Source organism: Diabrotica undecimpunctata, chromosome 4 (genome assembly GCF_040954645.1).
Source record: "Diabrotica undecimpunctata isolate CICGRU chromosome 4, icDiaUnde3, whole genome shotgun sequence".
NCBI lineage: Eukaryota > Metazoa > Arthropoda > Insecta > Coleoptera > Chrysomelidae > Diabrotica > Diabrotica undecimpunctata.
The window spans coordinates 114,094,116-114,382,473 of NC_092806.1; the positions used below are offsets into that span (position 1 = coordinate 114,094,116).

At 32.5% G+C, this 288,358-nt stretch overlaps 6 protein-coding genes and 2 long non-coding RNA genes across 14 annotated transcripts; 1 reads left to right on the forward strand and 7 right to left on the reverse strand.

Moving 5' to 3' along the window:
- Nucleotides 1–23,880: 23,880 nt before the first annotated feature.
- Nucleotides 23,881–99,383, forward strand: LOC140439867 (uncharacterized). Of its 3 annotated transcripts, none has more exons than XM_072530031.1 (2): nt 23,881–24,331; nt 97,536–99,383. In XM_072530031.1, exons 1-2 carry the CDS (start codon nt 24,004–24,006, stop codon nt 97,997–97,999), a joined length of 792 nt encoding a protein of 263 aa, XP_072386132.1. In that variant the 5' UTR covers nt 23,881–24,003; the 3' UTR covers nt 98,000–99,383. The 3 variants fall into 3 exon arrangements, with proteins under 3 accessions (XP_072386132.1, XP_072386133.1, XP_072386131.1); XM_072530032.1 differs by lacking the exon at nt 97,536–99,383 and adding an exon at nt 92,296–94,114; XM_072530030.1 differs by lacking the exon at nt 97,536–99,383 and adding an exon at nt 66,927–70,743.
- On the reverse strand, nt 30,829–33,700 carry LOC140439866 (uncharacterized). 2 transcript variants are annotated; one of them, XR_011950738.1, is made up of 3 exons: nt 33,150–33,524; nt 32,705–32,770; nt 30,829–30,987 (listed from the first exon to the last, which is right to left on the reverse strand). It is a non-coding gene; the product is annotated as an uncharacterized lncRNA (long non-coding RNA). The 2 variants fall into 2 exon arrangements; XR_011950737.1 differs by having other exon boundaries at nt 30,829–32,770; nt 33,150–33,700.
- Nucleotides 99,384–114,084: 14,701 nt separating the features above from the next.
- On the reverse strand, nt 114,085–169,199 carry Cpsf6 (cleavage and polyadenylation specificity factor subunit 6). 4 transcript variants are annotated; one of them, XM_072530034.1, is made up of 8 exons: nt 168,862–169,199; nt 163,009–163,215; nt 155,744–156,310; nt 145,775–146,045; nt 126,345–127,014; nt 122,070–122,090; nt 118,638–118,658; nt 114,085–115,181 (listed from the first exon to the last, which is right to left on the reverse strand). In XM_072530034.1, exons 1-8 carry the CDS (start codon nt 168,946–168,948, stop codon nt 114,998–115,000), a joined length of 2,028 nt encoding a protein of 675 aa, XP_072386135.1. In that variant the 5' UTR covers nt 168,949–169,199; the 3' UTR covers nt 114,085–114,997. The 4 variants fall into 4 exon arrangements, with proteins under 4 accessions (XP_072386135.1, XP_072386134.1, XP_072386136.1 ...); XM_072530033.1 differs by having other exon boundaries at nt 145,775–146,048; nt 168,862–169,198; XM_072530035.1 differs by lacking the exon at nt 122,070–122,090 and having other exon boundaries at nt 145,775–146,048; nt 168,862–169,197.
- Nucleotides 169,200–179,037: 9,838 nt separating this feature from the next.
- LOC140439869 (uncharacterized) lies at nt 179,038–193,988 on the reverse strand. Its single transcript, XM_072530037.1, has 3 exons — nt 193,943–193,988; nt 192,777–193,366; nt 179,038–181,079 (listed from the first exon to the last, which is right to left on the reverse strand). Exons 2-3 carry the CDS (start codon nt 193,138–193,140, stop codon nt 179,509–179,511), a joined length of 1,935 nt encoding a protein of 644 aa, XP_072386138.1. The 5' UTR covers nt 193,141–193,366; nt 193,943–193,988; the 3' UTR covers nt 179,038–179,508.
- A 16,704-nt stretch (nt 193,989–210,692) lies between these two features.
- LOC140438906 (uncharacterized) lies at nt 210,693–211,298 on the reverse strand. Its single transcript, XM_072528540.1, has one exon. It carries the CDS (start codon nt 211,296–211,298, stop codon nt 210,693–210,695), a length of 606 nt encoding a protein of 201 aa, XP_072384641.1.
- Nucleotides 211,299–211,763: 465 nt separating this feature from the next.
- Nucleotides 211,764–218,087, reverse strand: LOC140439872 (uncharacterized). The gene is made up of 4 exons (XR_011950739.1): nt 218,017–218,087; nt 217,764–217,960; nt 215,209–215,353; nt 211,764–211,942 (listed from the first exon to the last, which is right to left on the reverse strand). It is a non-coding gene; the product is annotated as an uncharacterized lncRNA (long non-coding RNA).
- A 6,789-nt stretch (nt 218,088–224,876) lies between these two features.
- LOC140439871 (uncharacterized) lies at nt 224,877–244,931 on the reverse strand. The gene is made up of 2 exons (XM_072530038.1): nt 244,094–244,931; nt 224,877–227,597 (listed from the first exon to the last, which is right to left on the reverse strand). The coding sequence occupies exons 1-2, from the start codon at nt 244,488–244,490 to the stop codon at nt 226,093–226,095; spliced, it is 1,902 nt and encodes a 633-aa protein (XP_072386139.1). The 5' UTR covers nt 244,491–244,931; the 3' UTR covers nt 224,877–226,092.
- Nucleotides 244,932–258,089: 13,158 nt separating this feature from the next.
- On the reverse strand, nt 258,090–277,595 carry LOC140439873 (toll-interacting protein-like). Its single transcript, XM_072530039.1, has 5 exons — nt 277,439–277,595; nt 276,927–277,231; nt 272,028–272,229; nt 271,810–271,971; nt 258,090–258,420 (listed from the first exon to the last, which is right to left on the reverse strand). The coding sequence occupies exons 1-5, from the start codon at nt 277,511–277,513 to the stop codon at nt 258,310–258,312; spliced, it is 855 nt and encodes a 284-aa protein (XP_072386140.1). The 5' UTR covers nt 277,514–277,595; the 3' UTR covers nt 258,090–258,309.
- Nucleotides 277,596–288,358: the final 10,763 nt, after the last annotated feature.

The window sequence follows — 288,358 nt, forward strand, 5'->3', positions numbered from 1 at the left end:
ACTGCCAAAGCCCTGATCCTATCGAGAATGCGGTTTTTTCACGATCAGCTGGCTCCATGTCTACTTGCCAATATCCACTTTTCAGATCGAGTGTGAAGAACCAACGAGAACCAGAAAGTGTATCCAAAGTATCGTCTATTCTGGGCAAAGGATAACTATCTTTTTTAGTTACTGCATTGAGCTGTCGGTAGTCACTTTAGCTTTACTATGCTTGTTTTGCCATTATCCTTCTTATCCATGGCAAAAACATCTTGAAATTCTATCAGCATAGACTTCACTTTTTTTTGTTCGTTCATCATCAAGATCTTGGCACGTTTTAATCATCGTCTCAACAAGCTCCTTTGGATACTTAGATTTCGACGGTTTCTCATTAGTATTCATGGAACAAATCGAAGCCACGGGAACACACTGTCCGATCAAAGTTCTTTTACTTAACTTAATAGCATTTCCCTTTAAATTCATAACTCTTACAGGGACGACATCTCGAATTCTCACCAAAGCTTTTGCCGTTAGGAACTCGGCATTATTCACATCTTCGACCATCCTTAAACTTCCCTCTCGGCAGTTACCATCAGGTCTGGTCATCAAAATTTTCTCACTATTACCGGGTATTGTTACGTCACAAGTAGTTATTAAGCTGATAACGTCTTCTTTGTCTTCATGAAACGGCAACTCTTCACCACTGATCTCGAGAACTCCATCTTTGACATTCAATACAGCCCCAACTTTCCTTAGTAAATCCATCCCCAATATGAACTCATCGGAGATCTCTGCAATTAATACTGTATGTTTCACTGTGGTCTGGCCAATGGATACTGGCATATTAGCCTCGCCATATGTTTTAATTATCTCACCAGTTGCTGTTCTAAGCTTTACTGTTGCAGGCAATAATTTAAGATGGCCTCGTACTACTTCTGGCCGTGCAATAGTTCTCGTTGCACCTGTATCTACCAAAAACGATCTACATTTATTATTGATACGACCCTCTATGTACAAGCTATGAATTCCACCTGAGGACGTAATGTTCACAGTTACTATGGGGGCTGTGTTTCTCGAGGTCGGCAGTTGCCCCTTGTTGTCGACCCGTTCTAGTTTTCCGACTGTTGTATCATTTTCTTGCAATTACGGCGAATATGACCTACGTCACCGCAATTCCAACATCTGGGCTCGCGTCTCTTCGGCATCGTGTTACGAACTACTTTTCGTACCATTTCTTCCAGACGTTCATCGTTTGGTTCGTCGCCTTCTTCAATGGTTCTTACTCGATGACTCCGTGAAGTTTGACTGGCTGTTTCGTGTTCCAAGGCAATAGCGAGCGCTTCATCTAGAACTTTTGGTCTTGCTAGTCGTAAAGCTTTCTGTAATTCACTTTCTTTTAACCCATTGACGAAGGTATCTACAGCAATTTCTTCTAAAATGTTGTCTGGTACCTCCGGATAAGCCAACCGCACTATACGAGCAACATCTGCTTCAAAATCTTGCAGATTTTCACTTGCTCGTTGAATTCTACTTCTTAGTTGCGCCTTGTAGACTTGTTGTAGATGGGCATCTCCATAACGTTTGTCTAGTCGGGTAAACAAGGTCTGGTAACATTTTTCTTGACCCTTAGGAATCGATCTTAGGATATCTGCAGCATCACCTCGTAAAGCAGCAGTCAAGGAAACAGCTTTTTCTTGTTCTGTCCAATGATTGGCTGTCGCAATAGCTTCAAATTGTCTAAGGTATATGGACCAAGAAGACTTTCCATCAAATGGTGGCAATTTGAATCTCATATTATGTGTCGTTTCGTCTCTAGGTGATTCTTCTTTCACTACCGGATCTAAGGCTATTGTATTAACTGGTGGTAGCACTTTTGTATTAGTTATCATGCTCTCTAACTGTTTGATCTTGTCTTCTACGTTGTTTACATTTTTCTGTATGTTATCGAATGTTCTTGAGACTTCTTCAAATTTGTCATTGTTTTGATTACATACTTCGTCGAATCTTCTAGACATATTTTCGAATTTCTCGTCGTTTTGTCTAGCTACTTCTTTAATAATTTGAGACGTTTCATCAAATCTTTTGGAAACGGTCTCGAATTTATCATCAGTTTTTTTAGAAGTTTCTTCTATCATTTGAGACGTTTCATCGAATCTTTTGGAAACAGTCTCGAATTTATCATCAGTTTTTTTAGAAGTTTCTTCTATCTTCATTAAAACTGCTTCTTCTGCTGACTGAAAATGGAATGTCTCTGGATCATCTCCATTATTGTTAAGAACAGTCTTTAGTCGTTCTTGGAGTATCTTCTTGGACCCGCTGCAGTCTTCATCGCGTTCTTCCAGTTGCTCACGCAACTGTTTTACTGAAAGTTGTACTAGCAGCATCTTTGGTCAGGCACACACGTACTTTTTAAATATTCTTTCGTACAAAGGACACTACCGAACTACGCGGATAATCCCGACGAACAATACTTTTCAAAAGTTCAAAAGTCTTTTTCAAAAGTCACTGCTGAATTTATTTCTTTTTTACTCACACCGTAACACCACTGTAGCGTGATTAAATAAAACGAGCGGTTCGAATTTATATAAATATATTTATTTATAAGTTTACAGTTCGGTACTCTCTTATCAACTAAACTCTACTTCTAACATTGTTACCTATATATACTACAGTTACTAGGTTCGAGAATATTCTGGCGTTGTCCCACCTCTAATTCGCCTACGTGACCGGTTATTCTCTCTCGCACTCGATACGCAGCGAAGTTTCGAGAGTATTAGAGATGCAATGCAACCGTTACCTGGGCCATGCCAAAAGTATGTTCGTAACAGTATATTAGAATAATAATTTATTAAAAAAACATAGAATGTTTCCAAACAATTTAAAGTTTTGAATAGAATTTAAACAAAATAATTAGTTAGAAAATAACATCGAAAGAATGTTTAAAACAATTTATTATGGCGCCCAAATACTAAGGTAGCGGGTAGAAAGTTCCGCTAGAAAATGAATCAATCTCTGCCCTCCGCAGATTTCAGGGGTTTCCTGACCCGGGAAACTAGTATCTGCTTAGGGTCACGGATGAAGTCCACAACGGCAGCCACGGTGGAGAAGAATACCTTCGGTACGGCGTGGATGGCGGAAGTGGCAATCCCTAAATATGGCGTTTTAAATATGCTAAAACCTCCCAAGTTGAAGATCTCGAGTATCAATACGAAATTACCCCAGGTGAGTGGAGTTATACACTTAGAATCTCACACTTAGCAATCAGTCAGCCTCATGGATTCTGGGTGAGGCAAATATTCGACTGAATCTAATAATACTTTCTAACACATATATTTTAGGTAAGATAAAAAGTAACATTACAACAATAAATCCAAAATATAGAAAACAGAATGTTTAAACAATTTAGGTTTTAAACATATTTTAAGCGAGTTAAAAATAATATCAAAACAAATACAAAATAAAAAAAATACTTACAGATTTTTTTTGTTGTTGGGTTTCCAGCGGTTTTAATTCCGGCACAGATTTATCCAATTTTGATTTTTTTAAAATAACATTTTGATGAATTTTTAAATTTTTAGACATTTTGTTGTGTGGTTTGTTTAAGTAAATTGTATTGAAAGACTGATAGTGTAAAGGCACCTCTCCTCCAATATATACAATCAACCAAAGAGAAAAAATTGCAAACAAGATCTGCTTATTTTTAAAAATAAAATGTACTGTAAAGGACGACAAGTACCAAGGTCTAGTAACTTTTAACAAGAATAAAAATTAAATTGCAGACAAGATCTGCTTATTTTTAAAAATAAAATGTACTATAAAAAACGAGAAGTACCAAGGTCTAGTACCTTTTAACAAGAATAAAAATTAAATTGAATACACTTTCAGAAAACATTGACTGCAAATAAGAATTCAGAAGACATGCGATCCAAAATTAATGCAACTGTTTTATTTTAAAGCAATATTTACACCCAAAAGTATATATATTTGACAAAAAATTGAATTTTTAAGTTTCTAGTCAATGACCGCTAGTCATCCTTTGTTAAAATCGCGTCGCGTAACTGGTCCTGATGAAAATAAATTTAGTTTAAAGCGTTATTTTTCAAAGCATAGAAGGGCATTCTAAATATATATATATATATATATATATATATATATATATATATATATATATATATATATATATATATATTTGTTCTTCTCGCTGTTCAAGATATTGGAAGCATTCTTCTTCAACACTACATCTCAAATGTATCGATTCTGTTACTATCTGCTATTCAAATGGTCCATATTTCGGAAACATATTGGAAAAACAAATGTTCGTACTGATTTAATATGGTACATATTTTGGTTAGATTGGAGTATTTTAAAAGCTTGTAGTTTGTTGTAAAAGATCACATATTATTGTGTATACTGTATCCTCTTGTTACCTTTTTATTTCATTAGAACTTTATGTCAATTATAAAATATGATTTTCCGGTATTTATTTCAGTTTGACTCACAGCTATTCCGGATGTAAAAATTGTATATATGGATTCTGTGTTACTTTCTTAGCAACTTAAAAATCACAAATTGTGGGGCACGGCTTTAATTTCTCTGTTTTTCTTATTTAAAAATGTAATATTTTCACGTAAATTTCAAAATATGGCCTCCATAACAGGATGCGCACTCGCACATAGATCACACATAGATTGAGTGTATTTCATTGAACAATGTTGCCTCATTTAAAAAATATAATTATTTTTTATGGAAATAGAGAATTTGTTAGTTCAGTTATGATTATTTGTTGTATTTACTTAATGTTTATTAAAATATTTATTTCAAATATATAATTAATGAAATATATTGCTTATTTTTGTCTGATTTCTTTCTTTTTTTTCATTCAATGTGCTTAGCATTGGCTGGCATGCCTTAGTTGTCTAAGTCTTATTTTACTCGGAAATAAAGAATTTGTTAATTAAATATAAATATTGTTTATTAAGTGGTTAGGTTGGGTTAGGTTTGTTGTTTTTTAAAGTTATTAAGTGGTTTGGTTGGGATAATTTATATTGGGCAATTTCAGAGAATTATAATATAATTATTATTCTGCAGCTAACTTCAATTTGCTCTTCTCGCTGTTGCCATATAAATCATGAAACAATCATAAATAAGGAAATACCGATATTTTTTTATTAATATGTATACAATATATTACCGAAAATTGATTTATGGTTAGATTTTGAACTTAAATTAATGTAAATATTTTGTTTTTAACATGTTTATAGATTTGTACGTAAATATATGTCTAAACAAATTATATGGTATGGAAATATTTCTGCGAACATCTAAACTTGGCAATCATGTTTCTACCCTTAACTAAGGGATGCGCAAAAGTAGCATTTCTTAAAAAATTGTCGTTGCGAAAACGTGAAAAGCTTTAAAAAAATGGCGTTTGTTGGTTGTAGCGTGGGTATCTTTGAAAGTGGTTTTGTGGCCAAAAATCAAGGCAAACTTATGGATTTTTATTTCTAACACGGTGTTTTGAAGGAGGTGATAGTTTTTAGTCCACTTTTAATTTTTTTTATCTTCTTTCATACTTTTATTAACTTTCTGGAACGGAAATTTCTTAACGGAAATAAATTTAACCCATTTGAAGATAACCAGAAAACTGAAAAAGGTTAGTAAGTAACAATATATAAATAGGAAGAACAATATTATTGATTTTTTGTTGTTGATATGCCTGTATTGAATGTGGTAATAAGCGTCTATATTCTTTGGTGGTAAGGTAGGCATTAAAAGAAAAGTTGTCAATGTGAAATTTGTTTTAAGCAATTTCCTGACAAGTATTATTTGAAAATACATATGAGAGTACACAATGGGGTAAAACCAATGACGTATAATCACAGAGATATTCTGTGGTATAAAATAATATCATAGAAAAACCGAACACATAGAAGCGACAGAACGGTCCAAAAGAGTGTACCATTTTTGTATACGCATGCCCGATTCTGGTTGTATAACTGTCAAAAACACGTGCTTATTCTTTAATTCTGGTTGTTTTCGATAGTCCGTAGGCGTCTATGGTAAATACTCGTCACAACAAGTGCATTTGACCATTTATATAATTTATTTATAGTTAAAAGGTTATAGTTATAGTTTATAGGTTAATATATAAGTTTATAGTTATAGTTTATAGTTAAAAGTTTAATTTATATTTAAAATGTCTGGATATATTTGTGCGATTCGCGGATGTTCATCTGTGACAGGAAAAGGAATAAGTTTATTTAGATTTCCTAAGAATAATAACAGGTAATTACTATTGCTTTGTAATTATTATTAGTTATTACATAATAGTATTGGTTTGACTTTCGAACAGTAAGCCGACGCCGACGTGTCTGTCCGAGCTATAAAAAATAAACTTTGGTCTGCCAAGGGATAGTTCAAAATGAAAACATTAAATTTGGTATCAGTGCTATTTCTTTTATTGACAAACGCAAGTCTCCGGAGGCTCAGGTCAAAAAATCAACAGATGGTTGCCGGGTGTCAGCGCGCTCGAAGGCAACAATACGAATATAGTATTTTTAGGAAATAAAAATATAAAGAGGGTTTTATCCACGAGAATATTTTTGATTTAAGAGCGTAGGCGCAAAATTTCGGGCAAATGTTTTTTAAATGTATTCATTTTTTTCGAATCCTGAAATAACTAATAAGTATTTTTGAAAAATTTAAACGCAGAATGAAAGACCACATTATTACTGAGGGCCAAAAGTCCTCGAAAACTTCTATAATGTTTATTTTAATAAGTTACAGGGGTGAAAATAAAAAGTGAAAATTTAGTGTGATTTTTAATTTCAAATATCTCGATTCAAAAAAACTTTTTGTTTATTCTAAGGGACTTTCGGCCCTCGGTAATAATGTAATCTATTATTCTGTGTTTAAATTTTTCAAAAATATTTGTTAGTTTTCACAGGATTCCAAAAAAATGTTAAAAAGCATTGGCCTGAAATTTTGCGCCTAAGCTCTTAAACGAAACAAAGAAATTACTAAAATGCTCAAACTAAAAATTGTTGGAAACATAATTAGACCGATAATTGGGAAAATCTTAAAATTACAACAGAACAAGACTTCAAAATTGCAAAAACATGGTTGCAAATAAACAAACTTACATTAAATTATGAAAAAACTAAATAGGTACTCATCTACTTTTTGCTATATACAAAAGTTTTCTGCCAATTTTTAATTCGTTAAATATAAATAGAAAAGATCAAATATATGGATCGAAGTACATAAAATATTTAGGAGTTTTAAATGGGAATTACAGATAAAAAATATTAAAACTTTATTTGTTGCATATCTCAATATTTAGTGACATTTTTGTGACTTAGTCAGGAGAAAACTGTAAATTTATTAAGATTAGATATTGACAAAAGTTAAATTTTTCATTACATACAATATACTTAGAATATACTAATACTCTTATAGTTGTAAGTAATAAAGTATTATTTATAAATACAGAAAAAGTTCTTTGTTTAAAATATGTTCTGTTAAAAATTTGTAGTGCCAAAGTGTGGATAGAAGCTTGCAGACGAGAAGATTTGTTATTCAAAATGGATTCACTTTATAATAATTATAGGATTTGTGAACTGCATTTTGAAGATAATGTTATTGTAAAAGGAAATAGAAGAAAAATATTGGCGCATGACGCAGTACCTTCAATGATCTTTGTTATTTATATTTAACGAATTAAAAATTGGCAGACAACTTTTGTATATAGCAAAAAGTAGATGAGTACCTATTTAGTTTTTTCAATTTAATGTAAGTTTGTTTATTTGCAACCATGTTTTTGCAATTTTGAAGTCTTGTTCTGTTGTAATTTTAAGATTTTTAGTAATTTCTTTGTTTCGCTTAAGAGCGTAGGCGCAAAATTTCCGGCCAATGCTTTTTAAATACAATCATTTTTTTCGAATCCTGAGAAAACTAACAAATATTTTTGAAAAATTTAAACACAGAATGAAAGATTACATTATTACCGAGGGCCGAAAGTCCCTTAGAATAAACAAAAAGTTTTTTTGAATGAGATATTTGAAATTAAAAATCACACTAAATTTTCTCTTTTTTTTTCACCCCTGTAACTTATTAAAATAAACATTATAGAAGTTTTCAGGGACTTTTGGCCCTCAGTAATAATGTAGTCTTTCATTCTGCGTTTAAATTTTTCAAAAATACTTATTAGTTTTTTCAGGATTCGAAAAAAATGAATGCATTTAAAAAACATTGGCCCGAAATTTTGCGCCTACGCTCTTAAGAATTTATATTGTGTGATATGCCCACTGACTATTAATTTTCTGGTTGTTAGCTGTCATTGGCGGTTTGGCCACGTAACTTCAAAGGACTGTCGCTTCTCTGTGTTCGGTTGTTCTCTGATAATATATAGACTAAGCGATCCCGTATTCTCGCTATCGGGTGTCCTAAAGATTTCCGCTCAAGGTTGAAGGTGTTTTTACCAGAACAGCGGCGTGCTCATTTACAATATTGTATATTTTAATGACAATAATTATTTTTTTAATTAAAATTAAATATTTATCATTTTTTTTTGTTCTAGTCTATAAGAGAAAAAAATATTTTTATAATGTTTGTAAAGTACATTACCTGAATTTTAATCATTTTACCAACAGGAAATATTGAAGATTTGCCTAAAGATTAAAAATTCTCATTTTTTAAATTGTATTAAGGACTATTGATTATTATTTAGTGTGAAGGAAATTTTGATAAATAAATCTAATCAGGTTTGCATTTCTAAGAGTTGCGAGTCTATTTAGAGAGTCGAAAGATTGCTAGAAGTCTATAAATAGTAAGAGAAAATTTATATCACATTCATATCACTTTTCAATCAGCTGTGTTGGCATCTATGGTTGATTTTCTTTTTCTGAAGCCTGGCTGATATTGCCCTAGTGTATTTTCGGTAATTTATCTATTTCCCAATATGCTTGACAATATTTTGTATGTGGTGTTCAGTAACATGATTACTCTGTAGTTACTGATATCCTTCGGTCTCCTTTCTTTAATATCGTTATTAGATGACCCTTTCTCCACTACATTAGTATACTTTCGAGTTCCCTGTATTTTTTATTAGTTTAAGAATCCCGTGCATCAAATTGTCTTCTTAATTTTTTATTAATTCATTTTTCATCAGTTCCTGGTGCTTTTCACTGTTGCAATAATTTCCTTGTATGTAGCAACTTTTGAAGTTTATGTTAAGGAATTAGGAAGGAAATTAATAGGTTACTTGGGTGCAAACAAACAACAAACTTTTGAATTCTAATTTCGTGTTTTGTTGTAATGAATTAAAAACAAACAAAAAAAACATCAAATCAATTATAAATTTTTAACAAAAAACATACAAAAGAAATAAATCATAAAACATTTTGCAATATAATTAGTATTTTAATTAACGCATTAATGCACACAACGTAATAAATACAGTTTCAATTATTTTCTAAGACATACAATATGTTATATATAAAGATACAATATGTTATAAATAAGTTGTATACCAAAGACTGCTATAATTGTAATGGTGGTGTGAATATACAAAATAGGACAAGATAATTCCCTGTCTAAATCGCACAGGCCGATCAGTCTTACATCATTTTTGTTGAAGGTAACAGAAAAAATTCTTGATAGACATATTAGGGAAAGACCTTTGAGGGACCATTCTCTCAATGGCAACCAGCATGCATATAAAGAAGGAAATCAACAGAAACAGCAGTGGACAAAGTAGTTCAGAATATCAGTCACATTTAATAATGCCCTATCAAATAGATCCACTATCAATGTGTGTTACTATGTGTAACTCGATCAAAGCAATGCTGGAAAATATATTGTTAAGTGAATAGAAGATTGTCACAGAGGAGCAAGGAGAGATTTTGGCCAAAACTGCTAAGAGTGTCCACAGGGGGGAGTGTTTTCTCCCCTCCTCTGGTCACTCTTGGTGGATCACTTGATCTCACTTCTTGACGCACACAGGGGAAAAAGTATATGCCTATAGGGATGATCTAGTAATTATGGTAAGAGGAAAATATGGTAATTTTCTTTCCAGCACACTCCAAAGAACATTAAATATCCGTAGTAGTACGACATGGAAAAATTCTCTATCAATCTTAGTAAAACACCTAGGAGTAATATTAGATGAGCAGCTTACATGTAACGCCCAGTTGGAAAGAATAACCAATAAAGCAAAGGTTTCCCTTTCTACATGTCGAAGAGTATGTGGGAAAATTTGGGATTTGAAACCCAAATTGATGTACTCGCTATATATGACTAGTCAGATCTATGATTACGTATGGCGCACTTATATGGTAGTTTCAATAACAACAAAAGACCACTTAATAGAAGCTGAATAAGCTTCAACAACAAGCATGCTAAATCATAACACGAGCAATGTTGACTACCCTAACCGCCTCATGGAGGTCATGCTTGATCTCTCTTCATTACATATTTGGATGGAGAAGGATGTGAATATAGGAGCATACAGAAGGTGGATAAGATGTCAGGAAGCAGGGCAAAAGGATACCTGGATCAAATCTGGAGAGATAATTAAAAATTACCTAGATTTGGAAATAGTACCAGATGCAATGCAACCTAAATATAATTTTGAAAAGTCGTTTACCATAAACGACTTCATTCACCTTACTAACATACACACCAGTGCCTCTTTTGCTTCTGGTATATTATCAGATTCTATATCTGTAACAAAATCTATAGAGCCAATAAATTTTTTTCCATCCCATTCCACTTGCTTACGAATAGGCATTTCATCGAGCACTAAATTACACACAAGTGTTTTATTTTGCTTCCCTGCTTCTTCAACTTTGTTTTTCAAAGCATTTAAAGCTTCTTTGGAAAATCCGGGTGCACCATCAACAATTTGGTACCATTTTGTTATGGTTGATGGGTGTGGTAATGAATTATTGAAAGCTCTTCTTACAAAATCATAGGCTTTTGCTGAATACAAATTTAAAGCCAGTGCAAATGACCTTGATTCTGGAGAATATTTGGCACCCTTTAAAAATCGTTGAAACAATGCTTTGGTTGAGTCTGGTAAAGAGGCCTAAAACGATAAAAAATACAAAAATAAAAGAATATAATAATAATTTAATTTCGTTCTTTATGGAATATGTGAAAGAAAACTTACCAACAACACAGATTCAGCATTTTCTGTAACATACAGTTTTTCTTTTAACTCGTTCACTGCTCATGACTCGAATCCGAGTCAGCTGTGTTTATCTCTGTATGCTCGTGACTCGGATCCGAGTCGTCGGGAGTCCCAAATTAAAACGCGTCAGTATTCTTTTAGCGCTTGAATAAGAACGTTGTATTCGGACGAGCGTGTTTGTATACCCTTTTATAATTGAAAAGTGCTTTTCGTTTTTGAATCGTAGTATAAAGTGTGCGAATATGAATGAACAACAACCGGGCCCTTCGGGAATTAAGAAACCTAAATTACAAAGTGCAAAATTCACACAAGACGAATTATTTAAAATTCTAAATTAATCATTTAGTTATCACGACATAGAGATTAGCGACAAAGAGTCTGAGCCTTCTTAAAATGACTATTCTGATAAGCTATGAGTGAGCGATTACACGAAATCAACTTTAACTTAAGAATATCCGTCAGAATTTAATTTCAAACCTAAATTGTAGCTTTATTCCAAAATAAAATAGTAAATCATTTTATTGTTGTACAGATGATGAAATATTTACTGAAATGTAGGATATCAAAGTATGGCTGATATAGGAGAAGAAAACACTGCTGAAGTTTGGACAGATGGGGTTTCGGAAATGCAAAGATTTCTTTTTATCAGAAATAACGGAATTTTGATAGATCCTCCAAAAAACTCTAAACCAAGACTATCTTCGAATGATATTCGATGATGAGTTTTTGAATATGGTGGAAGATGAAACCAATTATTATGCTGAACAAAGATTCTTGTCCTAAGTTGGTGCTCTGGAACATAGCCGGATTTCTAGATCTAAACCACTTTCCATACCAGAATTTTTGTTGTTTATTGGATTAATTTTCCATTCTGGTAATATACGCATGTCAAAATTGGAAGATTACTGGAAAACAGATCCAATATTTAACGTGAAATATGTTTTCAAAACATGAGCAGAGATCGTTTTCTGCTAATCTTGAGATGCTTACACTTCGCTCACAATCCGATTACACTAAGTGATGTGCCTGCAGATCGGCTGTATAAAATTAGACCAGTCATTAATTTTTTTAATAATATAATGGCTGCTCTATATTATCCAGCTAGGGACTTACCTCTAGACGAATCCATGGCACTATGGAAGGGCAGACTTAGTTTCAAGCAGTATATTAAGCAGAAAAAGAATAAATTCGGCATCAAACTGTATATTATAACAGAACCTTTTGGTATTATCCAAAACATCGTACTCTACATAGGCGCCTCGGACCCAGCGATAGGAGGAAAATGACATTCCACCAAGGTATTATTGGAAGTAGCGAAAAGATTTCTCGACTCGGGACATGCCATCTACATGGATAACTTTTATAATAGTTATTTATTGGCCAAACATTTATTGACACGGCACACTTATTGCACTGGTACATTGCAGGTCGAATTAGAAACCCCTCAGAAGTAACCAATGCTAAACTATCCAAAGAAGAAACCACAGTACAATATTGTAATGGAGTAATGATTGGTAAATGGCATGACAAAAGATGTGGTTATATATGTTACGAGCAAAGCCCGAAATTGGACAATCCTAACATTGTACACAAATTATTGTCCACCTCTAGCTTTGTACCCCCAAAATGTACAATGTCCGAAATAATCAAAATAATTGTCGAAACTCTCATCGGTTCGAATCGATTATTATTGACAAGCGACACACCAAATCAAAAATTGAAAAATCGAATCGAAGAAGAAATTGTTCTACAATAGAGATATTGTTAGTGAAATATTTCAAAGATTCAAGAGATAGATACATCACTATAAAGGCAGCTTTACATCTAGGCTATGCAAGTCTCATGCTATGCAAGTCCGTCTTGCATGGCACATCTCTTGCCTAGCTTGACCTTTTTACATCAGAGATATTTCTGTGCAATTTTAGATCCCACTTTCATTGTTGCCAACAGAGAAAATATTTATCAATTTGAGGTTATTTTATTTTAAATAAATATAATTAAGTACTAAAATAAATAATATAATAAATAAATAGACACTATTTATGGTTATTAAAAGGGTGAAGGATGTCAACCAAAGAAAAGAAAACATTGTTATTGTTGAATATTGCTGTTGTAGCAACAATCATGAAAAATAATAAAAAAAGAAAACCTAGAAAATGCTGGGTCAAACCTTGGTTGAATGCAGAACTGGGAAATTTGAAGTTACCCCAAGAGTTCTTGGATGCTAGAGACCTTCAAAGTTTTAAAAACTTTCTTCGAATGAACGAGTCCACTTTCCTTAAGCTCCTGGAAAAAATTAATCCCTTAATTCAGAAAAGAGATACCAATTTTCGCCAGTGCATTCCATCAAGGACAAAATTAATTATAACTTTAAGGTATCTGGCAACTGGTGAAACGTTTCGATCTCTAATGTACAATTTTAGAGTATCAGAATCAGATATATCTCAATTTATTCCCATTGTGTGTAGGGTAATTTATGATATACGCTAAAGATAGAGATAAGGTTATATTTTATTCTGTAATCTATTATAAATTTTTATGTTGGCAACATGAATTTTAACGATAAATTGCAAGAAAATAGCATGAAAAATAGAACATGTTCTAATTTTTCGTCTAGCACAGGAATTGCATGGAAATAGCCCGTGGGCATGCGCAGTTCCATGATCTGTCTTGCATGGCTCTTGCCTAGCATGAAAATAGCATAATGTAAAACTGTCTTAATATAGAGAAGATGTTTGTAAAACATCTTAGATTTTCAAGAGAGATGTATGATAATTTAAAATAATTTAATTCTACGAATCCAAAAGTCAAAAACGCTGGTTAATTATGGATTTATAACCTCAATTGATGTTTGTCGTTAATAACAAATGGGAAATAATCGTAAAAATCGATATGAATCGATATCTGATATATTATCGTAAACTTTGACGCATGGCTACTTATTGAAATTCGAACATTGTACAGCAATTCTTTTATACAAAGTCTGCCGATTATATATATATTTCGGAGATTGTACAGTAAAGGGGTACAATGCTAGAAGTGGACAAGATTTTTTGTACAATGCTAGGATTGTCCAATTTCGGACATTGCTCGTAACATATAAATCTTCTGAATTTCCCAATACTTTGACTGAACATACAACCAGGAGAGGATGTACTGTTGTCAGACTATTACCAATATTGAAATATAACCAGTACATGGCAGGTATAAATAAACAAGATCAAATGTTGTCGTACTACCCATGTTCCAGAAAAACGTTACAGTGGTACAAACAACTTGGGCTCCACTTTTTCCAGTTAATGTTGCTTGACGCCTTTTTTCTATATAACAGATATTCTGGAGAAAAGGGAGAAACAAAAATGAAATAAGGTAGAATATCTTCCATCGATAAAATTAGAAAAAACACAATTTACAAGTGTGCAGATTGTAACGAAAAACCTGGCTTATGCATAGATTGTTTTCGCAAATACCATTTAAACAACAGATAGATTGCTTTCAGTATATTAGTTTAGATAAAATTTTCTTTTTATAAAGACCTTTTAATTGTTACCTGATTTCTAGTCTGAAAATATAAATATCTAGAAAACTTTCACAAGTGTTATGGGTAATAAATTGAAATCCCTCAATAAAAGACTACAATAGAATGGTACCTTATACTTTGAATAAGTTTGTTTTGCCGATATTGACTTTCTAATTACTAATTTGCATAACAGTCAGATATTGTACCTGGTTACAATGTTGTTGAATATTAGAATTTTCATTTCGCTTGTTGAAACTCCATACAATATTTACAAAATTGCCTGTACTCTCGTTCCAGATCGTATTTTGTTTTCGAGATAAATTTAAATTTGGGAATTTTTTATTGTTTCCACTTTTTTTTTTATGTTTTTTTTTTTTTAATTTAATTTAAGTGTATAAAATCCATTACAATATGAGGAACGAAAAAGTACCAATATCACGAAAAAGTACCATTAAATTTTATTTGGAAGTTTTCATCTTGTGTTCATAAACAATTTGCTAGGCAATGAAAATTTGTTTTTTCCTTAGTTCTCGATGTGTTACATTTCTCATTTGATTTAATAAAAAATTATTGTAAATTAATTTTTTTGAATAATTATATCAACGACTCACATCCGAGTCGCTTAGCACAAATAAAGAAAATATAAGGAATATGCTCACAAGTCGCTTCTTCTTTTCGCATAAAATATTACAAATTTATTTAAAATACCCTTTATTTAATATTTACTTTATTTATTCATAAATATTTAAAAAAAAATACTAGTCAGCACGGCGGTTGATTTCCATGAAAATGCGCTGAGCAGTGATAGTGATTTCACCAATGCGTTTAATGTTGCTCGTCATTTCCATCTTTTAGTAGATTTTCTTAGGGTGTCAATTTGTTTCTTTTTTTTTGCTATACATGTCTACTGATTCCATATATCTTTTTCTTTTTCTTGGGCAGTCCGACATTGAAAAATCCCCCACATAATGCTTCCTAAAAATAAAAAGATTTAATGAAAGAAAAATTGCTTATTCAAGGATATAATAATGCAAATGAAAAATTAAATTAATATTGCCTCTTGTTAATTTTTTTAGCTATTAATTCTCTATCTGCAGCGTGCCGTTAATATCTTCCTTGCCTAAGAGTTCCTCAGTTTCTGAGGCAGACAAAGTTAGTTCACTGCTAGCAGTTTGTGTTGTTGAGCTGTTGGATATTTGTCTGAAAAAATAGTTATTACACTTTGAATGTAACACATTGCAAATATAAATTTGAATTTGAATCAGCTTAAAACATCATTAACCTGTATACAGTTGGTTTAGAATTATTACATACCTTTCAGTAAGAAATTCTCTAGTTTCGAATTGTTTTCGAATCGAAGTTTTAAATTGTGGATGTCTGATGGACTAGGGAGAGCTTTAGTTCCTACCACCTCTTTAACGTTTTTAGAAGACCTGTATGCAAAGAGAAAACAATATAGAAGAAACAATAAACACAAAATTTATATAATTATTAAATACCAATGTAAAAATTTAATAAAAACATTACCCACCTTGGGATAGCTAATCGTTTTACATTTTCTTTTAGACGAACAAAGCTAGATTTCATGACATCATTTGGATCAAAATGATCACAACAAATACGTGACCAGCTTGTTCTTAGTTAATTGTAAAATGTTTATCCAAATTTACTTTTTTTTCTTCGTCAAAAGGAAATCTATGAAAAAAAAATTAGTAAGAAAAATTATATTTAAATGATTTTAATAAAAAAAAACAAAAAATTTAATGGAAATTGTTATTATTCAGTATAATGCATAATAATTTATTTATTTATTAAATAAATAACAACTAAACACCTCCACTGGCTATCAACACATAACCTAATATTTATAAAACATAATTTAAGGGGATGGTTAGGTGGGGATGTGATTCTCGAGAAATAAGGGTTCATTTAGTAATAACTTCCATGATACTATGATTAAGAAGATAAGATATTGCGCATAAGTCGTGAAGTAATTGGAGAGTTGCACGTTCGTAATGTCAGTTTTTTGTATGTGTCAATAAATAATATTTAATAAATAGTTTGGAGATATCCTTTTGTGTACGATTATTGTAATTATTAAACCTTTATTTAATGTTATTATTTTGCTAATTGAATAATTTCATCACAGAATGCATAAAAATCCCATTTTACTTTAACAAGAATTCAAATTCTACTCTCCAATGACGGCATGCGCGAACACGACCGATTTTGTGCTACGGGAAGATTCTATTGCTGTCCCTGATTCTATTTCATTTCGATGTCGAAATTTAAAAGCGACTACGCCATGACAGTCGCAATCGCTAGCGATTCTCATTCATTTCGATTGTAGTTAAAACTGGGGATATTTACTTTATCATTTTGACACTGCTGAAAATTTGGGTTGGCCCTGTTGTTTATTGGCTGCACTGAATGTTTGTTTTGTTTACGTTACGTGAACGTCTTTTTTTTCTTGTTTGAGTTGTTAAATCATAAATATTGGCCATTCTCAATTATATTTTGAATTGAAAGAAAAGATGGCAAGAAAAAAAAAGGCGATGTGGGAGATCCTTAAGTTATAACCACTAAGATTTGACTTAGTGGTTATATTCTAATATATTTTTAAATTTACTGCAGCTTAGTAATACTAACCCTAAACATTTTGGGTATCCTAGAGGCATAAACACCTTCTTCCAAATATGGTTCTAATACCCTTATTAAATAATTTGCAGCTTGTTTATTAATCCGGAATTGCTGCCTAAATTGAGCATCACTTAGTGAAAAAGAATTTTGAGTATCCCGTAACATTCTTCTTATCCTCCGTTATGAACGTCGGATATCTAACCTCTCTAATTCCTCCAAAACTAGCAAATGTCCGTAAAACACAGCCATATTGATACTTTTTGCCTCAGTTTTCCTTGCAAGGATCAAAACACCGCCTACTTAAACTGAACCTAAGTTCACTTCTCCCAGTCCAGTCAGTCATGTCAGATTAATTTCGACTCGAAATGAAATTTCAACCACTTTCTTGAAGTTGAAATTAATTTCGATAAGTCGAAAACTAGTGACGTCGTTTGGTTAGTTCAGCTGAAATCCACAAGGTTCGCAAAGTCTCATTTCGACGTCGCCATATTAATTTCGACATGTTTTGAGTCGAAATCTCAATTAGAATCAGGACCCCTATCTTGTTAGTCCTAGCACAGTATATACAACCAAGCACACGTACTCATAGCCAATATTAATAGTAAACAAACTAAATAGTAAATAAAATAGAACTTTGAGAATTACCGACAACTAATATTTATTTATTTGCACCATATATAATAAATAGTTATGTTAAATTATAACAACTAAAATATATTTTTTAAATAAATACTACCCAAAATTTGATGGGTTTAGTATACACTTCCACTATTTAGACTAATTCTTCTTTTTTCAAAGAAAGAAGTCTGCTATAGTAGTATCAAAGAATATAGACGCTTATAGAAGAGCAGTTCAAATGGGCGATTTGGTTACGGTTTATACTTCAAAACACTCCTCCTGAGAGTGGCTGCATAAACTCAAAGCGTGGCGTCGTGGCGAAAATTTCATAATGAAATATGTAGTTAGGGGGAAGTGGGAAAGGAGTACGAACGGGTAACTGCATCTACGCCTAAACAAATTTCGATGCCATTGATTTGCAAACTGTCTTTTTTTTTGTTGTTTCACAATAAAATCTTTATTTTTAATATATTAAATTGTTAAATTTTTAATTTTAAAACTTAAAAATGTATGATATTTACAATATTCAAAGTATTAATTTTTTTAATTGTATAACTTTGAATTAAAAATAGGTTTGTTCCAACACAACGAAAAACCGTCACTTAAGTTTTTATTATACTGTTTTTCTGCCCAGAAATTAATGAAACATTTTTAAAAAATTTCAATTAAAAAAAAGTATTCAATGAAACTTTTTACTAAATTATGAAATTTTCCATTTCGCCGAAACTTCCAAACTTCCATTTCATCCATAATTTTTTAATAACAACAAAAAGCATTCCTGATTTATTTTTGAAATATGTAACAGTACCTTTTAATGAATAGTATATGTGAAAGTTTTTACGCTGTATGGGTACTATTTAATCTTGTTTTAAAATAACAACTGGTAGTATAATATGTTATATATATATATATATATATATATATATATATATATATATATATATATATATATATATATATATATATATATATATAAATAAATATATATATATATATATATATATATATAATATATATATATATATATATATATATATAATATATATATATATATATATATATATATATATATATATATATATATATATAATATATTATATATATTATATATATATATATATATATATATATATATATATATATATATATATATATATAATATAGTGTTATATATAAAACATCATTTTCACAATGAATGAATATTGGTGAAATTATTACAATATAGTCTTAAACTGATTTATACTTAAGATTTGTACATATTTCAATTAAAAATTAGAATCATAATAATTTTTCTAAAAAGATTCTAAAAGATTAAAAGTTAAAATAATATTATTTTCTCTAAAAAATTTTATAAAACGCAAACATTTAATCCTATTCTACGACCACGCAGCATCTACATATAAAAATATCTAAAGTTTCATTTATTGCCCCACTCTTTCATATTTTAGAAGCAATAATAGAGCTGACATGACCGCTCCTTAGTGGTACGTGGTACTGGTACCACGTGCGTTCCACCCGACTCTCGCTGACTTTCAAAAATAACTGAACAATTCTTCTATAAGCGTCTATATTCTTTGGTAGTATACTTGAGCTATTAATACTGAGAAGTAGGAATTGTTGTGTTGTAGGTTTCCGACAATGAATCTGTCAAAATATGCCCGAGCTAAGCGAATGGAGTATTATAATTTTCACTTTACGCAAAACATATCTCTGCGCAAAATAGAGACTTGTAGAGACCTTGATGAACATTTGGGGATTTCTGTTCAAAATCTGGCAACTTTTAAAACACAATTTGGGGAAATAATTTTTTTGAGCCTGGCAACGCTGGCTGTTCTTCTCTGTGTTGTGGTCATAGAATAACAGAGCATTGTGGTGGTGTTGTGTGTCTTGTCTTGTCTTGTCTTTTCTCACGATACACAGACTAAACGGTATGCCGATTGTCGTCACTAAATTTGGTTCGGTCGCGCACCTACGTCACGCGGGAACCTAAAATTTATTTGCTCCATCATTTGCTCCTTGTTTGTTTGGACTTTCGATACATTAAATTCGTACTTGGTGGCGTTGAAAGTGGTTAAATTAAAGTTTTAAAATATTAAGCTGTAAACGATTAAAGTAATTCTGGATTATTTTAGTTACAAATTGTTGTTTATTTTTTTAATACCTATTGCTTAATAAATTTAAACAGTTTCTTTTTATAATATTCAGAATTTTATATTTTTTTGAGTACAAAACATATGAACAAAGATTCCAATATTTAAAAATTTTCATAGGAAGTGAAATTATTTTACGAATATCCAAATTTCTTGTTTATGTTGTTTTATCAATGTTATAAAAAAACAAACCGATAAATATTTGGTATATTAAAATTGTTTTATGTGGTACAATTTTCATTGGGACAGTTAAGCCCATGGAATTTATTTGATAAGTCTTCATATTATTTCTTTTGATAATAAAAGATATTTGTATTTGTTTATTTATGTTATTTCTATTTATTTCCTTTTCCTATTCTATACCGACTAAGAACAACTAAGAGATACTGGAAGCCACGAGAAAAGATAAGAAGTATAACCTAAGCTGATTTATTCTTTTTTTTGTATAATAAAATGGCACCCTGAGATTATTTTTTTATGTATGATTTGCGTTGCGACACTTAGATAATTAATTAAATAATTAATTAAAGTAATTAGATAAATAAAAAGTTAATAAAAAAGTAAGGGAAATATATATATATATATTTATATATATACACTTCTCCAAGAAATTAACGCACCACTTTGAAATATTAACATATTTTATTAGCGTTAATAAAAATTTCCATTGTAATGTTATATTTTGCAAGCCCCTTGTATATGCTATTCGTATACTCTATATTTATTGACTGTGTTTTATCGCTATAGTTTTTTTTGCAACAAAACAAAAAGAAGCAAAAAATGTACTAATTCTATAAATATACTAATTTCCAAGTGTTCACGAATTTTATTCGGCTACTGTTTAATTGTTGATTATTGTTAATTGTGTTTATTATGGAGTGTCAATCACGTAATTTAACCCGAGATGAATGTGCCCAAGTAGTGATACTGTCGGAAGAAGGTTGGAGTTACCGAAGAATTGGTCGTTGGTTTAATGTGTCCCACTCATCCGTCTCACAGGTGTTAGAAAGATTTCTCGAAACAGGGGATCATACTCGCAGACCAGGGCAAGGACGAAACCGGGTAACTACCTCTATTCAAGATCGATTTTTAAGAATTTCTGCTCTTCGACAACGTTTTGTAACACATCGAAGTCTACAAGTTCAGCTTCGAGACGTGCATGCTATACAAATTAGTACTGAAACTGTTCGCCAGCGACTTAGGGAATACAACTTAACACCTAGGATTGCCGCCCGAGGTCCTCTATTAACTGCAGAGCATCGAAGGGGAGACTACATTTTGCCAGAGAATACGTTAATTGGTTAGAGGCTGACTGGGAACGAGTGCTATTTACTTATGAATCCCGATTTTGTTTGTACAATAACGATAGACGTGTTCGTGTGTTGCGACGACCCAACGAACGATATGCTCAGTGTAACTTCTTACACACCACATTTTTTTTGGAGGATACGTTATGGTGTGGGGTGGTATTTCTTTGACTGCACGTACGGACCTAGTGGTCATACAAAATGGAACTGTTACAGCTGAAAGGTACATATTGGAGATCCTGGAGCAACATGTAGTACCGTTTGCTCCTTATATCGGTGAAAATTTCTTACTAATGCAAGATAATTCCACACCTGACGCTGCACAGATCGTCAGAAATTATCTAGAAGAGGTAGAAATTAACACTATGGAATGGCCAGCACATAGTCCGGATTTAAATTCGATTGAAAATCTCTAGGATATCCTTGGTACGCGATTAAGAGCGACACCGATACAACCAAACAACTTACAGGAAGTGGGAGAGAGAGACTGATCCAGATTTGGAGAGAACTAGACCAAAATGAAATACGGCAATTAATTTTAAGTATGGGCCAACGATGTGAGGCTGTTATACGTAGTAGAGGTGGAAACACTCGTTATTAGGACTTTTTTCATATTTTAGTTTACTTTTCTTATTATTATTTTTTTAGAATTTTCCGTTTTATTTTTTTTTCTCCTGTACTTGATTATACCTTCTCAGATTTACAACATTAAAATAAAACCAAAAATTATTAAAAATAGAAACACTTTCTGGCAGAAAATTATATTCAAAAAGTTATAAAAGTGAAAAAAATAATTATTGTAGAATATTGAACATTCTCAGTGATTTAGGAAAGAATAAACATCCTATGCGTCTACTGTAGCTCCTAAAAGTCGGGCTTGGTAACTGTTTTAAAATTTGGTCACATGCGACTTCACCCATGTCTTCGTTTTCTGGCCACTTAAAGATTTTGTCACCTCTTTTTTGGTCAAATTTGATTTTAAAATTCTTGTTCTTTCTTCCTGTTATCTGTCCTACGTAACGATGGACTAAGTTTCTTTCGGAGATAAAGCTTACAATTACCCAATCTTGCACACTCAATTCAAACTCGTCACCTTCTGCTTCTGATTCACATTCAGTATCTCTCTCTACTTGCATTTCATCATTACGATCATATTCAGACTCTAACGATGATTGCAGAATGTCACTGCCCCCCGAACTTGAAGATTTCCTCTAATCCTTAAGTTCTTGTTTAGTCATTTTTTTAAGTGCTCTTAATTTGACCTTTTACTCTTAAATAAAACTTACTCTTAGATAAAATTAGAAGCGGCCATCCATCCACTTTCATAAACTACGTCTGTGGTCCCTGGTGGACTATTATCAATCATATCAATTCGATTGAAAATCTCTAGGATATCCTTGGTAGGCGATTAAGAGCGACACCGATACAACCAAACAACTTACAGGAAGTGGGAGAGAGAGACTGATCCAGATTTGGAGAGAACTAGACCAAAATGAAATACGGCAATTACTTTTAAGTATGGGCCAACGATGTGAGGCTGTTATACGTAGTAAAGGTGGAAACACTCGTTATTAGGACTTTTTTCATATTTTAGTTTACTTTTCTTATTATTATTTTTTTAGAATTTTCCGTTTTATTTTTTTTTTCTCCTGTACTTCAACATGTTCTGATGATTAGACAAATTGTTATAATTACTAAAAAATGTAGAATAAATCTGGTAAACTTTCATTTTTTATTCTTTGCCCTTTTACAAATAAAATTGATTTATTTGAAGTGGTGCGTTAATTTCTTGGAGAAGTGTATATATATATATATATATATATATATATATATATATATATATATATATATATATATATATATATATATATATATATGTATAGCAAAGTCTAATAAATTTTCTCACTTTAAATTTTTAGATTCCTGACCTGGTTTAACTTGAAATCAACCATTTTTTAAATCAACCTAAAATTTGAAAGTCATCAAGTAATTGGTTCTAAGTATTTTATCTAAAACTTAAAACTTCTTAAATGATTTGGGGTTAAGTTTTTATTTTTAGTCAAATTTTTTTCAACATTTAGAATAACAGTAAATAAACACAATTTTATGTGAAACATTTCTACAGACCCAAAAGTAAAGTGAATGTTTATATTAATTTTGTTTAATTTTTTTAATATATTATGGTAAATGTATATTGGACAAAAGATAAAATCTTTATTTTTCAATGAAAATTCATGTTTAAATAAAATGCATATTGGAAAATGGCAGTGAAAAGAATATAAAATACAATTTTTTATTTAAAAAGCGATGATAGGTAGATACTTTTAAAATTCGAACAATATTACCGCTTGATTTAGCATTGCCGAATGAAAATTAAGGTTCCCATATGACGTCACGCATTCGCCTTTCATGCGCAAGAACATACCGGTAGTCTGTGCTGTGTCTCAGTAATATATATTCTTTATCTATGGTCTGTGTATCGTGTCTTTTCTTTTTCTTTTGGATTTGTTATTTTGTTGTCCAATTTCCAATTTTTCACAAGTGAACATTAAGTGAATGAAACTTGAAAATTTATTTAAACTATTTTAAACATACAGTATGGAGACACAGGAAGACATTTACACAAAAAGTGAAGTATCTAATATAAAATGCGAAACCCAATTAGAGAACGATGATGTGAATAACACAGAATTTCCAGTTACTATAAAAAATGAATTTAAACAAGAATTACTTATACTCGAAGATAATACAGCTAATGAAGATTTTAAAGATTGGTTCAATCAAATGAATACGGAAATATTTATTGAAAATGTAAAACAGGAACAAATTGAAGGTAATAGTAATTTGTTAACCTGTAAAAATTTGAAGTGTGAACCAAATATTAAGGATAATAAAGACGTAATTGAAGAAAATCAGAGTCAATGTGGTATGTATAAATCAAAATAATTTTAAAAAAATGGAAAAGGAAAATTATAGATAATCCTAATCATTTGCAAACTGTAATTACAAAAATGGTTTTTTTATGTGGGTGCATCTCTAAAATATACCTTTATTTTTAAATATAAATGTAATCTCAATTCAACTATTTGACTATTGTCATATTATATATATATATATTAATATGGTATTAAACAGAGCCTTGGAGCCTTGATCTTAAATATGTATAGTTTTTGCTTACTATTAACATGCTAATATTTAAGGTTGATTTATTGTGAGTGTTGTTTTACATATGGGTGGCTTGTTTGTTCTTTATGTGATAAATAAATGTATTTAGTCAGAAAAAACTGCACACTTGAAAGTTTATTATTCTGACTATGTTCGGACCATAGACATATAATACAAGATAGACTTATGGCTGCAATATAATCCTGTTCTTCCAGTGTACCAGAGCAAACTGATGCAAAACAGTCCGTATATCTCTGTATAATGGGCCAGATTTATAAAACATGTGACCTCAGTTTTGCTTCATGCCAGTTGAGGCTTTGCCTCAGTTTTCTCTGTTACACTGGGGAAACGGACTGAACACAGGAAGAACACAGGAAGCAACTTAGGTTTTCATCATTATTAATATGATTTTTCTGTTTTAAAGTTTTCGTTTTTATAATATTATGTAAATATAGAAGAGTTTAAATATGACTCAGTAATGCTTCAGAAATATGTTCATAATAAATTTGATAATGAGTGTTTTTTATTGAAGAATCCATAGTAGAACACTACTAGTTAAAGCTGTAATTAATTTTAATAGCAGTAAATATATGCATAATAAAAATAATTTTTGTTTTGTAAAGGTTTATAGGACAGTTGAAAGGTAAAGGTTATAAGTTACCTTCATTCAACTTAACAGTTAAATGATTTCAAGATTAAAATTACTGAAAAATGTTTATAACTATTTATTAGTTAGTGTGTCTCTAAATAAGCAATACTTTCTGCATATTGGGGAATGTTTTTAGTATGGCTCTGCCATAAAGCTTTATTTGTAGCCACACATTTTTTGTATATACTGTGTTGTTTTACCTGGTTGCCAGACAATCACTTGGCAAGCTAAAATAGTTGCAATATTGTTTGCAGTTTTGGAAAATTTCATAGGAATAAAAATGCCAATACTTGGTCTGATCAGAGGATTATATATTATATTAAAGAAATACATTTGAGCTGTGAGTTGTGGAATTTGGAAGTCGGAATGTATATAGAATGATATGCAAAAAGACTGACAGGTTGTTACAGAAAAATTTGAGATTTTATTTTTTCTTGTCCAATTGTAGGAGAGAAGAGGGAGACTTGATCCCAACATTACATTTCTTCGGATAACTTTTTTTATAACCAATCTAGAACCTTGATAATTTAGTGGAACATTATAAATTTATCAAAGTTTTGGGTGTTATGCACCCGAAAAATATACTGCTAATAAATAACGAGTTTTTGTAGAATCTAGTAATAGAGAAAAACTAATCATGTCTCCCTGTACTTCGGGAGACTTGATCCTTGTGTATGGGTGACTTGATTATACCTTCTCAGATTTACAACATTAAAATAAAACCAAAAATTATTAAAAATAGAAACACTTTCTGGCAGAAAATTATATTCAAAAAGTTATAAAAGTGAAAAAAATAATTATTGTAGAATATTGAACATTCTCAGTGATTTAGGAAAGAATAAACATCCTATGCGTCTACTGTAGCTCCTAAAAGTCGGGCTTGGTAACTGTTTTAAAATTTGGTCACATGCGACTTCACCCATGTCTTCGTTTTCTGGCCACTTAAAGATTTTGTCACCTCTTTTTTGGTCAAATTTGATTTTAAAATCCTTGTTCTTTCTTCCTGTTATCTGTCCTACGTAACGATGGACTAAGTTTCTTTCGGAGATAAAGCTTACAATTACCCAATCTTGCACACTCAATTCAAACTCGTCACCTTCTGATTCACATTCAGTATCTCTCTCTACTTGCATTTCATCATTACGATCATATTCAGACTCTAACGATGATTGCAGAATGTCACTGCCCCCCGAACTTGAAGATTTCCTCTAATCCTTAAGTTCTTGTTTAGTCATTTTTTTAAGTGCTCTTAATTTGACCTTTTACTCTTAAATAAAACTTACTCTTAGATAAAATTAGAAGCGGCCATCCATCCACTTTCATAAACTACGTCTGTGGTCCCTGGTGGACTATTATCAATCATGCGAGCTTGCCAAAGAAAACCATAAAAAGCGGTATATGGTTTCCAATTGCATTGATTGCACAACAAACAGTCGCTGTTGCTCCATGTTCCCCTGACGTAATTTTACCAACGTGCTTATCACCTTTACATGCAATGATCTTCTTTGGCTTATAGATAGTGGAAAGTCCAGTTTCGTCCACGCTACAAATTGCTTCTGGTCCGATTCCATGGTTTTCAAGAACTTTACGAAAAATTTTGATACATTATTTCTGTTGAAACTAGTTGCTCTAGAAAGACTATTTGCTTCCGGAGAGCGTAATGATAAGGTCTTCATCCTCTTCAGAAATCCATATAACCAGTCGTAACTGGCTTGCTTATGTTTATTCCAAGAAGCAGATTTTTTTTACTATTTATAACGGCAAACTCGTACGCCAGTTCTTTTGCTTGTTTTCTTGTAAGGCGTAATTTGTTGGCAACATCTAAATAATTTTTAAACATATTTTCCTCTGCATTTGTAAATATTTGAGCCTTTTTGTAATCAGGAGAGAAGGATATTTCAATATTTTCGGATCGTTGTCTGCGAACGTATCTTTTTAATGTCATAATATTTATTTGAAAACGACTTGCCATTCCCTTGAGAGACGTACCGTTATTAATAACGTCTAAAACAGCTTCTTTTAACCTCTGGCTGTCGACTGGTGTTCTTTTCTTGGCTCCTTCCCTCCTATAATAATAATAATAATAAAGGTCTTTATTTTTCCTTCAAATTCATACAATACACAAAATATATAATTTATATATGCATAAAATACAATAAGAAAGAAAAAATGCCGAAGATCAGTTGGTGCTGATTTCAAGAAATCAGTACCTCTGCTTTTCATGTTAAGCAAGAGAGAAAAAAAAATATAATATATTTTTTTGCATCTTATGTAACAATCAATTAAAAACCATAACCAATAGAAACATTTAACATTTAAATATTGTCCAAAAACTATCACACAGTTTGTACATACTTCATAACAGGTCATCAAATAGTTGCACATGTGTTACTCACTTAGCAATTTAGATTTAAGAGATTTCTTGAAAGATATAATCGATTTTAATTTTAATTCTTTAGCTAATCCATTATATACTTTTGATATTTGATATGTAAATGAATTTTTGAATTGTTCTGTACGATGTGGCGGAGCTGTAATTGTATTTTTATATCTTGTATTAACAGTATGTATGTCAGTTCTGTATATAATTTTTTTAAAAAGATATGCTGGTAGAGAGTTTTTGATAATTTTGTGGAAAAGACAAGCAGCATGTAGAAATCTTCTCTTTTCCATGTTCAACCATTTAACATGTTTTAATTTGTGGGATCTATACCTGGGATATACCTGGGATATAAGTGTACCAGAATTTGTTGATACTCAAAAGTGCCGATTATGTTTAAACACAATTTAAGCCACTGAGATGAGTATGATTTTGTCAATCCTTTGTTACACGATTGTATTGTCTATTTAGGAAACATATTTAGGAAACAAATGTGCAAGCCATACTCTTGCCGACAATGTTTTTGAGATATACAGGATAATCAATTTTTATGATAAAATCAATTATATCTGTTATAGGAGATGTCGTGATGCTGAAGAAAGTTATTTACAAAAATAGGAGTTAACTGTAAGCTTCACATTTTAAAATTAGTTATAAATATACAGGGTCTTTCATAGCACTGTACCGCATCAAAAATATATTTTTTTAAACGAAGTACCCTGTATTTTATTTTAAATTTAAAATTTCATTATAAGGATAAAAAGTTGTAACCTGTTATACTGGACATTTAAATAATTTTAACCCATATTACATGAATAACCATAAAAGATGATTACCAACAATTATTTTGAGTTGGCCAAAAACTGAAAGTTTATCATTGTTATATGTCAGTTTGGTAACCATCATTTACGTTATATCAAAAAAAATGTGGAGGTTATATTTTATATTTGTTCGGGCTGTTAGGCCGTTGTCTTCGGAGATTAGTTCTCGACGTTTCGCCAACACTAGGAGTTGGCATCTTCTGGAGATGTTACTGCTTCGCTTGTAAGCTGAAACTGACGCCGCGTTGTAGTAATAGAGTTGTTCGTATAGTCTCTCTTTGAGTGTATTCTTGGAACTGGTGTTTGATGTCCTGTTTTAGGCCTTCTGCCTCTTCAGGACGTGGTTTATTTTTTGTTTTGTAGTTGGCTGGTTCTTTTTTGTTGTGGGTCCACTGGTGGTCATTGGAGTAGCGCCTGGACAATCAGAGGTGAAAGACAATGTGTAAAACGGTCCTTTTCAGAATTTATTGATAGTATATATAGAGAATATGAATTTGTTGATTTGATATTAATAACTGTCTGAAAACGCGGCGCGAGGGGGCAGCTGTGGCTGTAACCTCTGCAATAGACAGGTATCGTTGTGCAATGGGATCGGGAAGCCACAGAAAACCGATCCCCCTGTCTAGGCAAGCTCGAAGTGAGCATTTATATTTACTGGCGACGGTGATAAATGAGGGGAGTTGCCTCCTGAATGTCAATGTATTCATCAGGGAGTTCATTGCTGGCAAGGTCCAGTAAAATAGAGGGTAGGAAAGGGAGTTTGGATTTGGGATGTCTTTTGATTGCCGAGGGATGAGCTGGTAGTTTTAAGAATGCGTTGGGCTCTGAGGTTTTGGCCCCGGATGGTGCGTATTGCATAACTGCCGCGTTGTATCCATTGTAGTGTTGATCGTGTGGGTTTTTGGGTGTTTTTCTTGTGTTTGGATGGCTACGCTGTCCTGTTTTAGGCTTTTGTCTCTTCAGGACGTGTTTTCCTTAGTATTGGGTGTATGGCACTGGATTTTGGTATGTGTCCACTGGTGTGCTGCGTGGTGTTTGTTGGTGGTTGCTGCTCTCACTAGTCCTGGACAATCGGGTGCGAAAGGGATGCAAATGAACGGTTCCTTTAAGAATTTTTGGTCTAAAACAAAATTAGTAAGTATATGAAAATGTTTATAAGTTTATTAATTTACTAAATTTATTAAATTATTGTATGAATATCGCGACGCGTGAGGGCAGCTGTGGACTGGTACCTCAAAAAATCGACGGGGTATCGTTGTGCAATGGGATCGGAAAACCACAGAAAACCGATCCCCCCCGTCGGTGTCAGTTCGAAGTGAACATTTAGTATTATATAAGCGACGGTAAATGAGGGGAGTTGCCTCCTGTATGTCAATATATTCATCAGGGAGCTCGTTGCTGGCGAGTTCCAGCAGAATAGCTGGTAGGAATGGGAGTTTGGGTTTAGGTTTTCTTCTGAATACATTGCCGAGGGATGAGCAGGTAGTTTTGAGGATGCTTTGGGCTCTGAGGTTTTGGCCCCGGATGGTGCGAATTGTATAACCCCTGCTTAGAGAGGAAAGCCTCTCATTGATGGGCTGGATATTCGACAGGCGATGAATGAGTGCGGAAGGATAGTCGTATCGTTTGCTGTTTAGTTTACGTAAGATTCTCCTTTCCAGTGTAAGTAGTCTATTGCTGAGATGTTTGGGCATCACAGCACAAATGCAAGATCTGTACTCGATGACCGGTCTGATAAATGTTTTGTATGTATGGATAAGTGTACGTGAGTGTGTGCGGCCGAATTTGCCACTAAGAGCGTTGAGAAGTCCGAGTCGGCTCCTAACCTTATTACAGGTTCTGTCAGTATCGTCACTCCAGCGTAATATTTGCGTAAACAGCACGCCGAGATATTCGACCTGGTTTCGGAGACGGAGTCGTTCTCCCCACAAACTCAAATTGTGCCTTTCGGTGATGATAGGTGTGATGTATTGACTGCGATATGGGCATAGTATATACCCCCCCTAGTAAGGTAAGTGCCGGAGAAAAAGTGGGGAGAGAGTTTCTAGCGCCAAATAAGTTCGGAATCGGGAACTAAAAATTTAGCGGCAAATTCAAAATGTAGGTTCTGAATTTAAGGCGGGAAATTCAAAAAGGATATACTGAATTTTAGGCGGGAAATTCAAAAAATAAATTTCTGAATTTTAGGCGGGAAATTCAAAATGTTCCGAATATTATATAGAAAACAAATATAGTCATAAAATAATAAATAAAAACTTATTCTATGCCAAAATATATTCTCTGTCCAAAAATGTAGTATACACTTATGCAATTTTGTATACCATAAATGTATAACATATCAGATAGAGTGAGTATTTTGTGACTATATCTGTTTTCCATTACATTAAAACATCAACATAAAAAACAGATATTCTTAAAAATTTATTTATTTCTGTAATTTATAAAATTTGAGGAATCACAGAGATATAATAAATTATAAAGATCGTCATCACTGCCATTGTGGTGGTCTTCACCTGTATCCACGAAACTAGGCTCCATTCTGAACTTAACCATCTATTCACTGCAACCTGCAAAATGATATATGGAATTACACACAAGCAGCAACCGAAATAAGTAAGCCCTACCTGCGGAGACTTGCATACCCATATGGACATTCAGGCATACAATTCATTGAGGTGAGAAAGATTGGTCCTAGTAAATTAGGGACCACTCCTTCGAGCCCCAATGCTCCCCAGGCTTTCCTCACCCTCCCCCCCATACCACGCTGATGTGCTATGGGAGGCTAGTTTCATCTATATATTTACTGAATAGTGCAGAGCAGCATGAGGCTCTTTAGTCTTGCTATGCTATTTGTATGTTTGTATATATATATATATATATATATATATATATATATATATATGTGTGTGTGTGTGTGTGTGTGTGTGTGTATATGTTAGAGATTTATTATGTATCTAATGTATTTTACACACAAACATATATAAAAAATAAACTATGTTTATGAGTAAAATATGTGCCCATGTATAATTAAAGTAAAATATGTACCTATGTACTACAATGGCGAGTGAAATATCTTATTCATTTACAATTAAAATGTTTTGAAAACCTTTGTAAACAAAGAGTAAGTAACATTCTTTCCAGAACTTACATCAAAGGAGAATTTTTAAATACACAGTGTTCACAAATTATATGCAATTTCTTTGAAGTTCATGAATTTGTAACTAAGTATAATTAAAGTAAAATATGTAACTATGTATAATAAAAGGAAAATATGTGATTATGTATAATTAAAGTAAAATATGTAACTATGTACTACAATGGGGAGCGAGACAAGGACATAGCATTTCTCCCAAACTGTTCACCCTTGTTCTATAAGACAAGGTAGATACAGATGAAAGCAATTGTGAAAGACCTAGATTCAGGAGCGGATGGAAATTGTTTGATGATGAAGATATATGTAAAACAATAAAAAGAATTTTAAAGATTCCATATGAGTCCAGTAAATAGAAAACACAATTTTATTTGTTTACAACAAAATGGAAATATGAAACTGTAAACAAGAATGAATAACATACAAATTGTACAGTTTTATACTGGAAATAATTTAATTACACTTATGACCCGTACTTACAAAATTGTTTTCTCCTACTTTCATATTTTCTGTGAGCTACTAATTTCATAGGATCTATCATAGTGTAGTCTGGTTTATTTTTAAGTAAGTTAATAAACTTCTGGTCTCTGCCATTTACAATTGCATTTACACTTTTACACCACATATACAGAGAAAGTCTAACAATAAATTTACATATATTTATACCTGTATTTGAATGGATTTTACAGTTGAATGGTGAAAAATTTAAACAATTCAATTTCAATGAAATCTGTATCCTCTTTCTTTACTCTAAATAACATATTATATTTACATTGCTCACAGGAAACCTTCAATACTTTATTTGCTACATATCCTGCAACATAGGTTACAGTACACCTTCCCACCTGAGTTCTCATAACATTTGAAACTGAAAGAGGAAGTGAAACATTCACTTCAGGTGCCAAAGGTTTACAACCTGGTAATACCTCACCTGTTAAAAAAAACCTAATGCATCTAATGCTCCCTCACTAACATCATTTTCACAATTGCTTTCAGGTGAATGAAAAGATATAAAATTATTTATAAGCAAACCTTTGAAAGTGGTTATAGCATCTGGCACACTTACTGAATGAAAAATGTAAAGACATATTTTTATAATATATTACCAAAGAATATAGAATATTTGATATTACCATGTACGTCAATAAACCTTATAGTTTGAGTTTCTTCTTCTTCAATATCTGCTGCATTCTGAGAGCCTGAAATTTAAATACAATATTTTAACAGAACATAACCAATAAATAAATCTGTTGGACTAATAAATAAACAAGTACTAGATATTTTGATCTTTATCATCATCAGAAATGAACCCAAATAATATGTTGCCCAGAAGGCCCATCAAAATTTATAATAATTAACTACAATTAATATTCATAATACTTATATTAAAAATCAAAGTCATATTTGCGGAATACAATTAAGTACAATTAGATTTATAAGTTTTGATGATTTTAAAATATATAAGTAAGATTCATATGATAGGATTAACATTAATTTAAACAATAACAGTTTAAACATACAAAATATTATTTAATTTAAGTTTGCTAACAAACATTTGCTATGAGGTACAGTGCTTACCTATTGCTGGTAAAAATCCACTTTATCTTCGTCTGTAAAAAGTCTAGAGCAAACACGAAATTTATTGTAAACAGTAAGAGGTGTATAATTGTTTAATACTCCTCTCTTAATTACTTTCAACCATTCCAACGTGTCCATTTCATTTTTCGGATTTGGAAAACGAAATCTACTGCTTGTGTGGTCCTTACAACCAGGAACACAACATGGTTGGCTTTTTCTTTTCTTTTATTTTGTTCCATTTTAACGATCAACAATCATCAGCAATCAATAAGATGATTACAACAAAGACAAAACAAAACAAAATTCAACTTGCAATATTTCAATGGCGTACAATACAAATAATACAATACCAACACCAACAGACCAACACAACACCAACCTTCATTCTTCAACTTCAAACTTCAATTCTTCCTTCTTCCACGCACGGCACATGCGTCTCATACCCCCACCTAGAGTGACTGTAGCGCCGCCGCCATTACGTACGACTGGAATCGTCCAAACAAACTTCCCCGCTGCCCTATCTCTCTTGCACTACTATTTCTTTTTATGTACTATGGATATGGGTGCCTGAAAAGGATCATCTGTGTTTTGTTTGGGTTAGGTGTCACTCTCCATCTCTGACACCATTGTTCAACACGGAGCAGATGATTTTGAGCTGACCTAAGTGTAGAGTCGACGTGTGGTGTTGTTGTAAGGAGTGCTGTATCGTCTGCGTATAGTAGAGTAGTTGTATTGGTATATCTAGGGTTAGGGAAGTCGCTGTTGTAAATTGTGTAGAGTATTGGTGCCAACACGGAACCCTGAGGAACTCCCGCTGTGGGAGTGAAGGATGTAGAGAATCGATCACGCTCCTTGACTGTGATTTGCCGTTGAGAGACATATGAGTGGATGAGTCTGACGAATGGAGTTGGTAGCCCGATGCTCTCTAGTTTCTTGACCAGTCCCACATGCCAGACTTGGTCAAAGGCTTTTTGAACATCGAGGAAGATACCTAGTGACACTTTGCCGTCGTTCAGACTTTGTGTTAGGTGTGTGACGATTTCTGTCAATGCCGTTTTGGTTGAGTACCCTTCTCTAAAGCCGAATTGGTAAGATGGGATGATATTGTGTTCTGTGGTGAAGTCTACGAGTCTTTCTTTAAGGATTCTCTCGAAGACTTTCGCCAGGACGTTAAGGAGAGATATCGGCCTATAAGAGTGTGGATCGGTACGTGGCTTGCCTTTTTTCAGAAGCATAGTTGTATTGGCTACTTTCCAAGGTTTTGGGAAGTAGCAGAGTTTAAGAGTGGCATTGACTATGTTCATCAGGTACAGAGTGACGCTCAGCGGGAGGTGTTGCACACAGTTCCTGGCAATCTTGTCAGGCCCCGGTGCATTTGATTTGCCAATTTGGCAGAAATGTTTGAAGGTTTGGTGATCCACAGGCGCCATGATTGGATGTTCATGGGGTGCCTGAGGGTCGAAAGGGGTTCTGAGCAGTCGCGTTATGTCTTTCACTGCGTCGGCACAGAAGGCATGATCAGATCTCGGATCGTCTGGGGAGATTAAGGTATTTTGTAAGTGAGTTTTGAAAGCTTCTGCTTTCTGTTGGTTTGAGTTGATAATATGATTGTTCACCACAAGGTGAGAAGGATTATTGGTTTTTTGTTTGGTTAGGCATTTGAATTTATGCCAGAATCTACCGCTGTCACGGTAATCAAGACTGGAGGTCGCTGCAATCCATTGTCTGGACTGCAGATTGTTGACCTGCAGTTTGATCGCCGCAGACAGCCGGTTATACTCTGTTTTGACAAGGGAATTGCGGGTACGTTGGAACTGACGGAGGAGACGTCTCTTTTGCTTAATTTTATCGACGATAAACTGAGGTAGAGGAGGTTTATTAGGGTTGTTACCCCTATTTGGGACTGACAAATCAGCTGCTTGGTTTATCAGGTTAGAAATTACCGTGATACCTCGGTCGATATCATCTGGGTACGTTAAGTTGACTAACTCTGGAGTGTTATTTGATAGGTATGTTTGGAAGAGTTCCCAGTTGGCGTGTTTGTAGTCTCTTATTACTTTAGGAGGGTCTGGAGGTGGAGGGTTCAGTATCTGTTCCTTAACCAGCAGAGGTAGGTGACGTAATCGAGTCTCCCAGGAAGCATTCGTCACTCAATCGATCAATTAAGTCGTACGTGCATACGATATGATCGATGATTGACAAGCCCTGGGGACCCATAAACGTCGGCACACGGTTACGTATATGGTGTAGAGGGCGGTTAAGGAGCAAATCCGAGAGATCTTTGCCTGCACGGTTCGACACCGTGTCGCCATATCTGATGTGTCTGGCGTTAAAGTCTCCTAGAATGATAGCCTTGTTCAGGCTGGAGACGTAATCAAACAATGTCTCGGATAGCGGTTGAAGAGGATGCTTGTAATAAGAGACTAGGGTGATGGTCTCGTTGTTGTCGAGGTGGGTGTCAACTGCCAGGAAGTCTTCATCATTGAGGATGATGTGAGGAGGAATGGTATGTGGGGAAAAAGGGATGCCATACTTGATCAGGAAGCCAATGTCGTGTGAAATTTGGCTTTTGGGTCGGTGTAAAGTGCAATAGCCTGGGAAGATGGGATCTTGTTTGGCGAGGGTGTCGGAGAGGGCAAGGATTTGGATATTGTATTGTTGAAGGATATGCTTGATGAAGGGGCGTTTTCTCGCAACACCCTGGCAGTTCACAGCACCTATTGTACTGTCCATTAGAGGGGCAGGAAGGTGATGGAAGCTTTGTTGCTATGAGCGACAAGAGTACTCTTTATGCCCAAACATCAAAGTAGTGAAGTGGTTGGTGATGTCAAGGATTAGTTGACGTCGGTCAGGGAGAAGGTTAATTAGGATAAGTGAGGTGAACTCCATAACTGTCTTCATATCAGAAGTCAGCTCGTATGGAGGGTCTCGCTTTTCAGTAGAGATTGGCTGGGTTTCTTGTGGTGTCTTAGGAGCTTCCCTTCTGTGGGGACATTTGACCGAGTAGGCCGCATGGTCTCCTCCACAGTTGGGACATTTATGAGTTTGTGGGGTGGGGCAGGCCGTGGATTTGTGGTCCTGGCCACAGGTTGGGCAGCGGTACTGCTTTTGCGGGCACTCCATGATGGTATGCCCGTTCTGGCTGCACCTGCCGCAGTATTTTGGGATGGGAGGCACGGGATTTGAATTGAGTGGAAGTTCCACATGGAGTCGGAGGCCGTCCATGAAGATTCCTCTGGTCAGCATCTCCGTGTATTTCAATTCACTCGATGTGACCAGCTTCACAAACGTGGTGGGGAGATTGGATTTGGATATAATCCGCCATAGTCGAACTACGGGGATATCCATTTCCGTAAAGGCTTTGGTTAGATCGTCGTCTGAGTAGTCTCTTTCGACCCCCTTGACGACGACCATGTAGGTGGGTTTGGATGAGCGGGTGGGATTGCGTGGTGTTGGGATGTGCTTGGGTGTGACGAGGACTTTGGGATCGCCCAGCGCATCACGGAGTTTTCGTTGCAACTCGACGTGGTTAACGGGGTGGATGGTTGTTAGGTGGGCGATTTGGGTGTGTAGAACTTTAACCGTCGAGATTTGATTGAGTAAAATCTCTCTGGTGTTGATGATTCGAAAGAAATCTCTCTGGTTAGATTTCTCTCGAGGGATGTTGGATATGGTGTAATTGAATGATTTTGGCTGTGTGGAGGTGATGACCTGGGATGCAGGGATGGTAGGTTTGGGAGTGGTAGTGGCGTTAGCGTATGATAAGTGTGTGTTTTGTGTGGATGGTGGGTTGATGGGTGTGTGTATTAATTGTGAATTGTGTATATTTGTTGGTTGTGGATTGACTGTGTTTATTATTTGTGGAGTTTGGGTGATTGTCGGTTGAGCGGTATGGGTGGATATTGGTTAAGTGACATTAGTATGTGTGGTGAAATTGTGTTGTGGTTGAGTGGTGATAGGAGAAGTGGATGGGTTTAGGATAGCGGATGACCGGGTCAGCTGAAGTTGAGCGATCAGCCGGTCGATTTGCTCTATGGGCAGAGTGGATAATATGTCCGACATAAAAGTGTCAGACAAATTGTTGGTGATCGAGGATTGTGTAGTATCAGGGATATGTATTGTAGGTGGAAAAGAGGTAGACATAGGTGGGGTGGTAAGGTTGGTTGGTGGGATTACAGGCTGTGAGACAGTTGTTCTGTGTAGAGGTAGCGGCGGAAAGTCATAGTTGTCAGGAGTGTTATTAGTGTATTGACCAGGGTCGGGCGGTTCGGCAGGGATGACTTTATTAGACCTGTTTGAACGTGTCGACCTCGGCATTTTAGCAGTGGACGGCTAGGTATTATACCCAGATGACTCCTTGTTTTCTTGTACCTGGTGCAATGTACAAGATGGCAGGAATGCCGGACTATACTTATCTAAAATTATAGGCTAGCGGTCCCTCGTAGATACGTATTTTTTATATGATATTGGAAAAGTGCAGATTTCTGCCGGCGCGGCACGTTCACAAACTCCGACGGAAGCTGATAGCCCCAGCAACGGCCTACGTGGGTGGCTTCTTACGGACCACCCACTATACCTACACTGTGACCAGCAGAATCTCCGTGAGAGAGTGAAAAACGCCAAAAACCAACAGAAAACACAGCACTTACCTTCTTTGTCTCCAAATGCGGCCACGTGGTGACCAAGTGGTTGGTTTCACCAGGTTATATTCTCTTCGATACCGTTATCCAACGGTTTTTCTGCTTCTTGGCGGCTTCCAAGCGGCCAGAGCTATGGCTTTGTCTAAGACAGGCGTCTGACCCTTTGCTATCGGAAACCTAAAAGGTTTATATATTCATATTTATATTTTCCACTCGCCTCCCCTCCACTGGTTTCGCCGTGAGGGGGCGTGTCGTCGTTCGTAGCTTTTCTTTTTTTGTGTTTTGCGGGAAGGGTGTTTGTGGATTATAATATTGGTATTTTGTCAATTAGTCCTTCGTCTATCCGATTAAAATAATTTGGATACTTATATATTTCCACCGCTTCCTGATATAACCGTGGGTAGTACTGTTATGTTTTATCCAGCATCTGCGTTTCTTGCCTAAACTACAATGGCTTTTATGTTCGTTGATCCTTGTGTTTGTGTGTCTTTTCCTGGTTCCCACATATACCATTCCACATGTGCATTGTATTCGGTATACTCCGGCCGTTGGTAATGGGTCGCGTTTGTCCTTCACCGATCTTAAATAGTCCTTGATTTTCTTTGTAGGCTTGAAAATGTTCTTTATATTGGCTTTTTAAGTATTCCCACAATTCTGTTGTTATCCCCGATATATAGGGCAAAAACGCTTTGCCTATACATGCTGTTTCTTCGTCCTTTCTTCTAAAATCGTTGTTAATCGCTTTATGTATTTCTCTTCTGGTATAACCATTAGAGGTAAGCGCTTTGTCAATATGAAGAAGTTCACTTTGCAGATGCTGTGGTTCACATATTCTCTTTACCCTCTCCTCCAGAGTTTTGATGATACTTTGTTTTTGGCCTGGATGATGATTTGAGTTCCTGTTTAGGTATCGTCCGTGTGTGTAGGTTTTCGAAACACTTTATGTCCTAAGTAACCTTCCTTTCGATTTACTAATACTTTACTCTGGGAACGCTTGTTCTCTGTTTCCATCGTAAATTGAATATTTGGATGTAGTGTGTTTATATAAGACAGGAAATCGTTAAGTTTTTCTACTCCGTGACACCAAATCACAAAAGGGTCATCGACGTATTGTAATAAATAATGCTTCACTTTTGGTCTCGTGTGGTATATTTATTTAAAACACTAGATACTCATGATTTGGTTTATTGGTTATCAAGTACAATACTAGATGGTACTCAGTTGACGTTGACAATACTAACTTAGACCGTTCTCTCGATTCTTCATTCTTAACAATAATGATAATACCCATAATCCCGTGATTTCCAGCTATTTAACACACGTGAGTTTGTTATCATAATACGTTTGTTATTTGTTAATTGATACACGTTATTTAATAATCTTTCGACTACATTGCAAATTTCACTAGGTCAGAGTGTGTCCTCGTTACAACGATATTTTCAATGTCGTAAACAAATAATATATTTTCGCAAATGTGTGTCACGGTATTAAAAAGATTACTTGAATCTGGTGCTTAATTAAATCCCGTTATAGTATCTAAACCATACCCTTGGCTTAAATCCCGTTACATCCCTATCCCTCAGAAGAAAAATTTTCTGAGTGCTGTTCGTTTTCAATCAATTACATGAACTGTTTTTACTCTTCCCTTCCGAAAGAAGAAAATTTTTCGTGTCATCATCAACTGATTACTGTACATATACACATTTTTGGTACATATTTCCTTATATCTAATTTTTTTTTTATTTTTTAAATTTAGTAACCTCACCTAACCTAACATCAGCATATTATAAAGTTACCCTGATTGTTCCCTTGTAATATGCTATTTATTATCCTTTATTATGCCTTATATTAGCTTAATATTTTACCTACGTTATTTTACCTTACGTTAAATTATTTAGATTATATTACATATTACCCCCTATTATGTTATTATGTGGTTAATTACATATTATATCTTACCCCCTATTATGTGCACATAATATTTACAATAACCTTCACATATTTTAAATAATAAATAAAAATTTATAATAATAAAATCTTATATTAATTCTTGTATTAATTCTTGCATTAATTCTTGATACCAAGTAATAGTTCTATTTTCACTTTTCATATACACTATTAATAACTTTGACATCTCACAATAAGGGTTTGTCGTTTTATTCATTTATTCATTTATCCCTATTTCTTTTGTTTAACTACTGCTACTATACAGTCTAACATTTTTCTTTTTGTTATACACATTTTAAATATATATGTTGTACGAACTTAAAAACATTATATTCATTTAAATATATTTTTATATATTATTTGCATTCAAAAGTACTTGTATATATTACGAGTATATACATTGACTCTAATTGTAGCAAAGTGTTGTTTCCTTAATTATTCTAGCTATAAACTCTGTGCCTTGGTCTGCTATTATTTTTCTGGGTACTCCATACCTCAAGATAAATTTTTCTACCAATGATTTGGCTACTGTTTTGGCTTATTTTATTTTCTATTACATATTCTTCTACGTAGTTGCTTAATTCGCATTGTACGTCAATATATCTGTTTCCATTTTCATCCATGTACATTTTCATGGATTCCTTGTTTATGATTTAGTGCTTATGCCTTTTTAGTCGTCGCATCTCTTCACATTTCACGTGTTTCTCAACATTTCTTCGTAATTCGTTCCAGAAATAGTATTAACTTATATTTCTGTATTTAATATATCATATTTATTCTTACATATCCTTCCTGTAACATGTGGAAGTCGTTAATTATAACTCTTCTTGACCTGCTTATCTTGTACTATATTATGTATTGCTTGTATTATGTTTATCTTATACTATACAAATTTTTATACATTTTCCTTAAAAAAAATTATTTTTTATTTAAATCTTTTCGTATTTTATTAAGAATTCGCTGATTCTTATTTTCCACCTCTTCTTATTCTCATTTTTCATTATTATCATTTTCTTTATAATCTTCTGCACTCACATTTGTGAGCCAAAATCCCAACAAGTCTCCTAATGCTATTCCTGAAGCATAAATCTTTAAAATAAATTTATTTTTCATCGATAAATCGGGGAATTCCATAACCGGGGCTTATTAGATATATCTTGGGCTTATTAAATTTTTCTTGCATCGTAAATAAAATTTTAAACACGGATCATAATAATAAAATATTTAACCTGGTCAGTTACATTGTACTCATTTCAAAGTTTATGGAATTGCTTACTACGTACATTCCAACTGTATCAAATAACATATGTAATGTTTTTATAACGAATACTGAGTTTGCTATCGTAATAAAATATTATAGGTATGTTTTTTTTTGTTTATTGTTTGGTTTCTCGTCTTTTACAAACTAACTTTTGCTTGTACATCTGGGTCTTTTCCTAAATAAAAAACATCTGCATATTTTGCATTTTTTTCGATGGGCCGTTTTCTTCCAATATTGATAGTTTTTACTGTGCTTAATAGTTGTTCGACTCTTTTTTACTCTTTGCCGTGTTTCTTCCATATAAAATATATAAAAAAATTTTCCTGTTTTTGTATCTTCGGAATAAAACTTCTAATTTATATTTCTCGATTATTTACATTTATGATTCGTATAGGTAACATAATTTTAATCGGTTTATCTATTAATCCTACTGTAAATTCCTTCTCAACTTCTGGTTTATATATTACTGTAACTGTTTCTTCTGTTTTTCAGTTCGATCTCGAAAGTAATTTCGTCAAATATGTAATAATACTGACATAATTATACTTTTCAAAATAATCTGTTCATCATTTTTCGCCTTTGTGCGTTTAATTTACTTAACATGTTTTCTTCTCTTGCATATAAATAAAATAATTGTAGGGAATCGTCTTTCATTGTGACAAACTTCCTTTTCAATAATTTTCCATTTACTTTAATAAAAAAAATCATTATTCAAAATTCGTTCCGCAATTTTAATCCATTCTGTAGTTACTGTATTGTCGTGCTGGAGCCGCAGGACTCTCAGCGGGTTGGGATTCAAGTACCACCCTAGCTTATCCTCTTAGCAGCCTGCTGCTCGACGTAGGTTTCAACCATTAAGGTCGAACCATATGCAGTTTGCCTACATTTCTGTCAAAAATCTACTTCTGTCACTGTATTCGTATTCGCATGCGGTGCGTAATATGCTATTGCTGTGCCTCTATTTCTGTGGCATCTCACCTGTGTCCATTGATTATTCTTTGTTCTTCGTTGTGATTGCCAATCTCCTCTGTTTCTATTACGATATATCCTCGTATTATGTCTTCCATATTCACTTATATTTCTATAATTTTTGTTCCTATATTCTTTTCTTTCTTCGAATTTATTTTTATAATATCCATATATTGCATTCTTACCTTCTTTTCTCATATCAAAATCGTATTTGTTCCTGTAATTTAACACTTTTCCTTGTGTGCTATCTTGTCGATCAATAAAAATTTGTATATTACCTCTTGGGTGGTTGAAAAGTTACATGCTTCCAAAATGAATTTAGCTTTTTCTGTGTTGACGTTGCGTTTCATTGTAGCTACTACTGCCTCTGTTGTGTATTTTTTCGCTAGTTCCAATGACATTCCTTCCGCTACGTATGCAACTTTTAGTTGTTCCGCTAATTCTTCAACTTCAGATGCATAGACCTCTGCATCTTTATGTCCTTGTCTTTTCTTCGCCAATTTAGCTATTACCGTCTTTGGACTGTCGCCTCCCAGTTCTCTCTTCAGTACCTCTGCTATTCTTGCGATTGTATCTTCTGTAGTTATAACGTTTCTGGCCTTATTGGTTAATCTTGCCTTTATTAATGTTGTCGCTGTCTCCTCGTGTCCTATCGCTATTTTCTCAAGGAGTTCTAGTGCATCTAAAAATGACTGCAGTTTACCTGCTTTTCCATCAAACTCGCGGGGTAACACCTTGCTTGCGATATTTAAAAATTCGTTTGTTGTAAGAGCCATACTTATTTCTTGCTCTGTGTCGCTATGTTCTTCCTTCTTTATAGGTTGTTGTTTCTTTGTCACAGGTAGAGAAACCGGTTTAAAATCTCTTACATTTTGAGTATATTCTTTATCCGAAATTTCCATAATGTTATTATCATTTAAAACTTTTCTATCTCCAGTGAGTCCTTGTATTTGCAATGATTCGGCCGTTTCAATGAAGGTATTTAAATTTTCTTGTCTAATTTGTACTTCTCCATGGTATATAAATTGTAATAAGTCTCTTAGTGCTTCGTAAGTCACGTTTGTCAAAATTACTATAGGATGTTGACAGGGATTTGACATAAAAATTTCTTTAAAATATGGGCTACAAACCGAAAGAACCATTTTATGCGCTTTTATGCATTTTCCTTGTGCTGAAAGCGTTACGTCTACAAAATCTTGACTCTTCCATAATGAATTTATTCCTGAACTCATATTTTCGTGAAAATTGTTCCAACATAATGAAAATTTTTCTGATGCCATGGTCAATTATCTTTAAAAGTTCTTTTAAATTCGTTTTTCTTCCTTATAAATGTAACAATAATTCTAAATATCCTAATTTATTGTAGCTAAATAGTAAAATAAAAAGTCATATCCGATTTCTTCGTCTATATTAATTGAAGAATTTGTCATTTAAGCAAATTCATGTCGTAATTTAATATTTTCCGACTTAGTCACAGTATATTTTCATGGTCAAATATAAATATTTTTAAAACTATACCTTAAGCAAATAAAATTATATGTCACATTTGTTTCATTAAAAAATAGAATTTGATATATAAACAGTTATTAGCGATAATTTAAAAATAAATTATATTCTGTACTTTTAAAAGCAATAAAAGTTGTGTACTCAACATTCTGAACTTGAATTAGTTAAATTCTTATATTCAAATACTAAGTAATAATTTCTATCTGTTAGACTGTATAATTTAAATAAGGGATAAAAAATAAAATTTACTTACATAATATATTTCATATATGGTTTTTGTTAATTCACTTTTGTCCATTTATCCATTTTTTTATTTATTGTCCATTGTCATGAGCTGGGATGCTGTCGCGGTGCTCCTGGCGGGTTTGGTCCGGAATTTGGCGGGAATTTTCTTAACTGCTGATGCATTTTCTCTTTCGAACTGGTACACTGGGTTCCATATAACATCTATATAAATTTCCATTTAAATTTCCAGTATGTAGTTGCCATTTTTATTTATTTCTTTGGATCAGAAGACTCCTTATTCAAAAGGCAGGATCGCCATGTAATAAATAATGTTTCACTTTTGGTCTCGTGTGGTATATTTATTTAAAACACTAGATACTCATGATTTGGTTTATTGGTTATCAAGTACAATACTAGATGGTACTCAGTTGACGTTGACAATACTAACGACCGTTCTCTTGATTCTTCATTCTTAACAATAATGATAATACCCATAATCCCGTGATTTCCAGCTATTTAACACACGTGAGTTTGTTATCATAATACGTTTGTTATTTGTTAATTGATACACGTTATTTAATAATCTTCCGACTACATTGCAAATTTCACCAAGAAAACAATTACTAAATGAAGTAAAGAGATTATTAAGTAAAAAACAGAATAAACTATTAGGTATTATTGCTTTCCACATTTAAATAATGATTACAACAGTCGTTTAAGACTAAAATGCCACTCAACTTCTAACACCTTTTTTGGGACCTCAAAAAGATGCAAAAATATTTGCCGCTCCTTCCTCGGGCTTTTCTCTAAACCCCCCTCGTTGGCAGTGAAAAACGGAAAACATTGATTTACCAAGAATCTGTACGCCGTAGAAAAAAATGTTTCAAACTAGAAATGTAACAGGTTATTTTAAAGAAAAATGTGTGTTAACACTTCTGGTGTAGAATAAATAGTTCTCTCAGAAATAACGCTTGAAGCGACCGGCGATTTTGAATGTTACTTACACGAGCGAAATTAAAATTTTTAAGTAAAATTTCGACTGTAAAAACTCGATATCTTTAAATCCGAATGTCCCATCGACAAAAATCAAAGTGCATTTTAAAGGTGAAAAATGCAACTTTCGCATCCAATTTTTGCGTTTTGGCACTAATGAAGTCAGGCTCTATGAGGCTGTTAAATAAATAAAATAATCATTTTTAGTTTTCCTCCAATGTTTTAGTTAAAGGTCGGGTACCATGGGACGCTAGACACTATCTGCCTACTTCTTGCTAGAGGAGGTAACATGCTTGATAGTCATATGCTGTGAACATAACTGAGAAGTATACCCAGTCAAACACATAAAAAATTAGTATTTGGTAGACATGCGTTAATAGGGCTGAAGTACTGCATAAAAAAGCAGAAACAAGCTCAGAATCATCACAAAAAGTGTTGCAGTAAACCTGAATAGAATACGTCAATGTATAAAAAGATTTGGAAACTTGGGCGAAGCACCAACTAGGTTGGACGATAAATGACGTTGTCATAGTGTGTCTTTACTTTATTTATTCCAGCGTTGTAAGATGTTATTTATGATCTGCAGTTTCAGCATGCAAAGTTTTATAGTTTGATTTTTCTTTTAGGTTTACGTCAGAATGAGATTAAAGCGACATCCGAAAAAAAGTTGGTAACACACCAAAAAAAAGCCTTTCAAGTGTGAAATTCGTTCTAAGCAATTTAGTCGAGATGGAAATTTAAAAACGCATTTAAGGAGACACACTGGAGAAAAGCCTTACAAGTGTGAAATTTGTTCTAAGCAATTTCGTCATAATGAAACTTTAAAAAATCATTTAAGGATACACACTGGACAGAGGCCTTACCAGTGTGAAATTTGTTTTAAGCAATTTATTCAAAATGTAAATTTAAAAAGGCATTTAAGTATACACACTGGAGAAAAGCCTTACAAGTGTGAAATTTGTTCTAAGCAATTTAGTCAAGATCAAAGTTTAAAAATGCATTTAAAGATACATACTGGAGAAAAGTATTACAATTGTGAAGTTTGTTCTAAGCAATTTAGTGATGGTGGATTTTTAAAAAAGCATTTAGCAAGGATACACACTGGAGAAATGCCTTGCCAATTTTGTTTTAAGCAATTTAGTGATGCTGCAACTTTAAAAAAGCATTTAATAGTACACACCGGGGAAAGGCCTTACCAGTGTGAAATTTGTTTTATGCAATTTAGTCAAGATGTAAATTTAAAAAGGCATTTAAGGATACACACTGGAGAAAAGTCTTTTAAGTGTGAAATTTGTTCTAAGCAATTTAGTCAAGATGGAAATTTAAAAACGCATTTAAAGATACACACTAGAGAAAAGCCCTACAAGTGTGAAATTTGTTCTAAGCAATTTAGTGTCGACAGAAAGTTGAAAACGCATTTAAGGATACACACTGGAGAAAAACAAATGTCAAATTTGTTCGAAGCAATTTAGTCAATATGGACATTTAAAACCGCATTTAAAGATACACACTGGAGAAAAGCCTTACAAGTGTGAAATTTGTTCTAAGCAATTTAGTGATGCTGGAATTTAAAAAAAAACATTTAAGGATACACACTGGAGAGAAGCCTTACAAGTGTGAAATTTGTCCTAAGAAATTTAGTGATGCTGAAATTTTAAAAAACCATTTAAGGATACACACTGGAGAAAAGCCTTACAAGTGTGAAGTTTGTTTTAAGCAATTTAGTCAAGATGTAAATTTAAAAAGGCATTTAAGGATACACACTGGAGAAAAGCCTTACAAGTGTGAAATTTGTTCTAAGCAATTTAATCAAGATCAAAGTTTAAAAACGCATTTTAAGATACATACTGGAGAAAAGCCTTACAAGTGTGAAGTTTGTTCTAAGCAATTTAGTCAAGATGTAAATTTAAAAAAACATTTAAGGATACACACTGGAGAAATGCCTTGCCAATTTTGTTTTAAGCAATTTAGTGATGCTGGAACTTAAAAAAGCATTTAAGAGGACATACGGGGGAAAAGCCTTACCAGTGTGAAATTTGTTTTAAGCACTTCAGTTAATCTTCAACTTTAAAAAATCATGTATGAATACACACTGGAGACAAGCCTTGCAAGTGCTGGAAACACATTTGAGAGTACCGCATCAAAGATATATATTTTTAAATGAAACACTCTGTATTTTATTTTAAATTTCATTGCAAGGATACAAAGTAGTAACCTGTTATACTGGACATTTAAAAACGTTTAACCAATATTACATGAATAACCATAAAAACCGATTACCAATAATTATTTGTTTCATCAAAAATTGAACTTTTACCATTATTGTATGTTAACTTGGTAATCATCATTTAAGGTTGATCTGCACCCCCAAAAGACAATCTCCAAATTCAAAAAATTTGAGAAGGTATATGTGATGACTAGAAGTATTTTGACAACTCTTAAGCAGACTTCATGTTTTCGTTTTTGAAAAAAACAAAAAACTACTTTTTTCCAAGTATAAAGCGGGAAAACCAAACATAGGATTTTGTTAATTTTTTACAGCATTAAGATATATTTATAAGAAATACTTATGAATTTTTTGAAAATTTTTGAATTTACAGTTTTGTCCCAATAGGAAAAAATAATTTGTTTCGGCTTATACTAAAGCTACCGGTAAGAACCCGAAAAAAAAATTAATAACAACATATATAAAACTGTAAAAGTGGAAAATATTTGCAATAAAACGTTAAATATTTTTCCTAAACATATGAAAAATCGCGTCAAACAAGAATTATGTCTTGAACTGCCGCTTTCAAATTGTTCTCTCATCTGAAGCAATGGTAGTATTTATCATCGATAGATAGCATTACGTTCGGCTTCGAAACGCTTCAAACGAAACGTCATACTAACAGGGTTGCCGTATCAATTACTTTGTACAACACTTTGGCAGATTATCAAAGTTTAACCTTTGTGTCTATACCCAGGTACCTGGGTATCCTTGGTAATTGTTTTATCTGAATCATTGACGATAGTATAAATATTTTTATTCGAGCTTCTAGTTATTCCTAAAATTATTTAGAACGAAGAGATTTATAATAAAAACCAAAGAAAAAAATGCATATAATATATTAAAATTACCTGTCAAAGTTTTTGCACCATTACATCCACACCCATGGCACCCGGGTAACACTAATGTCACTCTCCATCTCTGACACCATTGTTCAACACGGAGCAGATGATTTTGAGCTGACCTAAGTGTAGAGTCGACGTGTGGTGTTGTTGTAAGGAGTGCTGTATCGTCTGCGTATAGTAGAGTAGTTGTATTGGTATATCTAGGGTTAGGGAAGTCGCTGTTGTAAATTGTGTAGAGTATTGGTGCCAACACGGAACCCTGAGGAACTCCCGCTGTGGGAGTGAAGGATGTAGAGAATCGATCACGCTCCTTGACTGTGATTTGCCGTTGAGAGACATATGAGTGGATGAGTCTGACGAATGGAGTTGGTAGCCCGATGCTCTCTAGTTTCTTGACCAGTCCCACATGCCAGACTTGGTCAAAGGCTTTTTGAACATCGAGGAAGATACCTAGTGACACTTTGCCGTCGTTCAGACTTTGTGTTAGGTGTGTGACGATTTCTGTCAATGCCGTTTTGGTTGAGTACCCTTCTCTAAAGCCGAATTGGTAAGATGGGATGATATTGTGTTCTGTGGTGAAGTCTACGAGTCTTTCTTTAAGGATTCTCTCGAAGACTTTCGCCAGGACGTTAAGGAGAGATATCGGCCTATAAGAGTGTGGATCGGTACGTAGCTTGCCTTTTTTCAGAAGCATAGTTGTATTGGCTACTTTCCAAGGTTTTGGGAAGTAGCAGAGTTTAAGAGTGGCATTGACTATGTTCATCAGGTACAGATTGACGCTCAGCGGGAGGTGTTGCACACAGTTCCTGGCAATCTTGTCAGGCCCCGGTGCATTTGATTTGCCAATTTGGCAGAAATGTTTGAAGGTTTGGTGATCCACAGGTGCCATGATTGGATGTTCATGGGGTGCCTGAGGGTCGAAAGGGGTTCTGAGCAGTCGCGTTATGTCTTTCACTGCGTCGGCACAGAAGGCATGATCAGATCTCGGATCGTCTGGGGAGATTAAGGTATTTTGTAAGTGAGTTTTGAAAGCTTCTGCTTTCTGTTGGTTTGAGTTGATAATATGATTGTTCACCACAAGGTGAGAAGGATTATTGGTTTTTTGTTTGGTTAGGCATTTGAATTTATGCCAGAATCTACCGCTGTCACGGTAATCAAGACTGGAGGTCGCTGCAATCCATTGTCTGGACTGCAGATTGTTGACCTGCAGTTTGATCGCCGCAGACAGCCGGTTATACTCTGTTTTGACAAGGGAATTGCGGGTACGTTGGAACTGACGGAGGAGACGTCTCTTTTGCTTAATTTTATCGACGATAAACTGAGGTAGAGGAGGTTTATTAGGGTTGTTACCCCTATTTGGGACTGACAAATCAGCTGCTTGGTTTATCAGGTTAGAAATTACCGTGATACCTCGGTCGATATCATCTGGGTACGTTAAGTTGACTAACTCTGGAGTGTTATTTGATAGGTATGTTTGGAAGAGTTCCCAGTTGGCGTGTTTGTAGTCTCTTATTACTTTAGGAGGGTCTGGAGGTGGAGGGTTCAGTATCTGTTCCTTAACCAGCAGAGGTAGGTGACGTAATCGAGTCTCCCAGGAAGCATTCGTCACTCAATCGATCAATTAAGTCGTACGTGCATACGATATGATCGATGATTGACAAGCCCTGGGGACCCATAAACGTCGGCACACGGTTACGTATATGGTGTAGAGGGCGGTTAAGGAGCAAATCCGAGAGATCTTTGCCTGCACGGTTCGACACCGTGTCGCCATATCTGATGTGTCTGGCGTTAAAGTCTCCTAGAATGATAGCCTTGTTCAGGCTGGAGACGTAATCAAACAATGTCTCGGATAGCGGTTGAAGAGGATGCTTGTAATAAGAGACTAGGGTGATGGTCTCGTTGTTGTCGAGGTGGGTGTCAACTGCCAGGAAGTCTTCATCATTGAGGATGATGTGAGGAGGAATGGTATGTGGGGAAAAAGGGATGCCATACTTGATCAGGAAGCCAATGTCGTGTGAAATTTGGCTTTTGGGTCGGTGTAAAGTGCAATAGCCTGGGAAGATGGGATCTTGTTTGGCGAGGGTGTCGGAGAGGGCAAGGATTTGGATATTGTATTGTTGAAGGATATGCTTGATGAAGGGGCGTTTTCTCGCAACACCCTGGCAGTTCACAGCACCTATTGTACTGTCCATTAGAGGGGCAGGAAGGTGATGGAAGCTTTGTTGCTATGAGCGACAAGAGTACTCTTTATGCCCAAACATCAAAGTAGTGAAGTGGTTGGTGATGTCAAGGATTAGTTGACGTCGGTCAGGGAGAAGGTTAATTAGGATAAGTGAGGTGAACTCCATAACTGTCTTCATATCAGAAGTCAGCTCGTATGGAGGGTCTCGCTTTTCAGTAGAGATTGGCTGGGTTTCTTGTGGTGTCTTAGGAGCTTCCCTTCTGTGGGGACATTTGACCGAGTAGGCCGCATGGTCTCCTCCACAGTTGGGACATTTATGAGTTTGTGGGGTGGGGCAGGCCGTGGATTTGTGGTCCTGGCCACAGGTTGGGCAGCGGTACTGCTTTTGCGGGCACTCCATGATGGTATGCCCGTTCTGGCTGCACCTGCCGCAGTATTTTGGGATGGGAGGCACGGGATTTGAATTGAGTGGAAGTTCCACATGGAGTCGGAGGCCGTCCATGAAGATTCCTCTGGTCAGCATCTCCGTGTATTTCAATTCACTCGATGTGACCAGCTTCACAAACGTGGTGGGGAGATTGGATTTGGATATAATCCGCCATAGTCGAACTACGGGGATATCCATTTCCGTAAAGGCTTTGGTTAGATCGTCGTCTGAGTAGTCTCTTTCGACCCCCTTGACGACGACCATGTAGGTGGGTTTGGATGAGCGGGTGGGATTGCGTGGTGTTGGGATGTGCTTGGGTGTGACGAGGACTTTGGGATCGCCCAGCGCATCACGGAGTTTTCGTTGCAACTCGACGTGGTTAACGGGGTGGATGGTTGTTAGGTGGGCGATTTGGGTGTGTAGAACTTTAACCGTCGAGATTTGATTGAGTAAAATCTCTCTGGTGTTGATGATTCGAAAGAAATCTCTCTGGTTAGATTTCTCTCGAGGGATGTTGGATATGGTGTAATTGAATGATTTTGGCTGTGTGGAGGTGATGACCTGGGATGCAGGGATGGTAGGTTTGGGAGTGGTAGTGGCGTTAGCGTATGATAAGTGTGTGTTTTGTGTGGATGGTGGGTTGATGGGTGTGTGTATTAATTGTGAATTGTGTATATTTGTTGGTTGTGGATTGACTGTGTTTATTATTTGTGGAGTTTGGGTGATTGTCGGTTGAGCGGTATGGGTGGATATTGGTTAAGTGACATTAGTATGTGTGGTGAAATTGTGTTGTGGTTGAGTGGTGATAGGAGAAGTGGATGGGTTTAGGATAGCGGATGACCGGGTCAGCTGAAGTTGAGCGATCAGCCGGTCGATTTGCTCTATGGGCAGAGTGGATAATATGTCCGACATAAAAGTGTCAGACAAATTGTTGGTGATCGAGGATTGTGTAGTATCAGGGATATGTATTGTAGGTGGAAAAGAGGTAGACATAGGTGGGGTGGTAAGGTTGGTTGGTGGGATTACAGGCTGTGAGACAGTTGTTCTGTGTAGAGGTAGCGGCGGAAAGTCATAGTTGTCAGGAGTGTTATTAGTGTATTGACCAGGGTCGGGCGGTTCGGCAGGGATGACTTTATTAGACCTGTTTGAACGTGTCGACCTCGGCATTTTAGCAGTGGACGGCTAGGTATTATACCCAGATGACTCCTTGTTTTCTTGTACCTGGTGCAATGTACAAGATGGCAGGAATGCCGGACTATACTTATCTAAAATTATAGGCTAGCGGTCCCTCGTAGATACGTATTTTTTATATGATATTGGAAAAGTGCAGATTTCTGCCGGCGCGGCACGTTCACAAACTCCGACGGAAGCTGATAGCCCCAGCAACGGCCTACGTGGGTGGCTTCTTACGGACCACCCACTATACCTACACTGTGACCAGCAGAATCTCCGTGAGAGAGTGAAAAACGCCAAAAACCAACAGAAAACACAGCACTTACCTTCTTTGTCTCCAAATGCGGCCACGTGGTGACCAAGTGGTTGGTTTCACCAGGTTATATTCTCTTCGATACCGTTATCCAACGGTTTTTCTGCTTCTTGGCGGCTTCCAAGCGGCCAGAGCTATGGCTTTGTCTAAGACAGGCGTCTGACCCTTTGCTATCGGAAACCTAAAAGGTTTATATATTCATATTTATATTTTCCACTCGCCTCCCCTCCACTGGTTTCGCCGTGAGGGGGCGTGTCGTCGTTCGTAGCTTTTCTTTTTTTTGTGTTTTGCGGGAAGGGTGTTTGTGGATTATAATATTGGTATTTTGTCAATTAGTCCTTCGTCTATCCGATTAAAATAATTTGGATACTTATATATTTCCACCGCTTCCTGATATAACCGTGGGTAGTACTGTTATGTTTTATCCAGCATCTGCGTTTCTTGCCTAAACTACAATGGCTTTTATGTTCGTTGATCCTTGTGTTTGTGTGTCTTTTCCTGGTTCCCACATATACCATTCCACATGTGCATTGTATTCGGTATACTCCGGCCGTTGGTAATGGGTCGCGTTTGTCCTTCACCGATCTTAAATAGTCCTTGATTTTCTTTGTAGGCTTGAAAATGTTCTTTATATTGGCTTTTTAAGTATTCCCACAATTCTGTTGTTATCCCCGATATATAGGGCAAAAACGCTTTGCCTATACATGCTGTTTCTTCGTCCTTTCTTCTAAAATCGTTGTTAATCGCTTTATGTATTTCTCTTCTGGTATAACCATTAGAGGTAAGCGCTTTGTCAATATGAAGAAGTTCACTTTGCAGATGCTGTGGTTCACATATTCTCTTTACCCTCTCCTCCAGAGTTTTGATGATACTTTGTTTTTGGCCTGGATGATGATTTGAGTTCCTGTTTAGGTATCGTCCGTGTGTGTAGGTTTTCGAAACACTTTATGTCCTAAGTAACCTTCCTTTCGATTTACTAATACTTTACTCTGGGAACGCTTGTTCTCTGTTTCCATCGTAAATTGAATATTTGGATGTAGTGTGTTTATATAAGACAGGAAATCGTTAAGTTTTTCTACTCCGTGACACCAAATCACAAAAGGGTCATCGACGTATTGTAATAAATAATGCTTCACTTTTGGTCTCGTGTGGTATATTTATTTAAAACACTAGATACTCATGATTTGGTTTATTGGTTATCAAGTACAATACTAGATGGTACTCAGTTGACGTTGACAATACTAACTTAGACCGTTCTCTCGATTCTTCATTCTTAACAATAATGATAATACCCATAATCCCGTGATTTCCAGCTATTTAACACACGTGAGTTTGTTATCATAATACGTTTGTTATTTGTTAATTGATACACGTTATTTAATAATCTTTCGACTACATTGCAAATTTCACTAGGTCAGAGTGTGTCCTCGTTACAACGATATTTTCAATGTCGTAAACAAATAATATATTTTCGCAAATGTGTGTCACGGTATTAAAAAGATTACTTGAATCTGGTGCTTAATTAAATCCCGTTATAGTATCTAAACCATACCCTTGGCTTAAATCCCGTTACATCCCTATCCCTCAGAAGAAAAATTTTCTGAGTGCTGTTCGTTTTCAATCAATTACATGAACTGTTTTTACTCTTCCCTTCCGAAAGAAGAAAATTTTTCGTGTCATCATCAACTGATTACTGTACATATACACATTTTTGGTACATATTTCCTTATATCTAATTTTTTTTTTATTTTTTAAATTTAGTAACCTCACCTAACCTAACATCAGCATATTATAAAGTTACCCTGATTGTTCCCTTGTAATATGCTATTTATTATCCTTTATTATGCCTTATATTAGCTTAATATTTTACCTACGTTATTTTACCTTACGTTAAATTATTTAGATTATATTACATATTACCCCCTATTATGTTATTATGTGGTTAATTACATATTATATCTTACCCCCTATTATGTGCACATAATATTTACAATAACCTTCACATATTTTAAATAATAAATAAAAATTTATAATAATAAAATCTTATATTAATTCTTGTATTAATTCTTGCATTAATTCTTGATACCAAGTAATAGTTCTATTTTCACTTTTCATATACACTATTAATAACTTTGACATCTCACAATAAGGGTTTGTCGTTTTATTCATTTATTCATTTATCCCTATTTCTTTTGTTTAACTACTGCTACTATACAGTCTAACATTTTTCTTTTTGTTATACACATTTTAAATATATATGTTGTACGAACTTAAAAACATTATATTCATTTAAATATATTTTTATATATTATTTGCATTCAAAAGTACTTGTATATATTACGAGTATATACATTGACTCTAATTGTAGCAAAGTGTTGTTTCCTTAATTATTCTAGCTATAAACTCTGTGCCTTGGTCTGCTATTATTTTTCTGGGTACTCCATACCTCAAGATAAATTTTTCTACCAATGATTTGGCTACTGTTTTGGCTTATTTTATTTTCTATTACATATTCTTCTACGTAGTTGCTTAATTCGCATTGTACGTCAATATATCTGTTTCCATTTTCATCCATGTACATTTTCATGGATTCCTTGTTTATGATTTAGTGCTTATGCCTTTTTAGTCGTCGCATCTCTTCACATTTCACGTGTTTCTCAACATTTCTTCGTAATTCGTTCCAGAAATAGTATTAACTTATATTTCTGTATTTAATATATCATATTTATTCTTACATATCCTTCCTGTAACATGTGGAAGTCGTTAATTATAACTCTTCTTGACCTGCTTATCTTGTACTATATTATGTATTGCTTGTATTATGTTTATCTTATACTATACAAATTTTTATACATTTTCCTTAAAAAAAATTATTTTTTATTTAAATCTTTTCGTATTTTATTAAGAATTCGCTGATTCTTATTTTCCACCTCTTCTTATTCTCATTTTTCATTATTATCATTTTCTTTATAATCTTCTGCACTCACATTTGTGAGCCAAAATCCCAACAAGTCTCCTAATGCTATTCCTGAAGCATAAATCTTTAAAATAAATTTATTTTTCATCGATAAATCGGGGAATTCCATAACCGGGGCTTATTAGATATATCTTGGGCTTATTAAATTTTTCTTGCATCGTAAATAAAATTTTAAACACGGATCATAATAATAAAATATTTAACCTGGTCAGTTACATTGTACTCATTTCAAAGTTTATGGAATTGCTTACTACGTACATTCCAACTGTATCAAATAACATATGTAATGTTTTTATAACGAATACTGAGTTTGCTATCGTAATAAAATATTATAGGTATGTTTTTTTTTGTTTATTGTTTGGTTTCTCGTCTTTTACAAACTAACTTTTGCTTGTACATCTGGGTCTTTTCCTAAATAAAAAACATCTGCATATTTTGCATTTTTTTCGATGGGCCGTTTTCTTCCAATATTGATAGTTTTTACTGTGCTTAATAGTTGTTCGACTCTTTTTTACTCTTTGCCGTGTTTCTTCCATATAAAATATATAAAAAAATTTTCCTGTTTTTGTATCTTCGGAATAAAACTTCTAATTTATATTTCTCGATTATTTACATTTATGATTCGTATAGGTAACATAATTTTAATCGGTTTATCTATTAATCCTACTGTAAATTCCTTCTCAACTTCTGGTTTATATATTACTGTAACTGTTTCTTCTGTTTTTCAGTTCGATCTCGAAAGTAATTTCGTCAAATATGTAATAATACTGACATAATTATACTTTTCAAAATAATCTGTTCATCATTTTTCGCCTTTGTGCGTTTAATTTACTTAACATGTTTTCTTCTCTTGCATATAAATAAAATAATTGTAGGGAATCGTCTTTCATTGTGACAAACTTCCTTTTCAATAATTTTCCATTTACTTTAATAAAAAAAATCATTATTCAAAATTCGTTCCGCAATTTTAATCCATTCTGTAGTTACTGTATTGTCGTGCTGGAGCCGCAGGACTCTCAGCGGGTTGGGATTCAAGTACCACCCTAGCTTATCCTCTTAGCAGCCTGCTGCTCGACGTAGGTTTCAACCATTAAGGTCGAACCATATGCAGTTTGCCTACATTTCTGTCAAAAATCTACTTCTGTCACTGTATTCGTATTCGCATGCGGTGCGTAATATGCTATTGCTGTGCCTCTATTTCTGTGGCATCTCACCTGTGTCCATTGATTATTCTTTGTTCTTCGTTGTGATTGCCAATCTCCTCTGTTTCTATTACGATATATCCTCGTATTATGTCTTCCATATTCACTTATATTTCTATAATTTTTGTTCCTATATTCTTTTCTTTCTTCGAATTTATTTTTATAATATCCATATATTGCATTCTTACCTTCTTTTCTCATATCAAAATCGTATTTGTTCCTGTAATTTAACACTTTTCCTTGTGTGCTATCTTGTCGATCAATAAAAATTTGTATATTACCTCTTGGGTGGTTGAAAAGTTACATGCTTCCAAAATGAATTTAGCTTTTTCTGTGTTGACGTTGCGTTTCATTGTAGCTACTACTGCCTCTGTTGTGTATTTTTTCGCTAGTTCCAATGACATTCCTTCCGCTACGTATGCAACTTTTAGTTGTTCCGCTAATTCTTCAACTTCAGATGCATAGACCTCTGCATCTTTATGTCCTTGTCTTTTCTTCGCCAATTTAGCTATTACCGTCTTTGGACTGTCGCCTCCCAGTTCTCTCTTCAGTACCTCTGCTATTCTTGCGATTGTATCTTCTGTAGTTATAACGTTTCTGGCCTTATTGGTTAATCTTGCCTTTATTAATGTTGTCGCTGTCTCCTCGTGTCCTATCGCTATTTTCTCAAGGAGTTCTAGTGCATCTAAAAATGACTGCAGTTTACCTGCTTTTCCATCAAACTCGCGGGGTAACACCTTGCTTGCGATATTTAAAAATTCGTTTGTTGTAAGAGCCATACTTATTTCTTGCTCTGTGTCGCTATGTTCTTCCTTCTTTATAGGTTGTTGTTTCTTTGTCACAGGTAGAGAAACCGGTTTAAAATCTTTTACATTTTGAGTATATTCTTTATCCGAAATTTCCATAATGTTATTATCATTTAAAACTTTTCTATCTCCAGTGAGTCCTTGTATTTGCAATGATTCGGCCGTTTCAATGAAGGTATTTAAATTTTCTTGTCTAATTTGTACTTCTCCATGGTATATAAATTGTAATAAGTCTCTTAGTGCTTCGTAAGTCACGTTTGTCAAAATTACTATAGGATGTTGACAGGGATTTGACATAAAAATTTCTTTAAAATATGGGCTACAAACCGAAAGAACCATTTTATGCGCTTTTATGCATTTTCCTTGTGCTGAAAGCGTTACGTCTACAAAATCTTGACTCTTCCATAATGAATTTATTCCTGAACTCATATTTTCGTGAAAATTGTTCCAACATAATGAAAATTTTTCTGATGCCATGGTCAATTATCTTTAAAAGTTCTTTTAAATTCGTTTTTCTTCCTTATAAATGTAACAATAATTCTAAATATCCTAATTTATTGTAGCTAAATAGTAAAATAAAAAGTCATATCCGATTTCTTCGTCTATATTAATTGAAGAATTTGTCATTTAAGCAAATTCATGTCGTAATTTAATATTTTCCGACTTAGTCACAGTATATTTTCATGGTCAAATATAAATATTTTTAAAACTATACCTTAAGCAAATAAAATTATATGTCACATTTGTTTCATTAAAAAATAGAATTTGATATATAAACAGTTATTAGCGATAATTTAAAAATAAATTATATTCTGTACTTTTAAAAGCAATAAAAGTTGTGTACTCAACATTCTGAACTTGAATTAGTTAAATTCTTATATTCAAATACTAAGTAATAATTTCTATCTGTTAGACTGTATAATTTAAATAAGGGATAAAAAATAAAATTTACTTACATAATATATTTCATATATGGTTTTTGTTAATTCACTTTTGTCCATTTATCCATTTTTTTATTTATTGTCCATTGTCATGAGCTGGGATGCTGTCGCGGTGCTCCTGGCGGGTTTGGTCCGGAATTTGGCGGGAATTTTCTTAACTGCTGATGCATTTTCTCTTTCGAACTGGTACACTGGGTTCCATATAACATCTATATAAATTTCCATTTAAATTTCCAGTATGTAGTTGCCATTTTTATTTATTTCTTTGGATCAGAAGACTCCTTATTCAAAAGGCAGGATCGCCATGTAATAAATAATGTTTCACTTTTGGTCTCGTGTGGTATATTTATTTAAAACACTAGATACTCATGATTTGGTTTATTGGTTATCAAGTACAATACTATACCCTGGCCGCTTAAAACATGGAATCCAAGGTCGCATGATCACTCAATGCAAGCATCGACAGGCGCTCGAAACTAGACCTTATGGGAAACTGTTTACACCGTCATTATTTGTGTCATGATACTATATATTAAATGTTTTATGTATCATGATTTGTGTTTCACTTTCGCTGGCTGGTGAATTTTGTGAAAATGTTTAAAATTAATGTAAATCAATAACCTCTAAAAAACGGTATAAATATATTATAGCAACATTGTTAGTTCGTTTTTGTTGAGCGGTGTAAACGTGGGAAAAGTGGTAACATAGGAAGAGGACTATTTAAGAGTGCGTGCCATTCACATGATCATTCCATCTTTTCAGCGGCTCAACTATAGATGGTACTCAGTTGACGTTGACAATACTAACGACCGTTCTCTTGATTCTTCATTCTTAACAATAATGATAATACCCATAATCCCGTGATTTCCAGCTATTTAACACACGTGAGTTTGTTATCATAATACGTTTGTTATTTGTTAATTGATACACGTTATTTAATAATCTTCCGACTACATTGCAAATTTCACCAAGAAAACAATTACTAAATGAAGTAAAGAGATTATTAAGTAAAAAACAGAATAAACTATTAGGTATTATTGCTTTCCACATTTAAATAATGATTACAACAGTCGTTTAAGACTAAAATGCCACTCAACTTCTAACACCTTTTTTGGGACCTCAAAAAGATGCAAAAATATTTGCCGCTCCTTCCTCGGGCTTTTCTCTAAACCCCCCTCGTTGGCAGTGAAAAACGGAAAACATTGATTTACCAAGAATCTGTACGCCGTAGAAAAAAATGTTTCAAACTAGAAATGTAACAGGTTATTTTAAAGAAAAATGTGTGTTAACACTTCTGGTGTAGAATAAATAGTTCTCTCAGAAATAACGCTTGAAGCGACCGGCGATTTTGAATGTTACTTACACGAGCGAAATTAAAATTTTTAAGTAAAATTTCGACTGTAAAAACTCGATATCTTTAAATCCGAATGTCCCATCGACAAAAATCAAAGTGCATTTTAAAGGTGAAAAATGCAACTTTCGCATCCAATTTTTGCGTTTTGGCACTAATGAAGTCAGGCTCTATGAGGCTGTTAAATAAATAAAATAATCATTTTTAGTTTTCCTCCAATGTTTTAGTTAAAGGTCGGGTACCATGGACGCTAGACACTATCTGCCTACTTCTTGCTAGAGGAGGTAACATGCTTGATAGTCATATGCTGTGAACATAACTGAGAAGTATACCCAGTCAAACACATAAAAAATTAGTATTTGGTAGACATGCGTTAATAGGGCTGAAGTACTGCATAAAAAAGCAGAAACAAGCTCAGAATCATCACAAAAAGTGTTGCAGTAAACCTGAATAGAATACGTCAATGTATAAAAAGATTTGGAAACTTGGGCGAAGCACCAACTAGGTTGGACGATAAATGACGTTGTCATAGTGTGTCTTTACTTTATTTATTCCAGCGTTGTAAGATGTTATTTATGATCTGCAGTTTCAGCATGCAAAGTTTTATAGTTTGATTTTTCTTTTAGGTTTACGTCAGAATGAGATTAAAGCGAAATCCGAAAAAAAGTTGGTAACACACCAAAAAAAAGCCTTTCAAGTGTGAAATTCGTTCTAAGCAATTTAGTCGAGATGGAAATTTAAAAACGCATTTAAGGAGACACACTGGAGAAAAGCCTTACAAGTGTGAAATTTGTTCTAAGCAATTTCGTCATAATGAAACTTTAAAAAATCATTTAAGGATACACACTGGACAGAGGCCTTACCAGTGTGAAATTTGTTTTAAGCAATTTATTCAAAATGTAAATTTAAAAAGGCATTAAGTATACACACTGGAGAAAAGCCTTACAAGTGTGAAATTTGTTCTAAGCAATTTAGTCAAGATCAAAGTTTAAAAATGCATTTAAAGATACATACTGGAGAAAAGTATTACAATTGTGAAGTTTGTTCTAAGCAATTTAGTGATGGTGGATTTTTAAAAAAGCATTTAGCAAGGATACACACTGGAGAAATGCCTTGCCAATTTTGTTTTAAGCAATTTAGTGATGCTGCAACTTTAAAAAAGCATTTAATAGTACACACCGGGGAAAGGCCTTACCAGTGTGAAATTTGTTTTATGCAATTTAGTCAAGATGTAAATTTAAAAAGGCATTTAAGGATACACACTGGAGAAAAGTCTTTTAAGTGTGAAATTTGTTCTAAGCAATTTAGTCAAGATGGAAATTTAAAAACGCATTTAAAGATACACACTAGAGAAAAGCCCTACAAGTGTGAAATTTGTTCTAAGCAATTTAGTGTCGACAGAAAGTTGAAAACGCATTTAAGGATACACACTGGAGAAAAACAAATGTCAAATTTGTTCGAAGCAATTTAGTCAATATGGACATTTAAAACCGCATTTAAAGATACACACTGGAGAAAAGCCTTACAAGTGTGAAATTTGTTCTAAGCAATTTAGTGATGCTGGAATTTAAAAAAAAACATTTAAGGATACACACTGGAGAGAAGCCTTACAAGTGTGAAATTTGTCCTAAGAAATTTAGTGATGCTGAAATTTTAAAAAACCATTTAAGGATACACACTGGAGAAAAGCCTTACAAGTGTGAAGTTTGTTTTAAGCAATTTAGTCAAGATGTAAATTTAAAAAGGCATTTAAGGATACACACTGGAGAAAAGCCTTACAAGTGTGAAATTTGTTCTAAGCAATTTAATCAAGATCAAAGTTTAAAAACGCATTTTAAGATACATACTGGAGAAAAGCCTTACAAGTGTGAAGTTTGTTCTAAGCAATTTAGTCAAGATGTAAATTTAAAAAAACATTTAAGGATACACACTGGAGAAATGCCTTGCCAATTTTGTTTTAAGCAAATGCTGGAACTTAAAAAAGCATTTAAGAGGACATACGGGGGAAAAGCCTTACCAGTGTGAAATTTGTTTTAAGCACTTCAGTTAATCTTCAACTTTAAAAAATCATGTATGAATACACACTGGAGACAAGCCTTGCAAGTGCTGGAAACACATTTGAGAGTACCGCATCAAAGATATATATTTTTAAATGAAACACTCTGTATTTTATTTTAAATTTCATTGCAAGGATACAAAGTAGTAACCTGTTATACTGGACATTTAAAAACGTTTAACCAATATTACATGAATAACCATAAAAACCGATTACCAATAATTATTTGTTTCATCAAAAATTGAACTTTTACCATTATTGTATGTTAACTTGGTAATCATCATTTAAGGTTGATCTGCACCCCCAAAAGACAATCTCCAAATTCAAAAAATTTGAGAAGGTATATGTGATGACTAGAAGTATTTTGACAACTCTTAAGCAGACTTCATGTTTTCGTTTTTGAAAAAAACAAAAAACTACTTTTTTCCAAGTATAAAGCGGGAAAACCAAACATAGGATTTTGTTAATTTTTTACAGCATTAAGATATATTTATAAGAAATACTTATGAATTTTTTGAAAATTTTTGAATTTACAGTTTTGTCCCAATAGGAAAAAATAATTTGTTTCGGCTTATAATAAAGCTACCGGTAAGAACCCGAAAAAAAAATTAATAACAACATATATAAAACTGTAAAAGTGGAAAATATTTGCAATAAAACGTTAAATATTTTTCCTAAACATATGAAAAATCGCGTCAAACAAGAATTATGTCTTGAACTGCCGCTTTCAAATTGTTCTCTCATCTGAAGCAATGGTAGTATTTATCATCGATAGATAGCATTACGTTCGGCTTCGAAACGCTTCAAACGAAACGTCATACTAACAGGGTTGCCGTATCAATTACTTTGTACAACACTTTGGCAGATTATCAAAGTTTAACCTTTGTGTCTATACCCAGGTACCTGGGTATCCTTGGTAATTGTTTTATCTGAATCATTGACGATAGTATAAATATTTTTATTCGAGCTTCTAGTTATTCCTAAAATTATTTAGAACGAAGAGATTTATAATAAAAACCAAAGAAAAAAATGCATATAATATATTAAAATTACCTGTCAAAGTTTTTGCACCATTACATCCACACCCGTGGCACCCGGGTAACACTAATGTTTAGTAAATTATGAAGCTCTGTCTAGTTTTTTTTTATAATAAAAGTGATATGGAAACGTAAATAAAAGTTACATTTTAAACACATTGTCCACACTTACTTATATTTACTGAGTGTTCGTTACATAGTGGACGATAACAAATATTACATGATTTTCGTGTCTTTCTTAGCCGCTTTTTCGCTAAAGACATACAAATGTAGCAGTTTCCAAGGATTTTGAGGCGTCCAGTGGAATCTCGAAGTGGTAATGACTCTGCAGTATTACTTGAATCTGTATGTAGATGTTTTCCTAACATACACTCAATTCCTGACCTTGATGAAAAATTTCGGTATACATTTGCTACTTTAGATCTAGCAGAAATTGCAGGCATCACTAGTTTTTTCTCTAAGTCTTGTAGAAAAATTCTACGCTGACTGGTTTCAGTAGAACTCTGTGGATTATTCTCTGTATAATTATATAGGTTGCTAGGCAAGCTACGTCTAGGATATTGTAAAAGAAGGCTACTGGCCAACGCAAAGTTCTGCGTTTAGTGGAATAATGAGAAACCATTTTGTCCATATTGTCTACGCCTCCTTTAGTTGTATTATAGAACTGAATTATTTCAGGTCTATTTTTTGGGCCACTTTACATTATCGTTGTCATGCATTGTTGACAGCAAGATAACGCTTTTTTTCTTTTTGGTACATATGAACAAATAGTAACACGATCTGCACTGAATCCGTGTAATGACGATCCAGGCTCACGCTCTGGCGAAGGCAGCAATTTCTTGTGGAATATATGGTTTATTTCTTTTTCAAAGTACCAACTAATTGATACATTCCAAGACAACAGGAGACGGGCTAGTGGAAGAGTTGTGATAAATTATCCATTGTTATGTTTCGTCCCAGAATTTTTGTATCGGTAACACAAATCTTTTACCTACGCGTTCACTCTTGATTAGTTTCACGTCTAGTCGAACTTTTTTCCAGTATAAATTTGTCCAGTAAATGGATACGAATTATTGGCGTCACAAACTCACCAACCCTTGATGCCATACTTGGCAGGTTTTGCTGGCATATATTGCGTGGAAACGTGTCCTACCTCTAAAAGGAAATAACTGTTCATCCACAGTAAGAGAATCTGACGGTACATAGTTACGACGTAAATTATCATTGAGAAGATGGAATATATCTGTAATAGCTGCAGCTTTATCATTTTGCAAACGTTCTGCACGTATTTTGTCATTGTCAAACCGTAAGAATCTGCTGATGCTCAAAAGCGATTTATGCCCATACTTGCTCGGTATAAAGGATGAGGTCTGTTTGCCATAAATCTTTCGAGTGCTCTGAATTTGAATGCCGTACTCCTGCTGTAATAAGAATACATAAGTATGCATCAAATTCTTCTGTTGTGAGTGACTTCCAAACATTTCGAGGTTTGTCGGGGTTTTCAACATTAGACTTTTCACAAACGCTATTAGCTTTTCGATTGGTTTCGCGTATAATTATGTCACACATTACGTCACTGAAAACACATTTTGAATGTATCTCTAATCGAAAGAGTTTTAGTAGAACGTACTGGGCTCGTTTTTTTTACGCAAAAGGTTACGTTTCAGTGTTCGACTTGCAGTAAACGGTTTTCGTTGCCAAATCGTTTTTTATCTTTTGCAACCAGAACATCACTTTGGGAAGAACTTCTTGAAATCGTCAAAATCTTCATCACTACTATCGTCGCCGTCGGTATAGATTTCAATCTTATTGTGATATCAGTAAAAACGTCCTCTACGTCAGAAGCTTCATCTCCATCCGGTTTGCTTTGCGAAACATAGTCCTCATCTGATTCCTGGTTTTCGATATTTTTGTCTACTTCATCATCTATATCGTCTATAAATTGTTGCATGTACTTCTGTTGCTTTTAATACGTCATTCTAAAATTGATATGATCTATGTATAAAACATTGTAAAAATAAACAGTAATAACTTACCTTCTAAATTGGCTAGCACCCACTTCTCTTCTTGCCATATATTACAAGTAATTACAACATAAAACACGCATATAGTCACAAAAATATTATCAACTTAAGCACAGTTAAATAAACACTGATAGCAAACAAAAGAAAAATCCCAATTGTCTGTTATTTTCGGATGTACAAGCGAAGTTTACGAAACAATGTCGGGGGTACCTGGGTAGCACGGGTATAGACTCCCGTATCAGGTACTTGGGTATTGACATAACGGTAATAGGAATGTTATCGGTTTGAATTTTGAACTGGTCATGCTGAAACTTACAGAGTTACAGAATAGTAGATACTGCAACTTTTATTTTGAAAGTACGATATCATAAAATTTACACTCTATAAGTAATATATCTATAAAAGACCTATTTAGTTTGAAAAATCTATTTAGGCGTTTTAGTTAATTATTTTAGTATTTATAAACAATAGAGTAGTATACCTTTATATGCTGTAGTCTAATTAATTTTTAATATCTCACTATGAAGTACAAAGTGTTTATTTTGAAATTTTCATTCTTCGTTGTTCCAAAAACACCATTTTTTTAGAACTATGACAGCATACAAATTTTGATGAAATGGTTTCAGCATAACTTGCAGAACAATAATTAGTAAGTGACCCTCCTTATTCTCAAATAGTACTCCTTATTGGTATGCAAGTTATTCTGATCTATTTCGTCAAAAAATTGTGTGTCGTCTCAGAACAATCAACCGAAACCATTTTTTTTTATAGATCCACCCTATTAAAAAATGTCTGTCCGTCAAAAGTCGTGTATGTCGTTCTGCACAACAACTCATTTTTACCAAACTTTGCACAAAATTCTATAATAAAAGTTCATAGTTTTAATACAGAGCTGTATATGTATATAGAATGATTTAGAGAATACTTATTTTTGGTCATAGTTTTGCAATTTTTATATTATATACTTAATAAATATTATAATACCAAGACCTTTAGAATGGATTTTGTCCAGGGCGTCTAACAATATGGCGATCGCTATTAACATCACAAAATTCAAACCGATATTTTTAAATTACTATTGTTAATTAAAAACTTACAAATGTCTTGGAATGAGCTTGAAAGTTTTTTCTATTTCATAAAGTTCTTTGGGAAAGTTAGATATTTTAGTTTCTGTTAGATAACTAAATTTATGAAAAAAAGAAACACCTATATTGGTTGTTATTAAATTGGTCCCCCGCTCTATAAACCCAGATTATGAAAGTTTATCTTTTAATTTTCTTCAACTTTTGGAAAGAAATAATATAGGCACAATAGCCAATTAGTAATACAACTGTCTAAATATTAATTTGTCACTTCTAGAGAAATCTGTATTATTATACTCATTTTACCATTTCATAATGGTAAAATGGTAAGAAGACATAATGGAATTTGTCACAAAAGTTGATCATCCTAGCTGGTACATTGTTGCCAGTATTAGAGTCTTATACATATGGCAGTAAAATATTGCTGATTTAGGCGCACCTAGAGACAATCAAAAAGTGGTATACAACCAATTTTTGTTTGTATATATGTGGGGCTTAAAAGACTAATTTGGCACATTTCTATTAGTCGCAAAATAAAACAAACTAGCAATTTTGTAATAATACAAGTAGGTACATTAAAATTAAGTAAATAATAATGCAGTAGAATTTAACACATAGTAAAACAAAATATCCATCCATATCCAAGAAAACAATTACTAAATGAAGTAAAGAGATTATTAAATAAAAAAAGGAATAAAGTATTAGGTGTTATTACTTTCCACATTTAAATGATTACAACAGTCGTTTAAGACTAAAATATTTCCCCGGGCTTTCCTCTAAAACCCCCTCGTTGGCAGTGAAAAACGGAAAACATTGATTTACCAAGAATCTGTACACCGTAAAACAAATGTTTTAAACTAGAAATAAAACTAAGACAATTTTGAAGGAAAATGTTTGTTAGCACTTTTGGTGTAGAATAAATAGTTATCTCACAAATCACGTTTGAAGCGAACGGCGATTGTATTACACGAGCGAAATCAAATTTTTAAGTAAAATTTTGACGGTAAAAATTCGTTATCTTTTAATCTGAGTGTCCCATCGATAAAAATCAAAGTGCATTTTAAAGGTGAAAAATGCAACTTTTGCATCCAATTTTTGTATTTTACCACTAATGAAGTCAGTTTCTATAAGGCTGTGAAATAAATAAAATAATTCGAATAATATAATCGTTTTTAGTTTTCCTCCAAATGTTTTAGTTAAAGGCCGGGTCACGTGAGACGCTAGAAACTATCTGCCTTCTTCTTGCTAGAGAAGGTAACATGCTTGAGAGTTATATGCTGTGAACATAACTGGGAAATATACCCAGCCAAACACATAAAAAAATTAGTATTGGGTAGACATGTGTTAATAGGGATGAAACTATTAGGGATAAGCCCAAATAGTATAGGTCAATGTATAGAAATATGTGGAAACTTGGGCGTAGTACCAACTAGGTTGGACGATAAATGACGTTGTCATAGTGTGTGTTTACTTTATTTATTCCAGCGTTGTTAGATTTTGTTTCTGATCTACAGTTTCAGTATGCAAAGTTTTATAGTTTGATTTTTCTTTTAGGTTTACGTCAGAATGAGAAACCGAAATCAGAAAAAACGTTGGTAACACACACCGGAAAAAAGTCTTTCAAGTGTGAAATTTGTTCTAAGCAATTTAGTCAAGATGGTAATTTAAAAACGCATTTAAGGATACACACTGGAGAAAAGCCTTACAAGTGTGAAATTTGTTCTAAACAATTTAGTCGTAGTGAAACTTTGAAAAATCATTTAAGGATACACACTGGAGAAAAGCCCTACAAGTGTGAAATTTGTTCTAAGCAATTTAGTGATGCTGGAAATTTAAAAAAACATTTAAGGATACACACTGGAGAAAAGCCTTACAAGTGTGAAATTTGTTCTAAGCAATTTAGTTATGCTGTAATTTTAAAAAAACATTTAAGGATACACACTGGAGAAAAGCCTTACAAGTGTGAAATTTGTTCTAAGCAATTTCGTCATAATGAAAATTTCAAAAATCATTTAAGGATACACACTGGACAGAGGCCTTACCAGTGTGAAATTTGTTTTAAGCGATTTATTCGAAATGTAAATTTAAAAAGGCATTTAAGGATACACACTGGAGAAAAGCCTTACAAGTGTGAAATTTGTTCTAAGCAATTTAGTCAAGATCAAACTTTAAAAATACATTTAAAGATACATACTGGAGAAAAGCCTTACAATTGTGAAGTCTGTTCTAAGCAATTTAGTGATGGTGGATTTTTAAAAAAGCATTTAAGGATACACACTGGAGAAATGCCTTGCCAATTTTGTTTTAAGCAATTTAGTAATGCTTCAACTTTAAAAAAGCATTTAAGAGTACACACCGGGGAAAAGCCTTACAAGTGTGAAATTTGTTCTAAGCAATTTAGTCAAGATCAAACTTTAAAAAGGCATTTAAGGATACACACTGGAGAAAAGCCTTACAAATGTGAAATTTGTTCGAAGCAATTTAGTCAATATGGACATTTAAAAATGCATTTAAAGATACACCCCAAAAAAAATTCCTTATTAGTGTGAAATTTGTTCTAAGCAATTTAGTGATGCTGGAATTTTAAAAAACCATTTAAAAGCCTTACAAGTGTGAAGTTTGTTCGAAGCAATTTAGTCAATATGGACATTTAAAAACGCATTTAAAGATACACACTGGAGAAAAGCCTTATTAGTGTGAAATTTGTTCTAAGCAATTTAATAAAGATCAAAGTTTAAAAACGCATTTTAAGATACATACTGGAAAAAAGCCTTACAAGTGTGAAGTTTGTTCTAAGCAATTTAGTCAAGATGTAAATTTAAAAAAACATTTAAGGATACACACTGGAGAAATGCCTTGCCAATTTTGTTTTAAGCAATTTAGTGATGCTGGAACTTTAAAAAAGCATTTAAGAGGACATACGGGGAAAAGCCTTACCAGTGTGAAATTTGTTTTAAGCAATTTAGAGGCGCTGGAACTTTAAGAAAGCATTTAAGAGTACACACCGGGGAAAAGCCTTACAAGTGTGAAATTTGTTTTAAGTAATTTAGTTACCCTGGAGCTTTGAAAGGTCATGTACACACTAGAGACAAACCTTAGAACCTAGAGTTCTAAGCAATTTAGTGATGCTGTAATTTTAAAAAACATTTAAGGATACACACTGGAGAAAAGCCTTACCAGTGCGAAATTTGTTCTAAGCAATTCAGTTAATCTGGAACTTTAAAAAATCATGTATGAATACACACTGGAGACAAGCCTTGCAAGTGCTGGAAACACATTTGAGAGTACCGCATCAAAGATATATATTTTTAAATGAAACACTCTGTATTTTATTTTAAATTTCATTGCAAGGATACAAAGTAGTAACCTGTTATACTGGACATTTAAAAACGTTTAACCAATATTACATGAATAACCATAAAAACCGATTACCGATAATTATTTTGATTTGGCCATGATTGTTTCATCAAAAATTGAACTTTTACCATTATTGTATGTTAACTTGGTAATCACCATTTAAGGTTGATCTGCACCCCCCAAAAGACAATCTCCAAATTCAAAAAATTTGAGAAGTTATATGTGATGACTAGAAGTATTTTGACAACTTTTAAGCAAACTTCATGTTTTCGTTTTTGAAAAAACAAAAAAACTACTTTTTTCCAAGTATAAAGCGGGAAAACCAAACATAGGATTTTGTTAATTTTTTACAGCATTAAGATATACTTATAAGAAATACTTATGAATTTTTTGAAAATTTTTGAATTTACAGTTTTGTCCCAATAAAAAAAAATAATTTGTTTCGGCTTATAATAAAGCTACCGGTAAGAACCCGAAAAAAAATTTAATAACAACATATATAAAAGTGGAAAATATTTGCAATAAAACGTTAAATATTTTTTCCTAGACATATGAAAAATCTCTTTAGACAAGAATTATGCCTTGAACTGCCGCTTTCAAATTGTTCTCTCATCTGAAGCAATGGTAGTATTTATCATCGATAGATAGCATTACGTTCGGCTTCGAAACGCTTCAAACGAAACGTCATACTAACAGGGTTGAGTATCAATTACTTTGTACAACACTTTGGCAGATTATCAAAATTTAATAGGAATGTTATCGGTTTGAATTTTGAACTGGTCACGCTGAAACTTACAGAGTTACAGAATAGTAGATACTGCAACTTTTATTTTGAAAGTACGATATCATAAAATTTACACTCTATAAGTAATATATCTATAAAAGACCTATTTAGTTTGAAAAATCTATTTAGGCGTTTTTAGTTAATTATTTTAGTATTTATAAACAATAGAGTAGTATACCTTTATATGCTGTAGTCTAATTAATTTTTAATATCTCACTATGAAGTACAAAGTGTTATTTTGAAATTTTCATTCTTCGTTGTTCCAAAAACACCATTTTTTAGAACTAGACAGCATACAAATTTTTGATGAAATGGTTTCAGCATGACTTGCAGAACAATAATTAGTAAGTGATCCTCCTTATTCTCAAATAGTACTCCTTATTGGTATGCAAGTTATTCTGAATCTATTTCAGCAAAAAATTGTGTGTCGTCTCAGAACAATCAACTGGAATCGTTTTTTTTTTATAGATCCACCCTATTAAAAAATGTCTGTCCGTCAAAAGTCGTGTATGTCGTTCTGTACAACAACTCATTTTTACCAAACTTTGCACAAAATTCTATAATAATAGTTCATAGTTTAATACAGAGCTGTATATGTATACAGGATGATTTGGAGAATACTTTATTTTTGGTCATAGTTTTGCAATTTTTATATTACATACTTAATAAATATAATACCAAGACCTTTAGAATGGATTTTGTCCAGGGCGTCTAACAATATGGCGATCGCTATAACATCACAAAATTCAAACCGATATTTTTAAATTACTATTGTTAATTAAAAACTTACAAATGTTATATTTATTACGTTTTTGTAGTGTAACTGATGTCACTAATATTTACAATAAATTTTCTTGGAATGAGCTTGAAAGTTTTTTTTATTTCATAAAGTTCTTTGGGAAAGTTATATATTTTAGTTTCTGGTAGATAACTAATGTTCTTAGAGATAGGAATTTTTTTTGGACTGCCCTGTTTAATGTCTTAGTACTTAATTGTTATAACGGTTAACTAGAACTAATAAAATTTAAAAAGTGATTCTCACTTGCTATGGTTTTTTAAATTTATGAAAAAAAGAAACACCTATATTGATTGTTATTAAATTGGTCCCCGCTCTATAAAACCCAGATTATGAAAGTTTATCTTTTAATTTTCTTCAACTTTCGGAAAGAAATAATATAGGCACAATAGCCAATTATAGTGTATTTTTATGTATGAGAGAGTAATAAAACAATAAATTATGTATGCAAATCCCTAAACTGTTGATACGGGTGACTCAATATAAAACAGATATTTGTCAACAAGTTTACAGAAGTATATAGGAAAACAATTTTAAATTGAGTATGACCACCAGGTATAAAGGTTGGAGCAGAATAGAATACAATAGTTGTGAGGTTTACTAATCCCTAAATAAGGTTGCCAGTGTCGGAGTGATGGAGGTTAACAGGTACTAATGAATTTGCAAGAAATGTAAGATGTTTATTTTATTGGTTATATATAACCAATAAAAGTTTAATAAGTACCTACCTATTTGCAAAATAAAGTTTAATTCTTTAGATAAAATAAAACGTTTTATTTTATCTGAAATGAGTGCATTCCACGAAGTAAGGGTTTCAACAATCAAACATTTAATTCTTTAATTCCAGGAATCTACGACAGTAATTGACTAGATAATTACCTTCTAAACTTATTCCACAGAAAATGTGATAGTGGGTTTTTCCATTTTGTATATAGGAAGGTCCAAGTGGCGTATTCAAAATTTTTAACAGTTCACTAAAAGTAGGTACTTCAGTTGCAAGGTGCAGTTTATTGTGTATACTAGTGTTATGGAAAATTTGGAAGTGCCGTGTAAACGCCGAAAAATTGGTCCTCTAACAGTTAATGAAAAAACATTAATATTTATTTGTTTTAAATCATTTACAGACAAACGTTTATGTGAAAGTGTTGATGAGACCGTTGAGTTAGTTAGCAGTACACTTGGTGTTGGGAAATCTACGATTTACAGAGTTATTAAAGAAGAGAAATGTATTAGTTTTCAAATGCCACGTAATGCTCCAGGGAAACCAAAATTTCAAATAGAATATCATTTTAAAGAAGGACTTCGACGGAAAGTGCATGAATTCTTCTTTAGACAAGAATTTCCAACGTCATATGGAGAAGACATTTTCTAAGAACCATAAAGGAAATGAGAAACCAAAAAAGAAAAATATTTTATCTTGATGAAACATGGATCAACGAGGGTCATACACCAAATAAATTTTGGCAGGATGAAACTGTTACAAGTCAAAGGCACGCTTTTGTAAATAACTTATCTACTGGTTTAAACCCACCATCAGGAAAGGGACGCAGGCTGATAATAGTACACATTGGCAGTTCAGACGGTTTTGTTGAAGGTGGTTTATTAACTTTTGAATCAACTCGTACCGGTGACTACCATGAAGACATGAACGCTGATGTCTTTCAAGAATGGTTCGAACAAATGATAGATCTTCTTCCTAAGAACTGTGTAATAGTAATGGATAATGCAAGTTATCACTCCAGACTTATAGAAGGACTGCCCACAACCAAGTGGTTAAAAAAAGACTTGCAGAATTGGCTGAGTTCAAAAAATATTACGTACCATCCCGGATCTATAAGAAAGGAACTTTATTCGTTGCGTGCCCTTCATAAAGAAAAATTTAAAAAATACGAAATTGATGAAATTGCCAAAAATCGTGGAATGACAGTACTTAGATCCCCACCATATCATTGTGAATTAAACCCGATTGAACTGGTATGGGCACAGATAAAGAGTGAAGTTTCAAGAAAAAATACCACTTTCAAAATTCATGATGTTAAACAGTTGTTTTTGGAGGCCGTAAATAATGTAAAACCGGAAAACTGGGAAAAGGCAGTAAATCACACTATTAAAGAAGAGGAAAAAATGTGGAAGCTGGACAATATTACTGATAAAATGATCGAGCCAGTTATTATAAATCTTGGTTCTGAAAGTTCATCTTCTGAATCTGATTTGGATTTGTAACAAGTAGCTGTAAGTTTTATATTAATATTTTTATTCATCTATTTAACATACCTTAGACGGTTTTAAAAACTCTTTTTCTCTTTTGTAATTTTTAAAAATTAAAAAAAATGTGAATTTTTTAAAACCCTTTTTAATGTAGGCCAGTCAGTTCTAATGTAGTGTGTGATAAAAGAGGTCACTTTTGTTTACATACACATAACACTGAAATAATTCATTTATTTTTTACAATTATTCAAAGTAATTTTTCAATTAATCTTGAGCACGCCCATGGAGTGGTCGGAGCTACCAGTTAAAATTATGCTAATTACTCTCTCGTTCATAAAAATAAACTATAGTAATACAACTGTCTAAATATTAATTTGTCACTTCTAGAGAAATCTGTATTATTATACTCATTTTACCATTTCATAATGGTAAAATGGTAAGAAGACATAATGGAATTTGTCACAAAAGTTGATCATCCTAGCTGGTACATTGTTGCCAGTATTAGAGTCTTATACATATGGCAGTAAAATATTGCTGATTTAGGCGCACCTAGAGACAATCAAAAAGTGGTATACAACCAATTTTTGTTTGTATATATGTGGGGCTTAAAAGACTAATTTGGCACATTTCTATTAGTCGCAAAATAAAACAAACTAGCAATTTTGTAATAATACAAGTAGGTACATTAAAATTAAGTAAATAATAATGCAGTAGAATTTAACACATAGTAAAACAAAATATCCATCCATATCCAAGAAAACAATTACTAAATGAAGTAAAGAGATTATTAAATAAAAAAAGGAATAAAGTATTAGGTGTTATTACTTTCCACATTTAAATGATTACAACAGTCGTTTAAGACTAAAATATTTCCCCGGGCTTTCCTCTAAAACCCCCTCGTTGGCAGTGAAAAACGGAAAACATTGATTTACCAAGAATCTGTACACCGTAAAACAAATGTTTTAAACTAGAAATAAAACTAAGACAATTTTGAAGGAAAATGTTTGTTAGCACTTTTGGTGTAGAATAAATAGTTATCTCACAAATCACGTTTGAAGCGAACGGCGATTTTGAATGTTAGTTACACGAGCGAAATCAAATTTTTAAGTAAAATTTTGACGGTAAAAATTCGTTATCTTTTAATCTGAGTGTCCCATCGACAAAAATCAAAGTGCATTTTAAAGGTGAAAAATGCAACTTTTGCATCCAATTTTTGTATTTTACCACTAATGAAGTCAGTTTCTATAAGGCTGTGAAATAAATAAAATAATTCGAATAATATAATCGTTTTTAGTTTTCCTCCAAATGTTTTAGTTAAAGGCCGGGTCACGTGAGACGCTAGAAACTATCTGCCTTCTTCTTGCTAGAGAAGGTAACATGCTTGAGAGTTATATGCTGTGAACATAACTGGGAAATATACCCAGTCAAACACATAAAAAAATTAGTATTGGGTAGACATGTGTTAATAGGGATGAAACTATTAGGGATAAGCCCAAATAGTATAGGTCAATGTATAGAAATATGTGGAAACTTGGGCGTAGTACCAACTAGGTTGGACGATAAATGACGTTGTCATAGTGTGTGTTTACTTTATTTATTCCAGCGTTGTTAGATTTTGTTTCTGATCTACAGTTTCAGTATGCAAAGTTTTATAGTTTGATTTTTCTTTTAGGTTTACGTCAGAATGAGAAACCGAAATCAGAAAAAACGTTGGTAACACACACCGGAAAAAAGTCTTTCAAGTGTGAAATTTGTTCTAAGCAATTTAGTCAAGATGGTAATTTAAAAACGCATTTAAGGATACACACTGGAGAAAAGCCTTACAAGTGTGAAATTTGTTCTAAACAATTTAGTCGTAGTGAAATTTTGAAAAATCATTTAAGGATACACACTGGAGAAAAGCCCTACAAGTGTGAAATTTGTTCTAAGCAATTTAGTCGAGATGTAAATTTAAAAAGGCATTTAAGGATACACACTGGAGAAAAGCCCTACAAGTGTGAAATTTGTTTTAAGCAATTTATTCGAAATGTAAATTTAAAAACGCATTTAAGGATACACACTGGAGAAAAGCCTTACAAGTGTGAAATTTGTTCTAAACAATTTAGTCATAGTGAAACTTTGAAAAATCATTTAAGGATACACACTGGAGAAAAGCGCTACAAGTGTGAAATTTGTTTTAAGCAATTTATTCGAAATGTAAATTTAAAAACGCATTTAAGGATACACACTGGAGAAAAGCCCTACAAGTGTGAAATTTGTTTTAAGCAATTTATTCGAAATGTAAATTTAAAAACGCATTTAAGGATACACACTGGAGAAAAGCCTTACAAGTGTGAAATTTGTTCTAAGCAATTTAGTTATGCTGTAATTTTAAAAAAACATTTAAGGATACACACTGCAGAAAAGCCTTACAAGTGTGAAATTTGTTTTAAGCAATTTAGTCAAGATGTACATTTAAAAAATCATTTATGGATACACACTGGAGAAAAGCGGTATAAGTGCAAAATTTGTTCTAAGCAATTTAGTTACTCTGGAGCTTTGAAAAGTCATATAAGCATACACACAAGAGAAAAACCTTAGAACCTAGAGTTCTAAGGTTTCACTGAAGATAAGCTTTACAAGTGCGAAATTTGCTTTAATATTTAAACTTTACTAATATTTAAAAAAACCGACTCAGATTGTTTTGAAGAAAATAATCTTCTTGAGTGTCATTCATGGTTCAGGGAATCAAGAGGTTGCATTGATAAGTATTCACCTTCACTTTTGTTGTACCACTGCGACTAAAAAAGCGCAAAGTACTGTGACCAAAACCAGCTAACTGTGTAGGTTTAATGGCTAACATGAAAATGCATTCTTGGACATCTCGTGTAAAACTTCGTTTGTTCAAAGCCTTGTTATGAGCTGTGTCCTTTTCAAAAATAATATATACTGACTAGTTGGAAAGAATACAAATAGTGTTTTTTTAAAACATATCTTAGTATCAATACACCTGATTATGCTTTTAGATTTGAAACAGGAAGAATCAAAATTTCTTTTACTGTTTTCAAGTTTGCTTTAAATTGCCTCAAGCTATCGCAAATGCACGATTCAGGACTTCCGCCTATTTGTTTTCTGCGCTAGCTTCAACTTACTTCAGTAAATAAGAACAGATGCAACTGGGTCTCACAGTTTAAGCAACATTTTCAAATATTAAACTAGAATTCTCTTGGGAAAGAAACATTTCTAATTCGCTGTTAAAATACAAGAAAAGGGTGTTACAAAAATTAATGGATCTGCTTCATCAAAAAGACGTGCACAGTTTACCTATCAACATTCTCAACTATTTACAAAGAATTTATTCGTAGATACTACAGTACAGCAAAACTTCGATTTAACGGACTATTTGGGGAACGGGGTGTCCGTTAAAGTCCGTTATATAAGAATATATTTAAAATAAATCAAAAAACTTTTTTTGAAAATATGTACACTGTATTTAGATATATGTAAAAAGTACAAAATACAAACAAAATTCTATTTAATTTTCTTCGAACATTCGTCATGAAGTGACGTTGCTGTTAATATCGACGCACTTGCTGTCGGTAATCCTGTTTTGAAAAAGTAATTATGTTTCATTTGTACTTTCGATGTTTGCTGTTTTTTTATAATCAACTCTCTAAAATTACGAAAATGTGTAGGATGCGATTGAACTGAGATGCGATTTTAACCTCTGATAACTTCATTTTTGTCAGTGTTGTTTGGTCGTCGTCTTCGCTTTCTTCACTTCCATCCTCATTTTTTAGGTTCATACCTTCATCTGCTATTTCACTTTCAGTCATGATGTTATACCCAGGGTCACCTTCGTCTACTTCTAGCTATTGTAAAACATCTTCCTCAGCTACATGTTCTCCGGCTTTATTATGTATTGTCCTACAGCAATCAGGAACTTCCGACCTTTCCAAATCTATGTATGTGTGCATCTTGACCATCAAACAAATTCTTCCAACAATTTTTTAATGTTTGCTCCTTCACCTCCTCCCATGCTTCAGCAAAATTAAATATTGTTGATTTTAAATTGTAAGACCTGTATATTCTGCATTATCTCCATCATGCAATACAACCATATATACACATAGATCGGTTTAAAACGTTCTCCTACGTCTTCCGATACTCAGTTGCCACTCCTCTCGATTCATCCATAAGTCTTCTTCTATGTCTCTGTCTGTCATGTCTCTATTGATGCTTTCTCTCCAACTTAGGCGGGGTCTTCCTCTTTTTTTCTACCGTAGGGGTCCACATTAAGACTTGTTTTGGGAGACGTTCTTCAGACAGTTTCTGTACATGACCGTACCATCTGAGTTGTTGGGTATCAACATCGTCTCGTATCGAAGCAATACAACCATTACTTCGTCTAAAAACTTTCTGCGATATATTTGTTTGGTTTCCAAAATTATTCCCTGATCCATGGGTTGAATAAGCTATGTTTTATTTTTTGGAATTTAGAATATTTAGAATGAAATTAGAATATATGCAGAGGAATGAACAGAAGCCTCGTTTAAAAGCAAAAAACATTTCACCTCTTCTGGCGGTATTTCTAATTTCTTCTCTTCCTAGATACCTTCATGCCTTCGTAGAGCTATAATATGAAACTGGCAGATGATGCATTATATCTTTTAAAACTCTAGGTTTACGAGATTTGCCAATCATTACAGGAGTCGATCTATGCGATCCATCGGCGTTAGCACAAAACAGCGCCGAGATCCTGTCCTTGCTGATTTTTCTTCCAGAATTCGATTTTTCATGTTTGGAGGCTTGTGTGCTTTTCTGCAAAGTGCGCCATAACAAACCAGTTTCGTCAGCATTGTAAATCTGAGATTCTAATAGCATTTCATTACTTATATGTTCTACTAATTTTTGACTAACGGGTTCTGTTTCTTCTTTTGGTGCACTTTAAGCTTCCCCGTAAATTATTTGATTTACGATTCCGTGTCTTTTGCGAAAGCTCCAGAGCCATCCATCACTTGCTCTGAATGGTATGTCCATATGATTTCAATTCGACTGTCCGGACCGGGCATCTTTCAGTGAAGTTTCACGAGCCAATTTCATTCGTGTTTTGAGACTGCTGTTCCCTCCTACATCACACATTAATGCAAATTTATTTTGCTTTTGTTATTTTTTAGAGCCGAAACAGTTTGTTTTTTTATGCCATATTGATCACATGTATGAGACGCAGTCGTTTCAAACTCCAGCTTTTGTATAAGTTCTAGTTTTTGATTAATCGTTAGATTGATTCTTTTCCGTTTATCCATATTTAAAGGGTAGGACTGCGAAAATTTTAATTTATTTACTGGCGTACACTAAATATATTCATTGAAAACGAATAAACAAGTCAAACTGCTATAGAGTTGCTTGAATCCCCGGCCAGCGTGGTAAACACACAATATAAGCATACAAACCTACGCGTTATTATATTAGGGAATCCCCCCTTTCTCTCCTTTCTTTCTTTCTCTCTTCCCTACAAATGTGTAAATTTATATCTCATAGATATATTATCTTACTCTTACAAATATTACTATTAGAAATGTGCTTATGCTAAATTTTATTGAAATTCTTTGTAAAATACAGTGTTATGGGACGGGTTAGGCATATATATATATATATAAACATTACGTTTTTATTTTTTTTACATTTTACCGGATTTTTTGTCCGTTATAGCGAGGTTTTACTGCACAGAAATATCTAGAATTTCAAATTCCTATAAAATACATTCGTACCAAAGTGCGCCTTCGAACATATAATTGCTATGCGTTAAAATTCACCTGTAAGAGTATAACATATTTTATCGTATTGGACCATGCGAAATTTGTCTATTTGCAACACAAACAAGTCGGAAACTCTTTACTATTTACTATTTGAATGTCCCGTTTACTGTTTAATGAAACCGGTATTGCTCCTCCTAACAATTGTACCGACCTTATGGGTTGTATTAATTTATAATATTCTTAAACTTCATTTTTTTATTGATTACGTTTCAGTTGCTCATTTATTTAGTTGATGTTCACTAAATCTGTTCTCCAAATCAGTTAGTGATAGCGCTTATCTTTTTATTACAGTTGTTAATAATTACATACTAGAGTAGTTATAATTTGTACACGTTCTTAACTTATTTTTATAAAACTGTAGTTTTTTAAAAACAATAAATATATATCTAAAAAATACTTCAGTTTATTAATTTCCACAGAATACGGCCAACTTGACATATCTGCTGTAGAAAAAGTTTCCTTAAGGCGGCTAAAGACACAACTACACGTTTGGCCAGCATGCTTGTTCAATCTTTTTGTACAAGTATGCACCATTTGCCTTTGGCACCACACGTACAAGCATTCTTAATAAAAATAGAGGTAGTTTAATAAAATATGTGTAGCTCGGATGACGATATGCTCGCTGTTGCCGCTTTTGTTCTCGTGAAAAAGAAAATCCCAAATAAAAAAGCGTGTGGTGTAAACAATGGTTGATGAAAAGGAAAACCTATTCTCACATTAGCTTACTAAGTGAGCTGAAAATATATCCGAGTGACTGGCACAATTATCTTAGAATGGATGAACAGACGTATTTAAACCTTTTGTCTCGTGTATCACCTTTGATTCAAAAGCAGGATACGATCATGAGAGAAGCCATAACACCACATGAAAGATTAACGGCAACATTGCGATTTCTTGTGACTGGAAGGAGTTATGAAGACCTAAAGTATTCAACTATTATTTCACCACGAGCATTAAGTTATATGGTTTTTGAAACCTGCCACGTCATTTACAAGGTGCTAAGAAGCAAGTATTTGCACGCTATATACATTAGATGTATAACTATATATGTATTATACAATACGTCTCACGTCGTTTGATTTGATGTGTCATGTGCTAATAGTAGTTGTTTTGTTTGTTTTTTTTGTCATGTTATGACTTGATTAGTTGTTTATTTTGTATACAGCCAGAGGTCTTCTTTAAGTCAATAAATCAAAATTTGTTTTATAGTAAATCTTTTTTTATCTATAGTACCCTATGATATCTCGTATGTTGCTATACGTTCATTAATAATGAAGATAATGTGAATTGCCTTTTTGGTAGTCGCCTTGTTTATTTTTTCTATTTGAATATTTTTGTTATATCTTTCCCTATTTTGTATTAGGCCAATCTTCTAGAGGTTAATAAATCAAAATTTGTCTTTTGGTTAAACTATTTTTATGCATAGTGCCCTATGACATCTCGTAGGTAACTATACGTTCATTATTAACGAAGACAATGTGTAGTGTAATTTAACATATTACACTCCCCAATCGGACCAAACACAACATATTCGCTACCGCCTCTCCTTTCCAATGATATATCATACGTCACTATCCGACGAACTATTCTATCCCTACCACAAAAGCCCAAAAAATTTAATTCTAAATAATTCTGTTTAACTTGATTTAATTTTATTTAATTCTATTTACCTTTATTTAATCTTATTTAGTTGTTATTTTATTTTATTTTGGTAAAGCGTTGTTGACGTTTATTAAATGTCATTTTATTTTTATTGTGTGTTTATCTTACCCAGTGACATATAATAATAAATATATATTATACGTCATTGATCTTACCTTACAATTACAGTAACCTATATTTTTAGCAAATTTCTAAAAAATTAATTAATTCAGATCTCTCTAAATTATTTTGTATTAAATTCTACCTTAAAAATATTATTAAAATTATTAATTATATTATATTAATATGTAATTAATACAGTATTATTAATTAAACGTATCGTTTCAAGTACAAAATATATTAATTACTATTTAAATGGGAATAAGCCACAATTAAAGGTTAATATACGTTTATTGACGTTTCAATTTCCACTTCGGAAATCGTTCTCAAAATACAAACGGCATTTTGTATTTTATTCCCCCCGTTTTTTAAGTGTTTTCTGTGTGTCTTAAAGTGTCTCAATTTTAAATTTTAACTTTATAATTTGGACTTTACAACAATTTGCCACATATTGTAACATAACTTTATCAAAGAAATTTGATAATTACAAGCTGATCTAATTGCACACCCACACAATTTGTACATCTATTCTTATTCATTGTCTCACAACTGTCACCTTCCAAAACAAAAATAAAAATCTCAACAAATAACACACATTTCATAAATATATCTCCAGAATAAATATAAATAACTTTAAAGAACTTAATGGTATAGAACATTACTTTCATCAAACAAACAATTACATTTACCTATCTACTTCATTGGATAAAATCTGTCTCCTCAAGAACTTCCCCGTTTACTGTTAAACAATTACAATAGTTGACTTGAGTTCTCCAATCAACAATACAAGATAGTTTGAACCATGTTCTTTCAACCATCAATTAATAGAGTACCGGCATGTAAGTAATGTTTTATTTATTTGTTTATTTATTAATTCATTACAGTTTAATAGACTATTTCACCAATTTGTGGGTCTTACCTTGTCTGCTTAAACATTTTATTCATTTTTAAAAACCACAGACATGTAATATTGGCATAATTACTGTAATTTATATAATTTATATCACCTATCTTTGTTTTACCTTTATTAGACAACACCCTAATATGGGTTTATTATTTTCAGCATTTAATTAACTTTATATCGTGACCTGAAGATTCTTTGCATATTGTAGAAAGCGAAACCGGTCGTCTGATAGTTAAATTAAATTGATTGTGAGTAAGTCTAATTTATTATTTCTTTTACCTTTTATATAATTTTGTATTAAAATGTTTTCTTATGTATTTTAGTGTGTTGCAGTAATCTTAAAACTATGTGCATTTACTGTTAATATAATAGTTGACATTTTAAAAATTTCTCACTTACTAACTATTCTGATGTTTTGCATAGAACCAAGCACACGTGCTCATAGCTTATTTCATTGGAGTATTTCGTCGACCTTTTCTGCAAACTTATACTAATATTCTATTATTCCTATCAGAAACTAGTTCTGGACAACCCGGGATTTTACCTTTTTTATCTATAATTTTATTATACGATTATATAACACAATATTGACTACGTCTTGTGATTATATATGGTTTAAAATATTGCTTATTCAGCGTTATTATCATCACTTAAAAAAAAACAATAAATTAGCCGGTCAATATTAAAATTTATTCGTTTATTGAAACTATTCTAAAGGTAAATGCTACCAAATATTTTAAGTTGGTTGCCTACATTTGGCGCAACTTAACGATATAAACTAAATTAGCCCAACTTTGTTATAAAATATATTTTTTTATATATATAATAGAAACTTACTTTCTTTATACATGCGATAAATTTCTAAGCGAATTTAATTTTTGACGCTCTTATCATTGAAGTCAGTCGTTAATTTCCTTTTGCGACTTTTCTTCTTTAAAGTGAGGGTTTTATTAGGCCCAAATTTATATTTACCCACACTTTTTTCTGAGACTTTCAGACATTTGGATGTTAACTGAAATGTTTTTGTTATTAAGCACATATGTAACATTTACCTAATTCGATGAATACATTTTAATGATCAACTTAACTCAACAGAGTTTTCATTCGGCAAATAATTAAAAAAAAAATGGTAGGCATTTTGAATAAACCTTTGTGCAGTTTCATTACCTTGTAATTTGACAGCATCCTTTCTCATCTAAAAATATTAACTTTTAATAAACATTTTATTATACTTATTTGTTAAAGAAAAACTTAACAACGCATTAGCTGATGGAACAAATGGAAAACCTTGAATATCCATAATAATAAAATTCAAAATAGAACTAACTAATTAGCTAAATAAAACTAACAAATAATAAACCAATAAAACTATATTAAATAAAATAAACAATGCGAATAATACAAATATTTCCTACAATAAGTTAAACTGTAACAACTCAAATATTATATTTTAAATATACAGGGAGAATTTTTTGGGTTTAGTATACACTTCCATTATTTAGAATAATTCTTCTTTTTTTCAAGGGAATAAGTCTGCAATAGTAGTATCAAAGAATATAGACGCTTAAGCATCTATATTCTAGACTGTTCTAGACTAGATCTATAATTAGACTAAGCGTGTATATTCTTTGGTAGTATATTTGTCTATTAATAATACTGAGAAGTAGGAATTTTTGTGTTATAGGTTTCCTATTCCTACCATGAATCTGTCAAAATATGCCCGAGGCACAGTATATTACATATTATTCTTTTTAAGCAATATACTGTGCCCGAGGCCCGAGCTAAGCGAATAGACCTTATACTCGGTTCGTTATTCCAGTCTTAACTGTCTAGTGAATTTAGTAACTATTTTTTTGCGAAGTTAGTTACCTACTTTCTGACAGACTAAAAGTGTCTGGAAATTACTATACAACCAAAGAATATAGACGCTTAATTCTTTGATACAACTAAGCACACGTACTCATAGTCAATATTAATAGTAAACAAACTAAATAGTAAATAAAATAGAACTTGCGAATTACCGACAATCAATATTTATTTATCTGCACCTGCACCATATAAGAAATAGTTATGTTAAATTATAACAACTAAAATATATTTTTTAAATATATACTACCCAAAATATGATGGGTTTATTATACACTTCCACTATTTAGAATAATTCTTCTTTTTTTAAACAAAGTAGTATGCAATAGTAGGATACTTGAGCTATTAATACTGAGAAGTAGGAATTGTTGTGTTGTAGGTTTCCGACAATGAATTTGTCAAAATATGCCCGAGCTAAGCGAATGGAGTTTATATATACAATACATCGAGTTAGAATCTACTAACTAACTCGATGATACAATATGACAATGCCGATGCCGATGAATGTGACCGACAACCGTTGACAGCATCCTACGTCAAAATGGTTGACAGGGTTGCCAAGTATAATCTTGTTACAATAAGACATATAAAAAATAACTTACTTGAAAAGTGATAACGTTTCACAAAAAATATGTAAACACACAACTTCGTATCAAAACAATAAACAATAACAAAGGTATTCATGTTGTGGACACTTTTTAAAGCGTTCACCGAGTCTATATATTATACGTCATTGGGTAAAACCATACAAATGTGAAATTTGTTTTAAACAGTTTAATTATGTAAACTTATGACATTCATTATACATATTCCCAATTGTCAACAGAAGCACGTGAAAGCCAAACAGGATCGTACTGATGTGTATCATATGATTTTTAAAAATATTTACTTTTGAAACTATTAGTGTAAGAATTTCTTGAAATTTAATCATTAAATCACAATTAAACTAAACTCTAAAAAATAACACGACTAGTAAATAACTTAGCAATAACTATAACATAAATATAACACAATATATTAACTTAAAAATCAACACGATACAATTTGAATTTAAACATGCTAGCAAGTTGGGATCTGTAACATGAGAATCTGTCTGGCTTAAGGCAATAAATTATATTTAATAGCCTCTTGACGAATGAGACGGCGAATATCAACAGGTGCTCATGTTTACAGATGGGAATTTGCTAAACTTGTTTTAAGTAGTTTATTACAGTTAGTAATTTGAAAATACATTTACGTGCATACTGGGGAAAAACCTCATAAGTGTGAAATTTGTTTTAAGCAGTTTAGTTATGCAAGGTATTTGAAAAATCATGTTAGAGTGCACACTGAAGAAAAACCTTAAAGTGTGAAACTTGTTTAAAATGGTTTATTACCTCAAATTATTTGAAAATACATTTGAGAATGCACACCTCACAAAAACCCTACAAGTGTGAAATTTGTTTTAAGCAGTTTCTTAATATTGTTCTGAAGCTATTTTCTTGTGGCATTTTAAATTAATTACTATTTAACTGGGAATAAGCCACAATTAAAGGTTAAAATACGTTTATTGACGTTTCAATTTCCACTTCGGAAATCGTTCCGAAGTGGAAATTGAAACGTCAATAAACGTATTTTAACCTTTAATTGTGGTTTATTCCCAGTTAAATAGTAATTTGTTTTAAGCAGTGTAGTCAAGCTGGTGCTTTTAAAAAGCATTTGAGAGTGTACACTGTGGAAAAACCTTATAAGTGTGATATTTGTTTTAAGCAGCTATGAAAAATAACTTGAAATCACATTTGAGTTTTCACACATTTAAAATTTCTTGTAAATAATTTGATGCAACCTATGAGTTAAAGCAACATCCAAGAATGCAAAACTGGATTAAAACAGAGATAGCACCCAAAGAAGAAGAAATATGGATGTTTGTGTAGTGTTATCAGTGTTGTTAGCTCTACATATTTATCTGTAGATCTACATATTTATTTGTAGATCTATCCACGGATTTTCGAAATTATTTAGGATTTTTGGGTATCAACCACATTTCTACGGATTTTTCAGCTACAGCCATCAAGAAGAAAATATGGATCTTTTACTCTTAGCTTTTTATAGAAATATTTATCAATTAATTAATTGGCATCTCTACTTAAGTTGTCTAGCACTTCACATTATTATGTGCTTATTTCCTTTTGCAGTAGATGGCAGGAGATATCTATATATGGTAAGGTATCTATAAAATAGTATGGATGAACTTCAACTTTCGTAACAGGTGAATCCTCAGCGCTTAGTTCAATAACTGATCTCTACTTAGGATAAATACTAGCTCTACTTTAAATTTTCACAGAGTTCATTGTGATTTCATTTTGAAAAATAGTTTATATTTTTAAATAACGTAGTGTGTGTTTTTCATACCAAATTCAAAATTGTTTTTTGCTAAATCATGGATGCTAAGGCAGGTCTGTTCTCACGAAGAGGAGAGTTGATTAATTCAAATTTAAAAGGCATATTCTCAGTGGTTGTTTGTATACCATAGTTAAAAAAAACTTACAATGAAGTAAAAACTTCTTTTTGTATAAAGGTATAAAATTTTATTATTAAACTTTTTTTAAAAATTGAGGAGCATACATGCAAAAACCACTTTTTCCAATTTTCAGATAAAAGCCAAAAACTTGTACAGAAAAATCCCATAACAATTTAAAGAAACATTATATTGGAAATAAATAGTAGTTATAAGTTATAAGTCATGTAATAAAATTCTAGAATTTTAATATATTATATATTTCATATATTATAATATCTTTTTTTATTGTTTTTATTTTTGTTTTTTTTTAATTTATCGGGTTTTGCTTGAAAACAGAAATTTATTGGTTTTTGCCTGAAAGATCTTTACAAGAGCACCATATTTTTGTTGTTAATAAAAGAAAATAAACGAACAAGAATGTAGAAAATTATTTTTATTATAAGTATTTTTTTTTTTTTTTTATTTCAAATTACATGTCTCGGCTGCTGTGGCCATTGACACGAGGAACTGTATTACAGAAAACAATAAATTAAGTTACATTGATATCTAAAAAAAAAGAAAATAAAAAACTAGTGGATGATTACAAAAATTGAAATATAGGTAGGTGATACAATTACAACAGGTGATATAATTTACAGTTTTTAAGGAACTCTATGACATTAGACATATTGTTTTTGGATTTTAAGATATCACATAAACTTCCGTGGATACCATGTTTGATCCGTGCTGCTGCGTACTGGTTACATTCCACAAGTATATGGTGTACACTTAGATGGGAGTTGCAATATTGGCAGTTTGGAGGTTCTTCGGGAACCATCAGATATCCGTGGGTTAGCCGGGTGTGCCCAATTCTAAGCCTTCTAATGATGGTCTTCGATTTTCTTTCCGTAGTAAAAATTCTAGGTCCTAAAATGTTTGGTTGGATGGACTTTAATTGGGTAGTGCACCTGTTCCATTGATTTTGCCACATTGAGGTAGATAACTTTTTAATTTCAATGATTATATCTTGAAACATTTGGACTTTTTCATCTGTAAGGTCGGAGCGACGTGCTTCATTTGCTGCGTGGTCAGCATTCTCATTTCCTTTAATACCAACATGTGAAGGATTCCATATCATCGAAACCGAAGTGTTTGACTTAGCAAGTGCTGTACATCTTTCGTGGATCTCATTAACTAAATGATTTGATGTGTAGATTTTTCTAATCGAATTTATGGATGATAATGAATCTGTGCAGATTGCTAAGTTTTTGGTACCCTGGATTGGAACCTCTAGAGCTTTAAGTATAGCGTAGAGTTCTACTTTGAATATACTAGTCATCTTGGGTAGTCTATACATTGCTAATCTGTTATTTGTGTAAGTAACAGCACATCCGACACTTTCTTCGTCTTTAGATGCATCTGTGAATATTATGTTATCAAACTTGCCTCTATTAATTATGTCGTTAAAAGTTTGTTTCATGAGTATCGTGGAGGTTTCCATTTTCTTATATCTGCACAAATTTACGTTAAAGTCAGATAATATTTTTAGCCAAGGTGGAGTATTGGGTATTGGGTAAAGTGAATAATGGGGGTGGTAAGATTTAGGTCAAAATTTTCTAAGAGTGGCAATAGAAACTGTAGTGATGAATTGGCAGTAGCTCTACTGTGTGCTCCTGTTGATTGAAAATTTTTAATAAGTTGGAAAGATATATTATTCGGGTTTGCAGAGACCTTGGCAAAATAGGAGTTTAGTAGACGTTGTTTTCTAATATTTAGAGGAGGTTCACACGATTCGACATATATGCTTTCTGTAGGGCTAGATCTGAAGGCTCCAAGGCATATTCTTAATGAAGTGTTTTGAATTGTATCTAGTGATTTTAAATAAGTTTTAGGGGCAGACATATATAATATCGATCCATAGTCTAACTTAGATCTTATTAGGGCTCTGTATAGACTTAATAGAACTTCTTCTTCGGCTCCCCATTGTCGATTGGCTAGTGATTTTAAGAGATTTATATTTTTTGAGGCACTGGCTTTAGTTTTTTTTATATGTCTCTTCCATGTTAATTTTTTGTCGAAAATTACCCCTAAAAATTTGTGATTTTCAACTACTTGTAGTGGATGCACTTTTAATTTTATGAGTGGAAGAGTTTGTTTATATTTTTTGCTAAAGTTAATCACTTTAGACTTTGTAGGCAAGAAGCTGAAACCAATTTTTTTAGACCAGTGAGAAATGTTATCAATAGTATTTTGCAAAAGAGTGCTAGTGGAGCTTGTTACTTTACCCGAGCAGTAAATAACTAGATCCTTCGCATAGATATTATGTTTGACAGGGGGTTGTACTAAGCAACTAAGGTCGTTAACAAGCAGTAAAAATAAGGTTGTGCTGAGGACTGATCCTTGAGGTACTCCTGTCTCCAGGATATATGAGGGAGACATTTTACCATTTGCAGAGACTTTGAAACTTCTGTTAGCTAAAAAATTCTCAACAAATAGATATATGTTTCCAGATAAATTAGACTCTTTAAGTTTTTCTAGAATTGCCGGCCTTGATGCTGTGTCAAAAGCACTTTCTATATCGAGTTGACAGTTATAAGGTCGTTTCTATTAGAGAATGCTTCTATGATATCGGATTGAAGAGTGATAAGATTATCCATCGTGCAACGATTTGGACGAAATCCTGATTGAGCGGTATTGATAATATTATGTTTTTCAAGATACCAAAGTAAGCGTTTGTTGACAATTTTTTCCAGGAGTTTGCAAAATGTGCACGTTAATGAGATGGGTCTAAATGACATACTTGTGTTGGCAGAAGTATCATTTTTCTTGAGTGGAATTGTTATAGCTTGTCGCCAAAGTGTTGGAAATTGATTACATAGCCATATGTTGTTGTAGAATTCTAGTAACTTTATTAGGGTATCTTCATGTAGATGTTTTAGGAATATCGATGGAATGTCATCCAGCCCTGCAGCACTGTTCTTTAGGGAGTTAACAGCTTCGACTAATTCGTCGATTGTTAGTGGGAGATTGACAGGATGATCATTGGAATTTGGATTCATATGTACAACACATTTATTTGTTATGTTTGTTGGTCCAGTATAGTTGTTATCAAGTTTAGATTTATTTAAATAGTATTTGGCAAGTGTGTTTACAATCTGCTGGTCATTAGTTATGAAATTGATATTTTCTATAATGGCTGGAATTTTGTATGTTGTATATCTACCTTTCATCTGTTTTATTTTAGTCCATATTTTACTAGAAGGTGTGTCGGAAGTTATGCTACTGATGTATTTGTTCCATGAGTTCTTTTTGCTTTCTTTAACAATTCGCTTAGATTTAGCTCTTAGTTTTCTAAGATTTATTAGGTCAACTTGGTTTCTAGTTTTACGATATCGGTTTAATGCTTTTTTACAATCTTTTACAGGTAGTTTACATGATTCATTCTACCACGGAACATATTTTTTGGAGGGATCAAAGTAGTATTTACCGATGCATTTTTCAGCTGAAGTTATAATACAATTAATCAACATGTTAAGATCTTCATTAGCAGAATTCATAAAGGAAATTTCATTTGTTTGTTCCTTGACAATTAAGTTAAATAGATCCCAGTCAGCGTGAGCAATTTTCCACTTAATTTGGCTTTGTCTTTGTGAGTTATCATTGTTAGAAATTAAAATGGGAAAATGGTTACTGCCATAGAGACTTTCCAGTGTTTTCCATGTAAGACGAGTAGATAATTCTGGATTACATATGCTTAAATCAATGGAAGAGAGAGTACCTGTTTGAATATGAAAGTATGTGCTGCTTCCAGTGTTTAGAAAATTAAGGTTGGAATTGATTATGATATTTTCAATCATTTTGCCTCTACCGAAAGTATTACTGGAGCCCCACATAGTGCTATGTGCATTAAAATCTCCAACTAAGATAAATGGTTCAGGAAGTTGGTAAGTTAGGTTTGTAATTTCGAGAGCTGTTAGGGTGTAATAGGGAGGGATATATACGTTATTACAAATTACGATTTTATTTGGACACCAAGCAGTAACGGCAACGGCTTCTAGAGTTGTTGTTAAGTGGAATTCTTGGTGGAATATATCTGTAGAAATAAATATTGAGCTCCCACCACTAGCTCGTGCATGTGATGTTCGTATAAAGTGGTAGCCAACGTAATTTTTAAGGTATGGATTATGGTTTTTAGAGAAATTGGTTTCTTGCAAACAAATGAAATCGGGTGAAGTATCAGCAACAAGCAGTTGGAGATTTTCTAGATGGGGGTAAAACCCATCACAATTCCACTGGATTAAATTGAATGAGAAGAATATTAGAAGGGGGGATTTTTCAGTGCTGCGTCCATTGGGATCGATCAGATAGTTCGCTTGATGAAATTGGGTCTGATAAACTTGTGGCTTCAGAGGATTCTAGTTGTAGTTGTTTTTTGATCTTTTTACTTAGACGGATAAATCGGTTTTTTAAGGATCTATCTGAAAGATTTGGATATATAGTATGCAGGTTTAAAATTAAACTTTTTACATCATCCGTGAACTTTTTCGCTTCCGAATAAGTTCAGAATGTCCAAAACTATTTTCAAGGAAGAAAAAGAAATTGTCTATCGGTATTTTAAAGGTTTGTGGGTTCTTTTTGTATGCTTCTTGGATTGTTCTCTTGGTGGTTTCGGTTAATACTAATTCTGTTGGAGTATCAGGTTTGTCCTTTTTTTTTTCTTAGCTTTGAGATCTTTTTTGGTGGAAGCTGATAGAGGGGGAGGCATATCTAACAATGGTTGAGCTTCTTTCTCAGGAATTTCAGGGCTTGTTAGTTCACTAGAAGTTTCTATTTCAGAGTGTCCTCGTTTTTGAGATATTTGTGTTATGGCAATTTGGTCTGATTGTGTTTCAGTGTTGGATTGAGTTTCAGTGTTGGAGTCTTTATTTTCGATTTGTGGCTCTTACTCTGTGACATTATGTGTAGAGGGAGATGAAATTTTTACGGATGAGTTGGGGCTTGTTGGTATATATTCGGTTGGAATTGTATTGTCTGTTTGAGGATTTGGACAGTTGGAAGCTATATGTCCTGTTTGTTTACAGATAAAGCAATGTACTTTATCTGTAGAAAGGAAGATTCTGTGTTCATTCCCTTCAAAGGAAATAAGTACTGATGTTTGTAATTCAAGATTTTTAATGCTATTTTCAACTATGTCATGTGGTAAGAACGGAGATACATTAGATATAATTATTCTTTTAGCAGAGGAAATAAGTCTTCGGATATTTAAAGAAACATCTCCTATCTGTATTATGGGATGTGAATCTATGAGCTGGTCAACAAGATTAGTGTTAGAAAGATAGATACAAATGCGATTGTTTGATATCCTAGAGGCAAAGGAGACTTGTTTAGGGCCTATTATATCACCTATAGCTTTAAAGTAATCGTACAATATCAGATTTTCTTCGGCATGCATCACAATGGCTTGATGTTTGCTTGGGAAAGTTGGCCGTGGAATTGTTTTCGCTACTGATACATGGGATAAAACTTGGTTTTGTGTTTGAGACATATTTACTGTTTTGGTATTTGGTACGCCACTGCTCATGTAGTCAAAAGCAATTGCGTTTTTAGTTGAAATTATAATTTAGCTTCTTTGTGTTATGGTAAAGTTTCAGCTTTTTATTCATTTTAAAATAAAAATAGATTGCCGGTTCTAAGGCAATCCTGTTTATTTTTTTTTCTTTTGTGATTTTATTCAGATAAAACAAAAAACAAACCTCAACTAGTAATGAGTAAATTATACATACATTTATTTGTAGTTGAAGGTACACTTATGTTCACTGTTTTTGCACTATGTTTTACTAAGCACGGCAAAATATAAAACGATGTTACTCGTTCGACACCTCGTAGTGGAATGATTATAAGTATTTAACAATTTGAAAAAAGTAAAAATATAATAAATGTAGGATATATTCTTAATAATGTTTATGGGATTGATTCTATCAAGAGTTCCATATAGTGGAACTCCAGGGTAGTTTACCCCTTGCAGGTGGTTAATTACTTGAACACACTAAATACTCATAATTCTGTTTATTAGTTCTCTAAGTACAATAACAGATAGTACTCAGTTGATGGATGACATCACTAACTTCGACCATTCTCCATTCTTAATAATAATCTTAATTCCGTGATTTCCAGCTATTTAACTCACGTGCGTTTGTTGATATATTATTGTTTTTACTTGTTTAATTTGTACACATTATTTAATAAGCTTTTGATTACATTGCAAATTTCACTACTGGTCGACTTTGTACATCATTTTAAAGGGAAAATAGGTTTTTGTTGAAATTTTATATTCTAGAAACAGAGAGGGCCACTAAATTGATATGAATCCATATTCAGGTTAAAAAATTCAAAAAATTAATTTATCAGTTGGATTTAAAATCCATTAATCAATGGATTTAAAAATTTTTCAGAACGTTAGATCAGATTATTAATTATTCTCAGTAAAAAAAACGCCTATATAGTATTTGAAATTAGCCACATGATGAGGTCAGATGAACCTTAAATTATATAATTTAAGTAACTAACATTGTAATTAATTAGACACTAGGTCAATGATAATGGACTACATTTTTTAAGTGAACATACAATTTCTCAGCTCGAAAAAAGAAACCTTATGCCCTGAGAGGTAACAACTAACTCTCATCAACAATCATGAATTATGTTTACAATGTAATTACAATGTTAGTTACTTAAATTATGTAATTTAATCTGACCTCATCATGTGGCTAGTTTTAAATAGACGTTTTTCACTGAGGATGATCTGATAGGATCGAAAACGATTTGAAAATTTATAAATCCATTTTGGATAATTTTTAAAACCATTATACAAAAGGAAGTTTTTACTTCATTGTAAGTGTTTTTTTTTAATTAATTCAATTTACCTATTTCATTAGGAGATATTCATGTGTGAAAATTTCTAAATTTCTAGATGAATCTAATGAATCAGAATATGACAGTGGAAAAGAAACTGTTTTGAAATTAAAAAATGAAGAAGATGCTGTACGCCCAAACCTATAATGTGGACTGGGAAAGAAAATTTGGTTGGATCACAAAAAAAAGAGAAAAATATTTTTCTATTGCAAAACATGTCGACGAGACTATAGAGGGGGAATGACGGAAATTACTAGGCACAAACTAACATCTCGCCATGAGATCGTAGCCAAAAGTTTGGTGAAACAAAAAACCATTGTTGATGCTTTCCAACAAACCAAAGGAGACAATAAAGTAAGAAAAGGTGAAGTTAGGCTAGATTCTTTTATTCTGGAACATAATTTGTCTTTTAATGTATCCAACCGTTTACCGCCTTTAATGAAAGCAATTTATACTGATTCTGATATAGTAAAAAAACTTGTTTTAGGTAGAAATAAATGTTCATCTATAATTAAAAATGCAATAGGTAGAAATAATTTCCATCAGTTGATCGAAATACTAAAAATTCAGAAGTTATCTTTAATTGTAGATGAAAGTACAGACGTTGGGTCGTCAAACCATTTATATCTCGTTGTAAAACATTTAAATAAATATAAAGTTTGTGATAGCTTTTTGGGTCTATTAGGCTCGTTAGGGGAAAGTGCTTCTGTTGAATCACTAATGGGTTAATAAAAAAAATTTTGTTGAACATTGAATAGATTATGTTCAAAATATGAGAGGGTTTGGAAGTGATGGGGCAAATACGATGATGGGTAGCAGGCATTGAGAAAGGATATTCCAAATTTATTTGTAATGAAATGTAGTTGCCATTCATTTGCTCTCTGTTGCTCATATCCATGCAAGAAATTGCCGGATTCAACAGAAAAACTGCTTCGTGATATTTATAAATATTTCTTATATAGTCCGAAAAAATTAAGTCAATTCAGGCAATTTCAAGATTTTTGTTCTGTGTAACCTCACAAAATGCTGCAACCAATGCTAGTTTCCGTTTTCAGTAAGGTACTGGAGCAGTGGCATGCCCTGAAACTATTTTATCAGGACGAAGTATTGACAGATCCGGATAAAAATATTACCAATGCAGAAACAATCCACATCTCCATGGAAAGCGTGTTTCAAAAAATGTACCTTCATTTTTTGGATTTCATTTTGCCAGTGGTAACAGACTTAAATAAACTAATGCAAGCTGAAGATCCAAAATTTTCCATTTTGTATACCAAGGTAAAATCTTTAATGACAACTATTCTTGAACCGGATTCCGAACTTAAAAAATTTAGAATTAGTTGTATCCAATTTTATCAAGAACTGCTCGATCAAATAAATCGAGCAGACTTAAAAAATATGGTTCTTTTGATCCCAGCAAATATATGTAACAAGAAGCATTCTTCTATATTGCATCTAAAAAACATTCAGCCACATAATTTCTTCGGAGCAATACAATAATATATATCTAGAAGTCTAATAGTGTTCTAAAATTTTGGGAATATGTTTCGGAACTTAGAAATGGATTAGGTGAACAAATGCTTCCCAATATTGTAAAACTTGTATTATTAAAATATTACCCCACAGCAGTGCTTGTGTGGAAAAAAATTTTCCAGTATAAATTTAAATAAAACCAAAACAAGAAATACGTTGAACTCTTCCACATATCTGGAATCTTACATTCCCAACGTTCATATAACGATGCGGACAAATCATGTAAAAATTTAACAATAGATAAAAATGTCATTATTAATATAAAAAGTAAAATTTTATACGACCATTAAAAAGTATTGTCATCATCCGAGGAAGAGGATAATGGTTAATAGATTAATTATTGCTTTTATTCGGTTAGATATATACATATATATATATATATATATATATATATATATATATATATATATGATTTTTCTGTATATTTTTTTATTTAAATTTTTTATGTCTTTATATTATTGTGTATTATGTTTTTATATTATTTTTTTTTCTTGGAATACGAAGGTTTCTGTTTACTATATATTTTGTCAAATAAATTTGTTGTACAAACAAGTACTTAGTAACTTATTGAAACACCTTCCACCTCGAGTCATTTAGCATACATTTTTCTCAACTTAAATTTTCAATTGAATTGACCCCTCACTGTGTAGTCAGCGTTACGTCGCCGTTCGTCATATTGTGGGCATTGTGGCTGAGGCTGAGACATAGGTATTCCAAGAGGAAGAGGAGTCAGATAAAGCACCATAAAGAATACGCACACAAATTTATATGTTTCTGTTTTACGGATTTTTGAAGCGCCCTCTATGGAAATATTAAGTTGCGGAGTTGACAACACTGAGTTTTATATAAATCAGAGTTTAGTTTTCTGAGTGTTTGTGACAGATGGACTTCAGAATTTTCCCTCTCAGAAGCAGAGTCAGTATCAAGAATTTTATGTATATAGGGGATAATAATAGTAATTTCACAGGTTTGGATATATAAGATTGAATTGTTTCAAAGGTAACTGAAAGAACAAAAAACAAAATGGATGTTTTGATACAAACATGAAGCATTTAATTACAAAACTTATGAACATTGCAATGTGTTAGGAAATTTTGATGTTTGTGATTTTGAGTATAGTAGTAAATTAAAACTAAATAGAGAGTTTTTGTGCAAGCAAATACGTATACGTAACGTATCTTTTTGACATATCACTGCTTTGGAACAAGACTGTCACAATTCAAAATTTAATGTTTTTCAGTAGAATCAGTTAAAGTTTTTGTGTCGCAATTTATGATAAATAATATGTTTTTAGACTAGTAACTATTATACAAGATAAAATCAAAATTTCTTTTGTTTATAATTAAAAGATATGTAAGTCAAAATTTTACCACGGTTATCATAAATTTGTTTTTTTTTATTAAAAAAAATATCCTTTCTTTCAGGAAAATTATATACGTTATTAATTTAGGTTTGAAATCATTTTATCAAATATTGAAAACAAATTTTATTAATTTTTTTTTACAAAACAAGGTATAAAATTTTTAATGTAATGCGCATATAACTGACCGAATATAATTCATACTAAAATACAAAAAAAAACATTGTAGGTATAAAAATGTATTGAAATTTAAACATTTTGGTAATAACTAAAACGAAATACTTTTTTTAAATACGAAAGGAAACTAAATGCCTTACTTTTTATATAAAAACTACAAATCTATTTTTTTGCACTTTGTGCCTTTATTAACAGCTACTGGAATATTATTATAGAAATCGTAATAAAAGCGAGGCACAATATTTTTTTCAATTAGGCCCAATATAGCCGATTTCTTAGTCCCTGATATTCCAGGTTTGTGAGCATAAACTACGCAGATTTATATTTGCAGTATTAACCAATGCTCGTCTAAACAACAAATTTGCTCGTAAATACTCATTGTCTTCGTAGGACTTCTTGTAGAAAAAACAATTACATTCATTTTACGCACTTCAAAAATTTTAATTTCTGTGGTTTTTACAACCTTTAAGATATCATTTAACCCCATTTGTTCTGAAAGATCCTTCAAATTTAAAAAAATCGGAGTAAGTCATTTCCCTTACTCGGTACAACTTTTCAGATTTTTTGCTTGTCTTATTAGTGTAACATATTGGTCTGGAGCATAAATTCCACCTGTTTTCTGATATTTAGAAATTTGCCTTTCTATGACGGAATGTACATTATCAGCATTATTTTATGTATGACCACTGATTAAGTATTTGTGTAAGATTGTATTAACATTAGAAAATTTTGTAACAACATACAAATATAAAGCAAATAAAAATTTATTCAGGACATAGCTTTCATTTGGGTACCATCGCATACTGGAATCTGGGGAAATGAAAAAGCAGATCAACTAGCAACTACTGTTGGATACACGATACACAGACTAAACGGTATGCCGATTGTCGTCGCTAAATTTGGTTCGGCCGCGCAGCTACGTCACGCGGGAACCTAAAATTTATTTGCTCCATTTGCTCCTTGTTTGTTGTTTGTAGTTTCGATACATTAAATTCGTACTTGGTGGCGTTGAAAGTGATTAAATTGAGGTTTTAAAATATTAAGCTGTAAACGATTAAAGTAATTGTGGATTATTTTAGTTACAAATTGTTGTTTATTGTTGTAATTTTGCTTAATAAATTTAAAAAGTTTCTTTTTATAATATTCAGAATTTTATATCTTTTTGAGTACAAAAACATATGAACAAAGATTTCAATATTTCAAAATTTTCATAGGAAGTGTAATTATTTTACGAATATCCAAATTTCTTGTTTATGTTGTTTTATCAATGTTATAAAAAAAACAAACCAATAAATATTTGGTATATTAAAATTATTTTATGTGGTACAATTTTCATTGGGACAGTTAAGCCCATGGAATTTATTTGATAAATCTTCATATTATTTCTTTTGATAAAAGATATTTGTATTTGTTTATTTATGTTATTTTTATTTATTTCCTTTTCCTATTTTATCCCGATAAGGAACAACTAAGAGATACTGGAAGCCACGAGAAAAGATAAGTATAACCTAAGCTGATTTTTTTTGTATAATAAAATAACACCCTGAGATTTGCGACACTTAGATAATTAATTAAATAATTAATTAAAATAATTAAATACATAAAAAGTTAATATAAAAGTAAGGGAAAGCAGATCTTAGTAATATGTATATATATATATATATATATATATATATATATATATATATATATATACACATGTATGTATATCAAAGTCTAATAAAATTTTCTTACTTTAAATTTTTAGATTTCTGACCTGGTTTAACTTGAAATCAACCTTTTTCTGCTTTGTAAATAAAATTGTATGTAAATAAAACACAATTTTATGTGAAATATTTTTACAGACCCAAAAGTAAAGTGAATGTTTATATTAATTTTGTTTTATTTTTTTAATATATTGTGGTAAATGTATATTGGACAAAAGATAAAATCTGTATTGTTCAATGGAAATGCAAGAAATGAAAAAGAATATAAAATACAATTTTTTATTTAAAAAGCGATGATAGGTACATAATTTTAAAATTCGAACAATATTACCGCTTGATTTAGCATTGCCGAATGAAAATTAAGGTTCCCATATGACGTCACGCGTTCGCCTTTCATGCGCAAGAACATACCGGTAGTCTGTGTATCGTGTGTTGGATATAGATAAATAAATTTAAATATTTTCTAGCAGTGTCATCTATTGGCTACTTTACTAGTTGAATAATGTACCATTTTTGTTCCAGAACTTTATAATTTCTCAATGACTACAAGCCGTATCAACTTAGAAGATACTACAAAAATGACAAAATATCCTTATTGTGACATGAAACATCTGATTAAAGATCATTGCAGTAACATTTGGCAAAATTACTGGGAAAATTCAGTAACCAAATTAAACCCAATATGCCCAAAGGTGAACAGCTCTTTGAATAACCCCACAAGTAGACGAGATCAAGTAATTATAAACCGTTTAAGAATTGGTCATACTGCTGTCACACACAAATTTTTAATCACTAAAGATCCACCGCCAATTTGCAGTAACTGCTCCACTTCATTGACAGTGAAACACTTCCTACTTGACTGCCCATGTTTGCAAAATCAAAGAAGAATGCATGGAATTCCAGACGACCTCAAATCCATCTTGACAGATAAAAATTTAAATGTATTAAGTTATTTAAAAGATATAAAATTGTATAATACTATTTAATGTATATAATCGTATTAAAACTATTGTGTTTGTCATCCCACTAATAACCCTGCGTGGTTGATGTGGTATAAGTGTTTTAAATAAATAAAAAAAAAATTTATTCTTATTTTGGGCGGTACAATTGTCTGTATTATGATGTCGATCATTTTATTTAGTGCCAAGGCTTTATCATTTAAATCAACAAGGTAATACCAGACACAAGAACCAATTTCATTTGCTCCTCTACCAGCATCTCCTCGTGCCAAAAATAGCAAGTAACCTCAGAATCAATGGGGGATACAAACATTAAATTAAGTGAGATCTTTTTATTACATTTCTAAGTGTTTAACTTAGAAATGTAATAAAAAGAAGACGCTTTTCCAATCGGGCAAGGAAGGGCTGCTTGTAGATCAAAAAAGTTGACACGTTTCTTTGCTTGTAGGTCATTACTTTTTTCTTTTCTTCTTAAATCTTTTTCTATCAAATGTCTGTCCTATTTTGTTTGAATCAACTTCTTTCCATATTCGGAGGCATTTTTAAATTCTGTACATAGATCGCATTGATCTTTTTTTTGTAAAAAAGAATCCAATATTGTATTCTTTTGTGAATATGGCATAATAATTTATAGTCTCTAGTCAGCACGGCAGTAGTGACTTTTTATTCTAGGAATAGAATTGATATGCATCATAATGCCATCTTTAATGGCTTTATCAACAGAAACATGATGTTTGTGCCTGCCCCTAAATTCCTCTTCAATGATTCCGATAGTTTGATGTAATTCTTGTTTTTCTATAATTGTCCTTAAGCGTCGAACTGTTATTCCTAAGGTAGATCCAAAAACTTTCTGCACACTCGAATCCTTGCTCCTCCGATTTGAAAGTGGAAAGCGTGGTTTGGTCGCCGATGAGATTCATGATTAGAGTACATATTTATATTTAGGACAAATACTGCTCAAAAAATTGAGCTTACCATAAAATCTCTTTGTCGTTGTAGATTGCCCATAGCCAAATATTCTTTAAATATAAGTTTTCGCTGTTCTTGTGTTATTTTTTCTATACATTTAAGACGACAAATATTGTTACAGGGAGGAAGAATTTGCTTTGCATTTCGAGAGACTTGCGTTTTAATTTTATTTCCATCTTCGTCATGGGTTACCTTAACCGAATCATACGGTTGTCCACTATTTCTCAACTGCTTGGACATGTTCCTTTTCCAATTTGACGAGTTATTTTTTCTTTTTCTACCTATATGTAACAAGAAAATTTTCTTTGTTCTCTTTCTCTAGGAGTCTGGGTTTGGATTCTGAAGATTCATAGTTTGGATCAGCAATAGAGTTTCCAGAACCATATGGATCAGACTGGCGGCTTGACGAGTTACTTGAGCTACTTGAGGACGAACAATCTGTATTAGCTTCAGTAAAAATCCATCGAAATCTAATGGTCTTCACATAAAAAACTTAACCTATCACCTATTTACATGGTGGCTGTATGAATCAGGGTAAACTGGTTAATTAGGTGTATCTTTTAAATTACTATCGAACTTAATACTAACCGGTGCATAACAAATACTACCTCATAGAACAACATCGGTAAGTGGCGCTGAAAAGTTTTTTATTGCCAAGTATTTTTATGTATTAATTGCTTTTAAAGTTTCTTGGCTAATAGCTCGCGTTTCGTTATACAGAATGTATTGGTTACTCTCAAGTTCCATTGGCTGTGCTGTATTAAGAATATGAAAATACCTTCATCAGGATTAATTTCTTTCGGAAAAACCAGTGATGTGCTGGGGTGTGCTAATGTTCCTATTTCATTTTCAGGGACAGCAGACAAGTAATTTTGTATGGTTTCGTCTAAAATAAATTAAATGTAATAATATTATCACTGAATAATATCTTCGAAAAAATATTTACTTAAGGTGGTATGTCACAATGTTAAAATTTATATACTTTTTAGGTACAGTTATCGTTACTATTTCAAAACAAATCTTCAACTTATGATTATGATCCTAAACTGTACATTTTCTATTTTAATGATATCTAGTTAAAATTTCCAAAAGAAAGCAGTCATTTTTTCATAACTGTACTTAAATGAATCCATGTCATCACTCACGTGGTAACGTGCCTAAAAATTGGTATTGTGTAATAATTTTTTAACTTAGGTATACTTTTTCCAATGTCAATTTGCCAAGTGTCGGCTTTTGAGATTCTTTGATGTCAATGCCGACCATTGGCGTGGAAATTAAGAAAAGGGATCAGTTCATCAAACGCATATTTCAAGAAAAATTATATAATTTTTATTAATTTTTACATAATTATATTCAGGAAAATTTCTCAATTTTTGGGCAGAAATTGTTTAAACAATTTTTTAAACAAATTCAAAATATCACCTTTTGTGCTCCAAGAAATATTTTTTAGGTTTTTGGGTGACTCTAAATAAGATCTATGTCATTTTTCTCAAAAGTTAATAGTTTTGGAGATATAGGCGATTTAAAATCCGAAAAATACGATACCTAATATGCATTTTCGAGGCTTGAAAAATATGTAAATGAGTATTTTTGAGATTCAAGAGTATCTAAACTAAAGTCTCAACATTGATTTTGGTAAGAAATCGGGGCAATATTTTCCGTAGCAGAAAAAGGTGATCTTTTGAATTTGAATTGTTTCCGGCATAAATGTCCGGCACCCTTCAACCTTCGATTTGTTTAAACGGGGCATTTTTGAATAGGACTCTTCAAAGGACAGAATAAGTTTTTTTTTAAATGGGAGCGGGCTCCCTTTTAAAACGCTCCCGTTCGAACATCGAATATCGAATAAATAACAAATTAATTCTTTCAAATTAAAGCTTGTTAATTTTAGTGATTTATAAGAATATTGGAATTATTATTTAGTTTTTACATAAACCAGAATATTTTTTTACAATTATCTGTAAATAATGGCTCATTCTGTCAGAAAATTTTAAAAGATTGTCTATCCAGCAAGGACAGAAAATCTCAAAATATTGTCTGTCCAGCAAGGACCACGAGGAGGTATGAGCCTTCCTTGCCAGGAAAGGAAAGGGTTGGGTATGTTAGTAAGAATATAAAGTTAGTTTTTTTTTTCATTTTGTTTTTATTATTTTTTTTCTTTTTTGTTTTTATATTTTTTTTGTTTTTTGTTCTGACTTTATACAGTGTGTCGCATTTAAGATGATTAATATATATATATATATATATATATATATATATATATATATATATATATATATATATATTTAGATAAGATTTAATTTTCTTTTTTTAAACTTTATAGATTTCTTCAAGTCTGGAATAAAGTTATATGTACCAAAACAACTTCTTATTTATTTAAAAGTGCATATGAAAATTGTATAATTTGTATGTTAAATTTGTATGAAAATATGTAATTTCATGGATTTCATTATATGGATTTAAGACACTTTGGAAATAAGATCTTCAATTGTAGTCAGGATTCTAAAACGGACAGTTGGCTGTCCCGAGATGGATCAATTGTAGATTTATGATCGAGATTACAAATAATACTGAAAAACTAAAATTGCGAATTTTGTCATGAAATTTGGTATGTGCGGTTACAATAAGTGGAACAACTTTTCCAAATAAGTTTTTCCGATTTCTCTAACGCGAAGCAAAATATCGAAAATTTACCCTGTTTGTGGATTCGCAGTAAGCCGCGTTTAAAATTAAAATTTCAGATCACTATCTTAAAAAAATGTGCACTATCAACATGTATGACTGTGCAAAATTTTAAATCTGTATGTATTTTGATAGCTGATATATAGAGGTGTCTTCATCTTAAATGTGACACACTGTATAATAATGAATACTAGTGTTCAAGATGCATCGCGATAGCTGTAAAGAAATTAATTAGAAGGACTAAAAAGAATCGTCAGAGTCTTCTGAAGTCGAATCGTTCCCAGGTTGGATAACTATTGGTGCTATTGCCGGTAAAACAGGATATTCGTTTTCTATTTTTAAAACATGAGCTTCGCAATTTTTCCACACATCGCTATTAATGCCACTAATTACTTCTCGAATATTCTCAATGGCCACTGCGCTTAATGTTGGTGACTGATTATATGTTCGCAATCGTTTTTTTACGGTACCCCAAACCATTTCAATTGGATTAAAAATGCAATAGTATGGGGGTAATCGCAAAAGAGTATGGCCGTGCCTGCTGCAAATGGTGTCAATAACGTATTCGTTTTTAAAATTCTGACTTTTGATCATTCTAATTAATTCTTTCTTTACTGGAATCTTTTTAGGAACAGTGATATTTTTAACTTGCATAAATTTTAAAATTTCGTCCTTTTTCGTGTTATTATTAGGTATTTTATTTAATATGCGGGAATGATACGAAGCATTATCCATAACAATCACTGAATTCGGCGGAATATTGGGCAAGAGTTGTTCAACAAACCACTTTTCAAATAAATCGGCTGTCATATCTTCGTGATAATCGGCAGAAGACTTTGTTATATTTTTGGCCGACAATAGCAATGCATTAGATACAAAACCATCTTTGCTTCCGGCATGAAGAATAATAACACGTTTTCCTCGTGAACACGGTGTATTTAACGCACACTTGTTTGTGTTGTCAACCCAGCCGTACTTGACAACATCATGCGTATCGAACCAGGTTTCGTCTAAATAGATTATGTTTCTGTTTGAATTACGATACTGTTTTATTTTACTCAAATATTCTCGTCGAAGTTCAACAATACGCCGAGATTCCATTATTACCATTCGATTATCTAATTTCTTATATTTAAATCCACAACTTACCAAAATCTCGCGCAGTGTTTCCAAAGATGTATAATTATATTCAGGGAAATCTCTCAATTTTTCACGAATCAGTTCTAAAGTAGGCACTCTATTTTCTTTGTAAAAATTGTAAACTGTTCGCTGAATAACGTCTTTTGCAGCAGTGTCAATCCTACCCAATTTTTTATTTGGTCGCTTTCGTTTTAAGGAATGATCTGTAACAGTGCCTAATTTAATAATTGTATATATCGTCTTATACCCGATTTTTGTTAATATATGAATTCTCGAAACAATTGCATTATCAGCCATCCCAATATTTTCTTTTTTCAAACACTCATACATATTTAAAACTATTCTTTGGGATTGTACGTGCAAATCTTTATTTTTTAATTCCGGGCTGTCATTAAAATCATTTTCATTATTTATTGATAACACAGAAGTTGATGCATCTTGATCATTCGTTTCAAACGGTCTCCAAAATGCCATTCTAGAAAAATATAATATTACTTACCCTATAAACCTCCGCCTGTGATATCTGCTTCCAAATAGGAATATTTTAGTGTGTCACCGAGCCAGACACACAGGTGTTGATTACGATTTATCGCTTTGCGATGCGCTGTTGTCATAATGCATGACTTTAAAATTACTGAATGTAACTTTAATATAACATATTAATATATCTGCAATTTTTCATGTTTCCAGGTAAGGTATAAAATCAATGAAATTTGGAAAAAAATAATACAATTCTTGTAACCGTTTTTGAGAACTTGGATTCTTAAAAGATGTCTGATTTCTTAAAAGTCGATCATTATATCTATAAGAGTATTACCGCTAAATTCACCAACATGGCAACGTCAAGATAGATCGAATGTTCAAATTCTCTCCAGACTACAATGTTGCCGATATTCGAAAATTACTTAGAGCATAAGTAATATATAAACGTTCACGGTTGCTTTAATTCATTAGTGAAGAGTCCATGGAAATATTAGTACCTAGTTAATTAATTTATAGATATATTTTTTGGGAATATGTTCATATCATTTTTTAAGAGTGTCGTTCTTTGACTAGCAATTGAATAATAGCGGATAGAGAATATTTTTTAAATATAACCTTAGGAATTTTAGGAAATATGTCTGACAACCTTGATTTAAAAGGCGGTCTCTTTGATACCAGAATCAGACATGTTTATGTTGGAAAATTATTAGTGGATGTACTATACAAAATAACTATGTTAAATGATTAACTATCCAAAAACCTTTATTTTAAGCAAATGCTCGTTATCCATACTGTCGTAATTTTTAAATTAACTGTACCTAAAGATAAAATTACAATTAAAAGCTGCAAACTAGGGATTTTGTTGATGTTATCGTTATAAGTTGGCATTTTGATAGCGAAAAATTCGTGTTTGCCGAATTTAAGAAAAATCTGCAAAACATTGAAACCTAGTTTTGTGGTTATGCCAATTCCAATTGTCTATTTGTTATGCAGTAACCATGGTAATACGAATCACGTGGTTTTGTTTAGCAAAGCGGCCCCTCGCAGTTAATATTTTGGCTTCGAGTCATAATTAAAAATCAGATGAAAATCTGAAATTTTCTGAGGAATAAACTTCCACTTCCACATTCGATATGAAAAAAATTATTATTGTAGTGACAGTTTTTATTGAAAAAAAAAAAAGAAAACAGAAAACAAATCAAATTGTTGATAAAACAGACATACGAAAAAAAATGGAAAATACAAAACGTGGTAATCAGTGAAATTTCAATGACCAATATCGTGTATTGCCTCCCCTTGCTCTAATAACCTCTTGCAGACGACGGGGCATACTATCAATTTTTCTCCGGATTACATGTTGTGGTATGTTATTCCACTCTCTCACTAACAGATACTTAAGCTCCTGTCCGTTGTTAGGAGGTGTATGGGTTTGAATACGTTTTTCAAATCATCCCAGAGATGTTCGATGGGATTCAGGTCCGGAGACCTAGCTGGCCGGTAATTCCAACTTCGTCCAAGTATTACATACTGACCTGGCAACGTGCGGTCGCACGTTGTCCTGCATAAAAACGGCGTTTTCTCCAAGCTTGTGAAGATCGTTCACCGGTTCTCCTCCAAACTCTTACACGTCCATCGCATCCAGTTAGGCAGAAACGGGATTCATCTGAGAATAACACTTCACAAGGAAACGGTCATCTAGTGCCTTGGGCATTCTCCTTCGTTCAGAGCCAGGTCGCCTGGTTAGCAAACTTGCCTTCTGAGAGCGTTGAAGCACTTGTTGAACCGTAGAAAGGCTTACGCCAACAGTTCTTGCGACTTGCCGTTGAGTGTGACCGTCTTTCACAAGTGCAACAATTTGTGCCGTTTCAACAACAGTCAAAAGCATTTTTGTCAAAAAATAAACACTAATAATGGCATTAATAAACACTAATGGTGGCAATAATAAACGTTTGTCTGTTGCATTTGAACAGAAAGTCGAAGTACAAACGAGATATTTAAAACAAACGGAGTTACAGGTAGCGTTCATTTTGGGAAGTGTGCACTTTACCGCGAAATCGGCACTATTGGAATTCTTTGTTACAAAGGAAACCGCAACAATTCTCAGAAACATGCATTAGTTTGTATTTGTGTTATTATTATTTACGATAAAGCTCGTTAAAAATGAAATATCGGTGATTTTCAAGGTGACCCGGATTTTATGATCGCGAGTGTATTTCCAAATGAATGAACCTTTTGTGTAGGTATATGTAGTAGGATAAAAAATCTCAAGTAATTAATATGTTTACTAAAAAAATGCTAATCAGCACATCCGGGTAAGTGCTGGTGTAAGATAATTAAATTTTATGACCTTTTTCGTCTAAGAATGTATTGAGTATCATCTTTGATTCAATCAACGGTATCATGTATCATATTAATAGTGATACTATGCTAATAATATGTATTAGAATTGCATACATATAGTTAGTCGAATTTTTACCACCAGAGCAAGCTGTATTAAAATAAAACCATACTTGTGTAATTTAACACAAAAGTAAGTTTTTTGTACTTAACCCAGATAATCCTGACATAAGAAATAGTATTAAAACTGCAATTTTTTGTTATTAATATGTTTTATTTGGAACACTTGAATACATTACTGTAATAATATTGCAAAAAATCGCAATGTACACAAAAAAAATTAGCGTCCTACATCTAGGACGTCAGGATCAAGCACTACCATTTGTGTGGTAACTCACAAAGCAGCGTACATGGATACCAACATCACATTTTTGACATCTTGTAGTTGTTTTTTTATGGCAGTAGCGACATCTAGTTTGTTTTTCTTGATCAATCACATAATGATGCATTCCATCGAAACGAGAATCGGCATTTTCTCTTCGACTTGGCCGTCCACAAGAAGATGAAGTCGCTTTTGTATAAAGCTGAAGAAGTGAAGTTGCAATGCGTCGTCGAAAAGCTAATTGATCTAAAGTGCCCTGATTGCTTCGATGTAGTTGCCAAGCATTCTGTATAGCCAAATCGATACAGTGAGTAAACAAACAGAAGTACCACTTTTTTCCTCTAATACCAGTTCTATATAAACTTACGTTTTGATCGCATCGATCTACGCCGCCCATATTTCGATTATATAATTTTACCATAAATGGTTGAGGAACAAGTATTGTTTTTTTTTCTTGTCGCGAATATCGCTTTACTTGACGAATAGGATTCGTACCAACTGCGTTCGAGCAGAGCGATACAACACTATTATCGTGCCAGCTGACAATTGTCAATTTCTTATTACCGTCAAACTTCGCATCGTACGAACCTCTTTTGTCTTTTTGTAACTCTTTTGCCGATTTCAGCGGATTTTTTGGTATTCTGTTACTTCTTATGGTTCCTGTTCCTCTGATATTTTTTTCTGTCAGCATTTCAAATAAAGGCATTGTACTAAAAAAATTATCAAAAAATAAATGAAATTTTTTCAGCTCCCACTTTGATCTAAGAATGTCAACATAACTGAGTACCACACCTACACCGACACCAAAATCCTTGTATTTAGGCGATACGTGTGTTGATGCTCCCTGGTATGGCTCAAACCACGTTACGTACCCATTTTTGTTACACCCAAAACAAAGTTTATATCCCCATCTTATCGGTTTACCCTTTATAAACTGTTTACAGCCGTGACGCCCGAAATAAGGAACCATGGCTTCATCAACACTGTGGTTCTCTTCTAAAACTGCATGTTTTAAAAAATTTTGATTTAGTAACCTACAGAGAGGTCTAACTTTACTGAATTTATCAGAATGATCCAAATTATTATTATCGGCTGTATGCAGAACGCTCATTATAAAATCAAACCTATCCCTAGCAAGTGCCCCAGAAACTAAGGAATTACAGACGTCTCTATCCTTTTCCCAATACATCTTCTTCCTTGGGTATTGAGCATAACCACTAAGAATAAGAATTCCTACGAATGCTTTGATTTCTTCGATACATATAGGCTTATTTTTCTTATTTTTTATACTTGCATATCTATTGGATTCGACAACCAGTAAATCAAAAATTTCTTCATCGAACAACTTCATGAACCAGTCTATGGGAGTATCTTCTGTATCAATATTGAGATCATTATTCTTTGACCAATCAAGTATTTCTGCTTCGTCTGAGGTGGTTGCTACTTCAGACCAGTGGTATTGCCGTGGAATTTTCAAAACTTTCTCAGATTTAACAGAATTTGATAATGGAATATCATCATCCGAGTCTGAGTCAACCGAACGAGGTACATGGATTTCAGCTACTGTTCTCAACATATTTGAAGGCAAATTATCCGGAGACACGTTTTCTTCATCACCAGAATCCTCATCTGTTTCAGCGGCATCTTCCGGAGGTAAGGGAACTATATTAGCTTGAGAATGAGGAAATTCATCTTCTTCTAACATCTCCAAGGCCTCATGTAAAGAAAAACCCCTGAAACAATAAAAGCAGTATGTTCATAACACTATCAACAAATTCTTTTGGGCTAAATACTAAGTAAAATAAACAAAGAAATCCAATGATTACAATAATTACTCAAAATTATAATTTTCATGCCATAATAGTACATAATCCTGACATCCTACATGTAGGACGGTCAAATTTATCACCACCTGGCAGCCAACTGGCAAACATTTTGGATAAAATTATTTCACGATTTGGAAAATGAAAACTTATATACAAATAAAATCATAAAAAAGTATATTTTATCAAAAGTTTAATATTCATTTCTTACCTTGCAAATCTGATTCCATGCTCAGCCATATTTTACGTTTTTTACAACCGCACCACAAGTAGACGTTTCAAGCGATAGGAACAAACTAAACAACAATGGGACGATTTGTCCTTGAGTAACATTTTGTGATAGACGGCGTTATCAAATTTAAACAGGGCCGTGTTCAAAAATTATTGAAATTAGCGTCCTACATATAGAACGTCAGGGTTATTAGGGTTAAAATTTAATTTTGTATTATTTCGAACCCCGAATCTTTCGCGAAAAATAACTGCGGGACGTGACAGGACTTATATACGGGAAGTTAGTTGTTTTCGCTTATTTTAGTGCAAACTTTTTTCTGGCAAATAATTTGTTTTTGCCGTGAAAGTCGGCCGTATAGTGCATTTATGAAAATTGCTAATGTTTTGGACAGTTTGTTAGCTTTACTTGTCAGTCTTACAAGTAAAGTACAATGAGCTTTGTGAAGTGGAAATTGCGGTACTCAAAAGTATATTCGAAGAAGCTTCCGAAGAAGAGATAATCAGTGAGATGGAGGCAACGGATAAATACAGTGCAAGGTACTTTGAGTCATCAAGTGTAAAAGGTAAGCGCAAATTTAAATTACCTCCAATCGAGTTGAAAAATTATTTAGTTTGTAGCCTAGGTTTGACAGAGAGGATCTCCAGATTGAAGTTTACATTAGAGAGCTCTTAAAGTTAATTTTGTGTTGAGTTTCTAGTAGCCCTTGTAAGATTTCTGCTCTTTATGATATGATTGAGAGTTAACTTCGTTCACTTGAGACCTTAGACAAAACCTGCTAACAAGTTTGCGGCGATATTGTATCCTCTTATTGAGTCACGTTTGCCTGTTTGCCAGAACATATGATTCGACTATTACATCTTGTTTCCGTGTCCATGGAAAATATCGAAGAAACTGCAGAAGTTATATCTTTAGAAACAAGATTGAGTGGGCTAATGAGCTTTTTACAGAGTGAATTTCAAAATAAAAAAGAAATTGATTTAGCAACGGAAGGTTTTGGTTTACCGACTGAAAATAAATGATAAATTCAATAGCCTTGTTGCCAAGAAAAATGTAAAATTACCTAAGCAAGGAACTGATCGGCCCTTAGCGACCGCTGCTGGGTTAATAAATTATGAGGTTTACGGAAAGTAAGTGCGGGACGTTCCACACGTAACAATAAATACACATTTTAGTGTTTACATCTATTTTCAATACTTAGAAATGTTAAAAAATAGAGCATATTAGACAAATTTAATGATTTTTATTCAGACATTTTTTGTTTCTGTCGAGCATTTTCGGTACAAAACAGTTAAAAAAAACTATTGTGCTTTTCTATCATTCGAATCAAAAGTTCTTCATCTCACTCAATTTTTTCAATAAACAGGGGTTCTGTATCATTAACATGTACTACAAGGTAGCAATAATCTTTTCGGGCAATATTAAGCTGGCCTTGAATCTAAAAAAAATAAATACATATTATATTTTCTAAAAATATGTAAAAAATTGTATCTGATACATGTAATAATGGTTCTTTTTTATTTTCCAATGGCATGTTTTTTAGTGTCTCTACTGCCTCCAACAGAGACTTGCCACTTTTATTCACCTTCAGAAGACATTTAACTTCCAACAAACTATTATCAATTATCATCTACAATTCCTGAAATAGTAACTAGGTAATGTAATTTGTTTCAAAATAGAAGTTCACGAAAACGTGTAATGAAATTGAATGTCTATATTACCATCTGGAGTAGCAGCAAGATGATTGTAAATATTATCAATAAATATTCCACAACCAAGATGCAGTAGGAGGAAGTCTCGATTGAATGAGACATGGCGATTAACACAATTTGGACTTTTTTTGTTTTTCTTTGACGATTTTAAAGTCTTCGTATAGGTCTAATTTGAGAAAGTTTTTTTGGGGGATAAAAAAAAGGAGATTTGTAAACATTATAGCAAGCTCAACTACATAGATTGTAAACTTAAGGTAACGTATCTCTACTTGATTCCATGGGCTTTGATAACTTAAATAACTTTTTGAATGATGTTCAGGACAGATTGGACAATGTAACTTTTATCAAATTCAACAAACTTAAATCAAAACTAAACAATCTTATTCAAAATAAACCTAATTCATCAAATCGTAATAGTAACAACACCAACAGTAAATTCTCTAATTTTTCTTTCCATCCAAGACTAAAAAATCTCTCTTTAGTTACTTTCGACAATAATGAACTTCACCTATTAAATCTAGGCCTCAAATACTCCATTCAAAATAAGGTCTCTAAAAGAGACCTCCAGAGTCTCTCTATTGAGCTAGACATCATCATCCAAAATCTCTCTGTTCCTTTAAGTTAGCATTGCATATCTTACCCTGTACAAACTAGTCACTTTGAGACGATGTATAGCCGATATGGTAATATGATTTGTTGATGGTAGAGGTTAGCCGATTATTGTATCCATGAGATGCTAAAGACATAAAATGACATTTTCAATACGTGCAAATGAATTTAGAGAAAAACATTAATCGTAGCAATTCACGTACCCATATTCCTATAATAGTAAGCCAAACCTGAACAAAGAGGTGCTGAAACTGTTTTCTTGTGACATGTTAAGTCAAATATTGTATTTCTATGGAATTAAATCCTAATTGATTGTAACGGGAATTACATTTTACATTTGTTTTGATTTCCAAACCAGAAACAGTTTAAAAAACAAAGCTTGTAAGATGTATTTCTCATTACAATCAGTTGTCGTTAAATCCCTTATAAATACAACATTTAAACTTGGGGAAGTAAGAAATTCACGGAATGATAAGAGACATCACGATGGAATTATTTGTTAATAAAAAAAAAATGAAATAAGCACGCCGCGAATTGTGGCATTCTTTCATAGTTCACATTGGTTGCGTTCACTGGGATCAGACGCTTGCAAGCGGCTTACGATTATTTTATGACAGGCGTTCACTGTCAGCAGCTGTTAATAAGCAAGGAAAGGCGCGAAAAAAGTAAGATATTTGTTATTTTAATATCTATACCTATGGTGTTTAATTTTAATATACAGAGTGTCTACGTAATCCATTAACAGCCGAGACATTAAACAAAGATTTACGAGACCAATATATTTAGGTAAGTTTTATGTCCTTTGTGTGACAATATATTTTCCATAAAATGTGTTCGATGTCTTTTGACCTTTTATTTATTAGATTGGAATAAAAACACAAATTAAGAATAATTATTTACAGCCAAAAAGTATTTTTTTCTTATGAAAGGAAAAACAGTTATCTTAAAACTTGTGTAATAACAATACTGACAGGTTAAAAATATCTATTCTCAGAAAATTTGTTTTGTAACAACTAAATCCCAAATTGTATTAAATCTTCATGTAACCTTCCGGGGCGATTGTCTAATCATATTGTCCCCCCGTAATTCCCAACTTTTACTAAGGTAGTGAATTTGAATCCTTTTGTTAATCACTGTACTCAAGGTAGCCTGATTTGCATATTTTTATTATAGTTCTTTTGTTTTGAATTTAAATAAAAATATTGAAAGTTTTACAAATAATTTTTCTACCTTGTTATGACATTGTCTTTACAAAGCGAAGGAATTGTGGCTATCAGAAACATGTGCAAAGATAGAAAGATTAAATTGCCGCTAGTGATAAGCCGTCTTATTAGGTACCTATTTATTCTAAGTAGCTGATTTCTTGGAATCTATCAGCCAAAAATTCAAATGGCCAAAAAGATTTGGTATACTTATGCCATTCGGGTATGATACCAGAAGCCAACCATAGTTTTTATAAAAATTTTTTTTGGCCCAAGATGATATACGAGAAGAGGACAACAACTAACAGAAAATGTGTTTTTACACTTTTTACAATTTTCTCCGTGCAAAAGTGTTGCAAGTTTAAAATCATATTTTATTTAAATTTCCATTTTTGGTTATTGTAATATAGGCTAAAAAGCATGCAAACTCATAATTATATGTTAATTTTTCTTAAAATTTGTGTCTTATTTCACCGATATTATCTCGAAAATAAACAAAATCGTCTTTATCTCGAAAGTTACTTATTCTGACTTACTGCAGTCTTGCACTGAGGGTGCGATATATATTTTTGAAACAGTGTTAAAATATAACTTGAAATAATGAACTTATTTGTACTGTATTTTAGATCAAAAATATTTAAAAATATACATAATTGAAAATTCCAATTAAGTGGGGGTTTCGTTATTAGTTATTCTCCAATTGTTAAACATTGACCTTGTGGCTTACAATTGTATTTGTCTACCGACAATCACTGAAAAAAATCATCGTTCACCAAACCAGCAAGTGCTTAGTATACCAAATTATTTCCGGTAAACGTAGCCATTGTCATATTTCGTTTTTGAGACTGAGTCACTCAAATATATTTTTAAACCATAGCATGAAAGTATCGCTTCCTTTTTATAAGGTATCTGCTCTGTATAGCCTTAAAAACCTGCTTGGTCATTATGCCAGTACCATGCTTTACGCATGTCCATTCTAGCTTTTGTTGCGAAAAGTCAGTTAAAATCTTGGTTGCGTCCATATTTTTACCATTTTTCTACTTCAAATTCTTTCGGGTCCTTCGATATTCTGTTGTATCGGTTTATATTACTTGAATATAAATAATATAAATGAAAGCAGAATACCGCAATGATCTATAATTAGTCGTAGTTCGTATCGAATATCTCTTCTTCTAATATTTCCATTATTGGTCGCTTTCCATTCATAATAAGCAGATTAAAGTTTGTTCAATAGTCACACAGGTTTTATTATTTGTCTTTTAAAATATATAATAAGTTTGGGTTTTGGGATATAACAATAATAATACACATTGGCCATGCCATTCTTACAAAGAATCATTTAGTAAGACAATTGATATTCACAATTACCCAATGAAATGTGCATTTAACGAAATTAAAATTTGCACATGTCTTTCCTTAATTGTCAAACTCAGTTAATAGTGCTACAGACTATGAAATGGAATCTAATCTATAAATCAGAAACAACTATTTCTATAAACTAACTAGAGATGAATAATTCTCTACTTCTAGAAAGGTTTACACTACCCATAAATATGCGCAAGTATGAAAAAATATTTTTATTTAAAAAGATTTTAACAATAAAACACTTTTACAAAATTTATTAAAACACTTCAACGGTTTCGGCAGAGTGCCTTTCCCAAGTGATGTATTTTTACTATAAGTCTACACTTTCTAGTCGTTAACTGAATAAGTTGAGGACGAGAGAGCCGTTTGTTTCAAGGTAGTAATTAAGAATGATATCTGGATCGTTTTCTTCAGAAAACAACCAACCCACAAAACACATTTTTGTCCTATTCATAGTACCGCTTTGAATAGTTAAAAATTATATGCAGAATGGAACCAAGCCACAGCAAGTCCATGTTGCCATCTATCAGACAATGAACCAAGCTACATTACTTTATTACTAAATGAAGTAATCTGCAGAAAAGATCGAAGTGGGTTGGTTCAATTAAGCAAAAATTGGGAATCACATAGCATGAAACACTTGAGAGGTCAGAAATACGGACCCTGTTCAGAGCTTTCTAATGCAGTTTTTGGTTTAAAATTTTTTTTGTTTGTTCGTTATACCTATTGTTTACTGCCTTTTGGTTAATGATATTCAAAAATGAGAATTTAAAATTCTCCATATTCAAACTAAAGGCCTAAGTTATGTTTATTAGAATCTATGGTAATTAATAAATTAAAAGAAACACGACATAATGCTGAATCACAAACTTGAGACAAACAGCTCTCCCGTTCTCAACTTTTTTAGTTAAAGACTATAAAGTGTAGACATATAGTAAAAATACATCTCTTCCGAAAGGCACTGTGCCGGAACAGCTAGCAGTGATAATAAATTCTAATAAATTTTGGGAAGTGTTGAACTTACCAATTTTCAGTGTTTTATTTTTAATAAAATTAACTTCCATCAAGTAACCGGCGAATCCATCAAAGATGCGTTTGGAACATCATTTACAGTTTTGTAAACATTTAGACCAATTGCCTTCAAATTGTCATGACTTTTTGTAAGAATTTGACAACACATAATGAATAGTATTCAATTTATTACACAAATTATTCCTTGTATGCTGACATCTTATTAAAAGATACATGCTTTAGATCCATATACTACACACAAAAAACAAAACTCGACTTCCATCTATATTGTACTTATCAACTATACGATACATGATTTACTTATGTATGATTACATAAAAAATGTGAAAAAATACAGCTCACAGAAACAACCAGTTGCCGAAAGTTATTTATCATTTAGAAGCTTCCCAATTTACCAACATGTACATAATAATAGAAGCTTTCATCGCCCTCCTGTGAATTTTTTTATAGAGTACAGAATTCTCTAAAAAATTATTTTTTTAAACAGATTAATAGCCGACCCAATGTTAACATAGCACAGCCTAAACAATAAATTCATTTTACAAAAACAAGTTCTGCTACTACAGGAGAAAACTGAAGAAATGGTAATAAAAAGAATATAGAGTAAGGACTCATTAGTTGAAGAACTAATGTGTTGTGGTATATTCATTACTTAACTTTGTTCTTACACCATTTATTATCTTCTTAGTAAGTCACGTTTGCTTAAAGCTAAATATGTGAAACTTGTACATCAAAAGTATAGAACCCCATGAAGCAAAATATGTAACATTTATCGCAATATTATAGTCAATGATTTACTTAATACAACAATAAACAGGCAAATGTTCTCTTTGAATATGAATTTATTTAAGATAGCCAGAAGTTCCATTGCAAAACGAAACAAGTAGCAAAATATGAGTTAGCGAATTTTTTCTTTGCCCTTTTTAACTTGCATATTCGGAACCTGTTTAAATTTATGTATAGTAACATCACATAAAATCTATCTCTAAATATGATAATCTTTCTTTAAACTCCAACTATAACTTGTCTGTTGTTGTTTCTGTGAACCGCTAAGTATATGCTAGTGTCGAGACCTATGGCTGTCTTCCCCTCTTCTATCTCTTTCTCTCTCGCGATCGCTCTCTCGTCGACCTTCTCTCTCTCGTTCTCGATACCTATCCTCATAATAGCGGGATGATTTTGGTACCTCGCTGCTAGGTTCGACAGGTTCCGGAGATTTGTTCCTTGATCGTGAGACTCTGGACCTGTAACAAAGTTTTATTAACTTACAGAAATAAAATTTTTTTTAAAAATTATCGCGACAAAGAAATATTGTAAGAAGTAATGATTGAATGCAGAAGATTAAGTTTTTCTTTGGTTGATACATGACAAGATCCTGTTATACTGGTTATTCAGCAAGAAGTCCATCAAATTATATATGGAACGTTATACGAGAATTTTTCAATAACTATCTGACTTAGCAAAAAAACGAAAGTTCTGGAAATAACTATTTACATGATATCTCAGAATCAGACTAAAATCATCTTTTTATATCTTTTGGTACTAGCTGATCACTGGGAGCGAAATCTGGGAAAATAACACGAATTAGAACCAATTCAAAATACAATTCACGAATTGTGGTTACTGCAATTCAGAACAGGTGAATTATTCTGAATGCAAAGTTTTTTTTTTTTAATAAAATAAAGGCATAACGTTGCGTTGTCTGCCGATTAAACAGTTTTCGCCTTTATTGTGGCGGAGAATATTTCTGGGTCTATGGTTTTGGACTGTTGTTTAATTTCAGGAGTATAATATTAGACCCAGGTCTCATCTACCACTATAAAACGGTACAAAGTTTCCTTGTGATTTTGGTGAAACCTTATCAAAAATATTCCCAATATACATTAGTTTATACGGTGTATGATTCTGAAACATGCAATGCGATATTTTTTATTTTGAATTTCATTAACCCTTTCGGCCCTGACGGTCAATTACGAAGCTTATAATTCGGCACTGTAATATGACTTATTTTATTTCAACATAATTCTAATAGAGAGCGGCTACAGTCCATATATAAGATGATTTATATGTATTTGAGTCATTTGGAATGTAAACAGGTTTTGTTAGTCTACTTGAAGTAATGGCTGGTGAATGTGATCCTTTTTCACTTGGTAAGTATTTTATTTTTGTTCTAATATTCCTATTGTGTTGAAAAAAAACTTCATGTAGCTGTTGGTATTTACTAACTAACATTATGAGTTCATTTAAGAATAAATTGTAATTGTTTCTGCATTTGCTAATATTTGATATGGTCCTATAAAAGGCGCACGCAAATGCCACCAGTAGGTGTTAACGGTTACAAAAGTGGATTAAATAGATTAGAATTTATGACAAGATTTTAAACAATGAATTCTTTTCAGATGAGGTTCCTACAAAATTGTATTTTACGGGAAAGGGAAAATTGAAGTTGATGTGACCCTTATCCAAGCAGAAGAAACATTATCTGCCTTGAATCATGACTTGTTCTGATATAGAAGATGATGGAGATCCAGATTATGAAGAGGCTGATATGTCAACATCAGATGAGGATGAAGTAGCATTAGAAAAATAAGAAACTCCTCAAAAGACTAAAAAAGTGGAAAAACAAAACACTATCTGGAAGACTGGAAAAGTTGTACCTCCAAATGGTATTTTCGATCGATCAAGTGAAAGTAATTTTAGTTATGATGAAAGTGACAGTTCAGAAGACCATTCACCATTTGATTATTTTTCGCGCTACTTTCCACCCGAAATATTCAAAGAGTTATCTACAAAAACAAATTTTTATTCTGTTTACAAGAATGGTAAAAGTCTCAGTACTGACGAAAATGTGATACGCTACCTGGTTGCCCTGCACATTGTAATGGGAATTATTAATTTTCCGAGGCTGACTTTATTGGGCTCCCCGTACACAATTCCGTTTGATTCAAGATATCGGTATGTCCCGAAACCGATTTGAAAGTTTACGTAATCATTTACATATCTCAGATGTCAACACCGACAAGAATATCAATGATAAACTTTGGAAAATAAGAAAATAATTACCAGCTTTGAAAAACGTTGCAAAGAATTAATGCTTGAAGAAAATAACTGCATAGATGAGACACTTCAAAGAGGCAAACCAAATGTTTGGAGCATAAAAGTCTTTAATTTTTGTGGTGAATCAGGAATAATATACCGATCGGTATTTTATCAAGGCGCAACTACATTACCTATGCCTGTAGAAATGAACCACAATGCTACAACTTCACTTGTCCTGTATTTATCATAAAGATTGCCAGATAATTCGGGATATAAGCTCTACTTTGATAATTATTTCAATTCAATGGAATTACTAGAATTACTTCACACGAGATAAATATTTGCTGCTGGAACTATTAGACAAATTCGCATGGGAAACTGTACACTTCGTTCCGAAAAAGAACTGAAACTATCAGGAAGAGGAAGTTCAGACTCGAAAATGACTTCCGATCAAAATATTGTTGCAGTTAGATGGTTCGATAACAAGGTCGGAAATAGGGCCTCAAATTTTATAGGCTTAGAGCCTACTGATACTGTAAAACGTTGGTAAAAAAAAAACAAAACCATATGTATAAGTTTAAACTTTACAATCAAAGTATGATAAAAATGATTTCCTTGTATCACTTTATAGAACGTTTATTAGAAGTAAGAAGTACGGGTAATGTTTCACTATTTCAATGTGACAGTGTGCAACTCATGGTTGGAGTATCGTCGTGACAATCAAAATAAACCTAAAAATAAGAAAATAGATTTATTGAAATTCACGTTTTACGTTAGAAGCTTTAGCTTTCTCTAAAGCTCCACTGAGAACACCGCTTCGTCCTTTAAATGAGTCACCTGTGACTCTGTAACTGTGATAGATATTATGGTAGTCGATGCAGCACCGGAAGAAATATTTCCAGATTACGAACTATAAATCCTGTGAATCTGAGTTCAACAGTACACCAGACCAGACTGGACGGAGAAGTTCTCATCCAAAATACGCGTCCCAATGGCTTCCAGTGTGAATAACGTATATCCAAATAAACACCCGTGGATCAACTGAGAACATGGCACAGCGACTGCAGCTATATTATTAACTGTAGATTTGTCGATTGAACATGACACACACCATCAGATAAACACGCACGCGCACATACACACCAAAACACAAAATACATATGTACATCTATATCATATTCGAAGTCAATAAGCAATGATGACCCTCGTTGCGGACTCTGTCTCTGCTCCAAATAGGTCTTAGTAATTAGAATCAGGGTCCCACAGAACAGTGAGCACAGTAAGATAACAAAAGTCAACAGATATAATCCACAATAGCTTGAAACTGGGAAAATCAATTTCAAACATTTTTAATATTATGTTTATTAAGGAGATTGGCTATTTACAAAATACCTTACTATGATATTTGGAACTAAGTCATATATTGACCATAACATTTTCTAAGAAATTTAAAATAGTTTGGTGCAGTTATTTCTAATTCCATAATTTTCCATAAAATCTAGGTTGATTAAAAATGTTGAAACATCCTTACTTACAATATTTTAAGGATTTTTGGTCTCTTCTACTTCTTACAATATTTTAAGGGTTTTTGAACTATTTTGAGCATTTAAATCTTGTTTTTTTTTTATTTTATAATATAAAAGTAGGTATGATATACTTACACTTTAGATTTTTCTTTATCTCTGAAAAATAGAAGTTTTTATGTAGACATCACACAAACATTATTTTCAGAGGAAATGAAAAATCCAAAATATATAAGGAACCAACAAAATATATATAGACCAATCAAGTTAGTAAAAAATAAGTCTTTTTTATGATAACTGTATAGAAGGGTTTAACAGTTGAAATGTGTAATATGACATACTACAAAAGACTCTCACAAGGATTGATAAATTTTTAGCGGAACTATTTTTAAATAAACAATCAAAACGTCAACTCATTATTTTGCTCGTAACTTAAAAAAAGTTATTGCGAAATGGACAACAAAATCGCTATTTTTGAATATCGTTAGTAACTTTTTATTATTTATTAAAATTTCTTTAAATATACCAGAATTTAAAGGACTTATCGTGTTTTGAAGTGTGTGCAAAAGATGAGCCAGATGGATTGAATAGCTTTTGCGAAATTTAATTTGTTTATAAGGTTTTTTGAAAACCAAGGCTGGTCCAGATAATTCGACTGATTTTCGTGGTTAAGACGTATACTAATAACCTATGGAAAAAAGTTAATAAATAGCACTTTTTAAGCTTATAAACATTTACGAGAACTCCGTAGAATTGAATTCAAATTAACAAGCCAAAAAAATATTCTGGTTAAAAAACACAACTTGAAAAAAAAAGTAAAATGTCCTGCAACCCTGAGAAGATAGCCCCCTTTTTTTAAACACTGTTACGTTAATTAACAACATTAAGGACTGACATTAATCAGAAAAAGTCACTTTTAGCAAACAAAATTATTAAAAATTGTTTAAACAGCAGTGCTGTAAACAAAGAGCACTTTGCGTTCCGACTAGAGTAAAAGGAATGGGGGTAGCCGACTTAAGGGGTTTAAAAATATCCAAAATATATATATAAAAAGACAATCTCGGGTTATACTCGACCAAACTTACTGTTGTTTTTTAAACTGGGGTAGAACGTTGAAATAATAACATTTATCGTATTTTCACTACAAAATTATCCAAAACAAAGCAGCTAATGTACTTACTAATACTAATTTGGTTAAGTCGCTTTTTTATTGTTATTTTTTTATTTATTTAAAATATAATTATATTAAGTAAATGTTACTTATAAACAATTTTTCTATATATTATTATTATAAATTTAAACACCAAACATCAGTTTTGTAGTACTAAAAAAATATATTTTTAAAACAAAAAATTATATAGTGTTATTATATTATAAGAAATTGCAACGTGGTTTCGACACCATATATGAAATTAACAATTAAAAAACAATGGGTTGCTATAAAGTTATTGTTAAAAACTCTTCGGGAGTTGTAAAATGAAGTTTTAGGTTTAATTTGATGTTTGCTAAACTTTAAAAATATGAATTATAATTTGTTTGTAACTCGAAAACGAAACATTTACGTGAAAAGTTACTACGAATATTTTTGCCTAATAATGAGCTAATTTACCTAAAAAAAATTTGTTACGCACAAAAAAATTTTGCAATTCGTTTTTGACCATCATTTTATCTTGGCAACATGCACTTTTGTTATAAGGACTATTTTAAGTAAGATGGTGCAAAAATATGAAATTGGAATATTTTTCCTAGCCAGTGCGCCCATACCTGCCTAGATTATAATAAATATGCGAGGCATAATTAATGAATTTAAACTTTAAGAAGTTATAATTTCTTATAATATAATGTTATATAAGTATACGATTTTTTGTTCTAAAAATAAGTTCTTTAATACTAAAAAACTGATTTGTGAAAATTGAATAGGAAAATATTGTTTATAAGTAACATTTATTTAATACAATATTTTAAATATATAAATAAAAAATAACAATAAAAGACAACTTCCATATACCCAGTTTAAAAAGAAAGAGCAAATTTGCTCCAGTAGACCTGAGATATGAAATTTTTTTTCCGAGCGCTCTATTTTGAAACTGTGTTGGATTTTTTGAAGAACGCGGCTAGTCTTTCAGTCGGCTACCCTCATTCCTTTTATTCTAGTTAGAACGCAAAGTATGCTTCGTTTACAAAACACTCCTGTTTAAACAATTTTCAATAAATTTGTTTGCTAAAAGTTCTTTTTTTATAAAATATTGATCAATTTTAATCATTTATGTTGTCAATTAACCTAAGTGATTTAAAAAAGGGGCTATCTTGGTTGCTAAGGGTTGTAGGACCTTTTCTGTTTTTTGTTGTGTTAACCAGCTTTCCGAATATTTTTTGGCATTTCATTTTGAACTAATTTCTACGGAGTTTTTGTCAATGTTTATGCATAAAATGTGCTATTTTTAAACTTTTTTTCCATAATTACTGTCACTACATCTTAAAGAAAATAAGCGCCGAGTTATTGAAATCCATTCAGTCAAATTATCTGGACCACCCTTAGAAATTGGCCCATTTTTCAAAAATCTTATTAGTTAAGTCCTCAGAGAGTTGACCCGTAAAAATCATACGAACAAGCTGAATTTTGCAGAGAATATTAATTTTAAGACCCCAAAAAAGATACCACTTTTACCCCCGGGCTTCCCCTTAAACCCCCCTCGCAGGGGACAAAAACGTGAAAAATCGATTTACCAAGAATCTGTACACCGTTGAAAAAAAATTTTTAAATAAAAAATTTAGCTGGGATAATTTTAAACAAAAATGTTAATCATTTTTTGTGTAGAATGAACCGTTCTCTTGGAAACAACGCTTGAAGCGACCGTCGATTTTGCATGTCAGTTACGCGCGCGAAATCAATGTTGAATAAAATTTGCATCAGTTGGACGGTAAAAAATCCAAATCGAAATATCGAAAAAATTAAGATGCGTTTTAAAGGCAAAGAGTACAGCTTTCGTATGCAGTTTTTGTATTTTGCCGAGAATAAACTCAGTTTTTATAAAGGTGTACTAAATTAACGTGGCGCGATTTTTGCCATTTTTTATGATTCTCGTGAGATCAATTTTGTTGTCCATTTTGCTATAACTTTTTTGTTTAATAACTGATTTTAATTTAGCATATCTCATTTTTTGTATCTTTTTTTCTGACAAACTTGTCTGTTGACGTCAAAATTTCTAAATAGAAAATTTTTAAGTTACGAGCAAAACAATGAGTTTGACGTTTTGATTGTATATTTAAAAATAGTTCCACTAAAAAATTTATGAATCCCTAGATGAGAGTGTTTTTGAGTATCTCATACTACACGTTTCAACTGTCAAACCAGTCTATACAGTTATGTCGAGTAAAAAACTAACTTAAATTGACCTATTAATGGATTAATTAGTAATACAAAGTTATGATTAAATTAAATTAAAACAAAGATTAAACATGTTGGAACATCCCTACTTTTTACAATATTTTAAGGATTTTTAGTCTCTTTTGATCATGTAAATCTTATATTTTTATTTTATAACATAAAAGTAGGTATGATATACTTACACTTTAGATTTTTCTTTATCTCTGAAAAATAGAAGTTTTTATGTAGACATCATACAAACATTATTTTCAGAGGATATGAAAAATCCAAAATATATAAGGAACTAACCAAATACGTAATGGATTAATCATTAACACAAAGTTCTTTAGCTAACTACATTACAAAATATGGGTTACTGATAAAGGATAAATGAGGTTAGAGAAAAAAACACAATTGATAGTCCAGCCATGATCTGTACAAAAATACCGTAAAGCTGCGGTTTCCTAGAAGACTCAGTAAACAGAAACCGAACGCAGCCGATTTCGGTTGATTCAGGGCGAATAATTGATATGGTAACGATTTCATAAATTCAGCTGCTGTCGGCAACGGAAAATTCTGCGACGTAAATTTTGACGAAGTTGAAGCCGAAATGATATTCGGTAGTAAAATCACCAGAAACAGTGCATGTGTGTATGCATAAAATTGGAGAAAAATTAGTCAAAGTTTTCATGCATTGGTGAGCTGTTAATTGATATTGTCAAACAGTATCTTGCGCTTTATCACTTTAAAGTAAAAATAATACAGAAATTGTTTTAAGAAATAACATGGAAGATGGTTTCTTTCGCTGGCGCTGGTTGATTAAAAAAATAATTAGTTTTGTTTTATTCATTTTTTTTTAAATTGCAGCATTAATCATTATCCCTTCTTCCTCTTCCCCTAATAACATACTTTTCTCCATGTAATATCTTTTTCGACTAACACAATTCATCGAAGATCGTTGTTTTTAAGAAACCACGGATTTATTCTTCGTTTCGCTCGTTCCTGTAGACGGTCTCAGAAAACCGCAGCTTGCTTTTAGTGAATCGGATGTTAGATTTTTGTAGAATAATCTTCGGAAGGTTATTATACAACTAGAATTGTATTATGCTCCAGCTTAAAAAGTTATGGAAAATTCAGGACAGCCCTTTATTTATCAATCTTCCTCTCCTAAATATCTGGGAAAGTATTGCTGATATGTAAATGATAATATTCCTGAATTTTCCACAACTTTTTCAATTGGAAGGCAGTCAATTTCTACTTATAAACAATCCTCCGGGGATATTTTTCGAAAATTTAAGTCTGACTCTGTTTAGGAAGCCGTTTATTATAACTGGTCGTACTGCAGTCAATTAGCTGCATAGATATTCTATGCTGCTAATTATAGATATTCTATTTGGTCGTACTGACCTTCTGGCTTAAATTTCTATTTTTTTAATGATAAAGAAATTATAAACAGTAACGTGTTCAAAGAAATAGCTTTTACGTAGATCTGTCATTCAAAAACACCAATTTTTAATGAAAAACAAAAAGGATGAAACCTCCCTGTTGGATGAAATATCCTTTCGCATATTTTGTTCTTTAATTATAAAAGCACTTATAAATATACACTACTCTCCAAAATTATGAGACGATCTTATATATACTGTAGTTTGAGAAGATTTTTTTTCTTACGAACCGTTGATTGGATTTCGATGTCTTTGATTTTACATTATAGGTCTATTTCTAAACAATTACTGTACTAATGTTTTCTGAGAAATGCCCACGCCAAGTTTTATCCACATACGGGGTGTAAAAATAAAGTTATGCTTTCTCATTTTATTTTGCAGCACCCTGTGAAATTTATTAGAAATAAAAGCTACATCTTTTGTTGTCGGCTCCTGGGTTGACGATCCTATATCCCCCAAATTAGATTAGGACTGCCGGGTGGCCATACGGGCCACACGTGCAACGTGTGGTCGTAAATTATTATGTATTAAAAGAAAATTGTTTCCTATGTAAGGAGAAAATGGAACTACATGGTTAGATAAAATGTCTGTAACATACATTTTACTTGTTAAGGAACATCTTCGTAAAGTTAAAAGGCTCGGTAGCGCTGGAAGAGATATTCCTCCCCAAAGCATTACAGATACTCCATTGCAAATGGTCTTACATGCAAATCTTCAGCGAGATGCCACTTTTATTTGTAAATGTCTTATTGTAACAAAACGTTCTCTTATAGCAGAGCCTGACAAACTGATCTTGGCGTGGTGTTGTAACTCTTCCTCTTTCTTGTCCTCTTGATATTGTAGTATGAGATACTCTTAACCTCAAGCCTATTTCACGATAACTTAATCCTACATCAGCTAAAGTAATTGCCTGCACATATTCATCGCGGGTCAGATTTCTTGAAATACGGTCCATGTCAACTAACTAATATACGCAAAGCAGCAAAATAATTTATTGAATTGTAAACAATATTGCCAGTCTAAAACTATTACATATCAACTACCACCTTACATTCCATAAATAAGTATTACAATTCAATAAAATCACGTTATTTTTTTGTCTGTTATGTAGGGTTTGTTTCTAATAAACTCCACAGATTGTTGCAAAAGAAGATGAAAAAACGCAACTTTATTTTTACACCGTATATGGGTAACGTTGACATTGACATTTCTTAGACAACATTGGGTGCGTTCAGACTACCTCTGAGGCTGGACAGCTGACTAAGCGGTAGCGTTCAGATGCCTTCAGCGCAACCCGCTGTTAAATTTACTAAGTGTACTTTATTTTCACTGGATGAACTCAGCGGTTGCTTGGGCATGCGTGGTACGCAATAATGAGTTTTAATTTTATAAGAGTTTTTAATTAAAAATTTCGATTGATGGTCAGGCATCTGATTCTGCGATTTTCTTGACGAAACGACAGCGGGCAAAATCGGGACGAGGTCTCATAGTGACATGATGTTTGGAAAAGCCAGTTGCGCGATTTGTGCCATAAGAGTGGCCCTAATAACATTTAAGACTAAACCCATTAGTTCAAATATTAAGTATATGTTTCAACATCGACGAATAAAGAAGAACAAATAGAAGAATTTTATATAGATACAAAAAGCTCTTATAAATACGAAAAAAAAAAAATAGGAAAAAAACATATACCGGGTGATAACAAATTAGAAAGCGATCCAGAAATGCAACCAAATTAGAAAGCGATCCAGAAATGCAACCAAATTAGTAAATACTTGAAAGATATGAAAATGAGACTAAATACGAAGAATACAAAACACGTAATAAAAATAATACACACACACACACAACTAGGTACTTAAAAATAATCCGATACAAGGAAAAGTAAAAAAGACGTACTACTGAATAATTTTCAAAGTAGAGGTTCGCTGGACGGGCATAAAAACAAGATTACCTCAACTACAATACTATTAACAAACACAACAAACCTCGTCAATAAACTATGGATGACGGAAACTAAAGAAATAGCCGGGTTATTCAAAAACATAGTATATTCAATAGTAATACACAAAGAAGGTAACACAAATAGGAAACCGAAAAAAAGATTTAAAGACGTAAGAAATATATAGGTGAATTGTATAGCAGCCCTATTATCGCAGTAAAAATTTAAATAGAAGAAAAGAGCCCTCAAAAAACTGGAAAAATTAAGTGCGTTCCAAAGAATAAAAAATAATAAAGATCCAGGTCCTGATAAAATACAGGGAAAAATCAACAAACTACTAGAAGAAATTTTTATCGAACCTATACAAAACACGTTCAAGACCATTTACCTAAACATTGTCCATTTTTCTAAAATGCTGACGAATTTTCAGATCAGAATATTCACTCAAAATTGCAGCAAGACGTAGTGAATAGAAACCATTAGCAGTTTTGGTCGTGCGGAGACTGTTCTCTTATCACAATATGAGAACATATTCACCAAACTTTGTGCAACAGTTCTTGACAAAAGACAAAGATACACAACTACATTACCAAAATAGTACCCTACTCGACGAATGCGACGATTGTATCTAAGGACATTACAAAAACTGAATTTCAGAAACTTGGACGGATGGAGTCAGTTTTTATGTCGAATATGGACTAGTTTGAAAGGATGTCACTAGGAGGATGATGAAGAATAGAGCATGCGAAATTATAAACAAAATTAGATATTTTTGGAACAAACCTCGTATATTAATTAAAACAGAAAAATGGTACAAAGAAATAGCTTCAGAACATTGTAATTTATTTTTTTCTTACATTGGACCTAATACACAAGAAAAAAACGTTCAGGGAGCATGACGTAAAAAAATTTAGTATGTTGGTTGAGCAGTCCGGATTTGAAGAGGCTCCCAAGATGTATTAGGACATTATTACAGTATTGGTATTTGGTTATACAGTTTATGCAAATTACAACAAAGTAGTTCATTAGATTTTTCAACTAAAAACGATAGTTTTTATCACATACAAGTTATTAAAAATAAATACACTTACGTCTCTTCAGGTTCCCGATCTCTATAATCTCGTTCTCTATCGCGTTCGGTTCTTTCTCTGCTTCTTGAACGATCTCGGTCTCTTTCTCTTTCGCTGTATCTATCATAATATCTGTCACGTTCACGATCACGATCTCTATCGCGTTCACGCTCCCTTTCTCGGCTTCTGTCTCTGTACCTTGATGAGGATCGTTCCCTTCTAGTTCTTCTGTGTGATCTGTCTCTGGATCTTGACCTGTCTCTGCGGCTGGAGCTGTAGCTTTTGTCTTCGACACCACGCAAAGTGTCTTGCAGTGAACTTATAAGGATCTTGCAACGATCGTCGTTAGCCACTTTGGACTGTTTAATGAGTGAAATAGCAGTGACCAAAGTCTCAATAGCGCTTGCAAACTCTCCAGCTGCCGCGTCGGATACGGCACGCCCAATCGCAGAACTGGAAACTGTTCTATTCCGGGACATTATATCCTCAAATTCTTGTTCTGTTAACTGAGGAATCTCAGCACGGTGGTCTGGAGGAGGGCCACCGTACGGTGGCTGTGGCATTGCTGCAGGTGGACCATATCCATGAGGTGGTCCATGAGGCGGAACATTCGCTGGGCCCAATGGTGGGCCGTGTGGAGGTCCAACGGGTCCGTGTGGTGGACCTTGCGGAGGTCCTTGAGGAGGCATGACTGCAATATTGATTTTGATAATCTTATTTTCTGTTCAACAGTTGAAAATATGTTTGATAGGTTAAAGTCTTTTTATGAGCATGCTTCCATAAAATATGTAGATATGACAAATATATATTCCAAGAAAAAAGGTGGAGAAAAATTAACTTCTTTATGATCATTAAACTGCGATTTAATTAAAATCAGCATCTACTTTTCATTGATTGCTCCAACTTTTTTAAAATAAAAACTTAAAAAATAAGGAACATTTGGTATTTTATTTTAGATACGTAATATTTAAAAAACTAACAATTTTAGCAAAATAATGCGTTTATATACCGATAGTTGATCTGTAACTTTCAATTAATACGAAATATTGAAAAGCAAGAATATCACGACCACAAAAGTCTGCTTATAAAAAAAAACAACAGAAGTGATATCGAAATTGAAATGATCAGCAAACAGAAAATTGCCAATGAAATTACTGAAAAATATGTCTCCATACTTCATCAAATTTCAAGATAAGCTCGAGGTAAACGTTTTTGACACGTGATCGGTAGGTGTGTCGTGTCATCACAGCTTGTCATTAGTAGGAATTAAGTGCTGTGCTAACCAATGAAAAGTGCGAGGACACGACACACCCACCGACCACGTGTCTAAATCTGTTAACCTCGAGCTTATCTTGAAAATTAATAAAGTATAGTAACGACAATCCGGAAATTGGAATGTGTTGAAAATGGAAACTTGAAATCTTGGAATAAGAACTTATTCATTCATCAGAACTGGAAAGTTTAGAAACACTTTCCTAAAAATTAAACCAACATTTAAGAGTCACGATTCTACAAAGGACAGTGTTCTACTACCCTTTGTGGAGTATATACCTCCTACAAGTGCATCTTGCAAAAGATCAAAACCATTTTTGCTCTGCACATATCCTAAAAAATCAGTGGGTGAAAAATGGTAATAACTAGAAGAATGTGTGAGTTGTAATTATTCAATATTGTACTTAAGTAGTACTTTATTTCAAATATTAAAAAGAATAAAATTTCAATTATTTGCTTGAAAGTCGAATAATTAGCATTAAAGTGCCTATCCTATATGGATGTTGGCTATCATAATCCACAAAACTGTCGTTTGCCTGACCGGTTCAGTGTCACCAAAAAAATCTTATTTCCCTGGTCTATCAGGTGTCTGTGAGAGTCTAAGCTTCTACTCCGTAAAGTAAAGCCGAGAGTACTCAGCACCTCAGAATCCTTAATCAGGTATGGATAATGAGGGACAGAGTACAGAGCAAAGTGCCGAGCTGTGCCCTCCGATTATGGGTTCATCTAGTTTTCTGTGTAGTGTTTGTATAATGCTAAGGAAAGCTTTCAGGGTGTGGCTCAGACTGATTCTTCTATGAACGGATCATTGTTATTCTTGTTTCGTAGCGGACTCCTCTTCTGCCTGTGTGATAATGGGTCTCTCCTTACCGCTCGCTTTCGTCGTATATAATAAAAATTGGTAATAGGATTTCCATAGATTTGGAGCAAAAATAGAAAAAGACCGCTGAAGATGATGAATGTACAGGAACTTAAGTATTCCTAAGAAATGTGTAGACGAAATTTTGGTTTATACTAATCAGACATACATTATATACATATACAATATACAAAAAATAAAATTGAATAATAGATATATATCTAAATTAATTTATAATATATAATAATTGCGTTTTTAAATATTCGTAAATAAATCATTAAACTTATTTCTAAAATAGAATACCAAATGTATAAAACAATAAAACTACCAGCCATTCTAAATACAGGTTTCAATATGTTGTCAACAAATAACAGACCTTTCAGATTTTACTTAAATATAAAAACATACCGTTTTTTTTTAAATTATTTTCAATGCAAATTGAAAATTAAAGAATAGTTTTGGTAAAAATGGTACATTATGGTGTAATTTTAATTTTATATTTAATACGTTAAAAAAATATCTAGTTATTACAAATAATAGTACAATATACAAATTTTCGGTGATAGATAATGGCAGAAAATATTAATCACACATGTAAAAATATTGTAAAAAATTTAATGAGTATGTTTGATTTTCAATTCCGTGTCTTGACAAATTTCATTTTATCCTTGACCTTGATATGTAGTGGAAAATAGAAAATAATTGTAGCATATACTATTTACGCTTGTAATTGCCTATTGCGCGATTCTGTCGCGAAGTTTTCAACAATGCGATGGATATTAATTTATTCTTCGAGTTCCCCACATACTAACAAGAGTTCATTTCTTAAAATCCATTGGTTTTTTATTGACATACCAAAAATAACATCATTGACATTTTTTTTTATGACAATTGCTCATTTGAAAGTTCTTGTCATTTATGTTTCTAGATTTTGGTGTGATCCTGTAAAAAGTTTTAAAAAGGACGACTGTTCAATGTTCATAGGCGACAGTGTAAAAAAGAACATATGAACTACTCCCAAAAACTTCGTAGTACACACTTCATATGGAAAACACTCGAACCTGTCGATTTTTTTCCAATTTCACATATTCTAATAGAATTCATTTTAGGGACATCTCTTAAAAATATGACGCCATTCCAATATTATGAGAATTATTTTTAACTGACTTCCAGTAAAAGAACAAGTATGACTATTTTGTTCCTAAGAAAATATTGAGTAACAAATACGAAAGCTTTGAAATTATATTTGTATTACATGTCATATATTATTTAATAAAAATATCGATGTAGTCAAATTTTTGACAGACATCTGACAAATTTTATTAGATTGCGGGAAACGGCAAAAATAAATTAATCTTTTCGACAGTTTTCTATAAAAGCTAGACCACTAAATTATTAGGGATAATCCCCACTTTTTTCCACATTGCCGCTACGGAATATTGAACAGTTGAATCTTTAAAACGGCACATCAGAATCTTATAAAAATCGGGAATTTACTAAATGGCACAAGAGCTTTCAAATGCGGTGTTATTTCCCATTTAAAATAATTTTACAAGATGGAGTACATCCGGAATTTTGAATTAATGCGCCACCAAACGCGTGACATTTATCTGAACAACAGATGACGTATAGGAACATAATAATCGGGGGGAGATCTGTTGGTTGGGTTGTTAGAGTGATTGAAACGCAAGTATTTTAATTTAAAGTAAACTTTTGAAATTAAAACTTTAGACCAGTGTAGGTAATACAATTATGTTATGGTAAATTAAATATGCAACTACATATAAAAACTTATCAACAGTAATTAAATCAATCAATAGAATCATACATTGAATCCACTATACCGTTCTTTTTTAACTTTCAAGGTGGGACATTACTATTCATTGATTCAATTCGGTATTAATATCATCTGATGTGAGATGGGTGATATTTTAGTATTATTTAGAGGTATTAACTGAATTGTTAAATTAATCATTTCAATTAGCGAAGTCAATAATTGTATTTTGTCTAGTTTTCATTGTTTTATGATTTTTTTAAGTGAATACTTCGCTCAGTATGATGTTTTTGCACGGATCCAAAATAATATTTAGCGTGACGCGAAATAATGAGACGCATGTAGTAATCTTGCGGTGTAAAGTATATACTATACATAATATACATATATACACTTTATTTTAAAAATAAAATGACGTTAACAAGCCTCATTTTATTTTTTTTTTATAACAACTCAAGAATGAAAATAAAATAAAATTCAAATAACACAAAAATAAATAGAATTTAAAAAAAATGTTTTTTTTTTAATTTTAAAGAACTTAAATAAAGCGGTGGATTAAAAAAGGGCTTAAGTCTTAGATTAGTTTTAGTAGTAGTAGTAAAAAATTAAGTTTTAGTTGGATCTGATTCTAGAGCATCATTTCTAATATTAGAAAAACAATTCATGCCATAAGACCTCGAGTCAAGTATACTATACAGATTACAAATCAGTAATGTTTTCCAAAAAGGCTAAGTCGCCTGTTGAGTGTTTGCGCATGCGCGATTCCAGCTGTCAGCTTCTATTTGCTGTGAGTTTCTGGTTATGTTGACTGTCTGAGGTGAAAGAAGTGAGTAATCGAAAACGTGTGTTATAAGTATAAAATGAGATTTTGTAAGTGATTTTTCAGTATCTGTAAACGACATTAATAGTGCCAAGAAGGAGAAACGAGAAAAAAATGAAGACCTGTGGGACAAAAAGAAATTCGCAAGAACTAGCAAAGGAGCTCACCCAGATCCCCGCATTGTTTGTGCTCATAAAGGTGATGTTTGTAAGGCATATCTATTGACTCCTAATTATAATTCAAAAGATTGAATCGATTAGCTAAAGCTTTAAAAGAGTCAGGAGAATGTCCTCGTGAAAAGCGAGGTGGATCTAGGATAAAACCCAAAGATTCAAGTACAGCACAATCAATAATTGATTTCACAAAATCATTAAAGTGCTGTGAGAGTCATTATGGTCGGAGTAAGAGCGCATTCGGTTACCTTAGCCCCAAGTTATCTATTAAAAAATTGTGGCGTATTTGGAAACAGACTCAAAAAGAACAGAAGAAGTCACTTGCATCTTATTCAAAGTTCTTCAATATCTTCCAGACGAAATTCAATCTAAGTTTTGGCAGTCCAAAGACAGACGTTTGTTCAGTTTGTGATCTAACAAAAAATGAAATAAATTTATGCAAAGACCTTCAAGAAAAGCTTCCCTTATTACTAAGTACAGATTGCACAAGTTACAAGCTAACAAATTCTATGAACTGCTTAAAAGAACAGAAGCTAATGTAGTTAAGGTATCTTTTGACATGGAACAAAACTAGCTTCTTCCAAAACCAAGAGTTGGTGAGGTATTTTATTCTCGATAAATTTAGGTTTAACAACCTTACTTTTGTATTGATGGAAGATACATAAGATTCTACTAATACTTTTGTATACACATGGACTGAAATCCAGAGTAGGCGAGGCTCCAATGAAGTAGTTTCAGCTCTATAACTTTTTGGGGATTTTAGAAGACAAGTTTAATAATGTTCCAGGGAACATTGACACTTTTTCTGATGCTTGTAGTGGACAAAATAAAAATCAAAATGTTTTGGGTTTCCTACTTAGTTATGTGCAGACTTCCAGAGCGTTTAGTGATATTCAGCATTGCTTTCCAATCAGGGGATATAGGAGAAAAAATATTTAGGAGAAAAGAAACAATAGTTGAACCAGAGGAGTATTACAAAGTGTTTGGATCTTCAGCTACAATTAAAGTTTTAGGAAAAGACTGGAAACTTTTTGATTTCATTGATGCTGCAAACAAAAGTAATAAAGACATTGAGGCTAAAAATACCTACTGTGGTTATTCTAGTACTTTTAAAGTTATAAAAACAGGATACAATTTGCTGGGTGTGTACAGTGCAGTGAAGTCTATGCCATTAGTGAATCATGTAAATGAAAAGAAAAAAAAAGATGTGGAAAACCTTTCAAATTTATTTCAGTATCTGAAAGTTAAACAAGACTTTGATAATACTGCACTTACCAATGTGCAAAATGGTTCCAATGATAATAATACTGTAGTGTATGATGAACTAGAGCCTTTTATTTGAAAGATTTTTCAACTTTACTTTTCAAATTTTGACAAAAATGTGAATAATTGATTTTGATTTTAATTATGTACTTAGATAGTTATTAAACCTTTGCTGACATCTTAAAGACAAGCTGTGATTATCAATAAACTTACAAATTAATAATAATATGAAGTTGTCTCCCATATGAATTTTCCAAAAGTGCTTAATTCACTGACTTAAGGGCGTTTTGAAAAAAAAAAAAAAAAAACCAAATGTTTAACTTCTTAAAAGCCATGATTTTGTTTTCAAATCTTACTTTCAATTGTCTTGAAGCAAGAATTTGAACCTGCAAATTAAATTACTGATTCTATTCCAAAGTAACATTTAATTATTTTATTCTTAAACATAGAAAAAATTCGTTCCTGAAAAATTTACTTTTTGACTTAAGACCTTTTGGAATCAACCTCTTCAAATGTGTGTTGTTATATAACAAATATTAAGCAGATATAAAATTTTATTCACATATATCGACACTATGTGCCACGCGCACAATTCTCATTTTATTTTATTAGAACCGAGTTACTGATCAAATATTTGAAATTTTTTTTAGTTTTAATTTCATTTACCCTAACGCAATTTTAATACGTTTGTCTATTCTGATAAGTCTAATTTCAAAATTTTAATTTAAATGCCCGCGTCTTTCAACCACTCTCCCGAGCCAATGAACGGCGTTTATTTTATTCCCATGTCTTATCTGCTATACAAATAAAAATTCACAATTAAAACATAAAAACAGAGTACGTTCATTCAATTAGCAAAAATTTAATGAAATCTCCAGAATTGTGGGGCGAACTTTAAAAGCGCAGGACATAATTGCAACCAATGTAACCAGTAAGAAAAGTAATCAATGGAACATTCAAGGTTGAAGATATTTATACAATAACAAGCTATTTTTATACATATTTATGAAAATTTGAGGAAGATAGGGGAAATATTTATTATTGAAGTGTGCAAAATAATTTCTACAAACTTTGGGATATTATCTTCAGGTTATGGTTATGATTTAGTTAAAGCACACAAGAGAGAAATCCCAAAATGAAAACTGGCATAATACATAAAAATTAATATTAAATTTTATCAGATTTGACAGACAAATATTTGCCAAATCACTGGTTTGTATATTTTTTTATTTTTAGATTCCTCCCAAGGTGTTGTACTAACTCCAATGAGGAATTTAATAACACTACCTTCCCAAACTATTTAAGGATAAAACAGTTTTCTATTTGGAGATAAACCTATATTTAACTGAGCTTATACCCTTAATTCTAAGAATGTTTTTATTTTGGATTAAAATTGAAAAATACATACTCCTGTAATTTTATTAAATAAAAAAAGGTAGGTTTTCCATCAATTGTTGTATGTGCGATATTACTGGGGACTATTTTTGTCAGTGTTACCGCGGTCACTGTTACATGTAGGTATTAGATTTGAAGAGACAAAATGAAATTTGTCAAGCTGTACAAAAATTAAATGCAAAAGTTGAGCAATATAAAATCATTTAGTAGACTATCCTCCGGGTTATACAATAATCAGTATACAGATGGTTAAAATTTAGACCAAGAAATATTCTTTCCCGTATAGACAATCTAAATGGCTACAAATTACTACCTCCTGGTCATTTTGCAGCAAATTAAAACCAAATACCGAACGATTGAATACATAGTTAAAAAAAGTAGTTTGTGGTTATTTTGATTCTTTATGATTACAATGTTTTAGAGTATTGATGATATTTTAGAGCAACGATACGAGCAAAAATTTTATTTTCTATTCGTTGGATTTATTGAGTAAATTTTAGCTCTTTTTTATACTGAACATTCTGTTTTCTTGCAATAAGTTCTTAATGTCATTTTTCATATCATTCCATGATGCGTTGGCATCTAAGGTTTAAATATTATTTGATCACACACAAATATTATTGATTTAAGTTCAAATAATATTATTATTTGAAAATAAAACAACAATGTTCGTTACCCAAGTGATACAGTAATAATCACTGATACTTTAAAAGATCTGGAAATATTAATGGGAAAATATCAGAATATCTTACAGATCATAAATAACGAGTATACCGTAAAGATAAGAAATTCAAGAGAAAAATTCGTCATAATGAAGAAAATTTTATATAGAAGACTTATGTATAAATCTAAATACCAATTAAATGTTAGTACGTGTTCAGTATTTTTTATCACGTTGACGAATTTCGAATGCATGAAATAGATCCCTTTAAATAAAAAAATGGAATTATGCACAAACATATAATTGTTATTCTTGGTTCTTTTGTTTGGTTAACGAATAGATATGACCTGATGGACATGAGAGAAGACGTAATTATTTTGGGCTAGATAATGGTGTGATGAAGTTTGTAATTAACTGCTTGCATAAGTCAGTTTTAAACGACAAGTAGTCAAAAACAAATTTTGCAAGCAACTTTAGAAAACCCTGAAGCCTTAAGACAGAAAAAAGGAGTTGCACTGGTTATGCAGGTATGTGTTCTTTCAAAAACAGCTTAGTAATTTTTTGTATTTAAAAGGCATAAAAATACTTTCCTTGTAATTTATCGATTTTTTTTTTATAAAAGCGTCAACATTGTTCAACATCCTTTTCTATGCGGACCAACTATTTCTGAATGGTTTATCAAATAAATCTGATTAAATTTAGAATTAAATTCCTCCTATAACTTCGATTTGCACGGTACTGAAGGTACTATAAAAATTGCGAAACACGACGATCAAATTTCATAATTAATGTTTAGTGTAATTTAAAACAATTTAATCGATTTTATTCGCATTTTCATTGAAACATGTTGATGTTCCCGACCGTAATGGAATGTTTAAGAGGGATATCCAAAATTAATAATCTTAGCGCCAGGTTTAAAACAAAAACTTGAATTATACACATAATTTATTTAAATCAAAAGGATTATAAAAATATAAAACTCAGACCTTACTAATATGTCTGGTAGCAAAGTATATTGACCGTTCAGTGAATACTATAAAACGCATGTAAAAATGAGATCAGATCGCATATCAAGTAGATTGAAACTTACAATTCTTTGGAAGACTAAAAGAAAACCCTAACATTTGTGGGATTTATCTCTTCCCTCCAAAGTTAATCACATTGTTTGATTGATTTACATTAAACTGAGCAATTTTTATTTATCTTTTTATATAATTATTCATCTATATACAATTTTCTAAGTAACATTCTCTAGTTTTATAAATAAACTTGCTTAAATAAATTGAGTCTCCATCTTAAAGAACAATGGAGTTTGGATTTTATTATATTAATACTTTAGAGAGCTATTAAAATAGTAAGAAACAATCGCTGTCGAGATTCTAAATATAATGGGCGATTTGGGTTTGATGTTTTACATTTGTTGTGGCTGTGTAAATTTGTGGAATAGTAAAACTTTAAAAAATATCTTCTACCTACACGCCATACACATCTAACAAAGCACTGCATGAGGAAGCTTTGGATTGTTCATATTTATAGAACCAAAAAAGTTTCAAAATTTCTTAAACCTTACTTTTTAAAGTTTCAATTCGCGTTTCACAATTATTTTACTAGTGTTAATTAAAATCTCTCTCTCTCTCTCTCCCTTTCCCTAGCCTTAAAACCTTGTACTCCATTTTTAATAATAGCAATCTGTCCGTATCTTTCTTTTGAATTTCCCATATTTCTGCTCCATATATTCATGCATTCAGTAATGGATTTGTAAACAAACTTTTTAGTTTTATTTGTTCTTCACGGCTCCAGGGGATTGAATTTAATTGGGGAATAGCACATCTTCCTTGTTCAATTTTGTAATCTTATTTAATCTAACAAATAATGCACTATACTATGTACTTTTATAGTATAGATTTAGGCCAACTAGAAAGTTTTGTCTTTTGAGTCATTTTTTATTCTAGCAGTGTCAAGGAGCCGGATTGCCTTAACATTCACATGCCTTGAGTCTCTACTTGTTTATGTCTTGATTATTTTATCCTCCTTGTTTATGTCTTCTTGATTATTTTATCCAGAGTCTCCACGTCCAGATACTGATGGAAATCAGTGTTACATATATACCAAAGAACATCAAATAATAACACTTTATTCTGAAATCTCTGAATTACAGCTATATTCTAGCTTTGACACAGCTCCAGAGTTGACTATCCACACTGGTGTTAGTACTTGTTTATACGCTAGTAATTCAGAATTGACAATTAAGCATTTTTCTCCTAATCATCCAATATATTTTTGTATTGAATTCCAAGTTTTCGTTTTTCTTGTTAACATGTATTTTCCCGCAGTTTTGCGTCTAGTTAGAGTAATACCCAAATACTTTGCTGATTCGCCTATACTACTTGGGTGTCATTTATTTTAACTGGTATATTTTGAACTAGTTTTATATGGTCCCATGAAAATGCATCATTTTGATCGGTTGCTTGTCATGGGCTAACGTCACTAATTAGATGATATCTGACCCATACTACCCTATTCGCCAAATGTGGTTGAAACGGATGTACCGTTTCCGAGCTGATTTTTTACTTCACACTGATTCAACTTCAATTTGATTCCTTTATTTGTAAAGTTAATATAGCTGTAATTATTTATTTGATTGGCCATTTTTTGGTCAATGAATTTATATTATTTACAGACTTATGCAACTTATCAGCCGCTTTTTTACTATATCCTACCGCTAAAAAATTGATAATACTCCTCAAATGTGTATACACTGCTTCTTACTTTATTCTAAAATATCAGCTATATGTGATTTTAAGATTGAATGAAGAAGAACAGAGAGGTACCGATCACCATCAAATCTCAAAAGCTATACTAAATCGGATACATTATGCTAAACGAATTCAGATAACGATGTCCTGCTACAATCTATCCTGCAGAGAAAAATATTTGGAAAGCAAAGTCCAGGAATAAGAATATACTGGTTAAAGAATCTCAGAACCTGGTTTAACACATCTGTACAGCTTTTCCTCGCTGCTGCAGACCAGATCAGGATCGCCATGATGGTCATTACCATTTGTCACAGATAGGCACAAGAAGATCAATAGGCCAGTATGTTGGTCGATCAGTACAACATATACTATCATTTGTTTTGTTCGTTAACAACTAATAATAGATATTTCCATTTAGATGTAGTTAAGTCTTAATCTCGGTGTGTCTCATTAGTACTGAGTTTGATTTTGATTTGAATAATTTATAGGTAAATGTGGTACTGTATAAATTTTATGAGGGGGCCTAAAAACATCTTAAATTGTATTTTGATATGTTAAAAGTACTTTCGTAATTAAAAAATAATGTAAAGACACAAACTTTTCCCGAAGTATTGTTTTGAAGTCAAAAACAAAATTTAATAAGCTGATACACAATTAAATCACTATTTAAATCGTGTTTTTTTTTTAATTTTTAAACTTGTTTTTTGTAAAACTAGAGAACATTCGTATGTAGATAGACATATATGTTAATTTAAAATTGTTTAAAAATATCACAAGATATCACAGACGTTTTTTTTACATTAAGACATTTCTTTTAAAGTACTTATACTTTTCTGTCTATTAAATTAAATAGTAAGTACCCCTAATGCAAAACATAATATTTTGATTTTTATTCAATACCGCATTTCAATATTAGTTCTGTTTCTAGGCGTAACTAAAAATGTTATTATTTCGAAATGAGGAGACAATCTGTAAATGAAATCTATGTTAAAAGAAATATGAATTATTATTGAAAAAATTAAGGCATTGCTATGTTCTTTTGTTAGGTTGTAGTAGGTTATGTGTAGAAACAACAATCATGTGGCCAGACGATTCTTAAGAATGGAATAAGTCTCAAGGAAAAGCGACATAGTATAATTTACACCCGAGGTATCATTTAACAAATTTGTGGCAAATGGTGTCACTCAAATTGTGAAAATTGTATTGTTCAATAATAATTTTAATAGAGATAATGACATTTTTAAGACACAGTGAGTTAGAAAACATATTTGGACAATCTTTTGAAGAATTCTGAACTAAATACATAACTTGTGAGTGAAACATTAACTTGCATACTAAATTGAATGACAACATTGACTTGATTCAGTGAATTGCTTCTGTCTCCACATCAACCTAACGTACTACCATACAAGTTTCCATAAAATAATTATTACTTTATGGTCAAAAGTATTAAACAATAATTTAACTTTCATTTAAAGAGAGTCACCTTTGCAACAACTAAAAAATTATTTTGACCCAGAAATTCTAGATCCACAATATTTCAAATAAAAACTGTGTCTATAGTAACTTTAAAATACCACATAATAGCAAATACTATACAGGTTGGGTATACCAAAATAGAGCTTGTAATAAGATAGTAGAGTGGCCACAAAAATATTTACGGTAAATCAAAGATATTCATATTATTTCAGCATTTAAAATCATATATTGTACTTTATAATATAATGTAGTATATATGTAAGAAATTTTATAAATTCTGGTTAATTTGTTGAAGAATATTTATTATGTATTTATTGATTTTATGAAAATGTAAAACATAAGCATACAAAAGTAAAGACAATGACAACTGTAATTATACAAACATTACAAATTAAAATCATATACACATTAAAATTAAGTATATTAATGTAGTGGACTAATGTGATTCTCCTTTATTTTACTTAAAAAATTTAAGTACGAAATGCCTACATACCACAAACCAAATTCTGTTTAAAAACAGTTGGCCAGCCTGAAAATATGTGATAATGAGAATTGAAAAGGATAGTTTGTTATGTTATATCTAAACGAAACTGGAACAAAATTTGAGATCTGGTATTGCTAGTCAGAACATGTATTCCAATTACTAAAAGTACACCAGACAATCAACTTTCTCATTAAGAATTCTATAAATTCACACCACTCTCCATGGTGACATCGAATTTCAAGGGAAAGGAAATTAAGGAAAGTCTTAACAAAAGGATATTCAGAAGGCAGAGTGAAAAAATCTGAGGGTCATCGAGACATTAAATTCTGATTATTTTATGTTTCTGTATTATTTGCATGCGCATTATGCGTTTGTATATTGTGTGTTGCATATGTACTGTTTATAATTGTAGACTATATGTCACCGACTTTCTTAATCCGCTATTGTCAGTATATTGTTATTGTTGACTTCTTTTAGTATTGGCAACCAAAGCCTGCTCCATTCTACTGATGTGTTTGCTACACATTTTTCTTCATTAAGTAGGATGAGAACTGCTTCTTTGATTGTTCCCCTTTTCATGTCTGTTTCTTTCATGCTTATTGATGCATCTTTCCATTGTACTCTGTACTTGTTGCCCCAGACTTGTTGGCATATATGTAATTTGTCGAAATCCCTGTGTTGTTAGGTTTGGTTTTGCACAGTATAGAACTGAGTGTCTTGGTTTTTGTATTGGTATGTTTTTGTGATGTACTTATTTCCCATCATTTTTAATTTTTCTGATAAGCTCCTTATACAGGGATGAGCGCCTTAAGAACCGGCAAAATAACGCAAAAGATAGAAAACAATACGTTGTGAAATAAAAAGAGATGAAAGTAGTAGAGGTGAGAAATTATCGATATAAACCTATAATTTACTTTACATTACATTAGAATTATCGAAAATTTCCCACCTTTAGACGTTAGCTTATGAGCTGGTTGACTTCAGTCATAGTAATACGTATCACGTAATGTAAGTAAAAACAGTTTAAATTTTTTTATCCAAAATTAAAGTATTGATCAATAATAAACTGTGATTTGAGACGTCGCATACACTCTTTTCAGTACAGAATTATGATAGTTTGTTATTCTGTATTCGTCAACACAGAATTAATTATCAAATTAATACTAATTAAACTGTTTACTTACATTTACTTTATTCCCTTCAATCAGTTTTTACTTTATGCGAAATTTAAAAAATATTAATGTTCGACGTCATACTTGTAATAATATTATGACTGAAGTCAACTAGCTCATAAGCTAACGTCTAAAGGTGGGGAACTATCGATAGTCCTAATATAATGTAATGTAAATTAGAGGTTTCTATCGATAATTTCCCACCTCTACTACTTTCATCTCTTTTTATTTCACAACGTATTATGTTTGCTATCTTTTGCGTTATTTTGCCGGTTCTTAAGGCACTCATCACTGTATATGGTATTGTTGTCATCTTTGAATCCCTTCTTGTGAGTATTTCTAGATTGCTTGTGGTGTTTTGTTGTTTCCTTGCTTGTTTTGTGGAATTCCATGTTTATAAATGACATTTAGTAGTCATTGTTTGTTAGAACCTATGTAAGCAGGTTTTAAGAGCTCTATCATATAACGATTTGATAATTCCTTTTTGGTGTTTACGTTGTGAATTGGGTGCTCATTTAAAAATTTGTTGGTGAGAGTTGATTTTCTGTAAACTTTGGTTGCATATCCTGTATCCTCTCTTGTGATTAACACATTCAGTGAAAGTGAATTGTTTTCTTTTTCCATGAAGAATTTGGCTGATTCTTCTTTGTTGTTGATGTCTATCAGGAATTTATTCAATGCTTCTGATCCGTAAGACCAAATGGAGAACACATCATCTACATATCTCCACCATAATGTGGGTTGTTTGGCTTGTTTGTGTACAATGTTTTTTTTAACAAAACATTGCTGCTTGAAAAGTATTATTCACGGATTACCTCACTAGTCTCAATCGATATGACAGCTCTATCGGAAACCTATACGACACTCAAAGAAGCCTAAAATTCAAGTATCCCCAATCCGCAACGAAATCACAATTCGCAGTGGGTCAGAAATGATGAAGAAAAAGCTTGACTATTTGCAGAACATCTATATTGCCATAGTATTCACGCATAACAATGCTATACCAAATGATGAAGTAACAAGAGAATTATCCCAAATTCCCATAAATATTTCATACATAAAACATGATCAGTTAAAGAAGTACAAGAAAAATAAAGTACTTAAATTTTAGAAAAGCACTAGCGTGGACAATGTAACCAAAACTTGTAAAGGAATTGCCAATAGAGGAAATAGCTTGGATTACATACATATTTAATCCTATCCTAAGACTCAAATACTGGCCTAAAATACTGAAACTAGCAGAAATCATACTCATATTGGAACCGACCAAATAAGTTTAGTACCTGTTATCTCCAAAATACTTTGAAGACTGCTGCTACAAAAAATAAATTCTGATTCATCCTGATATTCAAGAAAGTATATCAACTCACCAGTTTGACTTGAGAGAAAAACACTTTTTTACACACAAAAACACAACAAAGCTTTGCACCACTGTATTTATAGATGTCAGTCAAGCCTTTGACAAGGTGTAGCACACAGGATTATTATTCAAGATAAGAAGTATCTTCCCATCACTTATTTCAAATTATAAGATCCCATCATAGTGAGAAATAGTTTAGAGCAAAATTCAATGAACCTACATCAAGTTTTCCCATCAAATTAGGTGTGCTACCAGGAAGTGTTATTGGCTCACTCCTGTATGTATTGTGCATAACAGACCTCCCTATTAGTAGAGAAACTAAAATAAGTACATTTACCAATGACATTGTTATCTTTGCAAGAGTCGTAAACCCAGTGAGAGCTTCCACACTTCTTTAAAGTCACTTGGATCAAATACAAATATGGCTACAAAAATGGAAACTCAAAACTATAACGAAATCTGTGCAAGTTAACTTTATTCCGAGGAAGCACCAGTGCCCACCAGTGTACCTAAACAACATACATGTACCACACTCCACAAACACGAAATATTCAGGAATTCACCTAGTTACAGAACTAATCTGGAAAGAACACATATAACCAAAAAACGCAAAGAAATTGATTTAAAAGTAAAAAAGATATTTACTGGCTAATCAGTAGAAAGTCGAAAGTATAATTAGAAAGCAAAACGAAGATTTAAAAACATATTATGTTAAAACCATCATTCAAAGACAAAGCACAAAACGCCATAATAAAATAGAAACCCACATAAATTTTCATAACGCACTAGTTACTAACTTTCATAACTAGTTCACGCACTACTACAGGCTCATACTAGAACACTGAAAAGAAATTGACCAGCAGACCTACAAAATGGTTGAAGAGGACTTGTCGATGGAGAAGAGCTGCTCACATCTAACAGTGATGTGCTCTAAAATCAACACTTTAGCTTATAATGACATTGTCTGACTGCTAATTTAAGTATAAACTAAAACAACCATGTTGAATGATCTGGAAAAGTCAGTGATTCCAAGATACTGAATAGGAAATCCAAAATTTTTTAGACTCATAAACTTAATCTTAAAAAAGTGGTGTTAAAAAAACTGTACTAATATTTTCAAACTGTTAAGGAATTAGAAATAGGAGCACAAGTTTAAAAGTCTGGAAACTGACCAGTTATAAATGAAGAATGTTCATGCGAGAATAAAGCTTTAACTCGTGTGGACTGGGAGTAAGGCCTTCAGAGCTAGGAGCCTTATTAGTGTTCAATGCCACAAGTTTTTCATAAATTGGAAACACATACTAAATGTTTCATGTATGTACTTAGGTGCGTAACAATGACTTCAAGAATATAGAAGAAAAAATTGGGCAAACATGCTCACAATATCAATAGTTTCAAACCAAATTCCATTAAGGATATGGGGACTTGTGGACTAAAATTGTCCTTCCTCTTGCTATACACAAAATTCCAAAAAGGTTTCATATTGGTCTGTTAAAAGATATTTCAGTAGATTTAACAAAGAACAGACGCAGTTATCCGGAGTGTCAATACAAGATAAACAATGCATATTTGAGTTTTGGGGTTATATGTATAAAGTAAATTCAATTGGATCTTATACATGAATTGAGCTGTTAATGATCTTATTTTTAAAAAGAAGGAAAAAGTAAAATAGAACTTAAAACAGTTTTATTGTTTTGAAAATATAGTAAATATTATTATAAAAATTGTAGTCTTGTAAACAATAACATAACATCTGAAAAATATATACATATTGAATATAAAACAAAATATTCGTAGTAAATATTCTATATGACAGATTTTACTGCATTATAACGAGGTGGACACCAATATATTGAGATGTAGGGGTAGGCAAACTCTGAATGGACAAAAATGACAACATAATTCTTGGAGATAGTTTTATATATCTAATTAAAATTTTACTTGATTTTAACAAATAAGCTTAAGATTAAGCACGAGATTGTGTATGATTCTTAAAACTTTTAACAAAGCATAAAAAGGTGCACTATACCATAATGATCTTAAACATTTTTGAGAGTATCTTGAAGAGTATACTATAAGTAAAAACATGAAGCTTAATAAAATCATAGAATAGTAATTTTATATTCGACACATATTTAGCTTTTAACATATTCATTTAATCATGTAAATTAGTCTCTCACTTATTCTGCCACACAAAATTCGCCCGACATCGGATTAGAGTTAATATGCAAAAAAAATAGTATTATTGATGTTACATATGTATTTATATATATTTATTCCCTATAATATTAAATTTATAGTCAGAATATTGGTAAATAATTATGTAGAAGTTCAAATTGCTCCGTCTTTATAAAAATATAGTAATTTCTCAAGAAAAATCTATATGTTAGTATCAAGTAGGTTTATTAAGTATTATTAAGTCCTCCTTTAGCAAACAGTCTTGGCATTGACTCCACTAGTTTAAAGTTCATGTTCTTGACTTTATCATCGTGGAATCACACATGTATAGCACTTGTTATCATTTTTTGCTTTGTAGTGCAATCATCTTAGTTAAACGATTCTTAAGAAGATGCCAAAAGTTCTCAATGGGATTTAAGTCTGGTGAATTATCAGGCCAATCAAGCACTTTTACTTTATTGTCCCGTATACAAGTTTGGCCCAATTTCTAATTGTAACAAGGAGCCAAGTTATGTTGAAATGTTCTGTCAAATGTTTTCAAGAACTGAAAAATCCTTCTGCGTAATATTTCAATGTATTTGGCAGAATTCATCATGCCTTTAATAGAAACTAAGCTTTCAGTGTCATTTGTTGTGAAAAAAACCCAAAATATCTGTTTAGAAGGGTATTTTACAGTCTGTCAGATATGATCTCGTCGCAGAGGTTCACCTTCACTTTATCTAACAAAACTTGATTTATATCCCTGCACAAATAAAACCATGGGACATATGTTTTCTTTTTCACAATAAGATTTTAAAGATGGTTCTCTTACGAGTCTATGGGTTTTAAACAAATGGGACAAGAAAAAATGACTATTTGCTGATCCAATTCATAATATTTCAGCATTGTAACTTTTTTAACGCGATTTTCTAATATAGTTAAACAATACAAATGTTCCTACTATATGGTTTTTAATTAAAATGAAAACGACGTCAGTTTTAAATCAGTAAAAAATAATTAAACAATTAACCTACTGAGCCCCCGTCTATTACAATCCAAGGGATAAAGGAAATTATACATATTGTCCAAAAAGTGGTATTCCAAAACAATAGTATTTTGTAAGCTCCCAAACAAAGAAATTATCAAAAACGAAATATATTAAGAATCAACAATGTTGCCACATTTAAGGTTCTGACGTCATTCTCAAATTATAACTGAAAACCTATAGCAATCTCAGTATAAAACGAATTATGAATTTATTATGAAACAAGTATTATGGTTATGATACTACAGTAGTGTTTTAGGAAATATTGTACACATTCTTTTAGTTATTTATAACATATAACACGAATTTTTTCTTAACACCATTTTCCAACAGAAAAATGGATAGTAAAGATACTTATGATAATGTAAACATATATTTCCACATCAAATCTATATCAGTATAAATATTAACAACAAAAAGGGATGAAAAAGTCATGTCTTGAATCAATATTTATATATCGTTATAAGATATTAGAAATAATGATAATAAATGCTAAAAAGATTAAAACTGTTTAAATTGTTGGAAGACTGTTTAATATAATTCTTGAGCAATTTAAAATACTAACTACATGCAGACATAATAAAATTAATACATTTTTGTATATCAAATTGTACTCTTCAATGGTAATAAATATATTATTAAAAATTAGTTCACATTATCACAGTATTTAAAACAAGAGTGGCCACTCTACTTAAACGATTCCATCTTACACTCAAACCAAGTTTTAATAATAGAATAAGTACTAAACATCTAGATAGTAAATATAAAAATGTTACAATACCGGGCCCTGGTCCAGGCATGTGTTGCATTGGTGGCGGCGGTCCTCCTCCTTGTTGAAAGAATGCGGGATTTACGTGTGGAGCCGGTCCTTGCGGTTGAGGCGCTCCGGGTGGTCCCATTTGGGGTGGACCTCTCGGACCCATGTTAGGTCCTTGCATGTGCGGCGGGCCTTGAGGATAGCCTTGTTGCATTGGTGGTCGATTCCATTCTGGACGCATCTGTGGTGGACCTTGTGGCGGCATTCCTCTTGGAGGACCTTGCTGAGGTGGCCCCTGCTTTAATAGGTTTCTTATTGAAAGAGGTAGAATATACATGTGTATATTGGTATTTACATTAAATTCGAACCCAAATATATATATATATATATATATATATATATATATATATATAATATATGTATGGTGAATACAGGAGTGGTCTTGCATCCATATGCAAGTGTTGTACCATGTGTTATGAACATTATGCAACACTTTAGTACACTTAATTTTGAAAAAAATGTTCCCTTGCATGTAACACACCTTAAAGGACTAAAAATGTAATAACTTTCCAGTTTTCTACACAAGAAAGGCAAAATCGTTATCTGGAATGTTGAATGTCTCTATCTAGCATGCAAGTGACAAGTGTAACAAATGTACAAGGAATTGAAATTATATGCAGTTGTTGAAATATTTTATTTATTAATATGCCAAAGACATGATATACAATCACTATTTTTCATTTGCTCATATCATTCACTGATTGATTCCTAAATATTGGGATATATGTGATATGTAATTGGTTGCTTTTGTTGTCAGCACTGGAAAACAATATATTAAATTTTGAATACTGTAGAGCAAGTTAATGAACACTGTAGTCATTATCACTTGTCTAATTTTAATAAATATATTGTGCATGGTAGATTGCCATCGGTAGTTATTGAAACTTGTTCATTGATATTTTTAGTCTTGAAACTTCAATTTTTATTTATATACCAAAGCTATGACATTTCTCCTATATTTACATTCAATTTAAATAATTACCTAGCATTAATAACACCAGTTTCAGTAGTTTATGGTTTATATTTATGATTTAACAACCAAATAGTCTTTTTTTTTCGCATCAACAAAAATGAAGGAAAAGACAAGGGAACAACCTACATATAGACAAAGTACCACAAATGTTTTTATTTGTTTTATTCAATACTTAAATCTTTCTGTCTGGTATAACTTTTTGTTTCATTCAAATTCTTAGTGGTACAATTAATAATATGTGTTCTGTAAGGTTTCCTAACACAGGGGATTGATAACGGGGGAATTAACTTAATTGAAACATTTCTACAATGCAATTGTTCTGCCATTGTAATTGCGACAAAAGTAGCAATCTTTTTTAGTTTCCTTAATTGTTTACAATTTGTTTGGTCCTCATTTTATTTCACAAAGTTTGTTGAATCCAAGAAAAATTTTCTTTGTTAAAAGCAGTTTTGTTTTTATATCAACTAACCAATTAATTAGTTAAAAAACTTCTGATGCATAATGATGGTATATATTTATAATAAAATTCAAATTATCCAAAAGGATTAAAAATTTCAGAATGTTTTAGTCTTATTAGACCTTCATCAGTGAAAACATCTTAATAGTAATTGAAACTAGCCACATAGCAAAGACTAATAACCTTTATAGTACAAGATCCCACTGCAGGATCACTAGGTTCATAACATAGTTCATTAAATTAACATTTTTTCATACACTTAAAAATAGGAGAATACATTGATAATAGGTTTTTTCCCTTCTTTGTGATAACTGCGGAAACTGAACCCATTTGACAATTGATAATAGGTTGCCAGTCAAAAAGTGGTCGCAGATATTTTAAATTCAATTAATAGTAATTAGTTTATTTACAAATATTCATTCATTTATTTTTTTAGATAAAATACGCTGCTCATGAAGTAAATGCATGTTTTTTTATATCAAATTAAAGCTAATTTTTTTTTTCAATATGATGATAATAAGGTTGCCTGAGAAATAATGGTCGAAAATTTGGGTTTCTAGCTGTTAAAATGCGAGGTATTAGACATAAAGTAAAATAAGGGTTAGGGTGCAATGACACTGGTTTGACAAGTGATAATGGGTCTATTGAATAAAAATAAGTGTTACCTTAGAAGTAGTAACTTTTAAACAAAAGCTAATACTTAAGGATAAGATATTACTTATTTATATTTGAATACAAGTCAGTTTTCCCTGAAAAGGTTATACTGGAAAAACATTCTGAAATTTAAGTATACACTTGCAAGTGTTAAATTATGCTTGTAAATATTTAAAATATATTTATATAACAAACTGTCATTCCCTAAAGTTTGTTGCATCTATTTAATAAAATAATACAAATATCAATTATTCAAAAGAACTAAAAACTGACACGTTGAACCTCTGTAACTCAGAAATAATTGATTTGAGTCTTGGCGCAATGATAACTTTTGATCACCATGATCAAAGCTGCAAAGTTTCAGCCAATTTAACTGAAACCTCTTTTACATAACTCATTTACTATTTTTCTTTCTTTCGTTATTGATTTATTTACATTACTTAACCATTCAAGTTTTAAAATTTATTTACAGTAGTTATACATAATTACATTTTTGATGTTATCTTTCAAAATATGAATTAAACATGTCTTGTTTTCCATATTATTGAAAAAAGACATTTTGAAAATGTGATTGTTTTCTTTAAATGAAAAATTCTATTGACTAATGTATTCTTAAATAGTTGACATTTTAAAAATTCCTCAAATTTACTATTCTGACTTTTAGCAATGCTGTGGAGTTCTCAGTTCCGATGTCAAAAATCTTGAATGACCTAACCTCAAATGTTATACTGAAAAAGCATATATTTTAATTCCACCTTGCTCTGAACAAAATTTACTGTACTACAAATATTACCACTTTATATCATATATTGGCCTATATGAAGTAAACATCAAGAGACCAAACAGAAAAATATATGTATTTAAATTGATCATTCAAATAGTATGATTTAGTAAAACCCTATTATTTATATTGTTTCTAATTTATATTAAATACCTCCTCCAAATGATTCACATGGATTCACACATGTATTCATGACTAGAACAATTATTTATCCTGAATATTATTATCTACAGTAAATTCATGAGTATTATAATAGCATATTAGAAATGCGGTTTCTTTAAAAAATATATAACTACAAACTTGGTATGTAACTTACAAGAAATCCACAATATTTTATTTTAAACGGCAGTAATATCTTAGTAATGTTCAAAAATGTTAATTTTGTTTTGTGCTTTACCTGTACAGTAGAAAAATACCAAATACAAACAAATTTTAAATAAAATTAAATCAACATTGTGAAGTTGATAATATTAAGGTATCTACTTACTAGACTTGAAACTTATAGAGAACTCATACTAGGAACAAAGCATGCCAACGAACTTAATTTTTGTAAGACTGAGTTAGCATTCGCAACATCCTATTTCAAACTGAAATAGACTAGGCAATATGTGACTTATGGTATCAGTCAGAATATTTTACAAGTGATACAATCATGTATGCATGATGTGATAATGGTAGTAAGCCTGAGTTTGTCTACAACATGAAAACTCATTTATCCAGTATTTGATTTATATTTGAGGAACTCAGTTTTGACAATGATTTGACATATATCCAGCAAACCAATTGATGGCGGATTTCATGGGAACCTGTTCAGTTTTTTTATGTACCTGTAGTTTAGGATAATTGCTACTTCTCCTGTAAAGATTCTGGTCATGTTAAATCTTCCATAAAAAAGACATTGATCAATAACACAAACGATTTTATACAAATAAATTACAGGTGCTTGAATGGATCAAATGACAGTGACAATTCACATATGATGGATTGGATATTGTCCTGGTATGTTCCTGTTAATAGTTAAGTTAAATAAGTGGAAACATTAAAGCATATAAATCCTTAAATAATGCATGATAAACTATTTTATAATAATTATGATCAAGAAAATACTTTGAAAGCGTTTGAAAAATTTAGCAAAAACATTTGGTTAGATATTTTAGAACTAATTAATATTTAGAAATTTTCTACTTCTACACATTTTATTTAGACAATATTATATATTGTTACACTATTATTCTTTTGATTTTCATCTCTTTAAAGTCTATAAAAATATATTGAAAATTTTTTCAAAAATGTGTTCATGTGTATCCAGATAAAAAGCAAAAACTATGTTTTAAGCAAATATATGGTCATAATTAACTATTATAATGAATATATATACCTATATTATATCACAAGTAACATATGGGTTGAGTAGGCATGAACACAGATAAGATATGAATCTTAGAGCTGCAGATTGGATACTTAGGTCTAAAATTAATACTAGTCAACCTTAGACCTATACAAATCAGATCCTGATTGGTCATATATTACTTCTAAAGAAAATACTTTGCATTTTAATTGGTATAATTATTGAATGGGATAATGCAAAGTATTAAAAGACTATGCAAAGATTTAATTTCTGATCTGGAATTTGTAATCAGACAATCCAAGCATCTTGGATATATCTAATGGAGTCAATCAGTAGATAATTTTCTGAAAGTTTTGTACCTTGTGGTTGATAAAGTATTCCTGGATAAGAAATATTTTTCAAATGATTCCACTAAGATAGCTATGGATATGAACATAATGAGATAAATCCAATTTCATTTTAAAACCCATGAATATAATTATATATTATAAGTAGAGTAATTACATAAAATTTCATATCATATAATAAATGTATTTACAATTTGATAACTTAGAACTACAGGGTTCCAACATTTTTATAAAATTAAGGATTTTTACAAAAAAATTCATTAAGAGAATTCCATGTAAGTACTACAAATTATCCTCTAACTTTACTCTTATTTTAGCTCTGAATAGCAACTAATAGTCAAAAAATAAATATAAAAGAGTTTACAAAACACATTCTAGTTTTATACTATGTGACTTCGCATTCAACTTTCTGAAAACCATTGTTTTTCTACTCAAAACACTGTACTTCTCAGTTAGCAAATTATATTTCCACTTTGGTTTTAATAAAAATAACCCTACTCACTACATAATTTCACTTACCAAAAGGGAAAACTCATTAACAGTTATTAACAAAGTTGGGATCCTTAATCACAATAATTAAAGAATGTCCCGTAATAAAAGTGGGAAAAATGTTATTTTTTTATATAAGAATATAAGTATCAAAGGTTGACAATGTAGTTATACATCTTTGTAAGAACATTAAAGAATATGTAAGCACCAAAAATAGCAAAATTAAAATGTTTAAGATGTAGAAGTACCAAAGTAAAACAAAAATCATAATATAAACAAAAATCAAGATATTTACATAGAATGAACAAATTCTTTTTCATTCAATTTAAGCCTGTACAACAATTAATTCATCAAAAAATAAATATACTTTTCAATGTTTTAAAAACAGAAGAAATAAGAAGAGATAAAAAAGCAACAAGAAATGTTTCTCATTTTTATTCATAGAATATTTATAAAACCTACCTAGCAACTTTTGTAATAAAATGTATTATTTTTATTACAGATTCTCAAACTATAATTAAAACATAAAAATAAGAATCTATACAGGGTTGGCCACTCAAAAGTCCACCCTGATGTTTGGCAATATTCATTAGATTTTGTGAAAATCCTTATAACAGGTTTATTCTTATTCAAATGGGGTCATGTTTTAAAGATATAAGAGATCTGTAATTTGTCAACCTCTTCCCTTCCAGTAGCACAAATACTTTTATACCAAAAATTTTAAATGGGGAATAGAAAATGTGTGACACATCATCAGAACTCTGTTCTTGTCAAAAAGTATCCAGATTATTGACACCTCTTAAAAGCTAAATGTAACGCCTATGTTTTGCTAGCGTTAATGATAAATGCCCTCAGCCACATACAAAATTACATTGGAAGAAATTGGTGAAAAGGTTAATTATTTGAATTGTTGTTGGTAGCGTTTAACAGCGATATTAACTAAGTATTTTTAAATTCGTTTGAAATGGCCTATTCTAAGTATCACTAAATGCATTGAAATTATAACCAAATATTTTGAAAATGAAAAGTGCACACAAACACGAAATTATTTAATAAGCTATCTATGAAAACTATGTAGTTAAAAAATTTCATGGGACAGTATCAGCAGCTGATAAAGAAAGATAGTGTTGCATGTTAGGACTGAAGCAGCAGAAGTAGCAACTTTAGATCATGTTAATTTAGAACCTACTTCAACTTCTAAAAAAATAAGTTAAACCACCTCTATAAGTTATTCACAAGAATAATAACAAATAGAATGGAAACAAAATTAGATTTTTATCAACCAAGGGACAGGCTAGTTTAGGAAAAATTTTGGCACCAACAACCATCTCCACTGCATAAAAGATAAAATAACATATCTATATATAAATGATGTTCCCTTACAAATCAATCTGTTTAAGTCAATCTACACAAAATTCAATGAATGTTGATAAATCACCAATATATACCCTAGCTAACCTGCCAATATAAAAACAAACACTACTCAAATAGCTTAAAGTCAAATTACTTTATTTAGGTGAACTTTCAATGCTGTTTCATACATACCAGTTTTGAAAAAGGGATTCATAAAATTTTTGGACACTTCACCTGTGCAGTTTTGTGTTATTTGAATAATATCATACAAACAGGAAAAAATAAAAACTAACTATCTTCTGATTTGAAAACTGAAATATTAAATTTATTTTATTTTTCCTAATTTGTTGGTATCATTCTCATAAAATTGTATCAGTAATTAAAATAACAGTTTACATACAATATTTACAACATAATAAATATAAAAATCATTTTATAATATTGTACCTGAGCTTTTTTATATCAAAGTACTATTTAAATAAGTAAATGTATGCACTAAGTTAAAAATATATTTTTTATTAAAATCTTAATTTTTTGATGACAGTAAGAATATTTTAGAAGCCATATTTAATGTTAACATTGCTTATAGCACTGTATAATTAACCATGTATAATTTATATTGCCTATTGTATAATTGCCTATTCTAACAAGATGAATATTCTCAATCCACAAACATGTTTAAGCTATGGATAGTATATTAAATCTATTAACTTTTTTGATATTGCACCATAAACATTTGGTTCAATTATATTTTACAACCATCAATCACCACTTTCAATCAGATTTTGTATTATATACAGGTTGATTGATTAGTGCGAAGAGTCTCAGTAGATCTGTTATAGTACAAGATATAAAGAAAGTTATTTACAAAAATAATAGATAGTTTTGAACTTATTTTTAAATTAGTTACCATCTTACAGGGTGTTTCATAATGGTGTACAGCTGTCAAAGATATATATTTTTAAACATAACACCTTGTATTTTTATTCTAAATTTGAAATGTACTTTACTTCATCATCACAACAATACAAAGTTCTAACCTGTTGTACTGGGTATTTAAAAAGTTATAACCAATATTCCACGAAAATCATTTTAAGTTCAATGCCCTGAATAATTACAAAGGAGTATGGAAACAACCATACTTTTTGAATAATTGTCAAAAATTATAAAAATAATTAATATTAAAACATTCTTTAAATCAAATACAGGGTAAATCAAAAGCAAGTATATTATTTTCTTTGTGATTTTAAATGGACCACACTTCAATTTGTATGATGCATTCTCTATGTCTAAAGATACTATTGCTTGAAATATTTTAAGCAGGTATTAAAACTTTTAACAAATTTTGAGTTGCCCATGATTGATTAAAGTTTTTTATTGTTTATTAATTCAGTATTGACATTAACATTATTTTTAAAAATAGATGTTGATTGAGTCATCAAGAATTTATTATTACTACAAGCAATGGAAATGCAATAAACATGGACTATTATTAGCTAGAATTTATCAAGAATGTTCAGCTGATGTGCAGTAACCTAGAAAAGATATCTGTGAAAAATTGGAACGATCAGTTTAACCACTATGATTCAGTGAGATGAAAAACATGAATGAATAAAAACTAATCTGACAGAGGAAAACAAAATGAATGTGTTGATGACAGTTACCGAAAACCCAAGCGAAATTATAAGGAGTATTTCCAAAAAACTCAGTTACTACTCTATTCAAACAAATTCTATCAAAAAACAATTTAGACCCTTACCATGTTTAAATAAACCCAGAATTAAATAATGAGATTATCATGTATTTAGCGAATAGGTCTAGCGAATGAGATTTTTTTATTGTGTCCTATTTTTAGATGACAAATTCCATCCAAACAGTTCTCTTAATAGGCATAAAGTTCGCTATTATTCAACAATTAATCCATACCACATCGTAACATATAGTCAAACAAAATGTGTGACTAAATGAGTGGGGAGGTACTGTCAGTATCAAAGTAGTAGGATGTTTTTTAAGTTAACTGAAATAGTGGCATTTCATTGCGACACAGTTACTAATATTATTAGAAGAGGATCCACTTAATATATGTGAACAAATGTGGTTTTTACATTATTCATGGACCATTTTATATGGTTTCATAAGAATTAGTATGTGGGTGAACTTAATGATCAGTTAGTGAAAGATTGGGGTTTTTGGGATATGTTAAGAATAAAGTGCATAAAACACCTCCAACAATAAGGAATGATATCAAAGATATAATCTGAATTCCATTTCAAAATATTTTACAAGTGCTTCTTAACGTAATCAACTCTTTCAATGACTGCTTTCAAGCACACATAAATGTTTTGGGAGTTTATTTTGAACACTATGTAAATAAGTTAAAATTATTATTTTTTATTTTTCTGCATTTGTTTTTTCAGTGTTCTGCTAAATTTTATTTGAAATAAATTGTTTTCTTTTCTTTACAGGTATTTGATTACTAAACCAACATACCATAATGGTAAACTGTCAGTTTTTGACAAATCAATCATGGCCAACTCACAATAATTATTGATAAAAGTTTAAATACCTACCTAATTAATACATTGAGATATAAAAATCGAAAATATCTAAAAATCTACAGAATTGAAAAAGAAAACGATGTACTTGCATTTTCACTTACACTGTATTTGATGTAATGAATATTATCATAATTAATCATTTTTATAATTTTTGACTATTATATAAAAACTATGACTGCCTGTTCCTATGCTTATTTTTAATTATACAGTATGTAATATTGGTTACAACTTTTTAAATACCCAGTATAACAGATTACAACTATATATTGCTGTGATGTATAAGTGAAGCAGATTTCACATTTAAAATAAAATTTTTAATGGGTGTTCCATTAAAAAATATAGCTTTGATTTGACACGCCATTATGAAACACAAATTTTGTAAATACCTTTTTTTGTTTCTTTTGCTATATTGAGTGAGCTTCCTCACACTAATCAATCATCCTGTGTATTAAGAATATAACATTGATTAAAAATAATAACATAAATTAACTGTGATGTATACATCAGTTACATATCTTCATATACGATATCTATACTAATTATTGTACATTTAATTTTATTGTTTAGGACTATAGTTATAATCAACATTGCTGTTGCATTGAACATATCTGTATCATGTAATATATCACTTGATTTCTAATTGGTTAAAACCAAGTTTGTCATTTTGTTTTTAGTAAATAAATAACTGGCCTTTAAGATACATCTAATATTTTTTAAATCGACAAAGTTCAATTAGAGTGTATTTGTACATAAAACAATATGTAGGATAATTAGAACAACGGCATAGATCTAATAGAAAAATCTTAGTTTATTAAACAAAAAACATTTGTAACAATTTTTTTTAGTTTTTGGATATGTGTATTATCAATATTTACAGCATACTCTTAGAAATGTTTGAGAATACATTTTCTGTTGCTTCTGAATTAAATAAATAAACACAAAAAAGGAAAGACATATACTTCAGAAAACTTACCATTGGTGGTCTTGGGGGCCCTGGTTGACCATGAGGTGGCCCCATGGGTCTCATTCCCATATTGGGCCCAGGACCATTAGGTCTAGGTCCATTCCATTGTGGATTACCTTGAAACCTAGGGGGTTGCTGGTTCATGTTTGGTGGTCCATTAAATCCAGGTGGACCTTGCATTCTTGGAGCACCTTGCATACCTGGGGGCATAGGACGCATGGAAGGGTTCATAGGCATTCTACCTCCATAATTCTGCATAGGACCTGAATGAACATTATTATTAGGATGGGGAGGACGTGAGTTAGAATTATTAGCAGGAGAAGGACGTGTTTTAGACTGACTTTCAAAATTACTAAGAGCTTGTTTTGTGGGAAGGGTAACAAGAGGAGTTTGGCCATTAATCTCCTTTTTAGATAGGAGTTCCAGGCAGAGTCTCATGCTTCCTTCAGATCCCAAAGATATGACACAGAATCCCTTGGATTGACCATTTGCTCTGTGTTCAAAAAACTTAACTTCATGGAAGTCTGTTACCCCTATATCATGCACTGCATTTTCTATATCTCTATCAGTTGTCCACTGAAAATAAATAACCAAATTTGTAAAAATTATCAAGTATTGCAATGCAATGAAGAATAATATATATATATATATATATATATATATATATATATATATATATATATTAAAGAAGAATTAAAGAAATTTAATCTTTGCAGATTAGTTAAATAGTAAACTCTTAAATATTGGGGAAATCTGCAAGAAATACTCTAATGTGTATCAATTGTTTCGCCGAACGTTTTCGCCAAAGAGAATTAATTTGGCTTCTTCAGGGCTGAAAGAGAATAAATTATAATTAGCTACCATATATTATCTATTAAAACATTATTGATCTTACCGTAACTTAGAATTGTAGAGTTAGAATATTAAAAAACTTTGCTAGTAACATAGTGGTGTTTTTTGTTACTATGTGCAAAAAAAGTTTTTTATAAGGATTGAAATGTATGGTAGCTTCGAACTTGACACGTAAAGGCTTACCCAAGGTTAATCGAAAAACCCAATGCAACTACATTTAAAAGGAGGTAATTCTTTGAAATGTCGGCAATAACTAAATTTTTGATTTTTAGATAGTTAAAAGTGAGGTTCTGTTTAAGCCAGAACGCAAGCGCTGACAACTTCATTATTAATTGGTATGAATCTTTATGTCGTTAAGGTTCATTGGTAAAAAACGAATGAATTTAAATCCCAGTAAAGGGAAATATTATTTTGATTTTCTTTATTTAATTATATTATATTGTTCATGTATTATTGAATCTTATTGAGACGTATCTAAGAAAAGCAAGGGAATGTTATATATTTTTTGTTAATGAAAATTAATTATAAAGGTATGTTAGTTGTTAATGGATATATCAGTCAAGTTAGTAATCTGTGATATAGTATTGTTCTTGGTATCTGATTTAAGTAACAGTCTTGATGTCACTCTTAACATTAATGGAGAAATCGTTAAGGAAAATATAAGACATTTCAATGAACTCTCTTTTAGATTTATTGTTCTCACGGTGGAGAATTGTGGTGTTAGTATAGTCCATGAGATGACCAGTGGAATGGACATGTTTGGCTAATGCACAACGGTCAGGGTGAAGTCGAGAATCACTTTTGTGTAGTGTAATACGTGATTTCAATAATTGAGATGTTTGACCGATGTAGAAATTGTTGCAAGAGAGACATGGAATGTTGTAGACAATATTACTAAGCCTATCTATGGGAGTCTTATCTTTTATCTTAGAATAAAGATTATTAATTGTTAGGGCTGATCTACAAGCTACATTAAGTTTAATGTTGTTATTATTACCAAAGCTATTTTCAACACTTTTCAGAATCCTTGTTAACCCCAGAGTGATATCTCTGAAATATGGTAATGAAAAATATTTGTTTATAGGAGTATCAGAGACTGGGTTCCCACTTAAGACATCAGGATCAGCATTGTTAGTCGCGAAGGAAGGTGAAATATCTTCGTCATGGATAGTATTAAACAAAATCTTATTAACTAATGGTGTTGGATAAGCGTTTGAAATAAAAAGTTTCTGTAGGATCTGTAGGTTTTTTGTATGAAATGAAGGATCTGATAGTTTTGTTACTCTATTTTTCATCTGTTTGATTAAGTTGACTTTGGTAGAATTATTATGGTATGAGTTGTAGTTAAGGTATCTACCAGAATGGGTCGGTTTTTGATACCAATCTATTTTGATGTTGTTGGTTTCCCTGATCATCCTTATGTCGAGAAAGGGGACGGACCAATTACCATCTTCCCTCTCTATAGTGAACTGGATGTAGGGGTCATAACCATTAAAAGTGTCTAATAGTTCATCTACCTTGTCATTGGGTATAGCCAAAATGATATCGTCAACATATTTTTTAATAAATGGAATATTAAAGGATAGTAAAGGAATGACTGAGTCTAATACATAATCCATAACGTAAGTTGCAATGATAGGAGAAATCTTGGCTCCCATAGGGGTACCGAAAGTTTGTTGATAGAATTTATCATTAAATGAGAAGTAAGTGTTGTTAAAGAGAAATTCGACGATGCTGATGAATCTGTCGTAAGACATGGAACAACAACCTCTAATACGGTCCCAGTTGATCTCTATTGATGTCAAACATATTCCTAGATGAACATTGCTGAATAAGGATACAACGTCAAGGCTAACGAGGACATAATTTGATGGAAGTATGTAGCCATTATATTTATTTACCATCTCAAAAGAATCTTTAAGTAATATTGACTTTCATAATTATATGCATTAGTAAGTATGTCTGTAACAAAAGCTGAGATATTTTCAGTGGGTGTTCCAATGGAAGCTACTATGGGACGAACCGATAGTGTTGGTTTGTGGATTTTTGGCAAAGCATAAAACTTTGCAATGTTCCCATTATATGTTGTTAGTTTTTTCTTTGTGTTACGGTCAATCTCATTGGAAGAGGCTAAGGATGCGATTAATGTATTGCATTTCCTTTGCAGAGAAGAAGTGGGATTGGATGTAAGTGAAACATAAGATCTATCATTATCTATAAGAGAAGAACACAGTTGTAAGTAGTGAGTTCTTTCTAAGATGACTGTAACATTACCTTTGTCTGCTTTTGTCACTAAGAGCTCAGGATTGTATTTAAGAAATTTTTTTTTTTTTTCTTAAAAATTTCTTAAAAAAATTGCAAAGTTTTATGCTTTGCCAAAAATCCACAAACCAACACTATCGGTTCGTCCCATAGTAGCTTCCATTGGAACACCCACTGAAAATATCTCAGCTTTTGTTACAGACATACTTACTAATGCATATAATTATGAAAGTCAATATTACATTAAAGATTCTTTTGAGATGGTAAATAAATATAATGGCTACATACTTCCATCAAATTATGTCCTCGTTAGCCTTGACGTTGTATCCTTATTCAGCAATGTTCATCTAGGAATATGTTTGACATCAATAGAGATCAACTGGGACCGTATTAGAGGTTGTTGTTCCATGTCTTACGACAGATTCATCAGCATCGTCGAATTTCTCTTTAACAACACTTACTTCTCATTTAATGATAAATTCTATCAACAAACTTTCGGTACCCCTATGGGAGCCAAGATTTCTCCTATCATTGCAACTTACGTTATGGATTATGTATTAGACTCAGTCATTCCTTTACTATCCTTTAATATTCCATTTATTAAAAAATATGTTGACGATATCATTTTGGCTATACCCAATGACAAGGTAGATGAACTATTAGACACTTTTAATGGTTATGACCCCTACATCCAGTTCACTATAGAGAGGGAAGATGGTAATTGGTCCGTCCCCTTTCTCGACATAAGGATGATCAGGGAAACCAACAACATCAAAATAGATTGGTATCAAAAACCGACCCATTCTGGTAGATACCTTAACTACAACTCATACCATAATAATTCTACCAAAGTCAACTTAATCAAACAGATGAAAAATAGAGTAACAAAACTATCAGATCCTTCATTTCATACAAAAAACCTACAAATCCTACAGAAACTTTTTATTTCAAATGCTTATCCAACACCATTAGTTAATAAGATTTTGTTTAATACTATCCATGACGAAGATATTTCACCTTCCTTCGCGACTAACAATGCTGATCCTGATGTCTTAAGTGGGAACCCAGTCTCTGATACTCCTATAAACAAATATTTTTCATTACCATATTTCAGAGATATCACTCCGGGGTTAACAAGGAGTCTGAAAAGTGTTGAAAATAGCTTTGGTAATAATAATAACAACATTAAACTTAATGTAGCTTGTAGATCAGCCCTAACAATTAATAATCTTTATTCTAAGATAAAAGATAAGACTCCCATAGATAGGCTTAGTAATATTGTCTACAACATTCCATGTCTCTCTTGCAACAATTTCTACATCAGTCAAACATCTCAATTATTGAAATCACGTATTACACTACACAAAAGTGATTCTCGACTTCACCCTGACCGTTGTGCATTAGCCAAACATGTCCATTCCACTGGTCATCTCATGGACTATACTAACACCACAATTCTCCACCGTGAGAACAATAAATCTAAAAGAGAGTTCATTGAAATGTCTTATATTTTCCTTAACGATTTCTCCATTAATGTTAAGAGTGACATCAAGAATCTAAGCGATATATACCACCTGTTACTTAAATCAGATACCAAGAACAATACTATATCACAGATTACTAACTTGACTGATATATCCATTAACAACTAACATACCTTTATAATTAATTTTCATTAACAAAAAATATATAACATTCCCTTGCTTTTCTTAGATACGTCTCAATAAGATTCAATAATACATGAACAATATAATATACTTAAATAAAGAAAATCAAAATAATATTTCCCTTTACTGGGATTTAAATTCATTCGTTTTTTACCAATGAACCTTAACGACATAAAGATTCATACCAATTAATAATGAAGTTGTCAGCGCTTGCGTTCTGGCTTAAACAGAACCTCACTTTTAACTATCTAAAAATCAAAAGTTTAGTTATTGCCGACATTTCAAAGAATTACCTCCTTTTAAATGTAGTTGCATTGGGTTTTTCGATTAACCTTGGGTAAGCCTTTATGTGTCAAGTTCGAAGCTACCATACATTTCAATCCTTATAAAAAGCTTTTTTTGCACATAGTAACAAAAAACACCACTATGTTACTAGCAAAGTTTTTTAATATTCTAACTCTACAATTCTAAGTTACGGTAAGATCAATAATGTTTTAATAGATAATATATGGTAGCTAATTATAATTTATTCTCTTTCAGCCCTGAAGAAGCCAAATTAATTCTCTTTGGCGAAAACGTTCGGCGAAACAATTGATACACATTAGAGTATTTCTTGCAGATTTCCCCAATATTTAAGAGTTATATATATATATATATATATATATATATATATATATATATATATATATATATATATATATATATATATATATAATTCTAAACCCATTTACCCTAAGGTGTTGGGTGTGAAGAATAATACCATGAAAACCCATTTACCCTAAGGTGTTGGGTGTGAAGAATAATACCATGTATAAATTGAAAGTTATTTTCTGTAAAATTCGATATCATAATCCAGCCATAAATATTGATACAAATGTAAATGCTGCTTGTAAAGCTAAAGAGAAAGATATTGCTATCATTGCTCTTCATAAGTGTGGAATAAAAGGAGCCCTTATTTTTGAATTACTAAATTAAATATTACTTATGTGAATCACATTAAGTTGTTTTGAATACAGGAGAAGGAAGTGACTCCGGCCAGCCTCACATGGATCATATATCACAAATTATTAACTCTATTAGGCCAAGAATTAACTGAGATCATGTCCTAAAAAAACTTATGGCTCAGAAAATGAATATTGCAATGAGAAAAATGTGTCACATTATCAAACAAAACTTGGGGCTTTCAAACAACAACCAGGACAATGCCTTACCCTTGCATTAAAACAAAATAGGAAAAAAATCAAGATGTTGTCATTGTACAGTAATGAGGTTTTCTTTTTAACACTCTTTATTATATAATGACAAGTGTCTTGATTTTTTCCTATTTTGTTTTAACAGAATATTAAGATGTTTTCCTGTTGTAAAGAGTATAACAGAGAATTTCTTTTACTGTGGAGGAAACTTTAAATAAGCAAAATGATAGATTTTATGCACAGTTAATCAAGGAAGCCCACAAACTGGAACCAAGGATTGAGGAGATTGTCCTGCCTCAGTGATGGTTTGGTGGGACCAATCATTTTGAATCATTTTTTGTAGTTTGAAGCTCATTATATCAATAATAAATTGTGCAAGAATGTTTCAAATCAAACCAGTAGTTTAAATTTTTTTTGTTTAAATACCTTCTATCAATATTTATGACAGAACCAGCAATATGCATAAGATCATTAATTTATAATTCAAAGTAAAGTTAATTTAAAAAATAGTAAAATCAGTCAATATGTCTCTATATACAGAGTACTCCCTCTATAACGAACACAGTTATTACGAGGTTTCGCTTATAACGAGGTACATTAGATGTCCTGTGAAATTTCTATTGAACTATAACCCTCTATAGCGAGGCAAATTTGGTTATAACGAGAGAAAAACGTGTTTTTTTTACGTTTTTGACTCGGCGATGGTTATAAATAAATACCATTTTTAACTGCCCCGCAATAAACTTAACTGCCGCCCGCAATAAACTTCTTTACAATAAATACAACTGTTTTACATCTTTAGAAAATATGCTTTGAATTGAAGAAGAATCTAATATGATAGATAGAATGATACTGGACAATTTAAAGCAGTCAAAAATGACAGACTTCTTTCAATTGCAGAAACAATAGTTTATGTTATTCTTGAAAATACGCTTTATAAATTATGTAGTTTAAAAAAAATGAAAGTACAGATTTTTTATTTTAACATACATCATTGACAATAAAAGTAAACAGCTTTTTTGTTTAAATGCATTTCATTGACAATAAAAGTAAACCACTTTTTTTAAAAACGCCAAACAATATTTATTAGAATCTTATATTGCTCCGAATGGCTTCACTATAGGAAGTTAATGTTTTAGAAAATTACATATTCATATGTATGCACAGTATTATTGTTGTCTGATATAACGAGATCGGCTTATAACGAGGTAATTAGTCTGCCATTTCAGTTCTCGTTATAGAGGGAGTCTACTGTATTACTGATAGTAACAAATTGTATAATATTACAATTTATACTTACCCAAGTCAGATTTCCAACATACAGCTGATGTCTTCTTCCAGAAGAATTTATATTATTGGATGCTCCTCCTGTTCCAACAAAATTACCTCCACCATCTTCACCAGCACCAGGAGGAGCATGATGATTTGAATCACCTGGGTTGTCACTATTTCCAGGAGCTGATATTACATCGTCATATAGATCAACATTTTCACCACCAAAGTCATCCTAAATCAAAAATGAAAGTAAGTAGAAGTATGACAATAAAAATAAATGTTTCAATGTTTTCATAACTAAAAATATCTCTTATAATAAAAAATTTAACAAGAACTTTATGGAATACTACAGATCACCATATCATATTAAATAATTGCGAAGTGTTACAGATCTGTCCATACAAAAAAATGGCTTTTGTATATCAGTAACAGTGTGTCATCAGTAACACTTCTTTGTGTGCCGTGCTTGTATTCAAGCGTTGGCTATCGTCATATTGACAAGCTGATGAAATGATTTTCGGTCGGCAGCTAGATGAAACAGTTCCCCGACCGTTCGACCTGTCCATTGTCTAATGTTACGCAGCCAGGACAGTTGTTTTCTTCCGACCCAACGTTTCCCTTCGATTTTGCCCTGAATGATTAACCGGAGTAAGCGATATTTAGGTCCTCTCATTATATGACCGAAGTATTGGACCTTTCTCATTTTGATGATGTTGATCAATTATCGCTCTTTGTGCACGGTCTCTAGCACTCGTTCGTTAGATATGTGTGCTGTCCACGGGATTCTGAGCATGCGACGGTAACACCATAACTCAAACGCTTCTAATTTGTTGAGATTTTTTATTTTTGTTGTCCAGGTTTCACATCCATAGAACAAAGTGGACCAGACGTAGCACTTCAATACTCTTAGACGTGTGGTCAACGACAGACTTCTACTGCATAATACAGAACGCCAGTTAATAAAGTTTTTCCGTTCGAGTTCTATTCTGGTCGAAATTTCCTCGTCACTTTCAACCCTGCAGTCAATCCAGCTACCCAGATATCTAAAGTGTTCCACCCTTTCCAGGATTTTGTTATCTAATCTTAGCACTGAGTCTTCGATATTAATTTTTCCGACCACCATCCATTTTGTTTTTTTTGCGTTGATTGTTAAGCCCTTTTCAGTGCATTCGTTGTTTACAGCATTCAACAGGGTTTGAAGATTTTCTAGACTCTCTGCCATTATTGCGGTGTCATCGGCGTATCTGATGTTAATAATTTCACCACCGATCTTAACACCTTCGCGGCGATTATTTAACGCTATGTCCTAAGGAGGTCCTAGAATCTTGAAATTGTGTAAGAAAAAACTGTATTGAATACCAAAATCAAATTTGGGGTCAATATTTCTGCTTTATTTCCCATGTTCTAGCCAGGACATAATTTTTAAAACAAAAAAAAAACAGTACCATGATGGAACCCATTGAAAAGAGGAGATAATGTAACAAAAATGAAGGGAAAAATAATTTACAAACATCTGAGGTTGGAAAGGACTATCACTACTTCTGTAAACATTTCTGTATTTCTGTAAAGTCCTATGAAAAAAAGTTAAATGACTAAATGGCTAAAGTTGTAAATATTAAAAAGATCTACAACTTTTGCATTTACTTTCTTCACATAACCTCAACATTTATGTGAAAATTTTAAATACCAAGTTTTTGGTATTTCTCTTACAAAAAAATGGTTTTTTCATGAAATTTTGTGAAAACTTACCTTTTTATGTCCCAAACACATTGTAATTTTTTAATTTATTTTGATTTTAATTTTGTTTTAAAGTCATTGTGCTTTTTATTAGTTGAAATCTGCGTGAAATTAGAATATGTATAAATACATTAAACTTGTTACTTATAAATACCTTATTTTGAATTCTAATTACTTATCCTTTAGTTTTTGTCTCTTTGATAACATTTCTTCATAGTTACGATTCGACAAACTTTCCTGATTCTAGTAAATCTTATAAAAATGCAGGAGGGGACAAGCAGAGAGACATAGTCATGGATTCTATATCTGTCCCAAATACAGTCCATCTAATTTACAAACCGAAATATTTAGGCGGTAGGTGTGTTCTTTTTTAGAATCACCTTGCCGAGTACACTGGCATTACAGCCACTAGACATATTTTATTATATACGTGAAGAGCTAATATTTAAAGATTTCTATTAATGTTAACTTAAAGAAATAGACAACAATATGTTTCATTTAATTTGTATAAATGCATTATAAAGCGTTTTTATGAAGAACATTTGTTCGGAACACACTATAACTGTAATCGAACGAAGGTGAAATTTTGGCATAAATTGGTAACACTTATTTGAGAGTTGCGGTGTTGACACTTTTTGTACTTTATTTTAAAATTTAAAGTGAATACCTCTTGTTTTATATTTTTACCTATTTAATAAAATCTGTTCTTTTTAGAACAAAATTAGTGTGTTTTATTTCAAAAATGTCATGTAAGAATTTAAATAGTCGTTGTAAAGAGTATATTAATAATTATGTGACCTATTTGATTTAAAATGGATTCAGGATTTTTTTATACTTTGGCAACTATGTCAACTTCGATCTCTGATGTAGATAATGACGTGCAACGGTTTGTAAATTAGATGGACTGTAGGTGATAATGACATTAATCAGGATCCTTCATGTGAGTAAGCCAGCTTCAGAAGAACTTACTACTGCTATTAGGTTTAATTTTGCCCTGATACAAGAGACCTAGACATGCCAGTCCAGATAAGTTTGACCTGATGTTGGTGGAGAGCCTTGTATCCTAGGTAAAGAGAAATAGTTAAAGAAGAAGAAAAGATCAGAGTAGAAGTCTTTGAAAATGCTAAACAGTAAAAAAATAGTAACAGAATGGAACCCATTGAAAAAGGACGCCAGTATAACAAACATAAAAGAAAAAATTTATGGGTGATCTGGGCCCTGATTCTAATTGAGATTTCGACTCAAAACATGTCGAAATTAATATGGCGACGTCGAAATGCGACTTTGCGAACCTTGTGGATTTCAGCTGAACTAACCAAACGACGTCACTAATTTTCGATTTATCGAAATTAATTTCAACTCCAAGAAAGTGGTTGAAATTTCATTTCGAGTCGAAATTAATCTGACATGACTGGCTGGACTGGGAGAAGTGAACTTAGGTTCAGTTTAGGTAGGCGGTGTTGTGTTTTGATCCTTGCAAGGAAAACTGAGGCTAAAAGTATTAATATGGCTGTGTTTTACGGACAATTGCTAGTTTTGGAGGAATTAGAGAGGATAGATATCCGACGCTCACAACGGAGGATAAGAAGAATGTTACGGGATACTCAAAATTCTTTTTCACTAAGTGATGCTCAAATTAGGCAGCAATTCCGGCTTAATAAACAAGCTGCAAATTATTTAATAAGGGTATTAGAAGCATATTTGGAAGAAGGTGTTTATGCCTCTAGGATACCCAAAATGTATAGGGTTAGTATTACTAAGCTGCAGTAAATTTAAAAATATATTAGAATATAACCACTAAGTCAAATCTTAGTGGTTATAACTTAAGGATCTCCCATATCGTCTTTTTTTTTTCTTGCCATCTTTTCTTTCAATTCAAAATATAATTGAGAATGGCCACTATTTATGTTTTAACAACTCAAACAAGAAAAAAAAAGACGTTCACGTAACGTAAACAAAACAAACATTCAACAAGCGTAGTGCAGCCAATAAACAACAGGGCCAACCCAAATTTTCAGCAGTGTCAAAATGATAAAGTAAATATCCCCAGTTTTAACTACAATCGAAATGAATGAGAATCACTAGCGATTGCGACTGTCATGGCGTAGTCGCTTTTAAATTTCGACATTGAAATGAAATAGAATCAGGACCCTGAGGTTGGAAAGTGGTAGGGAGTTTTTAAGGGTAAAAAACAGTTTATAAAATTGTTTCGCCAAATTCAGTGAAAACTTACTCTTTTATTTCCCAAACACTATTTTTTTTATTTAAAATATTTATTTTCTTCTTATTTTGATTTAATATCGAATTTTCTCACAAAATGCAAAAAAACTAACCTTTAATTACTTGAAAAAGTAAGAATATTCCATGTTACACTGATAAACTAAAATATTGCAAATCTAAATATATATATATATATATATATATATATATATATATATATATATATCTATATATATATATCTATATATATATATATATATCTATATATATATATATATATATATATATATATATATATATATATATATATATATATATATCTATATATATATATCTATATATATATATATATCTATATATATATATATATATATATATATATATATATATATATATATATATATATATATATATATACATATATATATACTACTACTACTATAATTAATAACCGAATAAGTTAACAAAGTTAATACTTTATAAGATGTTAACAATATTTTGAGAAAGTTGTAGGATCTTATTTGAATTATATGCATAGGTGCCTATTTATTGCTGTTTCAAGATAACTTATTTACCTGAATTAGCTACAGAAAATTTTTAATTATTACTTAAAGGCATATTGTTTGTATTTCAATAAAAAATAATGTTTAAAAAATCTACCATCACAATACACTTATTCCCACAGGTGTGTCTAGCCGTGGTTTTTTTTTTCAGGTTTAGAAACAGAAGACTTTCATTGGGAGCTTATTCTGAAGAGCCAAGTGAATTAAGGCACAATTTAAAATGCATACTTTTTGTTCATTACAATCTAGTATTAAGAAAGTTACTTCACAGTAAAATATATTTCTGTACAACTTCATAACCTAATGTTCATTGAAACCTAAGACATCTAGACCTGGATTTTTTTTTTTCAACTGTAGTTCAAAGACAATATTCTAATAGTGGTTCTTCTTCTTGTAGTTCCTTCTCCTATCGGAGGTTGGCTATCATCACAGCTATCCATACCTTATTGGCGGCTGCTCTAAAAAGATCTACTATTCTTGTTTTGATGTGCTTTATGACCTCGCAATCCTTTTGTAGCCTTCTTAACACTTCTGCGTTTGTAACTCGTTGGGTCCATAGTATTTTCAAAATCCTTCTATAGCACCACATCTCAAATGATTCCAACTTCTTTATATAAACACCACTTCTAATAGTGGTATTAGCTAATAAATTTAGCTAATTGAAAACAAATGTGTTCAGATGTTGTGTTGTAACTACTAAATGGACCTTAACATATTGAATAAAACTAAGTGATTTTATTGTATACAATGGTGCCTTTCAGTAATGTTCATAGATTACAATATATTCAATATAAATTAGGGCATTTATGAAAATTTAACAGTTGTTATTTTATAATAACCTTTCTAATAACTTCTTGATATGGACTCAATATTTCGTTATTTTGTGTTGAAACTAAGCTACCTTGAATTAATAATTCTCTATGTTAATAAACAATAAACGCAATAGCAGCCCTGTTTTGCTGTAATGTATGGTGTTTTTAATTAACAAGATTCTATGAATTTATATTTATGGCATTTACGAAAATTTAACAGTTGTTATTCTATAACCTTTCTAATAACTTCTTGATGTGGACTCAATATTTTGTTGTGTATTAAAACTAAGCTACTTTGAATTAATAATTCTGTATGTTAATAAACAATAAACGCAACAGCAGCCCTGTTTTGCTGTAATGTATGGTGTTTTTAATTACCAAAATTTTATGAATTTAACTGAGAAATAATTATTAAATTTCTACGACGCTTGAAAATATAAATATGGACGAAAGATAAAAAATCAATAATCATTTTTTACCCAATTTATTGAAGTAGGTTAGCTAATAAAATTGTACCTCAATTATTAGTAGTTTACAATATCTTACTTGTGCGAAATCTTCGATATCATCGGCGTAAAGATCTATATCGTTTTCCAACTTTATAGGTGGGACTCGATTGTTTGCTTGCATCATGGTTGATGGTGACGTTGAACACAATGCACCGGCAAAATATACGCGAAGCGCTAATATCGGAGCACGTTTATATTCATACTCTCTTTAAGAATTTCAAACCGGCTATATAAACCTGCAGATGTCGGAAATATATTATTAAGAATGCTAAAAACTCTAAAAATTTTTACGGAAGTATAAACTCAATCTATAGCTACTAATAAAATGGCGCTACCAGTTAGTTACTGCTGTGGCGCTACCGCTCGCTACCTTTCTGAGCATGTGCGTTTGCGTTATGATGAAGATGTCAGATTGTCGGAACCACAGCACCATAGAATATACGTAGAGAGTTCTGTGCTGTGCCACAGAACATAACGAGAGGTAGAATAGGAATATTCACAAACCATAGTCGAGTCCATAGATATTTCGTCCGTCGGCAAATTCAAACAGATAATCTATTAGGTACCTATATATTTGTATGCTATGAACTTCGAGTAACCGATGTCCAGGAACGTCTCGCGATATTGGTTGTTTCACCGACACAAATTTTATGATACAAGTATTAAATCATAAAATAACAATGTGTATATTATAGTCAAAGAGCAGAAAATCTGATTTTGGAAAAACAAGCAAAACGTTATAGGTATTTCTTTGTTTTTTAAATGGTTAAAAGTGAAATGTAAAAAAAATTATCACTCTACCACCCTGTCGGAAAAAATACTAGGTGATACAACGGCATCTTCTATAAGGCTTTTTAACGCTTCTCATTTGTTTCAGGCACTTGTTATATGTCATACAATTTTAATATATCTACCTCATACGTCTTTGGTATGTATAGTTATTGGTATATATAGTTCGCCCCAAACCCTTCTTTCAGTGCGTCATAGTTGATCGAATTCTCTCTAACACATTAAGCTAGAAGTGACAGAAAAAAACGTTAGTCTGTGATTATTATACATAGAACTTGAAAATTATTTATCGTAAAGCTAATTCTACTTACGGATGTATAATTGGTTGGAGTTTAGAATACGCTAAATAGATATCCAATCAACGATGCGCATAAATATAATTTGACGCAGATTGTCTCGATCGTGACAGTACTTTCACAATGTCAACTGATAAAATGATAATTGTCATTCCAAGTTAGTATTATCAGACATTTTACAGTGAAAATTTAATTTTGTATTGTCATAAAAATATTTTAAATATACCGAAATATATCGAGAAAGAACAAAGACTAATATTAAAATTATTAAATTATTTTCTGTCGTGTTTTCGAAGAGGGGTTACAAATAATGATCCTTACTTCACATAAACATCAGTTTATTCTCAACCCTAAAAACCTACATCCATGCCCGAGCTTCGGCAACCTTCACAAGACCTGTCTAACCCCCGTCATCCGTGTTGCCTAACTCCGGCACCTATATCTTAAACTAGGCTAACAACACATCTCCCTTTTTTTATAAAAGATCCCTGTGTCATTGATGATCTTATATCTAAACTAACTTAAACTACTACAAACATAATCTGTTAAATGAACCGGTTTCTTCACAAGTCTTTTTGGCCTGCTAGGCTTTACGCACTCAAAGTCCGATACACTATCAGTGTCACTATCACTTTTATCCTGACCCGATGGAGGTAAAACATGATTTCCACTTTGTTCGATTTTGTCCGGAAATACACTGGGTTCCCCCCTACTACTTTCCTCCATAATTTTACCCTGTATGTCACCTTGCTTAGAGCAAGGCATTAGCTTTGTGTTACTAGAAATTGGCGGAACATAATCATTTGAGTATTCTGGTTGGGTGCTCAATACAGGGAAACAGTAGGGTGCATGAATCAAATGCCATCTATTTCTTCTAAATTTCCCAGTTTCAGTTTCAATTATATAGGACCTGGGTTCCTGACAGATCGCAACAACTTGCCCATATTTCCTGATATCAACCACCCACACAGAATCACCAACCTTAAGAGGATCTAAATCCTTGGCATTGTGTCGCTTATTGTAGTTTTTCACTTGTTTATCCTTTATTTCGTTCTTTTTATTTTCAGTGTTTAGTTCTTTTGAAAAGTTTAATAAGCTTGGAAGCTGGGGCAAGTTAGATCTTAATTTTCTATTCATTAATAATTCAGAAGGTGAAACACCACATTCGAGGGGTGTACATCTGTATGCTAACAATGCCAAACTTAGGTCCTCTTTTTTATTTTTCTGAATTAATCTTTTTGCAATTTGTACAGTGCGTTCCACTCCACCGTTGCTCTGTGGCCAGTGTGGACTGCTCGTCTTATGAACAAAATTATATTCTTTTGAAAACTTTATAAATTTTGATGAAAATTGAGTACCACAGTCGGATCTAACTTCCTCTGGGATACCATAACGAGAGAAAATATCTTTAAGTTTAGGAATAATGGCATCTTCTGTCATATTGGTTAAAGTAAAAATTTCAAACCAATGTGAAAAGTAGTCAGTGGCAATCAAGTACCACTTATCATAACATTTAAACAAATCAACCCCCAGTTTTTGCCACGGCCTTTGTACAGTATTGTCTTTATGAAATGTTTCTCTATGATTTACTCTGTGTTCAACACATTGGGGACAATGTGTGACTAGGTTATTAATCTGGGATGACAAACCCAGCCACCAAACGCTCTGTTTTGCACGATCTCGACATTTTACAATTCCCATGTGGCCTGTATGAATAAATTCCAACACCTTGAGTTGAAGACTCTTAGGAATGATTATGCGAGACCCTTTTAAAAGTAATTGTTCCGAATAGGAAATTTCATATCTATATTGATAGTATGGCAACAATTCAAATGGCAATTTAGATCTTTCAGGCCAAGAAGACAAAGAATATTCTTTTAGTTTTTTACAAATATATTCATTTTCTTGTTCTGTTTTTATTAAATTCAAAAAATAATCTTTAATTGGTAAATTATGAATAATTGACTGCACATATGCTGCAGTTTCTGCAGTTAGTTCTTTATTAGCTAACGTATCTGTTTGTAAAGGGGCCCGACTTAAAGTATCTGCTACAATTAAATTTTTTCCCGGCGTGTAGATTACAGTATACTTGTATCGCATTAGGCGCATTCGAAAGCTTTGCAAACGTGGCGTTAACTCATCTAAATTTTTAGTTTGCAGAATTTGTAGTAAAGGTTTATGGTCTGTTTCAAAAATTAGGTTAGGAACTCCTGAAATAAAATCGTAAAAATATTCTGCTGCCCAGGTAAGTGCAAGAGCTTCTTTCTCAATCTGAGCATATCGTGTTTCAGCTGAGTTCAGAAGCCTAGATGTAAAAGCCACTATTTCCCGAGTATGATCTACATTTTCTTGAAATAGACATGCACCTATACCAAAACAACTTGAGTCTGCACTAACAATTATGGTTTTATTAGCATCAAAAAACGCTAGATTTGGAGGGCTCTCTAACTTTTGTTTTAAAGTGCTGAAAGCTTTATCTTGTGCTGGACCCCACAAAAAGTTAATATTTTTTTTTAGTAAATGTGTTAATGGTTCAAGAATCTCAGATTTATTATGAATGTATTTTGCAGCAAAATTAATCATACCCAGCCATCTTAACAGCTCAGTCTTATTTTTTGGTTCAGGAAAATCACGGATAGCTTTAACCCTATCTGGATCAATTAATATCCCTTGCTCAGAGACCATATGACCCAAGTATTTGGCTGTTTTTGTTGCTATAGAGCATTTGTTTTTATTTAGTGTAATACCTTCCTTATGAAGTTTTGTTAGGACTGTGTTCAAAATATTGTCATGTTCCTCTATTGTCCTTGCATGAATAAGAATGTCATCTATATGGACAACACAGCCTTCAATGCCAGTTAAGATTTTTGAAAATCTCATAGTAAAATACTCTGGGGCACAAGATATACCAAATGGAAGCCTTTTAAAGAAAAATCTGCCAAAAGGTGTTATAAAAGTTGTTAACAACTGACTTTCCTTATTCAATTTTATTTGGTAAAACCCACTTGTGTTATCCAATTTTGAGAAGAATATAGACCCTTTCAACTGTGCTAGTGTATGAGATATTTTCCCGAGAGGAAAATGTGACCGTAACACGTTTTCATTAAGTTTAGTATAGTCACCACAAAGCCGTACACAATCTCCCTTGTCCACACAAACAATTGGGCTGACCCAAGAAGTAGGATCTTCAATGGGTTCAATTATACCTAATTTTAGCAATCTATCAATTTCAATTCTTAATTTTGGTAACAGAGGTAAAGGAACAGTTCTGGGAACGCTCTGTACATAAGGTTTAGCATCTGGCTTAATTCTAATTGACATTTCTATTTTAAATTCACCTATATCACTAAAAATACCAGGAAATGTTTTAGCAACAGACTCTAACTTAAATTTTGAAAACATATTAGTACTCTTAGATTGATTACAATGAACAACATTGCAACAGATTTGATTTACCTGTTTAAGCTTACATTTAGAAAAATTTAGAACATTAAACCTAATGATTGACTCTCTGCTTAATATAGGTTGTCTCAACTTCCTAATACAATATATTGTTTCATCATTTGTAAAACCGTCATAAGTAAATTTTATATGTAGCTTACCCACTGTGTCTAATTTATGATCGTCCGCTGCACCAATTGCATCACATGCCACAATTTTACCCATATATTCTGGAGGTAATTTTTCATAGGGAAAACAGTTAACATCTGCTCCTGTATCCACAAAAAAAGGTACCTTAAATTTGTCATCCAATAAGATGTCTACATACCAACGATCCTTCTTGTCTAGGTACACTTGGCCAATAAAGGAATCTGTATGTACCACTTGATTTACTGAATCCCTTCCTTCGTCGTCTGTACTACTGCTACTGGTGGACCTTGAACACTTAACAGCTCTGACAGCTTTCTTCCTGCACATCACACTCCAATGACCTCTACGTGAACAAGATCTGCATTCAGAGAACTTGGCTGGACATTTCTCCCTATTTTTACATGTAGGTATGCCACAGTATCCACATATGTAACCTTCCTTAACTTTCTCATGAGTTGTTTCTTGTTTAGCAAAACTCTTACCTTGATGTCTTTTATCACTACGCTCCCTGTAGTCCTGTTTAACTGCACTAACTGACTGCTCCTGTCTCATAATTCTATTTTGACTATCTTGAAGTTCAGCTTGGCGTGCTATTTGTATTGCCTTCTCTAGTGTCAAACCATCATTTAGTTGCATTCTTTCGCTCACCTTTTTATCAGCTATTCCGATAACAATCCTGTCACGAATTAACTCATCTTTAAGAGCTCCATAGCTACAGTGCTCTGCAAGAGTATGTAGACTTGAAATAAAGTTTCCCACAGGTTCTCCTGGCCTTTGTACCCTTGAATTAAATTGAAATCTCTCAAAGATTGTATTTCTTCGGGGAATAAAATGATTGTCGAAAATCTGCATTACGTCTTGAAAGGATGCATTCTCCCCTGGTTGATTTTGAAGTAAAATATCTTCTGCTTCATTTCCCATTAAATACAACAAAATGTCTATACCATATTCGCCTAACAGAAAAGTAGAATAAACAAACTAGGGACGCGTGATATATTCATTCCAAGTATCTAGAGATGCTGAAGAGGTATCTACTTGTTACAAAATCACTTATACTGTAACTGATTATATACAAAAGCGTATCTAAAGTAACAAGTAGAAACTCACAAGTAACGACAATCTACACCTCTAAACACAGACGCATAATTTGCAGTTTTAACAGATATGGATTCAGTAATCCTTACGAATCATATTTATGTCTGTTGAATTATATAAATATAATTTTTACTTTTAATAGCTCTATATATGTGTGTTGGTATATTTATAGTGTTGGTTTATAATTATAGTGTTATTTAAATAAACTTAGAACTGTGAACATTTTTAAGGTGTTTGCTGTTTTCTCTCAACTGAAGTAAGTAAATTTAATATTATTTTGACTGTATTATAATAATTATTATGATGATAAAAGGGTTGCAAGTGTGAGTTCATAATTGAACAAATATATTAAAAAGGTCAATACTCACAATCTAATATTTACTTTCAAAGTTTTACAGAAGCGATCGGTTTCGAGGCTTACAATATTTGCCTCATCCTCAGGCCCAGCAAAGAGTTTGTTTTGTTAAAAAACAATAATATATCGCCAATAAGAAGTTTTCCGCTTACATCCAGGGTACTGTCTGTCTTCATCTTTTCCTTTTGACACTATCATTGTAGTGAGGTGATATGTTGATCATTATATATGTATGTAAATAAAAGGTCTTACAAAATAAAGACCTTTAGGTCTTAACCTTGTAAGAACCTGTGACAAAAACAACAAAAAACAAAAAAAGGACATCCTACTGCATAATATGTGATTTTCCATCTTCCACAAGTTTTTAAACTATATACAGTCCGGATGTGGATTCATTTCGCATAATGTGTCCAAAGTACTGTAACTTTCGAGATTTGATGGTGGTCAGTACCTCTCGGTTCTTCTTCATTCTTCTGAGGACCTCCTCATTGGTGACTCGGTCAGTCCACGGGATTTTAAGTATTCTCCGATATAGCCACATCTCAAATGCTTCCAATTTTCTGCACATATCTTCGTTCAAGGTCCACGATTCAACACCATAAAAAGAACAGAGAAGACGTAGGTAGCATCGCAGCATTCTTACTTTTATACCAAGAGAGAGGTTGTGGCTCTTGAAGAAGGCCCCCATCCGGTTGAAGGTGGATCTAGCTTTTGATGTGGAAATGAGTAGCAATGATAAATAAAAGATACGAAATAATTCGAAATTACATAAACAAAATGGAATATTTTAAAAATGAAAAACTGTAACCCATTTTACTCATTGTACCTATCTACTTTTCCAGTACTTATTTTTCGTAATTCGATATTACTTATATGTAATAGTAAAAAGTTTTTTTCATCATTTTCAAAGAAAAACTTTCGTTTTACATCCGCAAAGTATGTTCGTTTGTGCGTTGTCGCCTATGCATTACTTTGGGGACGATCTATCGATGGGTTCATATATAGTTTTGTCTCCTGAATCAAAATCTGAAAGCGGCATTTTGATATCTCGAACCATCTTCGACATAACCGGCAAGTCAAAAATAGTGATGTCACAATTCTTCTAAATATACATTCGTTTCTGCTGACACAAATAAATGTTAAATCGATATCGAAACGTCGACTTAATAAATTTTATTTATTAATGTTAATGTAATGTTAAATGTATAAGTCTGTCTACCCTATAATTATGTATAAGTATTTTCCCGAACTTTTACACAAGAAGAGGTCTCTTTTTATATCATTAATGATAATATTATTACTTATTTCCAAATATTGGATTTAAAGCGTAAAATGTATAAAAACAACTTTCTATTTTTTGCCTTTTGATTAATACCACAATTAACTAATGATGTGTGAATGACAGTTTACAAAAATATTATTTAAGTATACTTCTTTGAAAGATTAATCATTGATTACTATTATTTTAACAGTAATCCTAAAAATTATAAATTAATTCATTTCAAATTCAGATGGTATAGGCTGCTAGAATCTTAATACAACCCTGTACAATTATATAAACATAGGGTTTCGCGTGTTATGTGCATGCATTTGTTGACCGCTACTTTTCTGTTAAATGAATTTACTATAGTTTATCCTTGTCAGATTTTTGTCCAAATCCACTTACAGACATATATCTCTCTACTCTTTTCTTCCATTGGTGCCATGTCTGGGGCTTGGAGCCGAAATGTTCGCAAACACTTCTTTATTTATTTGGATAGGTGCATCCATTTTAAGGATTTTAGGTCGCCTCTGATTTATAGGTTATGCATAAGATTTGCACTGCTGTCACGTTCGATCACTCTCTTTAATGTTAACAAAACAAAGCACCAGCTGCCACCATGTCGTGTTATCGAAGAGGGGTTACAAATAATGATCCTTACTTCACATAAACATCAGTTTATTCTCAACCCTAAAAACCTACATCCATGCCCGAGCTTCGGCAACCTTCACAAGACCTGTCTAACCCCCGTCATCCGTGTTGCCTAACTCCGGCACCTATATCTTAAACTAGGCTAACAACACATTTTCAATTAGAAAAAGAGAGATTACGATCCTACAACTGTCAAATTTAACTAAAATGTCATGCAATAATTCTCGACATTCTTAAAATCCTATATGACGTCAAAATTAGTGACGCACTGAAAGAAGGGTTTGGGACAGACTGTACTATATACCAATAACGTATGACGTAGATATATTAAACTTATACGACATATCACAAGTGCCTGAAACATATGAGAAGCGTTGAAAACCCCTATTAGCGTTTAACGATGACGTACATAGACGAAACTGTGGAAAAGTATTTTACATTTAAGAAAATATTGTTTTAAACAAGGTTAGCAATTTATAATGAAAAAATGAGTTGTTTTAACTAAAATAATCACCATATTAGCGTACTTTGTCTAAAATATTTCTCCTGCAGGCGAGCTCTCATCATCGTGACTATCCAACAGATTAATAATAAGTTGTCCACTGTTTGAAAATAATTGTCCTGGTCTTCTGTACTCATTTTTTACTTTCACTACATGGTTTACTGCTTTTTTCCAGTCGCATTTAAATTGCTTAAAACAAATTTCGCACTAGTAATGTTTTCTCCAGTGTGTACGCTTACAACTTTGTAAGCAGATCATAAACAATGTAACAACTTTAGAATAAATAAACAAATTAAAACTAAACGTCTGAGGTGGATAAGGCATGTAATGCACATGGAACAAAAGGAACCAGCTAGAAAAATGCTCCTTGATAGATCCATTGGCCAGAGAAGAAGATTAGAACCCCGAACAAAGTTCTTGGATAACATCGATTAAAACATGATAAATATGGGAATACATGCTTGGAAGAGCAAGGCGAAGGATAGGGACGACGGTAAAAATTCAATATCTTTTGATTCGAGTCTCCTATCGATAAAAATTAAGATTTTTTTTGTATTTTGGCGCAAATGAACTCAACTTTTATAAAGGTGTTAAACAGTTAAACATGGCGCGATTTTTGGTATTTTTTATGATTATCATGTGATCTATACAATGTATTCCTTTACTAGACTGGACCCCAACGATCTAAAACGTTTAAAACTGCTCTTTTTAATTACACTTGTACGTTTTTCAAAAGTACTTAACTTCTGCAACAAATTATAATCAAAACCGTCTTCTTGAAGACATTTCCCGTGGCGTGCGATCATTTTTAACGTAAAAGACTGGTCTCCAACAATGGAAATATTACTACGACCCGTCAATGAAAGTAATAAATTTGTATTGATCTCACAAAAACATAAAAAATGGCAAAAATCGCGTAAAGTTTATTTAATGAACAGCTTTATAGAAATTGACTTCATTATCGACAAATTACAAAACTTGTATACGAAAGATGCACTCTTCACCTTTAAAACGCATTTTGATTTTTGTCGGTAGGACAGTCTGATCAAAAGATATCGATTTTTTTACCGATGAGTTGATACTTTCATTTAACATTGATTTCGCGCCCGGAACTACATTCAAATTCGACGGTCGCTTCAAGTCTGAGAGAACAGTTCATTCTACACAAAAAGTGCTAATAAACATTTTTGTTCAAACAGACTGGGAAGTCCAAGGAAGTAGTAAACTTTTTTGCTTCTTTTTGGGGTCCCAAAATTGATATTCTCGGCAAAACTCAGCTTGTTCGTATGATTTTTAGGAGTCAAATCTATAGCGACTGGACTATCATCCGATTTATGACTTTTAAATTTTGACAATCGTTGCGAATCGAATCTTTTATTGACAAATATTTTTTTAATTTTTTACTTCTCATTCATTGCCTATATATTTTGAGAGTTATTTATCATGCAGTTTTTAAATTAAACCTTCTTAGAATAAATATATCATGACTAGAACCGAATTGATCCAGAGTAGTGAATCAATGTGAAATACCGCGCTGTGGCGGCCACCTCAGCATTTGCTAACCACGTCGAAAAGGAAGACGAAACTATAAGATGTACTGACGAAAAAAGTTTTATTAATACATCAATTTCTAAAGAAACTGTTTCAACAGCAGACATGTCAAGTTGGCCATATTCTGTGGAAATGGATAAACTGTTGTATTTTTATGTTTTATTTTAAAATTGATCAATCAAGGGACCACCAATTTCATAAATAAGTGTACACATTATTTACTTTAGAATTACTTTATATTTTAACTATTAATCTCTAGTTGGCGTTGTCAAATGCTTCGATAATGTAACATTTTCAGTAAACTGCTTAAAACAAATTTCACACTTCTAAGAACTTCCCTGAGTGTGCGTTCCAACCTCAAATGTTTTTTCAAATTACTTATTCGAATAATTTGCTTACAACAAATTTCACAATTGGTAAGGCCTTTCTCCACTGTGTATCCCTAAATGCTTTTTCAAAGTACTTGCTTCAGTAAATTGCTTAAAACAAATTTCGTACCTGTAAGGCTTTTCCCCAGTGTGTACCCTTAAATCATGTTTTAAAGATCCTGCTTGAGTAAATTGCTTAAAACAAATTTCGCACTTGTCAGGCTTTTAGCCAGTGTGTATCCTTAAATGATTTTTTAAAATTCCTGCTTCACTAAATTGCTTAAAACAAATTTCGCACTTGTAAGGCTTTTCGCCAGTGTGTATACTTAAATGCCTTTTCAAATGTCCAATTTGACTAAATTGCTTACCACAAATTTCACACTTGTAAGGCTTTTCGCCAGTGTGTATCCTTAAATGATTTTTTAAAGTTCCTGCTTCACTAAATTGCTTAAAACAAATTTCGCACTTGTAAGGCTTTTCGCCATTGTGTATCCTTAAATGATTTTTTAAAGTTCCTGTTTCACTAAATTGCTTAAAACAAATTTCGCACTTGTAAGGCTTTTCGCCAGTGTGTATAGTTAAATGCCTTTTCAAATGTCCAATTTGACTAAATTGCTTAAAACAAATTTCACACTTGTAAGGCTTTTCGCCAGTGTGTATCCTTAAATGCTTTTTCAAATGTTGATCTCGAGTAAATTGCTTGGAACAAATTTCGCACTTGTAAAGCTTTTCGACAGTGTGTATTCTTAAATGATTTTGTAAATATTCATTTCGACGAAATTGCTTACAACAAATTTCGCACTTGTAAGGCTTTTCTCCAGTGTGTATTCTTAAATGCTTCTTCAAAGTTCCTGATTGAGTAAATAGCCTAAAGCAAATTTCACATTTGTACGGCTTTTCTCCAGTGTGTATTCTTAAATGCTTTTTCAAATGTACAATTTGACGAAATTGCTTAGAACAAGTTTCACACTTGTAAGGTTTTTCGCCGGTGTGGATTCTTAAATGCTCTTCCAAATGTACAATTTGACTAAATTGCTTAGAACAAATTTCGCACATGTTAGGCTTTTCGCCATTGTGTATCCTTAAATGTTTTTTTAAAGTTCCTGCGTCACTTAATTGCTTAAAACAAATTTCGCACATGTAAGGATTTTCGCCATTGTGTATCCTTAAATGATTTTTTAAAGTTCCTGCTTGACTAAATTGCTTAAAACAAATTTCGCACTTGTAAGGCTTTTCGCCAGTGTGTATACTTAAATGCCTTTTCAAATGTCCAATTTGACTAAATTGCTTAAAACAAATTTCGCACTTGTAAGGCTTTTCGCCATTGTGTATCCTTAAATGTTTTTTTAAAGTTCCTGCGTCACTTAATTGCTTAAAACAAATTTCGCACATGTAAGGATTTTCGCCACTGTGTATCCTTAAATGATTTTTTAAAGTTCCTGCTTGACTAAATTGCTTAAAACAAATTTCGCACATGTAAGGCTTTTCACCAGTGTGTATACTTAAATGCTTTTTCAAATGTCCAATTTGACTAAATTGCTTAGAACAAATTTCACACTTGTAAGGCTTTTCGCCAGTGTGTATCCTTAAATGTATTTTCAAATTACCATTTTGACTAAATTGTTTAGAACAGACTTCACACTTGTAAGTCATTCCAGTGTGCACTTTCAAATGCCTTTTTAAATTACCCATTGCTGTAAATTTCTTCAAAGATGTTTCACACTTGTACGAATTTTCCTGTTTATGTGTTACAAATGTCCTTTCGAATTTCGTTTTAATCTCGTTCTGACGTATACCTAAAATAAAAATCACATTATAAAACTTTGTATGCAAAAAGTGAAGATCATAAACAAAATGTAACAACTCTAGAATAAATAAACAAAATGTAACAACTCTAGAATAAATAAACAAAATAAAAACCAAACTATGAGAGAAGTTCAGGTGGATAACGAATTATATCATTTTATGGAAGGCGGCGTATTCTGCACTCTAAAAGGTCATCTGTTAGTATTTTGTCGTCCAAACTATTGGATGCTACCTAGCGAAATCCGTTTCGCCGTATTTGTATACGTTATATATTCTAATGTGGGTTTGCTGTATCATTTTTTTGTGATGCTTATGATAACTCTAGCTGATTCTGTTTGTTTTATGCGGTACTTCAGCCCTCTTAGCTCATGTCCATCCAAATTACATTTTGCCACGTATTTGGTCGGGTATATTTTTCTAGTGACAGTTGTGTTCACAGAACATTACTATTTAGCATGAGACTACACTAAATCCAACTGCCTACGTTTGCTGCGATTGGTCTTCATCGTCATTTGATTTGATTAATTTTTTGAAGTTATGTATGTACTTTTCTGTGTAATGCATCATTATAATAAGTATACCATGATATTAAATGTATTTGGTGGCTTTATTTGCAGCAATATTTAAAATATTTAAAAATGTGAAGATATGCAAAAAATTGAGACAAGTTATGCATAGTGTTGCCCAAAATCGGTTTTGGTCTTGTTTTTTCATTTTCACCTAATGTTAGCAAGACCAATACCAAGACTGGCCGTGCAAGATTTGAGCAAGAACAAGGCTAAGCCTGCTAAGTCTTTTTAGGAAGTATAGTAGTTCGGGTATATGCTTAGACTCTATAAGACGCAAAAAAATATGTAATAAAAATTTGGAAAATTGGACTTATGCGCATTACGAACAATACCATAAACATACATAGCGAATCAAAACATTAATTAATTAAACACTTGACATATTTGACACATATTCAGAGATCATAATTACAATGTAAAAATAAAATATTTTGTACATTATATCCCAGCGGACGATTTCTTCGATCTGAAATTAATTTTCCAGATTTTGAGAATAGCCGCCCTCTAATCATAAAATAATCTTGCGTTGTGACGCCGAAAGTAATATGATAGCTGATAAAAAATATAATAAGGTTAGCATATCTACTGTTCAGGACACTCACTTAATAATTCAATTTTTTCCCTTATTATAATTTAGTTAGGAGGAATCTAAATACCACAAATCTTATCGGCCTAAGACTAAACATCGTTTCTGGTGAGTGTGCGATGAGATCATTCGGTTAAACAAAATTTGCTGAAAGAGCGCGGTTAATATTCAAAAGTAATGAGACAAATCAATAATAGATAATGCCGGCTACAGTGTAAACAAAATACCGACATATTTAAAGTAACGAGGTAACTAAAAGTATTTTTATTTATATAAATGGTGGGTATGTTCAGTAAACTGTATTACTTTGTATTAATTCTTGGCCAAAAAATTGATATAAAGTAAGAGTAATGTCAAAGCTATTGCGCACTGTTCTGTAATTTAATTTGTATTGCATTTAGTTTTTTATTTAAATAAATGGCAAAATGTAGATCTCTTTCATTCCATTTCATATAAGGTGAGGGTCCATCAATCTCTTTCTAGACAGATAATGTTCTTTAAAATACAGTCAAGTTTATGTCACTAATTTGGTTTTTTTGTGTTTTAACCATGTTTTAGCACATTTAAGCTTATTAAATGCAAACATTTATAAAGAAACAGATTGATTCCCCTGGGATATGATAGATAGCTCAGTTATGCTGCAAGACCAAGACCGAGAGCACAATACCAAGATCAAGGCCTAGATCAGGTGTATTGGCGCAAGACTAAGACCAAGACTGTCTAAGTCTCGTTGCATTTCGGCAATACTAGTTATGCAGCATAAAACAGTTCATACAAAGGAACATAAGACATTATACTATGTAACATAATTAACAATGATGGTAACCAATACTTTACTTGCAATAATTAAAACATATACTTCTATCTTTAGGATATAAGCCCAACTATACAGTTAGGACTGACTAATCTGGTGGATCAATTAAACTGAAAGAAGTGTGCCCATCCATACTCATTTGCAAACTGAGAGATCCAGGACAAGTTTCCGTCAGTTATTAGAAAACACATGCTGGACATACAGGAGAATTAATAACCATGTATCTGTCAAAAGCATAAGAAAAAAATGTTGTAGAAGTTAACATCTGAGGTACCACCCAGTAAAATTTTAGAAAATTGGAAACACCAAAAATATAAAGACTTGCCCTATTAACATGTAAAGATCTTACAAATTTGTATAATACCTATTCACAAAAACGAGATCAAAATGACATGGTAGCAACAAAATTAAAGGTTCAGGAATGGAACGCTAACAAGAACTATGCTTCCTTATTCAAGAAGGAAGGTAAACACTTTTTATAACTGACAAATATAATTAAAGTTACTCCAATTTGCCTTGTGTAAATTTTTATTCTTGTGTGGCTCATATAACAAACTTTACTCTTAGCAGAATCAACATTCATTCCTTGATATGTAATATACGATAAACATTTTTAAATACTGTATCTGCTAAGTTTGTAGTTATTTGCTTTCTACATTTAAGTTAATTTTGTTATGAAGGTGATGGTGGTGGTAGTGGTTTATGTGGCAAATTTACTGGTTTAATTAAACCTTACCGTACTCCCTCGTGTAATAAATCTTACACTTGTCAGAAATCAACAACTTTCATTTCTTAACCCTTAAGTACTGACATATAAATATTGGAACACAATAACTGACATATCGTCTGTGAGACTACCCCAAATAAAAATAATTTCTTTGCATGTTTTTTGTGAAATTCAGTTAAAATATATTTTAATCTTCTTAATTACATTCATTTGCAATAACATATTTTCAATAAATATCAAAAATCAACACAAAGTAATTGAAAAAAAAAATATTACTTTGGAAACCGAAAAATATAAACCAAGTGTAACACTTAAAAAGTTTACAGTAAAAAAATAATTATAAATTATTATTAACTAATATAGATCTATAAAACTTCTTAGGGTATATAACAAAATGTATATGAAGTAAACACATACTTGAAAAAGTAAATTATAAATTAAAACATTATAAATTAGGCAGACATTATAAATTAAAGTAAGTTATTAAAAGTAAATACAAAGGTATTTAGTCATTCGTTTTTTTTACTTGGGCAAATCGAGCCTATTTTTCTTTTTTCCAAGATGTCGCCATCTATAAGATCTGACGCAGTTGTTTCTTGAATACTTAATACCCGACGTATACAAATTTATTTTTTATTTCTCTTGGAATATAATTCTAGGTCTTCGCATATGTGGTTCAACTAACTGTTTTGCCAATTGTTTTAGAAAATTAGATTTTTCCGATATTGTAGGATTGTCTTTGTATGCCTGATGAACTACGTATGCATTGATGTAATATATACCTACAATTGTATATAAGAATTGTAGCTTTTCCTTTTTTCCAGCATATGACACCAATGTCATCTGTTCAGTAAAACCATATAGGGTGCTTCTATCTCCTTCTTTCTATTTGGTAGAAAAGAATTTTTTTATTCCCACTCTGTTTATTTTTTTTTCATGGTTGAACATGAACATTTTAAATTTGCATCTGCCCCGAAAACTAACTATAATAGCATACCATCGAAACATATAGTCTGACCAACTGAATATATGTGTTGATTATCAAAACGAAGACATGCTAACAGCACAGCAAACCGATCTTTACTCATAACACACCGAAAAATGTCTCTTCCAGTACCATACGTAGCAAAAATGGTGCGAATATACTCATGATTGAGTTGAAAACGGCAGTATAAATTAGCATACCCAAAAATGCTTTCATTTCAATCAAATCCGTGTCACGAATTTCACTTCTATCAGTTTTTTGTATTGTTCCAGATAATTACAGATTTTAGCGTTGGTCTAGTGAATAATTTGCTCAATCATCTCTGTAGAAAAGTTAGTAGAAAACAGTAAATTCTAAACATCTAAAGGGGATGCATTATTTCCAAGCGGACGAGCAGAATTCTTTAGAACAGGAAGTTTTATACCTATATTATGTTTCAAAGTTCTCCCTCGTGTAGATATAACTTCTTGCGCCGCCCATTTAAAACGATTTTTCCGAAAATATTACCTTCATTAGATGAGTCATCTTACTCAATATTTTCGTCTTCGCCACTCTCTTCCGATATTTCAGATGCTGTATCCTGCTCACTTTCGATAGCACAATCATATTCTGCATTCTCTATTTCGCTTCCACACTATCACATTCTTCGTACCATTTCGTAACTGTTTTTTCATAATTAACATCCATAAAATGCACACTCTTTGAGGAATGCTTTATTACTCATTTTGACCACTTTTGAGTATCACAACTTAACAGTAAACAAATAACCCACGTCTAATAATAGTTACTCTCATACTGATGTATCGTCTGACATATTACCAAAGAATATAGACGCCAATTTGGACGGGAACCCTACGTTGGGCGCCAATGTGTAACCATTGAACGACCTCCGAAAGTTGGGAGCCAATGTGTAACCAAAGAATATAGACGCTAAGCGTCTATCTTCTTTGATATTACGCCTAACTTTTATTGTCGGATAATTTCGGTTTAGTTCGAGGTCTATTTCTAATATTTGGTAAATACGTTTGTGTTAATACTATTTGAGAGTATACTGACGAAAAACTAAATATTTTATTAATTACGGTAGATATTACAGTTTTAAAAACAGCCGTAGTCTGGTAGACTACGCGTCGGTACTTAAGGGTTAAATAACTAGTTGTAAGTTATTGTCTTTTTATCATCATTATTTGATATACAACCCTTTTTGGATCTTGGCCTGTTTAAGAACACTAAGGTATATCTTCTTTACATACTTACATTACTTGTTTATATATGTGGCTCAAGATTTTTCCTTCAGAATTAGCCAATTGACTTTCTTCACTTTTAGTAAATGTCCAGGCTTCAGATCCATATGTGAATAACTGGTCGTATTAAGGTTTTATATAATTGGAATTTAGTTTTTTCTTGTAATTTTACCTGATCTTAGTTGCTTGATTAAGCCATGGTAGCTTTTACTAGCTATGAATATTCTTCTTCCTCTTTCTTCGTCAATGTTAATATTGCATGTAACTAGGGATCCTAAGTATATAAAGCTTTTCACACTTTCAATGTTATACTTTCAATGCTAGAGTTAGGTTTTGTGATCACTGATTTCCTGATGTTTTGCCTACATATATATAATCCGTTTTAGCTTGATTGGTTTTCAGTCTGATTATCTTTTTAAGTGTGGTATTTATTAGTATACATGACAAGGTGTCGCTGGTCTAATTTTACTTTTCGTTTTTAGGGTTTTTGCCAGTATTATTAATTGAGTGGTTAATTTAAACTCTGTCATTGCTTGGATTAGTTATTCTCGATTTATGTATAGACCATATTTGGGAGAAACTATCAAATCCAGGTATGAGTAGGAAACTAATGAATTTGTCAGAGGTAAGTTAAAACAATTGGGCACATTTTAGAACAGGTCAATAGATTTAGCCTAAATCCTGATCTAGAAATAAGATCGAGAATAGAACAGGCCAGAAAATCTTTCGAAAAAATAAAAAAACTGCTTTGTGATTCTTGAATAAAACTCGAAATTCGACTACGTTTATCAAAATGCTACGTCTGGTCGACTCTTCTATATGCAGTTGAAACGTGGACCCTTAAAACATCAACCGTAAATAAATTGGAGGCCTTTGAAATGTGGATCTACCGGAGAATACTCAAAATTTCATGGACATCGCATACCTCAAACGAAGAAGTGCTGCATAGAATAGGCAAGGAAAGAGAACTTTTTAACACAGTAAAAGTTAGAAAAACATCATACCTAGGCCACATACTGAGAAATAATAAGTACCAATATGCCCAACTTATAGTGAAAGGAAAAATCGAGGGAAAGAGAGGCCTAGGAAGGAAAAGACTATCGTGGCTCAGAAACATCCGACAATGGACAGGGCTAAATTTTGAACAGCTAATAAGAACAGCTGAAGATAGAGAAGAGTTTAAAATTGTAGTAGCCAACCTACATTGAGGAGAGGGCACTTTAAAAAGAAGAAGAAGTTAAAACAAACAAATGTTATCCAGGAAAAAACCAATCGAAGTCTGCAAATGGAAAACTTAAAAAATTTCATAAAAGAATTAGATGACGAAAGTTTTACCAAATTTCTGAAAGACATTCAAAGAACAATGCCTAAGGCGAAAAATGTTCCAATAAAAAAAGGAACTGAGTAAACATTAAATTTAATTAACCATAATTGTTGGAGCTCACAAGTATTTTTTGTTTTGTATCTGTATTGAATTTTTATTATAGTTGTATAGGCTTATTTACAAAAATGTTAGTTAATTTAACATTATTATAGATTTTCCTTGATTAGTAGTGTAGTGAAATTTCTTAAAAGGATTATATGTATGCATACTTACTGAATTTTAAAGCCATGTTAAATAATGATGTTATTTACTTTTATATTAGAGTTGTATTTTTAAATCAGGATGTACTGGGTCCTAGGCGAGAATTAGAGTGGTTTTACCTTCGCCATTGAACCAAAAAGGCCAACAGAATTTAGTGTTTCAAAAATAAAAGTGGAATAACGTCAATTTTGATTTATACAAGGCAGGTCCACAACAGCAATTTTTATTATAAAGCAGCTAATAGAAAATTTTAGACTGAAAGAGAAAGACTTGCACATAATATTTATTAATCTTGATAAGGCATATGACAGAGTTACCAGAAACCTACTGTGGTGGACTCTAAGTACAAAAGGAGTGCCAGCTGAATATGTGAGAATAGTGAAAGTAGGGCTTTACCAGGTTTCCGCATTAAGCTCGTATTTGTTCTCATTCGTGCTGGACAGATAACAGCTGAACTTCAAGGGGAGATCCTTGGTTTTTATGTACGCAGATGATGCTGTATTGGTAGGATTAGAGCGGGATGAATGAAATGGAAAGAGGTAAGTGGAGAGCTGTGTGATAGAAAGGTAACAATAAAACTAAAAGGTTCTATATGGCTTCCTTGAAGACCATCTATTATGTAAGGTACTGAATGTTGGGCAGTAATAAAGAAGAATGAACACAAAACTGCACATTGCTGAAATGCGAATGTTTCATTGGATGAGTAGAGCAACTACAAAAGATGCAGTTAGGAATGTGTATATTAAAGAGAAAGTTTGAGTGTGGCTCCTATTGAAAAAAAAAGAGAAACCATAGGTTAAGGTGGCTAGGGTATACACAATGTAGAGCTGAAGACCATCCCGTACAAAAAGTGGAGATATGTTTAATCCCTGGAAGAAACAGAAGAGGAAGTCCAAAAAAGGTGGTGAGCGACAGTTGGTCAGGATATGGTCGAAAAGGGATTCACATTGATATGGCACAGAATAGAAAGTTTGTAGGAAAAAAATATGAGAAGCTGACCACACATGGAGAAAGCCAAGAGTATAAATAATGATAATGATGAAGGTTCTAAAAATAAAAATAATAATAGAGAATTAAACAAAAAGCATCTAATAAAAAAATTAAAACAATAATACCTAGATATTTAATAAAAAAGCATCACTAGGATATCAAAATAAAATGAAATAATACACTTGTTTAAATAGTTTGAAATCTAAAGTTGGAATATATTTTTACCTACATATCAAAAAAGGAAAATAATTACATTTCTGATAAAACTGTAATAGTCAGCCTAAAAATGCGAAAGTCATCCACTTACTACCAATACCCAATTTTCATTTTAATAAACATGAAACCCACCAAATTTTAAATTAAGACCAAATTTTAAATAAGGAGACACGCCCACTGACCAATCATAGCAAACGTAGTTATTTATTAGCAACAACTACAGTCCATCTAATTCCCTTACTGTTGCAGGTCATTATCATTGACAGAGATCAAAGTTGACATAGTTGCCAAAGTATAAAAAAATCCTGTATCCATTTTAAATCAAATAGGTCACATAATTATTGCAAAAGTGGATTATACAACAAAACAAATTAATATTTAATGTAAATAAATAGAACCAAAACAAGAGTTAAAACATAATCTTGTTAAAAACAATTTGAGCCGCTTGTATGCGTCGAATAAAGATGTAAAATGGAATACTTAAACAAAACAACACTTTTTTCATTACTTATTAACATTAGTCAACACTGCAACTGTCAAATAAATGTTTCCAATTTATTCCAAAATATCTCCTTCGTTCGATTACAGTTACAGTGTGTTCGGAACAAATGTTCTTCATAAAAAGCTTTATAATGCATTTATACAAATTAAATGAAACATATTATTGTGTATTTCTTTAAGTTAACATTAATAGAAATCTTTAAATATTATTTCTACGCGTATATAATAAAATATGTCTAGTGGCTGTAATGCCAGTGTACTCGGCAAAGTGATTCTAAAAAAGAACACACCTACCGCCTAAATATTTCGTGTTGGCATCATGTGACCTCACGGCCTATGACGCGGATGACGTGCAACGGTATGTAAATTAGATGCAGTATATTATTATTAAATTACTATATGCAATTAATCTCTTAATATAAGCAAACCATTCAATTAGAGAAGATAAATTATACATAGATTTGCTTATCTACTTATTGATACTCCGAATTAAAAGTACATGATGATTAAAAAAATAGTACATAATTTAAAATATTTTGAATTTAGGAACATTCACGGAAAGAAAATTTTTCCACAGGTACCCCAGATGAAGAAACCTTAATTCCTAAGCATTGAGGCAGTGCACCATTAAGCACGAACGTGGTAGAGCATGGTGTTTTAGAGCAAATTACAACTCATATCGGGTATCATATAATCAGAGCCCAGCACACATAGCTTGAACATGGAACACAGGATTTTATATTGTAAGCTTGAAGGCGATGTACCACACCCTCGAAGACTCTTTTCTATAATTATAATGTGAGTGTTTCATCCCACAAAGAACAAATTCAAGAATGTCAACAACTGAATAAGCAATATTCTGAGGGGAAAACTGATGATAGTACACCATAACTGGCTGGCACCATTCGAAGTAGACCCCAACATAGATGAAGAAGAGTAAGTAAACTAAGCACTAATTTCCCAGAACTAACTAAGTAACTAATTTCCCAGAAGCACCTGACCTCACGTTTGAGGAACTCATGGGGGCATATGGAGGTACCAGTAAGCAAGACATCATGGTACTGCTGAAGAAATCATGATCTACTCACACTTCCAGATGATTACTAACTGGGCTACACCTTTTCAGTCAGTATTAAAGATGCACCAGGATTGGCATCCATATTTCAAAAGAAGTTTGGTCAAGTTGCAGAACTGCAATACCAACTACTGGCTCACGAAAAACCTTTGAAACTACAAAATGCATCACATGTTTTTTATCTGGTAACAAAAGACACTACCCATGAAAAAACTGACTATCAAAATGTATCTATGAGAAACATTACTTCAATTGAAAGAGAAGTGCTGGAGTCCAAGGTGCAAAAATTAGTCATGCCAAAGCAAGAATGCTACCAATAGGAGTGGAGGGTTGTCCAAAAAATGGTGGAGAAAATCTTACTAGTCTGTTGCAATCCATGGTTACTGATGTAGAGTGAAAATCATAACTTGCCACTTTTACACAACTGGGAGTTGTAAAAGAGGGCTCAGTTGCTGATATTAGCATCCAGTTCCAGTCCCAACAAGCTTCCAGGAGGGCTTGCTATGCACCTGATTAAACATACTACATGTTCAATTGGAGGTCGAACCACAGCTATTCTAGTATCACCGAGAGAATTCCACTTGGTTCCAGAAGTGTTTTAAAGTGTTAAATAAATAAAATTATAAATTCATTGTTTTTTAGTTTTATTATTAGAAGACTCTAAATAAAAAATAAACATTATAATACTATTATTATTTTCCCCTTATTTTCATTTTAATAAATAATTAGCATGTAATTTAAATAAACTACATTTGCTCTGATTTTAACACACACTGCAATAAACTAACTCAAATTGATTTGTCCTTTGACTCTTCTCACTAATGCTGAGCTAGATTCCCAGAACATTTACTTATTCATGGAGACATTGTTTATAACTGGCTGCCATCTCCTTGATTACTTTGTTGACATCTTCCACTTTCAGGTCCTTATGGAGGTCTGCATTCCATATGTACTAAGAACCATCAAATATGTTCCTTAACACTTTTTTCTGTAATCTCTAAATTATTTAAATATTACTGGTTTGGTACAGTCTCAAGGATGCCACCCATATTTAAGTCTATACTGTTCTCAATATTTGTTTGTATCTCATTAATTTATTATTTTTGGATAGCCCAGACTTTCCATCAATCAACCAATATATTTTCTTATAATGAACATTTAACTTCTTTAAACAAATATGTACCTGCCTTTTATTAATGTAAAATATACTGTGAAGTTAAGCATCTAATACGATGCCCAAGTATTTTCAAATATATGAAATGAAGCACAAAATCTGTTTTATCCTTTCTAAAACGCATATTGCTGAGAAACTCAGATTCAAATGGGTTGTTACATTATTAGTGAATATGGCAACCATTGTAAGCAAAGTTTCCACAATCCCCCAAACATTGACCAAAATATTTCTAACACTATAATGATATCCATAGGATGGTCTGCACTTGTCGTGGAGAAGAAATAGAATGGGAGTTAAAATAAAACCTACTCAGTTGTTGAACACAATAATGCAAAAAAAAGGGAAGATACTGCGAACCAGCTTGCATAATTGTGTTTATCAGTAATTAAAATTTCAACTTAGTACAAGAAACTAGGTGACCTGTTATTTAGAGTAGCAGTTGACAATGAAGCTGTAAATGTTTATCTGTGCTGCAAGTAGAAGAACAAAATATGTGACATTATTTATTACTGGTTAAGACTTCTATGGTAAGGACTATCAAAACATTACTTGGAAGAGATTCCAAGATGAAATAATAAACTTCTGTGAAAATGTTGTTCATCTGGCTACACACACATGAAAACACTAAACATAAGTACCATCAAAAACTAAACAGGTTCATTTTTGGCCCTATGTTTATAATACTTGTAATTCAATATATTCTTAATTGTTTCATACTTCAACATCATCTTTTAAACAAGAAATAGTGTCACTGTCACAAGAAATAGTTGTATTAGTGGCCCATTTAATTTTTTTGAATCATATATAATTCACTTGTCAATAAAGTTGTTAAATTTATAAACCAATCTACTAAATACAAACCTAAAATTGTGTAAGGGTAATTTTTTATCAAAAAAATGTAATAAAACAACTTCTGACACAACAAAACAGACATTTTAAGCTAGAAATGAAAAAATTCAGCAATTTTTCCAGAAAATTTGCTAAACTTTGGTGATTTTTGCAAATATGTTTCTGAGATAGATACTAAAAACCTTGTAAATGTTTTTTTTAACAAGCTAGAAGAAATGTATACCACCTTGTCAAAAGTAACTAAAATAATGGCATCAACACCCAACAATAGAGCCAGAAACATCGGCCACCAATTCACGGTTGATAATTCTACCTTTGAAGTGGTGGACAAATTCACACACTTTTTTGTAATTTTGCTGTTTTCATACTTACATGGTTTTTCATCATCTGTCTCCTTTGAGGCTCCTATCTGGAATGTTACATCTCTCTCCGAGTCTAAACCACACCCATGGTTTATTTCTAAATTATATTCATCCAATTCTTTTTTGATTTCTGTTTTAACTTCTTGCATGGTAATCGCAGGGAATGGGTCACTTATTTCATGATGTAACACATGTTCTTCTATTTTAATATGGGCCGAACAATCTGATAGAGAATCATCTGTGTAATTACTTTCAAACGTGCATTCTTCGACTTCTGATTTAATTTGTACATTAACATGTTGCTCTAAAGAATATTCATTTTTGTCACATATTAAAACGTTTTTTCTTTTTATAGAATCTTCACTTAACTCCATTTCGAATTTAAACCAAATGACTGGTTCCAATAGGCAAAAATGTATTTTTACAATTTACAATTAAATTAGTATACTTTCATTGTATTGTTAGTTGTTTGATAGATATTGGATATATGAACAGAACAATGAACGTTGTATCAAAGAATATAGACGCTTATAGAATAATTGTTGAATTGTTCTTGTTCACTGTTATTTTATTTTTGAAAGTCGGCAAAAAGTTAGTCGGCTGGAACGCACGTGGTACACTTGCCGTCATATAAAACTGGTATGCATCTACACCTAATTTTTTACTTCAATTACCTACCGAACACGAACTGTATTTTGTATCAATAAGTTTAGTCACAGGCCAACTACCAAGATTAATTTTGAACGATAACAACAAAAACTAATATTATACTTTATCCTACGTAGATTATGAAGTGACAGTTACAATCCAATTCCTCATTGTAATGTTTTATTATAATAATTTAAAGTTATGTCTAGATTGATTTAATCTATCACTATATTTGAATTGAAATATTTTCATAAATTATAATAAAACACAAATCAAGGAATGAGTACTTAACTGAGATAATGAAAAATTACAAAATTAATATGAGAATTTTTTAGGATGCATGTTTAAACAAATTTAATGTGACTGACTGATCGAGAATGCTCGATGTTTTAGTTTTTAGAATACTCAAAACTGGCGGTCTGTCACACAGCCCTGCCTTTAGCTGATTTCATATAATATTCTCGTTTAACTGGCAACAGTCACAGTCCCCTAGAAATTAGAATGACACATGTGACAAGATCAACTTACACAACTTGAAAAACATGAATTTCGGTAATAAGAGTTGTACCAGTTTTTTATGACGCGAACGGTACCCAAGATTAGTAGATGTTAAGTTTAACTTAACATCTACTAACCTTGAACGGTACCACCACCATACCATTAAGGAGCGGTCATTTCAGCTCTTCATTGTACCATGTGTCAGCTCTATTATTGCTTCTAAAATATGAAAGAGTGGGTCAATAAATGAAACTTTAGATATTTTTATACATATGTTGATGCTGCGTGGTCGTAGAATAGGATTAAATTTTTGCGTTTTATAAAAAATTTTAGAGAAAATAATATTATTTTAACTTTTAATAAATTAATCTTTTTAGAAAAATGATTATGATTCAAATTTTTAATTGAAATATGTACAAATCTTAAGTATAAATCAGTTTAAGACTATATTGTAATAATTTCACCAATATTCACTCATTGTGAAAATGATGTTTTAGATACTATTAGTTGTTATTTTAAAACAAGATTAAATAGTACCCATACGGCGTAAAAACTTTCACATATACTATTCATTAAAAGTTACTGTTAAATATTTCAAAAATAAATCAGGGATGCTTTTTGTTGTTATTATAATAAAAACTTATGTGACGGTTTTTCGTTGTGTTGGAACAAACCTATTTTTAATTAAAAGTTATACAATTAAAAAAATAAATACTTTGAATATTGTAAATATCATACATTTTTAAGTTTTAAAATTAAAAATTTAACAATTTAATATATTAAAAAATCGGTTGTCTGTAAAGTCGGTTTTACGGGCGAAGATTTTACGTGACAACGTCTTTTTCTCGGTAGAATATTTATTGATATGAATATTATTAAATTGCACAATAGGAACAAGGAATTGAATGAAAATAAGAATTGCACAAATTTTAACTATAGAAATATATTTTGTTTACTAAAACATTGTACATGTAAACTTAACTAATTTCTATTTGAGTGATTTTGTTGAGGATAGGAGTGTTTCTGCTGTAATGTGTCTTGAACGCCAAGAACGCTCGAGAAAGACAGAGACACAAGCACGGAAGCACGCACCGATTCAACGCGCCTAATTCTCTAGTGCTGCGCGCGCAGCGGACCGATCATGTTTGAGTGGGAGAGAGACGCAAGGCATTCGCCGGTCCGGCGGGCCTCTCTCTCGTTCGGTGACTCACTGTAACAGACGTGAGCGGGCGTTACACTTTTTCATGAATGACTCCGAGCCACAACCTAATTTAAGACGTTGTCACGTCAAAATAAAGATTTTATTGTGAAACAACAAAAAAAAGACAGTTTGCAAATCAATGGCATCGAAATTTGTTTAGGCGTAGATGCAGTTACCCGTTCGTACTCCTTTCCCACTTCTCCCTAACTACATATTTCATTATGAAATTTTCACCACGGCGCCACGCTTTGAGTTTATGCAGCCACCCTCGTCAGGAGGAGTGTTTTGAAGTATAAACCGTAACCAAATCGCCCATTTGAACTGCTCTTCTATCTATATTCTTTGGTTGTATCTTGTATCAAAGAATATGCACGCTTAAGTCACCGAACAACAAGTTGTTCGGTGTCTATATTCTTTGGTTGTATGTTGACCACAGACCACTAATACTAGGTCTGTTGGTTGGGAGGTTGGATTGGGTAACTGGGTTTGTTAGGTCTAGGTCACAAACCATACATACTCATATGAAGAAGAAGAAGAAGTATGTATGGTCTGTGGTCTAGGTGATAGAACCGCCTAACTGGCGTATAATATTCCATTCATTACGCATGCTTAACAATTTCATTAATTTTGAAAGCGCGGTCTTATTTGAAATTTTAAAAGGTAAACTTTTGTTTTATAATCCGTTAAAAAATGGCAGGTTTTATATAAAATATATCATAGGGTAGTAAACATTTTATATTTCATTTAAGGTTAGGTTAGGTATAGTAATTGAATGGTACAATGGATTATAAAATTAAATATATTCATGATCATATTTACAATCCTTTGAAATAATTAATTCATTATTTACAAATTCATTTATAATAACATTTTCGCTTGTAGAAGCCTTTGAATAGAAGTTCTTTTTAAGACTCTTCTTTTTTTTTGTTGAACAGAATGATTTTTGTTTAATAATTTTTTTATTAGCAGGTTCATTTAAACTATCCTTACTTGTTTCAAAAATATTGATTGGTTTTACAAAGGCTAAAGCAATAACTGTATTCGAGTGTTTCAACATTAACTCTAGTTGTTCTTGGCTTAACTTATCATCTTTTTCAATTCTTTCCATGATTTGTAGGCAGTTGTTTTTAATTTTTTCTTTAATATCATCACTGCTATTGTTAGTGTTACCTAATTGTGATGATAATTCTGAAATGTCTGTTTCTATTTCTGGTATATTGTCATTTTCCTGTTTTAGATAGATTTTTACCTTTCTTTAAATAAATTATTCTCTCAACAGTTTTACCACATATAAAGAGCATTAATTGGTTAATAGTTTTGTCTAATCTTTTTATTTTTTTCCTTCTAAATAATGATATTTAATTGTTTTATGAAAGCTTTCCAAGTGCATATTTGTATTTGCACAACCAATTCGGTGGCAATGTGCCCATTGCTTAGTAATGGGTAAGTAATGTGTTTGGATATATTTTCCAAAAATTTTGTATCATTATCTTGTAAAAGAGTTTGAACAAATTCATTGAATTTTAGATTAAAAATATCTATGTTTAGTAAATTTTGAAAATATTTCAGGGTTTTGTAGACCCAAGACCTTTTCTCTTTATTTATTATTTTTAATAAATTTGACTGCCATGCTCTGTCTACGTGCCATGAACACAACAGTCTTTTTTCTACGGATCCCATAACAAAGCACCAGGTATTAAAATAAGTATCAGTTATATCTGACATGAAAACCTTAGAAGTAATTTTACCTGTTATTTTTTTTTATTTCCAAAAAAAAATGTGACATGAATAGCTGTTTTTTTTTATTTGAAAACATAAAGGCTACAGGAAAACCTCTTCTATTCTCATCCAAGACAAGCAAAGTCGTGAGGTCAAAATCATAACTATTTAAGCCATGAGTACCATCTATTGTTACTAAAGTATTTCCAAAATCCAATAAAGTTTTTCTCTGAACATCGTTCATAATTATTAAACAAAAATCATCATTTTCAAAACCTATACATTCTTGTCCTTGAGGCTTATAAAATATAACAGGATTATTTTCATTTTTTTTTGCATTCTGCAACCCAAATATCCACACTGGTTGCATCATCATGATGGAAGTAGCCATCTTTCACACTAACTTTATAAGACATCTTAATATTGTTAATGTCCTTATTCGTAAGAAGATCAACTCTTTTAAGATCTTTATATATCATATCTCGTGTAGAAGTTAATATCCTAAAAAAATCGGTTGCCTGTAAAGTCGGTTTTACGGGCGAAGATTTTACGTGACAACGTCTTTTTCTCGGTAGAATATTTATTGATATGAATATTATTAAATTGCACAATAGGAACAAGGAATTGAATGAAAATAAGAATTGCACAAATTTTAACTATAGAAATATATTTTGTTTACTAAAACATTGTACATGTAAACTTAAACTTAACTAATTTCTATTTGAGTGATTTTGTTGAGGATAGGACGATGATAGGAGAAATATGAAATGAAAGGAAGTGTTTCTGCTGTAATGTGTCTTGAACGCCAAGAACGCTCGAGAAAGACAGAGACACAAGCACGGAAGCACGCACCGATTCAACGCGCCGATCATGTTTGAGTGGGAGAGAGACGCAAGGCATTCGCCGGTCTGGCGGGCCTCTCTCTCGTTCGGTGACTCACTGTAACAGACGTGAGCGGGCGTTACACTTTTTCATGAATGACTCCGAGCCACAACCTAATTTAAGACGTTGTCACGTCAAAAATATTTTAATTTATACAAAAAAAAAACATTAAATGTAGAATACAAATAAAAATATTTAGCAAAACAAATATACCTTAATACATATTATTTTGTTGATGATACTTTGATAATAAAAAAGACTGTAGAGGGGTACATTTATTTATCAATGTTACTTACATGTTATCAATGTTACTTGTTAAAATAAGTTTAGAAGCAATTATATCCTTATCTTCCTTTGTAATCTGCAAATGTTGTATATCTTCACCATGTAAATAATGTGACTTGTAATATGTAATAAAACACTCATCTGATTCCTCATTTCTTTTTAAAATAATTTGGCTTACACATGATTTTTCCAATTTACAAGATCCCTGTGATTTCAATTTTCTTTTTCGCTTCATTTTTAAATCATGCTTCTCTTTCCTGTTTCTATGTGAACGCCTACACTCATAATATTGTTTTTCAAATTTGTTTACAGTTCTTTTCCCAGTAGATTTGACATACTGAACTTTATTTAGAGTTTGTACTTCCAAAAGCCATTGAGTGAAATCTAAAAAATTTAAACATTTAGAAGAAGATTCCTTATAAAAAGATGATAATTATACATACCCATATGACTTTTAAAATATAATTCTTCCACAACATTCTCGAAATTATGATTATCAACCAAATGTTTTCTCAAGTCATTATTAAATTTAAAGTTAATATTACAATCAACACAAGAATACTTTGTATCACACATTATATTCAATATTCTCAGGTTCCTTATTATGTACAGTTCTGGAATGTTTATTCAGATTGTATTGAAATGAAAAAGTTTTCCCGCACTCAAAACAAAATACTGGCATTTTATATTATTAGATGCCAAGTACAAGATAAGAACAAGAAATATTTTAATCGTCGTCAACGTTACACGTTACTTACTTTATAAAAATATGTTGTTTACAAATGAATCTGATGAATTCGCGCCATAGATAAAGAATATATGATTCGCGCCAACATATTATTTGACATTTTGAGGACATGCGTAGATCATGGAATATTGTACTCCTAATAGGCGCTCCTCTAGGAGATCTGTGACTGTGATGTTGACTTGTATCTTGTATCACGCAAGGTTGCCAGATGATTTTTTTTTAATTCTCTAGAATTTTTGCCAAAATTTCCCTAACAACTTGACAACTATATTAAGCGTAGAATCACCATGGTATAAATGAATACACAAGGTATGATACATAATGTTCCAAAATCGGTTCGCTTTCGCGCATGACGTAGTCAAGATCGCTTATTCCCGCAACATTTGAATGTAGTTGTATAGGAAAGACTTTTAATTTTAAGTTTTTTTATATAATTTGGCTAATTTAATTATAGTAAGTATAAAGAGATGATAAAATTATGTTATTATAATATTTATCCTTTATAAAACATAGATATCCTTTATAAGACAAGTTTTAATTATCTTTTATTACACGTAGGTACAGGTTAATTAACTTATACTTCAGAGTTCGATATTTCAGATGTTTAAAAAGATACAGAAAAGTGGTAATGGAGGTACACAAAATTTGTACGTATATATACCTACTGAACTAAACACAAAATCAAAATAAATAATAACAAAGTCAACTTTATTTATATCGAATGAGCTAGCTGGCCATCGAATATGAGTGTAGTGAGGGCACACAATATTGCACAACATTTAAAATGACATTTTTGTAATATTCACACATAAAATTATCTTGGTATTGTTTATAATAATGATAACATTGTATATTTTAATAATGATAACATGATTTAACAAAGAAAAATATGTTATTTTGGAAGATGCTAAATTGATTTCCTGCGAAACAGTTCTTATTGCAAATTGCATAGCAGGCTGAGGCTAATTTCTTACTTAACAAATCGATATGAAAAAACCATTAAGGTTTCATGACTAATAATTAATAAAAATAAAGATTTAGACTTACGTCGTTGACCTAGAAGTAGTAAGAAGCTGCTCAACATACTTTTTGGACTCTCTGTGTTCGCCTCCTTGTACGCGTTTCTTTTGGTTAGTTAAAAGTGTAGCCGATGTTGATTTAGGCAAATAAAGACTAGGTACTGCCTCAGGTTTGAGTTTTAGACCCTTTTTAGAAACGTAATTTAAAAGTTTCTGTTGTAGATTTGTTTGGTAATCTTCAGTTTTAAAATGTGTATAACAAATTCTTGCAGTATTACAATTAAAATTATCATATCTACAACAAGATATAATCCACAGTTTTCTGGTCACGCTATCTTTAGGAAATGTATGAAACCTAAAGATTTTATCTTCATTGTCACTATTGCAACAAGCAATTGCACAGCGTACTTTGAAAAAGGTAATAAAAACTTTCAGTTTTACAAAAAAATACTATACAGCATAAATAAATAGTAACTAAACACCATTTGTATAAAGACACATATATAAGCATTTATCTAAATTATTTTTCTATTATAAAATAGATGACTCAGTCAGTATTGAGATACTTTAAAATATATTTATTATCTCATAACTTGCAATTTGCAATAGTCACCATTGATAACCGATATTATTGTTGAACTTTTGTTTTTATACAAGCTTTCTGTCTTGCCGGTGTAAAGTCGTCTGAAGTCGATATTTATTGTGTTTTGCGTTTGAACTAATTTGTGTCTTATTTTCATATTATTATATTGTTTGATAAGTAAATTTTGCATATAATAATCGGTAGGTTATAGTAATGTGTATATTTTTTATTTTACTAAATTTCATTATAACTCATCTAAAATACCATATTGAATTGTAAAACATATTTTTCTCTATTGTACTCTATTTTGTTTTTATTTCAGTAAAACTGCTTGGAAGTAAGTGACAGTGAATCAGAATAAGCAAATCTACTACTATTTACCTATTTACCTATTCACAGTATTTCTTCTGCAGAAAATTTTTAAATTTCAAGGGATTTACATACAAAAAGAGTACTTATATTATTAGTATATGTATGAAAACAAAAATAAATATTTTGCCTGAATCTCTAGGAGAAGTAAAGGTTTTACGCTACTGAAAATATATTTTTTATTCAATTATAACCAAAACAAAACATTTAAAAAAAAATTAGATCACTTTTTAACCATAATTTCAAAATTAATGTGTACGTTAAGCTGTAATAATGGGTTCGAGGTGGTTCAGGCGATCTTAACTACGTCACACTCCTGGGCCAGCTGTCAAATGTCATGCGCAATATCATACCTTGTGTATTCATTGTACCATCGTAGAATCACAGATCAAACCATCACAGCATAACATAAGGAACAATATGCTGTGCTAGAATGGACTACTTCTTAAGTCTGACGTCAGAATAGGCGGGCATTTTAAAAACCTTTTCAAACATTTCTAATTTGTGTGTATTTGACCCATAAGAAGTTGTAGATATTGGCTTTTTTAATTGTTTGAAGAATAAAAATACTTTTGGATATGAACGTTTGGTTATGAAGGTTCATTCTGTGTGATTGGTATTTTGGTTCAAGGTATTTTGTTGTTGTTTTTATCACGGTTTTCTTAAAATAAATCAATACATCATTGCATTTATTTACTAAGTTGAAAAATATTAATAATTAACTAATTAATTAATAATTATTATAAATTAATGTTTTAGTCTTTTTTCATTGTCAATGAGTTTATAATGGCTAGTAAACATATGTTGAAGATATCCAGAATTACCGAATTTTTCAATAATGACAACAAAACTACTATTAACTATTTATATTTAGGGTAGTCCGTTCCCTACATATTTTCAAAATTTTTTTGTATATACTTTTTAAAATATTTCGGTAGGAGTGTTATTTACAAATACAAATAATAAAGTTATATTAATGTAATGTATTTAATCAACAACAAATAAATATACAGGTACAACACTTACAACATTTTTTTTAAATACATTAAAATCATCGAGCAAAAAGACAAAAGATGGAATGTAAAGGTAGTGGGGGCAAAAATATTGTTAGACAGGAAGTGCCATCTTGAGAGGCCACATTAAACAAGGAAAGAGAGACCCTTTCTTTGTTTAATCAAAGAAATCAAATTTAGTTGGGTTATGTTATTGCTGATGTTATTGTTTGTCCCAACTGTCACATGAAAGATTATTTGTATTTTCTATTGAAGTTTTTTAACAATTGTTTCACATTTTAGACTATTATTGTTATTATTTTTAATTAAAACTTTATTGTGTTCTAGTGTTAAAAAAAGTATTTTAAGTGTATTATGTATTAATATTATGTAATATAACAAATAAATAGATACATTAGAGCCTCTCCACCACTGTATAATTATTGTGAAGTGTCATGAAATTTAAATTTGGCGCATTCGCATTTCCGGATATGTCCGCCATCAGAGGCCACTTTTTTGGTCTCCTTTTCATAACGATTAGATTCCCTCTTTTATCTTTTTGCTCGATGATTAAAATACACATTACGTACTTATAACCTAATTAACAAATATTCAAAAATAAAAACTAATCAACAAAAAACATCGTATACCAAACTATAACAAACAAATTAGATAAAATATGTTTATTTCGTAAAATACACATAATAAGAAAATGAAAATCAGAATCAAAACTTTAAGTTCATTTCTGACTTTTGTTATATATTGACGAATCCATTTTTTTTAACAATTCATCGGGAATATTAAATTTGTAGTAATTGTCATGTTTAAACAATACTTGGCTGTGTAATATTCCGCTTAAAATCTCAGTTGATAATTTATTTCTCATTTCAATTTTGTTAAGATTTATTTTGGAAAATATCCGTTCAACATTTTCACTTGAATGTGGCAGACTAAACAAGCAAAAAACAAAGTTGGATAAGGTCGGAAACATAGGAGAATCATCACCAGTTTTCAATCCTCCAATTTTTACCCAAAAATCTTGCACACTTAAATCTTTATATTCATTTAAATTAAGATTTCTTAAAGTACGCCATTCTCTGTCTATGTGATTTAATTTATCAATTGTCAAGTTGGGAAAATGGAAGACTAAAGGTCCCAAAGAAGTATGTTTTTTCGATATTACTTCATCTGGTGAAATGAGTGACATATGTTTTAATGTAGCCACAGTTTTATTTGTATTATCGAATCTTTTGTAAATCTGCGAACAACCTTCTATCAAAAAATCTAAACACTTCTTTCTGAAATCAAGTAAATCTGCCTCATTTAATCCATGCTCGTTATTGTGTATAGCACCTGTTACATAGACACCTAAATAAATATTTTCTATTTTTAGAAAATAATGAGGATTTTTGTATTCTATATGTTCAATCAAAGTTTTATCTAAATAATCCCTTTTTAAGTAGCAATCTAAAAGTGTTCTTAAAACAGTTTCAATTCGTTTATATAGAATGTGTATTTTAATACTTTCGGTTTGCATTTCTAGATTTAAATCCATAAAAAGAGGCAACACAAAGTTTAAAAAATGTACCTAAGTAAAATATAGTAGAAGGATTTTGAAGAAAATTTAAAATATTCTGTGCTTGAAGACCTTTTTTATTGAAACATTGATCTATAAAATATAATTTGAGAAGCCCCTGAAGAACTTTCATAAATATTAATTTTATGAGATAAAATATATCAACATCTTAAAATAGGTAAACATAAAAACATACCTTATAGGAATAAAAATAAATAAGTATATACTTACCTACTGTAAAGAAATCCTATATGTTGAATAACTTAACCACAAAGGTACAAACGAAACACAAAGGCACAATCGATACAGTTACATGGAATTAGCAGAGAAAGTTAGAGAAAGAGAATCTAGAAACCAAAAATTGACCGAGGCCAATAGCCAATATTTACTATAGCCCAGGTGGATTCCCGAAGTAATTCGCAGTTCGTGAAATACCACCACTCTAGTCACCGATGGAAAATTACATGAATAGAATTCAGTGATTCCTCGAATTCCCGAATAATTACGATTTCCAAGTAGATATGTGCAATTTTGTGAAGTTTATTACATTCAACAGATTTTTAAAAATAGTCTTACAAATATTAAGAATTCCCTTTTTCCCTAAGCTGGCTCAAAATTCCCTAGGTATAGGGAAAACTCTCTAGGTCTGACAACCACGACTTGTATGGTTGTATGATAGTTCCAAATAGACATAATGTTCCAAAATCGGTTCGCGTCGAAAGTATTTTTATATAATTTGGCTAATTTAATTATAGTAACTATAAAGAGTTGATAAAATTCTGTTATTATAATATTTAATCGTACATAAAATTTTGAAGTTAATTTAAATTTATTGATTTTTGGTACAGTTATTTTGTTAACATAGATATCCTTTATAAAACAAGTCTTAATTATCTTTAATTACACGTAGGTACAGGTTAATCAACTTATACTCCCGAGTTTGATATTTCAGATGTTTAAAAAGATACAAAAAAGTGGTAATGAAGGTAAACAATATTTGTACGTATATACTGAACTAAACACAAAATCAAAATAAATAATGATAAAGTAAATTTTATTTAGATCGGATGAACTAGCTGGTCATCGAATATGAGTACAGTAGTGAGGTCACACAATATTGCACAATATTTTAAATGACATCTTTTATAATTTTCACACATAAAATTATCTTGGTATTGTTTAATAATGATAACATTACATATTTTAATATTGATAACATGATTTAACAAAGAAAAATATGTTATTTTGGAAGATGCTAAATTGATTTCCTCCGAAACAGATCTTATTGCAAATTGCATAGCAGGCTGAGGCTAGTTTCTTACTTAACAAATCGATATGAAAGAACCATTTAAGGTTGCTGTCTAAAAAAAAACAACAATTTTACAGTAACATGTTAAAAATCCTTAAACTGATATATTCATATGAATTCTGGGTCTTCGTTGATCTACAAAATGAAAGATATTATAATGGAGTTTTTTCTAGTTAAATAACTATGCACATCACTCAGTTTATCAAAATGTTTTTAAAAGCACATATTTTTAATACATAACAAACATTCAAAAATAACAATGATTCATGAAGAATAAAAATGAATTAATGCGATTTGTAAATAAATAATAATTAGATTTGTAAAGTCACAAAGACTAAACTGGCTTGGCCACTTAAAACGAATGCCAGATAATCGAGCTGTACAAGTAATCCAGAGATAGACAAATATCCTCGCATTTTTTATTCCCTGTTTTGCGCATAGTTTAAATCTGGTGGTGAATGATGCAATAAAAATAAGTTTTGAGTCAGTGGAATTTTTTAATACTGTACAGGAAGTATATGTATTTTTTCTTCTTCCAATATTAGAAGGAACATTTTATTAAAGCACCTTCCAAAGTTGACATTAAAAGCATTGTCGGACATGCGATGGGAGAGTCAGAACGATGCAATCGCACTATTAAAAACCCAGATTAGTAAAATATATGATGCTTTAGAAGAATTGCAAAATGCACAAGGGATATGGATACTAGGACTTTAGCAAAATCCCTTAAAAACAAAATTTGGAAATTCAAATTCATGGGTTCTGTTGTAGCGTGACAAGATATTTTAAGTAAAATAAACGTGGTTAGCAAAATTCCTTCAAAGTTCAAAATTTGACATAAAATCTTCACTTGATGCACTTGATAATTTAAAAAAATATTTCATAACCAAACGTTCTGATGAACATTTTCAAAATTTTGTAACCGAATTCAGAGAGATATCTACAAAAGCTAACATAGAAGAAGATTTCCCTAGCTCCTCTATCGAACGAATTAGAAGAAGAAAAGTGCATTTTGAGTATGAAGGAGCTAATACCCCTATATTATCTCCGGAATTGTTATTTAAAATAAATTTTTATTTTAAGATTTTGGATGCTTCCCTAACAGCAATTGAAGAACGGTTCCAATTACTTCAACAGAACACAGACATTTTTAGTGTAATATAATTATGGCATAACCAAAGTTAAAAACGATGATGAACTTAAAACCAATTGTGAGAAAGTGAATCAAGCCCTTACAGACATAAACAGCTCAGAGACTGACATTAGTGCAAACGATTTATTTGAAGAAATCAAAGCTATTCAACCATTTTTTTCCACAGAAAAAAGTCCTAGTGATATTCTTGAATATATTTTGCGAAAATAATCTTGTATCAACATTTCCCAACTTAACTATAATAGTACGTATATTCCTAACTCTACCTGTTACTGTAGCTATGGGTGAGCGGTCGTTTTCAAAACTTAAGATTATTAAAAACTATTTGCGATCCTCAATGAAGCAAGATAGATTTTCTGCTTTAGCAATGTTATCTATAGAACATGAAGTGTGTGCGACATTGGACATTAAAGATATTGTCAAAAAGTTTTCCGAGACGAAAGCCCGAAAAGTGTGTTTTTTTATGTGTTTATGTTTCTATTCATGGTTTATTTTAATTAAATGGACGTTTAAATTAGGATATACATATTCTGAACGTTGGATCATGGTTATTAAATTAGGATAAAGGACGTTTAAATTAGGATATTGGGATATACATTAGGATAATATATGGACGTTGGATCATGGAGATTAGTCTAAATGTTCAATTAAGTATTCATCGATTTACTATTATTATTTTATCGAGTAATTATTATTGTTATATTATGCATCTCTTGCACATTTCTTTAAATAATAGTATATATGTCTAAAGTGTTGGAAGGGGGCGGCAAATATTAAGTTGCACACGGGCGGCCAATACCTTAGCGGCGGCCCTGTTAACAGTACTATTAAAGTTTTAACTTTTATAAAACAAAAATATTCTGGAGAAGGCTTAAATATTACGCCCATTGTCAAAATCGTTAATTCGTTACAATTGCACACCTATAAAACAAACAATATTTGAAAACCAGAATTTACGATCAGTGTATCCTCCCTATACTGTAAAAGACGCATGAGAACATGCTGCCAAATTAAAATGGAGCTTCGCAGGACACAATGCCTGACTAAAGGATAAAAAATGGAACCACGAAATACAACAATGAAGACCATGGTTAGGAAAAAACGCAGAGGAAGACCACAAATGATATGGGCTGATGACATTACGAAGATCGGAGGACACAACTGGAAGCAAGTGGCGCAAAATAGAAAACACCGGAGTGATTTGGGGGAGGCCTATGTCCAAAGTTGGATTACTTAAGGCTGCAGAAGAAGAACAAAAGTTTAACCGTGAAAAGGAAATTTCCGGAATGGATTGACTACATTTATTCTTAAAACGAAATCTAGAACTTTCAATCCGAAAATTGGAAGGAGTTTCACAGGCAGCAATGCTCGAGCCATCCTCAGAGAACCACGTCTCTCATTGTATAGTCAGCTATCTGGCTATTGGGTTCATTCTCAAAAGCTAGTCAAAATCGTTGGATCTGTGGCCTGTTTGCGGGAAGTAAAGTAGTCGGGGCACACTTTAAACTGTTTTATTAATTTATTAGCAATAAACTACATACTAAAAACAAGTAAGAAAACTGTAAGAGTTCTTTTCGTTGTCACCTCGTCGTGTGATCGTGTTCTGACTGCCATCAGCTGGTCTCATCTCCTCTTCTTTTCTCCGTCGACGTTCCCTCACTTTAATAGCACAGTCAACCCATGTGTGGCTGGAGGTTAACTGTCAATCTGCCACAGGGCTCCCCTCCAGTGAGGAACCTGCTGGTTTCGAACGGCTATGTTGACTTGTGTTGCTCATCAGACGGTTGGCATATGCATGTTCTTCCTGCACCTGTTGGGCCGCTGGAATATATGCTGGTTTGAGTCGGTCCATGGAAATTCGCTGAGGAACATTTTGGACATCCACAGACATTTTGGACATCCACAGTTACAAACTTATCACTTCGTTCTAACACTCTAAACGGGCCGGTATCGGGAGGTGTAAGAGGAGGCTTCACTTTATCGGTTCGCACAAACACATGACTCGTAGTCTGTAGATCCGGATGGACAAAGGCAGTGCGGGCTGAGTGGTTGCTCGTCGGTACAGGACGCAATGCTCCCATGGTCTCACGTAGTCGTTGGACAAAACTATGCTCGTCGGGTGTAACAGCACTAGGGACAAGCAGCTGTCCAGGGAGACTCACTGGGGTACCATACACTAACTCGGAGGCTGTACATGCAATGTCTTGTTTGAAAGTGTTTCGAAGGCTTAGCATGACCAGAGGTAGGGCTTCAACCCACGATACTGTGTCCGCGGCGATGAGAGCAGCCTTGAGCGTTCGGTGGAAACGTTCAATACATCCGTTTGATTGTGGGTGGTAGGCAGTGGTTTTAATATGTTGTACACCTAGCAATCCATTGAGCTGGCGAAACAACTGGCTCTCAAATTGCCTACCTCGGTCCGTTGTTATGGTTTCTGGCACGCCAAACCGGGATATCCATCCCTCAAGGAGCTTCTGCGCGACGACTTCGGTTGTAATCTCCGAGATAGGTATGGCCTCTGGCCATCTTGTGAAACGGTCGATGATTGTGAGCAGGTATCGAAAGTTCTGATTTGCTGGAAGTGGGCCAACGATGTCGACATGTATGTGTGCGAATCGATCGTCTGGCATTCCTAGAGGTGTCACAGGTGTAACAGTGTGACGTCCGATTTTGGCACGTTGACATTGGATGCACTCTCGTGACCACTGCTTGACTTGGCGATTCATGTTATGCCACACAAAACGTTCAGCAATCATTCGTAATGTAGCAGCATGCCCTGGGTGGAACTGCGTGTGGAACTTCAGGAAAACATCTCTTTGGAACACAGCTGGCACATAAACTCGTATACGACCATCTTGGACTGAACAATAAATAGGCCGCTGGCTATCTGGTAGAACTATGCGTTGAAGTTGTAAGGAACTGGCAGGATCGTTCAGGGTCTGTTGAAGACCCTCATCTGTAGTCTGAGCTTCGGATAGCCGGTCATAGTCAATAGTAATGGGTGTTGTGATAGCGTCTACTTCAGGTCGTGAGAGACAATCGGCAACGATATTGGCTGCGCCCTGTATATGTCGAATATCGGTCGAGAATTGGCCAATAAATTCTAGTTGACGTATCTGTCGTGGAGACTGCCGCTCATGTCGCTGTTGGAAGGCAAACGTTAAAGGCTTGTGATCAGTATAAATGGTAAATGGCATACCCTCAAGAAAATGGCGGAAGTGATGTATGTCACTGAATATGGCAAGCAACTCTCGGTCATAAGTGCTGTAGTTTCGCTCCGTCTTAGAAAGCTTTCGAGAGAAGAAAGCGATGGGCTGTAGGTGTTCACCTATAAGCTGTTGCAAAACACCGCCGATGGCAGCATCTGAGGCATCAACTGACATGTTCAATTGGGCATTTGGTGCTGGAAAGACCAATTCAGTCGACGCGGCCAAGAGTTCTTTTACCTTGGTGAAAGCTGCTGCAGCTGCTGGTGTTAATGTTAGTTCTTGCTGCTTTTTCTTTTGCTGAGGCAATAACTCCGTTAGTGGCATTAGCTCATTGGCAGCATTAGGTAACCAACGTCTGTAGAAATTGAACATACCCATAAATCGTCGTAGCTGTCGATAGGTCGTAGGTTGTGGAAACTTACGAATCGCGCTAACTTTAGCCGGTAATGGACGAACGCCAGTTGGGGATACCGTGGCACCCAGGAAGTTTACTTCACGTTTACGGAATTTTGATTTATCCTTGTTTATTTGGAGTCCATTTGCTTCCAGAATCCGAAGTACTGATGCCAGGTGTTGCTCATACTCAGTCTCAGTCTCCGAGGCAACCAAGATATCGTCAATGTATACATACACATGAGCATTCTCGAAAAAGGTGATCGAGGTATCTCTGGAACGTCTGGGCAGCATTTCGCAAACCGAACGGCATTCGGAGGAACTCGTACAGCCCAAAGGGGGTTATTACAGCCGTCTTTTGGACATCCTTCGGGTGGACTGGAATTTGGTAAAAAGCACGTACCAAGTCGATGCAAGAGAAAATTTTCTTACCATGTAGCTGGTTAGCAAAATCCTGGATGTGCGGTATAGGGTAGCGATCTGGTTTCGTCATGGTATTTAAACGGCGGAAGTCTCCACAGGCACGCCATCGTCCATTGGACTTCTGAACTAAGTGAAGCGGACTGGCCCAAGATGACTTTGATGGTCGGATAATGCCTGCCTGCATCAGCTCGTTGAATTCTGCTCGTGCAGCTTGAAGACGGTCTGGTGGAAGTCTTCGTGGTTTAGAGAAAACTGGTGTACCTCGAGTCTCAATATAGTGCTGGACTCTTTCAGTATCCTCTGGTATAGCAACAGTTGGACGATCATAGGGATGAGCAGTGGATAAGCCTACTTCTGGCACCCTAACACGACGAGACACACAGGTAATACTGCTTGACATACTTGGACTTACTAGTCGTTTGTTTCCCATGTCTACACTAATGCCATGGTACGTCAGAAAATCGGCTCCTAGTATGGGTGTGGTGACATCTGCGACTACAAATGTCCATGTTACAGGTTGGCCTAGACCAAGGTTTAGTGTGAGCTGTTTCTGACCATATGTTTGGATGCACGATCCGGTGGCAGAATACAGGCGTACAGTGCTGGGCTGAGTCGCAGTGCAGATTTTACGTGGAAGCACACTTAGGTCTGCCCCTGTATTAATAAGAAATTGAAGTTGGAGAGCACTATCGGTAATGAAGAGGCGGCGTGGTATGTGAGGGGCTGCGGTTGCCGCCGTTACTGCGCCCTTTGATCGTTTTTTGTAAAATTGCAGGGTGGTCTACATTTCTTTGCTTGTGCACCAAATCTTCGATGGTAGTAACACTGTTTGTCTGATGATGACTTGGTACTCTTGGTCATTTGAATCTGTTGCCCTTCTTCAGCTACAGTTAATCTGTTGGATAAAGCATTCACTTGGTCACTCAATGCAGCCACTGTTTTGTCTAAGGTAGAGCTTTCGGTAACAACCATGACTGGAAAACTGGAACACCGTAGATACGCTTTCGGCTTTCTTAGCAAGTTCTTCTAGGTCTCCATCAAGAATAGATATAACGCTTCGAACTGAAGGTGGTAGGCGGTCCAACCAAAAATTTTTGAGAACTTGCGTACTAATGCTATCCATGGCCAAAGCTTGCATTCGATGGAGTAGTTGAGTGGGTTTTAGGTCACCCAGAGTGAGTTCCATCAACTTGTGGATCTTTTCATCTGAGCTGGTGCCATACCTGTCGAGAAGTCGAGTTTTCAGTTGTATATAGGCATTGCCAGCAGTGGGATTCTTTACTATGTCTGCTACTTCTATAAGTACTTCACTGTTTAAACTAGCAACAGTATGGTCAAATTTACAGTTGTCAGTTGTGATTTTGGCTTGTCGAAACTGCGCTTCTAGCCGGAGAAACCATAGTTCTGGTTCAGTGCGCCAAAACTCTGGCGCTTTAATGCCTACCCGTGCAATTAATGAGTGATTATCGCCTTCGCACGGTGTAATATTCATATTGTTTGGCATTGTTTGGTCGGTGTTTGTCATAGTTGTGTATAAATCGTTGTACTTACAGTTTTTTTCTCGGGGTCACCAATGTGGCCTGTTTGCGGGAAGCAAAGTAGTCGGGGCACACTTTAAACTGTTTTATTGATTTATTAGCAATAAACTACATACTAAAAACAAGTAAGAAAACTGTAAGAGTTCTTTTCGTTGTCACCTCGTCGTGTGATCGTGTTCTGACTGCCATCAGCTGGTCTCATCTCCTCTTCTTTTCTCCGTCGACGTTCCCTCACTTTAATAGCACAGTCAACCCATGTGTGGCTGGAGGTTAACTGTCAATCTGCCACAGATCTATCTTGGATGGATAAAAGTTCATAACATGGAATTACTAAACTAATTATTTCGAAGTAATTCCGCCAGATGGTTGGACTATCGGATTGATAAACTCTACTAAATATAATTATCAAAAACAAAGTTGTAAAAAATAAATTTATTTCAAATAACATTGTCACAAGTTATGTACAGTTTTTATTATCTTATTCAGTTCGCAGTTATTCTGAATATAATACGTAGGTTTGTACTCTTCTGGGTGCTTCCAATTTTTAATATCATGCATTTTTGTAGTACCACTAAGAACGAGAAGTTTTTGGTATCCACCTACCGTACCAAATCCCATATCCTCGTTGATCCTAGTAAAATAAAACAAACTATGTAGATCAATAAATTTAGGAACAATATTTTTAAAATGTTGATAATATGAAACCAGATTACTGTATCGAATATTGTTTCTTCCATTTTCCGTTCTCAATCCTCTTTGCAGTCCAGACGGGATCTGTTGAAAAGCAGACCATAATTGATATTTTTATAGGAGTCTATTTTTTGCTGGAATAACTTTAGAATGTAACTTATATCAATAATAAATATAACTAGAAAGATATTGCTCCTACAAAAAAACTTTTAAAATGTAAAAGTTTAGTTTTTCAATTTTACATAATATTTAACTAGCCAAAAACTTAATATTTATTGTTTATTGTTTAAAAATAGCAATAATTGCACAAAAAACTGCAAAAAATCGAAAATCTAACGTCCGTTAAAAATTGCAAATTTTCAAAATTATGCTGGGTCCAAAATAAGCAGTTTAAATAGGTCGAAAAAATTTTTACGTATAAAGAAAGTCTCAAGCTGTCAAATGCACTTTGAAAATTGAAAATGAGTCAGCTAGGAGATCCTAAGAAATTTTTAAACGATTTTTTAGCTTATAAATAAATAAAACAACTTCGCGAGTTTAACACATATCAATTTCAAAATGTTTACACTTCTACTACAGAATTTTAAAAGGTGCTTCTTTAAGAATACAATGCATTCAGATAATTGGTTGCAGATATTTCGAAGCTTAAAGTTGACATGCATTTGCCGCCTAGAGCTCTTGTTAACGACAACGGTCAACGGGTCGATTTTGAAACCGTTCCGTTGACCGTTGCTCAGTGTCTTTCAGGTTGGTATAAATGTTTGTTCACGCAACAGCAACCAATCCGTTGGTTAACTTTTGACCGTCTACGTATCCAGTCCCCCCTCGGCAAGACGTTCGTAGGACCGTTACAGTGAACCATTTTAGTTTATGCAAGTGTGTTAACGGCGTTGGACGAGCATCCGTTGTTTCAGTAAATTTCTTTCTTTGTTGCCCCTAAAATATAGATTTTGATATGGAGATTTTATTAATTTTGTGTCGTATTTTTTCAATTCTTCGTAAAGTGTATGAAAAGCACCATACTTTTCTCTTTCTAACAAAATAGGATGTATCCATATTTTTCTCTTACGCTTCTCCCGTTTCTTCTGCATTTTTTATACAAATAATACGCTAGTATAATTTTTTGCTTTGACGACAACACGATATAGCATGTATTGCGTACATTTGTTACTTTAAAACTAACGATATTTCGGAGATTCCATACTGTTAACGGACGCATATCCCTTGAAATTTATGAACCGTCGACACGGGTATTCGTTTAGCATCGGCCCGTTACCCGTTGAAAAAAACGTTCGTTAACAAGAGCCCTAACCGTAAGTGATAGACGGTTCGTTTTAAAACAAATACTAAGTACGTCTTTTCAAGTACTAAAAATTTTTGCGTAATACGCCTCGTGAAAATATGCATAAAAAAGACAAAAAAATGTTTTCGTGTAAGAAGAATTTTTATATAAAAAGTACTTGACAAGACTTTTAAACAGTACTTGTTTAAAAATGGGCCGAATTCTTTGGTTTTTTTTAAGAAGCGTCTTTTAAAGTTAAAGTATAAAGAAGTATACAAATTTTGAAATTAATATGTGTAAAACTCCGAAGTTATGTTTATGTTTATGTTTATTTATAAATCAAAAAATTGTTTCGAATTTTAAAAAATCTCTACGCTCTCCCAGCTGACTGATTTGAATGTTAAAAGCTTGAGCCTTTCTTTATATGCAAAAATGTTTTCGATTATTTCAAAGGCTTATTTTGGACCCAGTATAATTTTGCAATGCAATTTTTTGCGGACCCTGGATTGCAAAATTATTATGAAAAAACTAATAAACCGATCCTATTGAAATTAAGAACCCGCTTTTCTCGTATTATAAAGTTTTTCTAAGTGGATATAAAGGCGGTAAGTTTTGTAAAAGGAGTCGAAAAAATTTAAAGGAAAAACTCTTTTTTACCAAGTATTGCTTTTTTTTAGATAAACATTAAATTTTCAATTTCGAGCTAGTCAAATATTATGTAAAATTTACAAAACTTTTATCTTCCATAATTTCCGTTGAAAAGAGCAATACCTCTCGAGTTATATGCAAAAATATGGGCGATAGAAGCAAAAATTGTCGATTTATTTAGATTTTAGTAAATAAAAAATTTAGCACAAGGTTTGCAACTGGCATATGTCGTGATTATTGATACAAAGTACATCATTAAATAATTTCAGTATTCCAGAAAAAAAAATGGACTCCCATGAAAAATGTCCAATTCAAAACAGATCCCGCCTGGACTATTGTTACAGCATTATTAACACTATAAGGTTTGCCTTAGGCATTTACTCAGATAGAAGTTATTTCTTAACTTCTTTTTTCGTATTCAACATACAGCTACAATCATAAAATGATAGACGTCGTAGTAATCTTTATCTATATCGAATACTTCTAATATAATACATACAACAGAAAAATGGAACTGACTTGGACATCTTTTGGTAGAAATTCAGTTATATTCAAATTGAAGATGTCACTCCTCCTGAAGAAAGCATTCGATCAATGTATACTACCAATCATGACATGCGGCTGCGAAAATTGGACACTAAAGCAAGAGATAATATCGAAACTTAAAGTCACCCCAAGGTCAATTTAGCTATGCATGCTAGTTGTAACAAAGAGAGATCGAAAAAGAATAGAATGGTTCAGACAGAAAACCAAGATTACTAATGTAAACCACAGAATTAAATCTTTAAAATGGTTGTGAGCAGGACATTTAGCGAGAAGATTATGACATAAGGAAACAAGCCGCTATAACCTGGTACAGAAAATAGAATATTATAGACAATCGTGGGCAGAAATAAAGAATGACTATGTAAGGGGGCTTTACTATAATCGGTAGAATATGCCGAGAATGAATGACAATGGTGATATATATATATATATATATATATATATATATATATATATATATATATATATATATATATATATATATATACTGTTTAACATAAGCATGGTTAATTAAAAGCCTATGGAAGTTAAATAAATATTTGACGTAACTTAAAAAAATTCTATTGTACCTTACATATTTAAAAAGGTTTTATATAAACTGAAAATCGACCAATTTTAACGGTAAGTAACAACTTTGCCCAGTGTGTCACTACGCATTATATGAATAATTCTCAAAAGCACATTAATTTTAATATTATCTATGAATACGTATATTTATAAAATATACCTACACATCTCCAATAAAAAGTGTTCGTTTTGGATCAGTTACATTTAATTTTTCGACTACATATTCATTGTAATGATGTGATGGTTTTGCCAATTGCAGTGGTTGTCTTCCACTTATCTCACATAAAGACATATAAAAAAATTTATTACCTAAAAAAAAAGGAAAAATCAGTTATTTTTTTTTAATTGCCTTAATCTCAGTAAAAATGTAAAATAAACCGTTGCTATGTACTTTTACATAACTCAACTTTTTTAATTTGTTCTTTATATTCTACTTTAAGGTCAATTATCTTTTATATTGTACTTTAAAACAAAAAATTGCTGTCACGAAGCAAGTACTTTTTTCTTCCTCTACACATCACTAAATTTAGATTTATCTCTTTTATGTACTTTGCTCAACAAAAATAAAACATGAATATATTTTCAAAGATTTTCCAAGAATATGCAGCAGACTTTTGTCAACTTGTTTAAGTTCCAGCGGAGGATAGTGAGAGTTTTTTTAATACTTCAATGCCCTTTATGTACATAAGAAATTACGGATTTTGATAATATAGTTACTGGGGTTACTGTAACCTATAACAACTGAAAATTCTTATTCATGCCATAAAGTTGTAAAAAATAACACTTTTACAGCTTCCCTCAGTTTTATTAACAGTTTTTTCTGTAAATTTAAGAGAAACCTGTTTATGATGTAACTTGGAATGAAATTAAGTTGTTTTCAAATATCAGGAGTAACTTAATATTGCTGTGTTTATGAAAGAATGGCTGATAACATCTTAAATCTTAAATGTCGTAAAGTAATTGAAAGGTTAGAAGATGCCTTTGTTTATTTTAATTATGTTGCTACTTGATAGTTGATAAATAAATCAAGAAATGTTTGAATATAAATTAGTGTATTTGGATAGGCGAAATCTTTGGAGAAACATGTCTTAAGATGTTGATTCAGAACACTAAAACATGGGATTCACTTCTAAATTTTAATCTATCTATATACTTTTTTTATTCCTCATGAAGGTGCTTGAAATAGCTTGAAACAACTTCATGTCCATTATGTCTTTAACAAACTCATTTATATCTTCTAGTCCTGTTTCCTTTAGTAATTTTAGGTGTGACTTCAGGTGCTCAACTGACCCACTGGATCCACTACGTGGTCATACTAGCAGTACCATCTATATTTCAATAGATGAACTTAGAAGTCAAAATGTTTTAGTTTCATGTATAGTTAGATTTTTTTTGGTATGATGGCGGTATTGTCACAACACGTAAATCATATGTTTGGAGTTCTTACAATTTTGACTGTTTTTTGATAAAAAAAAAATAGCAAAAATAATCACGGGTAAGTTATTTATCATGGTACAATGAATACACAAGGTATGATATTGCGCATGACATTTGACAGCTGGCCCAGGAGTGTGACGTAGTTAAGATCGCCTGAACCACCTCGAACCCATCATTACAGCTTAACGTAGACATATTAATAAAAAAATATTGTTTGGTGATACAACTTATTTAATTGTTGTTTGTTGTGTATATAAGTACACATTTGAACTTTCTTGAGATATTTACAAGTTCTTTCTTACTCATTATCTTACATATGTAAACTCAGTTCGCTATTCCCAGTCCTAACTGTCTAGTGAATTTAGTGATTATTTTTTTGCGAAGTTAGTTACTTTTTGACAGACTAAAAGTGGCTGGAAATTACTATACAACCAAGCACACGTACTCATAGCCAATATTTATAGTAAACAAACTAAATATTAAATAAAATAGAACTTTGCGAATTACCGACAATCAATATTTATTTATTTGCACCATATAATAAATAGTTATGTTAAATTATAACAACTAAAATATATTTTTTAAATAATATACTACCCAAAATTTGATGGTTTTAGTATACACTTCCACTATTTAGAATAATTCTTCTTTTTTTAAAGAAAGAAGTCTGCAATAGTAGGATACTTGAGTTATTAATACTGAGAAGTAGGAATTGTTGTGTTGTAGGTTTCCGACAATGAATCTGTCAAAATATGCCCGAGCCAAGCGAATGGAGTATAATGATTTCACCGATTCACTCCCGTACAAATTTCCAACGCGGAGCGCGCGCATAGAAGTATAACTTCAAAAATAAGAATTTAGAGAAAGTTTTACAACAAAATTATACTTTTATTTCTTTGTAATGCACAAAAAACATTATTAAAAGATCTTACTTTAAAAGTTACGTCATTCCAGAAAGATATTAAAATACCAACTTATGTTTACATTATTCGGTTACCATGAGAAGTGTTTATACAAAACTAATTTTAAAATCGTATAAGTAAATAAACGTTCTATATCATGATGTTAAACTAAGAATTAGTAGAAAAAAATGAATTTATGTATTATCCCAAATTTCGAAATTCGTTCACATTCAAAAAAATATAGTTACTTATTTAAGAATATACTAAGAAGAATATCTTTTATAATTTTAGATAAAAATAAAACACTTCACTATTTTTTTAAGTTCATAAATATTCCTCGCTTGCTCAATAGAGAATAGAAATATGAAATTTGGTACAACCTGATTTATCCAACTGCTGGTGAAAAAAAGGATATGCTTTATTTCCTTTCACCCTTTAAGTATTTGATTGGATTAAACCATTTATTAGGAGTCCATTTATACCATTAAGAAATATTGGCTGAATTTAGAATCCCATACTTATATTACTTCGGGTCAAATAAACATATTCAACAATCTCTAGCCTCACCGATAAGGGTCTAAAAATAAATATTTATCTGAATATATAGAAAGGAAAAGGATTTTTTCGACTTACCTCCATAAGAGACCACAAAAACAGAATCACGTCTTAACGGTTTGACGTTTTAAGAGATAAAAGAAAGACGCTATATCTTTTCCGCTGAAAATCGAGACGAGTGACAAGTTACTGAACGTTCTCATCTAACGGATATATTTGGAATTACAGTAGAATCCTTGAGTTAATTAAAAGTACTTGGCAGATAGGTGGCGGGAGGAATTTTATTTTAAAAAAATTTAATCGAAATTATAATGAAATTTCTAAAACTTTTGAAACGGTTACAATCATATTGGGCTGAGGTATTAAATCTTCCTTTCGTAGCTTCCGATTATATCTTTTAACTGTAACAATTTAATGAACCGTTCCATTGTTGCTGGATACAGTAAGAACGGAATTATCGTTCCACCTTGCAACTGATACTTCTGCCTTTTTGTCGAAAGCATGATCAAACTCGCCCCTGTTATTATTTCCAAGCACTTTGCTACTTTGTAGAGGACATACTGGTAACCTATTGTCTCTCACGGTGCTAGTAAAGAAAATTCCTTTTTCACCTAAAATGTGGAATAGTGCATAATTTGAAAAGAAGTTATCGAAGAAAACTCTATGTTCTGAAGAGTTTTGCATTACATGTAGCAGATCCAAAACTACTTGCGTCCCTAATGTGTACAGAGATTTCTGCCTTTCTGGATTTGCGCCACCATAAGGAATGAATTGGTATAGATATCCCTTTGAGCTACACAAGCACCAGACCTTAAAGCCAAAGCGCACTGGTTTACCCTTCATAAACATTTTTGCAAAATGTCGGCCGAAATAAGGAACCATTTGTTCATCTTTAGACATATTATGAGCAAATAGTCCAAACTGCAAATATCGTTCGTTCATCAGCAAAAATAATGAACGTATCTTGGCAAATTTATTATTTTTGTCTAAGTTATTATTATCGGAGACATGAAGATTTCTTTTTATGTCTCGGAAGGTGTTTCGACTCATGCACTTTCTCACGAGATCCACGCCTTTATCTGGGTCTTTTGACCAATACATATTACACGCCGGAAGTGTATGATAACCGGTAACGATTAAAATACCAAAAAACTTCTGCAGTTGAGCTGGAGAGAGTTTGAAATCATATCTGTTGTTGTACCGGGCCTACGTCAGGCTGAATTCGAGTATCTTCTGGAATACAATATCGTCAAAAAATAAATAGAATATTTCAAATGGTGTTTTCCTAGCAAGTCTCAGCTTTATTTCTTCCTTTTTATTAAATTCATTTTCTTCTGGAGAAGAGGAATAGTTTTCTGACGATTTAGACCACTCAGGTGTATATTGCATTTTCGTTGGGAACTTACTTTTCTTTTCTTCCGCCTACTTGTAGATGGTTCCAATATGGATTCTGTGGGCGTCTTAGCCTCATCTCGAGACCTTGTGTGGATCTCGAATGTTCCAGCGATATCAGTCAAAGCTCCTTCCTCTATAAGAAGATTATCATCCAAATCCTCTTCATCAACTAAAGGAGGTAGGTATATAAATTGTATCTATCTCATCCCCTTCTTCTAAATCAGAATCATCCTCCAGTATAACTTGCAGTTCTTTCACTGAAAGAGGTCTCTTCATTTCATATTCGGACAATCTTAAAATAGAAGATCGTTTTAGAGTACGTATATGTAAATTTATTATCGTACATATCTGATAATAATATGTATATGGGATTATGTATATGGAATATTAACTGGTAATAATATTTATATGGAATATGTATATGGGATTTAAAAAATACTAATAACAAATTTTACATACCCTCTAGACATCTTGAGTCACGGTAAAAATACTGCAAAATTGTAAAAATAGCTACTAACGAGTAGACTCACTATTATTATACCACTTGAACTCACTATTATTATACCAAAGAAACCACTACACAGTTGGAAATAATAGCTAAGACTGAAAAAGTTTGTATTATTGTAGACTATCCAATATGGATAATAAATTCACGGATCGCGCCAAAATTTCATAAACGAAACAGTATCTTTAAGGCGTTATAAAATTTTATGAGTAGTCATATTTCAAATAATGTTTGGATAATATTATTCTACAATCTCTAATTGAACAAGGAGTGCTGGTTTGGTCTAATTTTAAATATCTTATGATTTATTATGCGAGCTCAAACGACACCAACAGATACTAGTAAATTTGGAGTGTTTTGATTATTATTTCAAAAATTATACAACACATAATATGGACCATTAAGATAACAAACACGTCAATAAACTATTTATATAAAAGACCGATACATAAACTATAATATTCATCATATGAAAATGGCAGAAAAAATATTTAAAGAAATGTTTCGTTTTCCATAGTTTGGCCATTAATGGGTTTTAATAAAATGGCTGTTCCACCATATCCGTCTGCATGATCTGATCTATAAATTTTAAAGCAATTGTAACCTTTTAACATTATAATAGTATTTTGATTTAAACCAGGTTTCTGAGGCCAATGCTATGGCAATTTAATTTTGATTACCAGATATTCTAGATTTACTTCATTAGTTACTGCTGAAGGACAGTTGCATTGCAGCAAATTTATATTTGTGTTTATGTCTGTGAATTTGAAGACTAGGTAAGGTTTACGTATATACTACCTAATTAATTGCGCTATTTCAGATTCTGATACATTGAAATTGTTTGTTTGTTTAATATTACTTATAATATTCAGAATTACTTCTAAAACTAAACTTATTGTTAAATTTAATTCCTCTGATTGTGATTTTACTCCAATTGAGTTTTTTTAAATCTTCTTTGTCAACCATTTTCCATCCACTCCTGAATGTAGGTCTCTCCCAATTGCTTCCATCTTTCTCTATCTTGCGCCAATCTAATCCACTGTTTGCCTGCCACTGTTCTTATGTCATCTATAAGTACATCTTTTTTGAGGTCTTCCCATGCTTCTTGTTGTCGTCCTTGGTCTCCATTCTAGAATTCTCCGTGTCCACCTGTTGTCATTATCTCGGGCTACGTGACCTGCCCAGCGCCATTTCATTTTTGCAATTTCTTCCACAATATTCCTAATCTTCGTTCTACGTCTTATCTCGGTGTTTCTAATCTTGTCTCTAAGTGATATTCCAAGCATGATTCGTTCCATTGCTCTTTGCGTTGTTTCTAATTTTTTAGCAGATTTTTTGGTAAGAGCTACTGTCTCCAAGCCGTAAGTACAAACTGGTAGTATGCATGTGTTATACACCTTTTTCTTTAAGTTTACAGGAATGGAGGTGTTTTTCAAGATATATGCTAATTTGCCGAAAGCACCCCATGCCAGTTGTGTTCTTCTTTTAATTTCAGCATCTTGATTTGGTTTTCCTAGTTTGATAACATGACCTAGATATACATAATGTTCAACATTTTCTATGGTATGATTTTGTATTGTTATATTTGCCTGGTCTCGGCTCAGTATTTTTGTTTTGCTATAGTCCATTTTTAAGCCTACCGCTTCTGAAACTGCATTTAATTGTTGTAACATATCATTTAGTTCTTGGATATTATCGGCTTTTAAAACTATGTCATCCGCGAATCGCAAGTGGTTTAAGTATGATCCGTCGACGTTAATACCCTTATTGTTCCATTCTAGTTTCTTAAAAATGTCTTCTAGAGCAAGGGTAAATAGTTTGGGAGAGATGGTGTCTCCTTGTCTTACTCCCCGTTGTAGTCTTATGGGATTAGTTTTTGTGCTTTCGTCCAGCTCTATCTGCATGGTGATATTTTCATATATGTTTTTAATTATGTTAGTGTATCTTGAATCTATACGTGCATTTTCTAGCACCGCCCATAATTCGATGGAATCGAATGCTTTATGGAAATCGACGAACGCCATATGAATTGGAACATTATACTCGGTGCATTTTTCTATCAGTGTTCTTACGGTGTGCAAGTGGTCTTCTTCTTTTTAACATGCCATACACCAAAGTGCGTAGGCGACTATCTCATTGCTAGAATTGTGTTCTTGGCGGCGTGACACCAAGGCGGCAAGTGGTTCATGGTACTAAAATGTTTTCTGAATCCAGCCTGCTCGATAGGTTGATAGAAATCGAGTTTATGTGTTAGGCGGTTGGTTATGATTTTAGTTAGTAATTTATACAGATGTGAGAGCAAGGATATTGGTCGGTAATTCTCGATGTTTGCTTTGTCTCCTATCTTGAATAGTAAAATGACTTCGGAGTTGTACCATTCTTGAGGAATCTGTCCTTCATCAATTACATTATTAAATAAAATATTTAATACCTGTTCTATTTTTCTTCCACCGATTTTTCAACATTTCGACTGTAATTTTATCCTCTCCCGGACATTTATTCGGTTTTAGTTGATTTAGGGCCATTCTTATTTCATTTTTTCTTTTTTTTTAATAATGTTGACTATTAAAAATTCCCCAAGAGACAAAAAAGGAGTTTGGTTGTGTATTTCTTTTCTTGTAAGTTCAATTGAATCAGGACTAGTTAGTCTGTGCCTTTTGTTTGGATTTGAAGTTGAAGGTAAAGAAAACATGTAATTAGTAAAATTATTTTTATACGATTTGGGTGGTAAATGCTGGTTCTGCGACTACTGAGGTTGAGAGGAATAAGACTGCATTGTGGTGTAAGGGATAAGTCCAGATTGAAGCCGTAAGGGGTAATTTGTCGGGGATGTTGGACTACTTTCCATGGGAGAGGCATTATCAGCGACTATGTTTGAGTATGTATTTTTTGGAACCTGTTTATTTACATCAAGGATATTAATATTACAATCTTTTGTGGCGTAAGATCCCTGACACTTACTACATCTTGGTTTAATTCGACACTGACTTTCCAGGTGGCCAAAACGGAGGCATTTTTAACATAATAATACTTTCTGTTTATACGGCTCTACTTCGTCGATAACCATATTCATGGAAATATATTTTGGTAAGATTTGTGATTTCAAAGTAACAATGCAAGACTTAGTGGATACATATTCTACTGTTTTACCTTCATCCGTAATTTTTTCTACCCTAAGATTTGTTCTTTTGACATTAGATACTTTAAAAGTGCAATGTTTTATCCTTATCTGTGTATAATTATATGTTTTTTCAAAGTTCCTGCTTCATTAAATTGCTTAAAACAACTTGTTAAACTGTCTTTTCGGGCTGTTGTCTTCTGAGATTAGTTCTCGACGTTTCGCCAACACTAGGGGTTGGCATCTTCTGGAGATGTTTCTGCTTTGCTCATAACCTGAAAATGACGCTGCGTTGTACTACGGAGGCAATATTTATATTTCCCACTCGCCTCCCCTCCACTGGTTTCGGCATGAGGGGGCGTGTCGTCGTTTGTAGTAGCTCTTCTTTCTTCGTGTTTGGCGGGAAGGGTGTTTGTAGATTTTAATATTGGTATCCATGTCTTGTTAATTTTCAGTCCCTCTTCTATCCGATTAAAATTATTTGGGTGCTTATATCCGCTTCTATCCGAAGAGGTCCTGAAAAAAGCTCTTGAGGGTGAAACAGCTGGAATAAAGGTAAATGATAGGGATAGGGATAGGGATAAGGTAAATTAGATATGCGGACGACACTGTGATTTTAGCCGAAAACATTGAAGATCTTCAGAGACTGGTGACCAGAATAGCAGAGTATGGAAAAGAGTATGGTCTAACAATGAATGTCAAGAAGACGAAATTTATGAGAATATCGAAAACTCAAAGAAATAACGAGAGTCTTCTAATAAACGAAACCAACGTCGAACAAGTGGACAAATATGCATACCTGGGAACAATAATTAACTCCACAAATGATTACAATCAGGAGATAAAAATAAGAATAGAAAAGGCTAGAGCAAATTTCAACAAAATGAGAAGAGTTCTATGTACCAGGGATTTAAAACTGGAACTAAGAGTTAGGTTGGCGAGGTGCTATGTTTTTTCGACCTTATTTTATGGAATGGAATCTTGGACCTTGAATGCTACATCAACGAAAAAACTGGAATCATTTGAGCTGTGGGTGTACAGAAGAATTCTGAAAATATCATGGACAGAACACGTCACAAACAAAGAGGTTCTGAGAAGGATGAACAAAGAAATGGAAATTTTAAATTCAATAAAAACAAAAAAATTGGAATATCTCGGACATATTACACGTGGAGAGAAATACACCTTGCTCCAACTGATCATGCAGGGAAAGATCCAAGGAAAGAGAAGCATAGGGAGGCGTAGAATGTCATGGCTGCGCAACCTGAGAGAGTGGTACGGATGTACATCAAATGAACTTTTCAGAGCAGCCGTCTCAAAAGTTCGAATAGCTATGATGATTGCCGACCTCCGCCGCGGAGATGGCACTTGAAGAAGAAGATATTTCCACCGCTTCCCGATACAACCGTGGGTACTACCCACGGGTCGAGTTGATACTTTTATTTAACATTGATTTCGCGCCCAGAACTACGTTCAAATTCGACGGTCGCTTCAAGAGTTGTTTCTGAGACAACAGTTCATTCTACACAAAAAGTGCTAATAAACATTTTTGTTCAAACTTGGCCACATTTTTTATTCGAAACAATTTTTTCTACAGCGTGTAGATTCTTGGTAAATCGATTTTTTGCGTTTTTACTCTCCTACTAGGGGGTTTTAGGGGGAAGTCCAAGGATTCAAGTAGTAAACTTTTTTGCTTCTTTTTGGGGTCCCAAAATTGATATTCTCGGCAAAATTCAGATTGTTCGTATGATTTTTAGGAGTCAAATCAGCATTTGCTAACCATGTCGAAAAGGAAGACGAAACAATAAGATGTACTGACGAAAAAAGTTATATTAATACATCAACTTCTAAGGAAGCTGTTTCAAGAGCAGATATGTCAAGTTGGCCATATTCTGTGGAAATGAATAAACTGTTGTATTTTTATGTTTTATTTTAAAATTGATCGATCAAGGGACCACCAATTTCATAAATAAGTGTACACATTATTTACTTTAGAATTAAGTACTTTCTATTTTAACTATTAATATCTAGTTGGCGTTGTCAAATGCTTCGATAATGTAACATTTTCAGTAAACTGCTTAAAACAAATTTCACATTTCTAAGAACTTCCCTCAGTGTGGGTTCCAACCTCAAATGTTTTTTCAAATTACTAATTTGAATAATTTGCTTACAACATATTTCACAATTGGTAAGGCTTTTCTCCACTGTGTATCCCTAAATGCTTTTTCAAAGTACTTGCTTCAGTAAATTGCTTAAAACAAATTTCGCACCTGTAAGGCTTTTCCCCAGTGTGTACCCTTAAATGATGTTTTAAAGATCCTGATTGAGTAAATTGCTTAAAACAAGTTTCACACTTGTAAGGCTTTTCGCCAGTGCGTATACTTAAATGCCTTTTCTATAAACTATAAACTGTAGAGCACGTCCTATGTGAATGTCCAGAGTTATCGTTAATACGAGAGTACGCGTTCGGCGAGTCCTGGCCAACACCTGCCCACATAAGAGAGATGTCTCCTGGTGACTTGTCCACCTTCCTAGAAATGGCAGGATGGACAATGAGCTAAGGGTAACAGCTCCGTGGAAGGATGCACAATGGGTCAATTGTGGCCTAAGTGCTGTGAAACTTAACTCGCCCTCACTACTCTACAGATACAGATCCTAAAATGCATTTTTAAATGTCCAATTTGACAAAATTGCTTAAAACAACTTTCACACTTGTAAGGGTTTTCTCCAGTGTGTATCCTTAAATGCTTTTTCAAATGTTGATCTCGAGTAAATTGCTCGGAACAAATTTCGCACTTGTAAAGTTTTTCGCCGGTGTGGATTCTTAAATGCTCTTCCAAATGTTTTTTAAAGTTCCTGCTTCAGTAAATTGCTTAAAACAAATTTCGCACATGTAAGGCTTTTCGCCATTGTGTATCCTTAAATGATTTTTTAAAGTTCCTGATTCACTAAATTGCTTAAAACAAATTCGGAACTTGTAAGGCTTTTCGCCAGTGTGTATACTTAAATGCTTTTTCAAATGTCCAATTTGACTAAATTGCTTAAAACAAATTTCACACTTGTAAGGCTTTTCGCCAGTGTGTATCCTAAAATGCATTTCCAAATGTCCAATTTGACAAAATTGCTTAAAAGAACTTTAGCACTTGTAAGGATTGTCTGCAGTGTGTATCCTTAAATGCTTTTTCAAACGTTGATCTCGAGTAAATTGCTTGGAACAAATTTCGCACTTGTAAGGCTTTTCGACAGTGTGTATTCTTAAATGATTTTTTAAATATTCATTTCGACGAAATTGCTTACAACAAATTTCGCACTTGTAAGGCTTTTCGCCAGTGTGTATATTTAAATGCTGTTTCAAATGTCCAATTTGACTAAATTGCTTAGAACAAATTTCACACTTGTAAGGCTTTTCGCCAGTGTGTATCCTTAAATGTATTTTCAAATGTCCATTATGAACAAATTGCTTAAAACAAATTTCACACTTGTAAGGCTTTTCGCCAGTGTGTATCCTAAAATGCATTTTCAAATGTCCAATTTGACAAAATTGCTTAAAACAACTAGCGCACTTGTAAGGCTTTTCTCCAGTGTGTATCCTTAAATGCTTTTTCAAACGTTGATCTCGAGTAAATTGCTTGGAACAAATTTCACACTTGTAAGGCTTTTCGACAGTGTGTATTCTTAAATGTTTTTTTAAATATTCATTTCGACGAAATTGCTTACAACAAATTTCGCACTTGTAAGGCTTTTCTCCAGTGTGTATTCTTAAATGCTTCTTCAAAGTTCCTGATCGAGTAAATAGCCTAAAACAAATTTCACATTTGTACGGCTTTTCTCCAGTGTGTATTCTTAAATGCTTTTTCAAATATACAATTTGACTAAATCGCTTAGAACAAGTTTCACACCTGTAAGGTTTTTCGCCGGTGTGGATTCTTAAATGCTCTTCCAAATGTACAATTTGACTAAATTGCTTAGAACAAATTTCGCACTTGTAAGGCTTTTCGCCATTGTGTATCCTTAAATGTTTTTTTAAAGTTCCTGCTTCACTAAATTGCTTAAAACAAATTTCGCACATGTAAGGCTTTTCCCCAGTGTGTATCCTTAAATGATTTTTTAAAGTTCCTGCTTGACTAAATTGTTTAAAACAAATTTCGCACTTGTAAGGCTTTTCGCCAGTGTGTATACTTAAATGCCTTTTCAAATGTCCAATTTGACTAAATTGCTTAAAACAAATTTCGCACTTGTAAGGCTTTTCGCCATTGTGTATCCTTAAATGATTTTTTAAAGTTCCTGCTTCACTAAATTGCTTAAAACAAATTTCGCACTTGTAAGGCTTTTCGCCAGTGTGTATACTTAAATGCTTATTCAAATGTCCAATTTGACTAAATTGCTTAGAACAAATTTCACACTTGTAAGGCTTTTCGCCAGTGTGTATCCTTAAATGTATTTTCAAATGTCCATTTTGACTAAATTGCTTAGAACAGACTTCACACTTGTAAGTCATTCCAGTGTGCACTTTCAAATGCCTTTTTAAATTACCCAATGCTGTAAATTTCTTCAAAGATGTTTCACACTTGTACGAATTTTCCTGTATATGTGTTACCAATGTTCTTTCGAATTTCGTTTTAATCTCGTTCTGACGTAAACCTAAAATAAAAATCACATTATAAAACTTTGTATGCAAAAAGTGAAGATCATAAACAAAATGCAACAACTCTAGAATAAATAAACAAAATAAAAACCAAACTATGAGAGAAGTTCAGGTGGATAACGAATTATATCATTTTATATAAGGCGGCGTATTCTGCACGTGCACTTTATCTCTAAAAGTTCATCTGTTAGTATTTTGTCGTCCAAACTATTGGATGCTACCTCGCGAAACCAGTGTTTCCACGTATTTGTATACGTTATCTATTCTAATATGGGTTTGTTGTATCATTTTTTTGTGATGCTTATGATAACTCTAAGCTGATTCTGTTTGTTTTATGCGGTACTTCAGCCCTCTTAGCTCATTTCCATCCAAATTACATTTTGCCACGTATTTGGTCGGATATATTTTCCTGGTGACAGTTATGTTCACAGCACATTACTATTTAGCATGAGACTACACTAAATCCAACTGCCTACGTTTGCTGTGATTGGTCTTCATCGTCATCTGATTTGATTAATTTTTTGAAGTTATGTATGTATTTTTCTGTTTAATGCATCAATATTTAAAATATTTAAAAATGTGAAGGTATGCAGAAAATTGAGAGAAGCTATGCATAGTGTTACCCAAAATCGGTTTTGGTCTTGTTTTTGCGTTTTCACCTAATGTTAGCAAGACCAATACTAAAACTGACCGTGCAAGATTTGAGCAAGAACAAGGCTAAGCCTGCTAAGTCTTTTTAGAAAGTGTAGTAGTTTGGTTATATGCTTAGACTCTATAAGACACAAAAAAATATGTAATAAAAATTTGGAAAATTGGACTTATGCGCATTACGAACAATACCATAAACATACATAGCGAATCAAAATATTCATTAATTAAACACTTGACAATTTGACACATATTCAGAGATATAATTACAATTACATTATATCCCAGCAGACGACTTCTTCGATCTGAAATTAATTTTCCAGATTTTGAGAATAGCCGCCCTCTAATCATAAAATAATCTTCTTGCGTTGTGACGCCGACAGTAATATGATAGCTGATAAAAAATATAATAAGGTTAGCATATCTACTGTTCAGGACACCCACTTAATAATTCAATTTTTTCCCTTATTATAATTTAGTTAGGAGGAATCTAAATACCACAAATCTTATCGGCCTAAGACTAAACATCGTTCCTGCTGAGTGTGCGATGCGATCATTGGGTTAAACAAAATATGCTAAAAGAGCGCGGTTAATATTCAAAAGTAACGTGACAAATCAATAACAGACAATGCCGGCTACAGTGTAAACAAAATACCGACATATTTAAAGTAACGAAGTAACTAAAAGTATTTTTATTTATATACATGGTGTGTATGTTCAGTAAACTGTATTACTTTGTATTAATTCTTGGTCAAAAAAATTGATATAAAGTAAGAGTAATGTCAAAGCTATTACGCACTGTTCTGTAATTTAATTTTTAGTCTTTTATTTAAATAAATGGCAAAATGTATATCTCTTTTATTCCATTTCATATAAGGTGAGGGTCCATCAATCCCTTTCTAGACAGATAATGTTCTTTAAAATACAGTCAAGTTTATGTCATTAATTTGTTTTTTTTTTGTGTTTTAACCATGTTTTAGCACATGTAAGCTTATTAAATGCAAACATTTATAAAGAAACAGATTGATTCCCTTGGGATATGATAGATAGCTCAGTTATGCTGCAAGACCAAGACCAAGAGCGCAATACCAAGATCAAGGCCTAGATCAGGTGTATTGGCGCAAGACCAAGACCAAGACTGTCTAAGTCTCGTTGCATTTGGGCAACACTAGCTATGCAGCATAAAACAGTTCATACAAAGGAACATAAGACATTATACTATGATTGTAACATAATTAACATTGATGGTACCCAATACTTTACTTGCAATAATTAAAAATATACTTCTTTCTTTAGGATATTAGCCCAACTATACAGTTAGGACTGACTAATCTGGTGGATCAATTAAACTGAAAGAAGTGTGCCCATCCATACTCATTTGCAAACTGAGAGATCCAGGACAAGTTTCGGTCAGTTATTAGAAAACACATGCTGGACATACAGGAGAATTGATAACCATGTATCTGTCAAAAGCACAAGAAAAAAATGTTGTAGAAGTTAACATCTGAGGTACCACCCAGTAAAATTTTAGAAAATTGGAAACACCAAAAATATAAAGACTTGCCCTATTAACATGTAAAGATCTCACAAATTTGTATAATAGGTACCTATTCACAAGAAACGATATCAAAATGACATGGTAGCAACAAAATTAAAGGTTCAGGAATGGAACGCTAACAAGAACTATGCTTCCTTATTCAAGAAGGAAGGTAAACACTTTTTATAACTGACAAATATAATTAAAGTTACTCCAATTTGCCTTGTGTAAATATTTATCCTTGTGTGGCTCATATAACAAACTTTACTCTAACAGAATCAACATTCATTCCTTGATATGTAATATACGATAAACATTTTTAAATACTATATCTGCTAAGTTTGTAGTTATTTAATTACTATTTAAATGGGAATAAGCCACAATTAAAGGTTAAAATACGTTTATTGACGTTTCAATTTCCACTTCGAAAATTTTGAGAACGATTTCCGAAGTGGAAATTGAAACGTCAATAAACGTATTTTAACCTTTAATTGTGGCTTATTCCCATTTAAATAGTAATTAATTTAAAATGCCACAAGAAAATAGCTTCAGGACAATATGTAGTTATTTACTTTCTACATTTAAGTTAATTTTGTTACGGAGATGATGGTGGTGGTAGTAGTTAATGTGGCAAATTTACTGGTTTAATTAAACCTTACCATACTCCCTCGTGTAATAAATCTCACACTTGTCAGAAATCAACAACTTTCATTTCTTAACTCTTTCTAATATTGGAACACAATAACTGACATATCGTCTGTGAGACTACCCCAAATAAAAATAATTTCTTTGCATGTTTCTTGTGAAATTCAGTTAAAATATATTTTAATCTTCTTAATTACATTCATTTGCAATAACATATTTTCAATAAATATCAAAAATCAACACAAAGTAATTGAAAAAAGAATTATTACTTTGGAAACCGAAAAATATAAACCAAGTGTAACACTTAAAAAGTTTACAGTAAAAAAATAATTATAAATTATTATTAACTAATATAGATCTATAAAACTTCTTAGGGGATATAACAAAATGTATATGAAGTAAACACACACTTGAAAAAGTAAATTATAAATTAAAACATTATAAATTAGGCAGACATTATAAATTAAAGTAAGTTATAAAAGTAAATACAAAGGTATTTAGTCATTCGTTTTTTTTTACTTGGGCAAATCGAGCCTATTTTTCTTTTTTCCAAGATGTCGCCATCTCTATCGCAGTTATTTCTTGAATACTTAATACCTGATGTATACAAATTTATTTATTTCTCTTGGAATATAATTCTAGATCTTCGCATATGTGGTTCAACTAACTGTTTTGCCAATTGTTTTAGAAAATTAGATTTTTCCGATATTGTAGGATTGTCTTTGTATGCCTGCTGAACTACGTATGCATTGATGCAAGATATACCTACAATTCTAAAAAATATTCCCATTGGCCACATTTGGGTACGACGTCTGCAAGTACTTTCGGAACATTTCTCAGATCTACTGAGTCGACTCCTTTGGTCGTATTGTACAACGATACAATTTTTGGCTTTTCGTTTGCAACACAGTGTCTGTACAATGGTGCATGGAGTATATAAGAATTGTAGCTTTTCCTCTTTTACAGCATATGACACCAATGTCATCTGTTCAGTAAAACCATATAGGGTGCTTCTATCTCCTTTCTATTTGGTAGAAAAGAATTTTTTTATTCCCACTCTTTTTATTTTTTTTTTTATGGTTCCCACGTAAGTCAAGCCATTTTTCCCTAAAAGTTGCACTAACTCAATCGATAAAAACCAATTATCTGCGGTGACATTTCGATTTGTTTTGAACAATGGACAAGAAAGTGGTAAAAGAGATTGAGTTAGCTTCGAAACTTTTTTATTTTCTAATAGTTCACGCCCATCAGAGTCCTTCCCGCAATATGTACAGCTATTATACAAATACCTGTTCCTCGCATCTGAGACACATCAGTTTGAGACCATATTTGTCGGGTTTGTTCGGCATGAACATTTTAAATTTGCATCTGCCCCGAAAACTAACTATAATAGCATCCCATCGACACATATAGTCTGGCCAACTGAATATATGTTTTGATTATCAAAACGAAGACATGCTAACAGCACAGCAAACCCATCTTTACTCATAACACACCGAAAAATGTCTCTTCCAGTACCATACGTAGCAAAAATGGTGCGAATATACTCATGATTTGAGATGAAAACGGCAGTATAAATTAGCATACCCAAAAATGCTTTCATTTCAATCAAATCCGTGTCACGAATTTCACTTCTATCAGTTTTTTGTATTGTTCCAGATAACTACAGATTTTAGCATTGGTCTAGTGAATAATTTGCTCAATCATCTCTGTAGAAAACAGTAAATTCCAAACATCTAAAGGGGATGCATTATTTCCAAACGGACGAGCAGAATTCTTTAGACCAGGAAGTTTTATATCTTTATTATGTTTCAAAGTTCTCCCTCGTGTAGGTATAACTTCTTGCGCCGCCCATTTAAAACGATTTTTGCCGAAAATATTATTTTGATTAGATGAGTCATCTTACTCAATATTTTCGTCTTCGCCACTCTCTTCCGATATTTCAGATGCTGTATCCTGCTTACTTTCGATAGCACAATCATATTCTGCATTCTCTATTTCACTTCCACCACTATCACATTCTTCGTACCATTTCGTAACTGTTTTTTCATAATTATCATCCATAAAATGCACACTCTTTGAGGAATGTGCTTTATTACTCATTTTGACCACTTTTAAGTATCACAACTTAACAGTAAACAAATAATCCACGTCTAATAATAGTTACTCTCATACTGATGTATCGTCTGACATATTATGCCTAACTTTTATTGTCGGATAATTTCGGTTCAGTTCGAGATCTAATTCTAATATTTGGTAACTATAAATACTATTTGAGAGTATACTGACGAAAAACTAAATATTTTATTAATTACAGTAGATATTACAGTTTTAAAAACAGCCGTAGTCTGGTAGACTACGCGTCGGTACTTAAGGGTTAAATAACTAGTTGTAAGTTATTGTCTTTTTATCATCATCATTTGATATTGTAGTATTATAATAATTCTAATTTATTGTTTTTATTTATTATTAAAGGTTCTATTTATAACACTTACAAATTTATTAAAGTCTTTAATACTAATTTATTTCACAATATTTATTTATCGCGTACAATTATATTTTCGGACTCAAACTAACTGTTCTTCAAAAACTTTCGTGTTTATACTAAAAATACAGTTATTCTCGAGGGGGCATTTGACCTTCCAGAACTTCTCCGATCGTCGTGGAGCCAAACAGGTCTTTTACCGTAGGGGACTAGACATTTCTGCCGGCAGGTATATGATCTGGAAAATACTTGAATGAGAAAGGATATTAGTCATAAATATGTTTACAGTTTTGAGTCGTATGACACGTCATTATCTATCGTAACAATATACAACCCTTTTTGGATCTTGGCCTGTTTAAGAACACTAAGGTATATCTTCTTTACATACAATTTTCTTTCACTTGTTTATATATGTGGCTCAAGACTTTTCCTTCAGAATTAGCCAATTGACTTTCTTCACTTTTAGTAAATGTCCAGGCTTCAGATCCATTTGTGAATAACTGGTCGTATTAAGGTTTTATATAATTGGAACTTAGTTTTTTCTTGTAATATTACCTGATCTTAGTTACTTAATTAAGCCACGGTAGCTTTTATTAGCTATGAATATTCTTCTTCCCCTTTCTTCGTCAATGTTAATATTGCATGTAACTAGGGATCCTAAGTATATAAAGCTTTTCACACTTTCAATGTTATACTCTGCTATAGTTAGGTTTTGTAATGACTGATTTCCTGATGTTTTGCCTACATACTTATATTCCGTTTTATCTTGATTGGTTTTCAGTCTGATTATCTTTTTAAGTGTGGTATTTAATAGTATACACGACAAGGTGTCGCTGGTCTAATTTTACTTTTCTTTTTTAGGGTTTTTTTGCCAGTATTATTAATTGAGTGGTTAATTTAAACTCTGTCATTGCTTGGATTAGATATTCTCGATTTATGTATAACCATATTTGGGAAAAACTATCAAATCCAGGTATGAGTAGGAAACTAATGAATTTGTCAGAGGTAAGTTAAAACAAACGAATGTTATCCAGGAAAAAACCAATCGAAGTCTGCAAATGGAAAACTTAAAAAATTTCATAAAAGAATTAGATGACGAAAGTTTTACCAAATTTCTGAAAGACATTCAAAGAACAATGCCTAAGGCGAAAAATGTTCCAATAAAAAAAGGAACTGAGTAAACATTAAATTTAATTAACCATAATTTTTGGAGCTCACAAGTATTTTTTGTTTTGTATCTGTATTGAATTTTTATTATATGTAGTTGTATAGGCTTATTTACAAAAATGTTAGTTAATTTAACATTATTATAGATTTTTCTTGATTAGCAGTGTAGTGAAATTTATTAAAAGGATTATATGTATGCATACTTACTGAATTTTAAAGCCATGTTAAATAATGATGTTATTTACTTTTATATTAGAGTTGTATTTTTAAATCAGGGTGTACTGGGTCCTAGGCGAGAATTAGAGTGGTTTTACCTTCGCCATTGAACCAAAAAGACCAACAGAATTCAGTGTTTCAAAAATGAAAGTGGAATAACGTTAATTTTGATTTATGCAAGGCAGGTCCACAACAGCAATTTTTATTATACAACAGCTAATAGAAAATTTTAGACTGAAAGAGAAACGTTCGTATTCATAGTCCGCCTCCAGCGCGTCGCTGGCTGTTCACCACCATATCTATGTTTCATAGTCGACCTACAGCCTGGTTGACGCAAGCGTAAAGCATCTTTATCCGAACAGTCGCTGGCATGTCGCTGGATACGCGCCAGTCGCTTTCATAATGATCTCACACTCGAATGACGCATGCCCTGTTTAGAGATTTTCGAAGGTTCGCCAGAGAAGGTATATGCATGCTCTGGCGATTCGCCCGTCAATTTGAAATACGTTTGCGATGGACGATTTACATCAATATTATGTAGTTAACCGAGAAATAAATGAACAAAACGATATATTACAAGTACCCAGAAGATATATAAGGGACATGCAAAATCCATTACACTTTTATAATGATAATGAATTTAGAGGTATAGATTTCGAAAACAAACAGTTATTGAAATAATGTTGCCAGTAATATATGATGAAATGGTGAAAATTAATCGACGTGGATTACCGTTTCCACCCATTTTATGTCTTTTAGTTGCCTTGAGATTTTATGCTACTGGAAATTTTCAGGTAGGATAAATTAAAGAATTTATTTTTATTTAAACTAATATACTGAATGCAATCTATCTGTTGGTTGAATGATATTTGCGAAAACAATATCCTATGCATAGTCCAGGTTTTTTTTGTCACAATCAGCACACTCGTATATTGTGTTTTTTTTAAATTTTATCCATACAACATATTCTACATCGTTTTTTGTCACGTACTGGTTATATTTCAATATTTATAATGGTCTGACAACATTCCATCCTCTCTTGGTTGTATGTTCAGTCAAAGTATTGGCAAATTCAGAAGATCCTTTTTCCCTCCTCGTAGATTCGTCACTGACTACCCAACGCTTATCTACTCCCCATACAATTGTAAAAAAAACCAGACATTTGCAAGAAAATTGCACTTTCATATCAAAAAAAACGAGTTATTTATCTCGTACTTTTTTTAAGCAAGGCGCAATATTTAATTACTTAATATTATTATTAATATTAAAAACAATATATAAAGCTTTAATACTATTACCAATATTAAAAACTTTAATATATTATACATTATAATATGAATGAGTAGAAACGATTACATTTAAATTTGGCAAATTGTAACTCCAGTCGACTAGTTCACAAGTACGATTGCTGTAGATCCTTGTCATCAAATACGTCTACGTTTTCATATCGAGTAGTAAGTAACCGATCGCTCACTAGCGGTTCTCCGAGGATTGACTATGAAACAGGGGATGAAATCTCGATGGAGTGTTCGCTAACTGAAAAGCCGCCGGCGACTCTTCCTGGCGACGCACTATGAATACCAGTGAAAGACTTACACATAATATTTATTATTCTTGAGAAGGCATATGACAGAGTTACCAGAAATCTACTGTGGTGGACTCTAAGTACGAAATGAGTGCCAGCTGAATATGTGAGAATTGTGAAAGTAGGGCTTCACCAGGGTTCCGCGTTAAGCTCGTATTTATTCTCATTCGTGCTGGACAGATAACAGCTGAACTTCAAGGGGAGATCCTTGGTCTTTAATGTATGCCGATGATGCTGTATTGGTAGGATTAGAGCAGGATGAATGAAATGGAAAGAGCTAAGTGGAAAGCTGTGTGATAGAAAGGTAACAATAAAACTAAAAGGTTCTATAGGGCTTCCTTTAAGACCATCTATTATGTAAGGTACTGAATGTTGGGCAGTAATAAAGAAGAATGAACACAAACTGCACATTGCTGAAATGCGAATGTTTCATTGGATGAGTAGAGTAACTACAAAAGATGCAGTTAGGAATGTGTATATTAAAGAGAAAATTTGAGTGTGACTCCTATTGAAAAAAAAAAGAGAAAACATAGATTAAGGTGGCTAGGGTATACACAATGTAGAGATGAAGACCATTACGTACAAAAAGTGGAGATATGCTTAGTCCCTGGAAGAAACAGAAGAGAAAGTCCAAAAATGGTGGCGAGCGACAGTTAGTCAGGATATGGTGATAAAAGGGATTCACATTGATATGGCACAGAATAGAAAGTTTGAAGGAAAATAATAAGAGAAGCTGACCACACATGGAGAAAGCCAAGAGAATAAATAATGATAATGATGAATGTTCTAAAAATAAAAATAATACGAGAACTAAACAAAAAGTATCTAATAAAAAAATTAAAACAATAATACCTAGATATTTAATAAAAAAGCATCACTAGGATATCAAAATAAAATGAAATAATACACTTAAATAGTGTAGTTTAAATAGTTTGAAATCTAAAGTTGGAACATATTTTTACCTAGGGTAGACTGGGGCTAGTTGTGCCACTTTGGACAAAATAATTTTTAACATTTTTTTCGTAATTTTTAGGGCTGTTAGATTACTTTAATGAGGTACTATTTTTAATTGGGAATCATTATTTGGGAACATCAGCAATTTTTAAGCAATACCTTACAGTATGTAAATAGTTTTACAAAATGCACATATTGTCACAATTTGCCCCAATATGGGGTAAGTTGTGACGAACTTGGGGCAGGTTGTGACAGTAAATATTTTTAAATATAATAAACTTTAGTTGGAGAATAATAACAAAGTTTCCATAATAAATTTATTTTATAGTTAAGTATAGATACATAAATGTTTGATAAATGTTTATGTAAGAAACAAATGTGTAGAAAAACATCTAGTGAATTTAAAGTAAAATAAAAAACTTAATCGCTATCGTCAATTTGTGCTGATTCTACTTGTAGTTCTGAAGAGTGGCAGTTTATACAAACATAATAAAGATCATCTTTTGTGCACTTTACATGAGCCCACCTCTTGCATTCCATACATTGCACCCAGTCTTCTCCTAACCTAGACTTTTTATATGGTCCCATACAAACTAAGCAAAAGTAATCTTCTTCCTCTTCTTCTGAGCTGTCTTCTCTTTTTCTTGTTGCGGTCTCTTTCTTTGGCGCTGCTTTTTTCTTAGGCAACAGTTGTTTTGAGTCAAATAATTTTTTCTTTATTTTATCCTCTTTGCACTTTATTGTTTCCTTCCTCTTTAACTCTTCACTGCGAATTGTCCCCTTGACAGGTGTGCTAGTCAAAATTGCAGATGTTAAGCTCTTGCGTTTTTTATTTTTTCGAGGACCAGCTTTTGGCAGAGGTCTTATATCCATAGGGCTGACAGGCAGAACTTCGGCATGGAATGATCCTGGTAGGTTGGCCTGCGATGATCCTTGTTGATATGGTCCTGGTTGATAGGTATGGGAGGGTCCTGGCTGGTTAGCATAATATGACGACGGTTCAGGTTCATCGAGATGCTGAAACTCTTTAAGCTGCCCAGCACTGGCTTCCTCATTACCATCTACGATGTCAATAGGCCTATTCAAAGGTCGGTCGGTCACCGAAGAACACAGAAAGTCTTCTTCATTAAAAATGTTTCTATTGAATTCCCATATTCCTGTAGAACGAAATCCTGCCTGAACATTTGTTGGTGTTACAGCTTTAGGTAATGCTGTTTTCACTATACTTGGGATGTCATAAATTGAGACTGTGTTTCCAGGATGAGATTTCATCCATCCACACATGGCGTCGTTTAAAAACTTCTTAAATGGACCAAAAACGGAAACATCCAGTGGTTGAAGTCTATTTGTTGTATGGGGAGGGAACGATAAGAGAGTAATACCGTGCTCTGTACAATAGTCAAGGACTTCGATATATAGGTGAGCACTGTGGTTGTCTAACAGAACTAAAACCGGTGATTTCTTTGAGCACCTTACTTTTTTTACAAAATGCTTCATAAAAAACAAAAAGTCCGGGCCTGTTATCCAGCCACTTGGGTTAGCAGTACCACAACAAGCTACTGGCCCATCACGTACAAAATGCTCCTTGTAAAACTTACGTGGAAAAACGAACATAGGAGGAACTGAGTTACCCTCTGCGTTAATAGCAAGAACCATAGTAACATTGGTCCCCCTCTCAGCTGAAGTGACACCACCAACTCTTTTCTCGCCTTTCTTCGCTATGATTTTTACCGGTTTTTGGACAGTCCCAGTCCCTGTCTCGTCTATATTCCAAATATCATTAGCTGTAAAATGGTTTTGACTTAATACTAATTCGAGGTTATCAAAAAAGAGTCCGACATTGTGCTTGTTGAAACTTGTACTCCGACTTAAGCTGGTAGCCTCAGGAACACGAATAGACACATTATTGTTACGTTGCATGAACTTTGTAAACCAATCATTACTGGCGTGTTTTGTTGCTACCCAATTCTCAGGCACAAGAACTTTGTTCGCTATAGCAAATTCAAAAGCTAAACTTTTCATTTCTTTTGGGCTAATACCATAAAATATTTTCGCTGCCTGAACAGCATATTCACAGAGCTCTTCTTCTTGTTGTTGTGAAAATATCATTCGAGGTCTTTTGTAACCCATTTCTACCACTCCATCTGGATTGGTTTGTTGTTTTTTTATATATCTAAGTAAGGACATCCGGTTAACGCCATATTTTTCAGCTGCTTGCCTTAAACTACACGATCCAGACTTAACATCTAACGAAGCCGACTCGTAACTGTTTATATTACTCCGACCACGTTCCGTTTTCCTTTTATAATTTCTCACCATTATCTGTAACAAACCCATAAACATGCATTAAAATTAGTAGGGGCATGTTGTGACACTGTCACAATCTGCCCCAAGCCTTTCGTCACAACTAGCCCCACCGTACGCCATTTTACATAAAGCCACTTGCACAGACCTTGACACGTCGTATAGAAACCAAACTGTGTCTTACTAGAGAGAAATAAACAAACTATCTACTACAACTAGAATAAGTTTCTTACCTTGTGGTTTGAAAGTGAAATAACAATTCAAAGACAACAGCAAAATTTTACTTCGTTACAACGAAATGACATATAATTTTATAAAGCGGCAGAAACGCATAGCATCACAACCAAACTACACAAACAGACTGAGGACATGCGGACGTGGAATTCTGGGTAACCGGGCGACGCTGCTACCTATGGTTAGTCTATAAAACTATTTGTCACAACATGCCCCTGTCACAACTAGCCCCGATCTACCCTACATATCAAAAAAGGAAAATAATTACATTTCTCATAAAACTGTAATAGTCAGCCTAAAAATGCAAAAGTCATCCACTTACTACCAATACCCAATTTTCATTTTAATAAACATGAAACCCACCAAATTTTAAATTAAGACCAAATTATAAATAAGGATACGAAAATGGTTGCGTTTCGATTTAATTTGAGTTTCTTACCACTCCCTAACACGTGTTTCTGGGTCTACCCGTCATCAGAGAGAGTTTGTAAGAAAACTCTTAGTTTTCTTACTCTGATGACGGGTAGACCCAGAAACACGTGTTAGGGAGTGGTAAGAAACTCAAATTAAATCGAAACGCAACCATTTTCGTATATTTATCGTTCTTACTCGACGCGATGAGTACAAGAAAGATGGTAATTTATATGGGTAAATTGTTGATGCATAGTGGAATATAAATATTCCCAGCATCGCTCTTAATGGCTTGATTAAGCGTGAGTATACAATTTACTTTAATTGGTATCGACACATTTAACTTCATCTTTTATAAATAAGGAGACATGCCCACTGACCAATCATAGCAAACGTAGTTAGTTGGATTTAGTGTAGTCTATTTTAGCATGCTATCTACTATTAGCAACAACTACAGTCCATTTAATTTACTTACCGTTGCACGTCATTATCATTGACAGAGATCAAAGTTGACATAGTTGCCAAAGTATAAAAAAATCCTGAATCCATTTTAAATCAAATAGGTCACATAATTATTATTGCAAAAGTGGATTATACAACAAAACAAATTAATATTTAATGTAAATAAATAGAACCAAAACAAGAGTTAAAAAATAATCTTGTTAAAAACAATTTGAGCCGCTTGTATATGTCGAATAAAGATGTAAAATGGAATACTTAAACAAAACAACACTTTTTTCATTACTTATTAACATTAGTCAACACCGCAACTGTCAAATAAGTGTTACCAATTTATGCCAAAATATCACCTTCGTTCGATTACAGTTACAGTGTGTTCGGAACAAATGTTCTTCATAAAAACCCTTTATAATGCATTTATACAAATTAAATGAAATATATTATTGTGTATTTCTATTAATATAAGTTAACATTAATAGAAATCTTTAAATATTATTTCTACGCGTATATAATAAAATATGTCTAGTGGCTGTAATACCAGTGTACTCAGCAAAGTGATTCTAAAAAAGAACACACCTACCGCCTAAATATTTCGTATTGGTATCATGTGACCTCACGGCCTATGATGCGAATGACATGCAACGGTATGTAAATTAGATGAAGTATATTATTATTAAATTACTATATGCAATTAATCTATTAATACAAGCAAACCATTCAATTAGAGAAGATAAATTATATATAGATTTGCTTATCTACTTATTGATACTCCGAATTAAAAGTACATGATGATTAAAAAAAATGGTACATAATTTAAAAAAATTTGAATTTAGGAACATTCACGGAAAGAAAATTTTTCCACAGGTACCCTAGATAAAGAAACCTTAATTCCTAAGCATTGAGGCAGTGCACCATTAAGCACGAGCATGGCAGAGCATGGTGTTTTAGAGCAAATTACAACTCATATCAGGTATCATATAATCAGAGCCCAGCACACATAGCTTAAACATGGAACACAGGATTTTATATTGTAAGCTTGAATGCGATTTACCACACCCTCGAAGACTCTTTTCTACAATTATAATGTGAGTGTTTCATCCCACAAAGAACAAATTCAAGAATGTCAACAACTAAATAAGCAATATTCTGAGGGGAAAACTGATGATAGTACACCATAACTGGCTGGCACCATTTGAAGTAGACCCCAACATAGATGAAGAAGAGTAAGTAAACTAAGTCCCAGAAGCACCTGACCTCACATTTGAGGAACTCAAACCAGTTTAAGGTACTAGTAAGCAAGACATCATGGTACTGCTGAAGAAATCATGATCTACTCACACTTCCAGATGACTACTAACTGGGCCACACCTTTTCAGTCAGTATTAAAGATGCACCAGGATTGGCATCCATATTTCAAAAGAAGTTTGGTCAAGTTGCAGAACTGCAATACCAACTACCGGCTCATGAAACAGCTTTGAAACTACAAAATGCATCACATTATGTTTTCTATCTGGTAACAAAAGACACTGCCCATGAAAAAACTGACTATCAAAATGTATCTATGGGAAACATTACTTCAATTGAAAGAGAAGTGCTGGAGTCCAAGGTGCAAAAATTAGTCCTGTTAGTCCTGCCAAAGCAAGAATGCTACCAATAGGAGTGGAGGGTTGTCCAAAAAATGGTGGAGAAAATCTTACTAGTCTGTTGCAATCCATGGTTACTGATGTAGAGTGAAAATAGTACCGTGCCACTTTTACACAACTGGGAGTTGTAAGAGGGCTCAGTTGCTGATATTAGCAACCAGTTCCAGTCCCAACAAGCTTCCAGGAGGGCTTGCTATGCACCTGATTAAACATACTACATGTTCAATTGGCAGTCGAACTACAGCTATTCTAGTGTCACCGAGAGAATTCCACTTGGTTCCAGAAGTGTTTTAAAGAAAGAGGCAAACTATATGTACAGGTAATATTAGAATTTTATGAGCTACTAGTCTAATAAATATATTTATACTGTTAAATAAATAAAATTATAAATTCATTGTGTTTTAGTTTTATTATTAGAAGACTCTAAATAAATTACAATAAACATTATAATACTATTATTATTTTCGTCTTATTTTCTTTTTAATAATTACCGTAAATAATTAGCATGTAATTTAAATAAACTACATTTGCTCTGATTTTAACACACACTGCAATAAACTAATTCAAATTGATTTGTCCTTTGAGTCTTCTCACTAACGCTGAGCTAGATTTCCAGAACATTTACTTATTCATGGAGACATTGTTTATAACTGGCTGCCATCTCCTTGATTACTTTGTAGACATCTTCCACTTTCAGGTCCTTATGGAGGTCTGCATTCCAAATGTACTAAGAACCATCAAATATGTTCCTTAACACTTTTTTCTGTAATCTCTAAATTATTTAAATATTACTGATTTGGTACAGTCTCAAGGTTGCCACCCATATTTAAGTCTATACTGTTCTCAATATTTGTTTGTATCTCATTAATTTATATTTGTGGATAGCCCAAACTTTCCCTCAATCAACCAATATATTTTCTTATAATGAACATTTAACTTCTTTAAACAAATATGTACCTGCCTTTTATTAATGTAAAATATACTGTGAAGTTAAGCATCTAATACGATGCCCAAGTATTTTCAAATATATGAAATGAAGCACAAAATCTGTTTTATCCATTCTCAAACGCATATTGCTGAGAAAGTCAGATTCAAATGGGTTGTTACATTATTAGTGAATGTGGCAACCATTGTAAGCAAAGTTTCAACAATCCCTCAAACATTGACCAAAATATTTCTAACACTATAATGATATCCATAGGATAGTCTGCACTTGTCATGGAGAAGAAATGATGAAATGTATAACAAATAGAACAGGAATTAAAATAAAACTTACTCAGTTGTTGAACACAATAATGCAAAAAAAAGGGAAGATACTGCGAACCAGCTTGCATAATTGTGTTTAGCAGTAATTAAAATTTCAACTTAGTACAAGAAACTAGGTGACCTGTTATTTAGAGTAGCAGTTGACAATGAAGCTGTAAATGTTTATCTGTGCTGCAAGTAGAAGAACAAAATATGTGACATTATTTATTACTGGTTAAGACTTCTATTGCAAGGACTATCAAAACATTACTTGGAAGAGATTCCAAGATGAAATAATAAACTCCTGTGAAAATGTTGTTCATCTGGCTACACACACATGAAAACACTAAACATACCATCAAAAACTAAACAGGTTCATTTTTGGCCCTGTTTATAATACTTGTAATTCAATATATTCTTAATTGTTTGTTTCATACTTCAACATCATCTTTTAAACAAGAAATAGTGTCACTGTCACAAGAAATAGTTGGCCCATTTAATTTTTTTGAATCATATATGATTCACTTGTCAATGCAGTTGTTAAATTTATAAACCAATCTACTAAATACAAGCCTAAAATTGTATAAGGGTAATTTTTTATCAAAAAATGTAATAAAACAACTTCTGACACAACAAAACAGACATTTTAAGCTAGAAATGAAAAAATTCAGCAATTTTTTCAGAAAATTTGCTAAACTTTGGTGATTTTTGCAAATATGTTTCTGAGATAGATACTAAAAACCTTGTAAATGTTTTTTAACTACTGTCCACAATTTTACCATTTCATGGTAATCCATGTGAGAAGTAAGGAAACAATTTCTTCCAAATGCAAAACATAAAAATTAATAACCAGTAACAGAAGCAAAATTGATATATTGTACATTTTAAATTCACTCAATACATACACCAAAACTTTTTTTGCCAATGTTAAACAGTAATTTTGCTGTTTTCATACTTACATGGTTTTTCATGATCTATCTCCTTTAAGGCTTCTATCTGGAATGTTACATCTCTCTCAGAGTCTAAATTTTTCATATTCTTACTTTTAAATATAGCACCACACCCATGGTTTACTTCTAAATTATATTCATCCAATTCTTTTTTGATTTCTGTCTTAACTTCTTGCATAGTAATGGCAGGGAATGGGTCACTTACTTTATGTTGTAACACATGTTCTTCTATTTTAATATGGGCCGAACAATCTGATAGAGAATCATCTGTGTAATTACTTTCAAACATGCAGTCTTCGACTTCTGATTTAATTTGTACATTAACATGTTGCTCTAAAGAATATTCATTTTTGTCACATATTAAAACGTTTTGTTTTCTTTTTATAGAATCTTCACTTAACTCCATTTCGAATTTAAACCAAATGACTGGTTCCAATAGGCAATAATGGACAATGGAAGTGTGACGTCACAACTGTCAATTACTTTCCAAACAAAAGTTGAAATGCCCAATCTCAAGACTTTTTAAATTCTATAAAGTTAACATTTTGCTTCCTCTGCTGCTTTTTTTTAAATATAGTGTTTTTTAGGATAATACCATCATAATTCAGTGTTATATTTCTATGAAATATAGTTTAAAAGTTTAAATTAAAGACATTCTAACCTTACTTTATTGATACATGCATTTTATTGCTATTTAACAACATGCTTTATTGTTTACACAACCTTGTAAAATTGTTGTAGTAACTATTAGAATACTTAGATATTGCAAAAAGCGGAAAGATTCTGTAAAAAAAATGAAAAAATAACGAAAAATACAAATTATCCACACTAAACAAGGTTTGTTTGGAAATGGAAATGGAAAGTGAAACTGACAGATGACAGATGTCAATAAAATCTACGTCATCACTCCCACGGCTCATAAAACCTTCGCTGCGCCACCAGCATCGAGCAAAAAGACAAGATTGCTCGATGGCCACCAGTTGAAAAAGACTGGTAACTATTTTTTTTTTGTACGTTTGCAGAAATTACGGCTAAAAATAAATACATGTATTTCCATCTTGCGAGTAACGTACAAACGAAACGCGTTGGTCAAAACTAACATTATAGGTACCTATATTATTGTCTGAAAGGGATCTATCCATGGACGTATAAACACAGATATCTGTGTTTATACGTCCATGGATCTATCTAATAGAGGGATCATTTATATTACCAGTTGGATTCGAGTGGTAACGCATACAAGTTATTTATTTTTTTATTGTGGGGATTCCCAGATTAATTCAACTGGCGAGTAATTTTATTTGTAATTCCCAGCTTAGTTTAGTTATCTCGGTCGAGCCATAATAGTGCTTAAAATATTTGTATAAAGATTGTGTAAAATGAGTAATAGAACTGTTAAATTAGTAAATTTGGCGTTGCAAAATGCAACTGTAAGTGGTAGTTGTGTAGACCCCAATCAGAATTTGGATCGTCACCAAGAAACAACTATAAATACTTTAAGCGAATCAGAGGAAGAACCATTTAGCGACAATTCGGACTGTGAGCCTAATTACGCTTCTTCTGAATGTTCAACTAATTCAGATAAGGACGAATATAAAATCAGTCCCGAGAGTGACGATGAACTTATTGAAAACACAAGTAAGTAAACAATTTTTTTCTCTTCTTATTTATTACTTCATGTGAAATTTGTAGGAGACCAAGGTACTTCAAGTGAAATTTTCGAAAACGTAGCAACACTTGATGAATGGATACCAATAACTGAAAATAATGATATAAACATAGGTATAAATGAACATTTAGTAAATCCAGTAATTAACGTTCAGAGTGAATCCATTAGTCCTTGAAAGCTATTCACTATTTATAAATGACACGGTTATTGATCTCCTGGTTACAGAAACCAATCGATATGCATCTCAACAATTAAATAACAACTCAATCAAACCTAAATCTAGACAAAGATCCTGGATACCTGTAAATCAACAGGAAATGAAAAGCTTTTTAGCCATTATCATTTGTACAGGTCTGACAAATGTCCCTACTTTACAACAATACTGGTCTAAAAATCCTCTTTACCATAACAGTTTTATAAGTAGCATCATGACAAGGGACAGATTTTTATTGATCTTAAAATATTTACATTTCAACGATAACGATGGTTTGCAAAATACCACAGATAAACTATACCGAATTAGACCTTTATTAGACATTTTAAACAATAGATTTCAAGATATATTTACACCTGGTAGAAACGTGGTTATCGATGAAAGTATGGTTCCTTGGAGAGGACGCTTAGGGATGCGTCAATATATTAAAAATAAGCATTACAAGTATAGTGTGAAACTATATAAAGTGTGTAACAGATGGTTACACTTATAGAATTAAAGTATATTGTGGCAAAGAAGATCCTATTTCAAGTAAGCGACATTCACATAATGTTGTTATGACAATCATGGATAGCTTACTAGACACGGAAGAACACTGTACGCTGATAACTTTTACTCCAGTGTACCATTAGTTCAAGATCTGCTAGAGAGAAGAACTTTGTATTGTGGAACTTTAAGAAGTAACCGAAAAGGTCTCCCTAAGACAATTGTTACAAGAAAAATGAAATCTAATGAAGTGATAGGTATGTGCAAGTGGCAAGATAAGCGGACTGTTTTAATGATAACCAGCAAGGGGAACCATAACACTGCTCTTTACAATACTGGTCGAAAAAATAGAAAACAAGTAGACATTTTAAAACCCCTTTGTGTTATTGACTACAATAAGGCCAAAAAAGGGGTTGATTATAGTGATCAAATGTCAGCTTACTACACTGCTCTTAGGAAGACGTTAAAGTGGTATAAAAAAGTTGCTTTTGAGTTAATTTTTGGGGCAGCTTTAGTGAACTCTTGGATCATTTATAATACGATAAACTCAAACACAAAGTGGCCTCTAATAAAATTTCGCGAAGAATTAGCATTTCAGCTAGCCAATAAGTCTACGGACCAAACATTGGTTCAGTCTTTGAAAAGAAAACATATACTGACCAATAATTAGCATTTGTTGTTTTTATATTTTATGAAACATATGTATTTTGTTCTAAATAAAAGTTTTGGGTTTATTTTATTTGAAAATATTATATGCACTTTTAAATTTCAGTTTTTGTTTTACCAGATGAAATAGCCTGGTATTGATGCAGTTTTCAGCAAGTTTGTATATTCCTTGTATGTATATAACTATTACTACAAATAAATCTTTAAAAACTTACACATAGATCGCACTCACATTTATTAAGAACTACCAGACTATTCCGACTGGGGTATCTAAATACAATATTCTATAGTACCAGTCAATTAAAACTGGTAAAGCATACAACATAATAATTGAATTTTTCGTAATCGCAGCGAAGGTGTTAAATTAGGATACTTTCATTTGTTTGATAGATATATGCTGGATATATGAACAGAACAATGAACGATGAACGTTGTTTGTTGACTTGTACATGGCTTGTAATATGGTTATTATGCATGGTACAATTTGGTACAATGAATACACATGTATTCATTTCATTGGTATTCATTGTACCATGGCAGACCACCGTTGACAGCATCCGACGTCACAATGGTTGACAGGGTTGCCAAGTATAATCTTGTTACAACATCATTTTATAGAGGGCAGCGTATTCTGCTACAGATGGCTGCAGTATCTGCACTTTAACTCCAAAAGTTTATCTTCGTCTAAGCTTTCATTCTAAAATGAATTTTGTAGGATGATTTGTAGACAAAACACTTATGCACAATGTAATAGAAATGACTAGAGAAAGAAGTCTACGAAGGTGGACCATACACTCCCTTTAGAGGGTCAAGACTAAAGAGAGAGTATACATTTACCTAATTTATTTGGGTTTGCTGTAATTTTTTTTTTGGTAATGGTTGTGATGATTCTGAGCTAATTCCTACTTGTTTTATGCAGTGCTTTAGCCCTATTAACACAAATGTCCATGCAATATACATTTTGCTATGTGTTTGACTGTGTGTGTGACCAGTTATGTTTACAGCACAGCACATAAAAGTGCACAGTCATTTGTTTTTGGGACTGCAGCCTCACAAGTTTAGGTTTTAAACCATCCACACTGGATAAAAGTCCTATTTTGTATTTTTCTTAATTGTGGATTTTGTCTAATGATTTGCACCAGATTCTAAACTTTGTATTATTAAAACTTATTTCTTCAATGTTGAAATATTTTCATTAAATTCACATACTAACTCTACCTTTACTATTTATTCTAGAGAGTATTGTTCATGTAAAACAGAATATAGATTGTCATCAAAGATATGAGGATGTACCTACACCAATATGAAACCAGGAATAAGAATGTCTTAATGCTGTCCTACACCGGGCTCCAAGAAAGTAGAGATGGACCAAATTGTTATGGTATAACATTTTACAACAAGCTGCCTTCTGCAATTACTGAATTACCAAATTTACATTAAAAAAAAAAACAATCAATAATTTTCTCTTCTCTTCTCAATCAGATATTTTATAGCAGTGATATTTTTAAATAATTTCATAGTAATTCTTGTAAAAAATAATCTCTTTCCAATCCAAAACATATACCTAACAATGAATAATTAAAATAAAAATTAGTAATTAGTATCAGTAACTGTTGCAAAATTGAGATACATTTTAGATTCACTCATTAATTCAATACATAGACCAAAGAATATAGACGCTACTAGGCGTCTATATTCTTTGCATAGACTAAAACTTACTTTTTTGTCAATGTTGGACAGTAATTTTGCTGTTTTCGTACGTCTACAATGTTTTTCATGATCTATCTCACTTGAAGCTCCTATCTGTAATTTTACATCTCTCTCCTAGTCTAATTTTTTCGTATTCCTGCTTTTAAATAGAGTGTCACACCCATGGTTTACTTTTACTTCTAAATTATGTTCATCCAGTTCTTTTTTTATTTCTGTCTTAACATCTTGCATGGTAATGATAGGTAATGTGTTACTTATTTCATATTGTAACGTATGTTTTCACGAGAACTGTCAGTTTACTCAAAAAACTTTTTTTTCAACGTTCATCTACAAAAGTAATACAATAATACACAATGCCGTCCTGGCTGGAACACTAGAAAAGCTGCAACAACCTTACTCAACAACTCAGTATATGTTGCAAATATCATGTACTAAAAATCAATTTAAAGAAAACCAAGTTCATGGTATTTACAAAAGCACAAACTATCAAAGATAATTTTTCTTCTTCTTCTTCTAATGGCGCTACAACCCTTTGTGAGTCTTGGCCTGCTTAACAATGTGCTTCCATTCTGCCCTGTCGGATACTTTCTTTCGGCACTGCCTGATGTTCATGGTTTTAAGATCCCTCTCTACGTCGTCTATCCATCTTTTACGGGGCCTTCCTCTTGTTCTGTTTCCTTGGGGCTTCCATCTCTGGACTACTTTTACAGCTCGATTATCTGATTCTTTCTAGGTGACCAAGCCAGTTTAGTCTTTGCGACTTTACAAATCTGACAATATCTGCGCTCTGCATTAGTTCATCCAGCTCGTGGTTCATTTTAATTCTCCACGAATCATAGCTGCATTGGGTTGGTCCAAATATCTTCCTTAGTATTTTGCGCTCAAATATTCTCAGTTGATTTTCATCAGTGGTTAAGAGGGTCCACGCTTCACATCCATATGTGACCACTGGTCTAATTACTGTTTTATAGATTCTCAGCTTAGACTCACGATTCAGTAACTTACTTTTCATTAAGTCTTTGTATGCATAAAAGCACTTATTACCGCTAAGAATCCGTGCTTGTATTTCTTGACTGATGTTGTTGTTGTCATTTATTATTAAGCCTATGTAGATAGGGAAAAGTGGAGGCATATTTGTAGGTATGGTTGTCTACCTTCAGATTCTCATGTTCATTCGATTTTGTGCACTCCATATATTTTGTTTTGCTTTCATTTATATATAGACCCAACGTAGCAGCTTCTCGTTTCAGTTCTATAACTTTTTCGCTTAATTCCCTTTTGTTGCGACTTATTATGGCAACATCATCCGCATATGCGCATATTTGCATTGATATTGTATTAATACAGCCGTTTATATCCAGTTTTCTAACAACAGCTTCTAAAGTTAGATTAAAAAGTGTTGTTGATAAGGCATCACCTTGTCTAACTCCATTTTCAATATCAAAGGCTTGCGTCATATCTCCATCTATTCCCACCATAGCTTTGGAACCCTCCAGAGTCATTAGTATAAATTTAACCAACTTATTGGGTATCCCTAACATAGATAGTTGCTTTAACATCTTTTGTCGATCTACTCCATCAAACGCCTGTTTGAAATCGATATACAAGTTGTAAATAGGTATGTTATATTCAACACATTTTTCATGTATACCTCTTAACATATGTATTTGGTCTATAGTTGACCTCTTTGGTCTGAAGCCACATTGGTATTCACCAATAATTTCCTCCGAAAACGATTCCAGGCGGCTATATATAATTCCTGATAATTATTATCTTGTAGATGACATTTAATATTATCTTGTAGATGACATTTAAAACTGTTATGCCCCTATAATTTTTGCAGAGTCGTTTGTCTCCCCCTTTGTACATAGGAAGTATGATTCCTACTTTACAGTCTTCTGGGATGATTTCTAGTGTCCATATGCGGTTGATTAGTTTATGGATACGCCTCCATAGCGCATGTCCACCATTCTTTATCAGTTCTACAGTTATTCCATCTGTGTCAGGTGCTTTGTTATTTTTTAGATGTTTTATGACGTTTATCGTTTCTTCCAATGTTGGTTGCTCAAAGATAATTTAGTACTACATAATACAGAAATTGAACAAATATCCTCGTACAAATACCTTAAAGCATTGATCACAGAAGATACTGATCAAACAAAATGTGAAAACTTTTCTGTAATCGCAATATCAATATAACGTTCCGGATAAGAATGCTTCGATGTTATTTTCTCCAGCCTTTTGTATGAGTTGATGCCTGAAACAATCCCAACATTAAAAACCTGGAATATTTCAAACCTCACAAATTCACGAACAACAAATAATACCATTAGTACATAATGAATGTTTATAACCAAAAGTCTTTATTTATTCTACAAATAAATAAAAAACCAATATTTCTCACTTTTAATGAGACAAATAGGTACACACAAATTAGAAATGTTTGGAAAGGTTTTTAAAAAGCCCGCCTATTGTGACGTTAGACTTACTTAGTCCATTGTAAAGACTGCAATTCAACATATATTGGGCAAACACACCAATATGTACATATATAATGGTTGTTGTACGACAATCCCAACATTAAAAACCTGGAATATGTCGAAATGTGGTTTTACTGATGTATTCTGAAAATATCATGAATGGATCGCAAAACAAACGCACAAGTTCTCGAACAACTAGAAAAACAAGGCGAAGTTTTAATTTACATAAAAATAAAAATCAGGAATTTGGAATACTTGGGGCACATCATGAGAGGTGAAAAATGCGAACTATTAAGGAATATAATGCAGGGCAAAATCAAAGGCAGAAGAAGCATAGGAAGGCGTAAAAGATGCAGTTCAATTAAATTATTCAGGCGCGTAACTAACAAAATTATAATTGTCAGAATGATTTTCAGTCATCGACAGAACCGGAACTTAAAGAAGAGAAGAATTACCTTTGCGTCCCCTACTCCGTATTGCTTTTTGCCTTGGTATCCACTCCAAAATATGTTTTATCCATCTGTTGTCTGATAATCTGGCGACATGTCCTGCCCAATTCCAATTTAACGACGCGATTTTTTCGATAGCGTCTGTTGTTTTTGTTCTACGACGTATTTCCTCGTTTGAAATTTTTAAGTAAGGGTAAATCACTGCACATCTTCAATAAAACATCAAGCAAATGACACCCCTCAAGGGTCTGTAATAAGTGCAACGCTATGCCATGAATAATATTATATCATTAAACTCTTGCTTTGTTCGTGGTAGATTATATGTAGATAATCTGGTGTTAATATCTTCAGGAGAATATATTTTCTCAGTTCATCCTCTGCTTACAAACCGCACTTCACGAACTCTCAAACTGGCCGAAGAAAAGATGATTTCAGTTGTCCCTCAGGAAATCAAAGTATTTGTTATTTACAAAGAAACGTATACCTACATAATGGATTTTGACAAGAGCTATAACCTTGTAAATAACAGGTAAATTGGTGTACTGCATCAGCATGACTCATAGCTCTTGTCAAAATCCATTACCTCTAATCCGATTAAACCACAGCTAAAATTATATAACCTAATCCTAAATTACGCTGGTGACATTAGCTTTTTAGGAATGATCTTTAATACGAAACTTACATGAAAAAATATATACTACAAATTAATAAAAAAATACCAAAATGGAATCAATCTTATAAAAACTCTCTAATAAAATCTATGGAGCGGACTTTAGCTACTTAATCCAAGTTTATAAAACTCTAAGATCTAAAATAGATTACAGTTTCATAGCCATACAGCACGCATTCATACACGCATCTGTCAAAGAATGCTTATTACATCATCTTGACGATATTCAAACTACGGCATTAAGAATAGCCACAGCAGCATTCTGGACCAGTCCAACAGAAAGTTTACGAGTCATCACTTAAACATTGAAGGATTGTACTTAACTCCCCACAAATGGATTTGCTAATTCTAATTCGAACAATCGAAGTAGAAATAACATATTTACTGACCGTTTTAAAAAATTATAGGTTATTGTTGGGTGTCTCAGAGAGACACCTGTGTGTATAAACTGTAAGCAATCTACCATAAACACTCAAATTATAAAATGTTCGGGATGTATGAATTCTTTGCATACTTCATGCATTGGCTTGCAGGGCGATGATGTCAGTCAGATTACACGAATGCGTAGTAAAAATATCAAAGTACTATGTAATACTTGTAGCAACGGAGAGGACAAGTTTGTTCAATTAAAGCAATTTTTAACGAATCTTGTGGAAACTAAAATGCAGGAGCTGGAAAGGAAAATAGCTAATATTAATCCTACAATACAATCCGAACATCAGGAAGAGATAATTGAAGAAGTCATGGACCGTATTAATCGATCGCACAATATTATTTATAAAATAAGGCCCGTCTAATGAAAGTGACCTTTTCAACACCCGCGCAGGCTAAGTCTATTTTGCGTATCAAGAATAAATTAGCCACATCTACTTTCTCTGCTATTTCTATTTCTGATGATAAAACACCTCGACAGAGACAATACTTAAATGAACTCCGGACCGAACTGAAACGTCGAACAGACAATGGAGAACAAAATCTGATCATTAAGTATGTAAAGGGTAGACCTATAAATGTGTCCAGCAATTCCAGATCAAGTAAATCCCAACACGTTGAAATTACATGTTATTACCAAAATGTACGCGGCCTTAATAGCAAAATTTCATTGTTTAATGCTAACGTTAGTGATTGTGAATTCGACATCATAGCATTAAGTGAAACGTGGTTACGCAGTGATGTTTCGAGTATGGAACTCTTTCCGAATAATTATGTCGTATACAGAAAAGACCGAAAATTCCATGAGGTGGACAAGGTGATTCTCGAATAAAACTCGAAATTCGACTACGTTTATCAAAATGCTACGTCTGTTCGACTCTTCTATATGCAGTTGAAACGTGGACTCTAAAAACATCAACCGTAAATAAATTGGAGGCCTTTGAAATGTGGATCTACCGGAGAATGCTCAAAATTTCATGGACATCACATACCTCAAACGAAGAAGTGCTGCATAGAATAGGCAAGGAAAGAGAACTTTTTAACACAGTAAAAGTTAGAAAAACATCATACCTAGGCCACATAATGAGAAATAAAAAGTACCAATATGCCCAACTTATAGTGAAAGGAAAAATCGAGGGAAATAGAGGCCTAGGAAGGAAAAGACTATCGTGGCTCAGAAACATCCGACAATGGACAGGGCTAAATTTTGAACAGCTAATAAGAACAGCTGAAGATAGAGAAGATTTTAAAATTGTAGTAGCCAACCTCCATTGAGGAGAGGGCACTTTAAGAAGAAGAAGAAGGACAAGGTGAAGGGTGGTGGTGTAGTGCTGCCGTTAAAAGATTTCATAACATCTGAAATATTGGACATTACGGCTCTATTAGACGCACAATTTCTACTAATTGATCTTATTATTGCCGGATTGGTTACAAATATTTTTATATAGTTGTTGTTTATTTAACCGATAGGTTAAGTTTGGTAGACTTTGAATATTTTATCGATTGCTTACGGCAATTTGATTACTTAAATAATGACTGCATAGTACTAGGCGATTTCAATGTTTCAAGGTTTATAGATAATGATATGTCTGATTTCAAAACTTCTGTAGTTTTAAGTTTTGCGGGCTCAACTGGCCTGAGACAATTTAACAATGTTATTAATCACTTGGGTAGACTGCTAGATTTGGTCTTATCGGATTTCAGTTGTGAAGTGAAGTATGATGACTCACCTTTGGTCTATGAAGACTCTCATCACCCAGCTCTTCTAATAACATTTACGAATATATTTGTAAAAGAGCCTAAATTTAGGTATGGTTTGGAGCAATTAACTTACTTTAAAAAAGCAAATTTTCCCGCTTTATATCGAGAACTGTATGAAACGGATTGGAATTCTCTGGATATTTCTAATGACGTTAATGAAACTTTAAATAACTTTTATGATAAGATTTTTTCTGTGTTTAATAAGTATATTCCAGTTTATAAAAACTTTAGCCATAAATACCCACCCTGGTTCGATGCTAATATCATTCACAACATCAAATTAAAAGCAAAGTTTAGAAAAAAGTTCAAACGATTCAAAAATCATTGTGATTTGCTTGAGTTTCAACGGTTAAGACACCTTGTCAAATCAAAAATCAGTTTGGCATACAATGTATATGTCGAGAATATCCAAATTGCTTTATCCACCAACCCCAAGAAGTTTTGGTCGTACGTAAATTCGAAAAATAATAGTTCAAGAATTCCTGGTGTTGAAATATAATGGCATTACTACCTCCGACCCACAAAATATTGTGAATGTGTTTGCAGAATTTTTCAAGAGTGTTTTTCTGTCATCAGATATTAATTCCAAGGCTAACTCTTCCTCAGTTAACGCAGATTACTTAAATTTTTATCCTATTTTAGAGTCTGAGGTAATTTTGGCTAGTAAGAAATTGAAAGACAAAATGACGTGTGGACCTGATAATATACCATCCTTTTTGGTTAAGGATTGTATAGGTGCCTTAACTGTGCCACTATTAAAATTTTTTTATTTATGTCTTCTTAACAAGGAATATCCGAGTTTCTGGAAGGAGTCAAAAGTGTGCCCAATATTCAAAACTGGTGAAAAGGGCCAGGTAGAAAACTACAGACCAATTTTCATTATTTGCAATCTATCGAAAGTCTTTGAAATAGTTTTGTATAATCGTATTAACTCACGCACTCGTAATCAGCTGTCTCAATATTAACATGGTTTTGTGTCCAATCGGTCCACTGTGACAAACTTATTAATGGTCACAGAATATATATATCAGCGGCCCTAGATAATAGAAGTCAAGTTGACGTCATATACACTGACTTTACGAAGGCGTTCGACAGAATTCACCACGGCGTATTACTTTCTAAATTATTTCTCTTTGGTCTTTCTGAGGATGCCGTGACTTTTATGAGGTCTTACTTGTTAGAATATAAATAGAACGCAGTTTGTTGCTTATAATGGTTACAAATCGAAAAAGTACCTAGCTTCTTCAGGTGTTCCACAAGGTTCTAATCTAGGTCCATTATTGTTCTTGTTATTTATTGATCTGTGTGAATCAATTTCTGCACCATGTTTATGTTATGCCGATGATTTAAAGATTTGTTCATTGATAAGCGACCTTAATGATTGTCATTTTCTGCAGAGTGAACTGAATCGAGTACATGAATGGTGTAATGCAAATCATTTGAATCTTAATGCCAATAAGTGCAAAGTAGTTAGTTATTCTAGGAAAGAAGTCTAATATATACCATCCTTATATTATCGACGGCAATGAACTTGAACGTTTGAATAAAATTAAAGACCTTGGAGTTACATTTGATTATAAACTCACCTTTGTTGAACATGTTAAATTAAAAGTTAAAGAAGCACTTAAATCTTATGGATTCATAATGAGAAATAGTCGAAATCTCACTAATACTAAGGCAATTAAATTACTTTATTACACTTTTGTACGCTGTAAACTAGAATATGCCTCTGTCATTTGGTCACCTTTTTATGATGTACATATCCAAATTATAGAGCAGGTGCAGCGTAAATGTTTAAAATTTTTGTCTTTCAAAATTAACGGCATATATCCCAAGAGGGGCATCAGCAATAGTGAGTTGTGTAGCGGTTTGGACGTAGTATCATTAGAATCTAGACGAATTAATGCCTCCCTAATATTCCTATACAGGCTACTACACAATCTCATTGACTGCCCTGATATTCTTCGACAAATAAATTTTAACGTTCCATCTTATCCAGTGAGAAATTCGATTACGTTCAGAAATACACAAGCTACAACTAATCTTATGTTAAATTCTCCTCTATTTCTCATGTGCAACTATTATAATTCCTTAAGTGCTTACTGCGATATATTTCACTGCAGTTTAAAGCAGCTTAGTAGGATGGCTGAGATCTACCTAGGTGATTGAGTAGTTTCTTTATGTTAAGGTAAAATACTCGAAAAATGTATTATTTAGTTAGTACCTATGAATTATGAATATTTCTTTTAACTTTAGTATTGTATTTTGTCCTATAAATGGATTCTGTTGGACAATAAACGCTATTATTATTATTATAAAACTTCGAAGAAGTCCAAGAGTTCATATATCTAGGGACATCGGTTAACCCCAATAATAACACATCTGGGGAAATAAAAAGGCGAATAATAATTGCAAACAGGTGTTATCATGCTCTATCAAAGTACTTAGCTAACAAACGTCTGTCTCAAAAAACTATAAGGCTGTATAGAACACTGATAGTCCTCGTTCTCACATATGGATCAGAGGCATGGACGCTAACTAAAACAGATGAATCCGCTCTATCGATTTTTCAAAGAAGTGCTACGCAAGATATTCGGAGCAGTCTGTGAGAACGGAATATGGAGGCGTAGATATAACTTTGAACTGCAGAATATCTACAAGCATACGTTTGGTGGTAAAGATATTACCACTATAATTAAGCGAAACTGCCTGCAGTGGACAGGACATGTAGACCGGGCCCCTGAATCGAACATGATAAAAAAGATTCTAACAGTGCAACCCATGGGAATGAGAAGACGGGGTAGACCAAAGCTGAGGTGGATGGACGAGGTAACACAAAAGATACCGAGAAGATCGGAGTCGGCAACTGGAAAATGCAAGCAAGGGACAGAACAGAATGGCGTAGAAAGCTTGAGAAGGTCGAGGCCCTCTAAGGGCTGTAGCACCAAGATGATGATGATGATACTATATGACCTATTCTGTTTAATATAGTTTCTCTTGGTTTTTTAGCGACTGTGTTGCAAGAATAATGTATAACCCCGAAGTCGCTTTTGATCCTGAAGTTTTGCTAGTGCCTCCGCAATGGTGTTATTTTTGCTTCTTTATTTATCGTCTTCTGCTGAGCTCCAGAGAGGTGTTTTTTGATAACTGAGTCAGTTATCAGTAACTAGATGATTCTAGATAAGTAGATGTTAAGCATGTCAACATAAAGCGTTTTAATATCTAATTAAAAGTAGTAGCGCAATTTTGTGTTTTCGACTTCCACTATCAAATTAATTTAATCTAGATGCTGCACAATAGTGTGAATTTAGTTGTAATTTTTACCACTAAAATCTTTGGTTTTCAACAAAATAGCATCCTTAACAAATCACTAAAGGTTTTTTGTATTGAATATGTAAAGGAAATTTATCATAGGAATTGGTATAAATGGAATAATTAATTTTAATTATTTTGTAAATAAAAGAACAGTCTCGTTGCTAACATTTATTGGCACAATTTTATCAATTTTTGCACTTGCTACTGGACTAGAATTATTGTTAAAATATGGCCAAATTTTCATTAACACAAAAGCAAAACTATAACACATAAAATAACAATAACAAGCATTAAAATATGGAATTATCAAGTCAGATGTCTGTGGTTTAAGAATCACATATCATTTGTCTTAATTTAAACTTAAACTATAAGATTAATCAGCCAATTGTAGAAGAGAGTTGATGGTACTATCTTTATTTCCTCTGTTTGCTTCAAATACTGTCTTAATTACTTCTTTTTCAACATTTGGAAACATCTCTTCAATCTAAAATATGTAAGAATCATCTCAATATTTATTTGCAAAAACGTAATTTGTTTTATATTTCTAAATTGTATACAGTGGTGAGTGTCTTACCACCCGGCAAAATAGCGGAAAGGATAGAAGATAGATTAAGTTGTGAGATAGTACGAGATAAACTAGTTCTTAAACGTGGCTATTTCATTTCAGTCATAATTATACGGATGACCTCGAAAATATTTTATTTTAATAATTTCTTATGTTAGAATAAATGATTGAATAAATTAAGATATATTATATTAAAAAAAAAATTTTGTCGCGATTTTAAATTATAAATCTTTAAGTTAGTTAATAAAAATAACTCAACTGAAATATTTGACTAAACTAAAGGTAGGTATGTTCTGTCCGAAAACAATTATTGTATGTGGAATTGGTGTAATAGTTAGAGACGTGGTGTATTGACAAGAAGGTTGGGGTTCAATTCACACCAAGGATAAATTTTTTGTTTTATTCAATCAAAAAATAATAAAAAATATGATACATATTAGGTAACAAGTTTTCGAAAAACTCATTATTTACAATTTATTCTTATTCCAATGTTCTAAAATAGAAATACAAAATAATTCAAATTCAATTCCAGTTTTACAGTCTTCAGTTGTGAATGCAAAATAATCCGCTGAAGACTGTTTAATGTCAAATCCATCACTAAATTCTCAGTGTTAATATCAATTCCTCTGTACAGGTAATGATTTTCAAAACAATTGACAACATTGGAATGGATTCGCGCGAACAGCTGCCTGCTTTACAGCTAACCAAATCATCAAGCCTTCAGCCATCAAATAATAACATATCGAGAAGTGTTTTTGCACGGTAAACAGAAACTTTTTATTGAAAAAACAATTCGTAAAAATGGTTTTAACGGTCAAGGAAAAAGTGCAAATTGTTGTCTGGCATGTGAATGGATTATCAGACAACATGATTAGACAACAATTTGTAAATATGTTTCCAAATAGGCCGGCTCCAGCACGATCAACAATTCAGTCTATTATACGTAATTTTTTTTACTTATGGATCAGTGTTCGCTCCAAGAGAAGTTCGTAGACGAAAGGAGGTAAATCCAGATTTGGAACTAAGGAACACTTTGATTTGTGCAAGTATTGAGCAAAATCCTACCCAATCAACATCTCATCTCGGAGAACAATATGGAATTTCAAGATTTAGAGTAGGTAAAATTTTGAAAAGACATGGATACCGTCTCTATAAACTTCATAAATCCAACGAATAATTCCCTGGGGATTAATATAGACGTTTAGAATTTTGTCAAACTGCAATGGAAATGTCACATCAAGATGAACATTTTTTAGAGAACGTTTTGTTCACCGATGAATGTACGTTTTCATTGCATGGCCGTCACAATTCAATGAATGCTCGGTATTGGTCTCGAGGAAATCCTCGTCAGATTTATGTCGCTCGTACCCAGCGTCCTCGAAAAGTAAATGTTTGGAGAGGTCCATTTTTTATAGACGGTATGTTGACTGGGCGGAAATACTGGGAACTTCTGCAAAATCAAATTGTCCCAGCCCTTCGTAATTTACCAATACCTTTCGATTCCATATGGTTTCAACACGATGGTTGTCCTGCACATAATTCTCGCATCGTCAGTGAATATCTCAGTGCGACTTTTCCTAATCGATTGATTAGTGGTCACGGAGATATTTTTTGGCCTGCAAGATCACCTGATCTTGCACCTTGTGATTTTTTTATGTGGGGATATATCAAGACCCAAACTATATGGAATTGAAGACGATAGGCCTAATTCTCTCCAAGAATTAAGAGAAAAGATCTTTGATTCAATGAGAGGTTCAATGTTCCAGAAACATTAACTAATGTTAGACGAAACTTTTATAATAGATTGGGTTATTGTTCTGCTGCTAATGGAGGCTTATTCGAACATTTTTGTAAATACATTTCATTAGAATAAAATACGTTTATTTAGAATATTTTTATAGAATTTCTACCTATTTAAACATTTTTTTAAAGTACATTTATTAAACGTTCTTTTATGTTTAAAGAATTTTTACTTTATTTTCGAAAGTACGACATTCTTTTTTCAATAAGATTTTCATGTTTTACTATAAACACTTCTAATAAAGACTGAAATAAATGTTTAGTGATTTAAAGCAAAACGATATAATATCTGCATAATTTCAAATTTTAATTTTTAAAAAAGTAAAACCTCCAAGTTGGATTCGAACCCTGAGCGCCTGGATGAGAACATCGTGCCTTGAACTCTGATCCATCAGACTTTTATAATTATTTAGTGACAGTTTGGGTTATTGTTCTGCTGCTGTTCAAATCATAGTAAAAATAAGTCTTGGTTAATAATTTAAAACTTTAGATTATATAATCACTATTAATTAAATTATTTTATTCACATTTTTGCTTTATTGTGGTCAATCAGTTTTTACTTTATGCGAAATTAAAAAATGGAAATACGTCACATATACGACGTTACACATAATAATTATGACCGAGGTGATTTAGTTCGAAGCTAACGTCTAAAGGTGTGAGACTATCGATAGTGGTAATGTAATGTAATGTAAATTATAGGTTTCTATCGATTATTTCTCACCTCTACGAGTTTCATCTCTTTTTATTTTACAAGGTAACTGGGTTTTCTATCTCTTACGTTAAAAAGCCGGATGGTAAGACACTCATCACTGTATATAGGAAAACATTGCCTACTAAGTCAAAATTTGTAGTTTTCATAAATGATAGTCAAAATTTATTGTTTTAATACATTATGTACAATGTCTATAAAAATGAAAGAAAAGAGGTAAAAATATTAGTAACGGCAGCAAAGAAAAATAATTGGGAAACATTCTGAGATAAAATGGAAGAACATAGCAAAAGTAACCTTGTAAACTTTGACAGCCTCTTCGTGAATATTATTATTTTCATCTCGGATACATCTGATTTGATTTAAATCTTTTTCTTACTTGCTCTATATTTGGCTGTTATAGCTGATGCCATCAACACACAGGTGAGAGCGCGATTATTGAACTTCCACATTTCTTCTGTACATTCCGATTAAAGCTTTCATTCATCATCTTCAAATGTCAAACATTCTTCCAACTTGAACCTCTCATATCTTAGTTTGTAACAGTAACAGTTTGAATCAATATGAAGCGTCTCTAATTAAAAATACACCTCTCTATCTCATCTCTAAAACAAATTAAACAATCTAGAGTTCACTCCTTTCAATCGCTTACCATTTCTTGACAAATGGGTTAAAAATCTCACAAACATAGAAATTCCCAGTAATGTCCTGAAACTTCTATCTCTCGGACCTAACTTCGGATTACAACCCTCTTTTATTTCGTAGCCGACATAGAAAACATACTATCATATTCTGACGGCAATGACCATCTTGAATTAAGATCATCTGCCAACAACATTCTCACTAAATTCTCACACAAACCTCCCTATGCTATCTCTAATATCGATCAAATTAACAAACAAACGTCCTACTTCCGTAATCTCACTTCAACCTACACGAACAAAACTACATCAATGAACTAAAAAACAAAAAATCATTGACGAGAAACTAGCCAAATCCCTCCATAATTACAATGGCAATTCCCAGGTTCTATTGTCTTCCCAAAAATTCGTCAACCCCAATTGACTATGTGCATTATGTGAGTATGAGCATTTTATCATCAATAAATGCTCCTAACAGTAATATAGCCCCACAGACAGTCTATCGCAAGCATACAATTATAAGATGTATATGAATATAATAGACTTTTTTCAGTTCAATGATCTCATCAATAATAATTAGTTACCAAGTAACTATGTCTTAGTAAGCTTTGATGTGGTATCCTTGTTTGCAAATCTTCCATTTTCCAGCGTCGTCACCTCCCTCCGGAACCATTGGAATGAAATCCAACCTCACAGTCCAGTATCGTGGGAAACTTTCTCGGAATTATTAAAATTGACCTTCGATAACAATTATTTAATATTCAATGACAATTTTTATCGTCATACTTTTGGAACTCCCATGGGATCTTCGATCTCTCCCATTTTAGTCAATTTTGTACTTGACGACTTTGTTAATGAGAGTATTAGAAAGTTAGATTTCCGGGTTCCCTTTGTAAAGCGTTATGTCGACGACCTGATCCTAGCAACACCACCTGATAATAGTTTGAACACTTTATCAGTTTTCAATAGCTTTGATCCTCACCTCCAATTTACATGCGAATTTGAGATTGAGAATAGCATCCTTTTTTAGATATGCGAATCATTCGCACACAGAATAACACTGGGTACTACGTGGTACAGTGGCTACAGTTTCTTAAATTACCACGCTGCATACCCAATTAGATATAAATATAACCTAGTACAAGCCCTTAGTCTTATAAATAGTACATAAATTGAGACATGGCTTTACAAAGATAAATCTCTGAATCTACTTAAGTCATGTTTTTCGTCTAATCTGGGCTCATCTTCTTCTTCTTCTTCTTTAGCCTTTATTTATCCATTGTTGGACATAGGCCTCCTCCAATTTCTTCTAGGCTTTTCTATCTTTTGCAATTCTCATCCTCTGCTTTCCAGTTACAGCTGTTATATCGTCTATCCATCTCTTTTTGGGTCTTCCCACGCTTCTTTTGTTTCTCGAGGTCTCCAGAATGTCACTTTATGATACCATCTGTTGGTGTCTTGTCTTGCTACATGTGCCACCCATTGTCAGTTCAATGTCGCTATTTTTTTAAATGATGTCGGTTACTTTAGTTCTTCGACGTATTTCGATGTTAGGAATTTTGTCTCTGAGGCTTATATTTAACATGGCCCTCTCCATGGCCCGTTGAGTTACTCTTAATTGTTCTGCATAAGTTGCAACTGGTAGTATAAAAGTGATATGTATAAGTTTTTCGTGTGACATAAGTGTATTGGGATTTTGCTGTTTAGGATTTCTTTTAAAATGAAGCTCAACTTACCAAAAGCAGCCCATGACAATTGTGTCTTTCTTTTAATTTCTAGGGTTTGAATTTCCTTTTCGTTTTTAATTGCATGTCCTAGATGTATGTATATATATATATATATATATATATATATATATATATATATATATATATATATATATATATATATATATATATATATATATATATATATATATCTAAAGTATTCAACTAGTGAATTCAGAGGTTTAATCGGTCATTCAGGTTGGCAAATAAAAAAAGAAGTCAACTACTTCATAAGTTTATCGAAGACGTTTCGCTTTATATTTCTAAAGCTTCATCAGTTCTCTAAAATATAACAAATGACATAGAGTTTATAAGAAATACAGATGTTTATAGTTCATAACTTACAACTCAATATGTAGTATATTATCGATGTTATCATATATCTACTGTACACTTTACTCAATATGATGACTTTGACGACTTGATCCTAGCAACACCACCTGATAAGATTTTAAGCACCTTATCAGTCTTCAATAGCGTTGATCCTCACCTGCAATTTACTTGTGAATTGGAGGTTGATAACAGCATACCGTTTTTGGATATGCGAATCATACGCACACATAGTAACACATTGGGCACTACGTGGTACAGGAAAGACATGGCGAGCAACCGGTTCTTAAATTACCACTCTACACATCCAATAAGATACAAACATAACCTTGTACAAGCTCTTAGCTTTAGAGTACACACGTTGACCCATACACGGTACAAGAGGGAATCTTTGGATTTACTCAAATCCATTCTCATTGATAACTCTTACCCCATATCCATCATCAACAGATATCTTTTCTCTAAAAGCTATGGTCATTCTATTTCGGAAGCACCTAACGGTGCAATACTAGCCTCCATATCCAATAGCATACAGACGAACATTTCCCCGTTAACCCCAAAACCAGCCACAAACTATGCTTCTCTTCCCTATTTCCCACAAATTACGAACAAGCTTACTAAACTATTCAAAAACTTACCCGTCAAAATATCCCTAAAAAATACTAAAACCATTGGAAAGTTATTCTCCAAGTCTAAAACTCCACTAAGCTCGTTAGAGCACACTAATGTTGTCTATCAGATACCCTGTTCAGAATGTAACTCCTGCTACATTGGCCAGACTAGTCGATCTCTTCTAGGGCGTATAACTTCACACAAAAGTGACATCAGACTTTCCAAACCCTCTTGTGCCCTTGCACAACACGCCATTTCCACTAAACATCACATTGATTTCACAAATACCAAAATACTGGCGAAACAAAACAACCATCAGAAACGCTCCTTTATTGAAATGTGTGAGATCCTCAAGAACTCATCGGCAATAAACAAAAGAACCGACATCGACAATTTGAGCCAGGTTTACCACTCTCTCATCTTACGAAATAAATGATACCAATTATTCTTCAGTTAAAAGTTGGCGTATTTTCCATTCAAAATAATAACAAAATCATCCCCTATTTCCAAGTTTCATTAAAACATAAATTAAAAATAATATATCAAAATATTTCCGCCATACAAATTCCACCCGTCCAACTAATTATGCAATGTCCCCTGTAGAAGTTCATAATTGTCTCAAACCTTGGAATTTGGTGACACATGGCCCTTAAATAAAAAAATTTTCGGTATCGCGTCAAGTTGTTTGCTAGATTGCAATAAATCAGAACTTTGTTGGTCTTCAGCGGAGAACCATCTAAATGAAGCCAAATGTTCGTTTAAAATTTTTTAAATATTCATATCTACGAATATGAACATTATTTTCGGCAAAGTTTGTGTGTTGTTTTTTGTTTTTTGTTTTTTCTTTTTTGATTAAGTTAGTTTTAAATATTGAGTAAAGTGTACAGTAGATATATGATAACATCGATAATATACTACATATTGAGTTGTAAGTTATGAACTATAAACATCTGTATTTCTTATAAACTCTATGTCATTTGTTATATTTTAGAGAACTGATGAAGCTTTAGAAATATAAAGCGAAACGTCTTCGATAAACTTATGAAGTAGTTGACTTCTTTTTTTATTTGCCAACCTGAATGACCGATTAAACCTCTGAATTCACTAGTTGAATACTTTAGAAATATAAATTGACGGTCGTAGTTTTTACAATATATATATATATATATATATATATATATATATATATATATATATATATATATATATATATATATATATATATATATATATATATATATATATATATATATATATATATATATATATATATATATATATCTTTAAGGTATATGACCGTTTAATTTAATATAAAAAAAAATGTGCACTCGTAAGTGAATAGGATGTTTTCGGTCAATTTGGAGATAAAAAAGACAAGAGTTGTGCTACTTTATCTATTTATTGAAGACGTTTCGCCTATTGTTCAATAAGCATCATCAGTTCATCTAAAAGAGTGTTATTAGCGATACATCTAATATGAAAAAACAATTAAGTAAATGATCTTACCTTTAAAAGATCTGTAGCATTACAATGTTGTTATTGCAAAGAAACATCAAAAAATTAATATAATAAATATAACAGCAAAAAATATAGAAACACAGAACGCTGGAAGATTCCCAATTTAACTAATTTGTTTTAAATTTCACTTTTGAAAACATTGATTGATTAAATCTATCAAAAAATATAATTGTCAATTTTGAATTGTTATATAAACAACGGCACGGCTAGGGTTCTTGACTGTTATGATCATATCATGAAAATGAAGTATTTGAAAAAATTCACTTTTCAGGTAGAGGAAGCAGAAACGAATACTCTTGAAATGAAAAGACATTTTAGTACAAATAATATTGAAACCTTTATAAGTAAATTACATAATCATGACTGGCTTAATTTAAGTTACAAATGTGTAAATGATCAATGGAATACTTTCTTAAATCAGTTTCTGTATATATTCAATCAGTGCTTTCCTTTTAAGAAGTTAGATTCTAGGCAACGTAAAAAAGGCCTTAATAAAAGAGATGATCCAGAGATAATAGAATGTAAGACTCGTTTAGACATCTTGTTGACAATGAGCAGAGTTAACCATAAATTCTATGATTCCTATAGACAGGTAAAAAAAGAATATAATAAGAAACTAATAAAAAAACGATCAAAGCTATATGAAAACAGGATGTCTGAAGCTGCCAACAAAAATAAATGCATGTGGCAAATTGTTAGTGAAATTAATGGTCAATTAAAAAGTGTAAATTCAATAAAAGTAGAGGGTAGTCCTCAAGAGATTGCTGATAAATACATGATCCACTTAAATACTGCTTTAAATAACACTTTATCTCAATTACAATACACTGAATATAAAGACAACATTGCAACTAACATAAATTCAGTGTTTGTCGCACCTGTGACAGAAACTGAAATTATGGATATAACTAAAAATTTAAAAAACAAAATGAGTTGTGGAATTGATGAAATACCCACTAAAATCCTTAAACTGTGTATAAAGGAGATAGTGAATCCTCTCACTACAATCATAAATAATTCACTAAAATCTGGTGTATTTCCTGAATGCCTGAAAACTGCCATAGTAACATCTGTTTACAAAAAGGGTGATCCTAAATTAATTAATAACTATAGTGCATATTATTAGTGCAAATCAGCATGGTTATCAACAGGGAAAATCAACTCAGACTGCGATTTTTCAATTTGTCTGGGATATTTTGAAATGTACTGAGATTGGTCATATGGCTTTGGGTCTCTTTTTGGATCTATCAAAGGCATATGACTGTTTAGTGCATGACCTATTATTTGATAAATTGGAGAAATATGGTATACGTGGACCAGCATTGAACTGGTTTAAGTCCTACTTGGCAAATAGGAGACATTTAGTAAAAATACATAAAAACACTGAAATAGGCATCTCATCTGAAAGCACTATCAATATTGGAGTACCACAAGGAAGTGTGATTGGTCCTTTACTGTTTGTGATCTATATCAATGATCTTCATGGTCTAGTGGCTAATACTACTTACAGCATAACAAATTATGCAGATGATACAAACATTTTAGTCAGCGGTAAAGACATGTCTGTTCTAAGCGTTAATGCTAGTTTAGAGTTCCAGAAAGCTAAAGACTGGTTTTCTATGAATAGGTTGGTTTTAAATCAAAATAAAACAGATCTTCTTTTGTTTAAGACAAATTATGCACATTCAGATATGCCAAACAGTATTATTGTAAATAATGACACTTTAAATATTAGCAGCAGTACCAAATTTTTAGGATTATATATTGACAGTTTTTTATGTTGGGATAAACATGTTGACCAGTTATGTATGTCTTTGAGTAAAGTGATTTACAGCTTTAGAGTTCTAAAAAAATACATGAATAGTAACTCATTAAAAACAGTGTATCATGCTAATTTTGAAGCAAAATTTAGATATGGTCTAATAAATTTTGGCCACAGTAGGGACATAAATAATGTATTTCTGGTTCAGAAAAAAATAATCAGAGTTATGTTTGACTTAAAAAGTAGGGAATCATGTAGAGGACATTTTAGGAGTAATAATATTTTAACAGTTTACGCTGTATTTATTCAAGAATGCTTACTGTTTCTATATAAGAATAAAATACTCTTTAGGAACTTTGAGCCCAATAGTATAGTAAATACCAGGTTATATAATTATAAAATTCCAATACACAGGTTAAGTATAACAGAAAAAAACGCTCTTTATTGCTGCATCAAATTGTTTAATAAACTGCCGGAACCTATTAAAAGGGAGGAAAGATTAAGTTTGTATAAACATCAAATATTTAAATTACTGGTAGCTCTTGAGCCATATTCTGTGGAGGACTATTTGTATATGTAACGGTTAGGAATAAGTAAATAATATTTTCGTTTGTGACACTGTTTTTTTTAAATAATTTTATGTTCACGGAATGTATATTATTTTCTAAAAATAAAGATTATGTTATGTTATGTTATGTTATGAAAGCTCGACTTTCAGAAATGACAATCAGCTGGTGAGATTGAAGGAAAAGTTTTATAGATGTCAACATAAATGTTATGATATAAATAATAAAAGAAGTTGAAGAAGAAAACAATAATTAAAAGTAGAATACGGAAGAATCAATTTTGTAGTATTAGTGCATGGTAAATTTGGCTTAAGTTGCTGATATCAGTTCTCTTATTTAATGCATTAGGTTGTTTCAACCTAATTTAAAATTATATTTTTTGATAGATTTAATCAATCAATGTTTTCAAAAGTGAAATTTAAAACAAATTAGTTAAATTGGGAATCTTCCAGCGTTCTGTGTTTCTATATTTTTTGCTGTTATATTTATTATATTAATTTTTTGATGTTTCTTTGCAATAACAACATTGTAATGCTACAGATCTTTTAAAGGTAAGATCATTTACTTAATTGTTTTTTCATATTAGATGTATCGCTAATAACACTCTTTTAGATGAACTGATGATGCTTATTGAACAATAGGCGAAACGTCTTCAATAAATAGATAAAGTAGCACAACTCTTGTCTTTTTTATCTCCAAATTGACCGAAAACATCCCATTCACTTACGAGTGCACATTTTTATATATATATATATATATATATATATATATATATATATATATATATATATATATATATTGTTCTACCTTTTCTATATTGATGTTATCTATCGTGATGTTTTCTGGGCTGTTGCTTAATTTCTTTGTTTTGTCGAGATTCATTTTTAATCATATTTGTTTCGATTTGTGATTTAGATCTTGTAGCATTGATTTTAGTTCATGGATATCTGTGCTTATTAGTACTATGTCGTCTGCGAAACGCAAATGGTTAAGATATACTCCATCTATTTTTAATCCCTTTTCGGCCAAATTTAGTTTTTTGAAGACATTTTCTAATGCCAAAGTAAATAACTTGGGTGAGATGGTGTCGCCTTGTCTCACACCTTTGCCAAGGTCTATTTTCATAGTTTCCAGATCATCATCTATTTTTACGTGAAAAATAGCATCATCGTATATATTCTTAAGGTGGTCAGCATATCTTGAATCTACTCTGGCGTCGTCCAATGCTGTTAAGAAAGCCCATTTCTCGATACTGGCGAATGCTTTGTGATAATCGACAAATGCCAGATGTAGTGGTATGTTGTACTCTATTGTTTTTTCAATAACTGTCCGGATTGTTTGCAAATGATCGATAGTGCTAAAACCCTTACGAAAGCCTGCTTGCTCCACTGGTTGGTATGCATCTAGCTTAGCTGTCAATCTATTTGTTATTATTCGGGTTAGTAGTTTGTAAAGGTGTGACAATAAGCTTATTGGTCGGTAGTTTTCTATATTTGTGGCGTCCCCCTTTTTATGGAGTAGAATGACTCCCGCATTTTTCCATGCTTTTGGTATTTGTCCTTCCAATAGGCATTTATTCAGTAATGCTCTCATTGCCTCTTCTAATGCAGTGCCTCCCATTTTTAGCATTTCTGAAGTAATTTTATCTTCTCCTGGTGTTTTCCCATTTTTCATTTGTTTTAGGGCGGCTCTAATTTCTGATGTTATTATTTCAGGGAGATCCTCTGAGCCCACATTTAAGATATGTTTTGTTGGTATACCGGGGTTCGGAATAGTAGAAGTATACAGCTTCTCATACAATTTTCGGATTTCTCTAACGATCTCTTCCTTTTGCGAGCACAATGTTCCACGGTCGTCTTTTATCTTTATGATTTTATTCCTGCCAGTGGATTTACATGTTTTTAGTACTTTCATGTTCTTATTGTTCTCTATGGTTTGAAGAATCTGGTTTGTTCTATAAGCTCTGAGGTCTTTTCGAATATTATTCTTAACGCTTCTTTTGAGCACTTTGTAGTCAGGGTTATCTCTGTTCGTTCTTCTTCTTTTCTCTATCTGTTCTAGAGTCTCGGGTTTTATTATAGTTTAGCTTCTTTTTGTTTTCTTATTCTGCAACAAAGTTTCTTAGTGATTGTTTGTATGTCTTTAGTTATTTTCTCAGCTAGTTCATCTATATTCTTGTGCTCAAAGATATTTGCTACTAGTTTCCGTGCTAATCTGGGCTCATAACCTGTTATAATGAGATGGGAGAGGAATGAAACGAGCTTCGTTGAGTTCTCAGCCCAAACTGTTGGTTAACAATAGATGGGGGTACATGTATGTGTAATGTGTAACCTTTTTTTATTTTGAAGTAAAGGTCACTAACTGATATAATGCGGACGGCAGCTAAATGGTTGGTGGAGAGTAAGTCGTGGGTCCGAAACTAGCTTTTGAAATTGGCATTTGGTTCAACAGGACAACTTACCACAGATAAGTAGAAAAAGATAGGAAAATGGCGATACTTAACTTTTTGTAAATAAAAGGAGAAAGTTAAGTAACCTTAGTTACTTAAATAACAAATTACATTCTGAAAACCAAAAATGTAAATTATATTAAAGTGACAATTGTTGACTAAACGTTGCCAACACACTCTATAAATAAATAAATGTTTGGTGAAAAGTCCGCACGCTTGCCTACGGCTTATACAGCCTTATTTTTCTTTCTCGTAGTAATAGAGTTAGCAAATTGTTTAAATTTAATATTTAATCCGGGGACTTGTTGTTAGTAGAAAAACTAAATACATCAGTTCCTAACAAAACACCTTATTTCAACAAATGCTTGAAACGCAAATAGAAATAAAACAGATACACTAAACCAGATACATTTTTTACATCGTAACATAATATAACGTACAGTTGTTGGATGTATTGATATGATATTATATGACTAGATATTTCTGAATAGAAATACTTGTAGGAAGATTACTGCACTTAACAAAATCAAACAAATCACGTAAAGTAGACACGTTTTGTCCCCTAAAAAAAAAACAACCAGAAGTGACTCTTTTCTCTTCAGAAAATTACTAGCTCGAACACATGTCAACTTTCTCATCCCATCTTTACCCATTAACTTAAAAAACGTCACTAAATAAAATTTTAATATTTATGGGAGAAAGTCGTGTATGTGTGTAATCGAGCTTCTTCAAGTTATCTCCTGTGGTTTAGAGATCTAAAGGCTTTAAAATTGTAAAGTGACCTGGACACTCAATAGCGCTGTATGTTGAAGAATAAAATAAAAAATTAAAAAATGTTACTATATAACTATTTTGGGATATTTCAACAAAGTGGAGTGAAGTAGACAGAGAAGGGAAATTCCATCTCTTTTGTTTCCTAGAATTAATTGCATACTTAAAATATTGTCTAATCTGATAATTTCCATTGCAAGACGTTTGCATATCCTTACTGATAACAACAGTAAATTTGCAAAATTGGTCACTGTGTAATTCTCTTAGCTCTAGATAATCAGTAATCATTCAAAAACTATGTAAAATTGTTTGTTGTTACTATTTTAGTAAGATTTTATGAGAAAGTTTATAAGTACTGAATAGTGAATTAAAAAAATTTACCTGTTTCAATTCAGATTCACTTAAAATTGGTATTGGTGCAGGATTGGGAGGAACCTCAGATGCCGGTACCGGATATACAGCCATTGGTTTAACTGGCCCACCTCCAGTTCTAGGCACCACCATAATAGGTTGATTTGGTGGATAAATATTTGGAGGAGATGCCTAAAAATATCCATTTTCTTATAATAAAAAGTAAAAGTTGGTTTTATTTTACTTACAGTGTAACTAAGGACAAGATTTATCATGCCTTCTACTCCTTCTCCTTGTTTACCATTGAGTGGATACCAATCTTCGTGTGTTTCCCCACTTAAAACCTGTGCGGGAATGGTAATCTGAGCCCAAGCTATTAATTCATCCATAGTAAAAGATCTCTCATCAAATATTTCAATTGTTATTGTATTTATACCATGTGGAAGGAAACTAAAATGTAATTCTGTTTATAAATTCCTATAAGTTAACAATATCAAGACATGTTTAAAAATTGAAGCAAATGCATAGTCAGATATACTCAGTTAGAGAATGTTTTGGAACTGGCACATATTATAGCAAGATATCGCCGTAATGTTTCTAAAATAAAGAACATAGTAAAATAAACACAAGGGAAACATTTATATGGTTCTTCCCACAGCGCTTTTTCAGTGCTCCATTTGTTTCTAATATGTGTACTAGGTAACGAATTGTACATTCGTGATTATTTTTCAAAGAAATTGATTATTGCATCATCCAAATATGTTTATAAATTCAGAAAGCATTATTTCATTTTAATTTCTTTATTAATTCATTTACCTCCAGTTTCGTTTATACTATTTTTTCTTCAAAAAGTAGTTGGCGCCCTCTGTCTTTTCTTTTTCTTTCTGTCCCGTAGAATAAATATTTGCCTTCTCTTCTGTCCGGTAGACTAAATATTCTGTTCTATGTTGACAGAAGAGCTAATTCCATCATAGACATACGTCTCATGTCATCTGTGCAAACTTCATTTTAGTCTCCCTACTTTCTATCAACCAACTTTTCTAACGTAGTGGGAATATAATTTTTTGCCTGTTTTTGAAATTTATAAAAGAAGGCAAAAATTATTATAAGCTTCATTTTATGGTCTGCAGAATTCTCTTGGGGCGAGTACTTTCATTGTAATCTATATTCTAGAATTCTGACAGCATTTTCAATATTCATAACCTTACTTGAAGCCACGTTTTTTCAATTTTGTGCAGTAGGAATCGTAACAAAATTTAACTAAGTTCAATAGTAATTCTATTTCATTTTATCCTTGCTATCTGCTATTTATTTCATTGTAATTTTGTAAAATGGCAAGAAAGTTAAACCCTATTTGATGTGTCTAATACAAGCTGTTCCTTATATTTTAGTTTATTGGCTGTATTCAACATTTTATTGGCTGTATTACCAGTTTATTGGCTTTATGGGATATTTCTAGAAGTTTTATTTTTTTTTGGGATATTTACTGGAGCATATATGGAATAATATGCCATGGAGGACCTAATTACCTAATTGAGAGGCCACAGATAATTGGTAGCAAGCAGCCCATCGATGCCATGATGCCATAAGTATCATCCAAATTTTATTCACTGTAAAGCATTGGCAGGGCTGATTTTTGCTACTTAAATATTGTTTTTTTATATTTTTAATAAATATGTCTAGTTAAATAATTGTTTTACTTGCTATCAGCTAAGGGTTCATGGTTTAATTCATAGTTTAATACAAGACGAATTCACACTTGAGATACTGAGGTTGGCGAAGGATAGACGATAAGCTCCCATGGTTGATTGAGATATTATTTTTATAATAGTATTTCAATTCTCTTTGGTAGTCTTATCGTTACAACATATATTTCATTGGTTGGCATTGAGAATACATCAGTCCCTATCCAATCGAATTGAGAAACAGTCGTTTCGTGGGCGAACGATATCTTAATGCTCTATAGATGCGTTTTGATAAAATCGTCCGTGAACTGGTCCAGGACAGTATTTGTGGCCGTGGTAATTCTACCTGAAAAAATTTATTTGTACAGCTGCCGGAACGAACCATGGTCGGTGGGAGAAATCCTGTCCGTGTAAAGTTTAGGTGGGTGTATGACAGAGAAAGTAATCAGAAAAAGAAATAGAAACTTTTGGTTGCAGTTTAAGGTAGGACGGATTAAGAGGTAAACAATATATGAATATTAAAATGCCATTTGGTTTCTTGTAGATATATTAAAAGTAGTTTATGAATAGGCTAAAGAAAAGTAAGTTACTGAATCGTGAGTCTAAGCTTAGAATCTACAAAACAGTAATTAGATCAGTGGTCACATATTGATGTAAAACGTGGACCCTCTCAACTACTGATGGAAATCAACTGAGAATATTTGAATTTGGCGTTTTTAGGCATATTTCAAATGCCTCACATTTGTAGCCAAAACTTAAAACCGAAATTTCATGCTATATATTTTAAAAATTAGGCACTAGCAATGGAAATTCCATAGTGATCGCTCAATGAAAGTCATAAATTTTATTGATCTTACGCGGATCGTAAAAATGGCCAAAATCGCGCAACATTTATTTATTTAACACTTTTATAGAAACTTACTTTAATTCCGCCAAAATGCAAAAATCTCATAAGAAAGCAAAGCTGAACTCTTCGAGCTCTTGTTAACGACAACGGTCAACGGGTCGTTTTTGACACCGTCCCGTCGGCCGTTGCTCAGTGTCTTTCAGGTTCTTATGAATGTTTGTTCACGCAACGGCAACCAACCCGTTGGTTAACTTTTCACCGTCTACGTATCCAGTCCCCCTCGGCAAGACGTTCGACGGGCCGGTACCGTGAACCCTCAGTGAACCTTTTTAGTTTATGGAAGTGTGTTAACGGCGTTGGGCGAGCATCCGTTGTTTCAATAAATTTCTTCCTTTGTTGCCGCTAAAATATGGATTTTGATATGAAAATTTTAATAAGTGCGGTAGAAAATCGACCTGTGTTGTGGGATAAAACCACGGAAAGCTATAAAAATAAACAGCTCATGTATTAATTTAATTTAATCAGCGTTTTAATTTATCATGTACTATTCCTAACAATTTGCGGAAAGTTTCTTGACCCATTCGGAAGTAATTGAAGAATTTTGTTTCGTCTTTTTTCAATTCTTCGTAAAGTGTATGGAAAGTACCATACTTTTCTCTTTCTAACAAAATAGGATGTATCCATATTTTTCTTTTACGCTTCTCCCGTTTCTTCTGCATTTTTTATACAAATAATACGCTAGTATAATTTTTTGCTTTGACGACAACATGATATAACATGTATTGCGTGCACTTGTTACTTTAAAACTGACGATATTTCGGAGATTCGATACTGTCAACGGACGCATTTCCCTTGAAATTTATGAACCGTCGACACGGGTACCCGTTTAGCATCGGCCCGTTACCCGTTGAAAAAAACGTTCGTTAACAAGAGCCCTTCACCTTTAAAACGAATTTTGATTTTTGTCCATAAGACACTCTGATCAAAAGATATCTAATTTTTACTGTCAAGTTTATTTTACAAATTTTATTTAAAATTGATTTCGCCGGCGTAACTGACATTCTCTTTACGGGTAAAGACACACACAGCGGTTTTAACCGAGGCATTTAACGCGTCGGTAGCTTCGTGTAAAGACAGACACAGCGTTGTGTCATATTTACATATTTCATATACATATTTCTTCCAGAGAAGAAATATGTATATGCAAATATGTATATGCAATATTTCTTCTTTTGCATATACATCCCAAGAAGCTAATAACCAAACCAGTGTCAAGTGTATTTTGAGTATACCCTGAGTTCCTGGCAGGTGGATCAGCCCTAGATGCCGCTGTCCATCAGTTAAGATATAGGTAAGTGAATCTTGTATAGAATTGAGAATAAGTTATTAAATCTGCCAATTGTTATTTGAATTGCAATCATCTACATATACCCTCATTAACACATATTGCATGCACAGGGAAGGATTATGTTAAAAGGACCACTTTCATACAAGATAGCTATTAGTCTGTTGGACTGAATGGTGTAACATCAAAGAATTTTCATTTAAGCTCTAAGTGGTCCACAAGCATCCACTGTCATCCTCTCCTGTGTGGACTTTTCATAAATGATATTGAAAAGTTTATACAAAACTCTGTATTTCTAGTTTATACAGATGATAATAGACAAATAATTAACAAAACGGATAGCTTGTTATTGCAACAGAATCTACATAGCTTCTCTAGGTGGTGTACCTTAGACTGCATTGATTATTTATTAACTTAAATAAATATGCTAATATAACTTTTCACATCATGCAGACTTTATGTAGGTATACGTTCAACAAAGTTGAAAAGTCAAAGACCTGGGAAAAAAAATGGATCTTCCCTTGTATTTCAGAGCACATATTTCACATATTACCAATACAGCCTTTTAAAAAACTTGATTTTGCTATGCTCTGTAGTAGAGAAATATCATTTAGATTTTTACAATTGTTACAATATACCATCAGTATGTTCCATAGTTGAAAATGGTTTCTGTATTTGGTCCCCATAATATATTGCACAATCTGCTTTCCTTGGATATTTACGGGTCAAATTTTGGGAACTTTATTTTTATAAAAGCTCTTTAAAATACCACTTTCAATTTTACAACAAAACAAAAATCAATCAAAGCACGATTTAATTATACATAATATGTGCTATTTGATCAAACTGCATTAATATTTAGTTTATTTAACAAACAGAATAAAACACTATAATAGAAATTAGAAATGAATAATAACATGACAAGTTTTTAATGTAACACATAATAACAAGTGGGCAAATTTTGATGTGTACTGGTGAGGTAAAACTATTAAAATAAATTGACTAATTTTGTGACAAATTGTAGACTTAAACATTTGGTCAGAAAACTTACAGGGTTTTGATGCACCCTCTGAATATCTCAATAATTTCATAATTAGTGTGCATTTTATTTTATAATCAATAACCAAATCCTAATATGGACATATTAGATAATTAAGTACTGGGAAAATAATAGATCAGTAACACTACACTCTCATTTTTAAATGATTCACAAGCGATGCAGTTAACTAGGCTTTTTCTAAAATTTTATACAGTACATAATAATTCTTACCAATATACCACTTTGTTCCACCTTGGATTTTTACTTCCATTTGGATCAGTAGGGGTTTCATAAATGGAATGCCCAACTCTAATTCGACAGTAAGGATCCATTCTAGTCATACCATAGTTCTTTGCCAGCTTGGCCTGAGCTACAGTAATACTAAGACGTCCTGCTGGATTGTAAACATATGACATGGTACCACCAGCATAATGCTGTTGAAGTGCTATTGCAGTCTGTCTGTCAGCAGCTTCTTGTTGTTCCTGAATTGATGTATTTACTCTCAGAAAATCATCAGGTAAGGGTCCTAGAAGAACCTAATAAAATTCATTATTAGTTTATAGGTCTTTATTATGTTATTTAACTTTTTAGCGTGATAGAAGTCAAAATTTTATAATTTCTCAATAAAAGGTAGAGGAATAAACCTAATTAGTACCTAAGTAATTAAATTCAAGGAATTTACCAAACCATTTAAGTAGCTAATTAAGGTAATAAATAAAAGTTACAATCACGTCTTTACTTACTCTATTTCGTTTGTCTTTAACCTTCTCTGATACTGCTGAAGCCATGACTTTATTAAAATTTGTAATAACTTCCATAAATAATAAGAATTTCCATCAATACAACAAAATATTGCCCAACTCAGCTGGTTTGTTTTGACATATGACATTTCAGTGACAGTGATTGATCAATGACGTATATCATACGTCATTAAAAATGATAATGACAGGTGCGTTCACAAATGAACTTGGGTAGTACATTGGGTAGTACCACAGAATAAGCAACAGTAATAATTATTATTGAGTTTTTGTAACTACCTAACGTAACGTATCTCCCTATACGTAAAGAAGTAACGTATCGAAGAAGATGAACGTTAAATTGAGAGTTTTTGTTCTGCACGTAACGTAACGATGGTGTTGCCCTCACCGAATTAGTGATTAACTAATAAATTGTCAGTGCCAGTCTTGTCCTTGTCATTTAACCCTATTTTTGATATTCAAAATAAATAACAAATATTGTTTTGAACAATTTTTAATTTTTGATATGGACGCGATATTAAATGTAGGTGCCTTTATTGATGATGAAGAAGACGAAGACATAGAAGATGACCTTCTTCTCCACATCTTGCACGACTATACGGCCGCTTAAATTTTGATACCATTAAAAATATTTTTCGCTTTTGAATTAAGTGAAGTCGTTTTCTACTGCTTTCCATTATTTATAAAAATCAAAACAAATATACGTAACCACAAATGTAAAAATACACATACCAGGGCCCTGATTCTATTTCATTTCGATGTCGAAATTTAAAAGCGACTACGCCATGACAGTCGCAATCGCTAGCGATTCTCATTCATTTCGATTGTAGTTAAAACTGGGGATATTTACTTTATCATTTTGACACTGCTGAAAATTTGGGTTGGCCCTGTTGTTTATTGGCTGCACTACGCTTGTTGAATGTTTGTTGTTTGTTTTGTTTACGTTACGTGAACGTCTTTTTTTTCTTGTTTGAGTTGTTAAATCATAACTATTGGCCATTCTCAATTATATTTTAAATTGAAAGAAAAGATGGCAAGAAAAAAAGGCGATGTGGGAGAACCTTAAGTTATAACCACTAAGATTTGACTTAGTGGTTATATTCTAATACTGCAGCTTAGTAATACTAACCCTAAACATTTTGGGTATCCTAGAGGCATAAACACCTTCTTCCAAATATGGTTCTAATACCCTTATTAAATAATTTGCAGCTTGTTTATTAAGCCGGAATTGCTGCCTAAATTGAGCATTACTTAGTGAAAAAGAATTTTGAGTATCCCGTAACATTCTTCTTATCCTCCGTTATGAGCGTCGGATATTTATCTTCTCTAATTCCTCCAAAACTAGCAAATGTCTGTAAAACACAGCCATATTAATACTTTTTGCCTCAGTTTTCCTTACAAGGATCAAAACACCGCCTACCTAAACTGAACCTAAGTTCACTTCTCCCAGTCCAGTCAGTCATGTCAGATTAATTTCGACTCGAAATGAAATTTCAACCACTTTCTTGAAGTTGAAATTAATTTCGATAAGTCGAAAATTAGTGACGTCGTTTGGTTAGTTCAGCTGAAATCCACAAGGTTCGCAAAGTCGCATTTCGACGTCGCCATATTAATTTCGACATGTTTTGAGTCGAAATCTCAATTAGAATCAGGGCCCAGTGTGCTTATGAAATGTGGATGTTGAAATTTTGGTAATCGTGTAAGATTCCCTTGTACATTCGGTTACCTTCGGCTCGATAGGGATGCGTATGAACGTAACGTACCAGCCCGTTACGTTAGGTAATACGTATCTAGATACGTTAGTTCAACCATTAATGCCCATGCTTATATGTCAAAAAGATACGTTACGTATACGTATTTGCTTGCACAAAAACTCTCTATTGTTAATCGTTTCTTTTATCTCTCAAATTTTTATATGCAATTAAGCCACAATTGATTGTAATGGGAATTACAATCAATTGAATTAATTTTTTGTGGACTGATGTTTTCTTTGATGGAAACTAGTAAAATTGCCCAAAAATAGAACAACAATACAAAAAAAGTAGTACTAAAAGTAGTAAATTCTAATACATATCCGTGTATACTTTTGGATACAAATGTAAGTTTTTGGTCGGAGCCGTATGTTTAGTTGAACAGCGCAATATTTATGTATTTTGCATTTGCGTCGATAGGCCACTGACGTGACATTGAGACTAAATAAAAATATACTTGGTATAGGCTGCAGTAAGGAATGAACAAGTTTACATCTTTTATAAGATTTTTTTAGCTATACCACAGAATAAATACAACACTCTCAGATGCTGCCTTTGAAGTGTGTCAGCACGCGATCGCCATATTTTAAACAGAAACATAGACTCGGATTGAGAAATTTGTGACAAGCTACGCCAGAACTGTAATTTAAATTTTTAGAGATTAATAATTTAGTAAATTTGAAATAATTTAATCTATTCTTCAACTAAAAGTACGAATAAAATATTGCATATTATGTCTATGGTTGCCGTAAATAAATTAAACCGGGTTAATTTTTCTATGCATACCAGATAAATTTCACTGAACAGCACTTGTTCCGTTTAAAACATTGCTGATTCCGTCTGCGAGAACGAGATGCGCGTACTTATCTTGACAAGCGAATGGGCATTCTAATTGTTTATTATTCCTTGGCTATACCGTTTCATATTATCTATCTACCTATCACAAAGTAACATGACACTCTTGATTATTCACGAAGTAGAAAACAAGTAAAAATAAGCTATTTATTATGTACAACTAGACATGGCGAAAAACTCGGGTTCGTTCGAAAAAACTATTCTCATTAGATTTTTTTGCACAATAACTTTCATCTTCTTCTTCTTCACGTGCCATCTCCGCGACGGAGGTTGGCAATCATCATGGCTATTCTGATCTTAGATGCTGCTGCTCTGAATAGTTCAATTGATGTGCATCCGTACCATTCCCTCAAGTTACGCAACCATGAGATTCTTCTTCTTCCTACACTTCTCTTGCCCTGGATTTTCCCTTGTATAATCAATTGAAGTAGGTTGTATCTCTCATTACGCATAACATGCCCCAAGTATTGCAGCTTTCGTGTCTTGATGGTTTCCAATACTTCCATTCTTTTGTTGATTCTTCTCATGGGGTACCCCATAACTTTAATGGAATACCCCAAAATAAGGTTCAAGAAGTCGACCATACGAAAAGTTGTTCAAATTTTTGGGAAACAATATTTTTAAACAAATTTTAACAATAAATTTTTTCGGCACGGACAATTTTTTTTTAGCTTTTTTGCATCATTATGAACAAAAAAAGTATATTGTAAGTCTTAGTATTCTAAGGCTTAAATTTGTAAGGATTTTTTAGGATCAAAACACAAGTAAAAAATATTATTTTTAAAATCATCAAGTTCTTAAATGCAGTTAAGGTTTCTTCTATCGGCTCCCGATGAAATTTCAGGGCCTATTTTATTTTAAAACATTATTTTTTAATTGTTAATGAAGCGCGTACGGTAGGGCGGGAGCTCATTTTGTACAATGATAATTCAAATCAGCAAACATACACGCCGCATTCCGAGCGCCGTCCTGTCATAAGTGCTACATTAACGATTAAAAAATGTTTTTGAATTAAATAAGCCCAAAATACTTATCGGGAAATGATAGAACAAGGTTTAAACTTGAAGTTAAGTCCTTGGTAAATTCAAAAATAATATTTCTTACTTGTGTTTTGAGCCTTGAAAATCGTAATTTTGCGTTTTTTCAGTTTTCAATTGTTTATAACTCGAAAACGATCAAATTCACAGAAAAATTACAAAAGACTTATTTTGTTCAGAATGATACAAAAAGTAAAAAAAAATTCGGTGCCGAAAAATTTAATTGTTACAATTTGTTTAAAAAAAATTGTTTAAAAAAATTTTAACAACTTTTCACCTGGGCGACCTCTTAAACCTTATTTATAGGTATCTCATGACAGTGATTATGCAAAAAATCTCATGGGTATATTTTTCGGAAAGAACCCGAGCTTTTCGCCTTGTCTAAAAATTTTTCAAACATCGATGGCGTTAGAGTGAAACCCTTATGTCAAAAATTACAAATTTTACAGGAAACGGTTAAAAGTGTTTTTTAGTTTAGAGTATCGAAAAATTTAAATATTTTATTGGATATTATGCTTAAAAGGCAATACGTTTTTAAAAGTTACACATTACTTTTTTAAGAAATTATTACTATGGCGTAGTACCGCGACTTACGTGATTTTCACGCACCGTGAGTTAGTATTTATACGAGTATTTCATGCATTATAAAATAAGCAATACAATATTAAGCGTAAACTTTTATTAACAGTTTTAAAAAAAAATAAGTTCACAATGCATTAAAACTAAAACTCATGACCTTTTAGCATAAAACAAACAAATAATAAATTCGAAAACCAAACAAAATTAAGAAAACGTTTATTGTTAGTGTGGCAGCTCATCATAAAATGAATGAATATCTTTTGGAATAACAATCTTTAATTCTTGAAGATGATTAAATTTCTATATTTTAATAGAATTCCTTTTAGTATATAATTTCATAAAGCTGTCAGAAGCTTCCTGTTTTTTAATGCACCTGGGTAAATTCTCGTAAGGATCTGAGAATTTTTTCTTGACTTGCATCGTACCTTCATGATGGTATTGTATTGCACACAAATCCACTAAAACAGGATTTTCAACACGGTTACCAGGACGTATTGCGTTTACATAAGGGACATCTCTAATTTTAAGAAAAAGTCGTACTCCAAGTACCTTACTTGGTATGGTCTAGGATGCGTACGAGCTGTATTTCTTAGATGTCGTTCAATCGTGGAGTGCATCGAGTCATACTCCATTGGTGTGTGACCCTTTCTAAAAACTTTTGAGTAATAATTAAACCTATTTGTACTGACGTCAGAAGCAATCCATTAGATAAAATTGCATTGCGGTTTTGGAATGTAGAACCATCGCTGTAGAAAATTACCTCTTTTACTACGGTTCTGTCAATATTATGGATAATGAAATCGTACAAAATGCTGCAAAATTCGTCAGCATTAAGGCCTCCGTGAGTCTCGTCCCACAAAAAAAAAAACAAAATCCATCATGATTTTCTAGATTATAAATAGTTAGGTTGTGTATCAGAAGTTTCGTTTTGTAATACAGTGCCGAAGCTTTAAAAAAAAAGGACAAAGTAGTACGGCTTGTAGGACAATCGTAAACACCACTTTAGACGGATCTTGATTTTCCTTGTCTTTGTCTTTCTCCTTTCTGGCCTCATCTTTACGCTCAATGTGTCTATTATAAAAAATCTCCAAATGTAGCCACAGCAGATATCGCACTGGTCTTTTTTTGGTCAGAATAAAGATAAATTCATTCATCACAAATTTGCCAGAATACAAATTTAGATACTGAATGCTGTTGTTCATTATTTAAACCAAGGAAGTTTAAGTATTCTGTATCCAATTTATATTTTGATTACTACATAGGTTCCAAATATAATTTGGCGGTATCTTTTCTACAGTAATGTGCTTCTAGTTTTGGTAAACTATCAAGGAGATCATAAACTTTTGTCTATTGGTGTTCTCGTAAGTTTTGATAACTGGATTTCTTGTTGTGCTAATTTTATCTTTAATGCCGACCCAAGCATGTACTGTCCATTCTCTAACGTCTAATGTATGTAAAAACATTTTTTTACAAACGTGCAAGGTTGTTCCTACATCTTTTAAACGATACTGAAAGGAACTTCATCATCATCATCATCATCATCTTGGTGCTACAGTTCTTAGGGGGCCTCGACCTTCTCAAGCTTTCTACGCCATTCTATTCTGTCCCTCGCTTGCATTTTCCAGTTGCCGACTCCGATCTTCTCGGCATCTTGTGTTACCCCGTCCATCCACCTCAGCTTTGGTCTACCCCGTCTTCTCATTCCCACGGGTTGCGCTGTTAGAATCTTTTTTATCATGTTTGACTCAGGGGCCCGGGCTACATGTCCTGCCCACTGCAGGCGGTTTCGCTTAATTATAGTGGTACTATCTTTACCACCAAACGTATGCTTGTAGATATTCTGCAGTTCAAAGTTATATCTACGCCTCCATATTCCGTTCTCACAGATCGCTCCGAATATCTTGCGTAGCACCTTTCTTTCAAAAATGGATAGAGCGGATTCATCTGTTTTCGGTAGCGTCCATGCCTCTGATCCATATGTGAGAACGGGGACTATCAGTGTTCTATACAGCCTTATACGAGTTTTTTGAGACAGACGTTTGTTAGCTAAGTACTTTGATAGACCATGATAACACCTGTTTGCAATTATTATTCGCCTTTTTATTTCCTCAGATGTGTTATTATTGGGGTTAACCGATGTCCCTAGATATATGAACTCTTTGACTGCTTCGAAGTTTTGGTCATTGATGATTAAATTTGTGTCAACATTTCCAGCTCTTGTGTTTGTGTTAGTCGCCATGAATTTGGTTTTATTTTGATTTATCTGTAACCCCATTCGTTCTGCTGCTGCTACTAGCTCGGTTAGGATTTCCGCAGTTCTCGCCCTAGTTCTTGTTATAATGTCCACGTCGTCTGCATATGCTAAAATTTGGACTGATCTATTAAATATTGTTCCCCTGCTATCTAAATTAGCGTCTCGTACAAGTTTTTCTAAGCCGACATTAAAAAGCTGACACGCCAGCGCATCTCCCTGCCTTAAAACCTTATGTATTTGAAATGGGGTTGACGAGTCGTTTTGAATTTTTACTGCTGATAGCATCTTCGCCATTGTCACTTTTATCAAACATATGAGTTTTTTTGGAATTCCTAACTCATTCATAGCGTTGTAAAGACTTGGTCTTAAGACACTGTCATATGCCGCTTTAAAATCGACAAAAATATGATACATATCTATGTTAAACTCTTGCGCTTTTTCGAGGATCTGTCGTAGTGTAAAGATCTGATATTATCCTAGAAACATTTCAGTATAAGGCTTTAATCTCTCGTGCAAAATTATTGACAATATCTTGTATGCTGTATTTAGGAGAGTTATTCCGCGGTAATTATTGCATTCCAGTTGGTTTCCCTTTTTGTGTAACGGGCAAATTAAGCCTAAGCTCCATTCTTCAGGCATTTGCTCCTCAGACCAAATTCTACAAACAATTTCTCGCATCACCTTGGTGAGCTGCTCTCCACCGTGCTTAAATAACTCTGCTGGGATGCCATCGCTACCTGGGGATCTATGGTTCCTTAGTTTTTCTATAGATATTTTCACTTCATCTACCGAGGGGGGTTCCACGAGTTCCTCATTTCGGTATTCCAGCTCTATATTGTTAGTAGGTTCCCCTTCCAGCAACTCTCGAAAGTGCTCTACCCATCGTAAAAGGATATCCTCTTTGTTGGTAAGTAAGTTACCTTCCTTATCATTACAATAGTTGATTCTTGGTTTGAATTCTTTTCTAATAATATTTATTTGATGATAGAACTTTCTTGTTTCTCCGTGACTCGTATGGGTTTCGAGCCGTTCTAATATGTCATTTTCCGAGTCTCGTTTCTTTTTTCGGTGTATGCGTTTTTCCTCTCTCCTTAAGTTTTTGTATCTATCTATTGTTGTTCTAGTTTTTCGTTGTTGCATGGTCCTAAATGCCTCGTTCTTCTCATGAAAGGAACTGCCTCTACAATAATTTGGATTATCTGTTCGTCTTTATTTAACCTCCTTCTTCAAAACTAATGCTTTTATAAAACACTTTTTTTCCAGCCGGCTTATTTTCCAGTAAGTAGTAAAAATATTCTCCCTTAAATTATCAATTACAGAACTGCACTTAAAGAATGCAGAAATTGTGTGGTTACATTGAAGTTTCAGTTGTGTTGAAGCCCTATAGGTACATAAAAACCAATTTTTCATTGTTCTGTTTTTCGTCTACCAAAATATTCTTCTCCCTTATTTCTTTGTTTTTCCGAAGTCCAGTTGTCTTTAGTTGCTCGTCCTCGTTTTGCTCATTTTGCCTTCGTGTAAGTCGTTATTGCTAAAGGTGCTTCATTTGATAAATTTTTTCTTTCTGCATCAGGTTTAGACTCCGATTCTGTCTAGTCTTCTGGGTTGAATAGTGGATCAGAGCCATCGTTACCTTCTAACAACTCCATTGGGGAAGCCTTACAAATATCTGTAGACATAGAAGGTATGATATTGTTTCGTTTACTATGTACATCTTCTGTCGATTTATTTTGTGCTGCACTATAGATTTTGTTCCAGATGACTGAAATTAAATAATGTAACGTTGTACCTACCTATTATAATACGGAAGATCGATGCATGAAATACTCGTATATCAAACACTAAACATTCGTACGATGTAACATTCATTATGGAATAAGAAGTTTATACGAGGTTTTCAGATAGTTTAACAAAAACATTTTTTATACGAAAACCATTTTATCAAGAGACTAAATAATATAAAATTATAAAACAAGTGTCTTGCATTTACTAGTTTTTAATTAGATAAACAAAAAACTTACATTATATAAACCGATGTTTAGAGAGTTAAACAAAACCGTTACCACGTTGTTACCTTACAAGGTTTTCGTTTTATATTTAGATTTTATAAAATAGTTACGTAGTTTACATTCACGCCACTAGATGTCACGTCACGTCACTAGATGTCACCGCTCTCAAGACAGAACAACCATTTTTAGTACACTAATAGCTTACGAGGTATTTATTAGAATAACATTATAATTTTTTTTATACAGAAATTGAGGTACGAGGGTTTCACCCTACGCCATCGATATCATGGTACCTACAAGTCAAAAATATAAAAAAATTCTACATGGTAAAAGAAAGACACATTGCTTTTTCTTACTATAATAGACCTTACTACTACTATAATAGATACTTACCTTTAATATGAATGCAAAAAACATTACAGATACAAAAAATACTCCTCAAAAGTTTCACATTTGGTTCTAACTTACATAGAATTTTTGGTAGCATATAGCACAACGTCCTTTTCTTTCGGTGGGTATTAATATGTGTTATTGTCGAAGTTGCAGCTGGAAGTCTAATGAATTTTCTTTTTTTCCAAAAGCAAGCATTTTGAAACATAGAGTGTCTCAAAATTCTGTTATTTGTTTTTTATCTGCTTTGTTATTGTTTGTATTGAATAGATAACAAGCATTTACGATACAAGTTCCAGTAAGCATTTCAACTCAGCAACTTAACAGTACCTACCATTTGAGACCTTTCCTTACCTACAGAAGTTGAATATGAGGACATGTGATATATCAATAAACGCTTTTGCTTTTATAGTGAACAACTAATTTTGGTTTCAATTTATTTATTCTTCCTGGAACTTCAACTAATGTTTCATTACGTTGCGTGCATTAATATGTCCATTTTGATTTTTATGTGCCACAACATATTTTAGAATGGTAAGTGTATCCCTCACAAAGACATAGTTTGAAGAGCTTAATCCCGAATTTATGTCGTTTTTCTTTAACACTTAGTCGAAACCTTAGAGTTTCATTGTTTAGTCTATACAGATATTTTTGTCAGAAAGGACAACTTGCTTGAACTTATCATTTAGAGAATAAACTAGGAATCGAATTTTATCGAGTTGATCTCTCTGGAATGATCGAGACATTCGATTTGCAGCTTCAGACCATTAAATTTCTGGAGTTTTCAATAATCGGATTTTCGGCAAGAGGATCTCTTCCGTAATGATTTTTATTATGGTTTGTTCTACGTAAAAATTGGTTTCCGTTACTACAGTATTTATTAGCTCCTCATTAAGGAATAATTTATAAAAAGCAAATATATCTTTGAAAGAAAGAACAGAAATTTCAAAAGGCTATAAAAATCGCTCTAACACAGACAGAAGACTATAACAACATAGACTCAGCTTGGAAAAATATCAAATTAGCTCTGACAAGTGTATCAGATGAAATACTAAGATACAAAAAGAAAACAACAAACAAATGGTTCGATGATGAATGCCTGAACTCCATAACAGCAAGAAATATGGCTAGAAAGAACATGCTACAAAACACCTCGCACGACAACAATGAAATGTAAAGACAAAGAAGAACAGAGACAAGAAAACTAATGAAAAGGAAGAAGAGGGAGTATCAGGAACAAATAATCAGAGATATAGAAGAAAAAAGAAAGAACAAACAAGCGAGACAGTTCTTCAAAGGAGTTTCAGATATCAAGACCGGGTACCAAGCAAGAACAGGAAACTTCCTTCAAAACGACAGCGTATCACTGATGACAAGGAAATCCTAAAAACCTGGAAGGAATACTTCTATCAACTATTGAACGATCAATCTAGAAGAAATACATCAAACATAGAGGTACATACAGCTGAAATAGAAGACCAATATCCGACATACGAAGAAGTAATACCGGCAATTAAAAAACTTAAAAATAATAAGACACCAGGTAGCGATGGTATACCCGCAGAGTGCTTAAAACATGGAGGAGAAGCGTTGTACAGTTCTATATACAAGCTAATTCAAGACATTTGGCGAGAAGAAACAATGCCAGATGAATGGAAAGAAGGGGTTATTGTACCAATACACAAAAAGCAATGTACTAACTACCGGGAAATAACACTCCTAAACACCACCTACAAAATCCTTGCAAATATCTTGCTAGAAAGAACCAAAACATACACATAAGGAATCGTTGGAGATTATCAATGCGGATTTAGACCGGGCCGCTCTACCATTGACCAGATATTCACAATAAAACAGATAATGGAAAAATGCTGGGAGTTTGATCGTGAGCTTTATCAGACGTTCATAGATTTTAAACAAGCATTTGATAGAGTATGCTCGGCCAGACTGTGCACAGCGATGCAGGAACTTGGCTTTCCAAAAAAACTAGTCAGGTTGATACGGATGTGTATGGAACGGTTACGATGTAA

Bases quoted from the DNA above. Each gene is read 5' to 3' on its own strand.
- LOC140439867 (XM_072530030.1), top strand. From the start codon at position 24,004: ATGGAGACACAGGAAGACATTTACACAAAAAGTGAAGTATCTAATATA. The intron at 24,332-66,926 runs GTATGTATAAAT...TTTTTCTTTTAG, and splicing joins AGAAAATCAGAGTCAATGTG to GTTTACGTCAGAATGAGAAA.
- Cpsf6 (XM_072530033.1), bottom strand. From the start codon at position 168,948: ATGATGCAAGCAAACAATCGAGTCCCACCTATAAAGTTGGAAAACGAT. The intron at 122,091-126,344 runs GTAAGTGTATTT...TCTATTTTTCAG, and splicing joins GATCGGGAACCTGAAGAGAC to AGATAAAGAAAAATCTAAAG. The intron at 115,182-118,637 runs GTAAGTATATCA...ACTTTGTTACAG, and splicing joins GATAAAGAAAAATCTAAAGT to GTCCAGAGTCTCACGATCAA.
- LOC140439869 (XM_072530037.1), bottom strand. From the start codon at position 193,140: ATGGAGTTAAGTGAAGATTCTATAAAAAGAAAAAACGTTTTAATATGT. The intron at 181,080-192,776 runs GTAAGTATGAAA...TTTTTATTTTAG, and splicing joins GACAGATGATGAAAAACCAT to GTATACGTCAGAACGAGATT.
- LOC140438906 (XM_072528540.1), bottom strand. From the start codon at position 211,298: ATGACAAACACCGACCAAACAATGCCAAACAATATGAATATTACACCG.
- LOC140439871 (XM_072530038.1), bottom strand. From the start codon at position 244,490: ATGGAGTTAAGTGAAGATTCTATAAAAAGAAAACAAAACGTTTTAATA. The intron at 227,598-244,093 runs GTAAGTATGAAA...TTTTTATTTTAG, and splicing joins GATAGATCATGAAAAACCAT to GTTTACGTCAGAACGAGATT.
- LOC140439873 (XM_072530039.1), bottom strand. From the start codon at position 277,513: ATGGAAGTTATTACAAATTTTAATAAAGTCATGGCTTCAGCAGTATCA. The intron at 271,972-272,027 runs GTAAGTAAAATA...GGATATTTTTAG, and splicing joins ATCTTGTCCTTAGTTACACT to GCATCTCCTCCAAATATTTA. The intron at 258,421-271,809 runs GTAAATTTTTTT...TACATATTTTAG, and splicing joins GTGAATCTGAATTGAAACAG to ATTGAAGAGATGTTTCCAAA.